Genomic DNA, 277248 nt, shown 5'->3' on the forward strand with positions numbered 1-277248 from the left:
TTGTTTCAAATACAGATTTCTTGTTACTAGGAAATGGGACTACGCAGTATTTTCCTTCTTTCCTAGTTGTCTGTGCTGTACAAATGTCAGAAACCCTACTCATAATATATTTGGACTGTTTGTGCAAGGAAGGTTGTTTTTCATTTCTGCTGAGCACTGCTGCAGCTGCAATTGCTGGTATCCTGATCAACTTAGTCATTCATTTCACCTTTGCAATGAAGGGGAGAGGGGAAGCATTAGTGCATGTGAATCATCTGATAAAATAGCCTGTAAGTTAATAGCTCATTTCCCTGAAGTCATTCACATTCCATTCAATTTATTTCTTAACATAATGACCAACTTTGATAAAACCTCCTTATTATGTAAACTGTATTTATAGTTTTGTAGTTTTACCTATGTGGAAAGCAGAATATTAGTTCATGTCCCCTCAGAGTTTCCATGGAATGGGCATGGCAGGAGCTCAGGGAGAATTTATTCCCCCCTTTCTAGCATAAGCAGTAAATCTGTTACTGAAATCTCTGAATCGTGTAATAGGTCTTGAAAAGCCACCAGAGATCCCCGTGCCCCATTATTATCCCTGGGAATACTGCTGTGTTTCCTTATAGCCTGACAGTGGCTCACACAGCACCCAGGAGAGAGATTTACTCTACAGTCCACAGAGGCCTCATGAGATAGAAACACCACGATGTATTTTTTTACTAGCTGTGAAGTGAAACAGTATCTGGCACATGGCATATAAAAGTGCCTCAGGCCCCTGTGCCCTGCAGCAAGCCTTGACCACAGGGAGGGCTGGGACAGAGATGGGAAGGATGTCACAGAGTCCTCCCTGCTCCAGCCATGGCACTGCTATTCGAGGAGCTTGGAGCGCAGAAGTCCACCAGAACAAAATGAGGTATGACTTTTTTTGCAGCTGTAATCCAAGCACTTCCCTTCTGAGAGCTGAGAGTGCCCTTTCTGTGTTTTCTTCTGACTGTGCTGAAGCTGTGCTTTTTTGGGGGCGCATTAAGCCTCCCTCTTAAAGAGAAGGAAGATCTCGTGGTAGTGCAGATTGTACCATAAACATGAGGTTTGATGTGCTCCTCTGTGGTTACAGCTGATGTAGTTTGGTTTGGTGGCTACTATTTTGGTGACTGTTCTTTTTTTGAACTGTGTAATCATACAGAGGCAGCTTTTGATCTGTTAAGCATATAATTAAGCAGTATCTATTGCTGCCTTTTTATACAGAATGAGTGAGTAAGTGAATGAAAGAAAATGTGCTGGGAAAAAATAAAACTATCAACTTTTTTTTTTTTTTTCAGCTGGGTTAGAAACCCTGGGAAAATCAGATGTAAAATTGGAGTGTTGCTCCGATTTCTAGACAGAATTAATCTCCTCTTAACATCATAATGCACAGGACCCCTACAGACATCCTAAGGAAAGACTTATTATTTAAAAATTATTGTGGGACTTAGTGGCAAATAAGGTATAAGGGTATAAGGGTATCATAATGCACAGGACCCATACAGACATCCTAAGGAAAGACTTATTATTTAAAAATTATTGTGGGACTTAGTGGCAAATAAGGTATAAGGGTATAAGGTATAAGGGTATAATTTTGTAAATCTGTGGGGCTGTGCATTTAATAGGTAATTACTTAATTACACATTGCATTTTTTTTCTTTTTTTTTTTTTTCTTTTAAATATACAATGTAATTACAAGGCTGTGTATTAAAATTAATCCTTAAAATACTGAATTCATTCAAGTTTCCCAAACTTATTTTCTGTATTATCTGCCAAGTAAAATTCAGTAATTGCAGTATTAGTCGTTAACCAATAGCATAACCCAGACTCAATGCTTCATGAAATCCCTGTGTATTTCAAAAATTTTGTCCACATAATATATCCATTCCTTCTACTAGTTAAGCACAAATAACTTTCTGGGACTCAATTGAATACATATGTGCAGGCCAAAAAAAAAAAAAAAAAATCTATGAAAATGGTAAATCCAAATAAACAAAGTCTTGGTCTTGGTCACCCTAATTTCTCATCCCATGCCATTCTTATGGCACAAGCATTCCCTTGCAGGTGTCCAAGTACTGTGCCCTGCAGACTGAACCATATGAATCATGCAGAGGCTCTATGAGACATCCACCCCACTGATATAATTTGTCACATCTTTGCTGAAATTAGAGGAGCACAGCTGCAGCTTGTCCTTTAAATATTCTTAGGCCTGGTATGCATTCAGATTTTGTGTGGAGGAAGCTATTTAAGTTAAGTTCAGGTTTTGTCCTGTATTTTAAAAAAGGTTTAGTATGGAAACAGAGGAGTTTCTACATGAGAAAGAAGTCTCAATATGCAACCCTTTGTTGGTGTGGGGGGAAACAACCAACAAACCAGCAGTCAAATACTCACAATTTTTCAGACAGAAGAGTATGTCTACAAGAGTATGTCATCAGAGACAGTGTCAGTATGTCATAAAAGACACAGCTGGTGCAAACTTCCAGAGTTTGCTGGCAAAAACTTCCAGTGTGGACCTTTTATGGCATGCTATACCAGTTTAGTTTAGTATCACCTGTGCTGCCAAGGGTGCACTGCTAGGCTTGTTGAAGATACCGACAGAGCTATAGTCAAATCCTATTATTCATGTTGAAGTCACTAGCGAAGTTTTCTCCAGAGATTAATTAGAAGGCCTGTTATTTACTTTGTGATTCTGGATGGTGCACTGAGATTTCATATTGAGTAGTACTAATTCAAGTATTTGCAATCAGGGTTTGTAATGCATTTTCATATCACTTTCTTTTATTCTCATCTTTCAGAGAAGGTCCTGAGGCTGTTGTAAAGAAAGGAGCCTGTCACTCACCATCACTCTTATTGTTTTATGCCAGACTATCTCTTCCAAAGAAAGCTTTAGCTATGTAAAGAATAAAAGATTACTCTTATTCTTTGTACTTTTTCAATCCACAGCACAAGATGGAAGATGCCTAGTTTCTAAACTACTAGCATTTACACTGTATTTTGTATCTTGGACTTTTTCTTCAGGGTACAAGAGGCAAAGTGGAAAAGCTATGCTATATATGCTTGGCTTATTGCCTGTCCTTGAACTGGCAGATCTCCTAGAGAGGAGACTGCCCTTTAGCTGAAGAATGATCTTTTTCAATTCAGATTTTCTTGGAATCATAGTTCATTGCACTATTTTTATACTAATAAAAAACTTCCAATACATGAGCATGCATGATATATCCTTTTTTTTTTTTTTTTAAATTATTATTATTATTTACTGACACAGAAGAAAAAACATACTAACTCAAGTTTCTTTTGCTGTCTTTCTCACAGTTCCTGATCTCTTACTTGTATGCTGTGCAGGTAGTATTATTTTTAAAAACAGATGGGAACTCAGGAGGTGACTGATCTTTCACCTGTACTTTAAAAGAGAAACTGCATAGCTCTTATCTGTAAATCCCTGGTGATTTTTAATGGAGGCTGCTTTAGGAACACTGAGGGAAAGAAATATTCTAATTGGTTTTGTTTTTCAGCTGAAGAACAGTTTGTCTCCATGTTAAATGAAGTAGTGAAAACAAATAATATGCCATCTGGCTAGCCTACCTGGATACTTTACCAGGAGATTTTCAGATGTTCCCTCTGCTGGTTTTCAACTCTTTAAGTCCTATGTCACTAGTGTACTTTCTTTACCCAATTGTTCTTCCCTGTCTAGGAGTTTTCTTATTCCCTGAACTGAAATAGAATTTAAAGCATCTGAAACTCTTTTGCAAATATTTTTCCTGTGTATTACTGGAATTATTCTCTAAATTATGAACTCTCTAGGTTTCCAGCATTCACAGTAAATCACTTATTCAGAGGAATAAGTTTCCATGTTATCTGTGAAGCTGATATTCTCTGGGGACAGGATAACATTGAATAGTCTTAATATGTATCACTGAGTCCTTATTCTTAGAACAGATTGTGACTGAAAGGAAGGGTTTAGTTGTTTTCAAGTGCTTGGTAAGATGTCATATGTTTTTGTTTAGATCACTTTTTTTCTACTTCAGTTTCTCAAAGGAAGAATGTACTGCAAAAAGATAAAAACATTTCACAGAGCTGGGAAAGTAATGAAGTACAGATGCAACTTTCAGTAAAGCAAAATATTTATTGCTTATTTGTAACTTTTATACTGTTTTGACGTAGTACAAAACATGAATGTTTGTTCACAAGTGATTTTGAAAAGAATTGTGAATATGTAAATGAAGCCAGAAAGTTCTGTGAAGAAGCATTTACAACTGTCCTGAGATGTGTTATTTATTATTGATATTGAATGTGTGCAGACAACCCTAAAAATAGCTCATTTTTCTAAGCAGTATGTAGACAGATAATAAACAATTCCTTGTGCCAAACACCTTACAGTCTAAATCCATGTAATTTTACTCAATATGCAACAAGAAAATAGAAATAGTATCATGGGAACTAACTGACCTGTGACACTGTATGAACAGCATAGTTATGTATGATTGAATAATTTGCAGGTAATTCATAGACTAAAGTATAATCATATAAGCAATTTATCACATAATTTTGAATAATGCAGATAATTTGAAAGCACCCTCCCAAAGCTAAATTCATCAGATACTAAAGTCCCTAGAGCTAGCAGACACAAGTTGAAAAAAGGGGTATCTTTGAGAAGCTAAGTGTACAATTGGGAGCTTTAAACATACTTTTAAGACACCAGGAATTTGGAATTCTGTGAGGAAAATAAAGAAGACAGAGCAGTAAAGAGTTAATAGCAAGTTGCAGAAAGAATCAAGTAACAAGGACTGCATCAAATATGGATGTGTATCAATATGGTAGAAAAGAATAACAAACTAAATCATTGCCCTACTTAAAAAACAAAGATAGATTGGTGAGGAAGTAGCAAGGTGGCTAAGTAGTTGCTTTGTCTGTTTTACAGGAGAAGCAGATGGAGATCTGACTAAATCTGGGATTGTATCCCCAGAGGCAGTAACAGGGAAGCTACAGAATAACCATATAAGATATCTAGTTATAAAATGTCAGCTTCGCTTAGAGGAACCTACCTCAAGACGTATGTACAGCTGTGCTTTTTAAATCGAGTAAGGAAATCAAGGAAGTTCCAAAAGTCTTAAAAAAATAAAAATAAAAAATGCTTGATCCAGAACCAACTAAAACAAAAACAAAAACTTAAATGAAAAACTATAATCAGGAGACAAACAAGGAACTGCATGCCAGTAGGGAAAAATCTTAGTCTTTTGAAGCAACATTGTGAGAAAAAACACCAGAAGACCTCAGTGTGATTAGCGACAGAGGCATGGATTCGGGCACAGCAGTTCATGTTTGTCATCAGAGGGGCTTTCTTCACCATACTTTTCCAAGCAGGGAAGATGGTGGTCATACTTTTCACTGTGTTTTCATAAAACTCCAATAAACGTTAATTTTGGAGATCACAGGAATGAGGTGGAAATCATCAGGAAAAAAATATATATATATATTTAAATTAAAGATGGGTCTAAATAAGAAGCTTTACAATATCATTACAAATATTTTCTGGTTTTGCCAAATTCTAGAGTATTGTGGTAGATATTTTAAAATAATGACTAAAGACATATGATAACCATAAAAATTAACATAGTTGTTGCATTCCAACAAATAAAAAATTTGGATGAAAGGCTCAAAGACAAGTAATTAACATTCACACTGTTAAAAAGTGTAAAACTAAAATAATTAAGGGAAGACAGTGCTTATTTCAAATTTGCATCGTGTTGTTTCCTCGGGAAGTATGCATACACACCAATAAATGGCATGTATGTTGCTTAACATAGGCACATGTACCATCCACCATCTTGAAGAACTTGGTGAAGAAATAAGTTTTAAAAATAACATTCCAGTATCTTGATTTTGGATATGCTGTTGAGACCATTAATATGGCAAACACACACAAAACCAAGCAATAAGCAGGGCTAATGTGTTGCAGCACAACAATCTGAAAGTGAAGAGCAAACTCGCAGTTAAGTTTTTCTTCACCTCTATGTGGCAACAAGGCTAGTGCTCTCTTGGAACTGGAAAGTGTAAAGCAAACACTGAAGGCTGCTCATCATCAGTTACAGTCAAGAGAAAATGAATTTGGAGAGCTTAGGCCAATTAGCCTGGAAAAGATGATGTTGAGGTAAACACTTAGAAACTTTTCTCATTATACATGTATGAAAAGTTAGTACTTGACAGAGAAGAAATACCAAACTGACTCTACCTGTGTTCTTTGTTTCTACAGTTAGTCTCCCTGTTTCTGAAATCTCTGTTACTCAAACAATTCCCACAAAGGCCAACGTTGATTAGGTTATTGGAAAGGGCACTTGAAAAGGAGAATTGGAAACACTTGGGTGTATTTCTGAAGAGTGAGACTTATAGAATGTGCCTTGGAAAAATTTCTTCTTCCTTTCATTGGCCTTATGAAAGACCAAAGAGGCAAATCCCCATCTGGAGAATTAGGACACTAATTTCATATTTTGCCAAGACCACCAATAACATAAAGCCTACGTTCATACTTAAAATGTCCTGTGGTACTCAGATGCAACTTATTTGCAAAATGGATGAGAATAAAAACTTATTTAACCTTAATTCTCACAAAAAAAAAAAAGTACAATGGTCAAATAAAGGAAAGTTTGCTCATAATAATTAGCATGTCTTTAATATATGCAAAATGGCTTAGGATAGAGAGCTCAGCAGCTGTCTTTTTATTTTTGTTTTTGTTTGTTTGTTTGTTTTCTGGAGAAAAGAGAAAATGTTACTTGGATTTCTTACACTATAGTTTTTGCAGGGTATATCATGCCTGTAAGGGTTGCTCTAAATTTCCCAGTGGTGACCTCTCCCCGTAATCTGCTACAGATTGGTGTTGGCCTTTAATATTACTGTTTGGTTTGGCAGGAAATATTTTCCAGCTCTTGGGATTTCCCTAACCAATTTTGTGTTGAAGGTATCCCTAAGAGGTTTGTTTGCATGCACCATTCTGCATGGATCCAGTCCCTTAAGTGACACACTCATGTTGTATCAAATCTATTCTGAATGATAAATGATTTTTAAAAAAACAGCAGATTACAGTTTGTTTTGGTAGAACAAAAATTTTATGTTCTGAATAAATTGAAATGATAAAATGTAATTCTAATTCCATTCACACATGTCCTCTTCCTCCTCTGCACATTCTCATGCTACTCAGAATAGGAGCCCACCCTCTTTTCCCCCCTGGCGTCCTTCTGTAGTTGGATCATGCAGCTCTTCAGTGGGAATGGAGCAAACACCTGCCTCCTCCTTCTTGGGGGGCTCCTCTGGGTTCAGGCCAGGCACCTCCTCACCAGCTCTCCTGTGTTAAAGAATCTTTTTGCTGCTCATAACACTTTTACAACTGGTTGGTGTTCTTCAACTCCTAAGAAATACTAATTGTGCAACAGTTCTGTCATTTCATAACTTCTAGCATGATTTCAGCATTTGACAAAGATGACACTTCGATACTACAGATCACATAGAGTTTAAAACTTCCCATCCTTACCTCTTTGCCATCTTCTAAAGTAGAGCATTTGATAGGGAGCTGGAGTATACTCCAAACAAATGGAGAAAGGCTTAAACAAAATGCTTTATAAAGGGCCTTACTATCATGGGTTAAATGATGCTGTTTCTGAAGAGACCAGTTCATTCAAAGAGATCCAAGATATACTTTCACACAAACTGTTCAAAGCTATATACAATTATCTATCTGCCATTACATCTCTCTGTAGGTGATTGATGGCTAGCTTTCTCTGAAATGTCATTTAAAAAAAAAAATAAAAACCACAGGGCTACTAAATGGAAGTACGTTTGTTCTGAAGAATGTTACAGAATTCACACAGGTTCTTAAACATTTTCGTCTTAAGAGGGAATATGATGCATGGCCATTGTAGACCACCTTCCAATCTGAGATTGAATAACATCTCTATGGCAACAACAACAGCTGCTTATATAGAAAAATAATATTTCATGAACATAATATTCCTAGTTCTTTACAATAGGATTTAACAGTTGGATATGAAGGGAAATTTTCTGATTTTTACTGTTTGATAGATATTTGGAGCTTTCTGAAAACATTTTGGAGACTCTTGCTCTAGATTACAGCAAATTTGTTTTGAAAAGGGCAAAAAGATAGATAAAAGATAAACAAATATTAAAATGTTGGATATTGCTAGTGCGTGATCATAAGTAGATGTTCCTTTTGTGGATCATCTGTGATGGATAATCAGTTTAGCATTCAATTTATCTCAAATCCTGCCAGCCTGGATCTTTTTGTTTGTGAGCTGAGCTACTGAAGGGGTTGCATACACCGGCAGTTCCTCTCTAAGCAGTCCAGAATTTCTGGAGTATTAAAAAAAAAATAAAAATATATGTGTCCTGGTCTCAGCTTCTGTTCCTCTCTGTAGGAGATACCAGCAAACGTTCAAAAACACCTAGTGATGCTTAGTGTTCAGAACTCTTCTAAGCCAGAAGTTTGTGGTAGGTAACGGAGCAGAAGAAGGGGTATTTACCTTAGATTTCACATTTTAACAGGACGATTAATTCAAACTCTGAACATTTCCTGAATTATGAAGTAATTTATTGAATATGGGACCGTAAACAAGGTATGATGCAATTCTTAACAGTATCGAGTGGCACTGCTGTTCTCCAAAAGCTGAAATTAAGATACAGCAAGCAAGTTTTCTCTAATCAATGTTAAATGTTTTTGTTTTCCTTTCTGAAGAGAAACAAACAGATAAAGTATTGAGGATTTCCCTCGCCATTTGGATCACGTTCTCCTGAAGGGATATATAAAAGGCACTATTATAGAAGTACTTATGCTGACGTCTGTGTTTATTTTCATGTGTCTGTCATTTGTTGTGATTTGTGTTAGATACTTGTAAAAGGGGTGCTTTCTAAGGTAATTTAAGACACGGCTTTGCACGGTTTATGAACCACAAGTTACTGCTCACGCTAGCCGCTTTGCACAGCCCACAGGTGGGCTTTCGGCTCCTAAGATCTGTCAGAATGTAGGAAGCAAACACGGGCAGGAGCCGGGGGGCGGCAGGAGGAGCGGGCGGCACGGTGTTTCCGCGGGTTTTATGGACAGCTGGTGCTGCCGGGGCACAGCCGTGGGCCCTTCCGACAGGAGAAGCCCCGACTCGGGGCGCTTCGCCCCTCAGCGGAGCCGCGGGGCCGGGTCTCCTCCCTCAGCACCGCCGCGGGCCGGGGCCAGCCCTTCCCCTCACCGCACCTGAGCCCACTGAGGCGGGGCGGCGGGGCCGGGCCGGACGCATGCGCCGGGGCGGCGGCAGCGGGCGAGCCGCCGGGGTCCGGCGGAGTTGGGACGAGCTCGGCTCAGCCCGGGCGGAGCGGGGCCGCCCCGCCGCATTCCTCTCGCCGGCGGCGGAGGTAAGGGCCGGGCGCGGCGGGGCAGGGACCTTGCTCAATGTCACCGCTGGGGTTGGGGCTGGGGCGGGCGGAGCCGCAGGTGAGGGGCGGCGGCTGCGGCTCCCCGCAGCCCCAAATCCGCCGCTAGCAAATGCCGGGCGCGCCGCTAAACGGTTCGGGGTGTGAGCGGGGGGGAGTATTTTCGCCTTTGGGACCGGGGCGTTTCTTTAGCGAAGGCGGAATCAACCCGCAGCCGGGAGTCACCCTGGATGAGCTCGCTGCCCGTGGTCAGTTTCCAGGTGTCTTCGCCGCAAGCCCCTGCGGGGTGGCGGCGTGCTTGCAGCGCAGCGCGAAGCCCGGGGTCCTGCGCGCTCCGTCCCGCGGCACGGACGGGAGGGGGGCGCGGGGCTGTGCCCGGAGTCGGGTCGCTGTGAACGCTCCTGTGCGCCTGCTGCTGCGTGCTGGCCCCGAAAGAAACGAGGGAGCTCTGCTGGCGGGGTTTAAGGGTAGGTCTTTGCAGCTGAGCTAGAGAAGGAAAGTGTAAATAGGAAAGTTTGGATGCTGGGAAAGTCTGGTGTTTCTAAAGCTGGGAGCACTCATAACTTTAAATCTTCAAAGCAAAAGTTTAGCTGCAGCAAACCACTGAATGTACAGGGAGAAGATAGCAAATAGTTTTGTTTCCATCCTCTTTGCTGCTATGTCAGAGATGTCTTTCACAGAGTATAAAAACGAGGTGCAAAACAAGCCCTCTGTTACTGTCAGGAACCCGCACGTTTTCATCCCCGAATGAAACGTAGCTGGACGCGGTGCAGCATCCTCGCAGCAGGCAGGTGGGACGTGTCGCTGGGCTGCTGCTTAAGGCCCACGCTGGGTGCTGTGGCCAGAGCCCGTAGGGAGCGCGGGCAGCTGAGGACAGGCAGGGCGTGCTCGTCGCTGCTCTCAGGGCAGCAGCCCTGCTGGCCTTCCCTTCCCAAACGGGGGCAGCTAAGGAGGAGAACGAGCTGCCTCTCCGTGCAGTTCGGAGCTAGCGCTAGGCGGCCGTGAATGGGTTATGCAGCTTCTCCTTTCCCAAGTAAGTCATCTTGCTGCTCTTTCCAGCTCACCGGGTCAGTAGACTGCTTAGAGAAAGGAGCGAGGGGATGTGTTTTTTTCCTTTTCTGCTTTTTGGATGCTAGAGTGTCCTTCCATGAACACAGACTTGTTCCTAACCCTTCTGGTGTTCAGTTTCTTTGAATGGCTTTTCTGTATCTTACACCTTCTCCAGTGAGTGGGGTTTGGTGTGATTCTTTTCAGGCAGGCAGAAGTGAAATTGGGAATTGTGAAATTGGCAACGCTAACGTTTTCTTTCTGTTGCTTTGTTAAATAATCCATAAAGTGGTAAGGAATCAGAAAAGAAACAGTCTTCTTACATATCTTCATTAAGCTATCTAGGTCCTGTGCTTTTTTTTTTTTTTTTCTTTTTCTCCCTGATGAATAATATAATGGATGTGCAGTTAAACTTTAAAGTATTAGCAAAAACCAGACAGTGTCAAGAGACTTTGTCGTCCTGCCTACTTACGCCATGATGGGAGCTGTCCCTTGCCGCTCTGTTCTGTCTGTGCTGGGCTTTGCGCTGGTGGCAATGGCTGTGATCGCTCCAATGGGAGCCTCTCCTGAGCAACTGCTCTTAGCTGTTCCTATCATTTTCCTCTCTTGGATTTCTTCAGTGAAGTTTTAATTGAGAGGATGTCTTCCTACTTGACTACATTTGCTCAGGGATAAGATGGTATAAAAGCAGGAAAAAGCCTAGTGGAAGATAATCTTCTGGGGGAGCATAGGTTTCTTAGCTAATTAGCTTGGAAGTCCTTAGTTTTCGAACAGCAGTGAGGATTGCTGCCTAAAACATAACAGATGCTTAAGCATCACTGCAGTCTTTGCTCTTCAGGTTATCACAAGGGACTGTGGCTTGAGAATATTTGCTCAAAGAGGTTGAGAATCTATGAAATGAGATGTTAGTGTTATTTTAAAAATGAACATATGGAACAGCTGTGGTAGCCTCGAATTCTGAAACATCTGACAGGCTGTGCTGGGATGTAACAGAGACAAAAGTTAAGTGCAAGGTTGGCTCTAGTGTGCTGAAATACATTGCGAAACTTAAGTCACCTGTAGTTAATACAAAGAAGAGAAGACTTTGCAATCTGAATAGCTTGCCTTCTGAAATACTGTTATCACTTTTGTTACATGGTTTAAACCTGATAACATTCCTTGAATATGAACTTGTAGCAGATAAATAGTTCTGTAACTTTTGTATTTGCTTTAGAAAGTCAGTACTTAACGTCTGTCATCCATCATGATACAAATGGGAATATCTTATCAGTTGTGAGCCTATATTGCCTCTGATGCAATGAAGGCAGAGGCAGATGCTAAGTGCTACCATATTACAGCTACTGAAAGGGGAATTTGTACAGTGAGCTGAAAGAATTGCAGGAACTTCACTCTCCTGTGTGATCGCAATGTCCCACTAGCTGCTTGGTGGATTTTCACCAGAAGCTCTGCTTGCCTAGCTTTACAGAAGCAATTTGGGTATTAGTTGAAGGGCTGTTTTCTTTCTTTATTTTCTTTGCAAGTGTAAAATGCCCTGATTCTCCTCAGAGGTGAAATTTATCTTTGTACTGCAGCTCCAGAGACTATGCTTAATCTTCCTATGGGAAGTTTGTTTTTATATTTACTTAACACATGAAAATGTTTTTAAATAAAAATCTTTGGAGAAAAAAAAATCTAGAACACCTTGAAAAACTGTATTGTAAGTTTTTTATGTAATGTACAGAGCAAACTAGGAAATTAAGGCAAAATCACATCTCACAGTGCAGTCATTTGACTGCATTCCACATTGTTGGAGAAAGAACACCAGCTACTGTTTTGCAGCGCTAATACTGTTGCACGCAGTGGAAGTCAATGTTATTAAGTAAACAGTGCTTAATTCTTGGCATCAACAGTAAGTTTATGAACTATGGGATAACACAACACTTAGTGTTTTGTTTCAGTATAATGTGTTGTTTTTTTAATGACAGGACATTCGGAGGGGTTGTGCCCTTCCCTCTCCCAAACCACCACTCCCTCCCCCCCAAAAAAAGAAAAAACAAACACACAAAAAACAACCACTTTTTTAATGCCCTGCAACATGTCACATTTCTTGATGCTGACATATTGGCAAGAGTGATGAATCATGCCCATTAACTTCCACAACTTTATTGTTCCTTTTCTAGATACATTCTCATCAGATTGTCTGCAATAATTCTTTTCAATATCTCTGTCTAGTGAAATTTAGCCTCTTAACACGTATGTTGTACATTCTGCATGCAACTGTGATTTTTCTTGTGTATGAATTAAAGCTGACGTTGCTTTTTATAAACATATTAATTGACATGTTAAAAATTCATTAGAGAACCTGAGCTGCCAAGGATTGTAAATATAGAAGACTTGTAAACTAATCTAACTATATCAGTGCAGTTCCAATCCTTCACTTATCAATATTGGCACCTTCCTATTTTGCTGCTGTTGGACTGCCAGGCAAGATCTTGGAAGGACAGGTGGTGCTAATGCACATCTAGTTAAACTGCACTGTTTACTTTATTGATGATTATTTGGGTATGAGTAAGGTAGGCTGTTATGGAAACATTGATAATTGCTTCATTCCTCAGTCAAATTACCCTATAATGCTTTCTTTATTGGCAACAACATTTTTTGGTGTTAAATGTTTATAATATGGGAATGTAAGGGGAGGAGGTTAGCAAAAAACATTTTTTTTTTTTTTTTTGCCTTTGCTTGTACTAATGCTAGACACACAAAGTCCTTTTCACTTTATGTTACAACTTTCATTTAAGCTACCTTTTGTAGGTTTTACAATGTTGCAGTTCTGTCTTGAGCAGGGAGTAAACAGGTTTCAATTTTCAAACAAGTGCGATGTGTGTTCAGTGATGAAATGCAGGATCTGCATTTACCCATCTTGGTTCATGATTCTCAAGACCTTCTTCCAGGTTATTTTACCTCATGACAGGATGATAGGTTGTGTTTTTGGTAAAATTCTCTGGTTCTAGAATACATTGGAGAGTGTTTCATTACTCTTGGCTTTCTATTGGAGAACTGTTTGGTGCAGAGATGCCAGTGCTGAAAATGGGGGGGCTTGGGGCATATATGCAACCAGGTCATTCATTCTGCATGTGAAGCAGGGTGACTGCATCTCCTACAGCTGGGTGAATCGTACTGAGACATCTCACAGTCTCCTCTTGCAAATAAACCACAAATCCCAAAGCCAGCCCACTCTGTGATAATATGATGATGACATTCACCCCATCGCTTGCAGCTGTGTGGCAGGGAAGGTGATCCTGATAAGGCTAAGGTAATCCTCAAGTGTAAAGGAAGGCAACATAACTGCTTAGGGCAGGTACCAAGGAACAATTCTCTACCTGATTGAAATGACAGGGGAAGGTCAGGAAAGCAAGGTAAAATTATGTAAAGCTTGAATTATAATATAACATTAAATCTTTTTTAAGGTACCATGGTATTTTTATTATTTGTGTGGTTTTTGATTTGGCATGGCAGCCAAAATGCTGCCAGTGTAGAACCAGTGTCTTGTAATGCTGAGTGCTTTATAGTTGTTTTACTTAATGGTGGCTGGTGGTATGCTTATTCCAGCAGAGGATGCCACCTACTGAATCTTTAACACTGCTCGCCATTACCAAACTTGTATGATCTCATGAGTTTATAGCATGTGTGATTATGGCTGTAGGGCACGTTGTTCTTTGTGTATGTACTTGCACAGGTACTGGGAAGTTCAGTGTATGGTCAGAGACTTTGCTTAACAGTTCATGGTGTTGAGTTTTAATTTGACACTTCTCAGTACATCCTATTTGAATACTGTAGGCTATCAGGTCTCTTTAGTCCTACAATCTGATACGATTTCAAACATTAATTAGTTCAAGGACAAATGATGTGAAGACAGCATTACCATGGTATGCTTCAAACTGGGAAAAGAAAAATACTATAACGTGATTTTAATGTAACTTGGCTTACTTTTTTGCAGTGTTCATTTGTTTCTACCACAATTATGAGCTTTGAAAATGAGCTTGTTTTCCAAAATCAGGGGAAAAACAATAATTTTGAGCATAGAGACTCATTACCAGGACTTATTACAGAGAAGATGAGTTTGGGGAGGATATTAAGTAAACACTCTTAAAGTGCCTGTACTCTGCCCTGGTCAGCAAGACTTCCTAGGAATGTATAGGATCCTCCTAATGGGCTTTTATAATGGAAATGCTAATATAAGACAGCAGAAGAATATAAGCCACCTAGTCTCCATCTTTGCATGACTGCATATGACAAAGAAAAAAATTGCTTAATTTTTCTTCCTTTGGCCACCTGCTAATAATTGGATGGTGAATCTTTGACTTGGAATTGCAGGTGCATGTGAGTGCCTAGATGCACTTCATTTTTCTTTTAAAATGAGATTATTTAATGCATGTTACTAAGTAAGAAAATCCCTTATAAATCAATGTCAAAGCTTTATGTAAGAAGATGCTACCTCTGTCCATTTCTGCAGTCTTTAAAGCAGTGCTAGTGCACTGTGTGCCAGAACTTCATGCTGGGTAGACTGGGGGGGTTTCTGCATCGTCAGAACCATGTCTGATGCTTCACCCACTCCCTTGCTAATCAGTGAAATGAGCATACCTCTATTTTAGACATAAAACAGCATTAACAGAACTTAGAAGTTGCTAAGTTAGCTATTTGAAAATAAGGAAATACCAGAAATGTATGTACAGCCTTAACTGAGCCTGTTGGTGCATATACTCAAGAATCATTTTTGCTTTTTTCTGTGGGGCTCTCACCAGGCTTTGTGAGCAGGATAGCTAATACTGGATTACTGACATATGGCTGGGTCTCTTGGTGTGTGGTTTGTCAATCAAATGTCATTTTTAAAATGTGTTATTTTCACTGATGTAGTATTAGTTGTGTGCTTTGCAAAGAGTAAAAAATAAATAAATAATATTTGCAACACTTCGATGATGTAAATGGGTGGCCTTCCCCCTGTGTGGACAGGGAATTTTGGCACAGAGAGGTCTTCAGGCAGCATTAGATGCTCTGTTGGAGAATTGTGGGAGCTGGTATGTCAACACTCGGAGTGATGTAGTGCGTGTTCATGGCAGCACTTCTGTTGCCTTGCATTGAAGTGCAAACATTCAGTGCTTCAGTAAACTAGAGCTCTTAGGAAGTTTGGCTTGTAGGAAAGGCATGCACAATTAGTGATGGTGGAAGGCTTGATTTAAATGATTTGCTTAGCATTACTAGCAGCTCTGTGGTAGAGGCCAGGCTACAGACAGATTCTGCACTGCAGCGTTCAGGTGCCTTAACCTTGGGAGAATCTCTTCTCTTGTGATCCCCTGCTTCCACCACCAAAATGAGGCAGTTTACACCAAATGAGGCAGGTTTGTTTGTTTTTGGGCGTAGCTGTTCTCATGACTTATGTTGATTGTCTTGATTCACCTCTGGTCTGTAAGAGGAGGAAAAATGTGGTCTTGTAACTTAAAAAGCCTATTTGATGCTTTTTTTTTTTTTTTTTTTTTTTTTTTTTTTTTTTTTTTGAGCAAATTACACAATCCCTAAATTCAGTCCTAAGGATTCTTGGTAAGTCTTTCATTGTTCATCAGTGCATTTCAAATGGTTAGGTTGAGAGTGTAGCTTCTGGATGTTATGGAATGACTGAAGCAATGGAGAAATCAACTTCATACTACTGTATGGAGGAGCATTAAAGGCTAGGCTTGACATGCTTTGTCTGATTGCTGGTATTTTCTCCTATTTCATTAGATCCCAGCATGGAAAACTTCAGCATGTTCTTTTAGACAGAATGTTCTTTTCAGAAGCAGCAGAATCTTAGAGATAAAAAGTTTGGGGCAGTCAAAGTGAGATGATGACATTACCGGTCCCATAGGTAATACAGAAGAACATGGAATGCTTTAACAATATAGGTAGTGACATTTGGTGCTGTTGTCTTATTTTATATTGCATTAAACTGCCCAAAGTTAATGTTTTCTGCAAACGAATAACTTTTTTTTAGATAGAAATTGCTCTTCTCATAGAAGTATTTGAGCCTGCTGTAGTTTTACTAATCTAGTTTGAGCAAGTCTAATACCACTGTACATGGAGCCTATTCACAGCAGGCAGGTGGCAGATGCTCTTGAGCAGTGATGTTCTTGAAAGGCTAGACAACAGCCGCCCACACTAGCATTTTCTTTCCCTTTCAACCAGATTTGAGAAAACATTTCAAGTCAAATTCTGCTGTCTCTCCTCAGTGTGTAGGTTAGTCTACAAGTCAAGAGTAGTACAAAAATAGCTTAAGAAACCAGAAAAATAAAGCTTTATGAACTTTGGCAAACATTAAAGAAAGCTGCACTGATCAGTAATAAATGTTGACAGAATTAATGTCATAATTTGATTATATAATTAACTTCATAATTTGGTTATATTTTCAACACTAATGTAATGCTGTGTGTTAACTCTGTAAATGTGGTGAGTGCCACTTGTCCCCTCATAATTACAGTTTATTGTGTTGCACATAGGATGGGGAAGAAGAGCGAGACAAAACAGGAATGCTGTAATGATTGTTTTTAACTCTTTAAGTGAGTTCACATCAGCCAGTATTTGTTCATATAACCTAGTGGTGGTTTGTTGCAGTTTAAAAGCCTGAAAAGCCTCTGCCCTTGGAGGAACACTGTGGATCTTTATTATGTGTTGTCTGTAGCTCTCAAAAGCTTTTCATTTTTCTTCCCTAACTGTAAATTAGAATATTGATCAAGTTTCTGTATAGTAGTTTTGTAGAAAGGAATTGATTTTTTTTTTTTTTTTCCCTCCATGTTTAAAATGGACATCTAGGTATGGATAGGGACAGGAAAACTTTGACCTTGTTCAGAGGAAAGCTTTATCCTAATCTGATTTAGAGGGTTTTTTTGTTGTTTTGTTTTTTAAAAAAAGTCTAGCACAAAAACCTGCATGCTGGTCTTAAGCGCTAGATGACATGACACAGAAGAAGTCTGTGGCTGAAAGGAACGTGTGGGGTTTGTAATCTCTGCATGCAGCACTGCGGCCGCTTCCTGCTCCATGTGCTGTATGCAGTTAATCAGAGGCTTATTTTACCATGTGGTTATGATAACTGTGGGAACTGTAATGAGGAATTTGGAGTCAACAGCTTGTTTCATGCTGAGCGTTGGGGGTCTTGGCATATTTGCTTTCATGCACTACTACTGTATAAATATGCTTGTAATATTAATGTGGCTTTCTATGGAGTGGCTCCTGTCTTCACAGAGTTTGAGATCATGTTTTGTGTCATGCTGCATCAAAGTTTTGAGTTTCTGATTATGTATGTTTGACTATATGTGTTGAATCCACTGGTTTTGTGTATTATTATGCTGCTGTCATTCTTATTCTTCCATCCTGACAGGTTGTGCAAACCCTCAAATTCTTTTCATGACAATGACTTATTGCAACAAATAGATATACTTTAAAATATCTTTAAAGGTTGAAGATGCTGGCATTGGACCAAAGGATTATTTTATGCTATTTAAACTGATCACTTCAGCTTGCGTTTCTGAATGGGCTAGTTTTCAAAAAAGGACAGTAACTTATTTTTAAGCAGTGTCACACTCTTGTGTCCACGATGTTTGTTACTGGGATTTGTAGTTCATGGTATTTCCAAAAAGCTGTCAGTGGAACTCAGTTCACTTACCAGAGTACTGTCAAATACATGCTAGAGCTATTAGGATAGTGTGAATCTGAGAAACTTCCTCAAGGGTGCTTGGGATCCTGAAGACTTGAAGGTCACCCTTGCCCTGTAATCAATTGGAGCAGGAGCAATAGTTGCTCTATTCTGCTGGGTGGGGAGGTTAGGGAGGGGAGCAGGGAATCTGTGAGATCCTTAGCTTCCATTCGGTCTTCCTGTTGGGGAATGTTGTCTTTGAGGAAACATCACACCTGCCAAGCCTTTCCTGGATGAACTTGTTGCAGTCAGGTATGGGGAATTAGGTCTGGGAAAAACAAGGTGAAGGCATTTGACTGGGTGTTTTGTTCTACCCATCAGGCACGGGAGTCGGGTCTCATGAGTTCTTGAAGGGTGTGCAGCAGTCTCCAGGCTGTTGGGGTAGCCTAGACTCACGTCTCCTGGGGCAGAGGCAAGGCAGGATGGGTTGGGCTGGAGATGGGGCTGGATTTGCCCTCCTTTTGGCTCAGGCTGGGGTCAGAGTGGGCAGCAAGAAGAGGGGTGCCAACAGACATCAACAGCAGGAGATCTGAGAGGTGCTGGGGCAGGCACTAAGGAGTGTGGGAGAGCAAGTGGTGGCTTGGCGGCCTGGCTCGGCCTGGGGCACTGCTGCTGCAGCCTGTGCCCTCCTCGGTCCCTTTCCCTTCCATTCCTGGTCCTGGCCACCCTCCAAGCTTGCCTCTTTGTCATCCCATCACACAGCTTAATGCATTCGTCTGTGGCCTTTGCTTCAGTTGTTGTATTTCTTGACTTTTCTAATTTCCTGCCACCTGTGGTGGCTTGTTGACCTTAGCATTTGGCCTAGTTGTGTATCTGATACATGCCACCCTTCCTTGTTGAAACCCATCTCTAAAAATTAGAAGAGTGGCCAGACACTCACTAGGATATTAGGGTAAAATGCAAATATTCAGATGGATGCTGCCCCATATTTAATAAAAATGTCTGTGAGCCCTATTTCCAGTCATTTAAACCTGAAATAAAACTATTTCTAAAACATTTCTAATACATGGTTTTTATTCAGTCGAATAAAAGAATGGCCTTTATTTTTTAGTTGCAAATCCTGTGTACATATTCAGAGTGGAAAAATACTCGATCTTCCTTATTTTAAAGTATTTGATGGGAAAGCAAATTTATGAAAACAGATAAGATTGCTATATAAGCACTTGACTATGCCTTGCAGTTATGCATTATTGTGATTGATGAATATATTTATTTTGAAAACCTGTGAAATGAATTTTCTTGCATTTTATGATGATGAATTTCTTCAGTAGCTGCAATTATTATATCATTAAAGAGAAAATGGATAAGGAATAAAAATAAAACATATATCCATACCTATATAAAAATCCCCCAGGGAAAATGCTCTCTGGTTTGGAGGATCATCCTCATGCTCTATTTTTATGTGACCCTGGTATAATGAGTATAGGAGCTACAGTAATATTATGCATACTTAAAAGCCCTCTTGGGTTGTTACTTTTTTCTTTCAGTTAACATGTCTCCAATAGATTTACCTCTAACCTTCAAAGAAAATGTTGTATCATGTACTTGTATTGACTTAGAAATCTGGTCTCAGGAAATAGACTGTTTTTCTGAAATAAACCATAGCTTGTAGGCAAAGGAATTCTGTAAATAGCCTGAAGTGTTCACAGTTAAGTTTAACTGCTAGATTTAGGTGCGTTTGATTAATGCTTTGCATTAGTACATGTATAGATTTCTTGGATTTTGAATTTCTGTTTTCAAAAGCAGAAGAGCTTGGTCTAACAGGAAAAAAAAAGGCTGCATTCAAACACTGTTTTCAAGACTCACCACTACAAGGGTGTGAAGCAGAGTTAAGTCTGTTATTAAAAAAGGAGCAAAAGGTTGACTTGGAGTTTCATGGTGCTTCCATGCTAGGAAATTAAATATTGATGCTTTTTATATAGTAGTGTCCATTTATTAGGGGGAGGGAAGGAAAAAAAAAAAAAACTACCTGCTTGAAATGTCTTGTAATATTTGATAATATTTTACAGAAAATATGGCCAATTTTAAAGCTCTCTGATGTGCAAAACTGCAAAATTATATGCTTAGCTGATCCTTGAAATAGTTCTCATTCTGTCTCACATGATTTATAGCTCTCTGACTCCTATGTAAAAATGGTATATGAATGAAGTGGAAGTCTAGGCTGGGTTCACACCTCCAATTGTTTAATGCCTTCCCTAGCTAGGTGACTAGTATGCTGGGGAGGAGGAGAAAGCAACTGTAAGCATCTTCTCATTTATTATGGCAAGGATGTAAAAGTCCATGGTGCTGTGACTTATGGTTGTTTGCTTCCTTGTCACATATCCAATTCATTGGAGCGAGGAGGGAATGTGGCCCTCCCATAAAGCACAAAAATAGCCAATAGGAATAGAAATGAACATGTAGTCTTTCTTGCTCAAACTTAGTTGTTTGAAGAACAACTAAGTTCTTCAAACTATGTAGTTGTTACATGTATTCTCAATCTAGCTCTAACTTTTTCTTAATCTGAGAGAAATAATATTCTAGCATGACTTGTGATATTGTGACTGGAATAGTATTCTAGTATAGCTTGTATATTGTGAATTCCAGTAATAGGGTGGAATACCCTTAACAGACCAACAGCTTTTGTTAGCTGAGGGCTTTTGAGGAGTTTTTTTTTTTGTTTGTTTGTTTGTTTGTTTGTTTGTTTTTTTCCCTCCATTCCCCAGGTGGCTGCTTTGTCCACTTCAGTAACTTTTGTGACAAAAGAAGTTGTGTGCTCTGTTACTCTTATGCCAGAAGTTTCTCTAATTATGTTTCTGTTAGCTTTGGAATACTTGCCTTTATAACATCTTTGTTATGGTGTTTCTGATGTTCTTAACTACAATTCTGTAAATTCAAATCAGTTAATTCTGGATTTTTTTCATAGTTTTAATGGTTTTGGTAATTCTAAAAATGAATTACAGAATTTCAGAGGCTTTCCCAGCACTTGTGAATTTGTTACTTCACATGGGAAATCTCTAACAAGCTGTAATATTTGCTAGGCCTTTTCCAGAAGGCAGTTGCATGATATCTAATAGGGATCTTGTCCCAAGTAAAAGAAATGTCAAAAGGGCCATTTCCAAAGTAGAATAAGGTATGCACCATTTGCAGAGTAATCCTGTAAGTAAGTACTCTTTGCTGAATGGCAAATTTCATACTGCAGTCTGTCTTGTGATCTACATTTTGCTGTACAAGATTTGCATCACTCCTTTCAAATGCAGATGGAGGTTTTTTAAAGGTTTACTTGTCAGGCTCACATCTTGGCAGTAAAATTTTGACAGTGGTGGTAATTCCTACTTCTCTGCATGTATTTGTTTACTCTTTGCTACAGGGTAGGCTGAAGTTACTGCTGAGAACCAATTTGCTTATGAGTGGGATATCAGAAGAAACTTGGCTTTCTCTTCTTAGTCCATCAACTAGGAAACAGTATTTAGCTGAAATGAAATACAAGCATCTGTGCTTAGGTATTATAAGTAAACATGTTTAGATTTACGTAAGGTACTAGCTATGACGCTGTACACATCTTCCAGCATCTTAATTTTTTCTTGGGAAATTTTTATCCAATTTTCAGGGACACTTATCCCTGCCTAATTTGGCAATCAATTATTTTAGAAGATGATTTTCTCTAGTAACCCATTTTTCTATGTTTTTAAAAAAATAAAAATAAAATGTTAGTGGTTGTGTGAATATGATATGGTAACACTGATAATCTTTATATACTGAGGTGTTTGCATACTTGCTGTCCCCAGGAGGCTATTACTGAAGTGTTGTGTTTTTCTTCCTGACTCTGGTGTTTTTTGAGGTTACAGATACACTGATGCACCTGGTTCCAATCCTGGAAAAGTATTTGCATCTGTGGGTTCCACCTTTTCTAGGAAGTTTGTCACATGTTCGTTGATCCATCTGTATGAGATCAGAGCCTAAGCGTATTACTGGCAAATGTAATTGGATGTTAGACTCTCATTGTAGTGCAATTTATTTCAAGTGTCACTCAAGATTAACTGAAGAACACAAATGATAGGGGACATTTTAACTGCTGAATCCTCAGACAGTGTTCTGGAGAAGGAGGGCTTTTTAAATTGAGAGCTGGGGACTGTGGGCAGCACGTGTCTTTGCTCAGCAAAGAAGTTCTTTGCTCAGCAAGAAGTTCTAAAATGTTTCTCATTGCTTAGTCTACTTTTAAAGAATAAATTTTTTTGTGTGTGTGAAATGACTTGATCAAAAAGTAGTGCCTCAGTATCAGTATAATAATTATTTGCTGGTGGTTTTGTAAATTTGAGTGTTCTTTTTTGCTGATAATTCTTCTTTGTTCATAAAAGAAAGCTGGAACAAGCATCTAAAATGCAAGGTCAGTACAATCAAATCAAACATTTTCCAATTTGAATGAAACACTCCATTAAAACTGCAGACACTGAGTGTCATACTGGCAATGTTTAGGTTTGCAATGTTTTAGGAACCTTGGGATTAGTGTTTATCTGTCCCATAAAGGACACAAATCATTTAGATTAGAAGTAATCTGATTGTATTGAAGTACAAATTATAGCACAAAGGCCATTCAAGTGGGTTAAGTGACCAGGGTTGGTAAACACCATATGACTGCTGATTGGTTGGTGAAAGAGTATTAACTGAAAGATAATGATGGATTTTAATCCAAATCTCTAAAGCACAACAGCTGTACTTCCCAAATGAGTTCACTCTCTGACAGAGTTTTAGGACATTGATTTATTTGTTCCCAACTATTTTTCTTGCACAAGAATTACTTTGGAATATAATTCATTACTTCTATGTAGAATATAGTTCTTCCATATGGTTTTCTTTGATTAGATTTCTATCCTACTTTCAGTAAATGAGTTCACTGTGATTTTTATGGGCATAGGATAAATTGCTATGTTTTTCTTTCAGTGTTCTGCAGTAAATTGTTAGTATGAATTGGCTTAGGAAAGTCAGCTGATGATTACACAGTTTCAGGTTCTCTAAATCTTCCCTGCAGAATTTGTGCAAACCCTGAAATAAGCGTGTTCATTAAAGGAATCACATGAATGACCGCAGAAGGAAAGTAATCTAGCTTTGTTGTTCTCTGGTCCATCTGTCTGTTCGGTTTGGGAAGGTCAACAACAGAAAGGATCAAATGGTCATAAATGACTGTTTACATTCCAAGCACTCAGACATAGGAAGAAGAGTTTAGGTCCTTTAAAATGATAGTTATATACCTAATTTTGTATCTAAAAAAAATCTGCATGGTTAAACCATTTCTCTAGTGTTCAGGATTCATCCAGATAATCTAGATAACCTATGCCCTCAGGGCAGGAGCTGGCAGTATGCTACAGGTTGTTTTGAGAGTAAAAATGCAGTTGTTAGTAGCTGAGCCTTTTGATGTAGTCTTAAATCCAGAAGCATGCTTAATGGTGTAGCAGGTTTAAGTAGGTATGGGCCTTGTCCTTTGGATTTACAGTGTAATTCAAAATATAGTTTGGAAACCTGTAGCTGGTGCTTTTGCAGAACCATGAAGATATTGTTTGCTGCACATTTAAAGGAGACCTTGAACACCGCTGTTATAGCAGTCTGAAATGTCTTTAGAAAATCATGACAAATAACTTATGAGTTACCTCTTCTTGGGTCTGGACCCTGTGAAGTCTCTTACTTCAGTTTATTCTCATATAAATGTAGAAGTCACTGCTTAGTGTTTGAAATGCAAAGGTGTGGTTTTTTTTTAATCTACTGAAAGTCTGGATAAAACAGGTTCCTAGAAAATGGTAACTAAACTGCAGATGCCATCTTCACAGATGAAATTATTTAAGTATTATTTAAGTATTAGCTTGTGCATTAGGGTAACTGGATGTTTGTTTTAATGTTACTTCATGGAAAGGGTAAAGTGAGAGAATCTGACAAGGTGCCTGTATGTTGTTTATATATTATATATGCACGCGTGCTTGTATATGCTTGGTCCAGCAGTAGCAATGTGCTGTAATGATGTGTTGTGCTTGCTCAGGAGTTCTGCAAGAACTTTGTTTCCATGTCAAGATGGGGTAGACTAATCTGCTATATTCTGTTTCTTGTGTTGACCAAGTGAACATATGTTACGGCTTTTGACACCTTGACTGCGATTAATCCATAGGTGATTAGGTGTGTAAATTGTTTGGTCATTGGCATTTATAAAGCTGAGCAAACACAAAGGTGGACTTGAGCTTGCTGCCATTCTTCACACACTGATTATCTTTGAGAATTTTTGCAGTGTTAGGAATGTAAAATTGGGCCACAATTACGCAATGGAAAACTTAATAGCATGCAAATGGTGTCTGTTCTGTGATTTTCTCCTGCAAATTTGTCATGGTCCAATGTGAACCTTGAATATTTTTAATGGCCAAGACCTCACGGTTGATCAGTGTCAGGATATAGTTGTACTGTATCTGAAGGCTCTGCTATAGTTTCTACAACTGTGTTGAGTTAGCTCTTAGCATGCTTCTTTCTCCCTTATGCTTGGTGTCTTTTTTCTTTGCTGTCATTGCTTTACATGTTTCCTTTGTTATTCTTGGGGAAGATATTTTTCATATATCAAAGAAGGAGAGCAAGGTTTAGGGTACAGTCCCATTTCCTGAAAAGTACCTGTTGATCATTGCCAGCACAGCTAGAGCTGTTGCCAGAGCCAATGACCGAGCTTAAGACTTTAACAGGATTGAGGAGACTTTGGCAATATCAGCCTAGTTCAAGAATGATCTCTGAATGACAGACCTTGTTGGTTAAAAGTATTGAGAAACCAAAACTGCCATCTCACTTAACTTCTCGGTGTCAGTTTTGTTTCTTACTTTAAATTTGTGGGAAAGTCTTTAAAAGCAAATGGGAAAACAAACAACAACAACAAAAAAGCTCGAAAGTTACTTCTGTAAAATTTAGAGTTATTTCTCATCTTTGCATTTGTGATGCTTGTTTGAAAATATTGAAGCAGGTTGTCAGGATGCCATTTAATGGTAATGGCTGTGTAATTTCTGAAAAATAAATATGTTGACTAAATGGATTCACTTCTAGAGAAAACTGGCTACAAACCAGGATTTTCAGGGGAGGTATTTGGATTATTTTTTTCCTCTGTAAGCTACATCTACAATATCCTTTCCTTTGCAAGGATATTTTGTTGAGTCTTGGAACTCGAGTTGCTTTCCCATGTGGTTTCCTGTGAAAAATGGCAGTCTGTTTCTGCTGATAGTTGAATTGGACTTTGTGCATCTTAGCTAAAGGACTGATAAATATTTAAAATCAAAGTGTCATTTAATTGACAGTTTGGTTACTGATTGAATCAGCCATTTAGCATAAGCTGAATGAATTACAATAGCTGAGAACTCTCACTGATACTTGCCAGTTACTTAATTGCTACACCTAATGAATTGTGATTAAACAAATCAAAAGTTGATTTGTGTGTTGTTTACAAGTATGTTGGTAAATGAACTGATGATGCTTGAACTTCCTGCTTTCCTGCTTTTTAGGGATAAGGAAGCACTAATTTGGAATTGCAGTATTGATGAGCCCTTATCTGGAATTTAGGGGGCAGATGTGATTGCTGCTATTAATGAGTTCAGATGGGTGCAGAGAGTGGTTCTGATCAGGGAAAGTGAGATCCTATTTTTTTATGGGGAGATTTCCTTAGCTTTAGAGTAAAGGTTAAGAGAATGGGGAGGTTGTGGTAACATGAGGGAAGAGGAAACATGTGCTTTTTTTTTTTTTTTTAATAAAGTACATCAGAGAACATTATTTATTTTCCTGCACATAGCAGGGTAGGAGGAACCTTAAACCAGCAATCAATGCTGGCCTAGAACGAGCATCAGGGGATGACCCATGAAAACCTTGTATGACCAAACTGATCTGATTGTCAGAGCTTTGCCAATTTGGAGCAGTTTACTAGTGGGAATAAGGGAAGCTAACGTCCCAGTACAGGAGAATTAGCTTTCTATATGATGCTAAATGATAAAGGCTGAGGTTTAAGTGGACTGGACTTGAAGGTATTTTTTAAGTCTTGTGTGTTTGACAGCAATAAAATACAGCAATAATAGGGGACCTGATCAAGTGCATGGCTAAGAGGACAGCAAAACTTCTGCTTAACTGCAAGAAATATTGTCACTTCTGAACACTCAGAAATCTTGTGTCTGGTCCTAGGAGAAAACTAGAATTGGTTTCTCTTTAATTCCCTTCTAGTTTCTGAGCCTTTAGGGTTTATGTTTCCAGTCTTCTCTGCAAGGATTAGAGGGATATTTAAAAAAAAAAAAAAAAAAAAAAAAAAAAAAGAGTTCCCAGGGGTTTTTATGACTGCCTGAGCCAGGTTTAAGAAAAATGGCTAATGCTGCAGTTCTGAGAATTTTTGAATAATGAGAATTTTGAGAGCTAGCAGCCATGGACTGGCTAGTGTAGTGTCAGAAGTAAGAGAGGCATCAGACTGATGAATTAGTTTTTCTTAAGTGAACCTTTCCAAATGTCTGGTGTTTCAAAATACCGTATTGGTGATATCAGCACAGGAGGCGTAGTTACTCCACTGGATCTTTTAAGGCAATAAAACTGTTTAAAGATTTTTTTTTTTCCAGAAATTGTGTTCAGTTCCCTATTATCAGTTATTTAACAAAGTGTAGCTGCAGTACAGGTGAACTAGGTAAGCTAGTGTGAGAGCAAGGTCTTCATCAGTTGCATGATCTATCGGAGGAATTCTTTATCATAAGGATGTATTGTAAGTCTACTGTCTATACATCACAAAAAGAGTATTCTCTTTATTTCTTAATTAAGTGTTGAGGAAATTGAAAAAACACCAAATGTCTCCAAGGAATGAAACAGATTGGATGAGGGAGAAAAAGCTACTGAAACGGTATAAAAGTCAGCTTTACTGCAATCTTAAAGTTGCAAAAGGCTTTGAAAAGTGAATGACTGGAGAGAAATATCTCATGAGAGTAAAATGGGCTTTTGAAGGATAACTTCAGCTGTAAGCGCTAAAGTGAAAGCTTCTTATTGCTCACCTCAGCATTTTCAAGTGTAAAAAATATATATTCTGCTCACACTTCCATCTTTCTGGGGGTTCTATTTATTTAGAGGAGATTAACGGCCAATTTCCAGTGTGACTGCCCTCATCAGAAGTTTATCCCCTCTCAAAATGACATTTTTACTTTTTATGGGAGCAGTATGCATGAATTTCTGGAGACTTCGGATACATAGTGGTAATGTGATAGGTGGAAAAATATTTATATCCCTAAGGAGATGCCAGAATTTTGTTCTTGGCAGGATATATAAAACTAACTGTAAGTTGTGTAATTTTATTTGTCAGATTTTTTTGTTAGATAACTTTATTGTGGAATTGAGTTTTAATCACACTATGATTACGCGGCAACTTTATTAAGTCGTGTGTTACACATTCATCCACAATAGGATGCATAAATGGGTGTTTGAGGTCCCTGAAGTGGAGGAAGCAGTCTGATTCAAAGGTGTGATTTCAGGTGGTGCAGGACTGACACCTATGCAAACAGTAATTTCAAGGAGTTAAGCAAAGTTTCTGGTGGAGGCAGGGAGAAATTCCACCCTGTGCCCCCTTTGCATTTGGTTACTTGCGTGTGGGGACAGGAGTGACATAACCTTCTCTTTGCATGTACTAGTCCAGATTTTATGTCTTCAGATGGCCTCTACTTAAGAGCTAAGCTGCAACTTGAAGGTGACCATTTGGTGCGTTTTTTTCTGTCCTGCCTTTGCCCTGTGTGATGTGGATGCTGGAGGCAGCGATGTGCTTGTGCTGGCTGGAGGCACCTGCCTGCAGTACTTGCTGCTGGGCTTCCTGAAGCATCCCTGCTGATGCTGGCGTGGGCTGTAGCGCAAGGGGGTCTCACAGCCTTGGGCTCCCGCAGAGACCTCTGCAACCCCTAGTTCTCATTACTGTACAGTACTGACCTTTATGATCCATCTCCTTTGTGTCCTGTTTTTCTGATTTTAACGACTTACAGGCAATTTGGCTGTGTTTTGAGATTCCTCCTCCTAAGGGGTGAGCTGAGGCACTGCTTTCTTCGCCATCTGTACAGACGGTGATATAACCTGTACGCTGCACAATTCCCTGCCACAGTGAAAGGTTTTCATGTGCCTAGTGGCTTCAATATGTTACAAAAAAATGCACTGGTTGATATTGTTTTTCCCCGTTTGCTTTACTTTCTTTAGATCTTGATTATTTATTAGTGTAAAATGAGAATGAGGTGATTGAAGGAGAATGTGTAGTGTTATTTTATGTAGTTTGAATGTTTAATGGTCCCAGATTGGGGAAGTTGCTGTATTCTCTGTTAACCATCCACAAATAGATGTGACAGATGAAGGGAGTAAGAGGAAGTTTGTAAAGCAGGCAGAAGATGTCACAATGGTTCTGCTTTTTAATTATCTTTTCTTTCTACTATGTGTATATAATGTGACAGCACATAAGCAGGAGGATGAGAAGAGTCTACAGAGATATGAGGGTAGGAGAAGAACAGGAAAGAAATCGTAAGATGGAAAACAGCTGTCAAAATGACAGCAGTAGAGAGATGCAAGGAAACATCCTGTCAGCAAGAATGAGAATATCTAAAAATTTCTTGAGGCAAAAGAAGTCTAAGTTCTGCAGAACTTAATCTTGGTTTTTGGTCTCAGTTTCTCTCCAATTCCCTCTGAGCTCGTGGGCTGTCTGAGCCTTTTGCCACTGATGACAGTGAGAATCCATTGCTGCTCAGCTCCACAACACCTTGTAACTTGTTCTTGAGATTTACTGCATGTCTGTTAACAGCACAGCTCACCCTTCTTTTACTGGGCATTTGGAGAGCAATAGCCTCCTGACCTGTCTGATCTAAAATAAACTAACCTAGCAGGTCTCAAAAAGTCTTACAAACTTGACAGCAGATGGCACTTGCTTTTGTTTAGCCCTGCATATACTGTCTTGGTGGGTGGTAACTGCCTCAGGACAAAATCAGCATCCCACCAGTCACCATCTGGGATGGCAGATGATATGTGGGACTGTCGTGAATAAGCATTCTGATGTTTCTAAATGTCCGAAGGAAGACACTGCTTGTTAGTACAGTAGTTAGTATGCAGTCAGCACTGCAAAAACCTTATGTTATGCTGTATTCAGCAAAAAACAAATTTGTGTGCCCTGGGTTTCTCTCTGGTGTATGGGTGGGTGTGAGTTGGTTCTTCCATAGTTTGTTAGTTTTGATGGTGAACTTGCATGGCACTTTTGGTAGATCTTTAGTGTTTATTGGTTCTTCTGAGATAAGACTAACTCTTCTCACTCTTAGCCACTCTGTCAGAGGAGGTATTTAGATGCCTCTTGTCGGATCATACCTGATGCTTTAATAAGCGTAAATTTTCAGCATAAAACGTGTCCTTGCTTTGACAGTATAATTTGAGTGGACGGGTGAAGGAAGGGGATGACTTCAATCAATCATAGAATTTGGACCCAAAGGTGTAAAATTATTTGGGAAAGAGCCCACTTTGCTGCTGCAGATGCAGGAGTGGAATTGCACACATCTGGTGCTCGTGTCTGTGCATCCCCTTCTGTGAGAGGGGGAAACTGTGAGTAGACAAAGGCAAACTATGAAGATGCACACATTTGAACTTTTCCTCATTCAGCTTCTTCCTGCCTCTATGCATTAAACCTCTTTGTCCTGACATGCATGCTTTGAGAAATACTATTTAGACCAGTTTTGGTTGGAAGGGTCCCCTGTCACTTATGTGACAAGTTCTTTACTTAAACTTCGATAGTGAAGCCAGTAGGAAGCTCTGGGTTGCATTGAGTATAAACATCTTTGAAAAGAAGAAACCTGCATCTGCTGCGTAACTTGTTTTATACTGCAGTTAAGATGTGTGTGTTTTTTTTTTTGTGTGTGTGTGTGTTAAAGCATGTTTTATTCACACTTCTTCAGTCTATGTATTTGCTGAAGTGAGTATGAAGTTCAACAGAATGGCATTTTCTGTGCTGATTCAAATAGCTGACCTGACTATTCTTGTTTTTCAGTACTTCCAGGATACTTGGTGCACCTAATCTGATTAGATCTTGGAGTATCTAATGAATTCACACTAATGAATAATAAAAGGGAAGAAAAACCAAACAAAAACTCAAATGAGCACTAAATTCAAGTAGTACCTTTCAGCTTAAAAATAAAAAGTAGAGGTTAGAGTTACACAAAGAAGATTATAAACTGCTGATTAAATTAACGCAACAGTTTCGTTACACTTGCAGATATGTAAAGAAATAAGGAGGGCTTGTCTTTCAAATTTGTATGAGCAAATGCACACAAACAGGTGGTTCAAAGAATTGAAGGGAGAGCAGCATGGCTTATCTGAAGCATGGAAGTGCACATACATGCTAATTCAGCAAAACCAGTAGAAGGCTGTCTCATTCCTTATAAATTGAAGCGTGTATTTTAGTGTGGACTAGGATAGGTAGTGAGAATGGATGTTGCAAGCAGCAGTTGCTAAGCCTGAGGTGACCGACAGTTCAAGTTTAGGAGATGCTTGTTCAAGCCTCTTCCTGCCCAGCAGGCGGAATTAGGGAGCGATCCGTATCTGCAGCACTGCCGGGGGCCTCTCTGTGCTGGATGAACCACATGTACTTAGCTGTGGTTCATTCAAACACAGAAAATGGAAAGTGCAGGGGTACATTCAAGGCAGAGCCAACCTGAACCTTGCCACGTCCTGCAGATGGCTTCAAACTAGGTAATACCTCAGCTTTTTTACAGGCTGTCACTTTCCTGGCTGGGTGGTTCTCTTATAACTTGATCATAACTCTTAAGTAGTTTAAGACAAAACATGTCATGTCCCTTTGTCATTACATTGCTTCCAATATCTCTTCCGTTCCAAAAGAGAATCAATGGTTTACATGGAAGTTGACAGTCTCTTCAGGGTGACTCAGTTGGGACCATCCCTTGAGGAGTGCTTTGGGACAGGCCTTCACTGCCACAGGTCACGCTTCCTGTTCTGAGCAGGGTTATCTCTTGCTCATCGTCTTAGTACAGTCAGACAAATTGACGTGTCTCAGTCTCATGCTATTTTTGAATATTGCTTGTTCTCTGTTCATGCACAGCTATTCTTTCCACACAGGCCTCAAAGTTCTTGCATTTGTGTCCAGGAGCCCTTTTGCAGCATTGCTGGGCTTTATGTGGAATTAATGGTTTTCAGTACAAATTATATTCGGCTCCTGCCAATGCCAGATTTCTGCTATATGAACACAAAGGCAGCCTACTCTTCCTGGCTTTCTGTCGTGGCTTCCTTATATGCTCAGGTGAATTCTTGACATTTTTAAGAAAGGTAGGAAATAATTTGCTTTCTGTGACCAAAGTTTTGCGTATACCTCAAATGTGATTATGCTCTAGCAAGATAAAGTAACAGCCAGGTACAAACACCCAGTGGGAATCCCATTATGTCACTGGGTTTTGATCTTTATTCCCACAAGTTCTTGCCTAAAATTAACTTTAAAATAAAAATACGCTTCACCAGAAGTACTGTGTATCTTGTAGCAACTCTCCAATTAATTAACTTGTTAAGTTGGGGGTATTAAGTTATCTTTGTTTTAAGATATGATTCTAAAACATCTTAAAGCAATTTGTTCTTAATTTTTGTGGTCCTTCTGATTACTGCTGAGGGCAGGTTCAAACTATATATTCTTTATTTTTCTTTAAGCTTATTTTTGGGTCTTTTGAGTTGTAAAATCTGTATCTAACGTTTTATGCTATTCAATGTAGATGCTTTATCTGTGGGATATATCTGTTTAGGAATACAAGAGGAGTCCTTTGATTTAAAAGAGTATTTGGATGCAATACTTGTTAACATGCAAGCAAACGCTTCAAACCAGCAATTTCATAAAATTCTAAAGATATAGGAAATGATCTTAGAAAATCTGTAGAGACAATATGATACAATTGATCAATTACCAATTTAATAAAATAAGATGTTCCCTAGTTTCATGTAAGCAGACTGTGAAAACAGGCAAAACTGGGGAGTACATTTAAGAAAATCACTTCATTTCTGCTTGGGGAAAAATAAGCAATTTTGTTACTTTGATCTACTTTTGAGGAAGCAGCATTGTGATTAAAAGGACTTGTACTTTTCAGATGTTTACCCTTTTAAGAGCATCCTCTTTTATTTATTTATTTATTTTTTCTTGGCTGCTGAGCATTTTGGTATGCAAGATCCTGGCTTAGGCCAACAAGGAAGTGATTTCATTTAATTTTGAGTCTTATTTATTTTTTTGCCCTCCTTCCTGGGTGTTGCATCACAATTTCAGAGTATTTACGTTTTGGATAGAAAAAAAATAAATAGATAAAAGCTTAGAATTCTTGGATGAAATATGACCTGATACTGACAATCAGTGTTGTTTGGTAAAGAAATTTAAAGGAGCTGAGTAGCCTTTTTACTGGTAGGTCTACCCTCTGTAGTGGATTTATGCACTTGGAAGGGGAGAATAAAGGCCTAGGATACAACCACAGGTTAGACACTTTGAGTATTTACATATTCTTGTACAATTAGGTAAAGGTACTTAATACAGACGTAGTAAAAACATCGTTGTTTAATAACAGGGTTCCAACAAGTAAGTATCAACTTGTCAAATGGTTCATCGAGCAAAATCGTGATACAGTGAGCTGGAAAACTATCTGTTCTTCATGAAGCATAATCCAAGATAGCTGCCTAGACTTCAAACTTGATTAACCTTCTTGGCAGCAGTCAGCTATATCATTTCAGGGCAGGATACATCTCTTTGGCAAATAAATCCATATGTAAATCTATTATTGTTAATGTCAAGAAGGCCAGAAATCTGTTGAGTATGGAGGCTGAAGAGGAACCCTTGTAATTAGAGGTAGCTACAGACATGGATACATGCAACCACAGTCTGTGATAATCTAAATCCAGAGTGATTTTATTTCCAGTTTAGCAAAGCTCCCAGTCTAGTACAGCAGGTCTAATTTTAGGCTTCCTTGAAGTGGACAATTTCAGGGCTGGTAAAGCAGAGCAAAATACTAGCTACTTGAATGTTTTCAATTTTATGAATTACCTTGTACTGAACAGCTAATGTTTGTGTTGAGAAACAACCATCTGTTTTTGTAGTTTAAAGAGATTCTCGTTCAAATGTTAAATATTCTGAAATGTGTTAGTGAGGAGGCTGTCAGCCATTTGTCATACTACACCGTTCAAAACTTTTCATGTACAGGAATAGCAAGCTGACTTCCTATCCCCATTGATAAACCAGTATCAAAATACGTGCAGGCTAAAATCTTATTTAACTGTGCTTGGGTGATGTGCATGATTAACTGGTTACTCTTTATCTGGCACAAGGAATAAAACATTACTTCCTTTTCTGACCCATTCAGTTGTTATTGTAACTTTGAAGCCAAGCATTGTATGCTTTGTGAGCAGATGAAGGAAGTAGGGAAGAGTTGATAGGTTGTATATGATGGGGTAATAAATAGCTTGACAGGTGGTGACATCGCAGAATACAATGCCTCCTTGAGGAATTTCAGAGCAAGACAAAGATTAAACATGGCAGTTCTCTGTTTTGATTTGTACCAAAAGAAAAAGGAACATATTCTTAAAGGAAACTGGTCCCTTAAACATATGGGGATTTTTCAAGGCTGGCTTCAAAATAGTCTCTAGTGCTTTTTTAACACTGTAGGATACTGAGCACAAGGCACTATGCATATGCTGTTCACCACAGTATCCCAATAGAACTTGTTGCCCAGATGGTGCAAACCATATGCCTCTTGATAGTTTATCTATGTTTGGGAAATACTGTCTAAAAATGTAAGAGGTCATAAGACTTCTCAAAAGCAGCCCTAGTGAATTTCTTTTAGACAGTGCTCTGGAGGTATTTGAACTTTTTGTTTTTGAGTGTTATATGGCAGATTTGAGGAGCTATGGAATCATACTTGCTCCACTATGAGACAGCAGCTCATTAGGCACACAGGCTTCACCGGTCCATCTGCATGCATAGTTTTTTCCCCATAGGAAGTGTCTAAGAGGTGTACAGCACAAGACTGTCTTAGGTCTCTGCTTTTTTTCTCTTTTCCTTTTTTTTTTTTTTTTTCCCTTCCCAGTTGTCTGAATGAACCTTTTTGGAAAAGTAGCAATATAAAAAGCCAATTAATTTTTATATTTGTTCCTGAATCTTCCATAACTCATTTGACTATTTGCAAAGGGTAATAAAGAAAATTTTCTCTGCCCGTATGCAAGTTGTTAAAGTACATTTTCTGTTTTGCTTACCTGGCAGAGATCCACAGACGAATGGCATTCTCATTACATTTCCAGCATAGTGGTTCTTTGAAGTATGAGCTAATTAGGAATAGGCATTGCAAAAGTTTAGACCAGCACTCAGGAAAAGAATGCTTCGTGTAACCATCACTAATTCATTACGATAACCAAAAGCTTATTTCCTTTGAGTAAAGATTTGCACATTCTCACCTACAGCAGTGTACTATATTTAATACTTCTTTGTAGCTCCTCTGAAAGCACAACTCTGCTTAAAAAGTAAATTAGCTAAATTGAAAGGCTAATTGCCTTGAGCTTCAAATACAAAGGATGTCCATGCTTAGATTTCTTTGCCAGCTGCAAGAGGCTGAGAAGATGTGGTTTCAGAAATCCAAACAGGGTATCTCATGACACCTAAGAATTTTAATGTGGTGTCATAAGTCACTAATTTATTCTTGCTGTGGTATTGCTTGCAGAATCTATTGGATGGATCTGTACACAGAGGATGAAATGTGAGGGGAAGGACTTCAGTCTGGCAACAATGTACCTCAAGTACCTAAAAGCTCTTATACTCACATTTCTTCCTTGCGTGACCTCAATCAGAGTAAAAATTAATCCAGTTTGAGATTGTACTTAGATTCATAGAATACCCTAAATTGGAGGACACCAAAAACCATTAGTTTTGCAAGAGAAAGAAGCAGACTTTCAAGGAAATGTGAAAAATGAATATGCCTTGCAGTCCATTTATGGACTTAAGATTTTTTTTTTGGATTTCAGCTGGATGTTTCCTAACATACGTAGATGTTCTTTGTTTCTTCTTTTTTTTTTTTTTTTTTCTCCTGTTTTCAGGCTCTTCCTTTTCAATTTTTACTTGGGTCTAGTCATCTAAGTAACTGAGTAAATACAGCTACAGTGCTATGACACTGCCTTTGCAATACGTGTGTCACGCCAGTGTGCTTTTTGTATGGAACATTTTAATTTGTGGTTGTAATCCATTGGTTGCTGCTGAGACTTGGCCTATACTGTGCTATATCCAGGTTACACAAATGTGGGACCTCACAGAAGCAAATTAAATTTGTTAGCCTTAAACAGGTAGCATTAATGGCTTGTTCAGTAAATAATAAAGGCCAAAAATATATGTCTACTGCTGAGCTATAGCCCTTTGCTTCTAAAACGAAGGTACTCCATTGCCTTACACAGAGCAAAGAATTTAAGACCCAGTTACAGGCAAAAGGAGGGGTTGGTAAGTAAGGGGTTGAGGCAAGTAGCAGGTATTGTGGCAACAATAACAGAGCAAAAGGTGCCTTCTGCTGTGTTTGGGGCCCAAACCCTTTTGTTTGTTTTCATCTAGGAAAAGTACCCAAAATGCTGGCCTCTTTGAGGGCAGGAATAAACATGTGTCCTGATGGAGATCTTGGATGTAAATTATTACAGTGGTGGTGGTTGTTGTTGTGTTTTTTTTTTTTTTTCTTTTTCTTTTGTGCATGTATATTTCAGGTTTAGAAGCTCACTACTTTGATGTGTTCTTGTCCAAATTGTGGAGTTGTGCAGATCTGTCTTCATATGTGTTCAGAAAGAACAGTGATTTCTGTGGCTTCTAAGTGAAGACTATGCATACATGTTGCAAGTTACACAAGGAAATTGGCGATCTTTCACATGTAGTAGGAACAACATATTTGCATTACAGAAGAGTTTTGTTTACTTAAATTACTGTTTAAAGTTAAATTAATTTTATGTTCAGCTCTAATAAAACTCATTAGTATGAAAACATTTATAGATATATCCTGTCTTAATTATGGGCTTACTCTTTTTTTAATCACAGGTTCACCAAGTATCTATAGAATCTTTTCTATAAAACTTTAATTTTCAATAGCTATTTATGTTGAATTAAATGTGAACATAAGCAACTGCGTTGGTTTAAGTCTAGCCAGATTTAGTAGAAGTCCTGATCTATTGTTGTATTTTCCCCATATGATAATTTCCATCCTTTCTCCTATGTAGTGATATCATAGTTTTCTGTTTAGTCTTAAAGCTGCTTCTAAAAACATCACAATCTCATATATAGCAATTACTCTAAATGGACTTTTTTGATTTCACAGAGTATAAAGATCATGTAACTTCTCGTAATTCTCAGTTCACTGACTGCAGTCTCAAGTAGCTGTTCCTGTTACATGATAATGTTAGTGAGCTGTGTGTTAGTGTGCTGAGTTCCTCAGCTTAGCCTGAGGAACTAGTTGGCCCCATTTCATATCTGACTCCTGCTAAGTGAGAACAAATACTATCCAGAACTCCTCAAAGTCTGTCTGCAGTAAAAGGCTTTTTTTTTTTTTTTTGTTTAAGGAAAATAAAACTTGCTGATGCTTGCTTGCATAAACTCAATTGACTAGGAAATTATTTAGAGGGTAGGAAGAATACACAAGTCTTATGTTTGTGCATTTTGTTTTGTGTGTGTTTTTTTAATTAATGTACAAGTTTATTTCAGAGAAGCGCAAAACATTCAGGTAACGTTTATTTAGAAGGCTATCTCTTGGGAAATACATCTGCATTCATGCTGAGATTCTTATGCTGACCCAATGCAGAACTGTACATGTGCTACGTACTCGAGAGCCAGGGTGTTTCAGCAGAGATTTTTAAAGGTGTTTTTCCAACCCTCAATTTAAAGAAGAAAGGAGACAGACTCTTAAGGACAGATAGGACCTTTCATGTGATAACTTTTTCTAGGCAAATATATACACCATAGAAACTGTTCAGTTATGGTAGAAACTTTATTACTGCAGTAAAATCCTAGTGAATGTTTGTCACCAACAATTTCTTCTTATCCCATCACTTCAAGTGTTCAAGGTTTTTCAAGTACAGATCATCCCTGTCTGTATTTTAAGTGTAATTGGAAGTGGCCTTTTACAAATGCCAGCTACTTGATGGGACCTACGGAAATGGGCAAGACCTCAGCAGTTCTCTCTGATAAGAGCAATTTGAGAGAGGAGGGGAAGGTGTTTTGTGACTGTGCCTGCATGTTCATAGTGTGTTGAACCACTCTTGGCTGTAGGACATGTTGGGAAGATGCCTGCATTGGTTTCTGGAGGTGCAGTGTTTCCCCAGTTAGTCACTGAAGCCAGCTGTGCAGTGGGGCAGCAACCTGTCTGCTCATTCAGGGCATGCATGGGGTCCCCTAAGCTCATTGCAGCAGGCAGGAGCACAGCTTTGCTTCTGCCTATGTAATACCTTATTTGAAGTGCTTTGCAGTGACAAATGTTCAGGTCCCAAATCCCAGGAAAACAAAGGCTGGGATTTCTGCGTGGGAACAGACTGACTTCAGAGGGCTGGCAGGGTTTAGTATCTGGTTGCACGTATGGGTCCTCTCCAGGATCGGACCCAAGCATGCAGCTGCTTGCGCTTCTGAAGCTGAGGCTGGAGATGCTTGGTGCAGGTATTGGTTCTGAAGTGCTCTGCATCTGCTGCTACCAGCAGCTGTTGGGAGGCCAGTACTACCTGCAGTGAAGTCACATTTTAACTTACACATGTAGCTCTAGGCAGCACGGGTTATTTTAAAACTTCAGCTTGTGTTTTTTAATTCTTAAATTAGTAGAAATGTATTGCTTCCAGTATAACTTGTTTGTCCTGTGTTAATGTAGCTACGACAGTAGTCTGTAGGAGGAAAAAAAAAAAAAAGTGAGTTTATAACCTTTTTTTAAAAAAAGAAAATACAGATAGAATAAAATTGGACCATGGCTGTTTTTTTTTTTATTATTATTTTTTAATTTTTTTTTTTTTGGTCTGAAGATTATTTTTCTTGCTTGTCTGGCAGCTGGGATGCTGCCCTAGGGTGTAGGTGCGGTGTTCAAGTCCTTGCTGCTCTTGGTTGTTCTTCCTGGGTGTGTCTACATGAAAAACAGTTTGGGTCACGTCAGGAGTGCGCTTTTAAGGGAAGACTTCAAATCTTCCCCACTTGCTTTGCTTTGGCTATATTGCAGAGCAGTCTCAGATTTTACCAACTGAAAGGCTTCGTTGTTCTGTGTGAAATTAAACCAAAACATGCAGTCCGGGAGTGTGTGCATCCCCTGCTCCAGTGACTGTGGGCTAATTCAGCGCCAGGCTGCTGCTTTCCAAAATAACCTCCTTGAAAGGTGGTGGTGCTGCTGCAGGCACCTCGCACCAGCTGTCTGCTCTGTGAATCTGTCCTCCAGTCCCTGCTGCTTCCTAATGCAGACATTAGCCTCTGCCAGTTTTAAATGCATCCCCACTAATGGAGTTTCATAAAGAGCTTAAACTTCACTGAATTACCGAGATAATTACTGAATTACATATTGAATTACCATTTGCTTTCTGCAATCAAACTTATGAGAAATCTGACGAGCTGAGATTTTTGTTATCTATTTTATTAAATATAAATATATAAATTTTATTAAATATAAATACGTTAGTAGCATCTAAAAATATATATATATAACTTTTTTTTTTCCAGAACCATTTACTCCAGAGAGAGAAACTACAGCAGTGCTTTAGAAATAACATTAATAAAAAAAAAAAAAAAAAGAAAGAAAGAAAACAGAACAAAGGGAGTAGGGGGAAGTTATTTATGGTTTAAAAATACATTGAAAAGTAACAAATACCAAAGCAGATTAAATTTTCAGATGAAAATGTCATTTAAGCTCAGCTGAGTTGAGGATCTTGGTTGCTTGCCTTGAAATATGATACTTATGCTTAAATGATTTAGTGTGACAGCATCTAGCCTAGGTTTTCAGGATCCACTCGTATTTGTTTTAAAAAGCAATTAGGTACCTGGAACCTGCAATAATGGTTTTTGGTTTTAATATTTGATGTACATCTTAATGAATGTATTGTTTATATTTTATTTGTTTAATGGCAGAACTGTGAGCTGTATGAAACAGATATGTGACTATGAGCTCTGTTTACTTGGAATACTGGATGAGTGACTCATGCCTGGGGAGGAGTTAGTACAAATACTAACATTTTAAGCATGGACTAGAGTAAGGAATGTGATGAAATACTCTATCCCTCCATAGAAATGATCCTTTAAATGACCATAAAGAAATAAACCTGCTGCACCCCCACTCCTCTACTGGTTTAGTATAAACTATATATAAACTTTATATAAACTATTATTTGTGCAACTTGGTTAATTTATCACGATGAGGATTTATTCTCTAGGGACAAGTGAATATTCCAGGCTCTTGGGTTGTTGTCCAGGGACTGTCACTTACTGTGCATTTGTTTAGCTTCCACAGAACAATCTTTGAGTTGGCATTTCTTTGTGTAACAGCTTTAGTAGCAAAGGAGTTGAAAGTGTGTTACAGACATCTTAAGTGGCCTATTATAGACATCTTAATGCTCATATGAAGGCTGAAGATTTGGGTGTAGGTAACAGTGGAAAGTATGCATTAGTCTTACTTAACAATATGCTGTCTTCCAAACAATGTTTCAAGAAAATCTATTGTTGGCATTGCTTTGGTCAAATGATTGTATTCGGGCAGCAGTTACTATTATGGGCACTGGCAAGTGAAAATCTCTGGAACCAGTTTGTAGTGAGGCAGTTGAAATAAATTTGAAGATGATCTTAACCTCTTCTAGGGAGGCAGTAATAAACCTGTTTTAAAATAGCTTACAGAACAGAGTACATGAGTTGTCATTGGCACAGTGTGAGATACTGCTCACCTTTTTATTTCTGAGCTCTGAGGTGTCACGATGCATGCTTTTCTCTCTGAAGAGATACTTTTGTAACATGGAACCTTGTTTGTTGGAACTGGTCTTTGGTTCATGCATTTAGACAACAGAAATGCTAATTTTTGGTATTAAGCATTACTAGTCGGTTTCCAGTAACAATGTTGTGTATTTTGTAGGAATGAAGCGTCCATTAAGTCCTGACCATGTCTTTGAAGATGGGATTATGAATCAGCCAGCTGTTCTGTGGGGCTTTGAAGAAAAGGGACTGAGGAACGACAGACAGGACTATCAGTTAAACAAAGAAAAGAAGAAGATACTATTTTCATTCTGTGAAGTGTGCAATATACAGCTGAACTCTGCAGCACAAGCTCAAGTTCATTACAATGGGAAGTCTCACCTGAAAAGAGTGAAGCAGTTAAATAATGGAAAACTCCCTACAAGTACAGCTCCTGGCACCTTGTTTGCAAGTACAAGCACAGGTAAATGATCAGTAGGAGATGCTGGGTTTCGGTCAAGAAATTTGAGGAAGCTTTTAAGCTCGACTTTCCCAACCCAGAATAACCATTATGCTTAATATTAGTAATTAATATTTTGTCATGTTCAGCATTAGTACTGTTATTTTCTCTTGTAAAGCCAATTTTGTTTAGGCAGTATTACATCACTGCATGATTGATGACTGGGTTGGGCCATATGTAGTTGAGATTATAGCCTATTTAAAAGTAGCTGTCCTGGCTTCTAATAGTCATGCATTTGTCATCTATCTTTGTTTAAAAAACAAATTTCTGGAAGGATGCTATATGTGCAGGAGAAATGTTTAAAGGAATGTAGTGGTGGGAAGAGGAGTGGAAAGCTACATCTTGGCCTGGGCCTTTCATCATTTTTGCTTCTACTGTCCTGAATTTTAATTGCTCTCATCCAAGTAAAAAAGTAATATGAAATAGTATTTATTTTCTGGGCAAAGCAAAGGTCCCAAATGCTTGGGCGAAATACACCTAGTGTGTAGTATGTAAAGGTGTACATAACGTCTTAAAAGTTTTTTTGAAGTGTTAGACTTAGCTGTTATCACTATTATCTATTCTGAGAAAAACGTAGTATTTCCATGCTTCTCTAGGCATGTAGGAATTTGAACACATCAAACAAATAACTTAAAGTTGTACAGTTGTAAGGGAAAGGATGCTGGAACTCTCCTTCCCTTTTTATAAAGGGTCCTGGTATGCCAGATGGTCAGTTGCTTTGATGTTCTGTGTTTAAGGATTTTGTTGCAGGATTATCCTTTCTCTGCGATGCTCTAAAAACATTGAAGGAAATTTGTTAGAGCATTTTAAGGATGCTTTTCTTACTGATAGTTGAAGTAGATATTTTTTCCCTTTCTGTTATTCTGTTAAACAAATATCAGGTGTGTTTTTTTCTTCTTTTTTCTTTAAAATCCCAAAGTGCTAAAGTTGATCTTAAAAAGCATTCCTTACATGTCACATTAAAAGAGGTATAGCAAATCATACTGTTTCTGAGACAAGAAAACACTGCAGCTCTAAGGAATTGTCATCTCGAAGAAGCTAATGCTGCTGCATATTAACTGTTAGTACATTAGTTTTGATAAGTAACAGACCTCAAATATTCACGAAAAGTTGTATTTTTTTTTTTTAATAAGCCATATGAGTGAGATTTACTTTGATTTTTCTGTGTATTGATACAATCAAACTTCAGTAGAGGGTAAGAAAAAAAAATATGCAAAATGTCTCATTTTCCTTTATTTTGATTTTTAAGTGGTTTTTGTTTACACTTTTTTTTTTTGCTTTGTTTAGAACCAAGTAGTGTAAGGGTATCACTTATACAAGTCCTGTGGCCCCCAAAATGTCTACTGAAAAACACCTAAATAATGTAGTTCTGTGCATTCTTCAAGTATCTTAATTTTGAATGAGACATTCTCAATTAATTTATTTTGTGTTGACAGAAAACAAAATGTTTGGACTGTATATTTTCTGTTGCTGTTTTGTTCGTTTGACACCTGTACCCGATGTCTTTGCAGTCATTCCTGGGGATTGCAGCTGATGCTCTGGCACTGCTGCCCAGAGAACGCTCTGAAGCTGAGAACATTTTAAGTTTGCTGGAACACATGCTTTGGGGTTACCATATGGCATAGGAGTTAAACTCATGTTTTTTTTGTTTGTTTGTTTGTTTTTTTAGCAGTGTGCTTTGTTTCCTGATCTGTATATTTGATTGCATCCCACTTACTTTCTAGCTATGCTGTTTTGCCCAGTGCATGTTGAAATAGGCATGCTGTTTTCATAGCTGAAGGATGTTAGTTCCATAAGCATTTAGAGGAAAAAAATGCCTTGCATAGGCAGTTTTCTATAATTGCATGGACAGTTTAATATAATGCTTAAGAGACATTAGGGGAACAATGTTTACCAAAATGTCATTCTCAAAGAACACTTCTCAAAAAAAAAAAAAAAGTAGAAATTTATTTTCTTATAAATTTATGTTATCCGGGCTTAGTTTTAATCCATGTCCTCTGGAGTGTTATTAGCCCTTGTAATGGGAGTCTGCCTCTCCCATTTCTTTGGCTAACACTGTAAACAATTAATTGTGCAGATGGTAAGAGAACAATTCTGTTCATCTCACTTCACCAATGAACAGACTTTATTACTTGTGTGAAGAAAGCAAATAGCCCTTCTCATACCTCACTGTTAAAACTAAGTACCCTTCTAATGAACCAATTGGTGAGCAGTTCTGCAAGCCGCAGGAAGCTTTCTGCAAAGGTTCCTGCTAATCTATGGGGGGGGTTCTTTTGTCTGCACAAAATGAAAGTGAAATGAATAATATTTCTGTTGAAAATAAAGTACTTCTGAATATATGTGCCTGTAAATGTATGTTGACAATACAGAGACCAGGATTATAGACCTGCCAGAACTGGTTTGAACCTGTGCAACAGAACTGATCTCTGCACCACTGCTGCCCTCCAGCCTACGTGGCTCTTGGTGGGCTTCCTTCCAAACAGGGATGAACATGAAGGAGTCATGCAGCATGTTTTCATATCCCTCCTCTTCAGAGGTCCTCTCTGTGATGGGTGGCCTCAGGATGTTATAAAGCATCCTTTTAATTGTTGACCTCCACTGTGTTTCATGGATTTAATCCCAATTCACTGCTTTTAACTTTCAGTAATAGGTAATAGTCCTTGTGGAAAAACTTACTAACTGGAATTCCAGGTCCTGGCAATAATACTGTAGTGTATAGATGACAGGGTCTATATACTTAAGTTTTCTCTAAAGTGATATTTGGACTTTAAGTTACTCTCTATAATAAGGGTACAATTGTCATAGAATTTCAAAAGGTATTTAGCAACATGTATTTACAAAAAGTATGATCTGTTTCTGTAGTCTGTTTATTTTGACTCCGTCTCTCCCCATTACTGAATCTAGAAATAGCTTCACTACCCTGCCTGTACAAGTCAATAGCTCCATAGCATTTTAAAATTAAAACAATCAAAAGCAAGTTCAACAGTTGCTTTTCTTTATGTTGCACACAAATTAAAGTTTACCGTTTCCTTGATTTGACCAAATCAAGAACTTCATTGACTAAATTAAAGGTTTGGGTGACTTGATACACTAATCTAGTTACTCATTTTCATTAGCTTGGTGATAGAAGTGAGGGGCTAGGCTACTACAATGTCACTTTGCTGGGGATTAGAACCTCTGCTGCTCTCCTTGCCACTGACAATTCCTACCCATTTGTAAAGAATGGTGTTAAAGCCATCTTGTGACCGGGCACAAGTGGTGTTCCCCTGGGTATTGGGGCCTACCCTTTTTACTATATTTATTGATGATTTGGATGAGCGAATCATAAGTTTGAGTGCATCATAAGTTTGCAGCCAACACCAAGTTGGGGGGAAACATTGATCTGCCAGACAGTAGGAAGGCCCTGCAGAGGGACCTGGACAGGTTAGACCGATGGGCAGAGGCCAATGGGGTGAGGTTCAATATGGTGAAGGGCTGGGTCCTGCACTTTGGCCACAACATCCCCAAGCAGTGCCACAGGCTATGGGCAGAGTGGCTTGAAGGCTGTGCAGAAGACAAGGATCCAGGGGTGTTGGTTGACGCTTGCCTGAATATGAGCCAGCAGCATGCCCAGGTGGCCAAGAAGGCCAACGGTATCCTGGCTTGTATCAGGAATAGTGTGGCCAGCAGGACCAGGGAGGTGATTGTTCCCCTGTACTCTCTGCTGTGGGTAGGCCTCACCTCAAGTACTGCGTTCAGTTTTGGGTGCCTCAGTACAAGAAAGGCATCGAGGCCCTGGAGTGTGTCTGGAGGAGGGCTACAAAGCTGGTTGAAAGGCCTGGAACACAAGTTCTTACATATAACTAGTGATAGGACTAGAGGGAATGGCCTCCGGTTGTGTCAGGGGAGGTTCAGGTTGGAAAGGAGGAGACATTTCTTCTCAGGAAGAGTAGCCAAGCATTGGGACAGGTTGCTCAAGGAAGTAGTGGAGTCACCATCCCTGGGGCTGTTTAGGGAAAGGCTCAGTGTGGTATTTGGGATGTGTTTTGGTAGGTCATGTTGGTGGTAGGGGTATGGTTGGACCAGATGATCTTGCAAGTCTTTTCCAACCTTAATAATTCTGATACCCCTCCTGTCTTGCCCTAGCTGGGGCAGTACCCCGCAGTACTGTGCCAAAGGCCTTTCTCTGTCCTCTGACACCCTGCCAGCTTTCTGCCAGAAGGCAATAATTACAAGCTCTGGGAAAATCAAGCGTCCACCTGCTGGTGCAGCTTGGACCTGGAGTCCCTTCACTGATTTCCTACGGCCGGAGAAGGAAGCGCTGTGTTTTTGGGGCAGCCTCGGGCTACGGCCCGCTGCTGCCGCGCAGCTGACCCCGGCGGCAGCCCCGCGGTGGACGGGGGAGCCCTCAGGGGTCGCGGCGCGGCCTCGGCCGTTTCGCGTCACCCCCTCCAGGCCACGGAGGGCCGGCTGCAGGGCTGGTGGGGGGCTAGATGCCGGGCCGGGTCCTCTCCCTCCGCGGGCGGCGGCCGGGCCCGCGGCCAGCAGGGGGGGCTGCAGCCTGCGCCATGCTCGGCGCCTGTCCTTAATATTAGCCGTTGTTTGTAAGGGAGAGAGATCTGCGCTAAGAGCGGCGAGCTGCAGGCAGTGCCCGTCTTGTGAGGGGCACCGCTGTGTCCCTGAGCGCTGCTTTTGCTCCCCCAGCTCCGCTCCTTACCCCCGTAGGTCGGACCCCTGGGCTTCTCCCAGCTGCAGCCGTGGCACGGGAGAATAGGGGAGAGGTCGGGTGTTGGGTCCCCCCCACCACACACATACACACTTTTGGCAACAGAGAATAGATCTGCTTTGCCTCCTTGTGTAGTGCCATGTTAAGTGGGAAGTCTGGGCATCGTTTCCGTTTAATGGAGGCAGCGAGGCTCACAGCTAAAGTACTCTGAATTATCCTTTAAAGGATCCATGGGCTATACAGGTAACTTGCAGGAAGTGCCCTCAGCTACTTCAAATGAAAAGCACTTTCTTAAAGAGCTCATTTAAATTAATAACTAATTTTCTAAGCATCTGACTCTTTTTATTTGAAAATAAATAAATAAATAATAAAATTGGCTATTGGTGAACCTCAAGAAATGGTTCTTAAATATTCCAGGTAGCCACACATCTACATACTCGTATTTGCACAGATGCCTGTGAGAAAGACTCTGCTTTATGAAACTGTAGAGAAATCACTTTGACCATGTCAGTGCAACTTTGTGATCAGTGATGAGTATCAGAAATCAAAGATTAAACTCAGGGATGTTACAACTGAATGAACCTGCATTGGGTTCTCTTATCTCAGTGAAATTTTTCATTGATTTTAATTGTCAGTGGAATCCAATCCTAAAGGTCTGCCTTTGTATGTAGATTTGAATCCTGAGCTGAGCCCAGACTAGCTTTTTGCCATGTAGATTATTTGCCGTATAAAATTTGTGTGAACTTAACAGAGAACAAAATTTTTGTTTGCTTTAAGCCTCTTGATCTAGGTCCTCAAATTCCTTGTCAGCATTTATCTGTCCTTTTTCCTAAAAAACAATAAAAAATAAAAAAAAAAATCTGATTTTTATTACACAATATTTTTATTAATTATTCTAGTGAGTACTCAAAGGAATGCTAAGCAGCAACCAAAGTAACTTGAAAAAGTTGTTGAGCTGAGTCCTCCTAAATTTCTTCATATGTAGCTATATGGTTAGTGTGTAGAGGAGGATATTAGCGTGTAGGGGAGGAAGCACTGTGAGTTTACTCTTTCTTGCCTTATTCACAAACCTGTTTTAGACTTGTGTAAGGCCAGCCTTGTTCTGCCTTCTCTGTCTGCTGCCAACAGCCCAATCTGTTGGGAAGGAGTGTGAAGAAAGCTGCTGAGAGACTGCTCAGCTGCTGGAGACACAAAATGGGGTGGCATCTGGGGGCTTTGTACCCATGCTTCCTCTATGAAAGAGAGGTGCCCTCCCCCCTTCCCCTCTTTGCTGTCCTACTCTGGGCAAAATCTGTCTGTTTGGAAAATATTAGGGTCTCAATAGAAAGCAAGACCATTTCCTCCCTCTGGTGTATTTTTTTTTTTTTTTTTAAGGGGGGAGGGGTAGAATGTCTCTTGTAATGTTAATTTAGATTCGTGAGCTGTTGAGAAACTATGTTAGTATTCCCCTTCTCACTGCCATGTATATTGACTTCTTTACCTATTCAGTGTTCCAAATAGATTGCATTTGGTAGACAGTATGTCCCATCTTGAGTATATCCCACAATTTCCTTAGGAAATATGTGTTATTATGCAAGTTATAATTTTTCTTACAGTATGTAAGAAAACAGTATCCATTTATGGTATCTGACTGCTATTTTTCTTTCATAACAGTTCTAATTAGTTGCTCTGAAACTAGGGACCTTTATTGTATTGTTTTGGTGCTCTTGATACTTCTTAGAAAATGATGATGGGAGTGAGTACCAAGGGACAGAGCTGATGTGAAAGATAGTCTCTTGTTTGCTAATAGCTGGAAACTGTATCTATAATACTTTGTTCTGTGTTTGAATAGTTGCACTGTGACAAGTACAGGTAAAGGTAATAAAAAAAGACTACTACCACTGTCATCAAGAAAATTCTATTTTTTTTTAAGTAATCGGTAAATTGATTTAAAGTGAGATATTCAAAAATGCTCTAATAAAGGAAAAAAAAATAAAAGCAAAACTTTTTTTTAAAGTTGTTAATGGGTATCAGACCAATTATCCATCTGTAGTCTCTACATCATTCTCTTGGAGGCAGTAAGCACATAATTGACCCTCGTAAGCAAGCTGGTTATATGACTAGTATAGACCAAAAATGGTTTGGGGGGGAGGAGGGGGGATTTGTTTTGGGTGGAATGCGTAGTGAAGTGTTTCAAAATAAAATTGGCTACTACAGTCATCACTTGTTGCTCTAGTCCCTGATACATGAGTGTGCATAAATATGTTATTGTATCAAAATTCTCTGCAGAATTCCTTTCTGGATAGTTTAACCTCTCTTCAGGAAGCAATTACGTTGTAGTAAAGAAACAGCATTTAGATGTTTGATAATCAGATGTTCTAGAGTTTAGGACTTAAAAAAAAAAAAAAAAAAAAAAAAAAAAAAAAAAAAAAGGTTGGTCACTTGTCATGGTTTCTTTATGTGTAGAGTTGTCATTTTTGTTCAGTGTGTATATCCAACAGTGATTTTATACAAGCATGACTGAAACAATAAAATGAAGTCAGAGGTGTGTGTGTATTTTTTAATTAATATATATTTTTTACTGTTTTTATCTTGGAAAAGTAAATCAGATACTCTGTACGGTAAGTATCTCAATCTGGGAACAGGTCCTGCCAAAATTTCTCTCATAGTTGTCTCATGACACAGTAGTATATATGGATAACTATACAGGTATAGTAATAAAAACTCCTGTGTCTTTCTATTTCTTTGTAAACTTAACCTCTTCATGGTTACATCTGATTCTTATTACAGTGTGCATTTAAAATCTTTGTGGGTGGGAGCGTGTACAGTGGCACATGCCCTCTTACCTTTTTTGGGAAAGAAAATGCATGAACTACCTGAAAAGACAAGGATTTACACTCTGGGAGGGCTCTGTGGGAGTAGGAAGAACATTAATTTAATAAGCCATGGAGATTTTTCATAGTAAGTAATTAAAAAATATTGTTGTTTTTCAAAAGCAAAGGCAATGTTCATGTAATGCTTTTAGTTGCTGAATTGTTTGTACAAATACTTGATCTGCCGGATTGTATGGATGGGTCGGTATTCTAAAATTCTTCGTCTAGGTATATGTGCTTCTCCTTAGATATAAACAAATATGATATTTGCTAATAGACTTTGTCAGTTACATGGTTAAAAAGTACTTATTTGTTCATCTGTGTAATTGTAAATTAATCTTACTTACAGAAGCTGTAAGGAATCATTAATTTTTACTGCTAGATTTTTTCCCAGTGAGCTTCATTACCACAATACAGGCTACTGCTTCTCCTCTGTCTCGTGTTCATTGTAGAAAAGACAGAGCTATTTTTAACATTTACACAGGCTAGATAGATGATTCTGCTTTCTGTATGGTTCGGAGCTGAATCTGTAGAGCCTTTCATAATCATGCCTTTTTTTATGGTTTATTTGAATTTGATCACTAGCTGATTTCATGCATTGATAATGACGGCTTAGGTTGCCTGTTTCTCAGCATAAATTCACCTCAGACTTCTACTTTGACAGTGCTCTGTGTTTCTGTACGCATGAAGATACAGAACTGAAATTGCTTTGCTTTCTTTACAAAATGACTCAGAGTGTGCTTGTCCTTCCCTAAAATGTTGCCAGCGTGTGAAGGATTTTCAATGAGCAATGCAATAAGCCAGCATCTGGGAAGGTTTGGAGCAGCACTGGTGTACCGGTGCACTGTCACAGAGGAGCAGAGCTGGAGCAAAGGCTCTGTAGCACCGTAGATCATATTGGTCACATATTGGAAGTTCTGTTTACGTAACTTGGTTGCTATTTGAGCTGGTTAAATAGTATTGCCATAATGTGGAGTGGACTTCCCAGTAGAGGTGAGCATGATTTTTATTATTAAACTTCACTGAATTGCTTTGTGATGTGATATTAGTAGTGGATGATTACATGTTTGGCAGTATTTCTGTGTGCATGTCATTTGTATTTTAGTTACTCCAATGGAAAGGATAAGAAAAATGGCAAAATATACAATGCATAGTTTAGTTCTCTTCTTATTTCAGTATTCAAAGTAACTCTAAATATGTGGCAAGCTCCCTTTCCTTGCTTGCTGTTTGCAGAGGGCATCTTTCCAGTAGGTGACTTCCTATGCATTTTAAATGTTTTTGGAACACGTCAGTGATGCTGTATTATTGTTACAGAAAGAAGCTAATTAACAGTGTGACTAACTGCCTGTTACAAGAGCTTGCTTTCTGGCTTGTTAAATATCAAATTATAGTTATAATGATATGTAAAGCATAAGAGCTGCTGAATTCTCCCAGATAAACTATGGAAGTGAAGAAGGAAATAAATTGTATACTGGATTCGAAGTGTTGTATATGTCTGTCACTGTTAATATTAAAAGTTATGACTTGTCATGCCCAGGATAGCTTCCAATAATTCATTCACTGACAGCTTGCTTTGAGAAGGGTATAAAATTACTGTCACTTCTCCCTAACCGGTTAAATTTGAGATTTAGTGCAGTAAGTTTTATTTAAGGGAACAGATAGTGTGCTAAAGGTAGCCTGTGAAGTTCTAGTAGTAAATCTTTTAAGTTTTAAAGAAGCATTATCAAAACCTAAATGGACTTCATACCTGTTTAAATATATTTTTTAAAAAATTTCATCTGTAGAACACACAGAATTATTAAACTCAGTTTCTTGTTAAGCAGTATTGTTCTGTTAATGTTTTTAGTTTGTCGTGAGACCAGCTATGATTATATTCACATCTGCTGATAGTAATTATTCTAATAAAAGTAGGGTGCTAAAGATGCTTAAAAATATTTTTTTCCTTGCTAAAAATGTCTATGCTTACTGTGTAAAGACTGCTGTGTTTTTTGGTTTTCTTTTTTTTTTTTTTTTTTTTTTTTTGAGGAACTAGGACAGCTCATGCATTTTCCTGCTAAATATATTTATGAGGCAGCTGTTTTATAGCTTTCAGCTCTAAAGTTATAGATAAGTGTGTATTTGTTTGACAGAAGATTCGAGAATTTCCATTTACTGCCAGTACATGTAAAGCTTGGCTAAGCAGACTGCATCAGGAGCACACACCATTTGTATTAGCCAATCTGTCTTTGCAAGTCCCAGGGCCACTATCTTGCTAGAAGCCACTGTGTGCTTTTGAAAGCATGAAATTAGTTTTATACTGAGCACATGGTTTCTCATTTAGCAGTTCTTTTTATGGTAATGGTCAATTTATGGTTCACTGCCAGAATTTTGGTGTTCTGTCAAAGCTGATAGCTCATGCTAAGGTGTTCTTTGGAGATTAAGAAAATTTAAAACTACCCCACACTCCCCTGCCCTCTAAAAAAAAAAAAAAAAGACAAAACAAAAACCAACAAAAGTGGGTCGTGATGGAGATCTAGAGAGACTTTAATAAAGGGTAACTGTCCCCAGTGACCTAAACTACTCACATTCCTGTTAGCATTTTGGACTTTATAGTTTTATAGATAACATTCCTAAGCATATGCTTGTCAACTGTGACATAAAGATATTAAATTGTCACCTTCTTACACTTCATACAGTGGTTTTTAATCATTTTGCAATAAACTTTTTCATGATATGGAAAATTTATTATCCCTCAGTGTTGTTTTGCTCTGTGTGCTTATTCAGTGATCAGGGACAAAATACAGTTGTCAAAAGTGTATGAAACACCCTAAACATTCAGGAGAGACTTTTTTTTTTTTTTTTTTTTTTTTTTTTACAATGCATGTGTAGAACATGTTAGTTTGTTTGGAAACTTGTAGGAGTCTCAAGAAGTTGTTAGTAAACACTTTTAAAAAATGTTCCTTAATACATGTAATTTGTAAACTGATGAGGTAATATTTTTAGCCATATTCCATTCTTGGGAGAGTCTAACCCTGTGAGATTACAGACTATCCCCTCAATAGCAGCTACCCACAGTAAAAGATTAAGGTGATTAACATTGTATAATGTTAGACTTCACTTGGGTTGCTTTGTCCAGTTTACATTAATCTCTGCTGTATATTAGGTAACTTTAGACTGCGCTGCTTTTATATGGATTTACATAATTTTGATTTCCTGTACTTTGATCCCGTAATGAGCATTTTTTTATGATACAATATTTACTTTTCTGCCAATTTGTTGACCCTGGGTAAAATCTGACTGCACTTTGTATGGAAGGTCCCGTGGGCTCTAGAAGTGGTAGACTTCTTCTCTAAGTGCTGAGGAAAGATTCTTATCACTTACTGATACACCTTTCTGGGAAAGGAGGAGCTGGAAGCTGTACCTGATAAAAAGTGAATTTAAGTGAGTGTAGCAGTTTTTGATCCTTCCATCATCATGGAGAAAGAAGAAAAGTGGAAACTATGGAGACTACTTCTCTTTGCAGAAGTCACTTGGAAGGTGCAGCAGAGTATCAGCTCAACAGAGCTCCTCCTTTCTCAAAGCCGTGTTGACTTGGAGCATCCTGCAGTCATGAAATAGAGGCAGACTGACAGTTTCTTTTATATACAGCTTTAAAAAATATGGTTGCTGTCATTTTAGGACCTTTGAATAAATTTGCTTGCTATTCTCTAGCACGTGTTTCGAGGTTAGAGGCATCAAATATTGTTATGAACATTTGGAAAACGATGTGTGACATGTCACTACCATGACATATAAAACTTGTTTTATTTAAGTACTTCAGCTAGAATGCCTTTCCTTGTCCTTTTATTCTTTGTGGAATTCTTTTATCCATGCTTTTTTTCACTATAAATATATGCTTGTCACATTTCAAGCTGGCTAGTTCTGTTCCAAGACTTTGTTGCATGTAAGGTGCTTTTAGCTTCAGAGATCTTGCATCCTCTTCCAAGTGCCTTTATTGGTGCACGTTTCCTCTCCTGACGTTTCACATTGGTAAGTAATGAGAGAAGTGAGATCCAGAGTGCTGGTTACACTGGACGAAGCTACTTAACTTCTTGGTAGGGTGCCCTACTGCTTAAAGGGAGCATTTCTGTATCAGATTGCCAATTTTCTCATGGCACCATAGCTTCAATTTCTTCTCCTTTGGAAGACATGAATGTTAATGTATGGGATCCTTTACAGTTTGAGACAGTTTAGGGGATAGCAGCTTCACTACTGCAATTTTACTTACAAGGAAACTGAAGGAGGAGAGGATACTGTCAAAATGACTGGGGAAGTGGTTTGGAGTTGTAAGCAATACCATGTTGTTGACTTGACTTTGGGACTTGAAACTAGGCAAGCACATTGTGGAAATCTTGAGTTTGCCTTTTTTTAGTGAAGGTCATCAATGATGCCGGCCAGAAGAGAAGAGTAAACTGAGAACTGTAGCTCACTGTGTCAGCCCTGTTGAAGCCTACTGCTGAAGCTGGAGTTTATGCATGTTGTTCGCTGCCGATAGGCTGGGGAGCCAGGTGGGAGTTGAGATGTTCTGGAGGTCTCATCCAGAATGTTCAGCCAAGAAACTGTGTGCTTTTTTCACATGCTTTCTGAGCTGCTGGATTCTGGGCAGTGCTCATAACATGTCTTTCATGGGAAAATGAACTGAATAACTTTCCTTTCATGTATGTCTTTTGTTCCTGTAAGGATTTTGTTTTCAGAAGTGAGGAAAGCAGGGTACTTTTTGACCTGTAAGGGTCTAAGAAGGGTGGTTTTGTATTGACACCAGCAGTTGGGACAGATAAAAGGCAAAATTCCTTAGCTTTGGGTAGGTCTTGGACCTACCCCAAGGAAAGTTTTTGACAGCGAATGATCAGTGCAGATGTTCAGAGGGGATGATAAAGGTGGTGGTTTTTTTTTGTTTGTTTGTTTTTGTTTTTGGAGGGGGAGGGGGATTGAAGGGAGGAGGAGATTGTTTTTATCTCTGAATAGAGAAATATATTTTCTTCAAATTAAGGACTGAGATTTTTCAGATCCATACAGTGTGTTTTAGGAGGTAGGTGAGTGAAAAGATATGACTGAAAGCATATTGGTGGGTAAACTTTTCTTGCTAAGCAACGTGAGAATGTCAGACTTCTGGCTAGATAAGAATTCTTGGCATGATGCATTTGGTGATACCACTTGCTCATTTCTGCAGTTGCTTTGGACAGCATATGAAATCTATGTTTGGCTCAATATGTGTGAGCTTGAACTCCTGCTCTTGAGAGACTGGTGGTTAAAAGGTGTTTACAGGTCCAGGGAATTCTGAGCTGTTCTTGTCTGTGGGTGTTGGTTGTGGTTTTTTTTTGTTGTTGTTTTGTTTTGTTTTGTTTTTGTGTTTTTGTTTGTTTGTTTTTGTTTGTTTTGTTTGTTTGTTTTGTTTTGTTGTTTTGTTTTGTTTTTTTTTCTTCTGGTGTGGTAGAGCTGTTCAGTTGGGTGATATTTATACTCTTACTGAGTTAGAGGAAGAGACATAAGACAAGTCCCTAGTGTACTGGCTAGAACCTGTTCTTGAGCCAAGAACCTACCCAGGAGCTCTTCCCTGCCTTCATTTTTATTTATTTATAAATAAATTTATATTTTTATTTATTTAATTTATTTATTTTATTTATACATAAAATTTAGCTTATGTAGTTCTCTATAGTGGGATTTAATACAAGACAACATTACTGTTGTTTCTCCTCTGCTTTCGTCAAGCATTCTGTAAGAACATGATTCAGAAGTCAGAACTTATCATATGGAAGCTTGTGACTTCTACCCAGGGGCCTCCATTTCCTTATTTAGGATATTTCATACGAGGGGAAACAGAGAGGAAGACAAGGGTAGAAATCAATGAAGGTTGTTCTAAAAATTGTTTTCATTTTGTTCAAACTGGATTCTAAATTTTCACATATGTGCAGTCTCTTCTCACTCAGTGTAGAGTGTTCCCAATGATGATACACTGAAACATTTTGTTTCATAATATGTAGAATTAAATCATATTTCTGGGACTGAGTAGAAAAGGCAGCATTTTTTATTTTGTTATTTTTATTTTTTTTAATCAGCAGAAAATGCTTAAATAGACCATAGAGAAAATAAAGAGGTGAGGAAGATTTCTAGGCTTTAGAGTGGCACATCTGGATAAAGAGTCATAGAAATCACTTCATCAAGAAAAAGCAGACTAGTTGGAAAGCACTGAAGTTACTGAAGTTTATTGTTAGGAATTGCAATTAGTGTATTGTGGCCAGCTTTGTTAGTGGTACCACTGAAGCCTGATACGTCTCTGGTAAGGTCCTGAATAGTAAATATTCATCCTATATTGGATGAATATTGGATGAGCATTGTAGCAATTTCTTTAAGGAAAAAAAAAAAAAGTAAACTGGGCACCTACGTATCCAGTTTACTTCTGAAACGTTCAAGCTTTTCAGTCACTCTAGCTGGTGAGCAGGGTGCAGACTTTCCGAAAAGCCAAAGCTTGAGCACCAGAAGTTTGTAATACCAGATTTTTTGTTCAGAACTATTGATAGAAACAAGTTATGATTTGGCAGAAACAAGCAAAAATATTGTAGTCCCTTTTTCATTCTGTTTAACATATGCTAGGATTTGTTCATTTTAATAATTTATCTTCTCTATCAAGCATTTCTCTTTCCGGGGAAGAAATTTCTTTCTTTCTTCCTCAAGACAAACAAGTGAGAAGACTTTCTTTTAGAGATTCCTTCAGATTACTTTTGTTGGGGAAAAAAAAAGATTTCAGTTGATATTGTTCTCTTAATTACATAGCAGACTTCTACACTGAAACCATTGTTACAGCATGGTATCTGTGCTGTTGGAATCATTCTGTGGGTAATGTTTCTGAATTGGATAATCAATGAAGTTTAAAATCCAAATCAAAGAAGTAATAATTTAGCAACTACTAATGAATGGTCTGTTAGCTAGTTATGCTTTGTAAGAGAATATTCACCCAGGACTATTTGCGTAACAGTTATTTATCTAAATGCTTTATAAATTCCTGAAGTCTACAAGATTTTTGTTGCAAATTGGCAGTGTTTGGGATTTAGGATTTTTCATATTATTCATTAGTGGTTACTCAGTTGAGGCAGAAACATCCTGTTGCTCTCAAGTGTATCAAGATACCCACTGGCAAAGAAGTGAAGTGATAAAATGAGTAAAAATTAACTTGGAGAACAATTAGTTTGAAAGTATGTATTCAAACTATTAGGTAATTATTAAAAAACCTTTAAATTGATATAATTTCTTAAGTGATTTATTATATGATTGTGTTTTCTAGTTTATAAACAGGTATCAATTCAGAAGAATTTTACAAATGGTTTGATCAGATTTTACTCAAAACTATTGTGATCACAGAATCACACAGAATTGTCTAGGTTGGAAAAGACCTCAAGATCATCAAGTCCAACCTCTGACCTAACACTAACAAGTCCTCCACTAAACCATATCGCTAAGTTCAACATCTAAGTGTCTTTTAAAGACCTCCAGGGATGGTGGCTCCACCACTTCCCTGGGCAGATCATTCCAATGCCTAACAACCCTCTTGGTAAGAAGTTCTTCCTAATATCCAACCTAAAACACCCCTGGTGCAACTTTAGCCCATTCCCCCTTGTCCTGTCTCCAGGCACGTGGGAGAACAGACCAACCCCCACCTCTCTACAGCCTCATTTAATGTACTTATAAAGAGCGATAAGGTCGCCCCTGAGCCTCCTTTTCTCCAGGCTGAACTAACTCAGCTCCCTCAGCCACTCCTCGTAGGACTTGTTTTCCAGACCCCTCACCAGCTTCGTCGCCCTTCTCTGGACTCGCTCGAGCACCTCCATGTCCTTCTTGTAGCCAGGGGCCCAAAACTGAACACAGTACTCGAGGTGCGGCCTCACCAGAGCTGAGTACAGGGGGCGATCACTTCCCTAGCCCTGCGGGCCACACTGCTTCTTATACAAGCCAGGATGCTGTTGGCCTTCTTGGCCACCTGAGCACACTGCTGGCTCATATTCAGCCAACTATCCACCAATACTCCCAGGTCCTTCTCCGCCAGGCAGCTTTCCAACCACTCATCTCCCAGCCTGTAGCTCTGCTTGGGGTTGTTGCACCCCAGGTGCAGGACCTGGCACTCGGCCTTGTTGAACTTCATACAGTTAATGTATGAATGTATCAATGTTCACAGAAATATTCAATGATCAGGTCCAAGTTTATGAGAGTCTTCTGAGAAGGGACCGAATGAACTATGGCAAGAATGGATTATAAACAGTAGGGCTTTCTGTGCTCTTGTGCTCTGCAATCTGAACACGTGGCTCCTCATGTTTTTGATACTTATGCTCACTTGTTGGAAAGACGTTAATGTGCATGGTGGTGAAGAGGGAGAAATTTAGAGTAGAGCTTTTCCTTATAATGTAGCAGTTAAGAAGTAAATTAAAATAAGAAGACACTTGTGAGAGCAGAAGGCTTTGTTGCATCCTGATGCATGAAATGAAACAGCAGCTCCACTTGAGTCAGGGTGCTCCAAACTTCTAAAGCCACCTACACTCCCACTCATGCTTTACCTGAGACATTAGTGGTGATTATTCTTGCATTTAACATTATAAATTTATGTTAGTGTTCACAGAATGTTGGGTATTTTTCATGAATAGGAGTTTGAATTAGGTCAGAAGAAAATACAGCTTCTGGTCACATATAATTCCACCTTTGAATTTTTACATGATATCAAGATGCAAAGTAACATGGTATTTGGGGGGATAGGTGTAAAGAAATACTAAAGAGATACGCACTGTTGTTTTGTTTGTTTTTTTCTTCACTTCCTGGCTGCTAGCTTGATCTGGTCTCTCATCTTTCTGTCTGCAGAAAGTGAAGCTAATGTGAGGGGTGCAGCAGTGCAGCATTCTACCCCATGAGGTGAGGGATGCTAAGCATTCTCAAGTTTTGTCTCCATTCACTGTGTTTGTAAGCTAGAAATGAAGTTGATCACAGCTGACTAGGCAAATGGCTGGAAAACATGAATTTTGCAGTGTATTTTTTTGTTTTGGTTAGATTTAAAAATATATTTTTAAGAAATCTGGGAAACTTCTTTGTAGAGAAAGTTAAAATTTGTTTTAAGGAAGTGTACAACTTAACAGAAAAATAATTTTAAAGAAAAACAAGTGTTTTGATTTTAAGTATTTTGTATTGATTTATATTTGTACAGCAAAAGACTAGTATTTGAATAAATATGATGTACTTCACATTCTTATCTGTGTTATGAAATGCAATTTAATGTACCAAATTGATCTGTTTTCTTTAGAAGTCCATTTTGTGCCTAATAGGTATGTTTTTAAATAGAACAATATTCAAAAGGTTAAGAATAGCTTACTAAATAATAACTTTGTTAGATGATTTAACTTTTATTATTATTGTTTCAAGTAGAACTTCAAGCCACCTTCACTGAAAAATTGTATACTTTCAGAGAGAAGCTTTGTGGAGTTCTCTGATTGTTAGTATAGGTTTTTCTAGGTGGTGGTCTTTTATATACAGGAAATACATTTGAACGACTCATAATTTATTGAAAACTAAGCATCACTGTGAAATTCATGGACCTATATGAAGATAAAATTATAGATTTCACTCACATTTCATGTCGAGACTCCAATGGCAAAAGGAAAGAGCAGGTTTTAGTAGATAATGATCCTGTCTTTTGCACTTAATTGCACTGGGCTATCTACTCTGGCAAAGACAAGCCGTGTTTATGATCGTAATATTCATCTCTTTTGCATAAATACCTAACAGAATGCATATATCTATCATTCCATAACCTGTCTTAGACTAACTACAGTCATTTTTTGTTTGTTGTTGGTGTTGTTGTTTTGCTTCGGTTATGTTATGATTTTCCAGACTTGAAGTGGATAAACTGTGCAAATAGATTTCAATTCTAGTATTTGTACTTCTACTACTCTCCCCGTTTGAAAACCTGGGGTTACATTGATAGTGAGCACATTACCCGGGTTGCTTCAAGTCTTCCTTTTGCAATGTTGATGCAATGCATCAAAGTTACTTTAACTGTTTTAAATATACTAAGATAAAAATGCAAATCACAAGAATTGTCATGAATTAATTGAATAACTACAGAGTGGAGAGCAGCAGGAGAGTGTTCTTTCTGCTGGTTGCTGATTAGCAGCCTGTTCGACTGCTCTAAGCCTGATCCCTCCTGCACCAGGGGTTTTCATTCTCACGACTGACAGCTGTGTACTGTGCGGAAGGGAACTGATTCAGCCCCTCTGAAAGAGGATATGCCTCATTTATTCAGTGCTGATCTCTCTGTGGCAAAGACACGCTGCTGGAAAAATGTCAGGGGTTTGGAAAGACTGGGCGAGGTGCCTATGTATAAGACAGAGAGCATGTGTGGAACATGGGTGAAAAAATAGCAATTTTTATCTTGAATGGTCACAAAATGTAGCTAGAAATGATGCATCATAAAATATATCAAAATAGCAACTTGGTGAGTGGTGATAATCTGCAAGAAACTAATGTCCTATTGGAAATATGCTACCTATCCTGAAACTGAAATCTCTTTACCTCACTATGTTGTTTTCTAGACCATTTGCATGAACACATTGTTTATTACCTACCTTTAATAGAGTTCTGGGGTCAGTAGAAATTGTTTTGCAAACTCAAGTTTCAGGTATCGGAGCAAAACCAAGTAACAGTGCAGACACACAGTACCATTTGTAGAATCACTGTCTTCAAGAAACAGGACAATCTTTTTTTGTCCTTGTTGCTGAAAGCTTGTGGAGCAATTTTCTGCCAGAGCCAAGCGAAGTCTGAAGGGACATATACCAATTAACTGAGAATAATGAGGAAAAGATTCCTGTTACACGGACCAAAGCGAGCTTGTTACAAAGATATTTGGAAGTCAAAGAATTTGTATCCCATGTACGGTCTAGCCTGGTTCTTCTGGTATAAGCAAAATCAGAATCAAATGCGTAATGGGGCTAGAAGATTTTGAGGACTAAAGGAATCACCTAGGCATACCTCTCGTACAGTAACAGACAAAATAATCGCAAACATTAATTTCTTCAATAGAAGAAATTGTTTCCCTAGTATGTGAATGCTTGGTGTTAAGTCCAATAACTCTGCAACTGAAGTAGAACGTATTGAACTTGAATGTGTCTCTAAATAACTTGAGGACTTCAGGACTTGATGAATTTATCTGTTACACTGCTAAATTGTTTAAAGAATCCTTTACCCTTGTAGCTGAGAATTTAATTTTAATTCTAATTCAAATTTTCTAATTATAAGCTGTGAAGTGCCTTTTCTTCCCTACTATTAAATCGCGTATTAGATACATTCTCCTTTTAAAATGCCCAGGTAGCTTGATTTAAAGTCCAGCACTGTTTATATTAAGTATACAATTACAAATCATGCAACATCTGGAAAGAGTATCTATTACCTTTTTTTTTTTTTTTTTTTTTTTTTTTTTTTAATAAGATGGTTTTCATCTGTGGTCTCAGGTACTCTCCGGTGAATCAAAATGACAGTTTTTCCTCCACAATAGCGGGATGGTGGGTCCTGATTTTTGAAGTCTTCACATTGTACTCTTACCCAAAATATTCTTTCAGTCGGAACTGTGTGCATAAAACTCTTTTTCTTAGTATCAAGTTAGTGGCATGTTACCAGTTTTTCGTAAGATTTTTCTGGACTTCTGCTATTCTTTCCTCTCCTGCAGTTAATTTTCAGCTGGCAGGCTCAAGCTTTTCTCAGAGAGCACTTGTGAAAGGACAGTTGTTTTCCAGGTTGAATCCCCCACCTGTGGTATACCCAGTCTATTTTGCTCTTCTGTAGAGGTTAGCCTCCATTCTAGCCCTGTATGTTAAATAGGGAATGACAGCTATGCAGCAGTTGTGCGACCATTTCTTGATACCACCTAGGATGGTGTTTATGCATGATTATGCAGTGACTTTTGTCACCTAAACTTATGCTAACCATCGTTTCATCTTTGTGGTTTTTTTTTTTTTTTTTTCAGACACATGAAGCTTAATATCAAAAAAGGGATTTTAGTTTTAGTTGGATTTCCATTATATCACATTTAATATTTCACATAATTTTATCAGTATTAATTTAAGAGACTTTTATCTAAAGCATATCTTCAGTAAAGACACAGAAAATAGGGAGTACAGAATCTTCTGCCTATTTCCTAGGCAGTTTGTAAAGACACAGCATGTGATTCACCTGACAGAAGTTTTGCATATATTTTTACCTGAAGTTTTGAAACCAATAATATCCACAATCCAACCATGTAAACAGCTTCATAGAGTCTGTCTTTTTCGGTACACCAGTACTAGTACCTGGCCTGTTATGTTTTGTCTTTTCCTGTTTCATCTGTACTGTTTAGGAACAATACCATGCCATGTGATATTCAGACTATTATCCTTGGGATGTCTTCAACTTGTTTGAAGTGTGTCCACAGCACCCGCATCCATCCATCTACAAAGCTTTCTTTCTGTAGTTTGTGGGAGTAGTGGAGGCACAGCGTAAGCATACTAATTTATTTGGATGACTAATTCCTTCCTGTTTTACTTAAAGTAGTGCTTACAGTTTAATTGCAAAAAACTGCCTGGACAACATGTCCCCGTTAACAGGCTTACTCTTAAGCCTGTGACTGTAATGTGTAATGCTAATCTCTCTGTACCTTACAAATTGTTGTTCAGGATTTTTGACTCCAAAGGGCCTGCTGACAGAATATGGCCTTCTTCTGTTACTAAATTTTCTCCCACAGACGTAGAAGTGAAAAAGCTCTGTAAATTTAAACATTGCTAGGAATTTATTTTTGTGAATTCTGTATTGCTTGCAAACTTCACCTTTTAATGTAATAAGCTGCTGTTTATCTAAGCCCATGCTTTGGTGTCAGGATGACCCCTGATCCATATGTGTTCCTCTATTCATTCAGGGTGGAAGGATTTTGAGACTACAGGCCATGAATAGATCCAAAACGATGTTGCAATTTGTTGTTTTAAAAGAAAAAAATCACAGTTAGTAGTGTTTTTTTTTTTTTTTTTTTTAAAAAAAAAAAAAAAAAGGAAGTTGCTTTATAGCATTTTCTAGTGTGGAGCCACTCAAACTAAAATAGAAGCAGAGTTCTCTCTTCTGCATGTCATTGACTGGTAAAAATTGGTCACTTCTGAATTGCTTCCTTTTTTCCTGCCATAGGAGCACTCCCTCTGGTTCCCCCTGCTGTGGTTAAGTAGTTGCCCAAGGCCAGTTTTTTTCTGAAACATCTTATGCTTTTATAGTCTAAACTGAGAACTAAATGTTTTCTTTTTGTGATCACTTGCTAGTATCTCCTCCTCTTCTCTTATATTTTATTTTGTGTCAAATTTTAGAACTGTTTTTTCTCTACAGTGAAGTCAAAATGTGGAATGTTTTCCTGTGATGTACATTCCTTTAGCTGTAGAATTAACTCAAGTTTAGCATGTATAAAACTTTTTGTAAATAGCTACTTACTTTTTTTTATTATTATTATTGTTATTATTTTTAATGGCAAAGATAATGACCTAATTTTACCTGTTAAGCTTCCATGTTTCATCTCTGAGATTATCTGAGTATTTTGAAATACACAGTTTTGGAAGTTGATAGTAACAGCTGAACAAAAAGGCTTGTTTTATTTACAAAATAATAATAATAATAATAATAATAAATAAAATAAACTATAGAATGTGAGAAGTTGGAAAGAAAATATTTTCATCTCAGGTAGTGAGATTGGCTTGCTTTCTCTAAAATGACAACACATGGAAGTGTTTTTCCTTTTTGTCATCCATCAGCCAGAAGTACATCTGAGGTTTCTGGTCTTTGGTTTAAAATATTGTTAAGTTTTCATTATAAATGTGCCACCTACTACAGCAAAAGGCCCGTCAGCAAATATTTATTAATGTTATCTTCTCCCAGACACATTTGCATAGTAATTTCTTGCTAGATTTCTGTGCTTCTGGTTGTCACATCAACAGTGCTTCTTGTCAGCTTCACCATAGGGTATCAAAATGGTAATAAGAATTGGTGAGGATGTGGAGCATGGAGGCTTAATAAAATGCCTTTAAAAATGAAACAAAACAAAACCAACCAGAACAGATATTATAAATTATAACGCAAAATACCTGCGAGTGAATGTCCATTAAGGGAATCTTACATATGGAGGTACTGTATATCTTGATTTCAAGATGGAAAAAAATATATATAATTCTTCATATAGCCTTGTGGCGAAAATAACAACAACAACAAAAACACTTGAAAAAAGATTTTATACTTCTTTGAGATATTCTTATTTCTTAAAACGTGTTCAGGATTGTCTTGGCATAGGACCAGTCATGATCATCATTATGAGATGCATTTTACTCAGAGCTTGTTGTCTTTTATGCCATAAGAATCAAGTGAATGGTTATTTATATTGCAAGCGTGTCTTAAAATCAAGTTTTGTTATGCTAGACTTGTACAAAATTATGGGAAAGACTTTTATCCCCCAAACTTTAAAATCTACTTTGAAATATAATGCATGAAGATACTATATCAAGTAGGAGAAAAAAAAAAATCTAAAAACGATCACTCTGCTAAAGTCAAGTGATTTTCTTGCTATGAAGAATGTAAGAGGAAGAAATCAGAGACCTTCTAACTCCCTGTCTTGGGTTGTGGTGTCTGGGCTATGTTGCTCATGCCCAGGTTTTCAGCATCTTGATTCCAGTTCCTCAGCGATAAATGCACAGAGTCCAAATTTTATGCTTCCTGAATCTTAGATTTCTGTACTTCAGTTGAAATATAAACATAAAATTGCATATATTTTAAGGGTTTTTAAAACATGTCTGTAAGCTGATCATTGCAATCAGTGTCCTTGTACACTGTCTGTTCGTTCTTTTCATCTGTCAAATGCTGTTAAAGTGCTTTTTGACCATGAGATGTTGGGATGGTGTTAAATATTTTGTCCATATGTCTTAGAATGTAAGTATCTACAAGAGTATCAAGAAAGTTGGAGTGACTGCTGATAGGTCTACACAGTCTGTCTGGGAAGCCACAGTAATTGGAAGGAGCTAGTAGCAGGATAGTTTCCCTCAGTTTTGTCACCTCTTTCTCATTGCTTAAGAGAAGAATCAAATTTCTTAGTCACAGGTATTTGTTGCATGAATTTTCATTTCTGTTGTTTATTCATTGATGATTCAATGGCCAGTTTTATACTGCTGGACAAAGGAAATTTAGCATTGTTAGGGTGTTTTACAATGTGTGCAACTGAACCATTTCCAAAACATACATTTTTTTAATCTTTTTTTCTTGGTTTTATGCATGTCAGATTTGTGAGCAAAGGCTTGCATATTGATTTTTTTTCATTGGTATGTGAACAAAGAAATGATGTGTTAGAAGGCTAAGTGAATTAATGTCTTTACATGACTTGGGGATCCTTAAATGAAAGGCTTCATGGAAATACTCTTTCAGATTTTTATTTTAATGTTACTGAACTATCTTTGCCTTTAGCCACTTTCTTGGAGACAATAAGCCTTTTTTTTTTTTCCTTCCGACATCTCACCTGGTTTTATGTTGAATAGTCCTGCTCATGGAAAATATAAATGACTTCTCTTTCTTTGTTAGGTGACTGAGTATAGTCTTCTACAGTCTTGTGAAACAGGACAGGGTATATATTTGGCGTTGCTCCAGGTAGTGAGCACTTGGAGTGAGCTGGGGCAGTGCTTCAGGAAACACGCCGCTTGCAGGAGCAGGGCTCACATTTCCATTGGCTGGAAAAGTAGAAACATCAGCTGGAGTCATTAACATCGTTGTCTTTAGGGGTGCATGTAGCTGATCTGCCTACTTTCCCAGAATGGGCCACTGAAGCCAGTAAATAAGGCAATAAAATATGTCGCAGGTAGTAAATCTTAAACACCAAAAGAAAATAAGATCTAAACAGTTTGAAGAAGAACACGGTTCTTTCAAACATTAGGAGATTGAGGTTGTGTGGAAAGGGTAAGGATAAAGAAAAACTGTGCTATTTTTATAGGAGTCGGTAAAGATTGTATCACAGGAAACTTCTGAAATGCTTTTAAACATTTCAATAATGAAAAAAACAGAAAAGGGAAGCAAGTCCTGAGTAATTTCTGAAAGTAAAAACACTTAAAGTACGTGAATGTAACTCAAGGAAATACCTGAGTGCAAGAACATATCCCAAGGAGATATTGGAAATAAGCAGAGTACAGTATTACAGAACTTAAAAATAAGAAATCAAGTTCTGCATGCAGTTTTATGGGCATGTGGAATTGATTCGAAGTGTATTTCTTCATAACTGGGCTTTCAAGGATAAAGGCATGACCTAATCTATTACTGAAGCCATTGTTCAAAGCATGATTTGATTTTCAGAATGATTTGGTTATTAGTCTTTTGTCCAATGGGTTAAAACAGCAGTGTTTCAATTTATACTTTTATAGGCATATATATACTTGTGTGTAATATACACACATGTAGAGTTCAAAAATAACTGAAGTTAATTCCAGACTACGAAATGGAGGCTGGCAGAGAAGTACTGTGCTAGTCATCTAAGCAATGATAGATGACTTCAGTGAATTGCATTTAGTTCAGAGGTGTGCATATTCATAATGAGGGCATAAATTATTTGGCTCTCATTTCAATTTATTTCCTGTTATATCTAAGCATAGGAAATATGCTTGGGAATTCAGGACTACAGCATCTAGCAAAAGTGGAAAAGACATACTAGTTCAAGTCACTGAGAGATATGTATTACTTAAATGTCTTTCATAATGTAATTGCAGTGCTTTAATTACAGCTGTTCAAAAATATGGCAAGCTTTTTGTGGCATTGACATAAATTACTAAAATCTTACTGGAGAAACATCTGGAAGTATTTGGAAATCCATAGTTTGGGTTTTCAGCTAACTCAAATCTTGATGCTTTTCTAGAGTAACCTCAGAATAATCATTTTTCTCAGTTGTGTGTTATAACCATAAATAAGACTAAAATTGGTTTTGTCTGCTTTTTTAGAATTTTTTGCTATTTACCTTTGGGTTGTTAATATGTAAGGTAAACAACTGTGCATAAAATTATAATATGTTGTATTTATTATATTATACACTTATCACTGTCATACTGAATGCCCTCAGAATTACTTCGAGTTGTGTCGACCTTATGTTGCATGCAGTTCTTCCTTTCTGCAAACAGAAGGAAACTGCAAGGAAGGAAGGTTTTATGAACTAAATACATAGTGGTGTATGTATTGGGGTATGTATGTAGTGGTGTATTCTGGGGTGCCTGGCAAGAGGAATCACAGGCTTTAGGAATAACAAGTTTAAGTATCTGTGTCTTGTACTTGTGACACTGGGGTTGAGTTGTGTTGTTGTTTGCTTGGTTGGTTTTGTCCTTTTGTTATTTTTTAGCCCAGTAAACTTTATGGCTCTTTTTTTCTTTTTTTTTTTTTTTTTTTTTTTTTTTTTCAACTACTGTGTTTACTCTCATTTTTGTCAGTTGAGAATGATGAAATGGCCATGGTTGTCAGCATCTTGGAGGAGAACAGTTCAGATCTGTATATGCCATTAGGAAAACTCCTTCCAGACAGTATCCCTTGTGAATGAAGATGTCTTCAATGGAGGGAGTGGATATTCACTGGCAGTTTTTGGGTGTATTATTGATCCAAAGGACAGAGATGATTCTCAACTGTATTTGTAAAGGCAGTTACTGCCTTCATTGTTTAGTTTATTAGATAAAGACCTTTCTCCTTCTCCAAGAGCAAGAGATAGAAGCAACACTGCATAGTTCAAAAAAAGAAAGTTTGATTTTTTTTTTCTTTTGTCTTTTCCAGATGTTGAAAACAGAAGCTAGATAGGCTAATTTGGCATCCATAGTAGGTATTACTGTCTATTCCTCACATTCTTTTTCTGGCATGTCATTAAGCTTAGCCTGTCAATGGTTGTGCAAGGATATTCATGATTAGCACACCATGGTGGTATTGCCCCTAATGTGAGGGCATTGATCATTTGTTGTCCATTTATGGGGAATACTGCTATACTGAGTTTGTTAAAGAAGATGGGTTGCTCTTGTTTTCATAGCTTGTTTGTATTTTTAACGTGTCCTATGTAGTTGATTTCAGATATTCTCTGTCCTTCAATTATCTTCTCAACTTAGCAACCCATCAAAGGAGAATTATCACTTACAAAATTAGATCTGTGAAGAAATGTACTGTTGTAGCTGCGATCAAGTCGCACTTCATGAAACTCAAGCTGAATCACAGTGTGTTTGTCATAGAAAAGTATTGTGCACAGTTTAGCTATTGCACAAGAATAAACAATAAGTTTTACCAACTACTACTATTAATTAGTTTCTAAAATATGTCTCATAAGCAGTTACAGATCGTTGTGCCACAAATCTAGAATTGTGCATTTGATCCTCTGAGATTTGAAAGGTTTGTGAAGTTTTATGTTGCCAAGCTGCTTTCTACTGAGCACTCTTCAGGGAAGGTTTCTGCGGCTCACTTACTTTATCCAGTAGGAGTCTTGAAACAATTTCCATTCCAGAAATGTGTTCCTGATTTCCCTGTTCAAGGTGGTAGTGTGCAAAGAATTGAGTTGAGGATCTTGAAACTTCTGCTTTTAGACAGGTCATACTGTCTTCAAACACCTGTGGAAAACATTAAACTATCTTAGTATATGAATATTAAATTGGCAGAAACCTATGTAATAATGCAAAATTATGGTTCATGGCTGAATTAGGTCCTGATTTTTCAATTACTAGCTACATTTATTTGTGATAGACCCCAGGAATGACTAATATGATAATCTTATCAGAAAATAAAATAAAATAAAATGATACCACAGGGCAAGTTGGCTTACAATTTATGCTAAAAAAAATAAAAAAAATAAACCCACCAGCGCTTCTTGCATAATAATGTGAGCCTCTATTCATCTATTAATGTGAAGTGCTCTTGTTACTACTTTTTTTTTTTCCTCTGAAAACTCAGCTTTGGGCTATTGTTGAGGGAAAAAACAGTATTATTATTATTTTTTAAAATATCACTATTGCTGATACAAAGCAAAATTAGCAAAGCTAGGAAAACTCAAGGCAAACTTGTATTCTACTTCATCCTGTGCATATCAGCTTAATGGTTAAACTAAATGGCATACGTTTTGGTGTCAGCAAGGTGTTGAGTTTGCAGTCCAACAGAGCACTTGAGTATGTGCTTAAGTTTTTAAGTAACTGTCTTGAAGCTTTGTAATTAAACACAAGTTTCTCTTCAGTGACTCAGGCAGTAAAACCAATGCAACCTTTTGTACCCTGGAGCTTCACCACTGATATGGAGTACCACTCCGATGGTATGTTACAGCAAGGTCAAACAGTCAGGAGCATTCTGTGAGATGAGTCAAGTACTCCAGCTGTTTTTTTGCAAATCCTGAGCTACATGTGGAAAATTTGAGGTCCAATGTGTCATAATTGGAGACTTCTTGGAATTTGTTTAATTTTATTTGAATTCAGATGATATCACCCACATCCTTTTATTTGTGAGCTTTTTTTCTTTTTTTTTTCCTTTTTTTTTATTACTTTGGTAGATTATTTTCATTTTTAAGTAAACTTCCAATGTGATTTTATTGAAATGTGTTGTCATCAAAAATTATAAAAAGCAGTATTGATGTTACAAAACTCTACACAATTGATGGAGAACTACTTTTAATGTGTTTCTAGACTTTGTCTATTTTAATCTGTAAGAGTTGCTTAATTAAATAAAGTAGATTGTGTTTCTACAGTAAACTAGAAAAGTTTGTATATTTAACACCTAATAAACCTCAACTTGTATTACTGTGTCTAAACATATTAGCAGTACTACTCAAATTCAATCAATATATTCTCTTCTTTAGTAACATTCAAATTTCAAATGTAGCTGATAAAAAGAAAGTTTTATCTAATTTTATTAGTGACAGACTTGTGGTTGTACCCGATCTTAGTGTTGAATAATTTCAAAAGAAAGAATGGAACTTCAGAGCTAAATTTTTCATGTTGAAATAACAAGTCTTATGTCTGCACTGCTGCATGCTTTGTTTATAATTGCACATACAGTAAGATACACCAAAATTACATTGTGTGAGAAATTGTGTCTGCACACTTCCTAGAATATTTCTTAGTAATTCTCTTTTCTCCATAAATAATATTCACAAGTATACCTTTCTTAGATTAACTGCTTTTTTTTTTTTTTTTGAATCAAGAACATTCATAAGGCTGCAAATCCTCACAATATTAGATGTGCAGTTATTTTGGAAATTTCATATTGTTTATGAACATTTTCAGGCTTTATGATTATGGTACTGAAATTTAACTCGTTACCTCTGTAAGATTTATGTAGTCAGTGAATATGTGGCTGATCAGTTTTATAACATTTAGAATTTCTTTGCTCTTATTCCTAAAATAAACAAATCTACAATACATTAATCCAGGTAAACTAAAGGGGAGTGGCTGAAAGGCTCTGTATAGTACTAATTTACTTAAATATCATTCATTTTTGAGTTATAAATATGGGTACGGTATTTTCATTATTTCACCATATTTATGACTCTGAGCTTTAGAGTTTTACATATCATAGGTTTGTCATTTTTCCAGCCACATGTGTAATATGTGCCTGTCACTGAATTGGAACAAATAGCTAAATTTAATCCGTAATTATGAAATAAATTTTGAATACAAATTGTCTTTTAATATGATTTCAGTGGTATCCAAGTACCTATTTTTATTTTTTTTCCATTGCAGTTGTTGCTGTTGAAAAACAGTTTATTCGTTGATAAACCAACTGTTTTTTTTTATCATGCTATATACTTTCCCATATAAGTTAAATGTGAATTAATTCATATGCATTATGCTTTGTTTCATTTGAATTTCTGGAGTTTATTAGTATACATTTTTAGCATACTTTCGTAACTCTTTTAGAAGCACTTAAGTAAATGAGATTAAATTAAGTAAGCACTCCATTGTTACAGGCTATGCCCGTTTAAAAGGTTAGAAGAATCCTGAGGGTAAAGATAACAACTTGGAGTTAAATAATGTAAAGTTTTACACCTGACTGTATCTATTAAGTCTTCCTCATTTTTTCCCCAAAATTCTTGCTTTGGTTTATTATGTTTGCAACAGTAACTTCAGTATCCTGATGAAAATATATATTTTTTGCATGTGTCCCCTTTGTGCATATTGGTGGTGTTGTGGTAGGCTCCCCAAGGTAAAGTGCCCAAGATGATGCTGATTTCCAGATCTGCAGGGTACTGCACAACCAGACGTGGGAAGCATGGGTTTACAGATAAAGGCAATGAACAAGGTTATAGGCCAAAATAAACAAGTTGATGTAGAAAATAGCTGATATATAACCCAGAAATGTATCGCTGTTGCTATTTCAAAAGCTGTACAATATAAATAGGTTAAATATTAATTCTCTCCCAAACTATCTTAGCTACTTAGCTATCTTAGCTACTTCTTCTACTTAGCTACTAGAAGATGACAGTTTGTTTAAAATAATCCTTTACGAAGTTCATGATGATGAACAGGGTGGCCATTGGACAGGAATTTCCAAGATAAGGGGTGGCATAAGGTATTATCTGCTTGCAAGACAAATGAGTTGATGCTCACATTATTTGTGGAAGGATTGGTGGGAGAGAGACCTAATTGCAAAGGGCCTTAGAAGTTTCTGTTCAACACCTAAACATACATGTAACTATGCTGATACTCCTTGTTGCCTGATGAGGGCTCTTCGACTAGCAGCTGATGCAAGCGAGCTGTGGTGGCTCTGGTCAGCCATAAGGAGTCCAGTCCCTGCCTCATGCTGGAGTTGTTGTCTGTTGAATCACAGAATCACAGAATCACAGAGTTTCAAGATAGTTTTATTTCTGCTACTATGTTCAATGAATAACATCAAATTTAACATAGACTTTCATTTCAGCTTATAATGGTGGTCATAAATAACTTCAATATCCGAGTACTATCTTCTGTTAGCGTGAAGATCATGTTTTTCATTCTCTTCAGCAAGCTGTGGGTTACCTCAGCTCAATTTAGATGTGATGTGTATAGGCCATACAGCAGTTCAGTCCCCCTTGATGTGAGAAATTGTGCTAGAGACAAAACCAGAACACTGACACCTTACAAAACAAACTATAGGTTAAATTACAACCAAGGTAAATATTTGAATAAAAAGGAACCAGTGTGGAGAAGAAAGTGCTGTAGGGACTTCCTAACCATATCTGAAATGAGCCCAGAAGGACAATCCTATTGATTTTGTTCTTATCCTGATGACCTTGTAGCTTAAGTTAATGGTTTCTAAACTTGACTGAAGAGTTTTCAGGACAGTCCAGTTTGTCTCTGTTCAAGGAGAAAGAAGAGTAAAGTGGAGCTGAAATACAAGACTAAGATTTTGTTTTTTCTCTAAGTATTTAATATATATTTTAATTTGCCTGGGTGTAGAATCAATGAAACTGTATTCTTGCAATCTGATCAAGACTGAAATGCAGTTCATTTGTGTTAAGTTATATATCTTCTTTTTAAAGATCTGGAAGTCATCTGCAACTATAATAAGCTTACCTAACACAAATTCTTGGTGAAAGTGCATTTTGGGGAGGAGCAGGGGAAAGCAGAGTGGGCTCATAATGATCTAAAACCCAGGCTATTTCACACTGAGGTATGCATCATGTGGCTTCTGAGCCTGAACACGTTTAAGCATATCTGCAGATACATCTATCTGGCAAGGAACCCATTCCACTTTTCAGAAACTAGGGTTGCAGAGTCATCTGAGGAAATGATCTTTGTGACAGATCCTTAATTGATTTCAAAATTGTCACAGCTTCTGTGACTTCAGACATAAAAATGAATATGCTGTATTTCCTGTAGTTAATGTTAAGATACATTTCAGTTTTTCAGTTCCCATGTGGAATGCTGAACTTCACCTTCGTACACAATGCTGTTAATAGAAGTTGGATACTGGGCATTTTACAGCTGAAAACATTGTTGTGCTCTCTTAAATGTTAACTGTCATAGTAATCTGTAAAATCAAGAAGCACCAAGGGATAATGTAATTGCAATTCTCAAACAATTTTATCTGTTTTAGAATGAAGACTTGTGATAAAAAAAAAAAAAAAAAAAAAAAAAAAAGCTCACATTTTTTATCATAATTGTGGACTTTGCCAGTGGCTGCTATGTGAAAAATTTCTTAAATTTTACTCTTAGCATTTCAAAATATTTGATGTTAAATGAGCAGAATTTTTATTCAGCTGTTCCGTTATTTAGTGAAAGCAGCTCTGATTCTCAAACATATAGCTGACAAAAAGGACCAGACCAGGAATTACCCATTTTGGGAGGGTTTTCTCATGGAAAGCTTTTCAAAACAAGGGGGAAATTATGTTAAAGCACAAACTGTTTTGTTCTTGTTAAAAAGTTGAGAAAAAACAGAAATTACATAATATATAATAACAATTTGAAAAAAAAATATATAATGTGGTTTGAGCTTTCTCCTTTAATTTTAATGAATTTAAGTTATGAAAATGTCTGCTTTTGGGATCTTAAGCATTAATGTCCTTTTGAGTAAGGTAGCTGTGCATGCTTAAACATGTCCTCTATTGTGCATGCAAGGAAGAGAAATAAAAAAAAATATTAAAAATATATATATATATTTATAGAAGGTAGAAAGGAGGAAAAAAAAAAAAGCATGTTTTCTTTATAATTTGTTTCTCTTTAGTCCAAGTGAATTTAATGATCTAATTACAATATGTGATGGCTTCTTTTAAAAAACAAATCCATTTATTATGAGCAATATTAAAGCTCATAAATATTAACATCTGGTCAATGTATTTAAAACAGTAAATGCTTCACCCTTAGTACATGCGTGTCATTTGTGCAGAGATGTTTGAAAGGATCTTATCAACATCCAACTAGTTTATTTCTTGAAGATGTCTGAGACGTCTGAATTTTAAGTTAGTTTCTTGTATTGATCAGCCAGTCTCTCGTTTCCTGAACTAATGTTTAGCAGAACTTATTTTTCTGTTTTTCATTTGAGTGTTAGTGATGTTAAGCAGAGGTGAAGTGACAGGTGTGATTAAAGTGAATACTCACTTTAATAAATAAATATATAAATAATAAACTGTTTTTTCTTCAATATTCTTTATCCAGGGACTTGTGAGTTGATGCATATTTCAAGTTTTTCTTAATAGGTCCAATGCTTGCTTTGCTTATGAACTCCTAACATAAAATTTTTCATTTGAGGTTCAGCTGCAATTTTCTTCTGGTCTGCCCTATGTGTTGCTTTATCTTAATATGTAAAAAAGGGAAAATTATTTAAGTTAAAATGGTAACTAAAATTGCAGTAATAAAGTTCCTATCAGTAAGATAGGGAGGAGGAAAAATTGTGGCATAGTGATACCAAAAAGTGATATGACTTCTTTCTAGAGAGTTAAATTTTCACTGGATGACACAGAAGTAAGAGGTACAAGATGAGTAAAGGATTTAGGATTTTACCTAATTGTAAATCTAATGAGTAAGTTTCATAATAAGACACTAGTCTTATGTGAGGTGGTAATGATCCCATTTCAATATCAGTGTGAACAGGTTATTGTTATCTGCTACAGCAAATGCTTTGTCTGAAGAAGAGGAGCAGAGGGTATGTAGTCTGAGGTGCTATTTCAGGGGTTTACAGTCTACAAGCACTTTTTTTTTTCCATGTTATAAGAAGAGAAAATAAAACCTGACAAGCCATAGTGTTTTTTGTTGTTGTTTTTTGATTCCCTTCCTGTTTCACCAACTGAAGAAGAAGACTAGACGTTTTTCATATTTACCTTTCCAAAGCATTATGTTACACATCTTATTTCTATAATTTGAAAATAGAAGTGGATTTCCTATAATTTTCAAACTAGAGCCTCAAGAAATACTTGAAAGAGTAAAGGTCTTTAAAAGGCCTCTTAACTGGATCATTCTCAGATTTTGTTTATTTTTTTTTAATTTTTTTCTGGAAATTTTTAAGTCACAATGTTTCAAATTTTGATTATTTAGTCATAAGAACCAATAGTTTTAATGTCTCAGAGATCTGTACCAAAAATGGACTCTTAATCATTTCACATGGTCTGCAGCTGTTAGCAACATAGGTGGCAACTTTGTCTTCTAGGTTGATACTTACAGTTTTCATGAGATATCTTGATCTTGTTTTTATGTTATCGAATGTTATGTTTAGGTCTTCCATACATTGCTAGGCAAAATGTCTCTTTTCCTATGGACTGTATATGGACTATACGGATATGTAGTGGGAGTGACTTGGAATTTAAGCAAGAAACTCTGTACACGCTGAACTATGGAAGTCATTGCAGAGTTCCAATAGCTGTTTTGAAAAAGGGTGAACAGGAGATAAGCTCTTTGATCTGGTTAATTTACCGTTCTTGTGACTTTTTAGCACATTTTTCTCATGATCAGCAGATGTATGTATACTTATAAACTTTATTATATGTTGTTGCAAAACTGGTTAAGATTAAGCATGTTTTTGTTTCATACTGAAATTTCAGAAAGTAGTTGAAATGACCAGGGCTGGTTATGTGGTTCTTCAGTCTTTGTGTTTGGATTCACGGCCAGTCTTTTCAGACATGGTTGCTGTTTTCTCTTCCTTTATGCATATGTTCTTGTTGGGAAAAACAATAATAATAAAAAAAAAAAAAAAAAAAGTCCATTTATCTGTGAGGAAAAAGTAGGATATCAGTCTACCTCAAAATGGAGATGTGAGGTTGGAAAATAAAGTTTGATGCCAGACTTTATTTAACTATATAGTCTGGTCAGCCTTTCCAATGAAAATAAAAGGTTACATGAAGGATTGAGATAAAGCTGCTCTGGCATTTCTTTGCATCTCAAGTTTCCGTACAGATCTAAATCTGACTCTGGTATAGATGCAACGCTTGTCTCATTAGTCAGTTTTTCTCTTGTCAAGGGCCAGTAATGCTGACTGATACAAATGGATGTGAACTGTCTGGGAGGGACAGACAGGAGTTTACTCGTGTTATTCTGTTCAGAGTAGTCCAGAAATAAAATACATTTTTGTTTAGCTGATTTCTTAGTGTTGAAATATTTGTATTTCACAGTTCCATTATTGTTATTCTTTGCTTACAATGATGGGAGAAAGTTGCTTGGCTGCAGGTCCAATTCATTTCTGAAGAGCACAAAGATTTTATGTAAGGGTCCATTCTGATTTTCAGGAGAGACCTATCTCTGTCTCGTGATATGTTCGAGAATGGCGACGGTTGCAGGCTATCCCACTGCAGAGAGAATATGTTCTGTGACAAGATGGATATTGGTCTGTCTTCTCTCTGATTTTGAAGGACTAAAAGTTCTAGACTTGTAGGATTTTAAAAACAATCTGAGTAATTACACAAACTTTATTTTTTTGCACCACTTTTTGTATAGATTATTTTTGCCTTGTATACATCTTTTATCCTATACATCTTCCTGAGATAATTATTTTCTTGTATACGAAATATAACTACTTTTAATGACTTAAGATAAAAAATGAAATGCTTGTTTACCTGTATGCCCTTCTTTAGACTTTCTCTAGAGGTCCCTTTTTTTTTTTTTTTTTTTTTTTTTAAATATGAAACCAAAGTCAGTCTTTCCATTATTGAGTTTCTCTCTAAGAAGTGAATTTTTGGAAGAACATTGTAAAGAAAGATGTTATTTTTACCTACAGAATGTGAAACTGAGAAGAGAAAATCTTAGTCTGAGTTACCCTAAGGTCAACCATTTCTGCTCATCTTCCATAAAGTCTGCTTAACTACTGTGTACTAGTTAAATTTTCCTTTGAAACTGATAAAATGAAAGAAGGTATGACATGCTCAGTAGAGTAACAGGCATGGAGAAAAATGCAGGAATAGTAAAATTATACTCTTCTTCTTAAATAAGTGCAGATCGGTCAGGAGCGAGGGAGCTCCTTTCTCCCACTGCCCTTCGCTGAGTGCAGGCACTTGTTAAAGCACTTACTTTAACTGGCACTACTGCAGTCAGCAAGCCTGAACCACTTAGCTAATCCATTCCCAGCAAAACATACTTTTGTGTATTGCAAGAGGAAGTGAAAATGAGATTTAAAAGTACAGACCACCATTATTCATCTACCTTTGAAAGGAGATAGGGTGCCCTAGCCTTGCAGACTGCTCTGTGCAGCCCTATTGTTAGATGCTCACATCTTCCTTGGATCTGAAAGAGAACATCCCAGGTAACGTACAAATCCACTGAAGTAGTGACCTGGAGTTGCCATGAAATAGTGTAAAGCCCAGAATAGCAGGGCTGAGGTACAGAGAGTCACTACACCAGTCAGAAAGTCTGGGGAGATGAGAAGCAGGTGACTTTTCAGGCCCAAATTCATATGCTGGAAGCACTCTTAACTACTTTGCCAGCCTGACTCACAGGGCAAATTTAGACAAGTGAATGTAGGGCTTTAATGTTCTTCTGTTAGGCTTGTAGGTAGGTGCTGGCTCCATCTGCTGCCTGATACAGCATTTAACAGGTCCCGTAGACTTGTTTCTCTAGCCTCATGGTCTTGGTGCAAGAACTGATTTGCATTTGGTGGATGGGGGTGAGCATAAAAGAAGAACCCTCCACTGTGATCCTATCAGATGCTTGGTGCTGGACCAAAGAATTTTGGAGCAGTTAGGAAGAATGATATGGAAGTTTTTTTTGATATAAATAAAGAGGGGTAGGGCATTTTATCATCATTATTTGATTGCTAGAGTAGACATGGAAGGTAATTTACTGTTACCTCAGAAATAATAATAATTATGGTGCAAGTTATCTTTTTAAGGTACAGTTTTACAGCTGTCAAGATGAGCAGGCTTTAAACACTGACTCAGGCACAAAAAGTGGTCCTCTGCTTAAGACAAAATTTACTTCTCTAAAATTAAGCTTTTTATTAAAAAAAAAAAAAAAAAAAAAAAAAAAGTAATATCAATTTTTTACTGAGACCATGAGGCCAGATGTTACTGGAGAAAGCAACCTGGGAATAATCGGGTATGTTTGGAAAGAGAGGACTGATGACAAGCCTTCCTCTGAAGGTTTGATTTATCTTGAGTACTTCAAGGAAAGTGTCCAAAACTGCTTCGCATGCTTTAAAGAAAATGTATTTGTCTCTAATTTCCATTAAACTGTCTTTATCCTGTTAGGTGCCTAAATGCTGTCTGGCTAAAGGAGGTAATGGACTGTAGTGCGGAGTCCATGTCTATCAGCTCTTCTTAGTTCCTCTGTTCCTATACACTTATTATCGGTGTTTCATTCTGTGTAGGGAAGTATAATGCTTCCCTAGGGAACTGACTAGCTAAACAAAATCTGTCTTGTAGTATCATTTCAAGTAGGACACATGTAATCCTCATCCATATTAGAAGGTTTTGTCCGTATTTTGTTTAGGACTGGACTATCATGGTACCTGGAATTAGTTAATTCCATAATTAGATAAGCAGGCAAAACTGCAATTGCACTGCTTCAGCAACATTTGCTTGAATAGTGATTTTATTTTATTTTATTTTATTTTATTTAAGGGTTCAAGTCCCATACAGATATGACCCAGTTATCCAAGGACACAGTATCTGCAATTTCTTTCTGCTTCTGTGTAGCTTCAGAGGCTTTTTGAAACTGGTCTGAATGGTAGATAATATTGAAATAGCCCTCAGGAATGATCACCAGATTAGGAAAAATTAGTCAAACAGCCTTACAGTTCTATTTTTATTTAGATAACAACACTACTGAACTAAGTGAATTTGAATGAGATATAGACGGAAAAAAGGAATATTCATGCTTGTTGCATTAAAAAAATAAATAAATATGTGATGCTTATCTGTTTTTCTCTATGACAATTAAAAACTCAATTATACTTGAATGGGCATAAATTTGTCATGTCATGGATTGCAATATGCTGGTACTTTGCCAAAGAGGTGGCAGACTGCAGTGCTAATCTGTTGAAGAACACAGCAATTCATTTTAAGTAATTGGTGAAAATGTATGCCATTCCAAATGAGCAAACTCAGATGACTAATTAAATTGGATTGCTCAGAAATTCTTAACAGGTATCTGGAATGACCTTACTGCAATCAGTGCTTTAAATGTCTTTGGTGAACTTGGATTAGCTGAGTAAATACTCTGATGAAGGAAGGGCGTCTTCTGTGAGCAGGTTTTCCCAAACGGATAAAGCAAGTATGTCTCCTATTCCCTGGAGGAAATAATCATACCTAAATGCATGCAGAAAAAGGCAGCTAAGGTATCAATAAGAAGCTCAGATGTTAACATTGTAAGATTAGTATTTTATCCAGACTGGAAAGAGAGGACGTCATCGATATATTGCAAATAACCTTTTGGGCAAAAAGCTTACTAAATATAACGTGATTCAGAGAGAAGGCAATTATTTCATTTTGAAATACTGAGCTTTTGGGCTGGTAGCAACATACCTTACACAAAAATCATGTGACGCTTTTAGAAGTGTAAGCTTTGGATGCCAAAGTGCAAACTGATGGAATTTTCCATCAGAAATGCAGGGGTGGAGGTCTGATAGTGAGTCCAGGTCTGCGGTGCTGTTTTCTGTTCCCATCCAAAGCCTGGAAATTTTCAGCCAACCTTCTGTACATCTCACACTTGTTCATACACAGCCTTAGGAGCATATGTTTGTATTCGTATTAGATATAAATACTTATGGAGTCTCACAGACATTCAAACAACCATGTGCATCTGTGAACCTGCAAACCTTTGGGGATGGATTTTAACAGGTGTAAATCTGCTTCTAGTTCTGATGCGTTTGTACAGATGCCATCTCTGGAAAGCTCGTGCACAATTTGATGGCTTTGTAGAAAGAGAAGGCTGGCTGCCAAGAAAAATTAACTCAGTGTCTTGTGTCAGTTAAGCAGTTTAATTGGCTTTCACACCTAAGGCTGAAATAAAAACGAGCTACTACTTGTCACCATGCTCTGGGGGAGACTGTTCTTTTTGTAGAGTAGCACACATCTGTCTGTTTCAGAGGGAATTCATTACAACAGACCCTGTCCTATCATACTGGCATTCAGCTGCCTAAGCCCAGAAACTTTCCCCCACCCTGCAGTGCAGAGCCCTTGGTCTACTTCTCGGTCACATCTTCCACTTCCAAAATACACTGACATGGATTTTCATGTGCTGGGTGTCTCCGTTCCTTGCAGCTTTCTCCCTTCCCATGACCTGCAAAGTAGCTGTGCCAGGACAGGAGTGTGCTTTCACTCCAGCCAGCTCTGCAGTGGTGCTCTGCTCAGAGCACTGCTCTGGTGGACTGCAGAAATATTTTAAGGTTGCAGTATGAGATCCAGTGCAAACCCAGAAAAAATAGCTGCTAACTTGACCATCACCAAAGAGGAAAAGGATTCAATGTACAAGAAGAGCAAACAAAGAGGCCAGTATCATCATAGCTGCACACAGTGCAATTAAGTGCTAATTAAGTAGAGAAATGATAGATGGAAAGACAAAGAACAGGAAAACAGAGAAAGTGGCAAATGGAGAGGAAGGATTGAAGGGAAGGGAGTTTGGGGAATATGCAGTTCTCTTTTAATTTGGAGAGGCTGTGTGGGAGAAGATTGGAGCGAATACACAGTCCACAGAAGAACAGACATCTTGCTTCACATTTACAGAGCAGGGGTGGAAATTGTGCTGCTCGGATTGCGCCAGTTAAGCAACTCAGCCCCTGAAAGCAGGAGACTTTTCTCAGCATCTGTTTTACAACTATAGCTTAACACAAATGCTGAGTGAGTTGCACTCTGTCATACTTGAATCCTTTTGAAACACCCGGATTAGGATGAGACTGCATAGCCTTCCAGCCCTATATTTTATCAGAAGTGTTTTCATCTGTGGAAATTTCCTGTTGTGCCCTGTCATTAAATGAGAATGTCCATTTGGGGGAGGGGGGGGAAGGAGGGGAAGGAGGAGCGGAGTAAAATCTGAGCAGAAACAGACATTAATGTCTCAGATAAGTCTGTCAATAAATTCCCCTAATGAGTGAACCTGTGAATTAGGGATGGTAGTTCCTTACATGGTTTCATTTATCTTCTGTTCCTTCTTGCATCAGGATGTTATTTTCATAACCCAGCACTCAAACATCACAAAGTAATTTTGAGACATTACTAGTACAAATTTGAACAAGTCATTGGCTCGCTCTATCCACTCTGAGTGTTATTTATGAAAAAGGCCAGTCCTGCCAAAAATATGAACTTTAAACTGATCAATATGCCATTATCTGCTTAAAAAATGTAAATATAAAATAAAATAAATCAGTGCCTCAGCTGTTTATATTTATTTATTTTTTACATTTGCTATGCTGCTGCTTCTAATTTAAAATTTTGTTTTGAAATGCTACAGAGAGGGGCAAAAAGGGCAAATGAGCAGCTTTTATGAGATTGTCTTTAAAATGGGATTAATGGGGTTTAAACTATTAGCCCTGAGTATAGTACACCTGGATGTGTCATTCATTTTTTTTTATGACTTCATAAAAAACTGTCTTTTTATACTTCTTGTCTATGTTAAACTTCTTGGCATATTTGTACTGAGAAACTTTTTCTTTTCTTTTCTCTTCTTTTCTTTTCTTTTTTTTTTTTTTTTTTTTTTTTTTTTAAATTCCTAAGCTTCTTACAGTCATTGGAAGGATTTGAATGTATTTTCAAACTAAATAATTACTCAGAAGGCTGTATTAAACTTACATTTTCATGTCAGTATAAATGTCTTTCTCATTTTTTATCATTAATCTGACATTTCTGTGACTGCAACCTACTCTGCTTCCATTTATGCCATGAATTGATGATTGGTTTGCTAAAGTCCATTATCCCTTAACAACAGAGAGAAGCATGCTGATTAAAAAAAAGTCATGAGCATACTCATCTCCCAGAGCCTTTACCATATTTTCATATTTCTGGTGTCAAATGAAAGGGTGGCTCTCAAGATAGAGTTCCTTTCAAGGTATTCTTGATAGCAGAGTCAAATACTTTCGGTACAAATGAGACAGTATCTCTTTCTGGTATCACTATATGCTACAATATGCCTACCCTTGTACAAGTTGTAGGAAGTACTTTCAGTAGTCTGAATCCTGTCCCCTATTGCCTTTTCCTATTTTCTTTTGCCCTGAAAGCACTCATGCTTTCATTCAAGCACAAAAATATTCCCCAACTTGACCATGAAATTCTTTGCACCACAATTTGAAATCTCTAGGGCATGAGAGTTGCTTCTTCCTCAGCAACAAAGTGGTTTGCAAATGGCATACGAATGGTTAAGCCTTTGGTGGTTGTTGTGTATTTTTTCTTTCTTTAAATGTTGTGTCATCACTTTCTAAGAAAGCTGATTATGTTTAAGGAACAATGTCACTGGCATTTATCTGTTGTGATGGGATAACTGCTTTCTAGCTCTAGTAAAAATGTCTGAACAGGTCATTTAAAAAAAAAAATCAGAATAGAACATAGTAAAGAAGATTTGGTATTATATAGCAGGGCGTATCAAGCACTTTCTTTTTGATTTTGGGAAAGTCACAGATGCTTTAATTCATTACATAGAAAACCTGATGTACTTGTCATCTGTATCGTTTTTGGTACTGCTTACTTACATCGAAATCTCTTAGGTCAGGAATTCTTGTATGCAGAGCTCTTAGTACTGTGAAGCTTAATGTCACTTGACACCTCTCAGCATCACTGTAATACATAAAATTAAAAATCATCAAGGGATGTTTTACAGAATTTTGTATAGACTAGCTTGCAGCTAGTTAAGCTCTGTGATTCTCCTCTATTCACATTATTTATGAACTCTTTTTATCATTAACATTATGATGAATATATATCTATTTGAATTTTAGAAGCAAAAGCTGGGGAAGATATATGTGCGACTTAAAATTTTGCTGTTTTTAAGTATAACCTTTTTTTCTATTCTAAACTTTTCTGAAGGTTATAGAGGAATCCAGTGCAAACTGAGTTGGAGAACTGGAAGGCAATGAGTCTTTCAGAATCTGTGCTTATGGCAATAAGGAGGGGGTAAGGGAATCTGATGTACTGCACGTGAAAGTTTGTTTTCCAGTGGTGCCTGGTAGCACAAGATCCAAAGCAGAAAATAAATTTGTTATTCTTGTTTTCTGACTGCAGTGAAGTACTTACTTATTGGAATGACTCTGAAATGCCTGCTGTCATCTGGATCTTATAATGACAAATATTTATCTTAGGTCAAAATTTCATCTGTGCTTGACAGTGTCTCCTGCATGTTCCTGAGTGTCTGTACAGTAGGATCATGTTATGCTACCAGTCTCCTGACTTCTGTTTTGCTCCTTCAAATTGAGATGATTCTTAGGGATTGCATAAAATGCATTGGACAAAAATGGTGCTTGAATGTGACCTTCAGAAACCCATGCATGTGTGACAGGTTTGCACTGTTGCCTGGTGAAGCTACCTTCCTTGCTTTTGCTTTGAATCCTGCCTTGAATTTTAAAAACAAAATGTGTGTGATTTGGTACTTCCTGTATTTAGCAGAATTTGGAGCATGGGTGTGAATCCTTTATTACAAGAGGTAGGACAGCTGTGTTTTTCATTGAACAAAGGTCTTTTTTCATATACTAGCTGCTGTTTTAAGTCAGTCTCTCTGGAGAGTACTTGCAGTTCATTGGTGTGCATTGCAATATTCCATCTATCTGTCTTCATTATGAATTCATCAAGATCTTAACACTAACATTCTTCTATTCAGCATATATATATGAAAATATTTGGTAGACAGAAATGAAGGTTAAGAATCATTATGGGGAGTACAATAATAATATGGTCAAAAACTTAGCATAAAAACAGAACTTACTAGCTATTACTAGATGTAGTAGCTATAGTCAGTTTTTCTTTTTGTGAAAAACTTCTGCAACACTTCTATATGCAATTAGTAGATGTTGCACTGAAGATACAACCTTGAGAACAAGTACAACAAACCTGAAGAATTGTTCGTGCACAGAAAGCAAAGGACTAAACCTAAAGAATCTAAGCATAGTCATGCAGAGAAGCCTCTTATGGGTTTGACAGCAGGATGCCATTATTACTGTTTGACACTAATCTCTATGGAAGTCCCAAGTGCTAAAGTTTGGAATTCTGGAAGGATGACTTGCTCTGTGCTCAAGCTGAAAATAAAGTACATCTACATATACTGTTCATTTTGCTTCAGTCACATCCTGACGGTACAATTCTCCAGGTTTCTAAGAATCAGCCAAAATATAAACCTGTTATATCACAGCCTGCTAGGGAGACTTGTCTGTATCAAAGCAGCAGAAAGAATGGAAGTCCAAACACCATGTTTTATGTAGATATTGTTGGATTCTAAGTTACTTTTGTTATTAAAACTTGTTAGCCAAAGATAATAAATAACTTATTACAAATGCTCAAGTATCACTTCTCTAGCCTTTACACATGAGAGATGGCAGAAAAACACAGGGTGTGTATGGAAATTTAAAGCATTAACTTTGGTAAAAAGATACCACCTGAGGATCTTACCAGTTGAGCTGTCTGTCAGCTTTTCATTCTTGGCTATGGGAGCTGCTTGTAAGCAAGTCCTGAGTGTACTTGCCCTCAGATAAGCGGCTCAACAACTGCTTATCTTCTTGCTGCTCTGCAGTCCCAGCGTGCATGCTCTTGTGCATGCTTTCTTTCCTTTAATTAGGTTTGTGGTGGTAGGTACCAGGCTTGCAGTGAATATTGTACCGCCTTATCTTCTGGAAGGTCGGCACCTGATAGCTAGCTGGGAAAAAATGCATTCATTTTTGTCATATTTCATTTACCATTGTTCTTTGCCTTTTTTTACTTTATTTTCTCCCTAATGTTTTTGGTTTCTTTTCAGTTCTCCCTATCTGCCTTTCGATATCTTACAATAGCATTTTGCCTTGCCTTTTATTCCATTCTTCTCTCACATACTATGCTGTGCGTTTTTTTTAAGCCCTTTTCCCCCCATCTTTCTCCTCTGTGTTCTACTGTTTCTCTCTCTAGTTTCTTTTCCAGCACCTTCCCTAACCTTTCTTCCTTCTTTAGCTCTTTAGCACCATCTATAATGCAGTAGCTGCATGACCACTTCAGTCTGGTGCTTGAAAGGAGTATTCTCCTCTGGCTTCCCTCCTCACCCCCGTCCTTTCAGTTGGGCCTGCACACGCATTTGGTGAGCCCTCGTGGCCCAGCAGGCTAACGCGCTCACAGTGTGGAGGAGCCATGGCAGTACCGGCACTGTCTGGGTATCACCAAAGGGGCCTGGTCAGGCCCAAAAATAATCAAGGGAACTCCCACAATTGTGGGACAGTGGGCACTGGTAGGAGTAGATGGGAGTTAATGTGTTTTAAATGGGAGGGAAGGGAGATTTGGAGTTAAAACTTGGACTGTCTAGTCCCAGAAATCACATTTTTAATGTGAGCTCGAGGGCAGGCCAAAACCCTGAAACTGTGGTTAGTGAGTCCTGAAAGCATGCCTGCAACTGAAGGCTAGTCTCTGTGAGACCAGCTGCTGTGTGCTGTTGAGGGAAATAGAAGGGAGCTACATTGAAGCAGCTACATGGTTGGACCTGAGCATACCAGTGCATTGTAATGGCTTTAACAAGAAGCTATCAAGCATTGCCAAAAAGGAGATGTTACAGACATTGAACAAATGGAGGGAGTCAGGGAAGCATGCCTGCTGGTTCAGGGGCATATAGTCCTTGCCATTTCATCGTCTTATAATGCACAAATATACCACATGCTTATGGAACGTATGAAACACTTTTGCAGTTTACAGTGTACTTAAAAAAAAAAAAAACCTTTCAGACTTCACAGAAAATACAAGTAGTAGTATAATTGTCAGCATGAGAGAATGTAGTTTTTACTTGGGAATACTGGTCATCTTGCTAAGTCATCTGAGTCTATATAAAACCCACATAAAGTTTCATAGTGTTTTGGTGCTGCCAATCCCAAGTGCGCAATAAGAATGAGTCACATCTTCCAAGATCACAAGCTTTGCTTAGAAACAGAGAGGTTTATTTTTAATTGGGTTTCATTTTTATTTGCCTTTTTATGTCAGAACTGATTCATTTTTTTCCACTTTTTTTTTTTTTTTTCCTGAGATTGTTACTACTAGCAATGTCCCTCCTTTTAAATAAAAATAAAAATTGAGGGGACTCTTAAGAGTACCGAATAGTTCAGGACATGTAACAAAATCAAGTAATTGCTGCCAATTCATGTTGGCAGGTAATTATTGAAGTAAACTGCTTTTCAGTAGAGAGGATGAGGAGTGGCAGGCTCTAGAATACAATAAGAAGATTAGGCTGAAGTTTCATGTGTGCTGCTTTGAGTAACCAATAGTCACACCCTAAAGAAGGGTGTTGTCACTGGAACAATGTTTTATGAAGGACTGAATATAAAATTAATCTTTTCAGAAACATTTTGTCTATTATTTCTAGGTTTGAGGAAATTTGTTTCAAGTAGTTTGCTTTTAAAAATCCTATTCTCCCCCTCCTCCCATCCTCTCATTTTTATAAAAGCAAACAGAGAAATTAAGTAGTTCTTATCTCTGTACATCTAAGGCAAAGCACTGAAGTTGGAGGGTTCTACACAAAGTTTGTTTCATAATCCTCAGTTTGACTATGAGGGATTGTCTGACTTTACTACAACTGCACAAATTTGCATCAGATAAAGAACTGTCCCTAATGCTCTTGGACTTCCTGGTGATGCATGAGTGTGTGTTTGTTTTGATAAACTTTTTTTTTCAAGCATCCTGATTTAGTTCTTGGAAGCATTCTTCTGAGGCATCAGAAGTTCTGTACAGACTGTGTATGTGCTGCAACAGCACATTCCAAAGCAAGGTGATCGAGGGCATGGACACCTCTTTCCTTTAGCAATTTATTGTTCCAGTCCCAGCTTTTATGTGTCTTGCCTTTTGCTTTTACAATAAGGGGTTAACAGTGATTGCACAGAACCAGTCTGTCATGGGGTTTAATGGACTTGTGGTACTTACCATGGTAGCAGTAGCATTCTAAACATTTCTATTCCATGTTCAGATTAGGGTTGGAGGTGATTTTTGAGCCATGCAATTACAGGTTAAAAAAAATCTCAAACCAGCTCACTGCTGATATTTCTTTAAAAGAAGTGTCTTGTATCTAATGAGACAAATTCAGCTGTGAGGTAATCAAGCACTGTGGTAACATCAGACAATCTCTTTTATAGAACCTGAATTTAGCCTACTGTTGAGACACTTAGTTTTGTGTAAATAAACACCCTGTGTAACACAGGAGTTCTGCAAGGGGTCTTTGCCTTGCTCAAAGATTAGGCAACTAAAAGCAGTTTCAGGGCAGCTTTATTAAAATATACCACTTTAAAACTTTAGAGTAGTGTCTACTTGCTTTTTTCTTTCTCTTGTGGTTTTGTTTCTTCAAATTAAAGTGGCACCAGCTACTGACTGTCTGCATCACTTCAGTGTAGTCTGAAGAGGTGTCATTCACCAATGAGAGTGAAGTAAAGTATCCCTGCGGCTTTATGGGGCAAGGCATATTTCTCAGCAGCTCGAGTTCAAACCCTACTCAAAACTCAACCCAAGTCAAAAAAGGAGTTTGTGGGAACATTCCCTTTGCTAGATCTATTGTGCAGAGCTTCATATTCTGCTGAACTAACTGTAGATGAGAAACATGCTTCTGGGTAAGTAATACCATGTGGAGGTTGAAAGCTGTCTCACCTAGCTGCATAATACAACACTGTATGCTTGCTCCGGCTGAACGGAAGCAAAAATGCACGCAGTGTTTCTGCTGATTTATTTTTTAATAGCAACCCATTAGTGAAAGCTGTAATTGTGTGCTATAGATTAGGAGCTGGGTAGTTGAATTAGGAAATATTAACTTTGTGAGTGTCTATGATCTATTTTTCTAGATACTTTTTCATCTTTAGGTAAACTACATCAGAGAAATACAAATGCCAAAATCAGCATTTGAACTTTCTCTTTTTTTTCCCTTGTTAAGATGGTAATCATGACATTTTCTGAAGGAAAGCTATAAATGAAAATTCTTGTTAGTAAGCCCATTGGAAGAATATATTAAATATTAAAATAAATTTGTTTCTTACTTGTGAACATGCTGATAATTGAGCGTAAAAATTTAATGCCTGATTATTGAATGTATTTAATTTCCTTTTAGTATTATGCTGCTAAATCCTGTTGACTGATACAGTGTTATATGAGAGTTCCAACAACCATAAATAGTAATAACATTTGAAATAGGGAATGCCTTCTTGTGTATTTTAAAGAACAACTTCAAATTATTGAGCTTATGAAATGTTAATATGTTTCAGATTTCACTGTACTGCTTAACACCAATGTTAAATATCTGCATGAAGCTTTCAGAAAGTTCCTCTTAGGATGTCTTGTTAGGTTGAAAACAGATAAATTCTCTCCTTCTATCCTCAAAGTCCTGCTTGTAGTTAAAATATTACCTTGTAGAAAACATTTTTATGTCATACAAGGCAACCTTATTGGGAGGAATGCAATTGGAATTTTTTTTCAGATATCAAAATAAATACTGATGAAATGCTCATTTGCAGTGAATTGAACATTATAAAACTCTCTGCTCTGTGTATCATCATCTCTGGGCTGTGGAAAATTTAGCTTCATAGGCTTTCATTGTTTTTAAAACATTTTTTTTTTCCTCTCAGTTTACCGAGAAAGACATGTATCCATTGACCATCATTTTTGGTTGCCATATTCTTGTTTTAATATTCTAAAGGCAAGCAAATGCCCTAGGGAGATGATTTTATTAAGAGTTTAGGATTCGTGTAGTTTTTAAATTGGTCATATTTAAGCAAAGTAAGTTGCATATTTGTAGGTGCTTCAGGACTGCAAGTACAGCTATTTTGTAAGCATTTATGCCTTGCCCGGTCTCTCTCCGTATGTTCCCAAGACATTGTGCTCATGTTTCATTTGATGACCGCAGTATTGCAGCTTGGGTGCTGAAGTGTTTGTGGTAGGGAAATGCCCTCTGATTTTTCTAGACCTTTGCTTCCCTGTCTCATCTTGTGTATTAGGTCACAGTCATGATGATAATTTGCTGTGTTGTGAAGAAATGTGTGCTATGGAAGGTTTTAACAGCAAAGTCTGAGAGAAATCTGCCTCTTTGGTTGTTCTTACTGCTTGCTCAGTGATTTCAGCATTCTGTATTAGAAATGTATTTGTTCTCTCTGAACTTGGAGCATTCCATGCCTTCTTCAGGATGCATATTTAATATCACTGGTCAGAACTTCCCTGCGTACTACCAGACAGCAAGGTAACAGCAAGATTCATGTTTACCTGCAGTTTCTCACTGGCTCAAGTGACGGCCCACAAGACGAGCAAGGCTGCTGCGTGTCACTTGCAGCAAAGGGCTGCTGGGCAGTGCAGACAGCCCCAAATCTCAGTACTGCCTGCTCCCAGGAGGTAAGGTCTAGGTGCTGGGTGGTCTGTGTTTCGGCCAGGCAGTGGCTGTCTGTTGCTCTTGGCCAAGAGCTGGTGAGCCCAAGGTGACACTGTCCTGGCAACGTGGCTTGCAAGCAGAGGGAGAGAAGTGAGAGTCCCAGAGTTGGTATCAAGCCTTAGGGGACAGTTACAATGTAATGAAAACTGCAGAGAAAATTCTGTCTGTGCAGAAAGTTTAAAGAACAAACAAAGAAACAGAGCAAAAGGGTTGTTTTAACTTATCAAAACTGCTTTATACAGAACATACAGCTCTATTGAACTGAGACCCAAATGAAAGAGGAAACCCAATAGAATGTGAAAACTTGTGAATGGAAGATAATGTGAGTTTTAGCAAGGGTAGGAGCACAAAGCAGCAGTGAGAGCAGAAAAGGGTGTGTTTGAACAGGACCCTGGGCTTATGGTGGGTGTCTGGATAGCAAGAGCAATCCAGAAGTACAGAAGTACTCCACTGTCACTTTGCCAATGATATTTCTTAATAACAATAACTTTAAAAAGCCCTTTCTATAGGAAAGATGAAGCCAGCTTTAAGTTAAGCAGGATGTTCAGTAATGGGAAGTGAAGGACAGCATGCATATAAAATTTGTGTCATATGTTTGTGTTTAGATAGGTGAATATTCCAGGTGCACATACAGATTTCTTGTTTTCTGCAAGTAGATAGTTGGCTTTGTTCAATACTTGAAAATTTGGCCTTTGGGGAAAAGATGATTTTATATGCTCTACCACTAAAGTGCTTCCAGCAAACTTTAAAATCATCATGTTCTGGAGTTGCAGAGAACACTGAGATCTTTTGGATTGACTTATTCAAATATCCTTATAGCTGATGGTGTGCTCTCTTTTGAATAAATTCAGGAGATTCATCCTAAGCTGTTTCTATCCAGTACTGCTTTAAAGAAACAGGAAAATATAATCATTTCGTCACTTAAAGCAGCTTAAACCTTCAGGGGAAATAGGGTTACTACTTAAATTTCAGATGAAAGGAGCGTTTTGTGAATTCATCTGTGTCATGTATTCATACCTGAATTAAAATGAGCCGTGATGTACTGCTGTTTCTCTGGAACATTACATAAACTTCCCTGTTCTGAACCACGCACACGTTTGAAATGTGCAAACAGAACTGAAAGAAACTTTGCAGTAGTTTCTCCACAAGCAGGAAGCCTAATATTTACACTACAATCAATAGGGTAGTGGACACAAAGACAAGCAGTACTCTCTCCTACAAAACTTGGTTTAGCTGGTAAAAGAAGGTAGGATCCCTGTGAACAACAACTTTCTTTATAGTTAAAGATGGGTACAGTTGCGGATGGGTTTGGCTTGAATTCTGTAGAACCTTTTGGCTGAGATTTGGAGTTGTGCAATTAAAGCAAGGGATTGTTTAAAAATGTATTTGGAACAGATTTCTCCTGGCTTAATTCCTGGGATTTTGATCAGGTCTTTCATTTGCATTTTTGTGAGACTCCGTATATTAGTTGTGGAACAATCTGGTCCTGATATGGCTTGTCATAATTTCTTTCTGTATGATATACAGAATATAAATCTTCCTGCAATCTTTGTTGTGATATTTATTTCTGTTTGTTCTGGGTGCCTTCAGGGGCATGTTCTCAGGCTTGTAGGCAAGGGAAGCAAGAACACAGCCTACTTCAGTGCAACCAGAAAGGGGCAAGAGGGGACAGCATACTTAATACTTGTAATTGTCTAAACTGTAGGGCTGATAATATTAACTGACAATATAAGATGAAATTTTTCAATTCTAGAGGAAGGTTGCTGGATCCAGGAACTTTTCTGAAGTCAAACCTGTCTTGGTTCCTTTTCTTTCCAACATACTTATTGTGAGGACTCTGAAAAATGTTGTTCCCTAAATTCTGTGGCTAAGAATGATTGTGAATGGCATGTGCTATGTGCAAAGAATTATTGAGAGAAAGACCTGCCTGCCCCCTTACTCCTTGAGGAGGACTGCTTATTGGAGGGAGGACAGGTAGCTGAAGTATTGAGACACTGTGCTAAATTTCAGTTTTGAGAGTGGACATTTTGTTCACTACCCTGGTGTTCTTTTTCACTGCTCCAACTGTTGTAGGGGAACAAGTGTGTGGAGGTTGAAGGTATGACACGAGCTTTAGAAGTAACAGGATTGTTTCTGAGATTAGTTGGAGTTCTTGGAAAGTTGTTGAAGTCTCTGTGGGATAATGGTGAGGGTAAGAACTGATGATTTTTAACTCTTCAGAAGTTTTGTCAGTAGATAAAAGATCAGGTGGACAGACACAGGAGATTCTTCAAATATCTGTAGTCAATAGAAGTGTGAGTAGTCCTCCGCAAAAGGTTTAAGAATTCTAAATAATGGAGATTATCAGGTAATCATAATTGGATGATATCTATCAATTTTTCTCTTTTTTTTTTTTTTTTTTTTTTTAAGCATATATGCCCTCTAGTTTATTTTTAATGTGTTCTCAGAAGAGAGTTAAAATTTAAAATAATAACAAAAATTTAAACTAGGCAAGGAAAATTTCAGCTGTCAGACTGACAGATTATAGGCTACTGAAAAAAACATGGTCTTAATAATAAAAAGTATCCTGCAACCCCCCTAGTTATTCTAAGTGTGTTACATATTGTAATAATACAAGCCAGTAAGTGAAGTTCAGCTCACATTACGAAACCTAATTTAATCTTCTAGTCTTTGCGATTGAAGTTTTTGTTTGGTGATTTCATTAACCATTATTACCAATGAGAAATGAAGCTCAGACATATATTTCAAAGGGCAATGCTACCCAGAGAACTGTTATATGTGCTCTTTAGGCACAGATCCAAATTGGTGTCCAGGGTTACCTGATAAAGCAAGTTCCTTCACTTAAAGAGATAATAATTGTTATAACATGGATAAATGCAATTATCCACAAGAGATGAGGCATCTCAGCAGCGTTTACAAGGTACTTTTTAACGTTATTTTCAAAAAAAAACAAAAAAAAACCAACAGTGTTTGGCCAACTCAGATCTTCATGTCTCTATCTGGTATTGCTTTCTTGCTTAGCATATTGCTTATACGGTTGTGCTTGTGTGGTACTAGAAAAAAAGAGAAAGAGAATGCACATTGAGGTTTTCATGTTTAGCTAAATTAGATTCTAAGCATTTTTTCCCTCTACTTTTACAAGTATTTAGACTAAAATACATGTCCTCAGAGAAGCTGTGCTTTTTACTGAACTGAAGGTTATGGCTAAAGAATTAGATGGTTCCTTCCAAATTTTATTGGGAACCTGAAGAAAGAGAGTTTTCATAATGGAGTAAAGAAAATTTCTTTTTGAACTCTTACTCTTCGTAATTCTTCAACGATACATGTAGTGTTAAACGTCAAGGCATTTGCTCAACACAAAAGAATGCTCAAGTTCATCCTACTATATTTTGCTCCTTTTACCAGCGTTTCTTGTTCTTGCTCATGAAAGCATTCAGTCATACACTTTACGATATTACACTAAAACACCATATTGCTTAATAACTTGGATGGTGTCAGATTAGCTTCTTATGTGAGATTTCATAGTAATATTAAACAGGTATTAGAAGTTTTTTTAAACCATACCATAGTAAGGGTGTGGTCATTTCCAAACATTTCACGAATATTGTCATAGAAGGCTGGAGGTTCTGGAGTGGTCAGCATCATTTTCATCTATCTCTGTCATCTGCATTTAGGAAATATCATGGTAATTTAGTAAATGAAAAGATGGCTTCATATATAGACTACCTGAAGTTTTAGTAATACAAGTTTTGTCAGTGTCTGCCATGGTGAGACACCATGCTAGATGAAAAGGAATACTCTCATGTTACCTCTGTCTCTCTGTTGTGGTAATAGCACAACATAACATTGTGGCTGCCCGTGTGTTTGTGAAATGCCTTTGCATTAGCAGCTGACTTCAGGGTAAAAAAAAAAAAAAAAAAAAAAAGGTGGTGAAATTGGCTGCTTAGTGTTGTTAGTGTTGTTTTAGAGAGTGGACCGAAAGTAAAGACCAGCATATGCAAAGAGGTGTGAAAGGCTTAGGCATTTAATTGGCACAAATCAGCCAATAGGTTTTTTGCACTTTTTTTCCTCAGACTTAATTAAATTCTAAATGGAAGATTAAACCGCAGTGGGGATCATTAATAATTTAGCTGCTATACTTGTTATATACAGTCTTGAAGGAAAAATATCTTGGAACTTTCATAAGGACATTAAATACCAGTCAACTCTGGTGATTGTATTTCTGAAAACAAAAAATTTTATCAAAGACTAAACAGTAAGAAGTATTTGACCAAGCTGCTGGGTATAACAAACACTTTCAAATTTCTCTTCTGGAATTTAATAGTAAACATTCAATTTCATAACTTGCATTTGGATACAGGCTGATAATGATTTCTGTGGAAAAAGTAGTTCCCTGATACAAAGTTGTACTGTTGAAGATGAAATATTAGCTGTAGTTCAGAGATTAAGAATATATTTTCAGAATCATTTATCAAACATACTTGTAATGATAGACCAGAACCCTCATTTTTGCTTGTTGGACTTGAATTGAAAGGCTCTTTCTTTTCACCACCACTGGGGATGCACAAGGGCTGCCCTTTCAATCTTATGTGGTTCAGGTTTCTTGTTTAGCAGTCTGTTTGGTGGGTCTTTCCAAAATGAGGTGCTTCATGAAACCAGACTTAGACTAAATGATATAATTATGGCAAGAGGCTAATGAGTTAGCCCTGGAAAATGTGATATAAAAAACAACATCCAAAATTACCTTAAAAGAAAGATAGGAAAACATATGCAGTTCTATGTTTCTTGATTTTTTGTAGCATAAATCTTAGACGCTTAATCCAAAATTAGAATTATGAATAGACATCTAATTCTTAATCCCAGAAAAATAGCTAAAATATCAAAAGAATTATGCTTTTCCCAGAAATCTTAAAGCATTTTTTCCCATCTATTTTGGAAGTTCTGTGCTATTTAAGAATAAATATTAAATATTTTTATTTCTGTTTTGCTTGAATTTAGGAGAATTATATAGATCAGAGGTTGTTTGATGATAACTTCCAGGCCTTTTCTTTGGTTGATTCACGTGCTTTGTCCTGTGATTAAAAATTAATCAGTTTGTTGACATCAACAGCTGCTCTTTAGTGACTTGAGTTACAGTATATTAATGACTGTCAGCATGTCATGGTGGCACAGCTGAAACTTAGGTAGAGATGTCAGTAATAGATCTAAAAATAGTTCTGAAAAGTTCTTTGAAAAGTTACTGTCAGCTTTCTTGCATGACAGATAGTAGCACAATAGGACAAGAAAGCAGCCCTGTGATATTGGTGAGTTTATCTCCTGACAGAGAGCCAAAGAACTGTGTGTATGAGTAAATCATAGAAAAATTGGCCCTGACTAGAAATCCAGTTTTGTCTACTTTGATGTATGAATATTAATTTAACTATAAAATATTAATTTAGGAACTTAGATTTATTCACTTATTAAAAAATAAAAAAAAAGCTGTAAGTCCTAAAGAAATAATAATAATAATTAAAAACTCATAGGAATTCATTAATTTGTCCTGAAAGAAAACATCCAGAGCTAAAGCTCTCCATAAATGCCTGTTGTCTCCCATCCCATGTTCTGGCAAAGCAGAGAAACTTCATTTAGTTTAATCCAAATGCCAGACTATTTTCTTTCAGGTAGCCCAAAGTTCTAGAATTAAGGGAAACTTAGTAAAATGCTGCTTTATAAATAGGGGATTTGTTAGTTACAGTGTTTGGAATATGCCTTTTAAAACTTAGCTTTCAAGATGCCGATGAGAGTGAATCAATGGCTGGAGCTGATAAGAAACTCTGTATGGGTGAAGTGTGTGTTTTGTAAGAATCATCCCTTTGAAACTCCTGTTTTTTATTTATTTATTTGTTTATTTTTGTTGGTTTTGCTTTTTAACTGTGCTGTCAAAAACTGAAGAACAGAAGAGATATCAGAACAAGTATCAACAGTATTATGGTAGATAGAATTACAGAAGCAGTGAGGCTGCTGAACTGAAAACAAAATACAGTCAAGAGCAGAGTAAGGATATCACTGAAGGTGGGAAGAGAGACTTGACTCCAGGTGTGTTTAGAGCTATAGGAAACTAAGGGCACTGTAGACATAAAAGGAGACTAATTCAAATTGTTTAAAGGTTTTGAAAAGATTGAGGAATAAGGATAGAGATTCAATCTTACAGTTTTACTGAAAAAGTAATTTCTGTGCCTGTGGGATTTTGATGGCACTGACAGGGTAGCTGTTCAAACAATAAAAGATACAGGGAATATTTGGAGACAGAGTAAGTGGTGAAGTGTCCCTTTTTACCAGTGTCCTTATAATTTGTGCTGTGACAGGCTATGAAGTAGAAGCACTGTGTATTCAATTTTCCTGTAAATGTTATTCCTAAGCATTGAATTGTTAGCTTCTAATTATGGTTTTGCTGGCATTTTTGCCACTTATTACAGTGGAATGAGGAGTTGGTTCCTGAAGTTATGTATTGCAGCTCTGATGTGCTGATTAGCATGTCCGTGGTGTATCAGGTGCCTTATGTACTGCAGATCAGTGTGGTGTGGGACACAGGCTTCACTTGAAACTGTCTTCTGACTGGCTCGTTCTGTCTCTTTCTCTTGTGTATTTTTTTTGTTTTATTTTGCTTTATTTTGTTTTGTTTAAATTAATTAGTTATTTTTTTTTTTATTGTTGGGCACCCTGTGAGGTTAATGAAATTAATCTCATTGACGTGAGCATATGTGAGAACAGAAATAGGCTCAGAAATCTTTAAGATCTGGTATTTATCTGATTTAAATGAGAGAGAAGTAAAATCTTAGAAGGGAGGTCATTTTCCATTTGGTTCTGCATCTTGAGTGCAGTCATCCACCAGGAGTGATGTGTGGTTTCTGATGAAGTTCAACTCCAGCTGTAGAACAAAATCAATCAGCTTTTCACTGAATGCACTCGATAGTAAAATATATACTTCAAAATCAGCAATTTTAGAGACTACAAGATTACTCCATGGCTCTGTGCTCTTAAAATTTCAAAATTACAGTAATTATCACATTGAAAACTCATCTGATAGTTGAATACTAAAAATAAAATTGAAACATTAGTGAAATTGATATTAAAATATCTGAAAATTGGCTACACTCACCATCTTCATTATTTTCTGAGCTTCTTGCAGAGGTACTATGCCATTTGGCTTTCCCACCTTTCTCATGGGATGCTCTCCTTTTGCTTTATTGGTCAAGTTGCCCTGCTGGTTTTCCCAGTATTCATCCTTAGGAATACCATTCATTTCCTATTTCAATCTTATCACTCATGGTTATTATGTCCCAGTGCATCAAGTTAAGGACTATTCTTTGCTTACAATATTTACTCCTCAAACATTTGTGCTACAGTGAGGGATACATATACTATTTCCTTCTAAACTAATCATAGTAACAGCATTAGAAATGGTGTTCTCTCATTAAAATATTTTATTTCAAAATTGTCTTTATTTAGAGAACTTGTAAATACTTTTTGAATATCACTTTCCCTGTGATCATGTTAGTCTGTGGTTCCTATCCTGTGTGCCGGGTTCATAAAGGTGATGTTTGGTGTTCTGCCACTTGATTATTGATGTTTCTTTTGTATGCAGTAATCTTGCAGTTACTTTTAGTGGCATACTCTGTATATATGGTGTTTGAAATATTTTTTTAGATTACATAGAAGTTCTTTAAGCCAAATACTTACTTCCAACAGCTGTAAATGGTGTCAACTTACTTTTTTAGCTGTCTGCTGTTGGGATATTAATAACAGTATCATTTTACTTTTTGAGTCCCTGTTCAAGTTTGGCCATTGAGAAATGGTATGAGATAATGAAAGGGATGGAATTCTATTAAGACTTAATAATAGTGAAAGAAACAAGCAAACAAAACAAAATTCATCTGGATTCCTGGATAGGAATAAGAAGATTTAAATAAAAGTATTAAGTAATAAAATAAAAGTAAATAAAAGTAGCTATTACTAGCTTCCCCAGTATCACTACAGTATAGTAATAGTCTTTATTTCAAAGATAGGTTACAAGATCTGAATAGATCTTAGAGTTTAAAAGAATGAGCAGCATTTGTGGAAGAAGAGAGGAAGAGAGTGGGCTGTTTACAGGAAAACTAACCACAGAACAACAAAAAAAAAAAAAAAAAAAAAAAAAAAAAAAAAACTTTCTAATTCTTGGTCTACATAGAAAATGTTCATCCATATACATTTAACATGCTGAGTCTATAAAGCACAGGGATTTATTTTGCTCTTAGAGGACTAACTGTAATATTTGGGAAATCCTTCTGTTACAGCTATTTGAGAAGTGCTTTGAGAGGTAGTTATGCAAGTCTAACAAACATGAGGATTTCAGCACTGTCTTTGCTTTTTAAAATTAAACAAAGGAAAGACTTCTACATGAAAGAGAGGAATTATTACTTGTAAATCCAAACATCAGGGATTGAAATCTTAGACCCTTAGAGCAAGGAAAGTGTAAGAAATTTTAAGAAGCATAACAAAGTTGCTATAAAGTCAGTATTTGATATCCAATTCTGAGTCATTCTGTACTTAAAAATTATATAATACTGCCAATTATGAATACAATTCCAGGTGGAATTTTAAAACCTTTCATAAGAATTTTGAAAATCCTCTTGATGCTGTCATACCCTAATGAACCAGAAACATAAATAACCCAGTACCTGATGCTGACCTCTGAAGAAATATGCAAACTCCCATTAAACTGCATCTGGAATGATTGCACCATGAGAAACGAAGGTGGATTTACTGGAAAGGCAGCAGTTTCTTCATGTGAGGTGCTACAAGGCCATTGCATGGATGCTCTAATCACCTTACCAGCTTCTTCCCAGAGCCCCTTGCTGTGAGTAGCAGTGTGGCTCCTCTCTGCCAAACCTCTAGACAGAATGGCTTCCCAGGTCTATACCTGCACACCAAGGAATCACTCATTTCATTGACTAAGGCCTAGATAGAAAGTACTAAACTAATATGGCAAGAAAACTGTTAATTCGTTTTTGTCTTTATTGCTAGAAGTTTCCCAATGATCTTTGTTAGTTTGCCAATTTCTTCACTGTTCTTCATTCTCAAATTTGATTGGATCCTTTCTAATACTACATGCATTTGACCTCCACTTGTTTTGTTTTAAATGTTTTTCTTCCTCTGCACTTGAGTAGTCTGAGTACCCTTCTCCCACACCCCTAGCTAGCCCAGTCATTGTCCTTCTTTAAGATACTTAAAATACAAATATAGGAGCTGAAATGTTAGGCAAACCTTTACCACTACAAGACAACTGTCTATAATTTATCTCAGGGCATTGATTTTCTTTTTTCATACATAGTTGTCATGCCTGAGGTGAAAGAACACCTCTCGCTTTGAGTAAGTTATGTCCCCCCATGTCCCCAGTTTCCTTAAACAAAGTGAATTAAGCTAGACTTCACATAGATGCTAGACCAGCACGTCTCACAGATTATGTGAATAGCTATTATACTTTAAATGCTCATTCTCTCATATTCCTCATAATTTCTGAATATATGTCAGTCCTCAAATACAGTGTAACCCTAAAGTTATCAGTTTCCTCTTTTATTTCTTTTTGAATTCCATCTGGATTTTTTTCACTGAACAAACTTTTCTGAAAGTCTTCCTCATATAGCATGGTCTTTCCATATAACCTTTTAAATTGAAGCCCTTCTATTTTGTGCACTGTCACACATTTCTTTAAATTGTGTTTCAGAGAATATCTTCTTCCAAAATGGGAACAATTCCAAACATATTTGATAAAAATGCTAATAGGATTAAGCCGACGCTGCCAGTCTTTCCTCTTCTCTTTGAATTTTACCTTGTTTCATGGTGAGTGAACTTCCTTCCCTTCCATCAGATCAGAAACCACATTATTTTGTTAGCAGATTTATCTTCTGCCTCCATCTCTGACTTTGAGAGGTGTGGGATTGGTCCTGTCAGACGTGATGTGCTGGGCTCTATTTTTCTGCCTGCAGCCCAAGACCAGTGGGATCGCTCAGGCCCCTTGGGAATCAGCAGCTGCTGCAGTGTTGGTGGGGTGATTGATGACCAGGTCCTGCTCCCCTGGGAGCTCTCCCAGAGTGGATCTGCACTCTGTCCTTGGGCTGTTGATGCCTCTGAACTGCCTATTGTAAGAACAGAGTTCCTTTCTCACTGGATGTCTGTAAAGATGTACTGTGTAGGCTATGTTTAGAACAAGGATCTGCTTAAGCAAAACTGAGGCTGGAATAATGAAACTCTGAGGAGTGGGCCAGGAGTGTATGTGAAGTGTGGTTTCACTCTTTTTGATGAAGTTGCTCTTAATGTTTTCATTCCTCTTTGTTGTTTTGATCATTTGCATCATGTCCCTTAGGTCTTAGCATTACAGGCAAGTGTCTGAGATGTTAAACAACTGTGAGAATTTATTTCCTCATTGTCTCCCCTCTTCCCTCTAAAGTAATAAAAAAGTATTGGCTCAAAAGAACCAAAAAAGTGCTACTTCAGAATTTTATTTCCACTTTAAACACCTTTGCTATGGATCACAGAATTTGTAAAACTAATCAACCTGTGTTTAATTCAGTTTATCAATAGAAGGTTCTCACTCAGCTGGAAATTCCCAAGCTAGAGAAACAACCCCCTGCTCTCAGAGCCTGCATGTTCTTTCGTGTATTAACATTTAATGCTTTTGCTTCCCTGAGCTCCAAAGTCAATTCAAGGCTTCTTAGCTAAAGCAGTTTTTGTCCAACCCAAGTAAAAGATCATAATCCTCAGTGTGAAGTGATCTTCCAGGTGTCAACAGAATGCATCTTGACATAGAGATGGCATTGTTGAAAGCTGTGGGTTTTTACAGGAAGGTTTCTGTAAAAGCTAGAGAAAAGCTAGAGGAGCAACAGTGTGGAGTCAGGGCTGTGGGCAACAAAGGCAGAGATGATTCAGTGACTGGGAAAGGGTGTGCAGCCATCTTTCTGCCGGGATGTCTGGTGAAGAAAGATAAATATTTTTCATCCCAGTCTTCCTCATCGTCTCCTCTAGCACTTGCTCCCCTGCTAGAATATTTCTTCCTGACTATTATCCTGTACATCATGGGAAAGGGAAAGTCAGTCCTCAGTCTTCACGGGGCCAAAGCTTGAGGAGCCAAAGCTGCTTCTGCTGCTGGGAGAGAATCACCCTGCAGTCCCTGGGGGCAGGGTTTGCATTCTTGTTGCCATTGAGGTCTTGGGAGAGGGGCAGCAGTGCCAAGTACTAGCTGTCAGCAGGGTGAGGGGAAAGCTCTTGTGTAGGAAAATATTCATTCAGCTGTCTCTGACAGCTGCACGTTGCCTACTGGTTGGCTTTGCAGAGCAAGACTCTGCTGTATTGCATGTTGTCTCTGTACCAAATCAGTCATATTCTGCTGCTTATAATCACCTCTAGAAATTCTCTGACTGATTAACAACAGGATTTAAGGTAGAAGAGGCTTCAGGTGATACTCATGTTGATCCCTTGTGTTCTGTCTGCTCAGCAACTGTGGGGAGATGAGAGGAATTGGGCATCTAGGACAGGAATCTGAAATGTGCCAAGTATCCACGGGCTGAGTGCGCTCAGTTCCCATCAGTGGCAAGTTGTACAGTTATGTGAGTTCGTGGATTATGGGCAGACAGCAGCAGGACTCAGCTGTTAGTCTGAGCTTCCTACTCTGTGTAGGAAGGATTGCGCTAGAGAAAGAGGAGAACTGTGTGGCTAAGAGAATTAATTCAAAGAGACTATCCTTGATATTTTCATAGCTTGTGTTGTGTTTCTGTGGATGTAGCAGCAATTTACCTGAGTTGGTGAGGAAGATGAAATATGGAATTTTCTTATTCTTTTCCATTTTGAGATTACTTGCAACATAGAGACACTTGGAGAGAAAAGGTAAGCACTGTTTCTCTGTGCAGCAACTGTTGTCTACTTCAGAATATGGGGCAGGATTCTCCTGTGTTGCTGCATTGTGTCACAGCAGGGAGATCTCTGCATCAGTTCATTATTAGTAGAACTAAGGCAGGTAGGAAGAAACACAAGTCTCTTTTTTTGGATTTTTTTTTTTTTTTTTTTTTGAGTAAGGCTTTGATTCAAAAGTTACTATTTATAATAGCTTCCATTAAACCCTGAGAGTTCATACTGGCAAGTAGCATCCTATTACTAAAGAATAAGCATTTCTCAAGCATTAAAATTGCTATTCAGCTGTTCTTTTGTTTCCATGGCAACTTAAAGAGTAACAACAAAGAAGCAGGTGATGTTATCAGCCAAATAAATAAATAAATAAATAAAAATCTGTAATGCTCAAGTGATTGTTGATAACAACAAAATGGATGCCAGTGCAGGGTCACATACAGTCAGTAATAGATATTGCACCTATGACAGAAGTATTGCATGTGACATTTTAAAGCAGAAAGCATATCACAAAGTAAGGTTGATGCAATCAGCAGATTTTATAAATTATGCATGAGGTACTGTTTCAAAATTCAACAGAAAGCTGTGGTTTGCCTTCTGTAATGGCATGAGTTGCACGCTCATAGTATATACAATATATGCCACCTCAAGAGGAGAACTCAAGGTTTCTGCTTGGTTTGTCAATGGAATAGAGAACAAAGCTCCTAAATAGGGTAAAAGTTAAAGGTAAATGTTCTCATCTACTTTCAGTGTTGATCTAAAAAGGAAGCATGTAAAAAAGAAAAAGCAATGCTTTTCTTACAGATAAATAAAATAAAAGGGGGCTATTGCCACTTTTGATCTCAATCCCATGGTTCCAGGGGCTTGGATATTTTACTGACATGTAGAATTGAAAATCATTCTTGGAGAAAAAGCCTTAAGTAAATCAGACTGAGACTAGTGCTGGAAACCAGCTGTGAGAGACGAATGATTTTAAGAAAGATGCTTGATGTTAGAGCTGGGAGAATTGGAATTAAAGTAGTTTTTATGTAGTTGAGAGGTACTGAATGAGGAAATCTGTTCATAAACAAAAGTAATGATGGATGAGTCAATGAAAATAAAACTGTATTCTTTTAAGTAATTTTTGTCCAATATTTGACAATTCTCTTTAAACTATTGGCAATGAGATGTACTGTGGAAATTCTGCCTCTTAATATATATGTATCCTATCAATACAGCATGTACCAAAATATCTTCTGGAGTATTAAATTAGCTGAATTCAAATGCTACTTTCTCCAATAAATGTGTTGTTAGTGCTCTGTATTTTGTAAAGGTGTCACTTCATTTCTTTAATCCAAGGCTCCTGATTTGAGCTGTCTGTTATCAAAGAAGGCTTTTCTACTCTATAGGAAAGATGGAAGGTGGAGATTGCAGCCAGGTGTTTTTCAGACTTGACAGCATCACACAAGCCCTCATTTGACACAGATAAACCGAACAACTTCGTTCAGTAACAAAAGTACAAGACACCATCTGATGTCTGTTCTAGACTTCAGAGAACTGGACAGATATTCATGTGGTCCTTGGTTACTCATGGCTTCAGTTACACCTGTTTCTATCCCTCCTTAATAAAGGCAACAGATTTTTTTTTTTTTTTTAGTTTTCTTTTATTCAAATACTTGTTTGCATTAAGAAACATGTCCAGCTCTCACTGTCTCCTTGCCTTATGCGTGGAAAAAAAATTTCTTGCCTTTTTTTTTGTTTGTTTGTTTTGTTTTGTTTTTATTTTTTTGGAGGGTGTGGTGGGGGTAATAGAGGGGATATTCATAAAACAAAACTTCAAAGCTTTCAGGGCTGCTAGTGCCTCATCTCCCACTCAAGAAGCTCAGTTTCCTTATTTGTTTTCATTTGTCTCAATTCCAAAAGCTTTCTGAGCAGACCTCTGGTTTTGAAGGTCTGTAGATAAACCTGAAGCATATATGTAATATATGCTAATATATGTAATATGTAAAAGAAGCATATATGCAGTATATGCTAATATATGTAATATGTAAAAGAAACAAGACAGAATGGAGGGAATCTAAATGAAACTGAAATAAATGTAGGCAAATGTACTCTGGTGTTTTTGATGAGATTAATTGGTATGAGTTGATGGAATTGCAGGACTGTAGTCGATTAGAAAAATTAACTTTATTTTTATGAGAGACAAGAGAGCAGCAACACTTGAGATTGACAGGCTCCATTTTACTTGAGTAATAGAGGCTTCTCTATACCCATTTTGTTTCCTGAGAAAGACAACTACATATATAATAGTGCCAAATATGCCTGCATGTCTGTCTTGTGTACACCAGGAGGAACTGAAGGCCACCAGCTGACTCCAGACTGGCTCCAAGCCAAGCAGTGCCTGCTTTAAATCATTATCACTTCAGGCTTAGTTCTGTACCTTGTCTTACGGTGACATTTTTTATCCTGTTGCCATCCTATCCCCTCTTTGTTTGAATCTTCCAGGGAGTATTTGCCTTCTGATATGTTCTCTGTTAAATCTAACAAAGTTGCTTAACCTATAAAACAAAGTTACTATTTTTCTAAATCCATCTCTATAAACACTTTTGAAAACTAAAGGTTGCATACAATTCATTTTTGTGTGATCTATCACCAGTGGAATATTTTTGCAAGTCAAAAATGTATTTATACTTTTGAAACTAACTTTTTCAGTGTGAGCAAAACTTTGAGAAGTGGGATTCCAGAGTCTCAAGGAAAGATGGACCACATGTCTTAATTGCTTTCACTGGTATTAGAACAGATCTCTCAATAGCTAGAATTACAGAAACATTATTAAGTTTGGAAAAAGCCTCCAAGATCATCCGGTCCAACTGTCCCCCAGACGCCAACATTACCCACTAAACCATATCCCTAATCTCAATGTCCAACCTTTCCTTAAACACCACCAGGGACAATGCCTCCGCCACCTCCCTCAGCAACCTGTTCCAGTGCCTGACTACATTGTTAATCTAGTTGCTATCAAAGGATGAACATTGAAATGCCTAAACAGTTGTTATAACTCCATCAATTAATCTGTATAATTAATAAAAATAATCTCTGATTATTTTCCTCCAAATTTTCTATCACGAAATTGAAGTTCCAGTCTTTAAGCAAGATCTTGATGCTTCTCATTATGTAATATATGCAAAGTAAGTAGCAAGTAATCTTGCTGACCATTCTTTTAAATGTGAGACATCTTACGGATTTTTGTAGTTTTTAATGGATATCTCTTTAGAGTTCACTAAGATCTGTCTCAAAGATCTGATTTTAACTTTTTGAGCTACACACATGCACAGGAATCTCACTAAATACCATGAAGCCAGTAGCAGACTTTTTCTTCTGCCAGCTTTTTTCTTACCTTTACTTATTTTCCCTGTGTTTCAAGTCCTTTTTATAGTAAAGGGATTTTCAAATAGCATAGAGCTAGACAGATGCCATAGATTTAAAAGTAGAATTCTTTCCAGATTATCAAGAGGTTTCATTTTATGTAGATGGATTGGATGACTTCTTTAGATTCTGTCTAGTCCTATTTTGCAGTGATTGTTGATGCATCTAGTAATAATGGATGAAAGTCGCTAGTCACCCTAGAAAATAAATAAAAATAAAATAAAGAAAATAAATTCTTTAATAAATATCTTTCTTTGTAACTTGCACAAACCCTAACGTCCCCAAATGCAAGCTGTCTGTCCTTTTCACTGATTGAGCTCTCAGCAACTTGCGTGCAAACAAATTGTTACAGTGCGTATAAGGCAATGAGCAGCAGTGCTTACGATGTGTTATCATGAACTTTGCTAGAAATGTCTTATAGAAAAATAACATTTAAAAACAGATGCAAATTATATTTGTGAATAAAACTGTAATTTTTATATATTTATTGCACAGATCAGAAACCCTGTTCTTGACTACGATATGTTAGTCCTTAATGAAAATATGAAAATAAAAGTGTTCCATGAACAAAAGTTCCCAGTTTCATTACAGCTATGGAACTTTCCATTTCATGTATGGTGGTAGCAGGACTCTGTACAAATTGCTTTGACAAAAATAGTATTATATAAAGTGGAAAATTCCACCTTCAGAGTGAGAGGGAATTTTAGCAACCTTCTTTTCCCAGAATTTGCAAGTAGTGTGTTGGGCACTATAAACTATTCAGTTGTCAACAATCATATTTGACGGAAGTCTAGATGTGAATTTTTTTTTGTTCGCTTTAATTTTCTGCAGGAATTGATATATAACTCTAAGAGTGATTCTGTTACTGTTTATACTGTTCTCTCAATTTAAAATGCAAGAACGTGCAAGTACAACAGGAAAACAAAAACGCAAATTTCAGATACAAAATAAGTGAATTACTTTAAACATTACATGAAAGTTTCTTATTTCTTTATACAACAAAAAAGTAGATATTTCTATACGCTTTCATATTATGATGTTAAGATTTTGACAATCCTGTTTGTGCAGGAAGGACCCACTTCTGTGCTGTGGTCTGCACAGGGTAAAATCCACTGCACTTGTGACGTCACTGATGCAAATTGTGGGATATGTTTGTGGTTTTGTTTTCTTCTGTTAAAATTTGTTTTATCTACCTATTACCTAGAATTTGTGATAAAACTATCTCTGAAAGACACAGTTTCCTTGAAATCAAGAAAGGCCATGTTTATACTACAAAAAAAAGAAAAGTATATGACACTGGCTGTAAATATCTTTATTGTAATTTGTCTTTAATGTCTGCAGTGACTGTATCCATTGGTGATCATTTAATTCTTTAGTTGCCCATATAGCTTTGCTTCTGCTGTATGTATAACACTATTTTATTGTCTTGATACTGATGTGCATGCTGCTGAGACTCCAAAATTCTCTTGGGAGGTTATTCCCACAGTCTGGTTCAGCTCAGAGAGTGCCACCATGAACATTAAATGTCACTGAGCGTAATCTTGGTTTTGAGAAACTTTCCCCAATGTTCAGACCCATGTGTATGTGTGTCTTTTTATTTCAGTTCTCTCTATTTTTCAAACCTTTCCACAATTCTTTACTAGTCTTTCTAATACCCAGTCTGCCCTCTTGCCTCTCTGTCTGTTGTGTATTGTAGCACATACATATGTAACTCTTTATATATGCTAGACTTTCCACAGCTTGCTTCTTATATCAGTCTCTTCAATTTGTAAATCCTTTCCAATTTGAAAGGCACCCACTGCTTAACACAGTAAGCATTGTCAGTAAGGGACCAATAATTCCTTGCTTCATGGAAAATGTATATTGATTCTTTGAGCTTTGTCCCTCATGCTGTGGTCAGGTTATTAGGCTTCAAACATGATAGTTTTATGTGGAAGAGAGAACTGGGCTTTTCCCTCATTAACCTTAATTGCTACTCTGGCAGGTTAGTCCCTCACTCTTGCAACTCAAGTATTATTTGGAAACATACCAGATGTTTTTATTGTGTGTACCTTTTCATATTTCTTGCTACGTAACCAAGGTTATCTTTAGAAGGATAAACAAACAAACAATAATAATAAACGTTTCAGATAGAACGTCCAGATATTTTTCTTTTCTGTAGCTTTTTGTCTGTCTTATTTTTGCTATACAGCTGCCTGATAGATTGATTTGTCAATCTATGATCTGTACCTGTCCCTGCATATGAAGACCACATGGTTTTATATTGATTTACAGATTTACTCTACTGTTATGATTGAATATACACATACAGAAATGGAAATATTGGACAAAGCTCATCAGGTCCGTACCCCTGTTAATGTAGGCATAGTGGTTTACAATCTCAAATCTTGTTGAAGTTTTCTTCTGACCACAGTGGAATCCGGCTGAGCTTAGAAGTTATTTCCAGCTTGAGTTCATTCTCCCTTTATTTCATCATGGATGCCAAGACTTAAATACCATGAGATCCTACCCCATAAGATGAACATTTCGCAGTTAATATTGGAAATTAATTTAAAATATGCCAGAAGACATTTTTCCTTAAGTTTTGTTGTAAAATGATGGCTATGTTTATTGTTGAAATCAATGCTGTTAAATCTGGGGGAAAAAAATGGTGAGATTTATTTTATTTTATTTTATTTATTTGATTTGATTTATTTCCCCATTCTGGCTGCATTGTTGTTTAAAAACAAGGGGTTTTTGTTTCTTTTTTTTAATTGAGGTATCGGTCACTGATCTGTATTCAAATGTGTGTTTCATGAGGGCTTTAAAATATGCTACATACATTTCTGTTTTTCTGTTATAGAAAAGACATCTGAGGATTAAGTTTCACTTTGCATGACTCATTTTTGTTTTGTGTAATTTTCAGAAGTGTGTAATAGAAGATGTTTGAGATTCTTGTCCAGGGAAAAAGTGTTGTAGAGGTAGGCATTTCTGTGTTGGCAGTAAGCTGTAAGATAGAAATTGTCTTTGCAAAACAAAACTAGTGAAATAGACCTTCAATTAAAACAAAAAAAAAAAAAATAAAAGGGCAAAATAAACAAAAATCTTAATATGTGTAACTTAAAGGGTAGATGTAGATTACTTCTCTCTGTTGTAAACATTCTACTACTGGAAAAAAAAATAAATAAATAAAAAAAAGATTTATTCTTCTCTTTCCAGTTCTCTTCTGCACTCTGGCTATAATTAAATACCTAAGGACGTTTTTTCCATTTTGAAGCAACTTAGGCCATCCCGATCTTTCTGATTAGAGTACATAAAAGCAGATTAATGGTAAGTTCAGTTGCCTGATTTCTTCCTGTGCTTAAAGGCATATACTATAGTTATGGACGAGTTTCAAGCAGATTCTAATATCAAATCCTTCCAGAGAATGGTTTTGAAAATTCTGGAAAAAGAGACAAATTATAAGGGTGTACTTAGTGGAGGTAGAGGGAGATTACTCATGTTATCTGTTGGCGGTGACCATGTTAAAAGTATGAGCTCTTCCTGTAGGTGGTTGACCTCCAGGGAACACTTCTGAAAATGCAAGTTCAGAGCCTAGTTCTTAATTACCTTAATCAACCCCGGCTCCTGAATTAGTGACTCTGTTTAGATTGGTTAGATTCCCTAACAGCAGTGAGCGTATTCTGGAGTATGGTTTCACTCTGAAAGGCTGTTCTATTGCAGAAATATATGGCATATTTTAAACCCATTCTGGAATGTAGGCGACTGTGAAAACATGATTGCTGTATCCACAGGAATGTATAAACCTGGGCCTTAACTAAGGAACCAGTCTTTCATCTCTATCTTTGCAAACTTCTCTTGCCCAATTTAGCACGCTACTGTGGCAATAATTAGTGCAAGGAGATGTTGTGATTCAGGATGTTTGCAAAGCAATGGAAAGAGAGTGTTTGTGATGAGGAAACTGCAGCATGTGGAACAGAATATGTGGTGGTAGATAGAGGGGTATAAGCTGTGATCACCTCCTCAGGCTACAGGTTGTTCTGCATGGCTTGTTGCTCTGGTCCTCCTGATGCAGATGCTGTCATCTCTGTGGTATCATGGTTGTTTCCCTTTTTCCATTCGGTGTTTGTGTATCCCACGCATTTACTGGGTGTCTTTGTGCAGCAGCTTAGGAAGTATTAGCCAATGAATAGCATGTAGCGTTTTTTGTTAATGTATAAGTGCGTTAACAAATGTCCTAATACCTCCTCTTGTTACTCCTTTGCACTGCAAAATGCTAGCTATAGCATCTGGCCTGTCAGCTGGTGTGTCTACACAGAGCTCCTTCTGCTCAAGTTAACTGGCCAAATTTCACTCTTGTACTGCTGCTAATTCCAGTGAGTCTGGGGACTTAAAAGGAACGATGGATTCACACCAGGGTAATGCATGCAGGTTTGGACCATTTGCTGGAGTTTTGTACATTGCACATTATACTTCCAGGTACACAAGTAGTTTTACTTCCCTCAGTATTTCTCAATAGCAAATATATGTAATTAAAAGGAAAAGAGCAGAGATATGTTATAGTTTTTTTTTTGCCGTGTCTAATGCGTATTGCCTTTCAATCAGAAAAGCCTCTATTACTTCAGTCTTGCCAAGAACTAAGTATGAAGCAATAGCAAATGTGCATGGCACTCAAGAGAATTAAGGAAAAGGTTCAAACAAGAATTTAAAGACCAGTGATTGGAAACATGGTCTATTTCTTAATACAGGAGAAGTAAAGTTCAGAACAGAGAAAAATGCATGGAAGATTGTGCATTGCTTCATTTTTACTTCTCAAAATCATAGGCTTAATCTTTACTTTGGTAAACAGTCAGGGGGTTAAAAAGAGAATGGACAAGGCAAATATTTCTACCCATTCCAGGATGCAGGTCAAAGCCTGTATGCTGCTTAGATCTGTCCAGTTTATTAGCACTGAGGAAACTAAATGTTAAATAAAGATTACTGCTTTTAAAAACAGAGTAAAATATTACATTTGAAGATAGTGAAAATATGTTTTAGAGATAAGAGGGAGTTATATTCTTAATAGGCATAAGAACAGGATAGGCATCTTACCTAATTTTCTTTCTTGTTAAGTTATGCACCAAAAAGTTACCGTCTATTTGTTAATAGAAAAAATGTAGCACCTGAAATGACCAGTAGTGAAGGGACTTTTGCACAGAGGATTGAATGTTTTTTTTCTTCTAGACTCACATATCTGACTACTTCTTTTATCAAACTTACTGTGAGAGTTTGCAAGTTCCTTTAAAGACATCTAAGTGCAAATTATCAGGAAGTGCAGCAAGGATAATTTGACTAAAATATAAGCTCTTTGTGTACTAAAGCACAAAGACTGTATGTATAGATAGGAAATGGAAAGTAGTTCAAATTACAAACAATAATAAAGAAAGAGTAATATAAATATATAGGACAACATTAAAACAGAAACAACAAACAAAAAAAGAGCAAGAAATGAAACTGGAATAAGCATCAAACTTTAAGAAGTTTTTCTGTAAATTCACTTACACTGCTTACAAAACACCAGGGAAAAAGCTGGATTGTTATTATATGGATGTCAGGAAGTCAAGAAGCTGGGATTGCGTGGTGCCATTTTTGCATTATTGGTGTTAGAAAGATCAATTGTTTTAACATGATGATCGTCTTAATAAGTGAAGAGGGGAAGTTAAGTGAAAGGGGGAGATTGCAATGTAAGAACGAGTTAGTGTTTTGCTGAACTGGGATCTTCAAAATGCTGGATCTGACAAATGCTGTACAGGGACATTTGTGCTAGTGGAATTCTGGAGCTCTTACCACTTGTGAAGAGAAGAGGAAGTCCCAGAGCATTAAAAGAGACCAGATGGGTCACAGTGTTTGTAAAAAAGGAGAAGGACCAAACTGAGTTTAAGAACTAATGTGTTATCTTCCCTTTGAAAAAGCAGACAAATGAATTTGTGCCAAAGCATACGAAGGAGAACAGGATCTGAGCAAAAAGCAATAGGGTACACAAGCAGGGATCGCTGCTCTGTGAATGCAGAAAAGGATTGCTGCATATCACAAGCTGATTTTGAGTTAACATTGCCACATTCGACAGATGCTGTCCTGCGAGAGAGAAAACCAGAAACAATTTGGCAGGCATTAAATTTGTCTGCTATGTTGCCAGGAAGCTGAGGGACGGTTCAGGTGAGTCTGAGTAGGAGTGAGAAACAGCACTGGTCACAACACTTCTCATTTTTCATACACCCCCATCTCAGTACTCTCCATTGCACTATCGTGGATTCAGTTTAATCAGCTCATGGGTCTGGTTGAAAGGAAATTTATCTTCTGTTGTTTTGTTGCTGGTTTGTTTCCAGGTGGCCTGACTCGCTGTGCTAGCTCAAGGGAAGAGTTGGGAATGGAGGGGTAGTGGGGCTGCCCAGTCTGCTCAAGTGTGGTCATGGAAAGTAGATTAGATGCATGCTGCATGGAAGTTTTCATAAAACTCCTTTCATGCTGTTTTCACATCGACTATTACCTTCTGTTTATTTCCATGTTATTTGATTAATTAGATTTAATTTATGAAATGTGATATTAAAGTGATACTAACTATTCTTTGAGAAGTTAGGGGTGACTTTTTTTTCCAAGAGTTACACTATCTGAAGTTCTGTTGAAAGTCAATGAATATATTAAAGTGTTTTTTGTTTGTTTGTTTGTTTTGGTCCAATTTCAATTTAATTTTACAAAAACATTCTGTTAAGTACACTTTTTTTTTTTTTTTTTTTTTTTTTGACTGTGAATGCAAGTAAGGGTAGGGTTGCCCAAGTTCTTGTCATGCAGTCTTTGAAAACATAACAGCATTGAAACTCTTTATGATATATCCCTGCCAGAGCTGGTGCACTGCTGCTTCCAAAAGCAAAAATGTTTCTAGTTGAATGCCAGTCATTAATGAATGTTCAGTAACACTACTAATGTGGTGATCTGTGCTACCAGATCTATTAGTTTTAAATCTATTTATTCATTCCTTCCCATGTAAGAGAGGGTACATACCATGTATTATAATTTTATAGATTTTTAATTTTTTACTTATTCATCAATCCCAACTTTGAGAATACATAAATCAGTATTCCTTAATTCGCATTTGAGGATTTGAGGACTCTGTTCTTCTGAATCTCATGACCCTGAAGTGTCTCTGTAAGCCTGCACTCCAAGGTCCCCTTTTATTAACTTTTTCAAAAATTCAGACACCATCCCTTTTAAAAATAAAAATATAAAAAAAATATATAAAATAAAAAGAACTTATTTAAAAGATACAGCTCTGTAGCTGCGAGCTAGCCATCTAAAACAGTAACCCCTAACTTTAATTACAAGAAATGGAAAAGGTGCCACTGTGTGGTGATGTCAATAGTAGGCTGCCCTCCCTCTGGAGTCATGTTGCAAACACTGTCCTCGAGGGTAATTAAAGTTAAGCACACAATTACAGAAGCCCTGATTTGTTTGGACTTGTTGGTTGCCCACTGTCTCATAGCACCTAACATCACAAACGCACCATGTTGAAATGAAAGGATTATTTATTTCTGAGTCTCACACTGTGCGTATGTTTAAATGCTGTGGTGGAGGTGGACTGTAGCCTTGGGTACTAAGGTAAGCATCATGACACCGATTAGCAGTGGGAACTGGGACTGCATGGTCTGTTTTATGCTTTTGTTTTGCTAAAATGATTCACGGTTGTGTGATCTTAGCTAACCTCTGCAGCTTCTGAATACTCTAAGGCACTGGTGATCTATAGCACTTCTATTTTCTGAAACATTGACAATTTTTTATTAGACAGAAAGCTAAACTTTATTCATCAGTGAACCTGGTTTCCATGGCAGACAGTTTCAGTAGAGCACTTTCAAAAACCTGTATTGCCTGTTGATACAATCTTTTTATCTGATGGACATTTAGGGAGTAATGCCAAAAGAAGATCTTAGAAAAGGAAAATGAGAAACAAGTTGGGTAACCGAGTTTTCTAGAGGTGACTGTGTAGAAAGTGGGAAAAGCAAATGAAGCATGAATTATCTGAGCCATGACGACTTTTAAGAGAGTTGATAATTGTCTAATTGGTTAAATGGTTAGACACATCTGTGAGGTTGTGTCTGGGTCTAGACTCACTTTTAACTTTGTGTACACTGTTGCCAAGCTGCTGTGTTGGGGTATTGAAGTGGAATAAGGAGAAAGAAGCCAAGTGCAGACATAAATGCTCCAAATGTAAAAGATAAGGTGTGATGGCGTTATGTGAGCATTAACAAAATGGTAACCCATCAGCATTCTCTTTGATATACTTGTTTGTTGTTAGTGGATAGCAACTCAGGACGTCCTGAAGGAAAGGCTGTGTTGAGCTTCACTAAAAATTAGATGATGAGCTCAGTGGTGTCAGAATTTGGGATAAAAGGACTAGATATTGAGAAACATCTTATCATATGAGAAGTGTAGGGGAAATTCACTCTCTAGAAAGCAAAGTGCAACCAGGTTCTATCCCCAGTATTATGGAACTTTTAAGGTGGTGTAAATTGAGTCCTTTTTTTTGCAGCTATTCCTTAGTAGGGACACTTTAGTTTGTAAGGAAACACTGTGTTAAATCAAAAGGTACTTTTATACTCCCCCCTAATAAGTTTTCCATTTTCTAGATAAAGGTACTTATTTTAAGAGGTTGCTCATCACTATACAGCAGTTCCCTAAAGGGGAAAAAGCACTTGGGCTTGTACTGGCATGGTAATAAACTGTTGGCACAGTTTAGTTACTGTGTTGAGATCCTGAGATAGTTACTGTGCTTCATCCTGGGACACTAACTGTTTCAATGTCCAGGACCCAAGAACACGCATTTAAGACAAAACAAAACAAAAAACAATAAAAACAAACACGGGATGTAAGTTGACCTATGCTCTGGACAAGATTGTGGCTTCAGTAGGCTGGTGGTGATATTTTTTCTTTTTATTAGAGTTGACAGCATAAAAGCAAATAGTGCTTTCTCATTGCACCTTTGCATTGGGAGAGTGGAAAACGCAAGGGGGGGGCAGATGATTTGAGTAAAACAACAAAAGAGATCCTTAGGATTTCAGAAAGATCTCTGTATAAATGGCAAGAGAGCTGAAAAAGAAACAGCTGTTTTCGCTGTGTTTTATTTATTTTTTTTTCTGTCATATTTGGACAACTTCAAAAGAGAAAACCACTCCAAAGCAGCATTTCCCAGAACCAGGTGGGAACAGAGGAGAGGGCAGAGTTGCTAAGGCTGTGGGTACCAGAGGAAGAGGTCTGAGCAAGCCAGGACTTTCCAAGAAAAAGAAGCTGGAGTGGACTGCAAAACTAGCTGACCTCAATGCAGGCAGGAGTATTGCATTTATTAATAGTTGTCACTGTTTGTTTAGATTAAAATCCAACTTACAGAACTAGATGGTGTTAAGATGTAACAAGCCGCTCTGCTTTTCGGTCAAACAAATCATCTTGTTTAGTTTAGAAAATTATAAGAAAATTAGCTCTTTAAATTACTAATGACAAATATTTCCATACTGCCTATACATAATAAGAAATTGTGGTTCTGCTGCAGCCAGAATGTTTCTTCTGAATACATGTATTAGTGAAGAATGGTCCTCATTTTACCTAATTGCTTAAGCTTGAGAAGGAGCCAGTACCAACAGATATGTATTAATACTAGTATAATACTTCTAGAGTTTGTTTGACTTGGGAATATAAATATTGCAAAAAGTGTGTGGAGCAATGTAGCATGATTGCTGTAAAATTCAATCTGGGTATTGCACTAGTGTGCACTGGATTCTCAGCTGCAAGAATCCAGGGAAGACTGGAGGCAAAAGGAGGAAGAATGCTGGTGTGGGTCACATTCTGTAAACCTGGGAAGGGATGGAGCTCTCCCAAAAGTTAGGAGCAGATAATTGTAAGTTATTTAAGGAAAATGTAAGGTTGTCTGTTCAATTTCTAATTATTGGACTATTCTGCATATTCCATCTTTGTGCTATCTTATATATAAAACCTACAGCGATTCTAGTTATTTCAAACTACTAGAAATGCAGTACAACTGCAAGGAGAGTAAGAATTTCTTGATCAATGTTTTGATCTACGTGTCTCTAGAATAATGAAATTACGGTTTTCTGTTATCCATCTATGCTCCCACCCCCTACTATTGATAGACATCGCTATTTGTTCTCCATGATTTTGGTGTACGAAGTGTTGAGATTAGGAGAAGAAATATTATTGTATTTCTCTCTATATATTATTATTATTATTACAGTAAAGATTTTAAATATCAGCTTTTCTATGATTGCCTTCATATCAAACATATGTATAGTATTTACAATATTTAGTCTGCATAAAACATTGGAGAAAGAATATTAACAAATCATAGAAATTAGTGATTCCAAGTCAGTCAGATTTATGTTTTTATTTCAGAATCCTTTTAAGAAATACATGCAATATATAGCTATACTTCTTTTCTTTTTGATTGTAAATAAGCTATATATAATCATCAACACTAGATAAGTAAGTAATGGTCGACTTTTTGGATTGATGAAATGGCAGAAATTCCATTCATTTCAGAAACATCAAGTTTCAATTAATTTTTGGTATTGACCTAGTCAGTGGAATCCTACATGTATTTGAAAAGTAGAAATACTTCATTTCATGGTATCTGATTTTATACAAAAAGAGAATATGGAATTCTGTTAGCATGTCTTAATAATACATTTATTTCTAGATGATAATGGAAATAGTAACTTAAAGCATACTGTAAATCACATTTTAATTTGCAGGGACAGAACTATTTTCATCATCTGACGTGTTTCTTAGATAGTTCATACTTGAGCACAAAGATCTTAAACTGCACATTATATAGGTTATTTGTACGTTGCAGTGAAGTTGCATCAAATGCCTCTGGCTTTTTTGAAACAACCACTGAAAAAATAAATACAAAATAAATACAAAATAAATTTTGTATGCGTATGTTGCTTTGCAACATAGGCCTGGGCTAATGCTTTCTCATAACTTGTGTTAAGATGCTTATACAGAGTGCTTCTTGCTTAAGAATGCTGTTGAATAGTTGTAAGCTCTGTAACAGTTCTTGCTGTCTCTCCTTGTGGCTTCTGAAGGAAAAAAAAATAAAAAGAAAATAAAAAAAAAAATCTTTGAGGATTGTATCCATTTTTAGTTGTCAGACTTGGATGAGGGTGTACATGTATGATTTGTGCTGTTTAAATCAGTTAACATCTCAGTGGAAGGTCTGATTGGTCCTTTGGTTTCTGAATAACATTTGAAGTATGAATTCAGTGCATTCCAAGTTTTAAAAGACATGTAAGTTACTAGCTCTGGTGATAACCATATTAACCCTCAAAGGACCTGCATCCTCGTTCATTAATGAATTAGTGTGCATGATGCCCTGGGGACACAGAAGTTCTTAGTATTTTTCCTATTGTCAACTGGGGGCTGTGTCATATCTCACACATACTGAGGTTTTGTTTCAAGGTATTTTTAAAAACAAGTTACATTGTCTGGATAGAGAATATGTTTTCGGATCATGTTAATTTGCTGTTAGGGAAGCTGCTGAAGGAGTGGCCTTCTCTCTTCTTTATTACTTTAGTTTCAACACAATGGCATTTATGGATATCATAAATCTCATTTATCATAATTTTGTATTATAAGGAATCAATGTTTTGCTGATTGAATTCTAAAAAAAAAAAATGCTTTATTTCTTCACATTGTTTTGTGAAAAAGAAGCGAGAATGTCTTAAACTTCATGAATATTAATGAATATCCTTGAATAGCTTTTACCTTAAGCATTTTGATATCAGCACCTACTTTTCAGAAACTCAGAAGTATTTTACTTGGAATCCACTTTTTTTTTTTTTAGCAGATTATCTTATGTGTGAAGAAGAGCACGTGACATTCTGTAATGCCCATGTATAGCAATATACAACAAGCAATATTAGAAGATTCTTAAATCATGTAAGCTTTGAGAAGGAAAAAAAGACTAGTATTCTATTGCTCAATATAGAGAGATATGGTAGGTGCTCTGGTGACAGATGTCATATGAATACCAAAATTAAAAAATGTAGTAACATTCAAGTGACTAATTTTGCCTCTCATTTATGGTGAAAAAAATCATGCTATTGAGTGTAGCTAGGTCTGCGACATGATGAAATGGAGGTATTGGAACCTTGGCAAGATACCTATTGATTTTTTTTTTTTTTTTTTTTAATGGGGTGCTTTTCTGTAGTTAGGTGTTGATTTCTTTTTTTAAAAATAATGTAATTATACCAATTTTCCCATAAAGGTGCATAAAAGCAAGTGTAGGCTTGGCTGTGTTTTTGTTTTCGTTTTTTTTTTTGTTCCTGTGTTTGTTTTGTTTTACGTCACAGGCAATAGAGCTGAAGAGAGTTTTATATTTATGAAAGCCTAGGTACTACCTCTGGCTCTAACCTGTTTATAGAACAGTTTTTGAGGCACATGCTGAAATAAATGTTTCTGACAACATTCAAAGCTTCCACTGACAAAATTAATAAATTTAACTGAAAGCCGTGGAGACTCAGATAAAGGTTATGGGTGAATGCATGCAGAATTCTCACAGAATCGTTCCATGAAACATTTCAAACATGTTCTGCCTGGTCTTAAGGCTGTACTTGAACTTTGAAGGAAAAAGCTGTAAATTGAGATGACAGTGTGAAGTGTAAAGGCAGGGTGACTGTGCATACTGTGGTTGCAATCCGTAACAAATTCAGCCAACGTGCAAAACAAAAGGGACAAGTTGTCACCCCCTGCCCCTTGAAGGGATACTTTTGGTTCAAGCAGTGTCTAAAAAATGCTTCACTAAAAAGGTCAAGGGAGGAGAAAACCCTGGACTCACCCATCCCATCAGTTGTTCACATGTTGCTACGGTTCCCTGACTGGGTGAGACAACTAAACGTTGCTCTAGAGAGTGATGGCTCCTTATAGCCAGAAATGGTCAGACAATTCAAGGATGAGAAAGCCAGCATGTCCTCTCCCTAAACTGAAACTTTGGTGTAACTGGTGGTGGGTGTCGATAACTCAGATGAGGCCCCTTTAATGTTTTACCCAATACTGTGTTGGGCACAAGTTAAACAAAGATGATCACATGCAGTGTGAAGTGGATGCAGATTGTCCAGTCCATAGAAATTTTTTTACAGGATACTTTAATTCAGTCCTGATAGCACTTCAGTTACTCTTCCACTTGCTCCTGGCTTGACTGTGGACTTCTTCCTTGGATGTGAAGACCGTAGTGTTGTATTAACATCTTTAATTAAAAATGGGAAGGAATTGAACATGGCGCTAGATTTCTCTACAGTGACCTTTAGTGAAAGCTTTCCAAGACCATGCTCTCAACTTTGAAAAGAGTAATTTGTTTCTTTAAATATGCTGAAATTTTTCACAAAATGTCTTAGATGAGTAATTTATGATTTTGTATGTGTTCATATGTGTAATACTGTAATACTGACGCAAATTAGAGGAATTAACGTGCAGGCATTACATGTTTTTGTGTGTTTGTATGTGATAGAAAATGGTCTTCAAGAGAAAATCAGAGGTAGTATTTTCACAACTAGTTTTCAGAGGGGTGCAAAGGGAGCAGTTGTGTGCTTGGATTTCACTGGACTTGACACCTCTCTTGAGAAGGATGACCGGTAGCAGAAGCTAGCTGTGTTTGCCTCTGCCTCGACTGTGATCTTGCCAGTTGTGCCTTCTGCAGCTTTTCTGTGGAGCAGGAAAAGAAGAGCAAGGGAGTTGCTGGAGATTGGTGGAATCCCTTTGCCACCTGCCAGGCTGTCTGTAACACATCTTTCACTGGTACTGCCATGGGAGAGACCGGTACAAAACTTTCCAAATGCTTCCTCCAAAATATTGCTTTCATTGCTTAATTATGTGCCTTTATTGTTAGACACAGATCAAGTTTGGATAAAGACGACAAAGTCTAATCTTTATAAAGCCTTCAGTGGCCCAATGAGTTTCAGAGTGCATGAAGCCATGTGTACGTGGTAAAGACAAGCAGAACATATTAGACAGGGACTTGCTTTTGAGATGTGGAGGAGGAAGAAAAGTTTTTTGTTTTTTGTTTTTTGTTTTTTTATAAAATGAGACATTTTAGATCAGACGAGTTTGTTTTCCCTCTCCTAGACAACAATCAAGCAGACCAGTTGAGGTTTGGTGCATAATTTTGGCAGTCTGTTGCTTTCATCCCCTGTGCTTAGGTAGCTCCCACAGTGGTAGTCACAAATGAAGGTTTTTTTTGTTTGTTTGTTTTTAAGGTTAGAAATTACAAATTTGAAATGAACAAATGAATTTACAAGAAAGATCAGTTATATTTATGCCAAAGACTCACTAGTAGTTTAAAACAATCTGTGTTTGACATGGTAAATTGTCTTTATCATTAAAATGCTAATGAAATGGTAAACATCTGTTAAATTTATGATGATAATGAAGCTTGTCAGCTACATCTTTCTTATGCCAGTATTCCTGCTTAGCTCAGGTCTGCATACAGACCTGGTGTAGTGATGGCAAAAATCTATCTGACTTTTTGAAGAAATGCCAGTGGAAAAGTATGCCCTGTTCTGTTGGATCAGATCATTGTCCTGAAGTGCTTCCTCCTCTAGTTTGGGTCATCCTTACCTGATCATTCTTCCAGAGGCTTTCAGACATGAGTCTGAAAATCGAACTTCAGTCAAACAGGACCACTGGTATATGGTCGGCAATAGTAGGAGTAGTAAACAGCAAAACAGAAGTGAACAAATTTATTATTAATGCCTACACTAATCAGTCTGGTAGGTGTGTATGTATTCTATTCGACAGAGACTCTGAATGTATCCTAATTTAGTGATCATGCATTATGCTGGCAGCAGAAACACCATGGGCTGCTAAACTGTGGGCAGATTTCAGATGTATTTTAAATGATCTGTACTCAGCTGAGGCATACAATGAAGATTGCATTGTTTAGCAGAGGATGCTAATAGGTTTTTAATTTTTAAAATTTTTAGGCCAAATGTTTTCTATACCTCGGTTATATATAGCATCACAAACCTCGCTTAGTTCTGATTTTAAATACCAGTCACAATTTAACTCTGTTCTCTTTTTTTCTGTAAAATTTAGTTAAAAGATGTAACCATATTTAGCTTCATTGCTTCATATTTAGCTTCGTAGCTTAATTGAAGTGTGTATATGCAAAGAGAGGACAGATCTTTTTTAACTCCATGCATCTTTAATTGCTTCTGAACTTCAAAGAGAAACTTGTAGAAGTTTGATGATGATGGCACTTTATGGAGTTTAGGTAATTGAATACAGTGTAGCTGCTGTTGGAGTACAACTCTGAAATCTAAATTATGTAAAGCTACTGTTTCAGAACCAGCAAGTAGAAATAATCATCATTTTTGCAGTCAAAGATATTTTCTTTGGGTAAATCCTCTGAGATGCTGCTTTCCTGTTGATGCTTTTTTTTTTTTTTTTTTTCCATTATGGATATGAAGTAGAAACTATGGGCATGTTAGACAACCTTTAGTTTTTTGCCATGTGTGACTCCACTTGAATAAGCTTTGACTTAAATAAGCACAAGTGTCAATGAGTTACAGGGGCTCATGCAGAATGCAGGGTTTAACTGACATAAAGATCTGAAAAAAACTTGCATCTATGAAAGTATTGGGGTAGGAGAAGAGAGAAAATATTCTGGAATATTTTCTCAATATCTCAAGCATATTTTTCCTTTCAAGTTGTGCAGCTCAGTTGGGATGGAGTCCTAATAGTTTTCTCTCCGTAGTTGTCAATGACCCATCTTTCTGCTATCCTTACCCTTTGCCTGTAGAAGGAACAGAGAATAGATTATAGCCTGTTACTCATCTGCTAGGCCATAATACAATGTTTACTATGCTGCAGCTGTGATCAAATTGACTGTGTCTCCAACATCTACAAAATTTGAGCTCAGGGCTAGTTTCAAGTGTTTGGCCATCCAATAAATTCATGCAGCCCCATCTGGCTTCTGAACTCTGCTTTCCTCTCAGACACTATAGAATGAAGAAACTACAGTTTTGAAGTCACGTCTGTGGATGCAGAGCGAAGAGATGAAGAAGGAGGAAAATTCCTCTGCCTGGAATTTTGCATGTCCTTAATAGGGAGAATGGGAGATAGATGCAAATTATTTGATTTTGTGGGAGAAGAGAGGGAAAACTGCTTGGTTTACTTTTCTCCTTTTTTCCCCTCCTGAGTTTAAAAAACTCTGACAACTTCTATGAGAGAGAGAGAGAGAGAGAGAAAAAAAAAAAAAAAAAAAAAGTTTAGTCTCTGTGTCAGCTCTGTTTGAGACCAAAGAAGCTCCCTAGAGAACTGTTACACTCCTGGCTGATGTGCTGGCCACTGGTGAGCAGGAGAGGGAAGTAATGATGGAGAAATTCTGGCAGAAGGGACCTAGAGGAAAGGCAGAGAATGACTCACCCTCCTGTTAAGACATGGGACACTTGTGTTCCAGTGCCTGCTCAAGTCTGTGTTGAATTATTTATTCAACCCAGGAAGGAGCATCTGAATTTTGTTGTTTGTTTTTTTAGTTAATTTTTGATTTCAGTGAAGGGAAATATTGTTTGAAGTCTACTTTGTATGATTTCAGGGGGGAAAAATTACTCCCACAGGCATAGCTGGAAGCAGTGTGCTAGGCATGTTATCGTGTGGGTAGGGCAAACAGTTAGTTATAAATGAATGTTTGGACATCTGTGCCTTCACATTCCTTTGGGGTCTTGTTGGGGAGTGATTCTCAAGTGTATACAGCAACAATTCCAGTATGTGCATTTCTGGAAAGCCCACTTTTGGGGAGAAAGATTTGTGCTCCAATTAAGAAAATGTTGATTTGCATTGCATGTAGAGAGTTCGTGTGTGTGCCAGCTGATTATCTGTTGTCCATTTTCTAATATTTGCATTGCACTGTAAAACAGAAGGAATTAAATATATATATATCTAATATGAAATGATGTTTGTGCAGCACCTAATAGTTACAGAAGCTGCTGGAAGAAGAAAAAACAAACACACAGCTCACTATTTGGAAACAGACCTCTGGATTTCAGCTTGCATGTACTGCCTGTGCTAGCTGATCTAATAGGCAACCATGAATTGCAAAAGCATCTGACTTCCATGGGCGCCTATCCTGGCCTTTTTGGCACAGAAGAATTTTTCAGCTTTAGGAGGATTTATTCTATCTGCCAGGGTGATTTATATACCATATGTCTCCTCTGCAGCTTCTGAGTATGCATGGCCATAGGGAAGTGTTCTGCCTCATCTCTAGTGTGTGGAAATAGGTTTCTTTTAATGATATTAACTCCTGCAGAGCCACTTTATTACCTCCATGCATTATTTGTTCTTGGCGGTTGTGTCAGCAAGGGATAGCTATGCTGTGTGTAACGTGGAAAGGAGAATACTATGAATTCCTGGTTTTGTTTGCTCTTGGCAGGCACTACTACACTTCCCACCCTTGTGCGCACACCTGCCTTGATGATGCAGCCTTCCCTGGATATCAAACCCTTTATGCACTTCCCAGTGGACAGCAGCTCTGCTGTTGGATTCTTCCCAAATTTTAACACAGTAAGTAAAGGTGCTTCTGCATTTAGTTTCAATGTAATGCTTTCCAAGCCAGTTCTAATATCCAGTATTGAAACAAGCCTAGTTTTAGTAGAACCCTGTTTTTTGTCTGTGCTGTGATTCTTACTGTTCCCTCGCGTGAAAGTCTCACGCTGTTACCCAACCTTCTTACTGCAAAACATCTTTTTTTTTTTTTTTTTTAACTTGGTCTGTGAGGGTGTTGTTTGCACACAGAAAAAGGCCCATGGTAGAGCTTTAGTGAGTAATGGAATAATTTTGAGTGTTTACCTGGGAGTACACGTTTCCATGAGCTGGGAAAAAAAAATAATAAAAAAGAAAAAGAACAAGAAAGAGAAAAAGCTAACGGAAAAAACAGACTGGCAGGTAAGGCCTAGATCCTCCACTGACTTAAACATGTTGAGTGCACTGAAACTAGTATTTTGCATGCTGCCACTCAGTTTTGCTTGTGCAGCTAATTCAGCATAGAACAAATCGGCAAACAGTAAGTTAATAGCAACAGGAAGAAACTGCTCCAGGTCATTTCTGCTGAGTCAGTAAATATGCTTTGCTCATCCATGACCGTTGCCTCACGGTTGTCGCTGTTGCTGTGGAGGGATGGGAAGGGGAGCACTGTCACTGCCAGCAGGCAGGGATCAGCTGAGCCACCACCAAACATTTCCTTTGTAAATTTTCCTTCTGTCTGAAGTTAATACAGCAAGAGGATTTATTCTTCTGCCTGACTTGCAAATAAATCTTGCTGACAGGCCTTGTGTTTGAGCACACAGTACTGTGGGATGGTTATAAGGTAACCATATTAGCCAGCTTCTTTCAACTGTTGGCAGCCCAACTTATTTTATAAACTGTAGCAAATATTATTAATTCATTACAAAACAGGCATGTAAAATTTGTGTGTTTGTGGGAGATGTGAGGTTATTCATGTGTACAGATCTGAGGGGTACATACACATACTTATGTACAAAGAGAGAAAAGATAAAAATTCAGGTATTTTTAAAGTGCAGGAGTCAAAACTTAATACAATTTTAGATAGCAGTATGTCATTCTCATCTCCGGGGCATGATGAAATTCATATTCATTTTCATTCGTCTAATACAGTTGAGAATTTTGTTATTGATTTGTCTGTTTTCCAGTTGCACTGATATTATAGCTGAGCTTTGTCACAGAAGTGTACATAAGTCTTAGAGAACCTTTTCTTTAGGGATGCTCTGGTTGTAGTCAACCATTATTTGCTTGCTAGTGTTTTTATTGAATTTCTGAGCTGCTGTAGCCTCTAGAGGCAGATTAATTTGTATATTTAGACTGTTTTTGCCTATGTACACTAGCTTACATTTATCTAGGTTACATTCTATTTGCCTAATTGCCAGAGTGTTTATCCTTCACACCTGCCATTTCTCTCCAAACTTCTATGAGTTTTATTAAAAGAGAAGCCTGGGGTCATCAGCAAATATCTTCTATTCCTCCCTTGGAATTCTTGATAATTATCTAAAATCACACTGTCATGCACCACAGACACCACATTCTTAAATGTTCCTTTTGGAGAATCAGTATTTCAGCACTACACTATTTCTAATTCATAGACTTTGCCATTTATCTTGTATGTATTGATTTTCCTTAATAGCCTTTTATAATGGACTTTAAAGCTCATTGGAAAACTAAATCATTCATAGTTATCTTCTGACAGGCACAGTGAACACCAGTTGTCATACATTTCCCTTCTTTTTAACTTAGCACAACCTTTGCAAATGTGCATTTCTATGCTTTTTTTTTTTCTTCTTTTTATCAAAGTAAATACAAATGGGGGGAGGGTGGAGAGGGAAGATGTGTAAATAAATAAATATAATAAAGTCTAAATCCTTTTTCCAGAAGATCAAATTTGAGTAAACATAACCAAAACTCAGTTCACTCATGATGTATGCATCTTCAAAAGTTCCTTAATTTTTCTTCTCGTGCAGTACCAGAGTATTGGAAGAGCTTTTGCCACACACATGCACATACACACAATCATTTGCCATACAAATTAATCACAAGAGGACTTGTCAAAGGCTGTGGACAGTGACACCTCTGGCATGCAACTCTGAATCTCTTTGCATTTGGTAGGACTGAGGGAACCGCCAGCACATGCCAGGGCCACTGTTCATCCTTTCATATGTTCACTGAAGGTAGAAAAAAGAAATGTGGTCTCAAGAGAAAACTTCTCTGCATCAACCTGTTTATTTTTCAGTGGCAGCCAGATACAGAAGTGTTTTTTCTAAATCCTGTCAGGAGGTGATTTCTAACTTAATTTCAGTGGCCTGAAAAATAAAAGTTTCTTGTTTCTTCTCTTTGAAGAGCTTGATACTGCCACTACCAGGTCACAAAGAATAAGGTAAATTATATTAAATAGAAACATGTTTAAAGGAATACCCCCTACCGTGTTTCCAAAATAACTTCCTTTATTTATGGAAATATATTTAAAATCTGAGGTAAATCCTCTTTTTATATAGGTAACTTTGACAGTTTTCAATTCTGAAAACATCTGTGGTGCTACAGATGAAACATCAGTGTTCCCATTTCCTTTGTGAACATTTTCTGATCACATGCTTCTCTCCACATGGGGTACTGTTCAGACAAAATGCTGAGGCAGACCCTGATTTTTTAAAAGGAAAGAATACCCTATGTATATCTTATTTTCTTGACAGAATCGTGTGATTTAGTTTAAGATACCTCTCTTCTGTTTCTCATAAATCAGCAGTAGTTCTAAAAATAATGTGGGTGTGTGCATAGTACTTAGCAATTCATGCTCCAAATGATTTTTTCTTGTTCCTTATGACTTGGCCTTATAATGTAGGCCAAATTAGTTGGGGATGCTGGTACTGACTCTTTTGGATACATGCCTTTATTCCTCAGCTAGGGAGCTCTTTTTTACTTTATTATTTATTTCAATGCATCAGCCAGAAAGGGATCTTCTGAGTGCAGAATAAAGGACTCCAAGCAGCAAGGTGTTGCAGAACTGGTGCACAGTTCTTTCCTGGACTTTTCGGAGCACTGGCAACTAGTTTTGTCATTTTAGGACAAGTGTGATCAGGCTGTCACAGCCTGAACGTGGCTGGTGCATGGAAGGACAGGAGTGCTCTCAGAAGTGCTGCAGCAACAGGGGGACAGCATGTTAGTCCTGGCATCAAGTTCTGTAAACTCTTACTCAGTTACTTGTACCCCCCCGTATGAAATGCATAACTTGAATCAAATTTTTGGCTAGTATGACTTAGAATATTTTTTATTTATAGTAGAATGGCATCCAGGAGGTTCCCAAATTGGTACCTCCAATTTGGAACAGAAGCTGTGCAAAAAGGTATTGTTTAAATACAGATGCTCTTTAACATGCAAAAAAAGACTAATGATTCCTTAACATGTAAGATCTTGCATGTTGATTACATTTTAAGATCTGAGAGACTTCAAAGTCAAGTATATAATGTTAGTGAAAATCAAAAGTAAGATTACCACAAGTTTTAATTATGTCCCCATTGTGCATCTATTATAATGCAATCTGGGATTTTATCTCACCAGCTTTCACCACAAAGCTTCATCTTCGTACCAGTCTTTTCTCTGCACATTCTTGATGCATTTTATTATGTCATCTGTTCTGCGGACTGTATGAGGAAAATATGCTTTGTGGTCACATCACAGAAGGTTATATCTATGCATGAGCTAAAATGGATGAAAGCAAAGTTTTATCTTACAAAGCAAACTGAATGATCATTGCCTGCATCTCCCTGTAAGGGATGTATAGTCCCCAGGGAAAAAAAAAAAAAAAAAAAAAAGAGCACTGAAAACTCCAGCACATTCTACCTTGTCCTGAAATGAGAGCAGCACTGCTTGATTCAAATTTAGTTGAAGTGGTGTAGCCAGGGACCTGTCGGTCTGCACAAAAGCAGTATCAAAAGCAGTATCAGCAATTTCTGAGATTCCATCATCATAGAAAATAATCAGCAATTCATATGCTTCCTTCGAAGTTTGTTATGGCCTCATGGGTAATCAAAGATTATAGTATCTCTTGTAGCATTCACATTAGTGAGAATTTTCCATCTAACTATATGACAATTGGTTTCTAAATGCTGGTTTGTGCCTCCATAGTTTAGAGGACTCAGGGGTTAATGTGGCCTGGTTGCTGCCTCAGAGTCTATTTCTCTTCCAGTAGGTTATGCTGAGTCTTTGCATTAGAGTTCAGATCTCCCCTTGCAAAGCAGACCAGAAATATTTTACATTTGCCAGGGAAGGTGAGCCAGCTGGAATAGGCTACAGGAAGGGAAAGAGGAGCTGACTGGTAACGTAGTCAGATATCTCTGTCTTTTCTCCATCATTAGCCTTGCCTGGACTAAGTATCTCTGGCCTGTACCCAACAAGACTACCGGCAGGGACTAATTTGCTCTTTCCTCTTCTGCATTTTCAATTATGTCCCTCATTTTTAGATGCTACCTCTCTGGTTCTTGTTTGCTCTCCCTCAAAATTGAAGGGCCCCCTAATCAAGCAGATCAGAGCGCTGTGCCTCATATCGCCGGCTACTCACCCTGCGTGCCAAGAGCCTCTCCTCCTTTTGGCACTGCTCTGCAGTGCAGGAGCTTTCTGTTTCCTTCGCAGAATCTGAATTTCAGCCACTTAGCTCTGCTGCCATGCCAAAGTACACACTGGAGCTCAGGCTTGTATACAGGAGGAGTGGATTCCAGATGCAGCCAACTGGATGGTGCCAGGCTATTATCTACTGTCCCCTGTCCCATGCAGCCTGTCCTTGTGCTCTCATTTCCCCTTCTTCCTCTTCTTCCCTTGGCACAGTGCCAAGGGAACAGAACCTGCTCTGTTCGTCTCCCTCAGACATATTCTGCTCCTGAGAACAGGTGAAGTTTCATAAGGGCAATACCTTGATCTCATTACCTAACAACACAGGAAAAAAATGAAGCAAATAATTTAAAAGCAGTGTTTTGTAGAGTAGCTGGATATTTGGTTTGGCCTGGCTTGATTATGTTTTGATTTTTTTTGTCTTAAAAAAAAAAAAAAAAGCAAGATTTTTTTCTTTTACAGGCCTCTTATGTGCCCTTTTTTATAGTTAGTACAGGCGCACGGATCTCCTCAGGTTTTCCTCTGGTGCACTTCATGGAGCACTTCAAAGTTACCCTCCTTTACCTTTAGTTATTCTGTAGTCTGAATAATGCATGTTTTCCAGAGCATAGCCAAAATCATCCAAACTACAATATGAGGAATTGAGGGATACCTTTTATGAATAACAGAGGGGGGAAAAAAAAAAAAGAGAGAGAGAGACAGAGCATAATGCATATTTTCCCAGTTGTTTACAAAAGAGAAAAGATGTTCAGGAACCCCATAATAAAGCCTGAACTGTGGAAGCACAGGCTGCTGCTGCTGTGTTCATAGGCTAATTCTTGCTGCTGTGACACAGTTTTCCTCTGGCAGTGTCTGTCCCTTCCCTTTGTGTCCTTAGTCTTTTCACACCAAGCCAGGGAATCCTCCTTGTCCTTCTATGGCTCTGATGCAAATCATCAGAAACCTCTTTCAAACGTGGCATGAATTTCTGGAAAGATTCTTAGTCTTTGGAGGCCCTGAAAAATGTTTATTCAAAGCATTGTATTTTTCCCACAAAGTACTTGAGCTATTTCTGTTGAAATTTTCAAAAAAGATTGAGCTTGAAGCACACACCTGGTAAGATACATTGAGTCTGTGGAAAGGGGGGTGGAGAGGGAACACTGGAGGGAGAAGTGCTGCCAAAACCAGGGAGTTGTCACTCACTCTTTGACAGGTTTTACAGTTGTGGTATTTCAGTTTAAAGATGTAGGTTCCTTAGCTCCTGTCAGAAATCTCTTCAAAGAACAACTCTCTGTTAAATAAGAGTCTAAATAAATATTTTTCTGACTTGTTTCTAGTCTCTAACGCATGTTATTCTTGGGGGAGTGGGGGGGAAACAACTCTAAAATAATAGACTGTCTTTACAGGTGATTCTCCTCAAACAATAATTGTTTGAAGATTCCCATTATCTTGCATTTTCTCTAGCAGGATCTGGATGGATAAGCCTGGTTCTTTAACTTCCCAGTTTCAGCAGCCAGATAGGAAGCCCTGTCTCTAAGGAGCAAATGCATTGCCACACGCCAGCATGAAGCAGATGTCTCCCAGCACACTGGCCTTCTACTGCCTTAACGGAATTCAGTGTTGATGGTGTGGTTTTTGAAAAATGGTTCCTGAATTGTTCCACTGTTTCTGTTATTGTCCATACAAGTAATTAGGTCACCAGCCTAATTCCTTAAAGAACTACAGTTTCTGCATACAAATTCTAACATTTCCTGAGTCCTTCAGAAGATCAATTCCTTGGCTGCCTGTTTCATCTGTCTTTACAGAAAGCTGGGAATTAGTCTCCCTGACACTTCCACAGTACATATTCCTTCTCCTTGTCAGCACACGGAGTAGCTGAAAAGCTTTTATCTTCATTGAATTGCTTTCTTAAGTTAGTAGTGTCTTCATGACACAAGGAAGATATTTAAAGGAAGAAGATTATTAACCATAAATATTTCAGACATTAGACCACAGAAAGATGGACTATGAGGCAAATGTCTCCTCTCACAGCAGGCAGTTGCAAAATTGCAGTCTAAGACAAACAGGGAGCGTGTGTTTCACCACTGAGCTTATAGAGATGTCAGTAGTTTCTAATCACAAGATCTCTTGTCCTAGGAAAGAATCCAGAGCACCTTTAGAAAAGTCTCAATTCTTGATGTGTCAGCTGAATGCAGAAGCACCTGCTCATGTGGCATGCTGCCTGTACCTGCTCAGCATTCCTGCCCTCACTTACAGCTTGCTTGCATCCCACCATGAGAAAGTAAAAATTACTGAAGTGATTAATTAATAAATGACAAGAATTAGCCAGGAATTAATGGCTGTTGTACTCTCTCTTTCTGAATGTGGGTATAGCTGCTGGTCTTTTAATTTAAATGCACTCAGTTTTACAGGAATTTAAGAATAGCGTATGGCAATTTATAGTCATAGTGTGAAAGCTGTCTTTTGTTGGCGTTCCTGAAAGCTGATGGTACACAGGTCTGAGGCCCTGACCAGCCCATTTCAACTACCTGAGCAGGGCTCATTTCAAGATCTGTAGTTTTCAACCTGGTCTTCTCTGTACACGATCTGTCTCATCCCACAGTGGATATGTACAAACTTCATATGCTACCCCAAGTTAATGCTATGGAAAGAGAATGAGATGTATTAGAAAAGACCAGTTTTTCCCTTTGCCTACTCTGTATCTCATTTACTTAGATTTACAAACAAATACGAACAATCAGATTTTGATTCTGCATTAATTTTCAGGGCAGGTTTGATTAGAAATGGAATTCTCTTTTAGAGACTCTTATATGAATACAGTGTTATTCTTTTATTTTAATCACAAGCATTTTAAAAACTGCTTGTGTAGTGTGTGGTACTGATAAGATTAAGAAAACAAACAGAAACATTATCATGTTTTTTGTGTGAAGAAAGCCTTATCCATTGCTGGAGAGAGTAGATTACAGTTGTCAGCTAACATAAGAAATTTTCAGTTCCGACTTGATTCTAATTTATATTCATCTATTTTATACAATTATGCTAAAATGCATATATACATATAATTTATCAATTTTTAGATACATATTTTTATTATGTGAAAGGTAACAAAGCTAATTAATTTCAGAAGACTAGGTTTCCCGCGTCCTTATTCTTTCCTTTTCAAAGAATTGATTGAGGCCATGAATTTGGCTCTAACTTCTCTTAACATGGTTCAGAAATGCGGAAGAAATTCATATCTACCTAAGAGGATACCTCTTATGTGCATGTGATATTGGTGTTCTGGAACAGGCTGGGAGCAAGAGAACTGCCAGCAAAACTTAAAGCAGACCCTCAAAAATAAAATCATGAGGTCTAAAGGCATCCTTAAAGAGGAAAGCAAGAATTAGGAATCTTGCTCACCCCACACATTATCTAAGTTTTTCTGACTAGTACCTCCTCGGCTTGAGTCTTCTGTCAGGATTCTACTGAAAGGTAATTTTTCATATTAGTTTACCCATTAGCATTTTTTTATCGTCATATGGTAATAGTGTAAAAAGAAGAGCTGTGCTCTCGGGATATGCTATTGGTTTGATTTCCAGCTTGTCTCATACAGTAGTATGTTTTTATTTTTTTCTGCATCTGAAGGGAAGATATTGCTGGTAGTGTTTTTCATTTAACTTAACACAGCCAAGTGTTCTGAATAACAGCAGCCTTAATAATAAATAGCAGCTATATAGCATTTTCCATCAGAGAATTTTGAAGAGTTGTAAACATGTTATTTAGACCTTTCAACTTTTTTTTTTTTTTTTCCCGAGATTGCAAATATATTTTTCCACATTTTTGAGATGAATAATACAAGTACAGTTAAACTTTGGAGCCACTAGAATCACAAATGGAAGGGAAATTGTAATATCACTTAAGTATTGCTTTAGCCTTTGGGGTTTTACTTTGTTTTTCTCAATTTTAGTCTGTCATAGTCCTCAAAACTCATCGTACAGATGCAAAGTCTTGTATGGTAGTAAAGGAGTAATCTGCATGCTTTGAAAATAAAGCTGCTGATTTCTTTTAGCTGGTTCAGTTTAGTATAAAACAAAGCATTAAACCTTCGGTATTTACTTTTTTCCTTGTTTTCCATTTGCATATGGGGGGGAATTCTCCTTTGTCCCTGCTTTTGTCCCAAAACATTTTGAGCAGCTTTCTGTTATTTATTTCAACTACAAGAATCTCCACTCCTGTCAAGAGCAGAAAATTTTAACCTTTCTTTTTTTCTTTTTTTTTTTTTCCCCCATAAGTTTAACCTATTTTAAATGGAGGCATCCTCTGTTTAAACGATGCCAGCAGCATAATTTGGTGTTCACATTTGCAAACTCGGTCCTTTTATGTACCTGTATCCTCACTTGTGGATAAGCCTTATAAGAAACTGAGACCAAATTCAGAAGTTTTTACTGTGGTGCCTGCCAATTCTTTGTTTTGTTGGGTTGTCTTTCTATAGACATCAAATATTATAATATATATATATTTATTTACTTATTTTTAATTACTACAATTTCTAAAACAGCAGTGGAATTTAATTTTTAGAGCAATTTTTTTCTAAGGCTCTCCTAATGATTTTCTAAACCAGAATTTATTTTTAATGTACAATAAATATATCCATGGGTGAAAGGAAGGAAGGGCAGGGCGGATAAGAGGGAATAGTCTTAGCACTGGGAAAAAAAAAAAAAAAAAAAAAAAAAAGAGAGAGAGAGAGGTAATAAAAAAAAGAATTAAAAGATGTTTTTTTCATTTCTCTTTTGATCTCTATGCTTAATCATACCCTATTATATAGGGAGAAGGGAAGGGAGAGATTAAAATAATTACATGACTTATTTATTTATTTAATATTTGATTTTCTTGATTTAAGTCAAAGAAATGCAAAGACAGGGTTAACAGAAGAGCAAAAGATCAGGAAATCCCTGGTTTTAATTCAGTCAGACAGTGTAGAACATTTTTACTTTTGTTTATGTTATTCTAAGCAACTATTTTGCACTGGTTTAGGAGAGAAAAAATTTTGCTGAGAAGGCCAGGATTCACACTTGGCCTCCTGAGCTCAGTCAGACAAGTTCTTGTGAATTAGACTTTCTAAATGAAACCCCAACTGAAAGCAGCCTCTGCTCCGACAGAAGACTCCCAGGCTGGTGGTGTTTCAGCCAGCTCTGCTCCTCTGACTAGGTCAAAATACAGCAAAATTGTTTGTGCTAGACTACAAGATGAATAAATGGGCCTGTCAGTAAAGATGTAGGGCTATGCTTCCCAAGTTGATGCTGAGGAAAGATGAATGCATTTCTTGTTAAAAGAAATAAGATTTAATTAAGTAGGTAAAGAGAGAGTGTATTTGAGCATACTGTTGTCACTTCTAGTGCCTATAGTTCAATGGCATATTGAAAATCTGAAGAGGAGTCAGAGGAAAAACTATTGAATGAATCAAGGCTTTTATAATGAGAGGCTTAAGGAATTCAGCTTATTTGATTTATCCAAGAGACAGTTAAGAGCTGATCTGATTGCAGTGTATACAAGTGCCTACACTTTCAGACATTAGGGTGCCCTTTAATCTAATTGAGTGAGGCACAACTAGATTGAGTGGTTTGTAACAGACACAGTGTGGATGTTAGCTGTGGGAATAGTTGATCATTAGCATTGCCTCCCCAGTGATGGTGTAAATTTATCTTAGTTGGAAACTTTTAAATCAAGGTCACGTTCCCTCCTTCCCCCCAAAAAAATAAATTAGGTTCTGGTTGACCACACATTATTAGACTTTGTAATAGGAAGGACTGAAGCTCTCCAGTATATGAGAAACTGTCATGCATTTTTCGGGAAATCAGATGTAATGGTTTCTTCTAACTTAAAACAAATCTGTAAATTGCTGTAGATGTTGCTTTCAGTATTCTGTATGATTGCAGATACAGGTACAAAGAGAGAATCACCCTTTTTCATTTTCCTGTGCAGGCTGGACTTCAAAAGGGGAACAAGCAAGATGATAGTACACTAAGGGACTCTGCATTACGCTGTAGGAGTGGACATAAGCAGGGAGGGGAGCCTAACTGCCGCTGGCAAGAGACAGAAAATCAATGTCCCGAGCCCAGGGTTCCAGCCCTGCAGCTATGTTGGCAGAAATAATGTAGAATTTTCAAAAATGAAATTAGCTCAACACTAACCTCTAAAAGGAAAATGATGAAGCTGAATTTATTAATATTTCATCTCTTTTAACACATAAAAGGTTGTTCCCAGCTCTGGGTGTGCTTTTGGTTGTCTTGTACTAAAAATGATGTCGAAAAGTAAACTCCGAAGCTTTCTCTTTCCTTTTTATTTATTTTTTATTTTTAAGTACTCACTGTTATTTCAAGAACTCTTTCTGGGTATCTGTAATGTCTGACATGTTAGCAGCTGAATTACAGCAAGATTTTTGTTTTGCTTTAAAATGTCTTCAGGCTGATTTCCCTTACTAGTAGTAGTGTGCGGAGGTCACAGCTATCACAGCCACTGTTTTCCTTGGGGAAGCTAGAGCTTGCTGCCAAATTGATCAAGAGGGGAAGAGGCAAACACAGTGAGGAGTTGTACTCGGGGACATTTGTGTTCAGAGTACAATGCTGTTCCTGTATTTTGGGAACCATGTGGGAGGGAAGGGAGATATTAGTCCCTGCAGCCTGCCTTGCCTCAGTGAATGCAAGAAGTGCAGGCTTATGTATTTCTGAACTTGGAAAAATGCACTTACTCAGACTTTTAAAAAGAACAAAATGGAGAGATGCTGCTCCAAAGACACTCATGGTAAAGTTATGGACTTAATGCAGTCTGAATATGGTCGGGTTTGACTCAGTAAGATCCAAATTTCATGCTATATGTGAATGCATGATGTGCAAGTACAAAGAGATGTAATTAAACAACAAAATATGATAAGAGTAATCCTCAGTTAGACCATAGGATTATGGTAAAAAACTATAATGTCACAAGTTCATTATTCTTTCTATTCTAATTAAATATTTGCACGAATCTTTGAATCAGCTGCAGACAATCTGGAAGGAGCTCTCCCCTGGCTCACCTACTAGCCATTTACATCTGCTGGCTCACCTACTAGACATTTACATGTCTGATTTTTTGAACCCCAAAACATTGCAATGAGCATTGAGATAGAAATGTGGGGAGGTTGGGGTTGGAGACCTGCATGTTTACTGTATAGAAGCACTTCTCTGGGGATGTGCTCTGTGCTAGCTGAGCAGGGCCAATACATGGGCATTGATGACAGAGCTGCCTCAAAAAAGGTGAGAGGTGTGCCTTAGCAGATGTTCCTGGTATTGTAAAATAACCAAGGAAATGTGAAATGGTGTAGTGTCCACTTGAACAGTATATTATTCCTAGCATTAGCCCAATGAGAAATATGTTCTCTCTTGTGACAAAAGCATCACGAACGTGGAGAGAACAGATTATTGACAGTCTGGGCTTGCTAATCATGTCAAATGTTGCATCGCAGTGCTGAATTTTCTGATTTTGTGCAAGACATTTTAACTATGTGCTCTGTTGAGTATGGCTATTCACTTCCATAACTGCTTTGGCCATCGTTATATGTACTGTTGCGGTAGAAGGCTGTGTGTATCTGGCAGAATTAATGATAAACTTCAGCATATCACCACTTTCCATGATAGTAGCATGCTCAGCTTTCTTGACAGTTCAAGCTCAAGCACAGAATGAGCCCATGTCAGCACACAGCTTCATGATCAAGAAGGATGTTGAAAAGATCTGATCTGCAGGATGTTTGTTGCTGTTTGCCTAGGTACTTGCTTATAATATTTTTTAAAAGGCACACTCGTAAAGAGGGTAGCCCAGCAGTTTAGAAAATACCAGAATTTATTTTAGATGCTGCCCTGCATTGGTAATTTATATATGTCACTGTTTGCTCCCCTTGATTGCCAGAGGGAAGCACTGAATTGTATTATCAGTTTGTTCCATATACGGTTAAAAATTTTATTTTATCAGAGTAAAACAGCACAGTATGCCTTAGAGCCACTGTCAGTGTTTGTACAGAAGTTTCTTAAGAGATACTTCATTAAATTTCTCATAGCCACCTATCAATATTCTGTTTACAAATATTTTTCTGACAGAAAACTTTAGATTTGACCTGCAAGTTGTCATGATAGAAAGTAACTGAGTGGAGGGCATAAATTACCAGTCACAATTTTAAACTTTGATTTGGAGATCCTTGGGTTCCACTGACATGAAGCAGAGGCTCTATTGCTGCTGTTATGAGAAGATAGCTTTTGGGTGTAGATTTTCATTGAAGTGGTGGCAATAGTATGTATGACACTTGCTTACCATGTATTGATAGATAAGTAGATCAGGAACAGAATGAAAGTTTAGAGAGTAGGTCATTAGGTAGAAATGGCAAATGTAGATCAATGCACCATCGCAAGTGTAGATGTCTAATGAGCAATTTAGCCTTGCTACTTTATCAGCAGCTTGCGTTGTTATTAACTAGATACTAGGCAAGCACCAAAAGCTTCAGTTCAGATAAACATCTAAGTTTATCCAAACTTTTAAATTGGGGATCACACCTGAGCAAAAAATAATGAAAGTATTTTTTCCAATATCACAAAAAGCAGCCCTTCTTGCAATGTAGGTTCAATTTATTCAATCAAAAGGCTTAGAAATGATATCCAGCCTTTTTGTTTGTTTGTTTGCAGCAGCTTACCTCTTAACAGGATCACTACAGTTATTTCTGAGGCCTACAAGTTGTTGTTTGTGCTGTCTGCTATGTGTAGAGACATGCTAAAATAACAAGAACTTCAGTTTCATGGAAGAAGTTCTCCTGATGCCCTTACTCAATTTTTTCCCCTCCTTCTTGTGCCTATTTTGATGTCTCTTAGTATACATGTAGTCTGGATTGCTTCCTAAAGGGCACAAAAGAAGAATCTGTGGTACCATGAAAAAAAATTTTTTTAAAAATAGGGCAGGGAGACTTTCTGTTAGCAAGTGTTATAACAGAACTCAAGGATAAAATGAATTACTGATGATAGTGTGTAACAGCTCATATAAACTGCTTTTGTACCTGAGGGCTGAATTGTGTGAAATGTAATGCAAGTTCTTAAAATGCATTCTGTGGAAAATGTAAGCTATTAGATGACATATTTTTGCCAAGCAAATTAATAGGAACCTTAGTAAGAATAGTATGAGAGGACACATCATACTGTAAACTGTTTGGAAATTGTCATCATAAATTACTTTTTAAAGGGGAAATTTTCTTTACAAGCATGTTCAAAAGGGGTCAACAAATATGTAAGGATGTTTTGACTGAGATATTTTGAATTACCATAAGATTTTTTACAAAGCCCCTTAGCAAAGATTTTGAAGAAACCTGGCATAAGAGGATTACTGCAAGCCAAAAAGGTACTTGAGCGGTGAGTTGGGGAAGTTTTCTAATGGGGAAATTGTTTTTCAAGGTAGTAAGAACAAAGATAAGACAAAAATAAATAAATAAGTGAAAGATTGTAACGAGACTGAGAATGTACACAAGAAATAGCTGGTTAAATTCCACCTAGATAAATATAAAGTGATGTACAGGAAATGATGAAGGAAAAGTTCACAAAACTTCACATGCAACATAATGTGCTATGAGTTGGCCATTCTCACTTGGGAGTGGAAACTTGCGTTTATGATATGGAATTCTGTGAAAAACATCTGCTCAGAGTTCAGCTCTGATCCACCCTGAGTAATATATGAAGCATTTTGAGAAGTTAGATAGAATTTGTACCAATTTCTTAGAATTGAAAAGGGCAGCAAGGATGGTCCAAGGATGGGACAACTTCTAAGTGCAGAATGATCAAGCAATGCAGATACAATTTTGTATGGGGTACAGACCTTAGAAAAATGAGTTGTATGGAGTCAGGCTTAAAGAAGAAAAATTGTTTCTTGACACAGCAGGTTGTAGGGAATGGAGTTCAGTGCAAAGAGTGAAGTTTTCTAATGTTTAGCGAGTGCCTGGGAAAGCATACGGAAGAGAAGGTCATTGGGATTTATCAAATACATATAAAACATACTTGGTTCTGCAAAATTTCTGATAGGAAAAAATACGTAGATCAAATGCAAATATATTTGGGGGAAATGCCATGTATGTTTGTGCTGCTCTTGTTTTTCTCTTGATGACTGCATATGGCTGTTTGCAGGGGGCAAAATGAGGTGGAGGTGCAGTAGCGTTTAGCTCCTGTGTTCTTCTATGCTTTTTGATTGCCTGTTGCTGCATTAACGTTTCAGAAGTGCTTCGAAAGTCACTGTCACCAACCTCAGTGGCTGTAGATGTCTCTTATATTTACATATTCTGAAACAGGAGAAAAAGAAGTACTAGTGGGAGATTACTGCTGAAACCAGTACAGATTCCTTGCTCACTGTAATAATAATCCTTGCACATTGTAATAGTTCAGATGGGTTTAGGCAGACTCATTGCAAAACAATAGTATATCCAACTTTGTTGGAAACATGGTTTTTAATTTAACTTTTTATTAAATGAACTGAAATAAGAGAGCAAGACTAAAAGGTTGTTAAACTTGTTTATGGCTACCAGAATCAATTATTTATTCACTTATTCTTATTCTGTAGCATAAACAGCATAGTGCAAGTTTTTATTTGAATTTGTGGTAGCTATTTAGTTACTAATTTTTTTTTAATATAGAACTGTTTATTAAATACTGGTGCTCCCAACTGTGCGAACTGCGCTGCGACATTTCCTAATATATACCTCAATAAATAATTTGCTCCCTCTTCCCCACGCCCTTCCTCCCTGCAATGAAGAGGATAATTTTGTTTAGTAATCTGAGATCAGTTTACCCTGCAGCATTAATCTTCCAACAGAGAGATACTATTTTATTTTTTTCCAGCATGCTGTAATCTACCCCAGTTTCTGATATGTGTAAAACCTGTTAATTGTTAATAGGTTGTGCTTCTTGAATTCTAATTGTGACTACATGTGGGGCTCTGGTTTGGGGAAGGATCAGTGACTGCTCCCAGGGGAGCCCGAGTGGTACTTTCTGAAGACAGCACAGGCTCTGCTATTTGTGAGAGTTTGTCCTTGTGCTGCTGCATCTGTCTGAAACTGGAACTCTGTGCATAGTCTGCCTTGTATGTTTTTGGACTGACGACTGCTAATGTTAGCACTGTGGATTGCTATCTGGAACACACAGAGGGATCATTGAGCAATGCTTCTTATTTTTTTTTTTTTTTTTTTTTTTAATGGGACTGCAGACACTAGTGGGTATTTTTGCTATTACTTCTCACTGAACTCAGATGCTTCAAATGGTTGAGGTACTTTTCAGCATTACTTTTTTGTTGTAGATTACCAGATCTAGTAGTTAAGTTGAAAAGTAAAACATATGCGCCATTTAAAAAAAAAGAATAAAAAAATGCTGTTCCCTAATGATACAGCAATCTTTTAATATATTATAAATGTGATAATGTGTATCAAGTAGCATATCTATTATAAAATGAATGTTAAAAAAAAAACTTTTAATCTGCATGTATAATTGTGCTATATTATGTGGGGTATGCAATAAGTGGAACAAGACAGAAACAGGGTTTTTGTTTTATTTTAAACTATTAAACTTTAAACTGTAATTGTAGTCCATGAGGAAACACAAAATAAGGATGTTTATTTCAATTTTTATTTTAGACTTTATCACATTTGTTGTGGCAACACTGTAGTGTCATTTAATAATCCGCTATTTCATTCTAAACGATGTTTTTACTTTTGTAGCTGTTTGTATTAACATAGTACCGCTGTGGCAATGAAATCCAGAATTTAATAGCAAAAGATGATTAAAAATGATATTATCTCCAGAAAATTAGATAGCAATAACATCTACAAAACCATGCATTTGGTTTAACAGGAATCTAGCAAGAAACCACTGTAGCTTTAGTCCCAAAAATAAAAATAAAATTGCTTAGTAGGAGTTGAATGTTAGGTAATGGATTATTAGAGAATCTATTTTTAGGCAAATAAGATGCAAAAGGTTTTTCTTACATTTTTGAGTTTGTAGATGTGCATATATACAGAGCAAATCCTTGATAATGCAGGTTTCTCTGGAAGCATGGTTTTGTTCTAAGGATAAATTACAATCTTTATTCTCAGGTTTAGAAACTCTGGAAACAGCTAACTTAAAATTATAATTCTTTAATTAATAAATCATTAACTTCAACTTCCTTTTTTCCTTTTATAAGTCAGTTTACTATCTGATATGTGATGTGTATCATCTAATATTAAACAGCCAGGTTTCATTTCTTAAAATAGTACTGTAAAGGAAAAATCATCACTGTGACTGCAAAACAAGCTTCAGAAAAATGTAACTTTCAAGCAAATTGAACTATTTTCTCCTGTGCTGGTTTAAAGACAAGGTTGGGAAATGAGCATTTATCTTTTCTTGTAGATCGCCTTTTTCCTCCTCTCCTTTTCAGAATCTATTTCATATCTTAATTTAAAAATTGAGACCATGCATGCACAAGTGCTCATAGGATGATGGAGGTTGGAAGGGGCCTCAGAGGTCATCTGGTCCAACCTCCTGCTCAGAGCAGTGTCAGCTGTGAGATCACTCCAAATATACTATTTTATACGAATTGATAAAATGATTGAATCTTTGATTCAATAAATTCATTTTAATCTGTATCTATACTGCATTATGAACAAGACATTATGCTTAACTGAGACCTTAATGCAGTAGCAGTTATTACCCTTCTTTAACTTCCAGACCTGTTCCCCCATGCCGGTAGAGTTAACAACAGAGCTCTCTGCAGACTTCTCAAATAGATATTCTCAACTAGTGTTTAGCAGTGGTCCTGGAATTTAGCATAGATGTAATCATTTCCAAATCGTGAAAATGATCAAATTTAGGATTATTATAGTCAGTGCTTTACTTATCTCCAGTTTTTCAGAGTGTCAAAGTGTTTTTTGAACTGTGGTAACTTTGGTTACTTTTTCCTGGTGCAAACGTACCCTGCCTGCTCCTCTGAACCTGAGTCTTACCACAGGCTCTGTCACTCACCAGTTCTACATAGAAATGTTTAGAGATTGTGACCATTTTCTAAGCAAATGATGTTTCTAATGGAGCCGGCAAAGGACCTTCTCTGACAAAGAAATCTCCAGGAGATAATATATTCCAAATAACTGATGATATCTATCACTGAACAGAAAAACAAATAGAGACAAATGACGTGGATTTGTTACGGGGCAAAATTGATTTTCATAATGCCTGCTGAATAACATGGGGAGGCTTTTGGGGCCTCTTTGCAATTCAGATGTGACTGTCAGGTGCTGAGAATGTGGAGGATGTGTAGGGTTTGGAGAGAGGTTATTTGGTAGCCTGGGGGTGGCAGCAGTGATGGAGCTGCCTGTTGTTTTTATAAGCTCTGGCAGGCTACAAAATCCCCAACCTGTGTTAAATCTAATTATTATGAGGACTGAAATATTATTTCCCTTTGTTTATCTCAAAAAAAAAAAAAAAAAAAAAAAAAAAAAAAAAAAAAGAATAGGCTTCCAGTAGAAAGCTACTTTTTATTTATTTATTTTTTCTTTACTGTATATTGCCCTGAGAAGTTGTAAATGGATCGTTGTTTGTTCTCCAGATGGATCCTGTGCAAAAAGCAGTCATAAACCATACCTTTGGAGTGTCCGTTCCCCCAAAGAAGAAACAAGTCATTTCCTGTAATGTCTGCCAGCTTCGCTTTAACTCTGATGTGAGTATTGGTTGTTTTCATCCCTTCCAGCCCACCCCTTGTCTATTTTATTTGGTAACAATATGAATAATTAATCCAAGGCTCTTTTTTTTTTTTTTCCAAAGTCAGTCATAGTTCTGCATACATGTTGCTCAACCTGCTGGGCTGTTGCCTTGCCCACTCAGAGTGGAAGTCTGTAGTGGTACATTGTTCTTCATTTTTCTTGAAAGTATCTGGAAAGTAGTGGTCTTCACACATAACCTTAACTAATTGATTGAGAGTGATACTGCCAAGGCAAACAGACCAGCTGAGTGACTGGTGCTGACTGCTACCATGCACCTTTGTTCTTGGATTTGAGGACTAGACTATACTTTTTTTCTCAGGTTCCAGATAGTAAATCTTTAGGCATGATTTTCAGTAAAAACATACAATGAAACAGCACCTCTGTATTTTTCTGTACTTGCTCTCAAGTGTAAGAACTATTACTTAAGTGATGCATGATTAAATATTTTGCTATCATAATTTCAGTCTAAAATACTTTGAAGACCACTCCTCAAGGCTATTGAGTGGTTGGTACTACTGGAGTTTCACAATAAAGCATTGGTACCTTTTGCTCTGCTTTTCTTGCTCTTGCCTCTACCATTCTATTTTGAAGTGACTTGTAATGTGATTTCCCCAGTTTGACTTTCTTGTCTAGGCTGGCGAGGATTTTGAAGCATTGCAGTCTTACCTTCAAATTGATTTCTGAATCAAAAATCTGTCATCGTTTCACAAGCTTATTAAACTTTCTTTGAAGTGGTTAATATCTACTTAACAGATTTCAAAAGCATTTTTTTTTTTTTTTTTTTTTAAACTTAGTTCACTTGTCATTTCTCTTTAAGGTTAAGGTTTAAGTTTAAAAAATCTTTTTGCTCTGATTATTGGTCCAAATACCTACTTCTACTGATTAGAACAAGGAACCAATAAAGTTCTGCTTCTGAGTTCAGCCTTCTTTTGTCACTGAGAAGCTGGCTCAGCCTGTTCCTTCTCTTCCCTCTCTTTCTGAGGTCAGTGTCCTGCCTGCTCGTGGGTCAGGTAACTAGAGGAGTTGTTCATTTTGTCTACAGTGACATTTGGATGGACAAACAGTACTTCAAGGCAGATAGCTTACATCGCAACTCAGTGGCACAAAACAAAAAAGAGATGAAATAGTGTATCATTTTGTACATCTGCCAACTGAGCAATTTTTCCTATCTAGACTTGCTGACAAGGTAGAACAAACAATGCATATTGTATTCTGCTTTAAATGGTGACATCACAAGAGCATGTCAGATTACAGCCTTGTTCCCTCTTCTGGGGTGGCTGTATTCATACTCTGTCATACTCCTTTCTTTCTAAACATGCTCAAAATGCTCTGTTCTAGCTACTAGGAGATAAAATCCTTTTGTAATGGATGGTTTTAAGAATGGATGAGGCATCAAGACCATGTTGCTGGTAGTGATAAAAAGCAGTTCCTTACTTTCTACAGCAGCTTGTTTTAACAGGGCATTCATAAGCAACCTGGAAATTTGATTTTAGAATGTGCTGAGACTCTAGTAGTGTTATTAATACTAGAAAATACTTAAAGTTTCAAAAACATTTCATAACCAGAGCATACAAAAATATTTGGAAAACAAGTTTTCATAGAATAGCACTACTACTGTAAAATCTGTCTAGCCTTTCATCACATTATTCAGTTTCTCCTGGGAGGCTTACATAAGATTTTAAACCTTTTCTCCAGGTTCAGTCTTATAACCTTGAGAGTTATTCATCTGTGTGTGTGTTGCCTTTTTTTTTTTCCTTGTGTGTGATTTTATTTTTATTTAAATATTATTCCTTCCCCACAGCCTGTGGTAATCTGTATTATCATAATTTCAGAGATAATGCCCTTTCCAATCAGCTCTGCAGACTCCTTCGTAATCTCTTGATTTTTTTTTTTTTTTACATGCTTGCATACAAGTATTTTCTTGTGTCTGTTACTCCTTGAAATGATGATGCATAGTTCCTTCTTAGCTTGTAACCTCCTTCATAAAAATAAAAACCTGGGCTCTTTGCTTGTATTTTTCTTTTTGGACCTTTATAATGTGAAATTTTATTTGGGGTGTGGAACAGTCTTTACATCTGTTGAATCTTTCAGTGGATCTGTTCTACTGTGCAACATTCGAAGAATGTTTTGAAACCCTTTCTGGCGGCATCAAATTATGATAACTTTCATCAAACTCTTGAGCACATTGCAGAATGAAATTTGCAGTTCGTCCACTTCATAGTTACAATTCCTTCTTCTAGCTCTACAAGGCTGACGTGCTCCTTGTAGTTGATGGGCATTTTGTTCCTTTGAACTTCCTTTGACCTAAATTATGCAAGCAAATGAAATAAAAATGACAAAAAATAGCTATTAAGTAGTTTTCTTACTTTTTTTTCCTCCTAAATGAATTTCAGCTGCATAGTGTTTGAAGCTTCTGACCTGATTCCGGTAGTGCTCTATCTACTGCATGAGTATTGGATATTTGTCTGTGAGAAGAAAATTGGTTTCCTTGCCTGTAATCTTTTTTTCACACTGTGGGTACTCACTGGTCTGGATCAATAGACCAAAATATTTCTGACTTAGTCAATTTATTGTTTTCCAGCCTCCCATTAAATTAACGCAGTAAATTGCAAAGGTTTCAGATTTCTTTTCATCCGTTAGTGTGTTTGTTGGTTTAGCTTTGTTAAGAGTGTCCTGACATCAGATACAGAAGCAGGGATCTGCAGCTATCTGCAGGAGGATAAAGTCTAATATCAGGGATGGAACACATTTTAAAATAATTTGTCTTCACTCCAGGAGTAAGCATACCTAATGTTGAAGTGATGGTTTCTTTATTTTGAGAAGCAAAATTTTCTGGGAGTTTTTAGTTTCATAAAGAGTTTCTAACTGAATTCTTTAGGATCTTCCAATCTTCTGTAATTTTAAAACATTTTTTAAAAGCAAAACCAAGGAAAAGATCCGCATGCAAACTTAGTCTAGTTTTAGTCTGACCAGTTTATCCTCCTTCAAGACAGAAATTAATTTTGACTCATACTCTTCAAACTATACTCTTTCTAAGCATTGGAGTCTAATCTGTCAATACATGTGGGAAATAAATATGTCTCTCCAAGATATTCTCTTCCTTATTTTGTCTCTGCTTCGCAAATCTCAAAAGGTAATTTAGGGAACAACTATATGGAGTTTGGAGGGGGGAGTGAGGGGTGAGGTTATTCTTCCCCTGTTCTTTTCTGAAACAGGATAATAATTTGGTTAGCAAAGAAAATATCTATGATCTTTAAAACTCTTCAGGACATAATATTTTGACTTTGGAATAGCAGATTTCAGAGGTCAAAAGTGACCTCTGTCAGTAGTACTTCTGTCCTTCATCTTGTTTCTTCTTCACAGTCATATTGGATTTCTTTTTGTTGTTAATCATGCGTTTTTTCAAACATGCATTGTTTTTCATGCAAAACAATCATGCATTGTTTTTCTTTGTGTTTCAAAGAAGCAAAGCCTAAATAGCAAAAATAGGAAAACAGGTTGCAAGGAAAAATAGGAAAAAGGTTGCAAGGTGGTCAGCATTATTTTTTTAATTAAGCTCTGTTACAAATCATTTGTATAACAGGGCATTGATAACAAGAACCAAGATACCAAGAACCTGACTCCAGTTTCTACTACTTATGCCTATTATAATGTATTAAGTATGCAGGAACAATATATGCAATTTTTCTTTGTCATATAGTAAATGGTTGAAAGGGTACTTATGAAAAGATTGAGGTGAGTCCAAAATGTTAACTGTTTACCTACAGAGTTGAAAACCAAAGAGTTTAGTTCCAATGATTTATAAATAGAATAATTTATAGGTTTTAGACTTACAGAGGGAACAAAAGGGTATATTACACTGTAAGACTGGTTTAGTAAAAGCAGAATAAGGAGAAATCCTTGGTTGCTCACTACTTATGCTGTTTTGCTTGTGTAAGCTCGTGAAGAAAATGTGAATGAAATGTGAAATAGTATGAAGAGACTTGGTAGGCAAGGTTTGTGTAGAAAATATGAAAAACAAATGTAGTTCATCTTTTCTAGAAAGATGCTATAGCGTGAATATATAATTAATTTAAGGAAGATTCGATATGTTACCAATGACTGTCAGTGCAACTCTATGTCCCCTTTGTCCTTTTTTCCATCATCCCTGCTATGTACCATTACTAGAAGGCACAGGGTATACGTTTTACTTGTACAACACTTATGCAAATGCACTAATACTAATCACAAACATTTCCCAAATGAACCTTTAGAAATGAATGCAGTTAACTTTGCCAGTAGGCAGACAATCGAATTAAGGAACACCATGTTTTTCTCAATTAAAGAGAATCAAATTTACATACCTGTTTTTCTGTTGGTATACATTCAGGCACTCAGTATTATTCCTTCAGAGAACATAAGTTGTTTGCAGATGCAGTTTTTGTAGAGAGATGCTCAGGTATTTGTCACACAGTATAAAAGTACTACTTAAAGTTCTTTTGTTAAAACCAGACAGTTAAAACTGTACTGCAGCACAAGACACTCGCATGGCACAGTGGACCTAACAGTGTGTCTGATAGTTCAGCTTTATTCTAACATATTTCAAAGAAAATTTGCAAAAGTAAAATACAAGAACACATACATTTTTCTGAATGAATTATGAATTTTTCTTCATGAATTATTTAATAATTTGTATAGAGTAACATTTGTAGATATGTTTTGAGCTACTTTAACTGGGGACTGTGGCTAATATATTTGGGTTTGGTATGATTTTCATAAAAGTGAAAATAAGGAAACTAAAATAGAATGGAATGGTATTTTACAAAATCAAATATTTTGTTTGAATATTTTTTATTTATTTTTATTGACCTAAAGAATATGATTCCAGGGGAGGAGAAGAAGAAAAAAAAAAGTAAAGGAAGTTAGTAGGGTTGTCAACCATGAAGGGAAGTGAAATGAGAAAAAAAATGAGGACAAAATAGAGCAAGAAGCTTTTTCCTAAACAAACTCTTATGATGGTCAGCACTGGAAGTCAAATAGCATTGGATTAAGTTAAATATCAATTTAAAAGGGATATCTATGTCAGGATTAGTGGTTGATGAGACTGATTAATCAGAGTAGTCAGAATTGAGATATAGATTTCTTCCTGCATAAACTTTATTCTGTTATGCCTTTTTTAGAAAACTGTTTAAAATAAAATAATATTTATTAATTGTTGCTGTTGGATTCACTTCAGTATATTATAATAGACATAGGTGTTTCCATCTTTGCATTAAAACCTTTGTTACCACCATTTTTATTGTTTAATTTCTACACAATGATGAAACAGTATGTGTTCCAACACAGCAAAATCTAGTATTTGAGTAAAGTTCAAGTTCTGGTTTTGTGTTAATAATCTAGCTCAGAAAAATTTTGAAATATCTCAGTTACATTTACTACCAGCAGACAACATCCACCAGAAGAGAAAGAGTCCTCTTCATGGAACAGATTGTAGTGGTGAGTCAGATCTTACTCTTATGTAAAGGCCAGCAGAGCAAGGGATGAAATTAGTCTACCAAGAGCAAGCAAGATGTATCTTAACCTTTGAAAAATGGTGATTTTTTTTTCACTTTTTTTTTTTTTTTTCGTTTTGTTTGTTTATTTTGTTTAGTTTTCTTCCCCTTTTAAGAATTCTGGGATTCTTTCCAAACCTGTGATGTATCTATATAGGCTATAGATAAGCTTTGCTAAATAAGTTTTCGTATTAACCTTATAGGTCTGGTTTGTTGATATTAATTATTTATATTGCAGACATTCTAGCAGAAACAAAAAGCAGTTCAAATAAGGTTTGCTGTATCTTTATGGTATCTATAAAAGGTCCAGAGGCAACAGGGCAAGGGAAAGATGGCTGTTTACTATCCCCCATAGATTTCTTCTCTGCCTACACTTGGCTCATTCTTCCTCTTCCCTTTGTCCACCAGACAAGTCTGCAGCATCTCCCATAACTGCTGTGTGGCAGTAAGTCCCTTCAGCAGCTGTGGAGCTTTGGCCAGACTGTACCCAAGTTTTCTGTTATGCTCTTTTCTAGTGTCTGGCACTGCAAATTGCAACAGTAAGAGAAAAGTAAGTCATGCTTGCAAGGGTACTTGTTAGGCTTTGGCAAAATTGTTTTTCTTTGTGCATAGAAATCAAGAAGCTTTCTTCTGCTCTATTCTCCCTTGTTATTTGCATTGATATTCCCCAGAGTCTCAGGAGCCTGGGCACTAGCTGATACTGTCAGTGCTAATCCAGTCCCTTTCCTCACCATCTGTACTCCAAATTCACAAATATGTTACACCAGCAGTCCACATGGTTTGTTTGTTTGCTGTTTTGGTTGTTGTTTTCCTTTTGAAAAAGTTTTATCATCTGTTGATCACATCTAAAAGAAGTATGTGCTTCCCTCAATGCACACTTTCCCTTTCTTGTAGAAAGGTCCCTGGCTGTGATGCAGCCAGTTAGGTAACACCTTGTTGATAAGATATCATTTCATTGACATAAACATGTGTTTGTATAACATGTTGTGCTCTCTGATTGATGACTCTAAATCAGTGCTGCTTTTTGTTATTGCCTGCAAAGGCTCAGAAACCAAGGAAAAAACACCTTGTGGGCAGATCAGAAAAAGCAGATGTAACAGTTGGGCACGCTGACAGACAACTTATTGAATGCTTTTATAGCTAATAAAAATGATGTGATGACTGTGATCTTCTTTAAAAAAAAAAAAAAAAAAAAAAAAAAAAAAAAAAAAACAGAAGGAAAGTTTTTGAAATTTAGGCTACTGTTACCAAATGTTAACTTTGCAAATTTGAATGGATTACTTGTACTATCATAAAGATAACACACAAAATAATCAATAGCATCAAATAAAAATCTGCATAATTGTTATCATCTTTTGTCAAATGTTTTACATTTTTCCTATAAATAAACTATTTATATTGATTCTTTGGGTTTGAAGAGTAGTGAAGCAAAAAGGAGGTAATTAAAAGCATAAATCTTAGGAACTTGTGAAGGTAATTTTCTGTTTTGAAGGCAGAAATGACAAAATGATGAAAGTTGTTAGCTTCAACATGACAGAAATATTGCATGATTACAGAGTGCAGGGTTATAATGTGCTGAAAGTTCTGTTCAAAAACAGCTATTTAACAGAGCTTTAAACTAAGTTTGACTAGTTGCTTTCTTATGACATAACTGATTTTCACAGCTTTTGCATTTTCTCCATGTCTGTTTCAATAGTAACTTACCTTACTATTTGGAGCAATTAGATTTTGGAGATATATTGAGAACAAAATTTTAAAAATAACACACAGCTTTGGTGTAACAAAAGCATGAATACTTCGATGTTACAGGTTTCTTCAATTACATCTATTCTTAATATCAGATGAGATAAAATTTTTCAACACCATTTCAGGTGCATCAGGTTGTCATTGAAGAGATCTGATAGGTTAATATTCCTTCTCTATGTAGTAATAAATTCACTTAATTAGTCATTCACATAGCAAATAGATTCTCAAACTCACTCAGTTGTGAACTGTCAAAATGAATAGCGCTGATTTCAAATATACTGTCAGTCACTGCTCCAGACGGGTAATTTTCTGTCATCTTTTGTACTGCATTTTGTACTTTTGTACTTAGCAGAATTTTAATAGGTTCTTGAAGGTGATATGGCTCTCAATGAATCTATATGATCTGTGTTCTTCCTGGTTATCTTTATCTATATACATCTTTATCTCTATATATACATCTCTCTATATATGCATACATTTAAGTTTATGCAAAGTAAAGCTACTCGTGATATTACTTGCTAATGATAGTCACACTTTCTTAGGAAGCACGTTTATGTGTAGAAGATGAAGATTTGCATTGTTGATGTTCTATTAGATTCTATTAGAATCTAGTATATAAGGCAATACATCATCGCAAATGTATTTCATGTAGTCTCGAAGATGAATGTCCTGATGCTTAGATTTTAAACTTAATAATTGACAGCTGAAAGCAACAATTTACAAGTAACTTCAGATTCTGAGTAAAATGTGACATTTGGACGATTTGTATGTCTCAAATGGAATATATTTTTATATATTTTTGAGAGGAAGACCTTGTCCTTACAACCAAGTCATTAACCTTTATAGCTAGTGTTTTAGCCTTGTAAACCTGTTTTTTTATTTGTTTGTTTGTTTGTTTTTTAAAAAAGGCTTAACAATCTGTTTGTTTTTACATACTATTTAATGGGTTTGAATGGAGATAATCAATATTGCTTAAAGAGTGGACAGGCAAATATTTTAAGGTACAGAAATTTGAAAAAAAAAAAAGGCAAAAACTGCATATTTTTGTCTTTGTTGAGTATATTCTAAGCTCTTTGCAAAGGATCTCAAAACATGTCTTTTTCACTACGCAATGATATTCTAAAAACAGACATTTGTTTAGTGTCTTATAATAGGCATTCTGTTGATCAAATACTAATGCCAGACAAATGTATGAACAATTTTGTGGAATTTGGCCTATATTTGGCCTATATCAGTACAAAGACATATTTTGCATTCTGTTATTTAATTCCACATTTATTGTAGCTTGACACTCCTCTTGTTCATTAAACTTCCTAACCAGTACCCAGTGGGTTCCTATAATTTCTAATAACGAGGAGGATTCCGTTTTAAAATGGAGAAATGTGTATATATCAAGCTAGTAGACCACATTCAGCTTTAGAAACAAGAGAAAAATAGATTTTCATTTTAGATAGGGAGCTCTTTCATAAGAAATATTTTATTCCGGTTTTTCAAAAAACAAAAACCAAGCAGACAAAACCCAAAACTGAACAAACAAAAACCCCTGCCCTTCTTGACCCAGCAAGCATTTCATTTAAAATGATAATAGTAATGCAAGTTCCATGATGACATTTAGTTTTGATAATATAAGGAACAGAAGTAATGATCTTTTTAAATGAAAAAATAAATATTCCAATAATATTGAATTGTGGCACAATGACATCAACAAAATTATTCTCCTTCATTGATTCATCTCTACAGTAAATGCAGCCCTATATACAGTAATAAATTATTATGCAGTTAAAAAGCATCATAGTACGTGAGTACAGTGAGATCCATTAAGGTTATGGTATTTTGACTTTTCCTAATTTTAGAGCTCTTGTTTTCAGAAACTAAATAACACTTCTGTTGTTTTCAACATTTTTTGTTTCACAGATATAGTTTTGATTATAAAGAATTTGCATGAGTTAGTTATTAATATAGTGTTAATATTGATAAAAAAATGTACATTCGCTATCTATTTAAAATATTATATTCCAAAGATAGTAACTTACAATTTTGCTCTTTTTGTATCATTAAAATTTTTAAGTTACCTTTCTTTTGTACAGCATGTGTCTTTTAAAACTTATGTGTCCTAAACTTCTGGATTGTCAAATAAAATAAAAGTTCAGCTTCTTGTCTTAACTGAAAATAAATAAATGTCATGGCTTGTTTCAAAGATATGTTTAATATTTCAGTCACATGTTACAGAAGCTTGTTGCCTGTATTATATTGCTGTATTGTGCCAGAAACAAGTTTTAAATGGGACACTGAGCAAATAAGTTTGCCTATAATGTGGTAGCTGTGTAAATATGTTACAAAAATAGGATTAGTAATGCCCAGGACAATAATAATCAGAATGATTGATACCAGAAATAATTAGAACTTGCTTTCCAACTTCAGATTCCCATGTCTGTCCTTTTCTTTTGTTTACTATGACTCCAGAAAACTCTGAAGAGCAATACAGTCTGTAATTCAGTAACAGGAAACACCATTAATGTTGATTCTGCATTTAAGTTACCAGAAAGCAATGGAATCCAATGATTCATCTCACAGTGGATAATAAGCAAGCTCTGAACTTCAGGTGCCTCTGGAGGGGTTAGAAAATGTTGCTTCAGTACCTCAAGGGATGCTCTTCTAACTTCACGTTTGAAAAGAGTATCTGTGTGTTACCATGCACAGTGCCATGGAAATACACATGCATTTAAAAAGCCTAAAACCCAAAGGTTTAACAAAATCTAGCCATTGAAAGTTGAGAATACACAACTTCAGTGTAAAAATAAATAGCATGTAATTAACTGATGAGGTGAACTATTGAAACAATTTAGCTGAGGTAGTTATTTCATCCCTAGCAACTTTAAAACAGAGATGGACTCCCTGCCCCACTCTGGAGGATGATTGGCTTGTTTAAAAAGTTCTGGGAAAGGCAGGTGTTTTCAGAAGCTAGATTTAGACTGTCACTGCACTACCTTCGGTCCTTATAATATACAACTATGAAACTGATAATGTAAATATCATAATTATGAAATTTAAATCAAAAGTGAAGCCATTCACCACATTCCATGAGGCTTCATTTGTGTTTGTGAAAATCTAAATTTTAATCCTGCTTGGGCTTGCTTGTTTTCAACAGGTCTCATGTACACTATATGAGGATTGAATGAAGGGAATCAAAGACTGTAGTAGGTTCTGACTGATATTGCTGGCACTATTATTGCAAATATCAGCAGAAAGGCTTATTATCAAGAATTTGACTTACTAAGCCTTTCTCTTGAGTGCACCTATGTCTTCTATGTTGTAGCTTTGGTCTCAGGGAGTACAACAGCACACTTATGCACGAAGCATAGAGTTTGGGTATTTAAAGGGACATCATCAACTTGAGAGCACTTGAGTGGAAAATCTTGTACGTACTGTTTTTTTTCTAAAGTTGAAAGTATCAGAATGAAAAGGGTATACATACACCTCAATTTTTAGCTTCAATTTCTGTACATATGTACAAGCATGTGCATATGTGCAAAACATGAATAGTTGATGTAATTTTTTTGGTGGTTGACACTCCTAGTGCATCATGTGGCAACAGCAAAATGAAGAGAAATGAACAAAGCTCAGCAAGGGTGGAGAGAGACAGGGTGATGGTACTTTGCTCCTGTTCATGCTTAAGGCACATTGATGTAACAGGATGCGAACAATTTGTACTTCTCTACCTCATCAGGAGCCAAGGAGCTCCAACCCAGAAGTTGACAAGTGTCCCTTTAAGTAGTGCACGTAGTAGTAGTGGTATAGCCATGTAGTTTTTCTTTATACTACATTGTGTTTGTACATGTATTAATAGTTCAAAGATTTTTAAATCATGATATAGTTCAATAGCAACTGTTGAGCAGAACCTTTACTGTTTTTAACGAAGATTAGAAATCTCAATTTCAAAGGAAATCAAAGTAAAACTTACATAGGAGCTTTTCTTACTCAATGCTTGCTTTCTGAAACCTACTGGAAAAAAAAAATGCAGCCACAACATGTCCTTTTGAGTTAGAAAGCACTGTGTTCCACAGGGTATATAATCACAAAGGTTCAGTATGTAAGAACTTAACTCCTATGTTTTAACAGCAGTTCTCCATCACTTTTAATGGTGCATATAATTTTTGTGAAGACTCCACAAAATTGTCTATCCTATTGTCTGGTCTATTCCAGCTGTCTCTGCTGTTCGCTCACTCCTTTGTATAAAATATATATATATATATATATATATATATATATTACATGCTGTCCCAAGGTGACTGTACTGTAATGCCTATTTCTGCTGACCTTACGACAATTTCCTCTTTATGACAGCACTCTTTGTAACCTCTAAGAAGTCTGGATTCCATAGTTGCTTTTTATAAAGCATGTAATTTGTTTCATTTAACGCAATGAACTAAATAACATAGTGAGAATGTGGTTTTGCATGAACATAGTAAAAGTTTCCTTGCACTGATGTTGTTATATGTCAGGTGCCAAGGTGTGGTCATCTTCTTACATGAAGCATGCTTTCTCTGACCATTTTACATTGAAATGAACTACAATATTAACTTTTATAGTTAATATGTAACCTTCAATAGAGGCACATAGTAGTATATCTCAAACCATTAAATAAACCTTGTTTGTTAATAGTAAAAATACAAACCTATTGCTAAATAGTAATATGAAAACGTTATAGCAATACGTAAAATGTTATGAAAATATATTGGGCTTTGTATGAAACTGTGTTCTTTATCCATTTTTAGTGAATTAATTTCTTAGCAAATGAGAAAAGTGTTGAAAAGTCATTTGCAAATATTTCCAAACTTTTGGGTTTGGCTTAAGCATGTAGTTCATTAGTTTGCACCTAATGAAGTGACCTGACTTGTCAAATATACACTCAGGAAGAATAATAGGGAACTAAAATCACTGAAAAAACAGGCATTTATTTATGCGTCTACTTTTAGCTGTGCAGTTTCAAAAACACTGACCTAGTTTCTACAGATAGTTTGATGACAAAGGATAAGTAAACATTGCATCTTAGTACATATTTCTGCTGTTCTGTTTCGTCAGCCCGTAAATATATATATACAACACTTCACTAGAGAGAAAATAATAAATATCAGCTTACCTACTTCATGTCCTTCTGGTTCCAATTTTCTTAGTGTTTGGAAAAAACTATGGAAGGCAATTTATAAAACAATCAAGACTGATAAATATTTCTTATGTTTCACTTGGGCCTATTGAAGTTTAGAAGTATGGTGTTTCTTCTTTTTACCCCTTTCTGCTTGATCTAATAGTGAAGTCATTTTTATTAATGCCTGTTTCAATTGGCGTTGGTGTAATGATGAAAATACTTTGACTTTTGTACTAGATCAAACAGAAGAAAAAAATGGATTATTTAATCGTGTTACAGCATGGTACATCTACACACTACAAGCTATAAAGACTAGGGAACAGTACATGAAAATTGAGGAGCATCTTTCTCAATTGGTCTTGTTTACATTTGTATAGTTATTTAAATCTTCAAGCAGCATGGAAACAAAGAATTACATTAGAAGTGGCAGAGCTTTATCTAATCCTGAGGCCTCTTTTTCCTAGTTAGTGAAAACACAAACTGTTCATTAAAATCCTGTTGTCTGAATATATGAGAAAATACATCTAGGAAAACTACTAGTATAAAGATGCTAAAACTTTCTAAGTGGAATAATATGGTGCCTACTATTGAAAGTGTCACTTTTCTGCTTTGTTGTCCACTGTGTTATACAGAAGTACAGAAAAAAAAGTGAGCCTGATTTGTTCTCCTTTGTAGAGCCAGGCCGAGGCCCACTACAAAGGAAGTAAACATGCCAAGAAGGTCAAAGCACTAGAGGCAACGAAAAATAAACCAAAAGTTGGGTCTTCCAAGGACAGCGCAAAGGCTAACACAAGCTGCTCTACGCCAGTCACAGCCAACATCTCTGACAAATCAGGTCAATGAAAACTTTTTGTCCTATACATTGTTTATTTTCTACTTTTTGGTGTTTGTATGAGAGAATCTGATTGCATGATACTGATCCATGACTTGTCTTTTCTAAACTATTTGCTATGTTTTCTTGTACAGAATTGATTGTTTTTGATGCCATCAAAGCTTTTTTTTTTCCCCACATCTGTGATAGGTAGTGTCTCTGAGTGCTAATGTCTGGTGTTTCTTATTAACTGTTAAGACCCTCTTATCACATTTATTCATATAAGCTATGTTGTTCATGTGAGAATAGTAATAGGTGGACATGGGTGGGGCATCCATCTGAGATGTACATTTCTTGCTGAAATACAAGAAATCTCTCCCCAATTTTTTTCCTTTCTGAATAGAATAGTACTACTCCAATGAGAAACACACCCATGGAAATGTAGTGAAGCCTTATGGCACAGATATTGCCTGACTTCCACAGCTCATTATCTCTTTAACAACATGATTTTTTTCCCCCCCTGCCAGTAATTTGAGGAAGGTCAGTAACACTAATTACAGTAGAGTTGAGTCACTTTCTGCACTGTCAGTGTTGTGTTACTGAGTGAAACAGGAGAATTTCCTGAACTTGCTGACAGTCTGAAATACTGTACTTGTCATCCAGGAGAAAGCACCTACTGTGGGTTACCCAAATGTTGGTCTGATATCTGGTTGTGATGGACTTGCTGCTGCCTTGATATCCATTTATCTTCAGCAGAGCTGAGCCTGATTTGAATGCCATAGGATGATTGGCACAGACAGTTTTCTGACCAAAAAAAAATTAAAAAGAAAAAAGAGAGAGAGAGAAAGAAGGGACCAAAACTATTTCCACACCCATGGGTATTTGTTGTCCTGTTCTCCCCACAGCAACAAAACTGCATTTGGTTCCTTAACAATGAGCTAAATTTTACATTGAATCACCTAGAAAATCACATGTTAGATTTGAGTGAGATAGTGTGAATGCAATGATATGTGTTCAGGGAAACATGCCAATTTACTATAAAACAGTTGCAAGGTACCGTTTGCTCTAAATAAAATGTGCATTATCGAAAGGAAGAGATTTAAAACATTTGGTAAATATTTTACACTCTGAAACACCGAAAATAGCTTTAGTTAAAACAACTTACCACTCCAGATGTACACTAAAACCTCAGACAATTGTTTAATAAGATTTTAGTTAAAACTTCAGAGAAATAAACTGTTGTGTAGGAATGCCTGCTAAGGAGTTGTGTTATGCACTGCCTGCCCTGCTTGTGCCAAAGGCTGATGGCCAAGTAACACAAGTTGCAGCATCTTTACCAACTCTATTTTCCTTTTCAATGTTTTCTCTAAGTCTAGAGCTGTCTCATGTGTTTTTTAGGCCAGCATGTAAGATCCGTCCGTGACTTAATTTTCTTCTTCTCTGTGCAATATATCTAAAATCATTTACTCCTCTACTTCCGGTTTTTGAGAGAGGATAAAATAATCTAAGCACCAAGAGAAACCTGCTCCTGATATTGTTATAATGCCCCTGTTTTGACAGTATGTTGTTACATGTTATTAATTACTCAACACAAATTAGACAGATTGCCATCTGTGTCTGTTGGACTACACCACTAAAAGTGTTTCTGCATTCAAAATAAATTTATGTGGTGATTTAGTTATATGCTTTCTTCCAGTCTGGGGAACAGCAGAGTTGCCTGTGAAGAGCAGGCTGCTCAAAGCCTGTTGCTGCTCTTTGTAAGACTGAAGGTGAGATGTTTAGGAAGACAAAATTCTAAACCTGGAGTGACAAACCCTCCACATCCAAATGGAGTGCTGCTAGCAGAGACAGGAAATGTCTTGGAGACAGGAATTTTTAGTGAACTAGACAAGAAACAAACAAACAAAAAAATGGACAAGAAACCAAACCATAATTCTGTTTAGCTGCACACGAACAATAGCCTCTGTAAGGGAAAGCGTTCTTGAACATGTTTAGCTCTTTAACATAATGCTTATTTCAGCAAGAAGAATCATTATGTTGCTGCTGGGAATCAATGCTATGGTGGATGTTTTTTTGTCCTTGTCGGTGGTGTTTTTGTTTTGTTTTGTGTGTGTGTTTTTCCATTAATTTATTTCTGAATATTCTAACAGAGCTTTCGTTCTTTGAGAAATGGATTAACAAATATTCACTGTATAGGTATATTTCATTTTTCCTTTAAAAAAAAAAATAATATCTAATACTAAGAGTTTAATTTCTGTTTGTGGCCGTGGCATTTTCATCCTGATTTCCTAAGGAAATGAAACTTAGTTATATCATCTATTCTTATCTTTGTCATGCTCTGCAGAGTTTTTACAACTATTGCCTCATGTAAAAAAGTTAATGAGATGAATGTGTGTTAAAGAAGTAGAAGTATGATAAGTAGAAGTATGGTGAAAATTGGCAACTTGGTAGGATAGAAGATTTAACATATACTCCATCCTGAGAGAAGCTTCAGAGAGCTCTGTTTTGTTTGGCCTACTGGCTGGCCTGGCACTGTTTGCCTTAAACTGGGAGATTTCAGTTTGGATTATTTGGGTGTGGCGTAGGCCTGAAAAAATTGTATTGTAAGTATAGGAAGAAGATGGGGGCTAAATGGAATCAAGGAAAGGAATTAAATCCCACCACTTGTGAAACTGTTTTAACTGTTGTATTTTGAAGCATTGCTATGTTCCTCAGAAATGTTCATCAAGAAATGTTGTTCCTGATGTCCATTCACTGAGTATGGAAGAGGAGAATAAGAAGCTAAGAAGAGAAGAGACTTAAGTTCCAGTGTTCCTTTGTTGCCTTTTGCACTTCTACTGGTATTAATGCAGAATGGGTAGAAAGTGTCATGGTACACTGATAAACTGAATTTACTGTTACGTTACAAAGGTCTGTTTATAAAAGGACACTAACAGCTTTTTTGATTTGCTATCATTTTGAGTGACTTGTTGGCATCTGACCCAAAGCTCTCCAGACAGAACAGATACTATATACTGAAATAAAATGTCAAATTTGCTACAGAGCCACCTCTTCCGTAGGACAGACGTAACTATTTTAGATGTCATGCTATTTTTCAGAAGCAGTAGTAATCAGAAAAATAATTTCAGTGTTAGCTCATCTTGTGTGATGGATCTATTACAGGCAAGACCCCAATTCATCCAGTTCTTATTTTTCACATCTTATGATGCAGTGGTCCCTCTACAACTGTTCCTTTCAACTTGAGAAGTGTGGCTACTGTTAGAGCTACAACAATTAAACTAATGTTTAAGGTATTTTGAGGAGTTTTCAGGAAAATGTGGGCTCCTGCAGAGACATGGACAGGGGCAACTCTGGAACTTGGTCTCATTGTGATGATTCCTAATGTGTGTGAAAGAGATGTTTGCCGCTGTTATTAATACAATACGATTCAGAAATAACTTCTGTAAACTGATCATCAGCAAATGTAGTGATAAAGCCATAGTACTTGAATGCAGAATCTGCTGCAACTTCAGGTAAGTGGATATATTGATGGGTTGGATTGCACAAGTTTTGCATTCTGGTGCGATCAGACTGTTATGTGATCTAATTTTTTAAGCACAAAACTCTTCACCATTTAGAAAATACTTGTTTACTACTAGTTTGGAGTACCACTGTTTTATCCTTTTCACTGTTTCAGCAGAGAAAAATAAAAAGTCATAGATGATGGGTGCAATGTGGTTGTTCCCACACATCTTATTAGGCTATACCTACTTGTCCTGATGGGTACTTTCAAACAGGAGCAGTCCATAGGGTATCCTTTCTGAACTTGTCTCCCAATTTCTCTAAACACCCCAAGCAAGTATAGTAACAGCTATGGAACAGCTTCATATGCTAGAAGATGAGTGCTGTGATACTGCAAGCTTTTTTGTGGCTGCTTTGAGAGAGAGTTACAGGATGGTAGCATTAACAAGCCTGTGAGCTGCTCTTTCATGTGGGGCAAAGATCACCTTCCCTCCCTGTGGGACCCCATGATTTTCAGGATGGCTTCCAACAGAAATATATGTGTATAAGGGAGAAACTTTATAAAAAGTCTGCACTGTTCAGTAGTTTGTCAAGTACTTTAGGCTGAAAGATGTTGTGTTAATGTAATGTACACATGTGTGCACATAGGTATTTCCAGTGAAATGCATCCCTTTAGAAAAGGGCAGGGGTAGCTACAAGTACATAGAATATGTTTAGAATATGCAGAGTGCATTTTAAATATAGCTCTGAGAATGCAACAGAAGATGGGTGTCTGTGATTCCAGTCTAGCATATTCTAGATGCTTATAGTGATGAGTCCTTCAGGAATGCTTATGATAATAAATGGACTAAAATGCCACTATTTACTTATCAAATGAAGAGGAATTCTTTGATTACACTTCTAAATCAAAATAAATTGTTCAAAATGAAGGAGACATGATGCAGAATCACTTTTTTAAAATTCTGCTTTGATATAGAAATCAAGAATTAAATGCAACAGCTATAACCTATTAAAAAGTCAAAAACAGGTTTCAGAATTAAAAAATAAAGCCTTTTTTTTTTCTTTGAGCCATTCTGTATATGAACTCTTTCCTTTTCAGTGAGAGTTGTTTGTGAATTATACATATATGTGTCTGTGTATCTGTATATATATACAGATATATATGGGCATTTCAAGTTCAGTTCTTGTTCAAATAAGATCAGCAGGCTCTGCTACCAGGGACTTGTTACAGATGCACCCTTTGGATGTTTTATGAAAAGTCCTTTTTGTTCAGCTGGTACATCTGCAATACCAGGCACCTAACCAGGCCAAATTCTGGATCCAGTTTCAAGTTCTGGCCCCTCTTACTACCATTTTGTTCTGTAACTGCATCTCAGAGCAGCTAAATGTTCAGTGTCATGCTTTTTATATTCCAGCATATGAGCAGTCCTGTGCTGGTCTGTTGTGTATGGCGAGAACAGCAAGAAAAAGATGTGACTGGAAACCTCGTTTGCCAGTTTCTTGATCCAGCTGGGTCTTTTAGGAGTTAGTCCAGTTATTACAGCATGCTAAAACATGGTATAGTGTCTGCTGCCCAAGTGGGCTAGCTCAGATTTTCAAAACAGCCCAGACAGACTGATAGACGTAAGTGCTACTTTGTCATGTAGACATATGGTAATAAGTTAGTCCATGAAGTAACACCAGTAACTACAAGCTTCATTAGACCAAAAAAAAAAAAAAAAAAAAAAAAAAAAAAAAAAAAAAGTTGAGCTTGAGGTCTTGTCAGTGATTTTAGTTCATTGCAGGCTTTCTGTGGGCACTTTGAAAATAAACCTGTATATTTTATTCCTTTTATTCCGTAGTAGAGTGCTACATATTGAATCACATTTACTCAGGCACGTTATGATGGGTTGGATTTCTTCAGTGTCCCAATTACCAGTGCTATTTATTCATCAACTATGAATGAGACATAATGTCCCATGGGATGGCTTAGTTCATATTTCACAAGCCAACCATCAGGACACTCCCTTGGTCATGTTGCTTGAGTTGCCAAACTAAACTTTTCCATATGCATCTCTGTGCTTAGAGTATCCTAAAAATGATATCCAATTCTGAAAAACCCTCTTAATATTTATTTTTAATTCATCACTTTATTTTAAAGGAATAAACTTTTTCTTTGTTTGTTTTAAATCACAATAATCTTATCGAAAGACCAAGTAGATAATACAGCTTCCACAGCTATCTGTAGTATATCTGTTCTGGGGGATTCTAGGCTATTGTCATAGAGATGTCATTATAAGAACTTCAAAGTTTAGGATGTTTCTAGGGTATTTATTCTTAAATCCTTTGTAAAGTTTCCAAGTCATCCAGACCTCAAAGTCTATGCTGCTTATATTGTGATGAAGTTGAATTTTGTGGAAAAGAGGCTGTAGAAGCAGAGGAACATGACAATGATTTCTTTGGCCTGCTGTACATCAACGTTAACAAGTGATATTTAGAGTTTTTTTTTCTTATGCCTGTCTGAGATGATTGTCATTATGTCTAGTCTCCATCAAAAGCTACTGAAAAACCTCATCAGTTTTTCACATTTATACTTACATAAAGAATTATACTGAAATTATATGCTACAAAATAATAATGCATCCGTGTTTATGTGTATTCAGATAGTGCCTGCTAAGCACAGATGTATTTATGTTAAAGAAGTTAGTTGATGGTCAGCTCTAAGAGGATGGTAGGGTTTGTCCTCTTTTCATTAAGCATTTTACAGCCCTCAGAAAAATGCTCTATATTGCTCTATACTGCCACCTGTTGAAACTCCATCCCTAAAATAGATATAAAGGCACCGTATAGAATCTACTGCTTGACCACAGTGCTTTTTTGGTGGATAATCTAAAACAGAATTCAGGAATTCTCATAAATTCATCACATGTATGCTTTTGTTTCATGTGCAAGTACCATGCATGCATTTACATGAACATTTTATTATCAGTATTGATATGTAAAATATGCTGTCAGTAATGCAATGTTGATATTGGATTTAGTAGCAAATAGTCTCTGGGCATGTTCTGGTGGGTTATTTCAGCACCTACATCAGGATGTTGCTCTTTGGTTTATGCCCTTAGGATGAAAGTTTAATCAAAAGGATTATTAGCAAATCAAAGTCTATTAACAAGAAATCATTTTATTAGGTTTGAACTTTTGAAACACTTTCTTCCCTGTCATTCTTACTGGTCATACTTTTTCAGAATAGGATTTTCAAGCCTCATCTTTCCCACGTGTGTCTTCTAACAAGCTAAATGGGAAAGCAGTTGTTCTGCATGGTTTGGTGTTGATGACTTCCAGGAGCTCCAAGGAATTCTTCAGGTGTTTCTTCAGCCTGCCTATAATATTAACTAGCACAGATCAAATTCTGCACCTCTACTGCAAACTGATTATAGGAAATTAACTGAAAAAAAATAAGTTCTGTGACTGACACAATTACATTGTTAAGCTTTTCCAATTCCTGTTCAAATTGGAAAAGGTCAATCTTTTCTTTCTCCAGTCATTATATAAATCAGAAGTACATGTAAGCACAAGATTGTTTTGAAGAAATGGTAACCTTTTTCTCCTGTATTTATTTAAAAGCAGAAGCTCCACATTAGAAGTATACTGTAAGATTAAATACTACTCTGTGCTTTGCTGTGTGACAGAATATTCATGTGCTCTAGATCACTAAAGCAGTATACTACTATAAATTATTCCAGTTATAAAAACTGGAAATTTGTTGCATATTTTTTCATTAGCATCTTTAAAATTATGCACTTTTTTCTTACTTTGGGTAGAGGTAAAGATAGGCATTGGGCTAAGCAAGAGTGACTACAGATACAGCTGATCATTGGAGCAGAGCCCAGGGATGTTCTCAGCTACTTTTTCGTTTATTTGTTTTTATCTATATGTATACAGTCATTTAAAGAATCCACCTATATACATTGAATCTCTTGGCAACTCTTTTCTTGTTATATTGGGTATCTGTTTTTCTTGCTTGTTCTGCTAATGATGTGCCTGTTGAATATCCAATTTTTTTTGGATGATAACTGAATGAAAAAATAAATATGGAATGTCACAATATACTAGCAAATGATTAAATATATATTTCCATAGAGGATGCCAGAGCTGGCACAATGTCCCTAACCTAGCAGAACTAGTATGTATGACATCATTCTTTATTCATAATTGGTTATGCAATATATTACAAGAGTTCTCAAGTCTTCAGGTATGGAAGTGGAGAAGGAGGGAAAATGAGAATAAAAGAAGCAGCTAGCAAAAAATGAGTGTAACATTGAGATACCAATGTCACTCATCTGCTTTGCAATTTTCTAGTAGGAAGAAAGAAGATCCAGAAGAATCTTAAAAAGTGAAGGTTTTTGAATGAGATTTTGTAAAAATTCCAAAAGAGAGAAATGATATATCCTTTTTTGTCACCTCAAGATAGTTATTCTGATGGCAAATGACAGTATTATTTGCATAAGAAAAAATTCATTTGTGATCCAAGAATGAAGTTTGTTTTTAGATGACTAAGAAATTCAAATCAGTGGATGTTCTCATATTCTCAGCAGGACTTAAATTAGACCTTTAAATTCATTAGAATGGATAATTCCCAATAAAGATATCTGCAGGGGTTTTTTTGTTTGTTTGTTTGTTTTTTGTTTTGTTTTTATAACAAGCCTGGGATGGAGTTGCTTTATCTGTATCTAATAATTCCCCAAAGCTTATTGAAGGTATTGCTAAAGAAGTAAGACTGTTCATCTGATGCCAGACATTTAGCTTTCCCACATAATCAGAGAATAAATAACAGAATGCTTATGACAACTAGTGCAATTAGTAGTTGAATGGAGTTTCGTCTGTGTCTAGTTGTGCCAAAGTTGGAGGTGGTGTCAAGTCTCTAAAATTTGAGAATTAAAGGTCTTTCTTTTTCTCAGGCTTTGAGTGATCTTAGTGTCCACATGTAAAACAATGGGTAAGACCCAATACTGTTTCTTCAGGATGCTTTGGTTTGGCCTCTAAATGAAGTAAATGTTCTATTTTTGAACCTTTTTTTCCTGGAAAACATGCACTTACAAGTGAGAAAAATAGTTTTGCTGGTGGCCTTTTATTCCCCTCTGTATTTTTTCACCAACTATTTAAGTAAAGGAAAAGACTTCGAAGAGTACAAGCCAGTCTAGTCTAGTAGCAACTTCCATACATCAATACTGTGTCTAGATTTTTTTTGGTAAACGTTGTTTTTACTCATCTTTATATTTGTCATATTTATTTTATATGCATAAAAGTAGGCAACATTTTGAATACAATGCTCAAGAAAAAATGCTTGTTGCTAGGGCATGGCAGACAACTGAGACCATGAAGTTGGTGAGTCGGTTTTGATACAAAATAGTTCAGAAATCCAGAATTGAAAACAAAAGCAAAAATATCCCTGGCTGGTACATCAGACATTTAAATAGGTCTTTTGAAAATTTATTTTATTATCCTTTCAACCTTAATTCTACAGCTGCTGCATTACTGAATTGGTGTGAGAAACATGCTACATTTCCTATAGCATAATTTTTTTATTTTTTTTTTTCTTTCAAGGAGAGTAAGTCAACTTGCATGTCTGTTAGGCAAGTTATATGCAATTTATTGGTCAAATCTTGAGGACGTGACTACATACTTGCAGTCTTCAGGCAAACCTGCCACTGAAATCAGTAAGAATGCACAATTACAGATGTCATTTAACTGAAATGAAGATGAGTGTTTCATAGTCAGCTTCAATGGCAGATCTGCCCAGGCAAGTACTGAGTCAGTAGTTCAGACACAGACCCGTGAGAACGTACTTGCATGTACATACTTGAATGTCCATTCTTCTTGATTAATTTATTTAGACACCCATAAATTTTGTATTGAGTTCCAAATCACTTTAGAAGCTGTGGGTAGAATTTTAAGATTATTTAAGCACAAACTGCAAGTACAATGTGTTTCTAGTAATGTATTTCAGATTCATAGATGGAGGACATAACATTAATTGTATGGTTGAGGAGAGGACCCAAAGCATTTTTAAGAAGTTGAAGGATGTCTGGTAGAATACGCTGTTATAATTTTTGAATAATATTTTTCTAAATATTCCTATATTATTAAAATGTTTAAAAGACAATAAAATACTATGGAAAACTTGCATTCCTGTTTTAGTGAAATAAATGTGGCAGTCTGTAATAGGAATATAAAATATTTACAAAACACAATAGTGTCTGGTGTTAGAGAAAGATAAGTTTTACCAGTAAAACTTTTTTTCTTTATCCTGGGTGTCATTTTTTTATTATTATTATTATTATCATGTCATATACTATATTTCAAACTTTGCCCAAACTATATAATAGTTCTCCAAGTCTGTTTTAATTTTTTCCATTCCAGCCAGTAAAGAGTGGCATACCTTAGAAAACATGAAAGGTTAAGATAGTTTTAAAGTAAATTTACCAAGTCATAGAGCAACAGTACTGAAGAATGCAAAGTGTGGGATATTCTCACTTAAGAATACTGCTGTAACTGAGGAATGTTTGAAATGTGAGTCTTCCTTGTTGATCCATAACTTTTGCACAGTTACTTAAATATAAGTTTTTATGTATGGAAAAATGTCTGCAAGTATGCAAATAATTGACTAAAAACTGTAGGTGATGCTGTAGGGTCATCTCACAGGCACCAAGTAGTTGGAACAGCAGACGTTCTCTGTTGAAGAAGTTGTACAGGTAGGTGCAGAAATAAATATTTCAGGTCAAGATTTTGCAGTGGCAGAACTATGTGGACTTCTGAGTATTTTCTGATTCTCAGCAATCTACTTTCATAAGAATTAGGAGCATCCAAATTTTCTAAAACAAACCTTTATAACATTTACTCCAATTAGTTGCAAATTTATTTTGTACTCTGAAAAAGAGACAGGTTCCTTTGTAAAAGAATTCCCTAGAGTCTTTGCTATGCCAATTCAGAAATAAAATATCTAAGAAATTAAGTATCAACATCCCTGTTGTACCATAGCCAAGCAAGCAATACTTCTGAAATGAAAATGATCTTTCAGTTAAGCCAATTGGAGAGTAGTGATGCAGTAAATCAAATAATCAGTCTAGCTACAGAGCTCACTCAATATTGCAGAGCCATCCAAACGTTTCCTGATGTAGCTTCAGTATCTTGACAAAATGTGTTGTAGCTTATTTCAGTGCACATATGTGCTTGAGATGAAAAGCTTCATATTTATAGCTTCCATTTGTTTCTCATTTTTGTATGGAAACAAAATTGGTTTTCTTTAGAATGTGTCAACCATTTATTTCATGTAAGTACCTTTCATTATATAACACCTAGCCATTTTTTTTTCAGACAGGCCTGAGGTACAAGGAAGAGCGTTTTACAAAAGCTAAAGGTAGCCAGAGGGTTAATGGATACTCTGTGCTGCCTGATTTGCATGTAGGTTTGCAGTGGAATTTTTCTAGAACAGAGCCCTATGGGTTTTTCAGCCTCATTTCTCAGTAGACTGCACAAGTGGTGAGAAAGTAGATATTTTGTCTGACAGCCATTAGAGTCTCATTAGTCAGCAAATGTGGAGATAAAACAAAAAAGATTTCAAAATCCCTTATCAAAGTTAGCTAACTCTGTCTTAATGAGTGTCAAGAAATAATCTAATGCTCTTTTTATTTTTATTTATTTATTTTTTTTGGGTGATGATGAGATGCAGGATGGAGTGCTTACAAATGCTGTAAAGGTTGTGACCACCACTGACTTAATTGCTTTCCTTCTATTGGCTTCATGGCATATATTACTCAGTGTTCATCTTTTTCTTCATGAAAAGGATAATTAATTGTTTAAATGCACCCTTTATTCCTTTGTAACAGTGTGAGCCAGCAGAAGATAAGACTTTCTGTGAAGAACAATGGTTTGATGCTTTTCTTTTTTTTCTTTTTTTTCTTTTTTTTTTTTTTTTTACTGGAACTATTGTCTGCATTTCTATTCAGTAGAGTTTTTCTGCTGATAGATTGAGAAAGGCCCTTTTTGTCCTCCTATTAATTCAGTCATTGATCCTCTTCTTCCTCCGTATCTTGTTTCAGGGCAAACAGAACTAAGCTAAATATTTCAGCTAAAATATCTATTTATGTTTATATAAATATAAAATATTTATATATGTATACATATATAATTATTTATATTTATATATTATGTATATAAGCTAAATATTTAAGCTAAAAATTTCAGACAGCCTTGCAACCTCTTTGGTTATCTCTCTACTTCTGTATTTTTGACTTAAATACTGTGAATTTTGTTATGGTATTTCTATGTGCAGCTTTTAATATCCAGTTCTTTCTTCCCTGTACTATTTCTTATTACTATTTTTCATAGTTTTCCATTTTCATAATGGCATTATTGTCTTTGACAAATGCAGCTAGGTCAAAGCCAGGTATGTTCAGAAGCAATGCTGCAGGGATACTTCTGGACTCTCAGTGGGAGGAAAGCAGTAGCTTTTCTATGTTATTTCACCATTTTATTGTGAAATGAACTAAAGCAGCTGATTTTCTCTCTCCAAATTCTTCAAATCCATCACTTTCAAAGCTCTCTGTGCATTGTTTCTCTGTTATAGTGTGCTTTTAAGGTGCTGACTTGCACTTACCACCCCTCAGCCATTGTGACCAGCTTCACACCTTGTCTGGTTCTTCTGTTTGTGAAGATCTTCCTACAAACAGCTGCCACACTTACTTTTGTTACCATCACCTGAGATATTTTTTTTTCAGTGATGGAGTGAAAAACAGAAGAAAGCTTATGAAAAGTTTGGCTGCCACACCAATGCGTATGTTGGTGACCTGTTCTGTCTCCTGTGATTTCATATATGTCTGTCTGCAGCTGTGATCTCTGCTTTTAAACTGTTGATCATTTGGTCTGGCGACTGTCTTGCTGTTATGTGCAGAAACCTTGGAACGGCAAGGTCAAATGAAAAGCTGCAGTAATACCAACTAACTGGCCTCTTTTTAGCATTGTCAGTGGCTTTATAAAGGAGAGTAGGAAGAAACTAAGTTTCACTTAGTTTTGTGTCAGATATGCCAACAATCTAAAATATCGAGTTTTAACTGAGTTAGAATTTTATCTTTCAATAAATACATTTTTACTCTGCCTTTAGTAAGAACAATTTAACAACAACTATTAGTTTTTCAGCAAAATTTCTTGGATTCTATATGGGTGTAATTAATATAACTTAGTTTACCTTTGCTATGCACTTGATAAGGTTGTATAACTTGTTGTATAAATATTTATACAACAGTCTAACAACGTGATTGATCTCCTTGTCTCATTCTGCAGTCACTGAATGCTTCAAAGGTTGTTTAATGCAGCCCAATTGTCATAGTCATATTTGGAGCTGTTGAAATTACAGGGAGAACCTGAAAGATGGTTTCCCTAAGTACAGCTCTGCTTGTTTGGGAGATATGCCTGCTTTACCTCAGAGTCTCAAATAGTCTAAAAAATAAGCACTTCAGGTTAATACTGGTGCCCAGTCACACAGTCCATGTGAACTCAGGGCTGTCGTACCTCTTTGCACCTCATTTCTAGTGACAACCTAAAGCTATTCAAAGTTGTAAAACCCATAAATAAAACAGAAACTCTTCCTTTCAGAAATCACTTTCGTTATTGTTGTTACCATAGGAAACTCCATAGTCAGAAATTAATATAAGGTGGTCAGAATCATCAAGCTATCCAAGTTCTTTAAAGCTGTTCCATCAGCAGTGATGTGGTGTAGCATAGAGCTGTAAATAAGGCTGATACTGCCAGAGGCTTTGCACTTAACCGTGCATCATCTGTTCTCTGGTAGCATGGCACTGATAACCACTCAGTGATCAAGCTGTGCTTTAGTTTGTTCCTTGTGTGTCTCCTAACATAGCCACTTGAGGCTGGAAGTTGCACTGGAAATTGCACAACTGTTTCTTTTAGGTTCTTCAAGATGAAAGGGACCATAAGTATTTCAGGTATTTACTATTTTCTTACTTTTATAAAAGAGAATCAAAAATATCTAGACTACCAGAAACAGTTTTTCCAATTTTGCTCTTTTCCAGGATGGAAGTACGCTTTGTTCTTTGAGAAGGTGAAAACTATATAATAATAATATAATCTTTCATAAAATCTAATCTCAATTTGTGGGATGAGAAATTAGCAAATTCCTCAAAAGAGCTCTGGTGCAGGGCTGTGTAGAGCAGCAGTGGCCACTTTACAACTGGTGTACTGTGTTTTGGTTGTAGCCTTAGTTTGTGTAAGTACTACTTAGTTTGTGTAAGGCTACAGCTCATCTGGGTGATGCCAGGTATGACCAAGTAACAAAGATAAGTGTGAAGCATACATACACACACGCAGAAATGTATTCTCAGTAAATAGTACATTGTTACTTCTGAGCAGATTTATTTAAGTATAGGTAGAAAATGTACATGACAGTTCTGTAAGGGTTATTAGGATTGTAGCAGTACTCTCTACCTAAAAGCTTTTGGTATATGTGATGGAAAGGGCTTCTGCAGGTGTATCCCATACATAATCTAAATCTTGGATAACCTGTAAATTTTATTTCAGTTGCTATTTGAACAAGCTTGTGAAGCAGAAGTTTATTGCAAATATATGTTATGTACATCTTCAGTGATAAAAACTGTAGGTAGGCATGTTGTAGGATGTAAGTAGAAATAGCTATTATTGATACAGAAAACTGGTATCATTTGAATTTCTAGGTTTATACACGAGTTTTATAATTCTGCTTGTTTTTATTTTTATTAGGAATCTGGATTAAGAAACATGAATTTTAATTTATTTCTCCATTAAAAACAGCACCTATATTTTCATCATAAATTCCAAGTGAAAACTTCTATCTATTGTGTATGGAAATCATCACTCACACTCTAGAGAAAAAAATAAAATTTTATATATATATATATAGTGATTTCCTAGCTGTAAAAAGCAAGACCTATTTAGTACATTTTCATATGGTAAGAGACCATTTTAAAATATAAATTTCTAAGGTACAGATATACATATATTATAAAATTATAAACACTTGACACAAATTACAAAGTAAGCAAAGTGATTTCTCTTAAAAGTACCTTGTTAACTAAACTGCTTAAATAAATGATGAAATGGTTAGGGGAAAAAAAATTGTGTTGTTTTCTGTATGGCCTGCACTGATGGTCAGTCTGTGCATGGGGATGGAGCATTGACGTGCCATTATTAGGAACCAGGAGAGGATACAACTGCACAGAGGAAATGCAGGTTGAGTGTCACAGGGAAGAAGTTGTATGGTAGTGGCTTTGCCCCGTCTTGAGCTCTGTAACAGCAACAGTAGTGAGAGAAACATGAACTACACAGGGCGGTACGTCACTTGGACTGGTAGGGAGCTAGAACCGGCTAGATTTAAGGCTGTCAGATGTTATCCTATGCTGTTTTCTAACTTGGATACATAAAGCCAAAATTTTTAACTACTAATTAAATAAATAAGTCTTGAATTCTAACGGTGCTGACGCAGACATGAGGCAAACAACCACAAATATATGAAAACAACTTCAAAGCAGAATTGAAACAATGTAAGTAGGCAACAAGAGCATTGGTATTACTAAGCCCAAAGCAATACTTAATTAGCTTGCTTTATTTTTTCCTTGGGCTCTATTTCAAAATAAATTCAGGCTTCAGTAAGAGCTAAAATGAAACACTGATTTATTTCTCTGGAGTCCTGAGGAAAAGGCAGACTTAATTAAAAGACAGAAATTTAACACAAATGAAGTATGGCCTTCTGTCTGGAAAACAAACATAGTCCAGTACAGTGCAGCAGTACGAATTAGATTTTCAATGGACTCCTTGCATGTGAGTTGTGATGTGGGCATTTCAAGTTAACCCTGGGTCAGACTGAATCACAGCTGCAGCTTGCTGGGAGGAGACTGACACCGTCTGGGTCTTCTGATTCCAGTTCCCTTCTGAGGAGCTGTAGGATGATGATCTTCCTGCTTTCTATATATATATATATATGATCTGCATTTCCTGTGCTTTGCACAGTTGAATACTTGGTAGGCATTTGTCTCAAACAAAACTGTAGGTAATGGTGTTTTGAATTCTGTAGACTGAAAACAATAAGTTATTATCCAAAGCCCATTTGGGGAAGTGCAATTGTCTGATTTAGAAGGCAGGAAAAAAAAACCTTGCCCCACTGCAGTGATAAATATGTACTTAGCTCACTGAACTTTCTGTGGGAGTTAAACTGTCTAATAACCTTCCAATTACGACTTTTGAAGATGTTCTGCATTAAACACTTAAAACAGTGGAAGGAAACATCAACTTATATAGAGGCATGTATCTCTCCATATAAACACACAGGCACATGGAGCTGATCAGTGTGAGGAAGCTCTCCAAATGATACAATTACTATGTGAACTGTAGTTCTTTCCAAAAGCCCAGACAGTGGCAGAATTTTGCCCAGCTGGATGCTGCTAACTTCTCTCTAGCTTTCCAGAAGTTTTCTCGTCATCCCGTTATGCATTATATACTCTAGAATTGCTTTGTATTATGAAGAGTGAAAACACTGTAAACCTTGGGAATATTTTAAATATTGACATACTACATCTGCTGGCATTTGAGCCTCAGAACTAAATATCCCTTAATGGTGGCTGGCGAAGTGAGGAGAAATGGAAAATGAAATCTAGCATTTTTCAATCAGCTTTTAAATTCAGCAATGGAAAGCTGTCACTCTCTGATGGTGATTGGTGACCTGTGTAAAATGGATCTTTCTCCGTTGTTTAGGATCCTACTTTACAGGCGCTTAATGGCAAAATCCACAACTGGAAATCTGTTCCTCTGTGTAACAGAGGGGTTGCAGAACAGACCTGTGCAGTGCCTGCACATGGGGCAGTGAGGGCCACCCCTCTCTGCTGGGCTCCTCTGCTGGGCAAGCCCATCTCAGTCTCCAGGGAGTGTTTCAAAACCACCAAGCACCAAACTTACATCAATAAATAAATAAATAAATAATGGGAAACAATATAAGACAGACCAAGTAGAAGTATAGTTTATATATACACTAACATAAGACTTGCAGTTCTGTAAGTGTATTTTTCTTTTATGGCCTGAAAGGCAAAATACCAAAGAACCTTCCTCTGCTTGAGTCAGGCCCCTACACATTTGGACATGATGCCTCTTGCAGTCTGGCAGTTTATCACATAGAACAACAACAACAAGAAATCTATTATCCTGTAATGTGAACTCACAAATGGCAGCAATTCAGAATGCTTTCCCTGTAGATATTAGCACTGCTGAGAACTTTCCATACTGAAAACTCTTTAATTTAGCATGTTAGCAGATGTAATTTATCAAAACCCTTAATTTTATGTATGCTCACAAGTCATATGCTGTTTGAGGTTTTTGCAGATGTAACTGATTACTACAGTGACATTAAAATTGAATAGTCTATGAACTGTGATTTAACATTGCTTTCTTTTGTCATACATTATCAATCAAAATACTTTCAGAATCTGGCTTTATCATATATTCAGTCCTAATAGCAGGCTTCATACTTGATCATTTTATGTCCTGTATATTTCATATTGTTTAATTTCAAAGTATTTTTATAGCTATTTTAAAAAATAATCAATTCTTTTATTAGAATTTCCTTTCTGCTGTTTTTTAACAATTTAAAATTGATGTACTGCAATGCACTTCTGGGAAATATGCCAAAACCCATGCATTTTGAGTATCAAAATGCCTGTTCACAGTTCACACGTGCTCTCAATTTCTTGTAGGGGATACAATCCTGTTTTCAGAATTCTTGGTAATGCAGCATTGGGATGATGCACAGAGTGATGTTACAACAGAGTCTGGTAGCTGTAAACATATTTCAAGGAGCAGTATTTAAAAATAACTGAGTGTTCAAAATAGAACCTAGCTTTTTAATTGGTTCAACACATTTTAAAATATGCCATAGGTTTCAGATGGGATATAAGTAATTTTGAAGAGGTTGCTGTTAAGTGATTGTACTTAGACATTGGTTCCTGTTGCAGTTACTTAATACTTTAGGGTTCTTTTGAATCTGAAGGACATCAAAACGTCACATCTTAACCAGAAGAAACTGTCATGTAAGTCAAGACAGAATCTAGCAGTGGTCATAAAGAATGACTAAGGACATTATTTATACAAGCCATTTAAATATTAATTGCAGTGGGTGAATGAATAAGAAATGCTCTCCTCATCCCTTTCCAGATTTTCTTCTCTGAAGTAGAGGGAACAGTCATTTGTGGACTTAGAGAAATTACAGTACTAATAAATTTGTGGTATTCCTCACTAGAGATTAAGTGTTTTGAAGTATAAAGTATAAATGATGTGCATGGAAAAAAAAATACAATGTAAAAGTAGCTATATGAGTTTCTAATTTGTTCTGATAAAACAAGAAAGAAACATTAATTTTGAGAAGATGCTAATCTGCATCATCATATACATATTACTTTATGCACTTTATCCCATACGTTTTGTATCATGTCCTATTTGGGCTTGTGATGCAAGTGATGGAACTATGATTAATCCTAAATGTAGAGCTGGCCTTTGATACTGCATAAATCTCAGAGATACAGAAATGTCTAGGCTGATATTGGTTGGTCTTTAATAAAATTAGATCTATAGTCCTTTTCTATATATTTAAAAAATAATAAAAAAAAAATATCTTAAAATGCAAACTGGCAGATGCTACTGTTATTTAATAGAATTGAAACTTTGTCATCTTTTGTTCCACTGATGGTGGCAGTTTGTTCAGTGATAACAGGTCTCAGGCTTTCATTTCATGTGCCCATTTTGTCAGGGCTGCTCATACCAACAACACTGCACTTTTTCCCCCTCTCATCCCTTGTACTTTATAGGTGAGCTGGTACCAGTATAGCTTGTGGTCAGGAGGACTGCAACTGAATAACTTAAAATGCAATGAGTTCTTGTAGACAACACGTACGCAAGGACAATTTGAATATTGGCTCTGGTTCAAAGTTCCTCTTTAGACACATTTAAGATATTTAATCTCTCTGCCTTGTGATTACCATCTGTAAAATGAAGTAATACCTGCCTACCTGTCTCATAAGAGGACAGATTATTGATTCATGGTTGAGAAGTGATAAAGGAATATGCTGAATGCACATCAGAGCCATCAGATCTCCGGATATGTGGGGAATAGTTCTTGGAAAAATCTAAAAATATTAACAGCTGTGCTCATGTGTATAGTGTAGCACCATACTCAACCCTAGCTGAATGGAGGGATATCATATGCCAAGACAGTGCTGGAGCCTTTGAGTGTCCTCCCAGTGACTTTGAGAAATTCGAGCCATTCCAAAGACAATACATTGCTTTTTGGGAGTATTTTTGTAATCCCCAGTACAAAGCCTCATGTGTTTCTAAGCACTCTTCACTCTTTAACCCTGGCTGCCTTTGAGCTTTCTTGGGCTCCTTTCAGCTGGACAGAGCTGCAGCATGACAGCAACAGCAGCTGGCATGACTTTGTTGAAGTCATTGGTAATGGTAAACTTAAAAGCAGGAAAGTCATTACACACATTTTGTGGTTGGATTTTAACAAGATTTCAAGGATGCTGCTGTCCTGTATAAAATTGGATGACTTAGGCCCCTGTTGTGTTAGCTTCACTAAAACCACAGGACTATTGCTGTATGATTGTTTGTGCGCAGCATATTTGACAGATATTTTGATTCTTTTAGAAGACAAAGGGAAAGCAAAAACCAATAGTGCAAGTCAGAATTCCAGTACAGAAGCGGGTGCTTTTCTTCCAAAGCCTGGAGCAGCAGCAGCGGCACTTGTAACACCTGCATCATCCTCCAAGAGCACAAATGGGGCTCCTAGCACAGTGTCTGAGTCAGAAGAGGAAAAAGCCAAAAAACTACTTTACTGTTCATTATGCAAAGTGGCTGTAAATTCTCTGTCACAACTAGAAGCACACAATACAGGTGAGTAGGTACACAACGTGAGTTTTGTGTTAATTTCCAAAAATTCAAGGTAAAAACTGGCTTTCTGATACCATGGTAGCCAGAATTCACTGAAGAGTCTTTTAGTTAAAATTTACAATGGCAAGTTGCTAAAACTTTTGTGTTAATGGCAATTTGATGTGTGATGTTTGATATTTTATTAAAGCTCTCTATAAATTTTGGAACTGTCTGTCAAGTACTCTATAAGCTTTTAGCTGACAATATCCCTACAGTTCATGTTACTTTGTCATACTCCATGATATCTCTCCATTGTGGTTTCTGTAGCACCAAGGTTTCTAAAATATCAGTTCTGTATCTCTTTCATATTTGAGCTGTCTGTCTCTGGTGTCTGCTTTTGGCTGGCACAATTTTTAGTAACTTTTGTTATTTGATATTTTTGCTATTTTTAGTGTGGGCTCCTTAAATTTCCTAGATGTCCTAGAATCTTTGGATTATTGAGAATCAGCTATGCTCTCCTCATTCCTCTCATAAATCTTTTAAAAGGCCACAAGCAGCAATCTCTAATGTACTCTGGCTGCTCTGTGATGTGCTGGTGATGTAAAGCTTGTTAACAAACCATTGAAGCTGGTTTTACAGCTGTAATCCATTTTTGAAATGGCGAAAGCAGCCACTTCTTCCAAATCGGGGATACTTATTGCAGTCTCCATCACCGCCACCACCTCTGATGACAAGCTGTGGTAATAACTGTGTGCCTGTACAGTCTCTCACTTTACACCTTCCTGGATGGTCCCACAGTCACCATTCTGTTTTAATTATTAAAATTCTTAGAAATATGTGCTGCTCTTAAATCTGCCTTCCTCCACTTCAGCAGAAGTCAGTATAGATTTATTTCTGAGGCACCTGTACTAGAGAAATTGCTATGATGGCCTGTGCATAAAAGTTTTCTCAAAGAGATTAATCCAGAAAACTCCTGTCTCTGGTTAGTATAGTCTTTCTTTACACCTCAAGTTTCAGGGTGACCAGGACCTCCAAAATCATATAGATTCAGGGGAAATCTTTAAGATAAGTATTTCCTCATTGACCGTTTATCAGTTCCCACATTTAAAGCCAAAGGTTGAATTCTGGCCCTGGGTAAATCCTTGGAAAAAAAAATGAATCCAAGTAACAGAGCCAATATACCATGCAGTCTCTTTTTCTTCCACATATCATCCATCTGTATTGTGGCTGCTGGCTTAGTCACAAATTCACAGATTTTGAATGATCCCTCTGGTTTTTCTCTTGGCTAATGTCCTTTTCATACTGTGATCCACTAGCTTCTGGATTTTGTTCGAAGGGTTTTGGCAAACCAGGTCATGCAGCCACACACTGCCCCCACACAGGAGCCAGCAGCCCAGTCTCCCTGCAACTCCTTTCTGTACAAATGCTTCTGTTGTGCTTCCCCTTGGACTGAGGAAGTGGGAACAATGCTGACCAAAAGCAAGGTCTTTGTTAATCCTGACCTGTGGTAGTTCTGATTATTCTGTCTTGAAAATAAATGTGTTACAAGAAGTGCCATGGCTAATGGACAAGGTTTTATGATGCTGGTCATTAATTCATCTTCAACCTGTGTGCCCATTAGGCTCCAAGCACAAGACAATGGTCGAGGCTCGAAATGGTGCTGGCCCCATTAAGTCTTACCCTAGACCTGGATCCCGGCTGAAGGTTCAGAATGGCAATAAAGGCTCAGGACTGCAGAACAAGACATTTCATTGTGAAATCTGCGATGTCCATGTTAATTCAGAAATTCAACTTAAACAGGTAGTTTGTGTGTGTCTGAGGCTTAAATCTCTTGTTGTTAGTTATGTTGCAATATTATAGGTGGGATATAGATCTGTGTGAAGATATTTTTCCATAAAATGAACTTCTACGAAGTATTTCTTTTCCATCACCCCACAAATATTTCTAAATATCCATTGAATTCACCTAATTGTTACAACTGAGAAAAAAAAAGTGTGTGGGGGGGGAAGGTGACTTGAGAGTTGTAAAGCAGAGGTGGACAAAATGTCACTATCAATTAATAGCACAGTAGATCTAGTTTAAAAGTTTTCTGTGGCTCAAGAAATTTTAACTTTGGTCCCCCAACAACCAGAAATCCTGGGCTGAGGTTCTCTGAATTCCTGTTTTGGTTCTGGTTTAATCTGTTGGGATATTTTTTAATAATCTTTGAATACAAGAGGGAGAATGTGACTTGAATCTATTGGTTTAGGACAATCAGTGGGAGGGTAATACCAGGGATATGTCTCAACTGTGTGGAGCACCCCTATAATTAGCACTGCAATATCAGCATAGCTGCATGAAGATGCAGCTCTGCCCTGACCAAGCCAATGAGCCCTGGGTTCAGAGCAATGCAATACAAATTTGTTGTTTCTGATACCCAAACTGGAATCTCCAACTGGATGGTGCTGTGCTGTGTGAACCTGTGCTCTCCTTCACAGTTATTTCAGTTATCTCTAAGACAGTATTAAATTGCATGGTGTACACATATCCCTGGGTACTGGTTCTTCCTTCAGTTAATAATGAATTATTTATGCAACTGAACAGCATTAGAGAGACTGAAGTTCGCCTCCTATGTCTGAATATCCTTATGACCTAGTGATTACCGCTTGGCCTGGTTCAAAGCTTCTCAAGTAGAAAACGGAAGTACTAACCAAAATACCAATAATTTGCAGAGCCTGTCTTGGATCACAGAATTCGCTGTATTCGATTAGTTTCTCATTCTCTGTTTGATGTGCTCCAAATGATTATGTTTAATTTAGCAAAACTCATCTTTGCTCTCTCTAAAGAACCTACTGTATCTTACAAACAGGGGCTTAGGCATACCCTGCTGATAAATCAGTCTGAAACTCAAAGTTGAGAAATGTTTAACCAGTTAATTAAATGTGAGAATATTTATTTCAGCACATTTCCAGCCGAAGGCATAAGGACAGAGTTGCAGGAAAGCCTATGAAACCTAAATATAGTCCTTACAACAAACTGCAGCGCAGCCCAAGTATTTTAGCAGTAAGTATTTTTTTTTCTCATCATTGTCTGTGTGAATTTGTGACCTTGGGGACTCCCACCACACAGAGACAGGAGCATGACAGACCTGACACTTGTACAGAGCTTCTCCCCCTGCAGGCTTGCTCTGTGCTGGGATCAGATTTGAAGATAGTTATGTATGCTGTCTGCCCCATCAAAGGCATGCAGACGTCTCTGGGAGTGTTATTTACCTCTAGGAAGGAAGGAATAATCAGTGGGATGTGGAATGGGAACCACATGCCCTGTGGAAAGGTATCAGCTCTGTTGCATTGGTGCACTTCTTGAAGTCTGAAACATATATTCTGTCTTTCCAGGCACCTGAGATAACTCTCAGTTATGACAGATGCAATCAGGGAAAAGGACATATGATGTTAATATATAAAAATACTAATGCTCTATGTAGCAAAGCAGAGGGCTGAGCAGATGTATTATGTTGCTGAAAAAGAGTTATCAGTTCTTTAGGAGAATCGATTGCCTATCAGCATGCTTGGGTAGTGTCTGTCACTATCAAAACACCTTGCCTCCCTCTGTGCCCCCTGCTGTTCCCCTCTCACACCCATCTGCATTTCCAAGAATTCCTCAAGCTGGCTATGCCAGTCCAATGCAGCCTAAGTTCAGGCTGGCTGCAGCACAACACAGATTGTATGTTTATTTGCTCGTGACTCAGCCTGTATTCTATTCATTAAGGGAAAGTGCATGTCATCTATGGTGCAAAAACAAGTCATAGGCTGGAAAGAGAGACATGCAAATGTGTGTGCAAGAGTAAGCACTGAAAAGCCTTTAAAAGCTAAGCTACTAATGGGTCTCTCTAATTGTATAGAGGCAAATGAAAATGCTGAGGGCTTTTTGTGAGTCTCCCTATTCAATAACCTTTCCCATTTGTGTGCACCGTTTTATAATGTATCAGGTATGCAGAGGCCTCCACTAACAAAGGAAAGATGTGAGCATCTTTGCTCCACAAACATGTATGTGTTGTGATACCTGCCATTTTCAGTGAAACTGTATTGTATGTGTTTCTGGTTAGCTTTTTCACCACAAGGTAGTTCTGAGTGATAAGTTTCACCACAAGCTAAGCTGAGTGATAATTTTTTTCAAAAAAATTTATGGTGTTGATATTAAAATGTGTGTGTGTGTGTTGATAAGAACAGCTCTGCATCAGCAGGTAAAAAGATGGCTGAACTCTAGTATCAGCTTTCCAATCTGACCACTGGACATTTCTACAATTTATTTTTGCAAGTGAAAAACTTGACTTTTTACATTGAAGTCTTAGTTGTGGTTTATATATATATATATTTTTTTAAATTATTTTTTTTTCAAACAGTAATGATTTATATAATTTACTCTTGCTCACTTGCAAATCGCGCTCCCTTCTAAACCTGCCTGACTGCCCTACTCTTGAGATTTGTGTGTTGTGGAATATAGTTCAGTTGCTTTAATTGCCTCAAGAGCAAGAGGGTAATGTGGGTGTCACCCCTGAGCAGCCAACACCATGCTCTGTGCATCAGGGTTCGTTCTTCCCCTATGAATGAATGGTCATGGGGAGAAATGTACTTCACTGCCCTTTTTGTTTGCTTTATTCCAGGCAAAACTTGCATTCCAGAAGGATATGATCAAGCCTCTGGCACCTGCATTTCTCTCCTCTCCGCTGGCGGCAGCTGCAGCAGTGTCATCTGCTCTGTCCCTCCCTCCCCGTCCCTCCACTTCCCTCTTCCAGGCACCAGCGATACCCCCAGCTCTCCTCCGGCCAGGCCATGGGCCCATCCGTGCAACACCCGCCTCGATACTTTTTGCACCGTACTGATTTGATCGATGTAAACAAGAGATAGCTATGGCCAGTAGAAAGGGTGAAAGAAAAGCAAGCAAGGGGTCTTTCTCTTTTGAAATGCCATTTGGTGTGACACCTCAACCCACTGCACCATAAAAGTCATCACTGATGGTACTGCATTTGGAGTCTAGACAGCTCTCTTTCTCAGTCTCTCTCTCTCTCTCTTTTAATCCAAATAGACAGTGATTTACTAAAAATTTAAATGCTCATAAAATTATATCATTAAAGATTCATGTATCTATTAATTATTATTTTTTGCAATGTGTATGACACACCTTGGAAACAAGGAACATGAAGTATTTTCCTGGCAGACTTGAAAACTAGGGTCTTCCTCGCTCACACTTATGTAAATAGCTCTCTGGAAACCAATGGGGTACAATCTAGCATGGAAAAAGATAGATGAGCCAAGTGCTTGATCGTGGGTAACATCTCAAAAATGAACTGTGTCCTTTTCTTTTCAATGTGCTCTTGTTGACAGGGATTGTATACTGTCCTAGGCCCCAGTACTGGTGTATCTTGTGTAGTACTGAAGATGTATCACGTCTGATTTTAAGGTTTTTAGTTTCTGTGCAGATGTTTGAACACAATGCAGCGCTAAAGTTTTGTTTTGTTTTGTTTTAATTCTTTCGTGTCACACTTTATTTAGAGAGATTAAAACTAGAAAGCCATATAACATATAGTTAAGATTACTACTTGTTTGCTACTTTTATTTAATTTATTTTTGTTGTTTCCTCACTGGTGTTGCTAAGCAATGTTTAAAGAGAAAAAAAAAAAAAAAAAAAAAGCTTTTCAATTGCACATTACCAGAGCTCACATGCATTGTTCAAGAAGACAATGGATCCATGTATTTGTACGTAAATATCCTTTTTCTTCATTTCTAACTAGTTTCCTTTGTAACGATGCTGCATAATGTTGTGGCTCCCTAATGCAATAATGTACAGAACATGAAATATTTATAATTGACTGTCTTATCTGTTTACTTATTATATTGCAGTAATGCCCCTCCTCTCTTCTTACCTCCCCAACCCTTTTATAAAGGTGATATCAATATGCAGTACTCAGACTGAAGTCATTATGTGACAATGGGGGAAAACATGGAAGAAAGGAACAAAAAAATATATATAGAATTAACTTTTAGAGCATCTTTATCTGCAATCCATAATAGTAAAATGTCTGTGTATTTTTTTAAATGTATCTTTTCAATAAAATAATAAGGAAAATATACATGCTTCTTGTGTTTATTTGTTGGTACAGAAGAAAACACTTGGAACAAACAAATTTAGCTAAAGGAGTCTTTAGGAGCAAGCAAAGCATTCAAGTTGCAATAAAGTATAATTACAGAACCTGTATTTACTTCCCTAATATCTTAATTTCTTTGCCTTGCTACATCCTGTTACAGCCTTTTCTGGGGCTTTTTTGCAGTAAGACTGTAAACATTCAGTATATCTGAGAGTTGGAGAAAGAGGCAGGAGAGCCAGGTGGGCGATAATGGTTTTTATTATTGCACCACCAATGTACTGTGACATGGTAATGCCATCTCTTGATGAGGTTAAGGATTAACTTTAAAGCCAGCCTGGGCATACCTGAGGCTGCAAGCAGGTTGCTTTGCAGCCAGGACTTGCTCTGAAGCATGGGCAGAGCAGGCAGCTGCTTGCCACAGCAGGCTGTTGAAGACAGGTGTTTGCGGAAGCTTTGAAATGATCCTTTTCCCTGCTGAAAAGCTTCATCTGCCCTGTAAAAATCCTTTCTTCATAACTACAAAGTGAAAAGTAAGGAGTTCAAGAGTAAAAAGACTTAACTATTGGTCCGACAGTACCACTGCAAGTCCATAAAGGCCAAGGAGTAAAAATGTCAGGTACTTTGCAATACAGAGTTTACAACCAATATATACCTCATAGTTGCAAGGCATTAGAGAGCATTTTCTGCAAATGTAATTCTGCCCAGTTTCCATTATTCAGTGGAACAGTCAACTGTGGTGTGAGAGGATAACTGGCTGGAGAACAACCTACAAATGGATAGGAAAGGGAGCCCAGGCTTTTACCATCCTCTGGGGAAGCAGCCATGGCTGTATTAATCTTGTAGTCAGTGAGAATTACAAGGTGGTACAGAGACACTCCTCCATGTGTACCTGTTTGTGTCTGATTTTGTAACTCATGCTCGGATGGAGTCAGGTTCAACCACTTGGCACTTCCAGAGGACTGCCTTGCATGAGGAACTGACTTCTGTTTGACATGAGGTACATTTACAGCAGCATGCATTTTAGTTGGATGTTCAGGAAACAGATGTTGTCCATGAATTAAAACATTATTTTGTCTGCTTTTTATAGCTTACTATTGTTCATAAGAAATCGAAAATAATTACTAGTTTCTGCCATTGGAAATGTTACCATATAAAATACAGAAAACCTGTGCTAAGGAGGGGACAGGTCAGTGATATGAAGATTTGTTGTAAAATTGATTTTTTCCAAGAATATGTTTCATGGGAGGAATATTTAGGTCACTGGGAATGAAACGCTCTGTCACATCATCCAGCAATGAGTGGAATTATTTAACCTGTGCAACACAAGGAGCTAAAAGACTGCAACTGTGACCCAAGGAGGACTGGTGTTCAGAGCCGTATTCAAAGCCCTTTGTACTCTGCTGTGTTAACTTACATTTTGTGCACTGTAGCTCCTTTTGCCACTAAAGTGTTGTCCATGACACACAGGATTGAGCATTTGAGATAATAATTAGACGATAAATGGCAAAGCCTCCCTTTATGCCTGCTGAGGTCTTTAATTTTGGAAATGAGCTCTAAATGAAGATTTTGTGTCAAACTTGTACAAAGGCCATCATCTGTTTTTTTGATCCATTAGGATGTTTTCTCCTGAGGTGAAATTTCACAGGTAGCTGGCTATGTTTATTTATTTATTTATTTTAGCCAAGAACAGTTCTGAAATGTGTATTTACAGTGCAGTTGCCATTTTGAATAAATACACTGAACACACAAACCACGAGCTGATTGTTTCGGTAACAGGGTCTGATCCCCTCATAGGTCTGTTACTTCAGGTCTGTTCACTGCAGGAATCGTCACAGTGTGAAGGGGCACTAATGCTGGGCGCTTGCTCTACCTCTGGCTTGCAAGTTGTTCCTGTGCACGAAGCCAAGTTTGTGCCACCAGAAGAAGGCTTACAGTGGGCACTGTGTCAGCCAGGGATTGTCACCTGGCACTGCCATCTTCCTGCAACAGAAGGAGGATCCTGACTGGGCACAGGCACATCAGATGGGTTTCTTTGCTGCTGATGCATGTGGCTGGACCACAGTCCCTGTATTGCAAAAGATTTCTAGAAGGGCTATCAAACAGAGGATGTGGTCCGGTAGTCTATACAGATAAATGCTTTTAGGACAAAGAAATAAGATTGTTTATGACTGCTGCAGGATACTTGTGTGCCTCTCATTGCTGCAGTTCAGAAAACTAACAAAAATCTTTCCTTCTCAGTTTGGTCAGATGGCAGAAGAAAGAAGACAGAAGCTAGTGTACACACTACTCTGACCATATCACCACCTGAACCCCTATGATAACATTACACTGGGAATTAATTTCCATGTTCTGATGACCTAATAAACATTTCCTGTTAGAAGAAATTCTTTTATTAAAAACAAAATTACCTTATTTTTACACCTTTACTCTTGACCTATAAATTTTATGCTCAGAAGTTTTGCAAAGGATTTGTCACCTTTGTATCTAAAAAGGACATGGCTGTTTTAAGCTCTCCAGAAAGTATTTCACTATCTTTATGCACCTGGCAGCAACCCAGTGGGCCCCACTGTATGTTTTTGTACATCACCTTGAATAAGTGAGGTACTGTCCTGTTTATTCATGCTTGGTTGGAGAGTAAATCTCCACAGCTGTCACCTTCTGGTCACAGTGGTCATGATGATTTTCTTATGATACCTAGTATATTTTTTAACTGTTTTTCTTTCCTTTTTTTTTTCTTTCTTCTTCTTATTGTTGTTTCAAGTGGCATCCTAAATATTCCCAAGTATTTATTGAAAAGAGCAGCATTTCAGGTGAAAGTGTATATTTTTAAGTATTTAAAATTCTTATATATAATGTTTGGGGATTAAAGTAAAATTGAGATACAAATGTTTCTCTTTGGTTTAGCAGCCTAGTCATGTTTATCTGTATTGCTGCAGTGTGGTGCTAGGCACTGGGCAGACCCAGTGAACCTGCACGTGCTGCAGAATGCTGACAGTGAACTGGTGCTGAGCATGAGGCATGGAGGAGGCTGTATCCAGCCTGTCGCCTTTGACAGGTTGCCATTGAGGGAGGTCCCCAGTGACCACAAAATGTTATACCCATCTTCAATAAAGTCAACAAGGAGGATCCAAGGATCTAGGCCTATGAAGACAAATAGTTTGGGACTAGCTGACATAGGTTTACCAAAGGCAAAATCATGCCAGGGCAGTCTGATGTTGTCCGTGATGAGATGACCGTTGAGGGGGAGAGCTGGGGATGCCACTACTTCACATTCAGGAAGGCACAACATGCTCATCAGCGACCTGTGCAATGGGATGAAGACCACCCTCAACAAATGTGTGGGTCATACCGTACAGGGGAGCCTGCTCTCCCAGGCAGAGGTCTGGGAGGGAAGGCTGCCATCCAGAGGGAAGGCTGCCATCCAGAGGGATCTGTGCAAGCTGTAGGAACAGTTGGACAAACGCCAGGTCCTACATCAGCTTCACCCCTGCAATACAGCAGCCCGGGGACCCCTCACCACAGCAGCTTTGCAGGACAGGGCCCTGGGGTGGTGGTAAACCCAAATTTTGTGGTGGACAACTTGAACACAAGTCTGCACTGCACCCTTGTGGCAGCAGGGCTTAACTGAAAACTGTGCTGCGTTAGCAAAACCACGGCCGGCTGGTTAAGGGACATGGTAACTCTCGTGTTGGTTACTTTTGAAGCTGTGCCTGGTTTCATTGTCCAGTTTGGGGCCCCTGACACAAGCGAGATGTTGCCAAATAGGAGCAAGTATAAGAGGTTAGGACGATGGTTAGGATATGCACGTGTGTTTTACAAGAGAGTGAGGTGAGATGGGTTTGCTGGGGATGGCAGTTCTCACTGCTGTCCCCAGATGTCCAATTGGTGGTTGTAGAGAAGAGCGACAGAGATTTCTCAGAGCAGCCCATAAAGGGTGAGAGGTGATGGTCACAAGCAGCAGGAAGGGATGTTCTGGCTGTATATAGGCAACAAGTTTTCACAGTAGAAGTGGAACATGATGTCCAGGCAGGTTATTGCTGTGTCCAACCCTGGGGAAGCTCAGAGTGCAGCAGGTCACAAACCCTTGTACTTTGTGGTGCTGAATATACCGAGCATTCACAGCACAGTGGGACTGGCTATGAAGCGTTGACAAAATGAAGACAAGCATCTTATCTCTAATGGGATGAAAAAGGAGAGATTAAAAGAGGGTGTATATGGAAAGGTAAGAGTGAAAGTTACAGGGTTGGGAAATTATTTTTACTACAGGTTTGTGGCTACGTTCTGGAGGTTCTGAGGTTGTATTTTTCAATCTAGAAGAAGGGATATTGCAGTAATTGCAGCATGGTGTTTTTTGGGGCCTGGTGAGTTTTGCTAAAACAAATATGTTTTCACAGAGCTTAATTTGTTTAGGTGATATGAAACACTTTAACCTGAAATATTTTTTGCTGAAAAATTTCTTGCCAGTCTTGGTCACCTAATGTGTTTGCAGCCAAGCAACTTCCATTATTGCATCAAGTACCAGGACTAACACTGGTTCTGCATTTATTTCTCAGTAAGTGTGTTCTGGAGCAATTGACTGTTTTGTTTTTGAATTGTGTATTTATTTCGCACTCATCAGACCTAATAATAAAAGATTTATATAAAAATTAGTCATTTTTCTTTTAGGCATGGTCTATTAAAGGATGTGTTGGCAATGTAGCCAACTAGCAAGAGGATGGATTATAATAGGACACTGCAACAGGCAGTAAGGCCACAGCTAGCTGAACCTGATGAATATGCACTGGTTTATGCAGGTAATATTTTGAATTATGCAGATAAGATTCTGAATTGCAACAGAAGGGCTACAGAAGCTAGAGACAGCTTTCTGTGTCTGGAGTTTCTGGTCTGCAGGACGTAGATGTTCTTTTTAATGTAAATGCACTTCTCAGAAATGTTCTCTCTGAAAACAAATCCAGAGCTGTATAACCATATAAACAGAAATGATTCTTTTCTTCCCCCTGAAATAAATGTAGGCAAATATTGTGATTTTATTGTGCAAAACAGATGAAAATGGAACAAAAATGGAAGTTGGTGTTCACACCTTAGCCACCTAGTTATACTTGTCTAAGTTACATGCAATGTAATGGCAAAGGTGATGTGTTAACATCACAGCTCAGGTTGGAGGTACAGCGATTCCTATGAAATTGAAATAAACAGTAGTAAAAGAAATCCCATCAGCATTTTCATATGTTGTGTGAAGAGGCAGAATCAGGCTATCCCCTTTACTTGAGGCTGGGTACGTGCAGGGTTCTGCTGTGTCTTTGTTAAATGAGAAAGCAGTGAGAAACCAGATACCACTTTGACTTGCACAGAAGCCCTTCTCCACCAGCTGTACTGAGGAGAGGAACAGGCATAGACAGGCTTGCAGCCGCACAACACGGGCAGCACAAGCGGCAGGATGGCCACGTCTAGCTTGGTGAAGTCTCTTGCAACAGGAAGGGTGCTGCCAAGTTTAGGTCAGTCTTACATAATATTGTTTGTCTGCAGTGGTGTTGGAAGATGCATTGGTAAGGAGGTGTTAACTGCTGTTATCTCCTTCCCTGGGCTAGGTGCAGCCAGTGTTACCAGGGCACACAGACTTCTTCTTCAGAGACTGCAGTTTATGCTTTAGCTATACAATGTAATTTTGGCAGATTTAAATGCTCAACATGGACAGCAGCCTGTTGGTACTGTCAAACCACTAAATCTGATCCCTGTTTTTCAGGATATTTCTGGCAATGAGCCCCCCTCCTGTGTTGCAGACCCCAAAATGGTTCTTCTTAAGCAAGAAATATTTACATTTCTTTTCCTTGGGATTTTGTGTTTCCTTCAGTAACTCTCATGCTCATAAGAAGATGCCATTTTTGGTTAAGCTTTCTCCACTGAGCAACCCATCCAAGTTATTTTTCTGTTCAGACACTTCCTCCACTCCAGCTGTAAGAGGGAGGTTTTTCCCACTGTTCAAGGACCAGTTTCTGCTAGCCAAGATCTCACCATCTTACATCACAAGCTATTGCAGCAGCATCCTGCTTAGCCTTCTGATTGCATCAGCTGACTTTGATCCTCTCTCCAGCTCCTTTCTTGACCACATCAAACCGCGTCACTTGTTTCTCCTGAGTATCAGCTCTCTTGTCTCCCAACAAAGCTCCATCCTCCATTTTGTGACTGAAATCCATCTTCATTTTCTAGCAAGTTGTGAGGTTTTGTTCCATTCTGCATTTGAACTTGAAAGTTGGTCCCTAAATAACAAAGTCACCAAAGAGTCCATCTTCAAAATCCTCCCTACAGCCCACTTACAGAAGCAAAAACCCACCTCCCATCTCTCCCTTAGCTCCCTGTATGCACACACACACACACCAATAATAAATAAAGAACCACCACAACTTCAGGGAGATTTTGTGATGTCAATTTTAGTACATAAGAACACCTAAGAATAGGGGACAATACAGCCATGACCCTTCTCTTTTCATCTAAGCTCTGTCAGCCTTGACTGCATTAAGCACATTTTCTGCCAGATCTGATGCTTGCTTTAGAGGTCCAGTGATGCCTGCAAACCCTTCCTTTTTGGGATATATTATCTCCTCAGAAAGGCAGGTGGCAGCTTCATTCAAAGTTAATTCTTGGTCTCAACTGTGCCAGATCAGGTTTTCACAAGCAATTCAAATTTTAAAATCTTCTCTAACATCTTCTGCAGAGGCTGAGTGAAAAATGGGTCTTCACTGCCTGACTTCACGGGAACTGCTCAGAGGGCTGACATGATTGAACAGCATGAGCCTACCTCTTGCCAAACAGGGCAGAGAAAATGGTAGGGGTTTGGATGATGTAAGAGGTCTGTCTCCTCTTGCCTGTCTGCCACCAAGACAAGACTACAGCAATCCCCTTTCATATCTTGAAAAGTTGATTCTTTGGAGCACCTGAGTTTAGGCCTTGCTTCTTCCCTGGGGCAGAAGTGCCCTTCTTGTGTCTGGGCCTCCTGCCTCCTTCCCCAAGCAAAGAGGCAACCAGAGTTCCTTTAAAAAATGAGAGTGGGCAGGGTGGGACACAAAAGGAAAGGGAGCTCTCATAACACTGGTGTGGTTTGTGAGCTGCTAGGAGGTACAACGCACTCACATATTTAAGAAGGAAAATGTGCTTGTGAAGGTGTGTTTTCACATTGCCAATGTTTGTTTTACTTTCTGAGTAATCAAGAATTCAGTTGTGATTTGCAGTGCACTTCTGTGTTGTGCCTTAAAGAATATCTAAAGAAATAAACCAAAAAGTTTTTTGATAGATCTTATTAAGTGGGCCATCAAGGAGTGGACTTTACTCAACACTAGCCTACCTGTCTGTAGGCTTCCAACAAGCAATTCTTACAACAATGCATTTCAACAGATGACCCACTTTCTTTCTAATTTCATTTAAAATTAAAAAAAAATCAGCTCTGTGAGCATCTCATTCATATATAATTGTGATACAGGCAGTTTTTATTATTGTCTGCTGATGAAAAGAAAGACCACAGCCTTAAAAACAGCTGGTGATTCTTTGCAAAGTGGAAACAATGGGCATTTCTACTAGGACTGAATCAAAACAGCCTGTGAAACCATCTGCCAAGCCACTCTGCTGATGGGAAATTAGCCTCACCCTCTATTTGTTATTAAATGGAAGAGCTAGAAGAGCAAAATGGTGATCACATCGCTTTTTAAAATTATTATGATGTTTGGAGGTGGCTTTACAATGGCAAGGAGGAAAGGGTGAAACCTTTAACCAGCTGAGTTGTGATTCCTAGAAACCTTGATTGTTGGTTTTTTTTTTGAGCTTTGGAAATGATCCCAAAATTTGTGACTCTACAGCTAGCCTGCATGGGGCTGTTTCCTTCTGGTGAAGAACCTGGAGCCATGCAGAAGCTGATCTCTGGGAAGTATGTGCAGGTATTGTAAAGAGAAAAATCCACTTTTCAAAGTTATTTGTATCTTGACAAAACAGAAGACCAGAGTGATTCATGTGCTTGTTTCTGTGTAGTGTTAAGAAGGCATGATACTTGGCTTGCATACGTTACTGATGGTGATATTATCTATTTATTAATTCTGAATTAATAAAAAGAATCTTCTAGCAGCATTAAAACAATAAGTAACCAAAACACTTTTTTACTTTGGTTTACTGTTGCAAGTCAATAGAATTGTTTGCCACAGGACATAACAAGACGCTTCGAAAATACAGTATAGAATAAAAAGTTGCATCTTGTAACAGCATCTTGTAAAGACCTTAAAAAACTTCTATACTTCATTAGTCATAGACTGGAAACTTAAAAAAAAATAAAAATAAAAAAATCCTGAAATCCTTAATTTTTTAATTATATATCTTAATCTGGATCCAAACTACACTGGGCTAAAGTCTCTGAACAATGGAGATACATATATATAATGATGAAAATAGGAAATATTTATACTTCACAATACTAAGAATTTCTGTTGAAAATGTTCTGAGCTGAATGTAATTACTGTAATTTGGAAAAAAAAAGGGGGGGGGGTGCAAACCTAGAGAACCTCTAACTGGAGAATTAGTTAGATGTAAGACTAAAACCTATAACAATCTAATTAGGGATGCTATTTCAACACATATTCAAAACATAACTCATAGAGTTGATGATTAAAGGGGAATAAAATTTGAAGCAGCCTGTACAACGTTTGTTACATCCCAGTTGTTTGTTTTGTTTTGTTTTGTTTTGTTTTCTTAAAGAAAGCACCCTAGAGAGAGGCAACACAGCAGAAATGGAACCGCTGAGATCACAAAAGTTGATCACCCATTGCAGAGCACATCTAACATAGCAGGTCCTGCATAGCAGCAAACATATCCTTTGGAAACAGCCCAATGATCCCTCTGCCAAATCCAGGCTTTGAGTGTTTGCCCAAGTAGGAAAGAAGCAGGTATGTATCCACTGAGCCACAATCTTTTGAGCTATCCATAACATCTATTAGCACTTCCTGCCCATTGTGCTCTTGAGCCTCAAAGAGGATGTAAATGTGTGCATCTCTCTCAATATGTTTGCTATATGCCAATTCAGACTCATCAGCCAGTACCCAATTATGCCTAATTTCACAACACTTCTGAACTTGGTCCATTAAGAAAACTTAAAGTAGTATAACTCATGTTCTCTAAGGCAGCAAGAATCTGACTTTAAATGAACTGAATAGGAAATTGCCTGGTGACTTATTCTTCAATTTAATTATTTTTTACTTTAGAAGTTAAATGTAGCACTTTGCAGGCTACTGAATCTAGGTCAAATAGATGTGATATTAATAATAACCAGTTCTGTGTGAAATCTATGGGTTATATTTAACAGAAAGGCATTGCAGGATTCTACAGAATTAACTGATTTTTTTTTTTTTTTGGTAAGTTTTGCACAGGCCAAAGCCAGAATTGCCTGGAATTCTGTAGATTTTGGAAACTCCCCCCAAATCATTCTTCTCTGGTGTGCTTGCCTCCTCTATGAGCAATTCTGGGCATCACAGGCACAGAAAGGAGAGAGTCTCTAGGTTGCAATTTTCCTTATCCTTTTTTAATTTATTTTCTTTCTACCTATTATTAAATAATAGGTAATTTCACTTATTTAATAAGTGAAAGAGACCCTGCAAACTGCCTCACAAAAAAATAACCACAAGTGAAGACATGGGTGCTTCCCTCAGATCCAGGAAGAAAACAGAATCTTTGCTGACCTGGGCAGGAGGCAGCTGAGCTGAACAGTACTGGGTAACATCCAGTCCAGCCTAGCTCCCTCAAAATGTACCAAAAAAAAAAAAAAAAGAAAAGGGCCTTTCCAGAAAGGCAGATCAATGAAAAGGTTTTGTCTTACGTGAGCTGAAACAAAATAACAGACTGGGAAATACATAATTTATTTACTTACTGGATCTGATTTGCTTTTTGGAAAGATACTGGAAGCTTTGGTGACACAATTTTTTTTTGCAATGTGTAATTTGCTGTATTTGCTGATAAATGATGTGCGCACTTTGGGCTGGGTTTGTTCTCCCCCAAGTACGCAGCAAGTACTACCATCCCTGTGGGATTTCAGGGTAGGTTTATTTCTACATTTGACAGGTAATGATTTTGTACCAGGGATCTGATTAACAGCCCTGGTGACTGCCTGTAATTTATTCAAGCTTCTGGTCCAGATGGTTTAAAAAATAAAACAAAATCCCCTGCATCTCAAATGAGTATAGAAATGAAGAACTGGACAAATGACTGAAAGGGACGTTTAGACTGTGACTGGTAGAAACAGCACTTAAAATTTTTGTTGAAAATGCAAAGATTTGGGGAGGTAGAGGTGGAAGCCATACACAAAGAGTTGTGGGGTTTTCATTTTTGTTTGTTTTTGTCTTCTTTTTAAGTGAAACCTGAATAAATATGTTCCTTCTAGTGCCTTTTCAATTCACACCTTTTTCCACCCTGTAGATGCAGTGTAATTGGGAACTCTGACACCTTGTTGAAACGTGAGGACAGCCGGACACAAAGAAAACTTTTTCTAGGCTTGATGGTGAGCACTGTGTGTCCAGACACGCTTTGGAGAAAATCCTAACAAATGCCAGGTGAGCCGATGCTAACTACTCAAGGGTACATGTTTGGAGGGTTCTGTTTGCATCTTGTTGCTCTGATACAAACAGAAAAAGGTGTGGGTAAATCTGAAAAGTGGCCCTCTTACTGTTGTGTGAATTTGTTGGCAGCTAATGAGGATTTCACTTCTCCATTCCACCCCCCCCCCCCCCCCCCCCCCCCCAAAAAAAAAAAAAAAGGGGGGGGGGGGAAATCCCAAATCCCGCAGTAAGCAGAGCCACGTTGCTGGTGGGAGGTTTGATGACACCTGGTGGCAAACGGGGATAATGCGGCAGGGAGGACACATGGGTGACATCGGGGTCACTGACACTAAAGGAAAACGAGATCCAGGGGGAGCATAATATGAGCTGGAGCCTGACAGCAAGAAGTAGAAAATAATACGTTGTGAATGGGGTAGAGGAGCTTAACGACATTATTTTTAGTAGCAAAACCAGCTCTAATAAATGTGTTGCGTATCTTTATAAAATATTCTGTATAAAGAAACTGTAATGGGCTCTCTGGGATCAGTTACTGTCTATTTAGAAGCAAGTGCAGATAGCAATAAGATATGACCAATTAGCTTAGCTGTGTAAAGTTGTATCCTTGGATACCATTCAAGTGACTTCAAGTATTGCTCATGCAATATAACTGGGAATACGAGCTTCAGGGTAATAAATAGGGTGTTCTAGATAATGCTTCATGAAGTGAATCTGGCGAGGAAAAAACCCTGTTCAGAGCAGAAGTTGCAAGGCTTACCAGTGCCGGTGCATGCCTTGCAGAAGGGGAGGGAGCCAGCCCCAAGCCTGCAGTGCAGCACTGGGGAGGAGACCACAGCCTCCACGGGCGGCCCCAATGAGCTGGGGGAGGCTCTTGGAGGATGCTCTCCTTCGCTTCTTGTATTGCCAGGCTGCATCTGTGAGGCTACTAGGGCAGTATGCCAGCAGTTCCACTCTCAGGCATGATCCCCAAGAAAGTCCTTTTACTGAAGACGTGTTAATTTTTTTTTAGTTTCTTTATTCTTCAAAAATAATTGTTGTGTTTTGTGAACGAATTCTGTAGGGAAGTCTGCCACCATTGTTACAGACCTGCCAAATACTCTAGTTTTCTATCCTACCTCACAAAGAACAATTTCTTTCACTATAAAGGCTTTTGGCACCTTTCAGTAGCTTGTCTATTTTGCACACTGCATTTGTATGCTATTTTCTGTTTGCTTGATAGAAACAGCCCTGAAATCACCTCAGAAGTTTCACTTCAGCTCCTAGTTCCCATGTGATGTCTGCTAATAGATTGTATAAATAGGGAGATATTTACACAGAAATGGAGGCTGTTGTAACCCTGCCATGAGTATCATCCTCTCCATCTCTTGTCACGTGTCTTGTAATGGAAACACTGGGGTTGCATTCAGCCTGCTATCCTTAGGGCTAAGGGCACAACTGAGCTATCAGTTTGAGATTCCTCAGTTGACTGAACATTCATTTAAAAAATGTAATGGCTTATACTTCGTGGAGAGGTGAAATTTAAGTTGTTTTTCTCTTTTATATCTCTGAAAACTTCATCTTTCCCCATTCCATACTTTCTATTACCTTAAATTTTGTGCTAGGCTTTTTTTTTTTTTTTTTTTGTCTATTTGTTCTTGTTCAATTTGTTTGTTTTAAGAAGTTAGACTCTTCATCTAAATTATGGGTCTCTAAATTTAAATATCTAATAATTTGAGGGCACTGGTAATGCAACTTGTACACAGTGGCGCACACAGCTCCATTTTTCTGTCAGAATGTCCTCATTTTCACTTTGCAGTATCACAGTTAGAGGTCAGCATTTGCTCCACTTTCAGGACTCTCTAGAAAAGAAAGCAAGCAGTAAACTTTCACTTTCTGCCCCCAGCAACTTCTCAGTATTTTTTCTCCTGTTAGAGCAATAACCCCAATCTTTAAAAGCCAGATATGAGATGCTCTTTTGTGTTATTTAAAACTTGTCTTGATAATGTTTGTGGGCTTGTTTTTCCAAATTGTATAATTTAAATAGGTCAAACAAAAATTTGTGAAGAAGAAATAAAATATTGATATACTCACAATATGCAAGTGAAGACTGTACACAAAAGTGGCCAAGCTCTAGCTTAGGCAAGTTGGACAAGCTCTAGCCAAAGCAAGAGTTATTTTTGCTTACAAGGAGAGAATTAAGCATGTATTTCCAACTTAGAGTCATATTTAAGGCCAATACATTATCCAGCCTCAACAACAGCAATTCTGGTTTCCAGTGCTCTCATCTATGGAAATAAACAAGAGTCCCTGTGGAGGCTTGGGTAGCAGGGATGGGATTTACAATGATTTGTGGCTCCAGGGCTGATTTAGCTCTTTACATCACTGGACGTGGTACGGATCCCACCCAGACCTGCTGCCACTTGCAGTGGGAGCTGTGTGCACCACACAGGAAGGGGGTCCCTTCACTCCAGCCCCTGCACACTCTGCGCTTACAGGTAGAGTCTGTAACAGGCTGCAGTAGAAAGGGAGGGAAGAAAGTGCTCTTCATATTGACTGAGGCTAGCAGGACAGGTAACAAGCTTAAATTTGAGGAATGAAGATTTAAATTAGACGTTAGGGGAAAAAAATCTCATAGTTCAGGTGAGTAAGCATTGGCGTTGATTGCTTAGGCTTTGTTCTGAAAACCTACATCAGAGATTTCATAACCTCTCAGCAAACTTTTGCCAAAAATGACTCACTGAAGAGTAATGTGTTGACTGGTACTTTAAGATCCCTTGCCACCACAGATTTTAAGTCTGTATATGCAAGGTTCATTGATTTGCTGGTTTGTTCAATCATTTGACATCTTAGACCCAGTAATTAAATCAAAAGTCCCATATCAGCCACTAGTACGGTTGTATTACAGAGAGCTTTGATGCACTTTTACTAATCGGCTGCTTCTATATTATTATTTAGTGTGGGTTAACTTGTAGCCTGACTCATAGAGAACACTTCAAGTGCAAACAATAATTAATGCTGTTAAAAATACTCTGCAGCAAAAAGCAGAAACTGAGAGCACTGAGTGAAATATTTGTTCCCTTTTCCCCTCAAAGGCTTTAGAATTAAAGATTTTACAATGTCAACTGCTTGCATAATGACAAAGGCTTGTGGCCTTCCTAGTAGATGAATGCATTTCCATCAAGGATACACTTTTTCTTGGAAAATCTTAGTTATTCAAGATTTCAGAGAACTAAACTTAACATTACCTCTTGCAGTCTTTCTGTTGCTTTTCTTGCCACATACCTGGCAGTGCAGAATGGATGTGGGCTTGTGGGCAGCAACTGCTGAGAGCGGCTCTTCACTTGTGGGGGTGGCTCTCTGACAGAGACAGAAGTCACACTGATATCAAAAGCTATGTTCATTTTGTCTCCAGAGGCAATGAGAACATCTGGCTAGCTCATGTTGTGAAATGTGTCAGGAAAGCCACTGGGACGCAGTTTTAAGAAACTTGGTCCCACTTTCCCACTACCTCTAAATTAATAAAGACCATGAGATGTCCCCACTGCTCGTTTTGCAGCTGCTAGAAGTGTTAGTCACAAATACATTTTCAGCCTCAGCCACAGGTCTGTCTGATGGATAGGGAAACATAAACTGGGAAATAAATATTTATGATGTATAGTCCCCCACATTCCTTTTTTTATAGATTGTTCAGTGCAGATGCCTATCACAACAGTAAAACTAAAGCTGAGCTAGATTTCAGCATTTATGATTCATTTGCCATGGAAGGCTTAAATCACCAGTCTACTAAATGGAATGGCTCTGAACTAAATTGTGAAGTCTTTTTAAATGTCAGCTTTGCAAAGAAAAGAAATTTGTTACACAGTTTTTTTGCATTGACTGAAAAGGCTATCTGGAATGCAGGGAACTTAACTATCCCTTGAATGCTAACAGCAAAACTGAGAACAACACTAGAAGAGTAGCTGCTGAAGCTGATGTTTTTCCAAGAAGACCACAGAGTTCATCAGCAATCCTATCTGGCTGTATACCAAAGAGTTTCCAAAAGTCACTTTTGCTTTGAGAAATGCAGTATCTGTTCCAGATACAGTGAAATATAGTTATGCTAAGTAAGAGGAATGGACAGTCAATTAAAAGCATACTCTTCCAGACATTTTACTTCTTTGAAACCCTAGGTATGTATTTTTCATGCAGTTTAACATTGCTGAGAGAAATGTTCATGTCTGGAGCTCAGAACTTCCTTATGAGTCCACAGTTCTCACCTTTACAGGCACTGATGGCAGCTAAAACACCTTCAAGGAGATGTTTCTCTGTGCCTGTGAAAAAGCATCTGAGCCTAGCAGGGACAAGGGCCTTCATCAGCCTCTCAAGTGAAAGGGTGAATACTTTGGATCTAGCCAATCTTAAACAGGTAAGAAATGTGGTTTAAGTTAAGCAAAACATATAAAAATGGTTGAAAATAGGTTCAGTGCTAACATAGTAAGTCTTGTTTTTATTGTATAATGCTGGGTAAGTAAAACTTCTGAGCAAGACTCAAGCATCCATTATCATCTTTTATGTGCTGATAGGTAACCCTTCATCTACCCCAGCATTTCTTGTTGGGTATTTATATTGTAAGTAATATTAGCCTGCAATCAGGCATCCACTGTGCTTGTTACTGCTCATGCATATCAGAAATGATGGTCTTGCTCCAGAAAACCTACAGCTTAGGTATATGGCAAGACAAAAAAAAAAAAAAAAAAGTGGGGGGGGGGGAGAATAGGACGAACAGAGAATCATAGTAATAGAAATGGCATTCCCGTTCCATTCTGTTGTTAGCATGTAGCTATTATGCTATGACTGCATCTCTTTTCCAGAGAAAGAAGAGTCTGCTTTTGCACATCCAGCTTTTGGGGATAAGTATTCTTTTCATGGCTTCTACAGTGATCAGATCTAGTCATCTTTACCCCTTAGTTCATATTGGTGCCACTTGCTTTTAGGTGTCATTCACTCTAGGACTTTTTCTGCAATTGTTCAGGTTACTTTAAGAGATGCTGGTCCTTAGCCTGGGTAGATGTTTTCTCTGACTCAGCACCTTGCTCTCACTTGTTTAGAAAGCCCATTCACTAAGCTTTCCAGCACTGTGCTTTTAAAGAAAAAAAAAAAAAAAAGCAAAGGATTGTATCTCCCACATGATGCCTTCCTTTGAACCCTCACTCACTTGTCTCAAGATGTGTCTTCCTCACTGAAACTGTGAACCATTTTTTAGCATTTACCTTTTTTTTTTTTTTTTCTTTCAGTTCTAAAGAGGATCTCTTACCTTTCAAGGCTGGTATTAGGTTTCAAAATCAGATTTATTTCAATACTTGAGTTTTTGAAGACCAGATCCTCTGTTGCTCCCTTGCTACCTTTCCAAACAGGCCTTCATTTGCAGGTATGGACTGTCACTTACAGGTAACAGGAACAATCTTCTATCAAGAGCTTTATTACCTCTAAAGATGGATGTTTACTAAGCAAGGTAGAGCTTCTGCATTTTTATAATGCATATTTAAAGAGTAGTTAAGCAAGCCATGTTTCGTTGAGTTCAACTGACATGAGATCTCTAACACTTCACTCAGGCACAGTGCCTATTGCAGAAAGCAGTTTGATCAGTACAATGTCTTTCATAGATAGCAATGCTATGTTGTCAGTATTGATTCTACTGTTTTGGTGCCTAGTCAATCTAAAGAGTGATTCTTGTTCTAAAGACTTTGAAAACTAAAACTTAAGATAGCCAGTCCTGTGGATAGACCTCTGCCTGAACACCTGCAAGTCTTTGTGCTATATGAAAAGTTGGTTCTTGAAGCCTGTTCTGGTTTGAAGTGCAGTCAGTGCTGGTTAGAAATTAGACATCACATCTGATAACAAAGCTCGAGAGTTGTCCTTCTGCTGATCCTTTGGTAAATAGTCTACTTTCAGTTACTTGTTTGGGTTTTGGTCCAAATCAATCTGTTTGGACACATCTCTCACTGTGATAATTCACATGTGATTTCAGGTTTCTTGACTTAATGAAGCTGAAATCGCATCATTGTTTTTGAATGTACATGTATATACTTCCTGGGTAGCAAAGCTCTACCAAATTTTTACACATTTAGTTGGTAACTTACACTAACAGGCTGCAATATCATGCTTATCTTGTGTGTTTCTTTGTGTTTTTTTTTTTTTGTTTTGTTTTGTTTTTTTGCTTCAGAAGCAAATAGCACAGAAATAGATTGGCTTGACTGAAGGAGACAAAACTGTTCTGGTGCCTAGAAACTAGCTTTGGCTGCTGCTTGAATACAGATATTTGTCTAGGTGATAAGCTTAAAGTTCTGTGTCTTCCTACTTAAGGCCTCACAGGGAATTTTTTTTTTTTCCCTAAGGAGCCAAAGTAAGCCTTTCTTGGTCTGTTTTCTTGCCATCATTCTGTTTTGAACACTTAGTGGGGTTTACAAACAATAAGCTTCCCAAAAAGCAAGAGTTAATACAGACTGTCCCTCCACCCACACAGTTCAAAGAGCAGCCACGTTTTGTCCTGCATTCCCTGCAGCATGGTGCAGACACCTCAGTATGACCACAGGTAATTATGAACCTGGTCCCATGCTTTAAAAGGTCACTTTCATCCATTCCTGATGACAGACGCCAGCCTGTTTAGCTAATTTACCTGTTCTCAGAGTTAATTCCTCTATAAGCAAGTCTCCTTAATGTGATGAATCACTGAAAGTGAAGAAGCAAGTCTAAAATAGGGGAGTTTAAAAAACTATTGTATCCTTCTCTTAATTAAAGGTTTGGAGTGAGGCATGTAGATGGAAAGAAGAGATAATGAACTTCTCATTTTAAAGGGGGAAGGAAAATCAGCTACGTGTAATCTTGGGTTTAAACATGTCTGGCAGAATCCCAGCCTGGAACTGCAAGCCTCCTGTGTGCTCCATGAGCCCAGGTAGAGCACCTGGTCCACACCAGGATGCTGGTATTCATTTATCTGTTTACATGGATGTCTATTTCTATTTTCTTTTGAATTGCATACAGTTGAATTTCAGGCTTTCCAGGATTCATATAGAAAACTTAATTTAGCTGCAAGTAACAAAAAGAGAAACTAGAAATTCTTTAAAATAAAACAGTCCTGTGACTATCCTACTGGAAGGACATTGAAGGTGTAATATGAATAAAGAAACAATCATAAGAAAGATCTCTCTCTCAAGTGTCAAGAGGTCTATAGGACTAAGATCACCATGGAAATTCAATCTGCCTGCTGCTGCTTCTGCAGTGGAGGAGTCGAGCTGTCTCGTTCAGGCTGGTAGCAACAATATCACATTTGCCATGGCCATGGAGAATGTGCAGTAGCTTTTCAGATCTATGCTAACAGAGTGGCAATTCTTGCAGTGTTTGAAAGGCTGAAAAAAAGAGAAGGCTATGCATTGATACCTATTTGAGCCTCTTAAAATTCTTGTGTCTTCAGTTAAGCTTTCACAGTCCTTTTTGACTCTGCTTGCTGTAAGTCAGAACTTCCCACTTCACCACAGGTTTTTATAGCTTCCCTTGCCTTCTCGGACAAGCTGCAGAGAAATCTGATTTATCACATTCAGAAGCAAGGAGAGCCTCTTTTGGCAGTGACAGACTAGGCTAAAAGCAGCAAGCAGACACTGATACTGGTACTTCCTTGTTGAGAAGATCCTTCTACCAAGCACAGGTGAAAATGAAAATGTACATCAGGCTGGTTGCACAGAGCCAAAACGAAGCCAGCTCTTATACTGCTCATCATTAGACAATAAAATACTTCCTTGCTTGGGAATGTTTGGAAATAGCAAGAGGGGAATCTTACCCTGCAGAAACTGGAGATGTGGTGTGTCATGGGTGTTCTGCACTGAGATCCCGAAAACCCCATTGATGAATTTGTTGTTCAGGAAGAAGCTCATAGGCAAGGTGAGGTAGTATCCTGCAAGTGCACAAAATGCTTGAATTGCTGAAATTGCCCAGCATGCTGAAAGCTGAGTTACTGTAGGGTAGGTTTCCTTTGGATCAGTTGTCTCACTTAGTGGTTGGAGCAAAGAAGAAGCTCCAGTGTCTTATCTGCTCCTCATGGCACCTTCATGCCCTTCACAAAGCCTACAGTCATCTCAGGTCTGCTGAAACTGGTGTGCCTACCTCTGACAGCCACAACTCCACTTGTGCTGTAAAAATAAAGTGGCCTGCTTAAGGAAGGTCAAACACTGTGCAAAACAAAACAAACAAAAAAAAAATAAAAATAAAACAAAACATTTGTTGTACAAGGAAGGGATACCAAATACAAGAAATCAGGGAGAAATAGGCTTCAGTAAAGAGATGCTGCAATTGTGGTCCTGGTGGCCACCACTCACCATGGCCTTTCCCTTAGGCCTCTTACAAAAGTGAATGCTTAACTGAAAATTCAGATTAACAAGGCCCAAGTGCACAACCCCTTCTCTTTCTTTGATGCTTTGCAAAAATCCTTTAATTTCTCCTGAGTTTGACTTGTTTTATAGAAATATAAAATGTTATGGTGGCAGACCTGTGCCACATCTAATGCTGTGGAAGAACAGGTTGGAATTTTTTTCTAGTGTTTTCAGTGGGGGAAAAAATATATATATATAAATATATGTGTGTTTGTGTGTATATGTATAAACAGAGTTTGGAGGGACTTCATCCTGAAATGATTTTACCTGCAAGTAAATAAGAAAACAAAAGTTTTTAGTTTTTATTGGCAAAAAGTATTTCAGTGGGAAACACCAGGTAAAATACTATTCTATTTTGATCAACGCTTTCCATAGAAAATGTTCAATAAATGCTAACTGTTAATATCTTTGCTCAAATGTACCATAAAAAAAACAATGTAATAATTAAGTACTGAATGGAATGTTGGTCTCTGGTATTTTATACTTAAGACTCTTATTGCCTTGGAAGGTAATATATATATATAATAGCATCCTGATGAAACCCTGCTGTGTTATAGAGAAAGCTGCAGTGTTAAATTTTCAAAACTATCATAAATGTAATTACCTCCTGCTGAGAATCTAAATGCTTATTCATAGCACCATTACTTTCAGTAATTAAGTCTGTAATTTCCTTCAGACTATGATTCGTTCCTTCCTAAATCATAAAAGCCAGGCCAAAAAAAAAATTATATTTGATCAGTTAATGTATAGAAATTTCATTAAGTTTGCTCCATGCCAGAATGTACATTAAATCTTCACTGTTTGAAGTGAATCAAAGCAACTTTTAAATTCTGCCTGAGGTGGTAGGGAGCAGTGAGGAAGGAGGATGACCCACTCAAGGGAGGGGTGTGTGTGTGTATTTCTGTCTGTCTATCTGTCCCAGTGGTTTTTAACACCTGCTAGCCAGCTAGGGCAGGGTGCACAGACGTGCTTCTCCTCTTCCTTATGCAACAGCCAGTTTCCAGATCAGCAAAAGGCACAGGCAGGTTCCTGTTGTTTCTTGCTGCCTGCAGACCTCTGCTCCAGGTGAGAATGCCTTCCCCGGGCAGTGCAAGGAACCATGCTTGCCTATGGAAATTTCAGTCATCATGACACTTGTCTTTTTTCTGCCTCTTTCTGCGTGTAGCATGATACAGGTAAGAGAATGTAGTCAGAAGATGGTAGATAATGCTTCTTAATGATAGAAAAACAAACTAGATTGGTCCTTGATTTTAAACGTGTACGTTGAGTTAATGCTGTGCAGCAATTGCTGGTTCATACAGCAGAAACATACCCAGATCATTATGCCTGCTGAATGTTAATACAGTATTTCCTTTTTTTTTTTTTTTTTTTTTTTTTCAACTCAATTTGCTTCCAATTTTTCTCTTCCTTTACATGATTTCTTGTTTTTTTTCCCTGTCCTGTCAGGAAAGAAAAATCTTACTGGTTGCTAAGTAACTGTTGCAGTATTGCTGCAGATGTGCAATAGGCATATCTGTTACTACGATGCTGTTTAGTTTTTGAGTAAAAAATATTTTTCAATAACTTCAATGTAATTTTGAAAATAATGATGGCCTGATAAGAGAAGATGCTTCTTATCCCAGATGTTTCTAGCCACATATTCATTATATCAGCTGACTGTAGAAAAAGGCTTTTGGAGGGAACTGGATTAGCTTACAGTGTTATTCTCCAAAGTTTTATGGGAATGCAGTGTAGGTGGCTAACATGGCAAAATGAACTCTCACCAACTCATTTGCACAGCTCCTTGTAGGTAGCCCATCTGCTATTTGAGTAAATCATTTCTCTGAGCACTGCAGACCTGTTTGAGCTCCAGGAGGCCCCACACCAAGCAAAATTCCCCCATTCACCACCAGCACTTCAATCTGTGGCCCATGGGGTGGCAAGGGTTTATTTCCCAACTGGTTCATGTGGAGGACAGCAACCACCTCTGCCATCTTTTGCTCCTCTGCATCAGAGCACTGTGCTGATGCACACAAAGAATAAAAGCTAAAATCACATTGATCATTTATTTGGGAGGAAAATACCAAAATGCATACATAATAGAGAATGATTGCACTACTGATAGATTTCATTTTAGCATTTACTAATTCTGGAATGTTTGACTTTGTACCTACAGCAAGCTTTCATTGTAGATTCTTTTTAGCAGTAATTATGTATAGATAGACTCTCCTCTTAGTGTGGGAGGAACAAAATAGTTGTAATAGTTGACATTATTCAACACTAATGCATGGTATTTTAAAGACGTGTGTATTGTGTTAATATTTCATTTATTGTAGCTGGGTTAGGAGGCTTCCATGTATGTATGTATTTATTTATTGTATTCATTTTAATCAGATACGTCCATTAAATGTAGGATGTGGCATTTGGATTTTTTTAGCGTACGCTTTCAGGAGATTGATTTTTGCCTGTGTTTGCAGAGAGTGAAGGAGTTTGTCCATGTAATCTCCAAGAAGGTCAAATCTTGACTTAATAAATGTATGATTCAGGAACATAATGCTTGTTCTTTAGGACATCACATTAATATTTATTGGGGTCTGGATTCTACAAAGACCTGCTAATTAGTTACAGAGTCTTTTGTGTATTGGTTAAACTGGCTTAAATCCAGTTTTGCTCAAGAGGGATTAAAATTGCTCCTATTACGATAACTCTGCTAAGCAGAGGACTTGTATTCCCATTAATTCCTATGGCTTCCTATGGCTCAGATTAGTGTATTGGTACATCTTTCTGCCCCAATTAATAGCTAGTGGTAGCCAACATTTTTAATAAACTCATTGAAGAATATTTCCAAGGAAAAGCACCCCATAATGCTGATCTTGGAGTGAGAACCAGGTGGCCTTCCAGATATATTAGTTCAAATGTTAATAGTATTAAAAAAAAAAAAAAAATGAAGATGGTTACCCTATTGAGACAACTACAGAAAAGCAGAGAGCAGGGTCTGCTGTCCAAGTAAAGGCACAGCTATCATTGCAATATTGCATGGGCGAGGGAGGACTTACCTATATATCATGCAAGATGGTGTGGCACAAACTTCAGCAGGCTGAACTGAGCCTGTAAATCCCCCAGACTTGCTCTGGATGAGTCAGCTATATCTGCATAGCTCTAACTAATCAAATATACCCTGCTTCTGGAGTCAGATCAGTTGTTTCTCAGACACCTTTGATTATAGAGCTGAGTGGGTAGGAAAAGGTAAGATTAGACAAAGCAGCTAGTAATCTCAGTGTGTTTGTGGAGAAGGAAAGAGAACATACATAATGTAACATCTGAAAAAGTGTGTGCCCTGGTAGAAAAATCCCTACAATTAGTGAATTTAAGACAGGCTTACAACTTAAAACTTATGCATTATGTTGAGGGAAGAAGCTACAGAGTCAAAATTGGATTGAAAAAATAAGAGTGGAAAAGATCTAAAAAAAGAATTGTGTGGCATAGAAGGACACTAAATAGAATCACTAGAATCATCTAGGTGTTTTTTGTTTACTTGTGTTTTGCTTTTTTTTAAAAAACAAAAACAAACAAAAAAAAAACTGTCCACAGGTACGCCTCTAAAAGGAGCAAAGCAACGGGGGAATAAGAATATCTTTTGTCAGCCCAGGATGCCCCAGGTGATTCTGCTTCTTGACACTGAAAGCTGGTGATATGGACCTATGTGGGGTGAATTTTGAGGAGTAGGTTCATGTCTCTTGGAGATGCTGAAGCAGGGGAAGGAAATTAGGTACATATTCCAGAGGAAATTAGGTACATATTCCAAGAGGAAACTGAAGAAAGTGTGCTCAGTCATAAGTAACTTCAGTAGACCAGTGCAAATCTTAAAGGCACTTTCTGGACCAAAGGTAGGTACAGTGGGACTTGCCTGACCTTGAATCAACAGAAACTTCTTTGTTTTCATAGTGAGCATAACATCTGATAACAGTGACTCAGCTGAAGAATTTTGCACCTCTGTGAAGTATCACCAACACTGTGGTAAGTCTGGAATGATAATGAGATTTAAAAAAACAAACAAACAAACAAAAAAAACACCACTGGGATATGCCTGTGGTAATCTTAACTCCTGTAATTGTTTTGTTTTGTTTTTCCTTATGACAGGTATTATTCTAGAATAGAAAAATATTATTTCATAAAACCTCATTTAAGCCCCATGGCCTGAATCTTTAGGAATTTCATCTCTAGGTGAATGGGAAAATAATGGGCAGGGAGCTAACCCATCTGCATAAACTATTTACCCAAGCTCCTAATGGGGTAAAACCACAGAAAATATTGGCACACAGGGAAAAGTCAGCCATCAGAAAGCTTCATTTGCATCAGCTTTGAGATCAGCACTCCCCCACTGATGATTTTGAGCCAACGTAAGAGGAAGCAAATTACAACTTAGTCTGGATATTTAAGCTGAACTTAAATGTAGGGTTCAGTTCAGAGTCCTCCCTCTCTGTGAGCCCTTGTGGAGTGTCCCACACTAAGAGCACCTCACCTCTGCTCCAAAGTGGTGGCTGGCTGCTTGTATTCCTGCTGTAAGAGAGGTATCAAAATAATGACCTACCTCTAATACTAGCTTAAGGGAATATATTATGTATCATCTGAAACACATTGCCAACGACAGTGTTCAGGCTGAAGCTGTGTTTCTCTAATAATAATCTCTCTCTTGCTCATCCTCCCAACTGTTCAAGAATCCAGTGCTTGGAAGAGGGGAATAATTTTTAAGGGCTCTCAGAGGATATATAAGTGGTTCCAGAAATTCTAGCTGAGAGCTTAAAGATACATTCTAAAGACGCTGAAATGCGCTGAACTGGTCTTTTTGTGGTTATTTCAATCAGCTAAGAGAGGGCTTATATACTGTGAAGCTCCTGGTCTTTGCTAACACATGCTCACACACACAATGGCATTCTGTTGAATTGTATCCAGAAAGTTAATTATTCTTCAGAAGGATTTTGGCTTTCTCTGAGGACAGTCTGCATCCCCTCCCCCCCTCTTTTTTTTTTTTTTTTTTTCATTGGAGTAATCTTTTGCCTTTGTTTAACAAATAGGTGCAGTGGGGAAATACTTGCCTGGGAAATTTCTGCAGGGAATAAGATGCACAAAGATTTTGATGCTGCAGTCCAAGATAAATAAGATATTTTAATACTCTTAGCAAATGAAAATGCAAATCACAGAAAAGTAGAGGCAAAAATATATTCCCTGGCCTGAACATTCAGAGAAAGGGAGCAGGACTGGGAGGTGTCTGACAAGCACATTATTTGCAGTCTCCTACTAATTGAGTGTTATCTGCATTGCTTGCAGCTGTCATTCCACGACCAAATGTATTTGTAAAAATGCCAGTAGATTCAGAGAGATGATGCATTTACCAGAGAAAATTCTGAGCACTGTAAGGAGACTGTAAGCCAATTGATTGATTGAAGGGATGTCCAGAAGGATTCTTTGCACTGTTCAGGAACCGGTCCTTAAAACCTAATTAGTGTGGTGTTAAATTCTGTTACAACCAAAGACTGTAATTGTAGTTTTCTTTGTATACATGAGTTCAACTTACCAGCATGCAATACCTCTCTACCACCTAAGAAAGAACTGCTGCCTAAGCAGTGAGATTTAGGTGAGGCCCAAAGGTAGCTAGCAAAGAAAGAAATATTTTTAAAGGGACTTGAGAAAGAGGTGACAACTCTGAGGTTTGGGAAGCAGAGAAATAAAGGAGAAAAAAAATATAGTGTCAGGGAAGAATAGGTGTGATAATGATGACAGCAGATATTTGAGAAAAGATGTGGAAAAAAAAAAAAAAAGAGGAATAGGAGTGAAAGAAGGAAGAATTGTGCAACAGTGGGAAAGACTGGATCATAGAAGAACAGAAATTAGGCAGAGGAGAAAGAGAGTATCTTGATTTAACAGTTATAACAAGTATAATTTAACAAGTCTTCTGACGCATGTTAATATACTCTTTGCAAATTGTAGAAATTATTATGTACATTTTTAATCCTTTCAATTGTAATACAATGTATGTTAATGTTCACTTTCAACTAGAGATCAGAACACATTTCATTTCCACTGTTTCAACTTTGGGGGGAAAATATGTTTTTATGGAGATGGAGCAAAACAAATGACTGCATCTAACAAATTCTCTAATTTCTGTTGTGCAGATACCTAATAGAGGCTTTGAAAAATAAACCTCCGAACATTCCAAAGTTTCCAAATCAGATCTGCATCGAGGCATCCCACTGCTAGCAATGCCACTTGCCAGCTGTCAAATCCCCTGATATATTGTATAGGTTGTGACATTTTTTGCCATGGATTATTGACTGGACCCTGCCGTCAGCACAGCATTGGTGATGCTGCTCCTGCCTGCAGGCATGCAGTAGGCACCTGCCTGCTCTAGCCGTACCAGTGCCTCTCTGTTTTCAACAGCATTCATCATTGCAGAAGAGCAAGAGGGATAACTGAAGTCCTGTGGGCATTTGAAATAGTTCAGCACCACTCTATTCTGTGAAGTATGTCAAGCTTTATATGTTAGAAGACAAGTCAAAATTGCTGTTTGAACAAAGTGTGCAGGGAGAAACAGATTAAAAGCACATAGTGCCTCTTTCAAAGTTCTGACCAGCAGTTCATGTTTAGACAGTATTTTGGGTCTGAGAGGATAATTTCAGAGCTATTCCTACCTGTCTCTGGCCAGTGTGAGGGTGTACAGAAAGGAGATTTTGCTACCAACTGCCTTTGTGGCTTTCCTGCTTTCCAGTGGTGCTAAGGCCTGAGGATATTCAGGGACGCATATGCCAAGTTTAAGATAAAGAGCCAAAACAAGATTGGACTCGAGGGTTATTTTTCTCCAAATTATGTTTGGTTGTTTTGTTTTTTATTCCCCTTTGTATGCTCTTATAAATGAGGTACATTTTAGGACATTATTTCACTCTCAAGGACTACTGGCATGTACTGTTGGTGAGGACTTGTTTGGAAGATTGGAAGATGGCTTCTAGCATAGGCTTACAGAGATAAATTCAATAATGTAAAAACCCCAGCGGGGACTGCTGCATACAGCTCTGTGTGCTTTAGATGATCCCAGAACAGTGCTGCTTACTAGCTGCTATGTACAATGTCTCCCAGATAAGATGCTAATAAAAATGGTAAAGTGCTCCCATTCTAATGATGCCGTATCTCAAAACCAACCAACCAACCAAATGAAGTCCCACAAAAAGTAAAAACAAACAAACAAAATCCTACAGGGGAGAGTGATTTCTAAAGTGAAAAATGGAAATTTTTTTGAGTGCTAGCAAGAATGAGGGAAAGAGCTGTTTATATCTTCAGAGTTGAAAATTGAGAAGAAGGAGAGAACTGGAAAAGTACCTGTCAGAGATTTGAGAAATTTTGCTTTAGTTAACATATTTGTCCTTTTGAAACAAGGAGACGTGCTATAATCACACTGGAAACAGTTATAGATCACAATTTGGTCACTGCAGGAATGAAAACAACAGGAGAGGAAGGGTATGGTGCAGTTCAGATATATATACCCTGAAGCTATGACCGGTTTAAATCACACTGGAATACATGCACAATTCAGCTTAGAAAGAATTGCCCTGTTCCTGTAAATACAGCAGAAAGTGTCCATTAAAAGAAATGAAATGTAATGATAAGCTCTGCCTACTATTATGACCAAACTGACTTTTTAATCTACGCTGCAATTTATGTTCTTACAGGGTTTCAGTCAAGCCATTTATTTTATCTCTTATTTTGCTGTTTCAAGAGAGAGCCAGGAAGATCAGCTGTAATCTTCTCTCATTTTAGACAAATGAAATCCTGATGGCTGTGGCCTTAAGGGCAGAGCTGCCCTCACTGTGAAGGTGAAGGAGGAAGACATCGACATCTGGTGGCAAGACAAGAACAAAGGGTGGGCTCCAAGACATGCAGCTTGCTGCTGATGGTACAGGTGAGATACTTTGTGTAATAAACAGGCATAGAATAATGCAAGATAAATTGTGTAGCTGCAATACTGAGCATAAGTCCAGACAACTTAGCTCACATAAATGTGCCTTAGTGAGCAAAATGTGTGGACTCACGAGACAGGACAGGAAGTCTGTTTAATGACTCCTTTGGTTAGCCAAGCCCTGTGCACAGTCCAGCTGGAGAGCAGAAGGGGCTGAGGAGCTGGAGCCATTAGCAGAGCTACAATGACTACTTATGTGAATTTGGAACTGCAAAGGCCTTTTGGGGCCATGGGTAGCTGAGGTAAGCACCACCACAATCAGTACAGGACGTGTTTGAACCCACAGAGCTTCAGGAGCTGTGGCCTTGCTCCCCAACAGTGTGGGCAACGCCATCCCCTCTCCTGATAACTATAATGTGACCGAGGTGTTACTATAAAATGACAGAAAGAGCTGCAGGACCCAGTGCCAGAAACAAAAGAAAAGGACTTTATATTGTCTGCTTGCACTTCTGGAAAGGAGTGGCTACAGGTTGTGTTACACCATCACCCAGTTCCCATTTCCTCCTTCCCCCTTCCATGACTTCCATGAAATACTGTTCTAATACTTGAGTTCATCTGTCAATTACACCTGGGAATATTTAGCTCCCTTTGTTTTATATATGTTTTGTATAGGTTACAGGGTATATCTTACATGGTCTTTATTTGAAACTCCTAAAATATCAATCTATTCTTTTTTTCTTTTTTTTTCTTTTTTTTTTTTTTCTTTTCTTTGTCAGGAAAAATCTGATGGGGCTGTATTCCCCCATCTTTGTAAGTATAGTATTTCCTGAAATATTCTGTGGTTCATATTTGGATATTAAGCACTAGTAAATGCTCAGAAAAGTGGGAGAAGTTCCTTATGCCGCTATGTACTTCCATAGACTGCAGGGCATCGCTGAATCTTCAAATTTGTTCTTGTTTAAACTATATGTCAACACCTCTCTTTTTATTACAGCCTGAACAAGTGCTTTAGCTATTTATAATAAGAAGGAGGTCATCAATTGCCTAGCAGTTGTTTATAGCACCCACCATTACATTAAATGTCTCTGCAGTCCTTAAAACATTGGCTTGTTTTTTAGTGATGACTTCATACTGTCTACTGTGAGGCACCAGGAGGATAACAAGTGACTCGTGGCCAAAGATCAGTTTGTGTGAGGAGGCAGCATCCTCTCCCTCCCTCCTTTCTCCCTCCATGCGGTGAGGGGTGGAAATGGCAGAGATGTTCATGCTGTGCCTTCCTTGGGCCAAGCACAGGGGCGTGGCAGGATGTTCTTCACTGGGACCTATAATATCTTTTACATGCTTTCTTGCTCTTGTTCTGAAATGCTCTGGAGTTACTCAATTTATGGATGTAAGGCCTTGCTCATTTGTTCCAAATTTCCTTTAAAGAAGGGAAAGAAGCATGAAATGTAGGTCCCTGGATATCAGCAACTGCTTGTAGGAGAAATAAAATAGATTGTGTTTTCATTTTTGTAACTTGAAATGGCTGACTGGTGAGGCATTTGTACATCATAGTTAAGTTCCTGAACTACGCTAAACTTAAAAACAAAAAAAAAAAAACAGGAGAAAAACCTGTAGCTTAATGGAAGTTTGTTTAATCGGAAGTTAGTTTGGTTATGATTTTGAAGTCAATCTGTAGTCTCTGCATACTTTAGATTTAGACTCTGCTAGAGAATAATGAACCTCACTTTGCAAAGCTCCTGATGACCTTCATAACAAGTAAAGTTGTACTTCTGTAATGGCCTCTTCCGTGTGCTAATTTCACATCAGAGAATGCTTGTCTGTTATTTAGATCACTATACTTTTCTAGCCCATTTTCCAGTGTCAAAGTTACTAAGTAATCATCTGTTACTTCAAATAATATAAAAATAGCATGTCATTACCATTAAGCACTAACTGCAAGGATTTAATTTTAAACCATTTCTCCTTTCCCTGACTGAAGAAATGGCTCTGCGATCATTTTTAACCTTTCATCAGCATAATTGCCAAATAATTAACAATAGTTAAATGATGAGAACCTGAGAGAATTGAAAATTATTATTGAAATATATATTTCACTGGAGCAATGACCTACATGAATGTTTCAAAATAAAAGTAATGTATATTTGGCAGCAGAGGCAACACAGACTCTTTATATGTGCTAGATGTTCTTTATATGTGCTTATGCCTTAGTAACCTATAGCCGTATAGGCACAAAGACACATCTCACTGAAGAAAACTGCTCCTCCAAGGTTATTTTACCAAGCTTTGCAATGTCTTCATTTCCACTAACACAAATTACTTATTCCACAGAATAAGCAGTGGAAACCTGTATAAAGACTCTATAATCCCTTTCTAATTTTTGTATCAGATACTGCTTCCTTGCTTCTGCTAGCAGAGCAGATTAGTCTGCTGAGTTTTTCCTGCAGTTTCTTCATTTTTCTCAACGAGCTCTATGTGTTGACTTTATTTTTTTTTTTTTCTATACACCCTTTAGGAGTTGACAGTTGTCAGCCTCTCCGTCCTGTCCCATCTCTGTGAGTCATCAGGATTTACTCACTCCCCTTTGCCTACTAACTTGTTTAGAAGCTGCTTGGATCCTGAAGAGCTGCTCATCTAGGTACTACCAGCACATCCTTTCCTGCTCTTTGTTCCAGGCACTCCTATCTATGATCCACTTACACAAATCTTAATATTTCTACTCCAACTGTCTGCATAGAAAGGGTAGGAAGATGTGAAGGTACTGGTGGTGTTTACTGGTGTCCGGAGGAGATCACAGGTAGGAGAAACCAAGGGGGCACAAATGTGTCAGAAGCTTGGCTGCTCCCAAAAGGAATAATTTTTCCCTCATCCCCTCCCCCCCCCATTTTTTTCAAAAGTTTGGGCACTTATCAGTGCACAGTGCTATGATGGCACTATTAGAAATCCTAAATAAAACCTCTCTCTGGATTTTCATCAGTTCCTTCTTAAGTTCATCCTTCTTGTAGACAAGTTTGTCTTTCCAATAGTTTTTTGGTAAAATCATGGAAATTTCTCTGCAGCTTTCACTCCCCTTTTTAAGGGTGTGGATATATTGTATATGTAATCACACTTTCTGCAATATTCTTCTCTTCAGTTGCGTCATGTACTTTTAGTGGTGGATGTGATCCTGCAGCCAGTGGCTGATGCAAGTACCCTTTTAATTGCAGTTCCTTCTGGGTTCACTCAAGCCTCTCATAGCCACTTCTTTCTCTCTGCTTGCTTTCATCTATTGCCACACCATTCATATTGAGTCCAAGTTTATTTAATTTTATGACTGAGGTTTTGGGGGAAGTAGTGGTAGAAAGCATGTTATATTTTGTTTTTCTGCTAGTGGTTCCAAGGTATGTTGCTGAAGTACCAGTAGTGCCTATACAACCCTAGTGATCCTTCAACTCCTGTCCTGTATTTATGCCCTTGAGCTGTTTAAATCCGGAGCACCTGGCTGGAAACAAAGGCAAGGGGTTGTCTGAGTGTTTTCACAAATAAAAGTAATGTGTCTCCTGCTTCAACTACATCCCCGCCACTTCCTCATGGACTATTTAGCACAAGGGTGTTCAGCAGGCTTTGCTTTTGTTTGACACCTGCTCAGAAAAGCTTGTTGAGTACCAGAGTCCATTGGAGTACGCAGCCCATTAATGCTTGCTTTTGAAAATGCAGGTCTAACACTAGCACAGCAGTTGTGATCCTTTGTGGGAAAGTGCTCCAAATGCAAATTTTAATCAATGCTATTTCCTTATAAAATCAGTCCCTCCAGCTCCCTAATTATCAGTGCCAGGCTATGAATTGCCATTATACCTCTCATATTGAGGTCCAGATTGAAAATGATATCTTCCTGTGCTGCACAGGAAAGGATTATCACCCTGCTGCTCTACCAGGGATGGGAGCATACGTCAAGCTGATTAGAACATTCTCCTCTTTCCTGTGTATAAGGTTCCACCATTGCAGCTCTCTTACTGTAAAGCTACTTATCTTTTTTCTTTTTATAAAAAATAAAATAATAAAAAACCCTACATGATGCTTCTGTGTATTGTCATTTATAGCTATTTTTAAGAAATAGGAAAATCAAGGTTGAGCCAACATTAAGCTTATTTTTTTTACGCAGTTCATAAGTACTGTGACCACACCTGCTGTTTCCCTTTCCTCCTATGCTAACATTTTTGCAGCCTCCTGCTTTCTCTGAACAACCAAAAGCCTCTAGATCAATAAAAGAAAGTAAATGTTCAACAGAATGGCTTATGGACACCTGAGCTTTCAAAACCACTGTGAAATAATTTCCCTCCCATTAAAATAAATGTGAAACTCTTTGGCAAGCGAGTGCATGTTCTGCTTTGTTATGTGTAAATAGAATAAAAAAGAAAGCATGATTCCTACATTTGAGTTGTTTGCAAAATAATTGTATGCTACCTGTTTCCATTACCAACAAGAAGAGCTACTTTTTTCATTTAATAATATAAAAATCATCATATGCTTTTATTAGGTTGTTTAGTTTCCTTGTGGTTGGATATAACGTTATACTTTACTATATATATAATTTATTATTGGTAATATTTATTGCTAATAAAATAGTCCATGAAAATACAAATGTTATATTAAAAAAAAAAAAAAAAAGTTGAATCCTTTTGCTGCAACAAACTGTTTTTGCACATTTTAGAACTTCTTTGTAGATTCTTTAAATGGAGAGTCTTAAGAGATTTTTGCAAAGCTTTGAGGAAAGTCTTTCTTTTTGCATTTAAACCTGAAATTATAAATGCAGATTATATTTTTACAAGATTTTGCAGCAGCTCAGCACTCAGGATATTGTAGTTTATTGATGACTTCTGGGGACGTGCTCTGTCAGGGAAGCCTGAAAATGTAATTGGAAAAAAAAAAAAAAAAAAGCATAGTGGTCACAGATAAAAATAAGGATAATAATGAATATACAGAATAGAAAAAAAAATCGAAGGGTGAAAGTTTTGAGGCATAATCTGGATTAAACCCAAATGCAATGTCTTATTTACCAACTACAACAGAAAGACACTAGGCTTTTGTTTGCTTCTTATTTTGCTGTGCTGTAGATTAGCTGCTGCAAATGTTTAAAACTGTGTACCTGTGTCCTGCTCTGAGAGAGAAGCAAAGGGATGCTGTGTGTTTGCAGTTGTGATCTGGGAAGTATCCAGCACACTCCAGCTCTGGGAGGGAAGCAGTGTTTGTGAGGAGTAACTTGGGTCTGGCCTCTAATGGCTGCTTTGCAGAACAGAGGAATCCAAAGGTTTGTCAGTTTGACTATTATTTTCTGCAGCTAAACACTCTTTGTGTGCTTATTCCAAAGGATTTCTGGTAATTAGAAATCTGATTTTGTATCTCTTATATCATCCATATACTTAAATGGTTTATAGGTGATCTAAAGTCTAATCCACAGCCCTGCTAACAGAGCTACAGAAATGTCTGAATTGAACAGGGCTTTTTGTTGGCAGTGGCTGCCTATATGGATCTAAGCATGAGATGTGCACTCTGGTGCTAAATACTTAATTCTGCAGATATTTTACTCACATAAGCAACTTTATATGTGTGAGTAGTCACCTTGAATTATAAATATATTGAACTAATTACATTTCTGAGGCCTAGCAAGACTGGAACAGGAATTATTAAAAGTTTTTTCTTCCTATTCTATCAAAACTGGTTTAATTTCTTACAATGAATGGAAATTTAAAAAAGAATAAAGGAAGAAGTCATACATGACAGCCTGGGGAATTGTTGTGCAGTATACAAATACTGACTGATTTCAAAGCTTCTCTGTATTACCAAACATCTCAGCGTCTGTGTGATCTGCCACAGGGTGTAATGTTCATTCAAAACCAGTAAGCTTGGAAGACACCAAACTTGGGCTGGTTCCACTCAACCTTCATTGCAAAAATGAAGCTTAGAAAAGCCTGACAATTCAAATCAGTTGGACAAGAGAAAAGTCTTTGAAGAGGAGGCTGGCGAAGTCAAGGACTGACACTAGGCAAAGGACTCAGAGTACTCACATGCATCACTGAACAGGAGGCAATTGCTTTATACCTTCAGATGGAGTTGGTTGAGTGTATCCTTGGTGAAGGCACTGGCTGAATCAGCTGCAGGGGGCAGAAAAGGAGCTATTTCTGACTTTGGTCTGTTCTCCATCCTGGCTCACCATGCAGCTGCACAAACCAAAATACTCCATGAAAAGGAAGGGGCAAAAGGGGCAGCTGCAAATGAAGCAAGGGCACATCAAATCTGGCCTGAGATGAACACCTGCAGAGGAGAGACTGCTAGAGAAGGCCGTGCCATCCTTCAAGTTCCAGAGGTACAGGTGGGCAGGTAGCTTGGGCGCAGCGAGAAGAGTTTAACCTAAATGCAAAATGTGTTTAGAGCAGGGAGGAAAACAGAGAAATACACAATCAGGTTTCTACTGTTAGCTAAGCCAAAGCTGAGAAGGCCATTTATTTCTGCTGTGGCATGGTGCTGATGGGGTAATAGCTGGGCGCCGAACAGGCCAGTGAGCCCAGAGAAGGGTTTTGTGTGAGCTGGTAAGGATGGTGAGGAAGGTGAAGGGGAAGAGTTGCCACTAGTGTTAGTGCTGGTAACAGCAACCAGCAGGCATAAGGACATGTTTCTGGGAAGAGTAATAGGTGGCCTGGGTAGCAAGGAAGCCAGTGAAAACAGATGGGCCCTGTTTAGCCTAAGGAAGGTTTAAATCCATGCTACCTCCGATGACACAACCTTGGTATGCTCGTGAATTTTAAGTGGGAAGGTTCATTAGGACAATTTGCTGCAATACAGGCAACTCAAATGCTTCTTGCCAGTCCTGAAAACTATATATTTTTATATTTTTTTTCTATAAACTTCATAGTTTTTATTATTTACTTATTATTTATTATAAAATTATTTATTATATATTTACTTATTATTTATTATGTTATTATTTACATAATATTTATTAATTTACATAATATGGTAAAAAAATATAAACAAAATATTTGCATTTAGGATAAAAGGCAAATAGCAGTCTGGATCCAGTCACTGATTATTGCTAGAGGACACAGGTGTTCTTAATGATAAAGCATGGAAGATATCCACAGCCAGTTAAGAGAAAGGGTTTAGAAGAATGAAAAACAATTACTTCATAAAATAAGGTGAATTCAGCAGAGTCCTTGTAAAATTTTTAAGCAAAAGAATCCCACATCCCTGCCTTTATTGTGTTACTTCAAATCCATCTGTATTTGAAATGTACTTCTGATTCAGTTAAAGCAAGCATTTCAGAAAACCTCAAATACAAGGCCATGTAGAGATAACTAATAAATGTCAGTAACACTTTCAAACTCTGAGAAAGCAATGCATCTGTTGAAGAAACACAGAGCCTGAGAAGCCAGATTTCATTCAGTATAAATTCTGCTTCCCCCTCCATCTCAAAGCACAACCTTGCAATACCTGAAAAGGAATGGAACTACCACAGTTTTGTTGAAAAGCTTAAGTGTACGATGTTGCAAATAGCTTTTCTGTGCAGTCTGAGGACAAACACAGCAGCCTGGATAGCTCACCCTAAAAGGATATAGAAGCCAGGCAGATCAGCGGGCCAGATCTGTTGGGTGGGCACAGGCAGGCTGACAGGAGCGCTGTGAGTCAGCTGCTGCACGCCCTGCACCAGGAGGGGGAGGAAGGTGTCTAGCCAGCTCCCTGAAGCCAAACCAGCTACATGTAAGAAATAACAAGACCTTAGCTCTTATTGCTGAAACATGAAACGGATTTAAATGCCTTTATTCACAGTACAAGAAAGATGCTATTGAAGCAATAAGGTACCCATAGATATTTGTTACTGTGTGAGGAATCTGTTCGTACACATGCAAAAGGACAAATTTAAAATTTCTTGCTTAATGAAAGAACTGAAATGTTTTCTCACAGTGCCATGCCTTAGAAGTGGAGTTGTATACGTGTACATGAGCTGTCTCTGGCTGTGCTCCCTGAGAATCCTTTTCCTTTATCTGCATGCATATGGTAAATTTCCTTAGAATTTATAAAATCAAAAGTTATTGGGAAGATGTAATTCATGGTACATTAGGGTTTTCAACCTGCTCACTGACTCACAGGAAGAATATGAGGACTTTCAATGGTCTTGTCTTTAGAAAGGATCATTTGATGAAGTAATATATGCTATGAGTCTGTAAGATTTTTTTTATTCTTTTTTTTTCCTTTACACACAGAAATGCACATTTTATATGTTTTGTTAAATTTTGTTATATACTGTTTTATACTACATATACATATATGTGCAGTGATTCAGTGCAGGATAACATTCTTTGATAACCTTTCTTTTTATGGAAATTTTTATGTGTTACCTTATTAAGTAAAAATTGTTGCATGACTTCGTTCATCTCTGCCCTATTTTTCCCATCTCTCAGTATGAGCTGTTCTGAAATTATGTTCATGTACTAGAAGACAAAGTGCCAAGTACCTAATTTAGTACTCAACAGTTCCATCCAAATTTCAGTTGTTGTTTAACACCAAATACTGTAAAGACAAAAAGCTCAAGAAATCCTTGCCTCAGACTTGAAAATTATCAGCACTTTGGTTTAGACAGTACTACTGATACTCTGCTTAAATAGTACCTTATTACCAAAGTGGCCTGAGTGACTTTAACAACTTGTATTAGCATTACTTGTAATGCCTGTGACCTCCTTGAATGACGTCAGCATTGCCACCTGATTCGCATGACTTCTGATGCATGTGTGCAGAGAAGTGACACAGGAAGCCCTAGGGTTACAAAATACTTGGAAACAGTGCAAAACAACTACCAATGAGTGGGATTTTAAAACACTTATGTGGATTAGAAACAAGTCCTGTGATTAGCTTCCAAGGGTTTTGGATATGTTTGAAAATCCTGGCCATTCTGACTAAGGTTTCAGAAATATTTTAAGGTTAAAGATCAAAACAATGAATTATATTTGAGACTACTTTTTCAAAAAGTATTAAGTTTGCACACAACAATGTTGATAAAGCAATGAGAAATTACTTCCACATGTTCCAAAATAATTTACTTCTCAATTATAATTACAGATGTAATTCCTTTCCTTGGTGAAATTGTTACTTTTTTAGCCATGAAATTCTGTCCTTCTTGAAGAGGATTTCTGACACATGGGGTGAACACCATATACTGTGTAACGGAACACCAAGTAACACCCTATCGCTGTAAAATGACCACTCTTCTACACCAAAGGTTGCATTGGTTGCATTTAAGACTCATAAATGCTTAATAAATATAATAAACTATGAAGCAAGGAAGCTTTAAGAATATCCATAGACTAGCAGACACAGTGATGAATTTTAAACAGCCTAGGCATTTACTCTTAAGAATGGCTTTTTTTTTTTTTTTTTCTTTTAAGAGAGAGAGAAAGAAAGAGAGCAAGAAGAAGACAGCAAGGAGTTCTGAGTTATTGCCTCTAAAAATAATTCATATTTTTTATCCTCTTTCGATTCACCGTGTCTCACAATGATTGTGATTAGTATTAGTATACACCCTGGAAACCAACTGCTGTTTGTAAAGTTAGAAATCCAGCCTATAAGAAGATGAAACTATTTAAAAATATGTATCTAAAATCTGTAACTGAATGGTTCTTGTTAACATAGGTAGATCAGCTATTTTTACACTACAGAAAAAAAACAACTGTTATTGAGACTCTCCTTTCAATGTATTTCCTTTCCAAATGATCCCAGTCTGATCCACACAGGAAAAGCAAAGATTTGTGTTTTTTTTTTTTTTTTTTTTTCCTCAGGAACACACTTGTTAACTCTTCCTGGTGAGGACTGTGCCAGACTCCAGAATCACCCAATATGGGGAACGTGCCCAAAAGTGTAAAGCCATCTAAGACTACACTGCAGAAATCCTGTTCCTTGATTTTTGACTTTTGTCGTCATCTAACCACCTCTATTCTGTCAACATTTTGCTATACTTGCTAGCAGTTCATTTTGAAATTATATGTAAATCTAATGTAAACAAAAGAAATGTTGGTGGTACTGCATATAGTTTTTTCAATAGGCAAATGCTAATAAACCCCATGGCCAAAGAGTGAGCAAGCTGCAGGGAGTCAGTAAGTAATGAAGCTTCCTGAGAAAAGTCTTTATTTCTTTATTTATTATTCTTGTATGCAAGCAGAAGAAGCAAGCAGTGCGGTTCTGGCACTGCTTGAGAGAGCATTAGGAACTTTGTCTAAGAGTCATTCAAAAGCATCACTGATGACCAGTGCTCTCTCTGCTACTTCCAGAGTTAGCACTTCAGAGTCCTGTTTTTATTCAGAACTGTTATGCCTTGCATGATAACTGGTATGGTGAGCACAGTAGTTTCTCTTCTTCAGCAAGCACCACAGCAGTAATCCCTGATCATTCTGAGCCATCCATCACCAGAATAAGCTGTAGACAACCCACCAAACCTGCTCTGTGGGATGGCACAAGCACCTAACAGGACAGGTAGGTTGGTGCTCATCTCCTTCCCCAGCAGGCACAAAGGTGACCCGAGGCATGCCCATCTCTGTTCTGCTGTCAGGTGCCTTCCCACTGAACCTACAGAGACCAGCTCAAGATCCATACTGTTGTTATGTCACATGGAGACTCAAGCCAGAGCTGGTAGACCATTTTTCTGCATAGAAAGGAGGATGTTCCCCTTGTACTATTGGGGCTCAGGGTCTGTTGACAGGCAGAAACTATTTCTTCTTTGCAAGATGTAATAAATTCCCGAGGAAACTGTGTTGAAGGAATGTGTGCAGCAGGACACTGACCACAGATAGCTTTGCTTCCCATGAAACATTTCTGACATTTCTCAGGTAGCTAACCCAAGTAATGCAGCTTTTAGGCTTCTATTTTATTTTTCTCAAGAAAGCCCTTACTTCCTCAGTAGAAAGGAAAGGACAAGTTATGAAGTATTTTATAGAAGATAAAAAGTAATTAAACAAAGTAATAAGTCACTGCAGAGCTTGCTGTGGGACATGCAATCCAACAACTGATAATAGTACTTAGAAGGATACAATGAGATCAATGTTTTATTGTTTCCACCTGAGCACAAAGCATATGAAAAAAGACACAAAATACAGTTTCTTCAGAACCTTGGAAAGATTCATACTACTGTCTCATTACAGATATGTCACTCATGCAAAGACCTTTGTAAAACAAAGGTTTTATCTTTAAAAAAAATAATTTAAGTGATGAACTTCAAAGTTACTGCCAACATGAGATAGCTATTTACAATATTGTTTTATACACTCTTTGGGAAGTATGATCATAATGAAATTTAGGTGCTTCAAAACCTGTTGCTCCCACAGAGTGCCAGCCTGTGTTGATCATTAAATGCAATCTCACTGGTTTGGGCTACCTGGGAACTCGAGTGTGGATTCCATTACAAGCGTGATTTAAGGCTTTGTTGCAATTGTTTCAGAAGATCCAATCTCTCCTTGGTTCGCGATTAAAAACTATCATTTGTGTTTAAAAGAACATTGCAAATTTTTATGCTAATAGCAGGTGAATGTGCTACCTTCAGAATTCATTGAGTGGTAGTTCACATATTGAATACTGTAGCAGATCTTTTGTTTGTTTCTGTGATGTTTTGAATGTGCTCTGAATGCTTATGTTTCTGTCAGTTTCACTTACCAAGCCTTCTAATGTTTATCAACATAGGAGGGACTTTTCCCACTGTTTTGTCAACATGAATCTGCCCGTATGACAAACATGTAAGGCTTTAAAGTAGTAGATAACTTTGCTGCTTACCCATGAATACAATGATACCATCTTGTTATGATCATAAAATGCCACATAGAAAACATTCACCGTTTTTTATTTACAATTCATCATTGCCAGCCTACACTAACCGTAGCGCCTAAAGTTATTTACTGACTTACAATATGTACAATTTATGAAATGCAATGGTCTGCAACGTATATCTCTAGTTACTTATGCTAGATAGTGCTAGCTTGTGCTAATTAACTCTTCACAGTCATTTTTGACCTGCAGGTAAAAACAATTGTCTATCTACTGCATGGAGATGTAGAAGCAAATAGCAAGCAAGGCAGCAGAGTAAATCATTGCAGCTGGAGGATTTCCAGCCTGCCTGGTGCAAGGCTGTGCCCAGCAGCACTAAGTGGAGCAAGAGAAAGCTGTGGGAGGCTCCTCTGAGTGTGGCATGGGGTGCTGCATAGGATGGCCACCATCACACCTGGTGGCACCTGGGACCAGTGTCATGGTGAGGAGCTGCTGCCCACTAGAAGTGTGTGTGGGGGTTGGTTTGGTTTTCTTTGATGACTGATTTTTCTGGAAGCGCAGCAGCTGAAGCTGGAAGCAGTAACTCCATTGTGAGAGCACGGCTCTGCCTGTAACAAAGGCGCTGTTGTGCTGGCACACAGCACAGCTCCCAAGGCTCAGGATGTTTTCAGCCTATTTACTTCTATTCATAGTTGAGTAAATCTGGCATGGCTGCTGGAAAATTATAAGATATATGCAGGCTTGTTTTGATCAGATTGATCCTTGATACAAAAATACACTGTGAGTTCTTTTTACTGGCAGTTTGCATGGCACAGGCCACTAACTACAACTCTGAACTTCCAGTATAACTTCAAACAAAATTATTCATCTCAGAGTCTATCCTAGCAAATCCCTCAGCAGAGGAGACATGGACAATTCTTTATCTTCAGCTCTCATACGTCTGATGGGTTGTGTTCTCTGAGAGAGGGACAGCTTTGTGACTCAGCGGAGGCCAGGGATGAGGTCAGTACCACAGATGTGCTCCAACTGGGACGCTGAGGGCGAGTCCTACAGCAGATGTTGACTGGCAGCTACAGGGAAAGCAGTGGTGCTTTTGCAAACTGTTTTAAAGGGAGAAACCAAACAGTTGGAGCCTCTGTTAGATACAGTTCTCATACTTGGATTGAGATATAGTAATAGTCAATCATTCTGCAAATAACAAGAGCAAGATTATTGTTAGGATGAAGTTTGTAGATACTATTTTTTATTATGAGCAATTACGTTGCCCAAAAATGATGTATTCAGCAGGAGATTTAAGACTGACAGCAACTTGACCTAGGGCAGTTAGACTGAAAGCAAGATGAGTCCCGGCTGGTTTTCTTCAGATTCCTTTCCAGCTTGCACGTTTGTGCTTGAATTATTTTAGTCTTGGCATCATGTAGTTTCAGGATGTGCATCCAGGATTGGGTCAAGATGAGAGGTTATCAGCTGCAGTCCGGGGAAACAGATCATTAGCTGTGTGGTGATGGAAACACCGCTGTCAAAAGGTCACAACAGGTGGAGGTAGAAGATAACGGCTCTGCCCACGCCGTTATCAAAGACCACTTCTCACCTGCGGTCACCCCGATCAGCTGGCGTCCAACACGCCGCCCGCAGGCTGGCTCCTTACAGGGGCCCTCAGTAATTAACGAGAAACGGGCGGCACCTCGTTTACCGCAGGGTGCCGAGTCCCCTCAGCCGGCCGCGAAGGGCCGGGGCCGGCGCTCGGCACCCCCTAGCGGGGCGGCGGCCGCGCATTGTCTGCTGCCGGGGCGGGGTGGGGCTTCTCGCCGGCTCTCGGCCGGGCCGGGACCCGCGCAGCGGCTCGGAGGGAGGGAAAGAAGGAGGCAGGGAAAGAACGAGGCAGGGGCGGGCGGCTCCGCGCCCCACAGGCGGGGGCTGCAGCGGCGCGGGGGCGGCCCCGGCAAGCCGCCGTCTCCTTGCTGGCAGGGGAGGGGTCGGAGCCGCCCGCCCCTCGCCGGGGGCCGCCGCCGGGCCAGCGAGGCGCTGCGAGCCCGGCCGGAGCGGGCGGGTGGGTCCCGGCTCCGCCCCGCGTCCGCCCTGCCGCCGGCCTCCAGCCCGGCCGGGCCCCCGGAGCGCCGCAGCCCGGTGAGTAGGCGCCCGGGCGGGGGCTCTTCCCCCGCCGCAGTCCCGAGCGCGGCGCAGGCCCCGCGGCCAGGCCGCGCTTTGTTCCCCGGGCGGCGGCGGCGGCTGGCCGGCTGCCTCGCGGCCCTGCCGGACACCGAGCGGCGGCGGCCGGGCCCGGCGGCGGTGGCCGGGGGCAGTGCGCGCCCGGCCTCCCCGCGCGGCGCCGCCTCCTCGGGCTGCCTGGCCGCTCGCTTCCCTGGCCCCTCGCGGGTCTCCGGCCGGGGGAACCGCAACAGGTCCGGGCATTGTTCGCCCCGGCGGCGGGGTGGGGGTGCGTGGGGATGGCGGGGCTCCCGGGGGACCACCGCCTTTGTGCGGGCGCCGCAGGGCGGCGGCCCCCTGCCGGCCTCGGGCTCCGAGGGGCTCCGTCGGGAGCCGCCTTGGCCGCCCTTGGGGCTCGCCCCGGGAGCCGCGGCCCGGGCGCTGCCTCGGCGTGGAAGCGCTGCCTGGTCGGGAGAGGTGATTCACGGCCAAAGCAGGGGCTGCTCAGAGCCGTGGCTGCCGTTTCTTTGGGTTTTTGGCAAGTCTATTGTCTAGCGATTTTTCCTTTTCTCTCTCTGTAACCGTAGTGTCTCTCGATACCCGCTAACAGAGCCTTTCAGGCAGATGGTTGTGGGCAGGAGATGCTCTGAAGTGCTCTTAAACAGTGTGTCACTGCGTGGAAGCAACTGTTTAAGACTTGTGTGGATTGCTGCAGTGTGGCTCTGTGCTTCATGAATTTCTTTCTTCCTCTCAGTAAGCAAAACTGGCAGTACTTACACGGATTGGTGTTAATAGATGCTCTCGTCATTTGGTCTTTCATCTTCATCCCAAAGGAAATACTGGTCTGCTGCCTTAGCGCTGCGGTGTCTGCATTGTCCTAACGATTGGATGCTGACTCTGTTCCCTCATTAAAATTCACTGTCGCAAGGAAGCACTGCTTTTTCCCCTTCCCTGTTCAGTGATATCTGATGAGGTTCAGTGCATAGTAAATAACAAATACCCCGATTACATTACGGGACAGCTATGGGGATGAACTTGTGTGCTAATAAGGGCTCTAATTTTTCTGAATGTATGTCTCTTTATAGTTCTAGTGACATTGTCCATGCCAAACACAAACTTAGTAATGATGGAAGGGGGAAGGTGGACCACAGAGTAGAACTGAAGCTTGGTCAGAGAGGCCTGCTGCTTGTGCTTTGTTTTGTGAGGAAGAGCAAAACAAACAGAACTAGAGATGATTACAGTGTTGCTTCTAGTGATGGCTCTGGGGGGTTTGCACAATTCTTTATAGCATAAGCTGTTGCATCTTGAAGAATCCCATGAAATCATCTTAGCCAACTGTTTTTCTTAAAGTAACACAGTTGATGTTTTATTCAGTTTAGATGATCTGTAACATTGCTTTTCCAAGAAATGGAAATTAAGAAAACTTCGAGTGTCTTATAAGAAACAGTACCCTGATGTCTCCTTGCATCATAGGCTCTAATTCCCAATTAGCTTTGGAATCATATTGCTCAGTAAAGCTTACACTAAGAAGGGAAATGCACATGGTTTTGGTGTTGATCGCTGTTTTCCAGCAGCAGGGGTAAGGTAAATTTCAGGTCAGTGTCAGTTTGCTGCTGCTTGAGAGGGAGGGGAATGGGAGGTACTTATGGAAGATACTAAATCTGTCAGTGGTGAGCTTACTCATGATGATGATGCTATATGACTGGCAAAGTTTTTAGGAGTAGAGTGTGAAGAGGAATAATTTTATCCCCTGACTGATAATGACTCCTTGGGGAAATAAGGCATACTTATAGTAGGCAGCTCCTGATAAAGCAGGCAAAGCCTGCACAAGGATCTAGCAGTGGCACAGGTCTTCCCCAGCATCTTTGCTCAAGCTGTCTTGAGCGCTTACTATTGATATTATTGTTCCTGATCTATGGGTGTGTACTATTGCCTTCTGTCCATCGTTCTGGTGTATTTGCCTGACTGGCAAATTTCTGGTAATATCTCTCTTTATGAACTTAAAACTTGTTTTGAGAGAGTGCTGTAATGGCTGCTGCAGCTGAGTAAATACCTGTGAAATGTGTTCAACGTATTGGCTTCACCTGTGATACAATAAACACAGATCTGAGTTGTTGGATTTTATTGTTGGGTGGAGTTGGATCATGGCTGCAACATTTCATGTAAGTCTTGAAGCACTTGCTGAGGTTTTTCATTTAATGCTGATCTCTTAATTCTGCATTTTCTAGTACATAGAGGGACTATATCTTGAGTTCAATTTCTAATTTACTTTTTTAGTATTAGTTAACTTAATTTGTCAGAATACATCCATCTTCTTTTCACAAAAACAACAACAACAACAACACTGTTCTCCTTTTGCCTAAAACATTGTGTAGAATACCTCCGCTAGAAAGCGTGCTGCAGGGATTCTGGTTCTTGTTGCTTTCCCACTGCTTCCGGTGCTGCCTCAGGAGCATTGCCTGCTAATTATAAACAATGTTGATGTCTACCATATGTTTTGGTAGAAAACATGGGATTCCTGCTGTCCTACTGAAGTCGGATGCCTATCTTATAAATATTTGTGAATGTGTAGTGGAGAAGTTGTTTTCCTTATCACATAACTTTCTAATAAACCCTTGTTTTCAGTCCCAAAGGAAATAAAATTTTAGTTTCAGGATTCATGTTGAAAAATATGGTCAAATAAAAATGTATTTTTTTAAACTTAAACTTGCAGTATCCAGGATCTGGAGTTCAAACTTTAACACCTACAGAAAGTGGTGTATTCCAGTACCAATGGTAAGAGAGATCAATCTGTTCTGAAAAGTAGGTTGTTAAAAACTTCATGTGACTTATTTGGGTCTTATGAAGCTGATGAATACGCTGTGTTGAAAACTCTTTGCAGCTGATGTTGCACGAACTTCTTTTTAAGCTGTTACTTTTGTGTTTAACTTAGCTACTTGTTTTTTCATCTTGTGATGTTTTAAAATCTTTAAAACCTAATATAACTAAACCGAAACTTCAGATACTGAAGTTATGCTTGCAGTTCGTCTTTGGCATTATAAAGTAGTGCAATTTGTGTATTGTCTCATAGTGTTAGTGTTTCAGAGCAGTGCTCTCAAATGTAGAGGATGCTTACTCAAGAGAATGGAGATACCTGGATTCTAAAGAGAGCTGTGATTGTGGGTGAGAGTAAGGACAGGAGTTCTAAAAGCATCAAGATAAATTGTTGCTGCTCTGCTAATGATAAGCCTGTGTACAGAAGAAAAATAAGAGACTTGAGCAAGTAGAATAACCCTCTGGCAAGACTTCTTAGTCTTAGACTAAATGAGAATGAGAGATCTTGAAGTGAAGTTATCCTTATGGGAGACACTAAACTTGACAGGAAACAAGTAAAAATGAATATAGAGTGTTGTTTTCCTGTTTCTAAGAGAGAAGACAAGCTGCAGCATTTTTGGACAAGCTGAAGTTTGGAATGCTAGGACATAACCTGTTAAGGAAATTACAATAGTTAAGAGGTGTTGAAGGTATGACTTAGGGCTTTGCAGCAGCAAAAGGAGATAGATGTAGTCTCAAGGGAGATAGATGTAGTAGGCACATGAGAATGCAGAGACAAACTCTGCGTTCTCATGTGTTGGCAGAGTTGACTTTGAGATGTGTTCTTAGAAAGGTATCATTAAAGGATAAATATAGACCAGACAAAATAAGGCAAAAAAGGGCACTGGAAGCGTAGGATAAATGGATTTGATGTTAACATACTGTTTTGGTCATTAAATTGCCTGTATGGCTGAACCGAAATAAATGGACATTCTTAAGGGAGAGGGTCAGAAATAACATCAAATACATAGATGAATGGTGCTGTGGCTTATATGTTATTGTGTGTTGATGAAAACAATAGTTTCTAATCAGTATACACTTAATGTATACTCATACTCTTGTCAGTTTTTCCCTATGCTAGCATAGTATTCTCAAATTCTTTCATGATGTGTTCTAATTCAGCCCTAGTTCATGTGTTTTACACAGATACTTGTTACATCTATGCTTCAGGTAGCAGTTTTGAGCTTGGTTTTCATATTCTCTGAAATGTGTGACCATCTGTTTATGATGGTGGAATACTGTATGTTTTATTGTGAAGGAATGGAAGAGAGGTGCTGCGGTTACTGCAGGTGGTTGCTGTGGCCAGGTTCTCTTGTGGTATGGAGCTGGAACATTCAGGATTCTTCATATGAGAACAAAATTGAAGATAACTGTTCAACTTAAGGAAAGATTTAAGATTTATTTCTTTCACACAGTAACTTAAGGCCAGCACAGTTATTTTGTATAGCAATGAATCTGTAGTTCTTGAATATTTTGTAACTTACAAATGTGCATGGAAGCTATTTATGGCCCAGCTCTGGAATATTTCAATTGTCTATTTTACTTTCATGTTTGGTTAAGATTAGCAAAGTTCTCAAATTATTTATTTATTCCTTATGCAGGGATTTTAATTATCTTCATTGTGTCTACCTTCTGTGCTGTGCAGTGGGGCTTGAGGAAGGAGGCCACTCCCATATAAATTATTTGTAAATACGGAGGAAATTATTCATGGTGCTTTGAGGCCCACATGCAGATTTATTTTGGAGCTAGTAACTTTGTTTGTCAGATATCAAATGTGAAGTTTTAGAGATGTGTAAACAGTCTCTTTATTAGCCTCTCATTTCTTTTCTTTCTGTTTAGGCTCAGTTTTCTCCACCTAAAAAGGCTAACTGCTTTTGTCTGCTCTGCTTATGTCTGTGTTCCCCACTCGACTTTCCTCTCAAACAACCCCTTGGCCCCTGCCCCAGACTCTATCTGGCTTTCAGTTTAGAAGAGCATTTCTTTTTGCTTCCATGTAATTGCAGTGACATTATACTGGGCTGAGAAGTGATTCTGAGGGCCTGAGCTGCACGTACTTGTAACCAATGCCAAGTATGTGTATTGTTATGAAGTTGTAGAACTAGATTGTTTTCTTGCATAAATGTTATAAAAGGAACAAGAAGTTCTAATCTGGCACCCCCAGAGAAAAGTTATTTTTCATTTGCTCTAGACTGCCAACAGTTGCACTCATCAGTGCAGCTGTTTGTCTTTTGACTTTGTCTTTTGATACAGCTGTTTATGGTATTGTCCAATCCCTTTCCTCCTACTGTCTATTTAGTTAGCTTTATAAAGTACTGAAGGCATAAGAGCTCTCTGATCTTTCATCACTAACTGGTTTTGGCCAGTTCTTTAAATAACTTGTGATAAGGTATTTGTTTTGGCCAGCTCTTTCATGCAAGCTTTTATGGCTGTTGGTTTGTTTTTCTCTTTTTCAGTAGAGGGAGCTAGAGGAGTCTGTCAGTTTATTCTATTATTCTATGATTTATTTCTTTTACAACCTGAAATTCAAACCATCTCTATGTGGGAGTTTACAATCTATATGATTTCTGTCACGTTTCCACATGGTTTCCAACTAAGTAACATTTTAAGAGCTGAACCTGTGTTTTTTATGGTAATTAACGAAGTGTCATGAGGGAGGAAAAAAATGTTTGTGCTATGCTTTGAACATAACATTTCAACTGACATATTGGGAAGTAGGAAGGAATGGAAGAAGCCATCCCCCAAATTGTCTCACTTCGCTTATTCTATGGTGCTCTGAAGTGAGTTGGGACTGTTCCAGATGACTGCAGCTTCTGCTGCATTGGCTGCCTGTTGCAAGGGAGGAAATAAGGTAGACCAGAGTCTTTTGCTGCTTGGGGAAACATCCTAAAAGAGCAAGCTATGGAGTTCTACAGAAAGGTAAACACCAGGCTGCATAGTCCTGTGCTTGCCCTTATTCTGTGAGATGACTGAGGTATAGGTACCCTGTGTCCTAACTGCGGGTTGCTTGTTAAATTGTTTGTGCTCTTCCTCTTCTTTCTCTCTGACACTTCCTCCAAGTCTGAGAAAAAGCTCTCATTCTGTGAAACGAATGGTTGACAGAGATCAAAGTTAAAACTTAGGAGCACCTCTTCTCAGATTGCATAGCTGCTCTTACTCACTTGTTCTCCATTTGCTTGCTCACCATTCATTAAATTGCTCATCACTTCTTTTTTGCCACTCATCGTTCATTTCACTGCTCACAGAATGTTGAGGGGGAGGAAGAGGGTGGGAAATGAATATTGAAGATGGATTAAATAGAGGAAGTAGTTGTTACATGCAGCTCTTCTAAATTTTGTTGCTAGCTGTAGTTAATTGACGAAGTGTGTAAGTTAGGACTTCAATGTCCAGATGAAAATGGGGCAGGAGAAATTGAGTACTCGTTCCCAGTACATTTGATATGTCTGCGACAATGTGCTTTTTGATGGCTTGGCAAACTATTAACACAAATTTAAACAAAAGTTGGGCACGTTTTTCAATTGGCATTCATCTGCTGTCATGAGTTGCTGAGTTAAAGTACTAATTGCATGTCTGTAATGTAACTGGCATTGTATGATTGTGTTTTGCTTTCAAAGTAAATACGTTTAAATACTGATGAAATCTGAGTCTATAGTTTTTATTTTTTAACCCCTTAGTGTGAATTAACAGTTTGTGGAAGATTGGGAGTATTTTCTTTTGGTACAATTTGAAAATCAGGCACAATGTAAAATTTTAGTATGCCTTCTCTTTTCCTCTGATTTGGTCAAGAAGAATAATCATTTTATGACTAAACAAAAATTATCCCGAAATGCAAGTTTTTCTGAGACCTTAAAAGACTCTGACACTTAAAAATAAATAAGTAGTTGCTCCTGATATGCTAGTTACCTGCATTTGAGTACCTAAGCTGATGTTCATCTACCAGGTTTTATGGTGAATTTGAAACTGTCCAGCTGAGTGACCCAGTTCTGTGTGCTCTTTAATTAGAGACAAAGGTAACAAATGAATGTTTACAGTCTTCTCTAACTCCTTGGGTAGGTTTAGTGTTCTCAAATTTCCCTGAGGTATCAGTGCTGAAGATACTGTGTCCTTCTCGTCTTTTTGCCACTTACAATGTTGTCTTGCCCATAGCTTTCAAGGAAGGTGGAATAATAATCTGTGTAGATGATTGTGATATTCAGTTTTCTCTCTCGCACATGAGGTTTGTGTTGAATGGATGAACTTTCTTTTAAAATCTTATCCAGGTTGTTTGGGCTAATACTTTGTGGGTTGAAGTTAATGTCTGAAAGAACTTGCATGCTGGTTTCAGGGAATGAAGCTGTTAATTTTGAAGGCCTGCGATTCTGAAGTTGATTTAAAAAAAAAAAAAAAAAAAAACACCTTCTCCCTATATGATTGAGGCTTTTTTTTTTTTGCAGTACTTCAGAATATCTATTGTTATTTGTGCTATTGTTTGTGCCTGGACTTGCAAGCTGCTACAGTTTTGAATGTAGCTGCCCATCTGCTCCTTGGTTATTTATAGGCAAATCTATGAAACTCCTTATAATCTCCCAAGTCTGCAAAACGTTAATGAATTAAACATCACAATACTCTTGTAAAAAGGGAACTAATGTATAACATCTACATTTTACAGATGGGGAGATTAAATGAAGACTAAAGGATAAATGACTTGCTGAAAGCCATATGTATATTTCATAGCAGAACAAGGAATGGGAACCAGATTTTTTTCTTAGTTTTGGTCCTGTTTAGCAGACCAGCCATGTTGCATTGTCTGATACGTGAAGAGAAAATAATGAAATTACCAGTTCTTTGAAACTTGCAGTAGATACTCATGAACAGACTAACCCATTTAAGGATCTTGCTCTGTGTACTATGCTGAACATTTCAGTTCTAACAACTCTGAGTAATTGTGTGTGTATTAATTTTTTGTGATCCTGAATTCATCTTGATTGATGTTTTTACCAGTGGTTCCCATTGGATTGCATAGAAAGAAAATATGTTAATTGCAGAGTCAGGTTTGCTCTAGCATCCTCAGGGCATCTTACTTCCAGTCATCAGGTTGGTGCAAGACCTTCAACATCATCTGCCCTCTCTCTTTAGTAGACTTTTTTAAAATCATTTTAAACAGTGTCTGATTATTGGTTCTTATTTGATTAGTTTTATTGTAGAAGATTGAAGATATATGCAGAGCAAACAATATTCTTCATCAGAATTACACACTTTAACACACAGTTTTTATTGTAGGTCCTTTTTGTGAATTTGTTTCAATTTTTTAAAAGAATTTTTAGAATTTCAAACTGCCTTAAATTTAAAAAAAAAAAAAAAAAGTAATTTACAGTCTTTCCAGAGCTTAGAAATGACAGGAAATGCAGTCTGCCTAGTCGTGATTTGATTTCACATTGGAGTGCAGCCTAAAATAGTTTGCATTTTTATGTTCTATATTGACAACTTAGTGTCACTCCAGTCCTTTTTCCTACCCCTAAACTATATCTATTTAATTCAAGTATGTCTTCAAGAGAATTTTATTCTCAGGTAGAATTAGTTTATGCTTTGTGGGGTGACGGGAAGAGATTTCTCTTCTTTTCTTCTCTTCCGCTGGAACACCTTTCAAATGTTTAGGTCTTAAATACAGATATTGTCTGGATTTAATCTTGCTGTATTTCCATAGAAATCTAAAAATGAACAAATATGTTGTTGGAGTTGAACATTCGTGTATTGATTTAAAAACTTGAAAGCCCAGGTCATTCTAAACAAGTTCAGTGAGATTCTTTGGTGTGTTTCTTTTATTTTTAGCACGTTTCCTGTGTACACAAGTTTTATAACTTAGCCAATTAAAATACCATATGCCACGTAGAAGGGAGGTATAGGTATGCCTATACAGCACTCTAGATTGTTTCTGACCTTGAGCAAATGGATTTAATCTCTTTAACTCGTTTCATATCTGTATAATGAAGGATTATAAAAGTTAGTCTTTGTTTTGGAATGGTAAAATGCAGCCTCTTGAAGCACTTGTCTTTTTGCAAGTGAAATCTGTTCTCTTCAGTGCTCTGGTTTTTCCTCTAGCTTTTTTCTCTGAGTCCAAATCCCTTTTTAATTATTTATTTTTAATTTTCTTTTAATTTTTAAAGTAGGCAGGGGGTCTGCAGCTTTCAGCTAGACAGCGTTACAATACTGAGCATCACATCATTCATTCATCATACTAAATAAAAAGCTTGATGGTCAGTTTAAGACTGCCATTTTGTCTTCTTCCAAATAAGTTAAAGACTTTTTTTAATAGTACTAAATATACTTTTTTTAACATCATACTTTAAAAAAAATAATACCTTTGACAGCTGCCAGTGGAAAGTAGATGACAACTCTCTTGAAACTGTTTCACTTTCCAGTAGAAAAATGGCATTTAGTTTTAATTCAACCTGAGATTCTCTCATGGGCTAAGAAGTGAGAGACAGTAAACGTTAGTTCTGGAGGTTTTTATCTGGCTTGTTGTGGTAGTTTTCTGTAGTCTTCTAGAAGAGAGCTCTCTTCTAGATAGAACAAATCAGAGCTCTCACAGAAGAGAGGTAATTGAAAACTTCCAGAGGTTCTGGAACAAAGGCTAGGTGTTTGAAATTGAAATTATCATAGCTCTGACTCACCTCCCTCCACTCTCAGTGAACAAAATACTTCCTTTGGTTCCAGGAAATGCTGAACAAATGAGCTATTTTAATCTGTGGACAGTACCACTATTGTGGCAGAATACCAAGCAGCACTTGAATATGAAATAAATCTGTGTTTTTACAACAGCAAAGTAATGTGTTCCCTAAATTCACTAAGCTGATGCAAGCTTTTGTTTATATGTGAAAGTATGGAAATTCTGAAGTGTGAGTGTGCAAATTTGCCTTCTTTGTTGATTATAATACAGAGCCATTTGTAATAAGTTTGAAATCCCTCTTGGGGAAAAAAAAAAAAAAGGAAAAATCATTACCAGGTGTGTGTTCCACATGTTAAGAAAGAAAAATGAATAGTGTCAAAGCTAAATCACTCACACAGCATGGTTTGAGCATGGTTGTAGTGGAGAGGCAAAAATGTCTGCTTGAGTCATTCTTGAGTTTGCTATTTTATGCAACAAATAGCCCACAATTTTTTGCCTGAATCATACAGGAAGCTTTAATAGGATGCTTATCTGAGTAATTGTTTAAAGTGCAAGCTGTCTCGAGACTCAGTTTCCTGAAAGAGCCAGAACTTGTTTTTTTTTCTTTCTGTAATGTGCAAAATGTGTTGTGTTATTGATGAAAAAGACACTTAAATATGGAGATTTTGAATTAAGGGATGGAATGAACATTGTGAATCTTTACACATTAAAATAGGGAGGTAGAGTAAAAAGTTCTTGAGATATTTTTGTTTCCTGATAAAAACAGTCATTTGGCTTCTTTCTGTTTGCAATGAAGCTTATTGCTTTAACAAAAAATAACTAATGTATTTTGCCTTGGGTGTTCCTTTTGAGGCTTTTTTTTTTCCCCCTGCTTCCACTAGATTACTTACAGTCTTGATTCTCTTACCTGTTCCTTTTCCAAGGAAAAATGTTATTTGTATACATAAATACAGAATTGCCCAGCAAGCTTCAGGTCTCAGTCTGAAGCCCTGTGCCTGTACATGGTTTGGTGTATTTTTCTTTTCCTTCTGGTTTGAGATGGAAATGAACTTAATCTTGTAAGGATTGAGTTAATTTTGTATGTTTGAAATCAGAAATGCTTAGGAGCTCTGGGTCTTGTTTTATCCTTTCAGCTATAGCAAAAAGACAATCTTCCCCACTGGGGTGGTGATCGTGAGCTACACAGTAGGAGTTAATGTAAAATAACAGTCACACTTTCAATACTATCTCAGTGGGAACATCATGAGAAATGTATGGAAATAAAGTATTAGTGAAGTTTTCTCCTTGATCAGCGTTGTGTTTCTTTTCTTAGGTCTCTCTTCCATGGCTTTCATGTTTCCTTAAAAAGCTAGGGAAGAAAGTCAGCATGCTGTTTGTCAATTGCTGCCTAGATGAATGTCTGTAGTTCTTATTCTCTGTAGGGCTGGCGTGGAATTCAGGTGCAAGATAATTGCATTGTGCTACTGTGCACTATGAGATGGTAAATATTTTTTCTTTATTTGTGTTATAAGGAGTGGGTGGTCATTCTTTCAGGATGGAAGTCGTGTGATAAAGATGTGCAGTGACAGTCATTTGTTGTTGTGCTTGCATGTTACTGTAGGAGTGCTGTTTTGCTTGGGGTAGAGTGAAACTAAGTGCATGGCACAAGTACAGAAAGAAAAGAGTCTGACAACATATATGGCAGCAATTTTAATCTTCAAATACAGATATATACGTAGAAACATATGAAGTAGTAAATTGTCAGGGTTATCAAATACTGGGAAAGTGTAAATTGACAAAATAATGGACAGTTTTTCTTGGCATAGTGAATGCCACCTGAAATATTTTTGGCACCATTTTATCCAAGAAGCAGTATGGCCTGCCAGTTTGAATGTTAGCAACAACATAAAGCTAATCTGATGCTACATCTTGGTGATCATATCCTAGCCTTTTGTCTGTTGTGACTTGTGGACTGGAGTGTACCTTCCCAGACATAGATCCAGACTTAGTGGAGGTTGGTGGAGCTGCCATGGAGTCAGTGATATGTGGAGCCCATATATCATTCATCCAAGGTGATTAAAAGCCACTCAGTCAAGAGTCCTGTCTAAAACATACATGTATCTTTTTGGGTACTCGTCATCATCTCTGGCATGTTTGAAAAAATGCAGATTTAGTTTTTTTAAAGTTGTTTCTCATTTACCATTTTTATTCTTAAAGATACTTTTTTTTCTTCATCATCTTCTTTTTCCTAAAAATTTCTGCTCTTTTGCAGCTTGTCATTTACTAGTGTTCAGGCTGCAGTTTTTGGCATGGCGAGGACCCTAGTCAGTCTGTGTCAAAATTCATCCTTCTATTTCTGTGAACTTACTCTGCCTAGTCTGTCTAAGTTAATATTGTATCCTAATGTTCAGAGTTCGCTCCTGCTCTACTTCCTTCAGCTGCTTAGCTTACTCAGTGACCTGTATTGGGTTATTGATAGTTTCAGTTGTCTCTGTGTCACTGAAACTTAAAATTTCATGCAACTGCTTAGCAAACAATCATCAGTAGGAGTCACTTGTAATATAGTTATTCTATATAATTTTGGTTATATGTTGCCACAACAAAATGTATCTGTTTACTTCAGCACTGAGATTTTTATGAAAACCAGTAAACTCAATACACTAATAACTAGTTTATGCCTAGTAAATGAAATGTTTCTCTGTGCTTTTAACTACAAATAAATTTCATGAACTTGCATGTCATTTTTGTGACACTTAAAATAGAGGGGGGGTGGAAAGTAGTGTTTGAGCATCAAACCAATTTCTAAAGAAACAGTGTGCTTTAGTGATTTTCTTGGGGATGTGAGCAAGTTGTCTTAATTATTTCACAACTGCATTTTCAGTTGTGTCAGGAAGAGTTGTCTTTATATGCTTCTCTAAAGAAAGTTTGTCTAATTGGGAAGAACAAATGAATCTGAAAATTGTGATGCTGATCTTGGTGCAGGGGTAATGGGAGGGTATGAATGATGAAAGCTGGATGAAGTAAGTTTGTTACCAGGAAAGCACTGTACATGGTGCTGCATAGTGCAATAGGACATATATGTAGTAAAAACAAGCATGAACTCAGAGATACTTAGGGGAAGATGGCAGTTGATGCTTTGTGTGGGCTAGAAGAGGAGCTTGTAGTTCTGGCATGCTGCTGATAGCCAATAAAACACTGAGGAATAATCACAACAAAAAGTGATTTATAACACAATGGAAATGAGATGAAGGTAAGAAGGGAATTGGAGACAAAAAGAGCAGAAGCGTTTCCATTTGTAGGCTAGACTTGTTCATTTTGGCTGTTGGATGTTTTTGCTTTAATTGAAGACGTTCTAATGGCACGCTAGTGACAGTGGCATAAGGTGTTTAATGATAATATACATGGTAATTTAAGGTAGACTACCCAAAAGTGGGTGAGAGTACCAATCTTATTCACACTTTCTATATCTGAATGATAGAGCAAAAAGATGATTTACGTGTAAATAAATTGTACTTTAGTGGAGTTGGGGAAATAAGGCTTTTATGTGAATTATTTCTGTATCCTTCGTTGAGATTTCATTTTGATTTCTTTATTTTTTTTTATGAGGAGGAGGAAGATATACTTGTTTATAATCTTATGCATTTTTCATGTAGATATTTATTTTTTCCTTGTTTTTTTACAGTGCTTTGAATTTATTACGTGTAATGACCTGATTCGTGATTTTGGTGTTCTGTACTTTCTTCAGAAGAGTATAAAAGTGCTTTGGCCAGTGTGCTTTCTAGTGAAATGTTGCAATTGATTTTCCCTGCTTGGTGACTTCAATTTGTTGTGTTTCAGAGCTGTGGAAATTAGCTGCAGTAGAATGGAAGCGTCAGTAATATTACCCATTCTGAAGAAAAAATTGGCATTTCTTTCAGGTACAGTTTGTTTTCCTCAATCTGTTCCTTTCTGCATTATATGGATGGGATTTTTAGTTCGCTTTCTTCTATTTATTGGATGTTTGTAATGGAAATGAATTATAGGCCAGCACATTGTCATATTTCAAAAGCATCTGTGTACATTTATTATCTAGTAGCCAAGCTATTGTAGTTGGCATTTAGCACTTGTTTACACTGTAGCCTGTAACTCAACTCCATGAAGCTGATGTCATGAAGTTGCAGCACATAAGTAAAAGAATGATAATTTAGCAGATGTCCAAGAATAATACTTCTTGTTTTGTAAGTGGTGTTAAAAATGCAGGTGGTTAGTTTCAGGATTTCCTTTAGAAAACTTTTCCTTCCTTGTCATCCTTGTCGTTTTTCCAATGTAGATGGAAGCAGAATTAGCCAGGCATTGCCACACTTTGATTTTCTTACCACCTAGTTAATTCAGGCAAGGTTGAAATGACTGTTCTTTTATGTATTCTAACTTCTTGAGTCTTGGATTAAATGTAACTTTCTCATCTCCACAAGCAAAATAAAAACAAAAGGGAATGCTTGAAATGATGAATTGTATTCTTTTCCTGATTTCCATGCTGTTACAGATAACTGTCTTAGTTGTTGGTGTTTGAACGTCTGCTTTAGGGAAGGTAGTTAATTTGTAGAAAACACCTCAACTTTACAAATTGACAAGTATTGCAATAATTAAATCTTCTGTTTTATTTTAGCCAGTCTATTTTAACCTGCCAATTCACTTGAGAAGGGAAGGGTATTCCTTTTTAAATAGTTTTTAATTGAATTTGCTCACTGTCCGAAGGAACTTGAAATCAAACAACTAATTTAAAAAAAAAAAAAAAAACAAAAAAAAAACAGCATATGTTTGCAGTCTGGAATAGCAGGTAACTTCTTCAATAGTATCAGTAGATGCATAGTATGGTTGGGTGTTCAGCATTGTACTACAAGGAAATTCTCATTAACTAGAGTGCCTGTGCAGCTTGGCCATTAAAGCTGCCTGATCCACTTTGAAATATAGATGTACTTAGGTGAAAAGTAATTTATTGAGTACCAGGTAAATGCTAGCAACCTTTCTGAACTTATGTAATAGGCTTGACCTCTTTGGAATTGCATAGTATTAATGAATGTTTTAATTTAATAAATGGTAAAGATTCATGCATTAGTTCTCTTAAGCATTCTTTAGTATAAGTAAAGGAACACAGCAGACAAACCAGTTTATTGTGTCTCTAAAGCAATATTATTCACTATAGTTTCATAAATAAAGCCATGATTTAAAATAAAAAAAATATATATTTTAGGGAAAAGTTCTCCGGTGTTTGTATGTTGAAGCCTCTTACTTTTAAATTATGTGGATACAAATGTTGGCACTGACTTCTTTTTCTGGAAGCAGAACACAGTTTCTAGTGGAACAGTGTCTCTTCAGGTTTGGAATTCATGGTGGTGTGCAGACAAAAGAAACAACAAAACAAAAAACACCACCAACAAAAAGAACCACTTGGGTGCAAACTAAATTATGGAATTTCACTTTTCACTTTCTTAGGTGCTTTCTTTAGCTTACATGTTTGTTTTTTTCAGTTCTCAGTTTGTAAACTGTACCACTTCTAAGTTAAGACACACGTCATGGTGATTTGCCATGATTATTTTTTTTGGTTTTAGTTCTAAGCCTAAGGACTTAGCCTGAGAGTAGTGCTTCTTTGTAAGACAAAGAAATTCCAAGTTTATTATGCCTAAAATCATAATTGGATTTTGTGTTTCTCTCTTAGCATTGTATTCTGAATGTGGTAGTGAATGCTTATGGAATCAAATATTTAGAAGGATGTTAAATGTCATACAGCTAAGATAAAAGAGCAATTTACTTTTATTCAATTTAATAGTTTTTGTTTGTGTTAATATGGGCAAATGTAGACTGTGTGATAACCATCATTTCTTAACTGGTACTTTTAGGGTAATGTTTCTTTAAATCCTCAGTTTTTCAGTATTTCTTTTAAAACTAAAATTTTGAGTCAAAATGATTTTTATATGGGTAAAAATGAGTTAGCTTTTATATAAATCACTGGCTATCCTACACTGAACAAAAGAAGTGTTTTTTCTGGGTTCATCATATGCTGTTTTAATCTAGGTATAAGAGTGAAAATTTCTGGGTGGCTAGTATTTTACACAAGTAGACTTCATGTGATAATTCTAAATTTTGATTTGTAAGGCCTTTTTCAACACTGGAGTCTTTCAAGTCTGTAAACTAAATATGAACTACTATTAATTGTTAACTTTCTTTGTGTGGATTGGTGCTAGTCTCATGAATCCAGAAATAGCATGGAGAAGAGCAAGTCTTTCAGCTGTGAATCAGCCATGACAAGACTAACTTCGCATAAATTCAAGAACACGTTTCTGCAAACCATCGCAGTCCACACTGCATATAACTTCAATGAAATGAACATCTTTAGGCCTCCACCTCAAGATCGCTCATAAGTTCATGGGAGGTGGTGAATAGGGAGCATTAGATACCACACCTACAAATCCAGAGCTGCTGCCATGGCATGCATTGCTCAGCATGGAGTTTCTGACTCTGGAGGTCAGATCAAGGCCAACTTTCAGTTGTTCCTTACAGAAATGCCTTCATAACTTCTGGTGTTATTACTTTTCTTATCATGAGCTCATTCAGTTTGATCACCAGCTTCTGTCCATTCTGTGTTTTTAATCTTTATGGTTATTTGTGAAGTTTTTCTTTACTGTGTTAGTTTTTCATACTGTTCCATCTTGATGCACCTAAGCTGTTTATGAAATTAGCTGTTGCAATTTTCAGCTTTTAGTTTCAACCATTTTTTTTCCAAATTCTTAAAAAATTGCTGTCCTCCTGCCTTTCAGAACTTTAAAAAAAAAAAAAAATCACAGCTTTTTGGGTAAGGAAAGACCAAATGATGCCCAACCACATAGGGAAAGGCTTCATTCTTCATTTTAATGTTCTGTTTTTTTTTTTTTTTTTTTTTTTTTTTTGTTGAGATAGCTAACAAGCTATTGTTGAATCAGTATGGCTTCTGAGGTACTGTTTTACATCCACATAGCATTTTCCTCTAATTTGTTGGATTTAATGTGGGTTCACTAACCAGTGTAGGCAGTGAGGAGAAATCATTTTTTCCACTCCAAGTGTGCAGATGAGAACAAATCTCCGTTTTCTTTTAAGGATTGAGTTACTTTTCCTTCCTTTTTTTCTTCCCCTTCCCCTATCCATTTTTCAGGCTTTCTGACTGAAAAGGCTTTTGGCCTGAAACAGACAAGGATGAACAGTCTGTAAACAACTGTTTCTTTAAACTTTGAACTCCTTCATGGATTCTGGAGAAAAGATCTGCCTGTTTATCCTGTCTAATGTAGTACCACTCTTTAACTCTTATGTTTAGAAATAGTTATTAAAATCTGTGTTATTGGTTTGCCAACAATTCTTCCCCTCCCTTGATTTCCCCCTTTTCCCCCCCCTCCCCTCCCACACACACACACACACACACAAAAGAAGGGGAGGGGAAAGGATGCAACTGTTGGAATAGACCACCTCTAAAGCAGTAATTTTGAAGATGTGGAGTATACTCACCTGAATAGCAGTAGATCTTCAATACTACTTGTGGAGCTCGGGCAGCTTTGGAAGCAACGAAAACATTGCAATTAAGATGCCAACATATATTGTGCAAACAAACCTTTCATTATCACACCTGCATCTCTAACATTTTGGGGGGAATTCTCAAATTACACCAATTTAGATATATACATATGCAGGCATTACTGTGCTGTACTTGTGTGCTTTGTCTTATTTCTCCAGAGCTGTTGCTCTTTTTTTAAAAAGTTCTGCTTCCTGATTTTGGGGGGAGAGGGGAAGGCAAAACCATGATTTAATGGCTTTAACAACATAAACAGCACATTCATAATTTGAGAATAAAATTCCCCCCCCCCCCCCCCCCCCCCCCCCAGGACACAGGAAAAATTACTTTTCTTTCTCATTCCCGATGAAGCTGAGATTGTAACAAGGTCATGACAATTACATGTTTAAAATCTGAAGTTACTAGCTGCCTCCTTGTATGTACTGAAATGGTTCCATGCTTTTGGACTGAATTTTTTTTTTAAATACATTAATTTTTTTAAAGTTTTGAATAAAATGGAAAAGCCTTTAAAATGATCCAGACTGTGAGAAACTTACTTTGAAGCTGGTTTAATCTAGAGATGGGTATTAGTGTTTTTTAAGTACAAACACCTGGTAATTAAAGCAAAACTGTAATAAGCTATGGAGTCAAGCAGTAGGCCCTTCTGAAGTCTGTTGACATTCATTCATGTTTTTTATTTCATGTGTGAGTTCCCTTCTCCACTTCTCCTTTACTTTTTATCCTGTTTCCCTTGGAACAACAACAACAAATTTAATAAAAATAGTTGGAGTCCGAAATGACGTTTTTTTAGCTGATTATAGACATTAAAAGATTTAAGGCTAGAGAGAAAAAAAATAGATAAGCTGATTTGCTCAAACTAGCAAATACATAAACTAGATAGGAGCTGCTCCAGATTATGTGGAAAGATATAGCACAGCTACCTCTGGCCCATTACTGAATTTAATTCTTTAAGTTAACAGCTATTTAGGGACAAATTTTTTGATCCCAAGGCGTTGTGCATTCAGAAGATCACCAGCCCAATCCCTGTACTTGGAGATGCAGTGAATATGGAAGAGTCTGCTGCATACCTAACTGGTTCCCTTCACACTACAAGATTTTCTGGCTGACTTTTCTGATAGAATAGAAGCACATAGCAGGGAGCTGTGTCAGTATTTATTTTTCATGTCATCTTGTTCTATTAAGTATTTTTGGCTTAACTTCCACTTTAAACTATGATAAAACCCAGTCCAAATCGATTTTGGTTGCTGGTTTATAGACATGTGACTCAAAAGTCGTTTTTTTTAGAGCAATCACAGAATATTGGAGTTGGAATGGACCCACGAGGATCATTGAGTCCGATTTCTGTCTCTCTAAAGGACCATCAAAAAAGAAAAGAAAGGAGAGGACCATAGAGAAAATTTCAGCTCTTTAAAAACAAAAACAAACAAACAAACAAAAAACCACAACTTTTTTTCCATTTAAACTATACTTTCCAGAGACTTTCTGGATCCTGTGTAATCAAAAATGACCCAACCCACAGCTGTAGAACGTTCTACTTAAATGTAGTACCTCAGCATCACTTAAGAGTTACTAGGTCTTGTCATAGAAGTAAAAATGTGAAGCTAGCACTTTCCCTACTGTTTTCCTGTATTTTTGTAGCTGTTACTGCCTGTATAACTTCTATTAGAAGGGTTTAAAACACATACAAAGATTAAAGCAACTGGCTTGAAGTATTTATCTTAATTGTGAGGTGATTGTTACATGTTTGTAAGTAGGTATGGAAATCTTACAAGTTTAATGCTTGAATTATCAAATTAGAATATATTCCAGGGGCAGCCTGTGTGGTAAAAAGATCCACCTTTGTATAATGGGTGTTCCAGGAGGTCCTATGTTACATTTAGAGCTGCAGTGTGCTCACTCATCTTAGAAGCTTACCATGTTTCTGTCAGGCTGGTAGTGTAGATGGTTTAGGAAATGCTTTGGAAAAAGGAATCTAGATATGCAAAAATAATGCTTTTATAAAACTTGATGTAGGCTGCTGTTTATGTTGAAAGCACTAGATGAAAGACTAACCGGTATGAATGGGATCTATGCTCTGAAGCTTTGGTGATGCATTAAATGTTAGTGAGGTGAATGAATCGTCAAGTCTGAGAGGAGAAACTTCACTTGTGATTTTCACAGCAACTTGAAATACTAGATTTATGGTGTGTTTTGAGACCGTGTAGCTACTAAGTTTTTTGGTTTTGTTGTTTTTGTTTTTAAATTAACTTTTTAATGACTTTTTCACCCCCCAAATAGGAGGGAAGGACAGAAGAAGTGGCCTCATTCTGACAATTCCATTATGCCTTGAGCAGACGAGTATGGATGAGCTGAGTGTCACGCTAGACTACCTGCTAAGCATTCCAAGGTGATTTCAAAGGTGTTTGGCTCAGGGCTATGTGCTTTTCCAGTGATAGGAGGGGTCTCTTGTTGTTTTTCATTTTTTTTTCAATTTGACTTTCAATACAAAATAAATATTATGTAAGTGTTTAAAATGTGATACAATTTGATTTAATTAGAAACATATGTTTGAAAAAAAAAACATCTACTAAGGCTTGTCAAAGTTCTTTCATTCTGTATATCTGGCTTTGGTTGTGTTGTTTTTTTTTGGTTTGTTTTCCTTATGTATTTCCTCACTCCTTTCTTTGTATATCTTTGGTTATTTATTTCTAATGACAGTACATTTCTAATGACAGTACATTTGAATTGTGTTCTAAATTGAGCCACCATTGAAATTCTTAAGCTTACAAAGGTAGCATTGCAGTTGCTGAATTTACCCACCGTAAATTTTCTCCTCTTTTTTTATTTTGTTATATGCATACTCTCGGTAATCTCTAGAGCTTAACCATGCGCTGAGTTTAAAAATAGATGAAATCTCACTGAAGTTAATGAGTTTATGGAAATGTTTAAAGTTAATACCGCTTAAATGTGTTGAATTATGACTTGAGTGTTGTTCGGTCCTCACTGTAAAATAATTTTTATGTTCTGCTCATACAACTCTGTAAATTTATGACAGTTTTTGGCCCTAGCTTAGCTGCATTTTGTTTCTTAAAATGTAGAGACTGGTCTTTATAGTTGCTTTGTATTTATCTAAAAGGAAAGAAGCCCATCAACTAAATATTTGTTTGTATCCCTTTAAGTATGTTTTTTTTTTTTTTTTTGGAAATAAGAATAATTGAAGAATGTTTAGTGCACTTTGCTTATTGGAATCTACAAATGTGTTAAAAACATGGTTAAATAATCCAACTTCGTTTTGTAGTTAAGGCTGTTGGGGAAAAATAAAAAAGCTCTGGTTAGGGAGAGAGTGTCAAAGAATAAGCTCAGTGTGTTTACAGGTAAAACATCAAAATGTGTATGTTGAACAGCGTTTTAGCTGTGGAAGCCTTAGGGTTTTTCAAACAGCTTGTCTTTTTTTTAAAGTAATGAAAATCCCAAGTTGTCATCCATGCAAGTCATCTCATTGACTTAAGGACTTGGCCACGTTTATGGAACAGATGCAGGCATTGTTGTTCTCGCAAGCATTAATTATTCTGCAGTCTCATCCTGCTATATGTTTTTACATATATTAGTGTAAAAATAACTGTCTGAAAATTCAACCAAAGCACTCTTTGTACTCTGTACAAACTTGGAAATCTGTTTGAAAGAAAAGTTCAGTGTTGCCACTTTGAATGTTCTGTTTTTCAGTCGTGGAAAAAATGACCTCTCTTTTATGGTGGCAGTATGGAAAGATTGTTGTCAAAGTTCTATCTATAAAGTAACCTAATGTGTTCAACTTTGAATTTAGTTGTGCATTCTATATATTATAATTGTAACTGTTTTGTTTGAGAACCTGGTCACTAAAGAGACTGCACAATGCTTTTCTATCTTATGTAAATGTCATGGTTTTTTAATTACTTATAACTTTGCCAGATATCATTTCTCAGGTTGAAATTTTTCTATCTTACGTGGTAACTAATGTCAAAAAATACAAACACCTTTCCCTGACCTCTTCTGGCTGCTGCTGTGCTGATGGTCATATCCAGGGGTTGCTGCCACCTTTGAACTCTGAGCTGTTCTTGTTGGGCACCTTGCTACCTGCTTCAGTTAGGAATGAGCTGGCCATCTGCTTGTGTTAATGTACTGAGAGCAAGGAAAGTTTTCACTGTTTTTTTCTCATTCAGTACTTAAAAATTCAAAAGCTATTTCCACTTGTCTTTGCAACTGTTTTTTAAGCAGAGCTTTTGTATGTAGTATGCCTAGACTCAAACCTTCTTATTAGAAAAGAAGAGATGTTCGTTTAAAATATTGTTTTCTAGATCTGTAGGCAAAGCCTCTGTCCTTGTAGAGATTTTTTGTCTCTTCCCTGAACATTTAGACAACTTGTTCAGGGAAGAAATTCAGGGACGCTTAGATGACTTCCTGCTTGGACATGCATCAAATGATATATAGCTTTGTCCTCAAGTCTGCGCCAATTCACAGTGACCTCGTGAAAACTGGCATCCCTTTGCCTTTCATAGGAAAGTTTGATTTACAGTTTCATGTCTTTTTGAGGATTTTGTGAAGTTTATAGCAAAGTGGTGAAGTTTATGGTGTAGTTACGAAACCTTTTCAGAGATGCTAAAGTTTAAACAAATACTTTTTTTGTCATATCTATTATAATTTTTTAATAATTATTGTGCATCAATATTGAAAATTACTCCTAAGTGAGCAAACGTAAGTTTTGTAAATAGTATTTTCAGAAGTAAACTATATAGCTGTATTTTTCAGTATATTTAAATCCAAAGTCATTGTAGTCTGACACTTGATGATGATTTTTTTTACTTTTTCCTAAGCATTTTTCTTCTTTTTAGTGAAAAATGCAAAGCTAGAGGATTTACTGTGATTGTGGATGGTAGAAAATCTCAGTGGAACGTGGTGAAGACGGTTGTGTTAATGCTGCAGGTAAATCAATTTTTATACATTCATAGTTGACAGATTAGGTCTGTAGATGTAAACCTAGTAACAGTTTTACTGTAGAGGTAATAATTTCTTAATAGAGAAAGACAATTTATGGCCTTTTACAATCACAGAATATGTGCTCTGTACAGGAAGAAACAATCTGAAAAGGGAATGATTTCTTCCCTCAAGTGAGTGTCAAGTTCATTACCAGCTCAAAACATGAGTTTGTAGATCTTTTTCTAAAACAGAGTTTTAGTTTAAAGAATACAGAAGTATGCTCCTGTCAACAGCTATGAGTGGTAGCAATGTCTGCAGGGGACAGTTGGCACTGATAGTGCATCTAAGTAGGCTTTGATGCAATATGCTGTACTAATTGGCTTCCATTGGAATTGACTGTAGTAGTTGATTTTGTTATATGTAATAGTTCCAGTCAAATTATATCCTGGATGCTATTCAAAATAGAGAGGGGAAAAAGTGCAAATTCCTAGACAGAGAAGTTCATAATACATTATCTTATCTCTTCAGAATGGTGGGGTAATGAAAAAGTCTTATTTCTGCTAAACAGTGTAGGTTATTTTCTGGTCTCAGTGGTCAAAGAGAATGTAAGATACAGCACACTGAAACGGAGTAGAGAACTTGGACTTTCATACTGCAATTTTAGTTAAGCTAGTCATTCATGTTTTTCTGTATTAGTACGGCATGGTCTAGTGGTTGGACTTCAGGACTGGGAGTAAAGAGGTTAGATTTGCTTTTCAGTTCTGACACTTTTGCTATGCAGTTTAATGCAATCTAATATTAAGTATGATAGAGCCAACATGGGACACAGATGCAGAAAATTTTGTTTAATTTCTATCTGCAAATGTGAGTTTTTGAATAGATGGTGACACTCGAATGGAATTCAGTTCTGTGAAACAAGAAAGCTAAATCTTGAATGTTTTACTGGTTTCTTCCCCCTCTCACCCCAATTTGTTTTACAGAATGTTGTTCCAGCTGAAGTATCGCTTGTTTGTGTAGTAAAGCCAGATGAGTTTTGGGATAAGAAGGTTACACACTTCTGTTTTTGGAAAGAGAAAGATAGACTTGGCTTTGAGGTATGTAGAGTTTTGTCTTCTTCAGTCAGAAATACTATTTTTGGAATACTAGATAAATGGATGCAAATGAATGTCATCTTAAAATAGTTTTATTTTAGATGCTCAGTGTTTTTTTCCTAATAAACCACTGTTTTCATGTTTTCTACTTGAAAAGAATATTAAATATAGTAATTTCAAATTAGAAATCTTCTCCTCAGCAAGAGGATAAAACTGTATGATACATTTGGCTGATGTTTTGACAGAGAAATTGCTACAGTGTTTAGTGTGAATTTTGTTCATGACTTCTGTACGAGATTGTATAGTGTCACCAAATCAGTAGTTACCATTTTGCAGAACATCTTATTGCTGCTGAATGCCTCTCTCACCTTTGATTTTTTTCTGACATTAACAACAAAGGTTACAGGGTCTTTCAGCTTTCCAAAAACAAGCTGATAGTATTACCTCATGAGGCAGAGTGTGTACAAGAGATTAAAGCCTAATGTTATCAGTTCCATTTTTTATCTTTTTTATCTTTTTGGGAAGTTAATGGAAACTTCACTTTTCCCTATTTTTAGGAAATTACCCGTATCATTTATCTTTCCAACTGTTTTTGTAGCTAATTTGTTTGAACTATGACAGGTTTGCTGGGTTTGCCAAATACTAAAATGCCTGCTTGTTTTGTACAAGGCACTATGAAAGCATCTTTTTTTTTTTTTTTTTTTTTTTTTTTTTATGACAGAGTTTGAAAAGAAAAGATTTTTTGCAGCCTTATCTTACACTGGTAAATTCTCTCAGATTGTAAGATTATAATGTTCTTGAATACTCCTGTTGAAAAGTTATTCAGAGAAAATGAGACTTGGAAATTGGCAGCTAAAGGTTATGTAACTAATAAGTAATATAGTCCTGTATTAGGAAAGAGACTATCATCCAGATAAAACACTGTTAAGTTGTATGATTTTTGTTCTCGTAAGTCTTTTATTATCAGACTTTACATAGAATAAGTGGCTTCGTTTCTTTTTTTAGAAACAATTCCTGCATGTCAAAGTGGTGTGAAGGAGTGGAACAGATGGCATGGGTTCCTATTTTCAGTCAAGTAGCCAATCCCTTTATTTTTTCATTTTTTTTTTTCATTGCATTACTTCATTTTCATTCTTGTAATGTGCTTTAGAGCCTTATAAGTACCTACATCTTATAAGTCCTACATCTTTGTCTTCAGGATGTTTACCTTACAGAATAAGGTCATATTTTCAAGTAGTTCGTTAAAGACACTTTGAAAAGTAGCCCAAATACAATAGAGCAATGCAAAGAACCTTGGAAGACCTGTCTATATTTCAGACAGCTAGGTGTTTGTTAACAAAGGTAATAAGGTAATAAAGGTAATTAAGTGCCTGAAGTTAAGGGCTGGAAGTGGTTCCAACTGTGATAATATTGTGACTTAAGGTACAGTTGCATTCTCCTGGGTTTCACAGATTCTGTTTACCTTCACCTAAATCCCTTGAGGGGACTGGCAAGGGGGTGTAGTCAAGGTTTCTGTCTTGAAGTTCAGCAATTAGCAGCTCAGTCAGCATAGTCACAAACAAGATTACCAGAGCAAAAAGAGATGAGTAGGTGATATCCACCTATTATATGCTAGTCAATTGTTTGTGGCACGTCCAAGATGAGCATTAAAAAAGCAACTGAAACAACCATCTGTACTAAGAAGTTTATTATTTTAATGCTAGGGCACCAGAATTCATAGTTTTCATGGATTTTACAAAAACAGATATAGCAGTTATACATTTTTTAAATAATCAAAACGGCATTTATTTAAATGCATCTTTCTTCCTCTGCACATATCTTTTTCTTTTTTTTATTTTATTTTTTATTTAAACTGGAGCTGATGGGTCCTATGCTTTAAAAACCCATGCCAAATCAGAGAATTGTCTCTGTGGAGCTAGGGTACATAAGCCTGTGTTTAGTTCACTTTCTGAATTCAGTTCTAAAGAAAGGTATGTTGAAAAATACCAGGTTTTGTGTATCTATTAGTCTCTTCTCTAGGATGCAAAAAAGGTGATGTGTTATTGCTATGAGCCCAGAAGGGCAATGAGTAGGCAAAACTGTTTGTGCTGGAAAGTGAAGGAGAGGGTTATTGGGAGTGGAGCTGACATTCTGGTGGGTATCTAGGTTCTGCTTTCTGCTATTGGGTTTCTAGTATTCCAGATTTTCTGTATGATACTGGCCAGATAAATATTTAACTTGTATTTCTCTACCTTAATGCTTAATCAAATAGTGTTTCAAACAATGTTTATCATGAAACAGTAGGATTTTTGTTCTTAAGAGGAGAAGTCTTTTTCTTTACAATTGTGGCAGTGAATCACTGTCAGACCTGGTAGTTGGGTAGTTATGTTTAGTCTGTTTAAAGTGCCATAGTTATTCTTGAAAAACCACCAGGAGAGTAGTTGAATCCTTATTTCATTTTTCTGCAGGAGCTGAATTTGCTGAGGAATGAGCACAGCTAACTTGGGGGTGAGGGGGCAAAGATGAATCAGATTATTTGGAAAACAAGTAGGATTCATATTTGCTTTTCAAACAACAACAAAAAAGAAAAAAGAAAAACAAGAAACACATTACTGCTTTTTACACAAAGGCTGCCTTCAGCATATTGTGAAAAATGAAAATAGGAATTCTTTGGTTTAGATTTTTCCATGGGTTGAAGTGCAAAGTTATGCTCACAATCTCTGCCTTGTTCATTGAAGATTCCTCTGTGTTTTCCAAAGCTGTTTGGATATGTAAGCTGTAGGCATAATAGATCATCAAGAATCCATCCACTAAGAAAATGATTCTAATGGTGAATCACAGAATCTTAGAATATCCTGGGTTGGAATAGATTCACAAGGATCATCAAGTCCAACTCATAAGTGCATAGGACGTTACCAATGTTTGGTGATAATCAAACAGGCTGTGACAGGGGATGAGCTTTCTGGTCTTCTGAGTGTTTCCTGGCAGAATTTTTGGAACACGGACAAAAACCCCTCTACTTAGGCCTATTTGAATGGAATATGTCCAAAATTACCAACCTGTGGCCAGATAACTGATCAGCTTTTTGCATGCATTAATAATGTTCTTTTAAAATGAAATCATACATTTTAAGAATGATAGATTATTTTGATGTGCATTTATTAAAATTTGTAGTCGAGGCAATGGTGTTCTGTTCATCTTGAGTAAGTACCTTCATATACTTTTGGAGAAGCTACATTTGTAGTCAGCTACCTTGTAATATAACAAATTGGAACAGAGAAACGTTACCATACATATTTAAAATTCTGTGCGTAAGTGTTCTGGCTGTTGCATTTCTATCGCTTTCACATAACACCAAATAGCTATGTCTATTCTCTGGGAAATTCAGCGTGTTTTTAGATTTACAGTTTTATGTAAATGTCTTTTAGTAATAAGAATACTTTTTTTAAGGGATGACACCAACTATTCTTTTAAACTAAATCTAATTTTTAAGAACTCTAGCTTTTAAGAACTGAGATTAAAAGGGGTTAATCCCCTTACAGTGCTTCTATATCTGTTCCTCAGTATAATTTTTTTGCCCTGATGATAGGTATAGAATATTATTATTCAATTTGTTTAGATAATTTTCTTAATTTATCCCAGAACTGGAAAGTATTATTCATTGATATGAAGCTATGAAGATCAATACAGATACTTACTCCATTCAGAACATCATATCCTTGGATCACATTAGTTTAAATATTGTATTCTCGAGGAATATGTTTATGTTTTTTGAAATGTCACCATTTCATTTTAGATTCAGTAGCATAGCTGTTGTGATGTCATATGCTTGAGTTGCAAGTAACTTGTAACTGAAATTTTACACCAGCTTGTCTTCCAGTAGTTTTTGGTTTTGACTCTGTAAATGGCATTTGTATTAAGGAGCTTTTTTATTCCCTAAAGGAAGCTTACATGGATGTTTTTATCATTTGGGGGGTCCTTTTGCACATCCTATTGAATATTCAGAAGTTTCCTTTGCTGATTTTGACATCTGCCTCCATCTGGTTGCAGAAAATTGATGAAAACAGTTGGGGAAAAAAAAATGGAAATGACATAGAGGGAGAGGTCAGCTTTGTACAAACAGTATTCAGAGCTCTTGCATTATTAGAGATTAGTGTTAATGGCACCGTTGCATCAATCAAAATCATGCTACTAGAAAAAAGTTACTGTAGTGTCCAGAGGAATAAAATATAGCACTTGTACTTTTCCCCAAACAATTGTCTGTATTATTTCTGAAAAGGCTTTAACAATGTTTTGGCAGGCCAATATTGTCGATTAGAGTAGAACAATGATGAGAGGTGTTACCACTCTTACAGATTATAAAAAGAAGTGAGTACAGATGGTGATCAGTACCAAACAGGACACACTTGAAACCTGTTACCAGTCACCTTACTAGCTGTCACTTTGTCAGAAAGGGTGGGCCGAGTGGGAAAGGAAACAAAGACTTAAGGATTCAATACGTAGTACTTTTCCCAGTCTTTGAAAGATCCTGTCTTACCATCTGTACAGATGTATTCATTTTTCCCTTAGGAGATTTAAGCTGTTCACATTATAGTCTGCTGTCCAAAGGTTTTTGCTTGGGATTGAAAAAAAAAATTTCTAAAGCCAATATAATAAGATCACTTTGGAAAAGGAAAATCAGTCAAGTTGCAAGCAAACAGTGGGATACTTCTATTTTTATAACTGTAAATTGTCTTCGTTTATACCTGTGTCTTAACCAGTATTCAGAGCTGGCAATAGAGATAATAGCAATGGGAAGCCATCACAGAGAATGGCAGTCTTCACAGAGGAAAGAAATTAATGAAGATGTTCTTTGTGTTCTTTATGTTAAATTGTGAAATACAGATGCAAAGAGGATAGAACGCTAATTCATAAAGAAAAATAGTCAGAATGTGGTGATCTGCTATTAATTTTCACAGAAGGCCAAAGACTGTGATCAGATTTTGAAAAAGTTTTAGGGATCTGACATCAATAGTTTGTATGCTCTAAGTGCTGGCCTTACAGTAGAATTATCTAGAATAGTAAGTAAAGATAGTCTAAGACAATATTCTATTAGTGTGTCTTTGAGAAGGGTCTTATCTGTTTTACAACATCACACCTTCCAGTTTTCAACCTTTTTTTTTTTCTTTCCTCTTAGCCCATGTTCAAGTAGAGATCTGTGCTAGCTAACTAAAAGAGCAATTCAGAGAAAGTTACTAATGTAAAGCAAATGGAGGGAGTTAACATTAACACTGTCACTAGTCTAATTCAGTACAAGAGCTAAATTCTGTTGAGGAACCTCCCTTCTGCTTCTACTTCATTAAAATTTCAAATGATTGCTTTCCTTTTTTTGAAGTTTTCAAACAGGCTTACTGCAGTTGTCTGAAATAAGCCAATAACTCCGTTAGCTCAAAGTTTTTGAACTGTAGGGAATAAATGTTTTTTGGAGCAACAACATAAGTTACAACAAGACTTCTTATTGGAAGTTTTGTCATCTTCAAGATTTTGCTAATAAGATGCATGTGAAGTTTGTGTTCTTTGATCAAATCCTACTTGTGGGGGGTGGATGGGGAGAAAGATTTTTATCTCATGTTGCTAATATTTGTTACATGAAGGTTTTGCTTTGCTAGAAAAGATTTTTTTTTAATGTCTCCATGGAACAAGTTTGTAAAGTGTATCCCCTGGTCTTACCCCTCCTTTGAAGTATTTCAGTAAAATACTCACACATAAGCAGTCTCAGTGCAGTCCATCCTTTTATTGAGGCAGTTTTCTTTTTTTAGAAGTGATATTTCAGTGGTATGAACCAGCCACTTTATTTACATTTGTTTCACTTCTGAGATGTCCTGAATGAGTAAATTAATTTTATTTTTTTTTATTAACTAAGAGGCATGGAAACAGAATGTAAAAATTACTTAAACTATATGTTCAGCACATTTGTACAGTAAATAGTGGTGCTTAACTTGTGTGGCATAAAGGACTGCGAGAGTGTACTGCAAATATTTTTACTGCAAGAGAATACTGCAAACACTTCTAAGTACTTTGCAGCGTGATATCCTGCTACTAAGTTCACTAAAAATAGATCATGTGAAGTATGGCTTAAGATGCATCAGTTACCACAAAAACAGGCAGGAACTATGTTTATTTCTCCTGCTATACATAAACAAGCTGGTACAGGTGATTCTGGTAAAGGATTATGCATGAGATGTAAGCTGCATATCAAAACTACATGCCTGGTTTAGGTCCCAGTTAATTGCAACCAGTCATAATTGATATAAGTGTTTAGCAGTAAGAGGGTCCCTTCTTGTGAATCACAGAGAAGTTCTGTTCAGTACCTCTGGACACTTAGCACAACTTGTCAAGTACTTAAATATAAACATTGCCTACACCTGTACCTAAAATTTCTTCTATTGTTGCAGGTTATTCTGGTATCTGCTAACAAACTGACTCGGTATATTGAACCATGCCAACTAACAGAAGATTTTGGAGGAACTCTCACCTATGATCACATGGATTGGTTGAATAAGAGGCTGGTTAGTTTTCTCTTTCTTTCAAATGTCTCATTCTTGATCTATGAATTTTTATTTGTGTAGGAACTGCTCAGCACATAGATTTTTCGTATGCATAGAATTGCAGTTCAAATGGATGAATGTATGTAATTACTAACACTGGATTTTACTCAAGGGTAATTAAGCTAAAGTAATCAATTTATTGAATTAGCTTGTTCCTTACTGAAGCTCTTTTACACCATCAGAGCCTGAATGTATGGTATCGTGGCTGCAAAGGGAAACTTTTTGCCTACTCATAGGAGAAGTCCCAAGCAAGGAGGAAATATTTGGACTCTGCAGGTGTTTTAAAGTTTTCTTATTCCTCAGTTACTATGGACTGAGAGCCTGTATATATGCTGCCCTACACTGAAATCTCTGTCAGTGCTGTGGATACAGGGATGCAGTAAACATCTAGGAGCAAATACGCCCCTAAATCATTAATATACACAAATTGTTACAGCGACTGTAGGTGCACATAGCACTGCAGAATGTTTCTAATCAGTTCTCCACTGTTACTTGTTTTCCAGTTACTTGAATCTTCAATACAACATTTAATCTTGAAAGAAACTGTTCTCCTGTGCAATGTGTTCTTCAAATGTGTATCCCCCACTAGGGATCTATAGGTGGGATTCTGGACATAAATTCTCCACAATGCTTTCCAACTCCAACTGCCCAAAGCCTTCAAAAGTACCATGCAGCCAATCTCATAGCAGAACTTCCCCTGAAAAAATCTGAGGGCTATACCTTTTTCCCCATCTGGGTCTTAGTAAATTGAAATGCGGGTGTTCAGACCCAAGGGCAGAAGGACAATCTACTGTGCTGCTTTTTTCTGTTAGACTTTCACGAGGAGCAATATATGTGCATAGACTAGGGCAAGGCAGCTTGTTTCTGTTCTTCCTGAAACCAAGAGAGTCTGGACACATGTTGGGGCAGAGGGAGGGGAAGGGATATTGAATATCTTCGTCGTCTTTCATTTTTTTTTGTCTGGTATATACAAATGTGGCTTCTACTTACTTCTGACGTTCACAGAGTTCATAAGCACAGTATTTCCACTGTAGCTGGGACTTCTGTTTTAGTTCTGGGGATTTTTGTTTTATAAACCACTATCTTATAAATAAGCTTTTAAGAGCTGTCCACCTCTTGTCCTTCATGTTTTTTCCTGAAATTTAACTGGTCTTAAATTTCGTTAAATTTAAATTCTTAAAATCGGTTAAGGAAACTTCAGCTCTAGACCATGAATTAATAAATTATGAACACGAGAAAGACCTGAAAGTTACTGCCTATGTCAGTTCTGGTACCAGATCGTGTCTGGTTCTGTTAAAGCTCTGTTCTAGAGGAGTCATTTGAGCAGTACCCAATGTCTGACTAAACAGATCCTGCTATCTATATGTACTCCTACACTTGAAGCAACTGATTAGGAGCATTTTTTAATTCATAACTACTACTCCTTTTATATCAGTTATTTATTACACTATTGCTCTTATTTGTAGCAGTGAAAAACTGTCATCTTCACAAAGGTGGTTATTTTAATCCGTTCAAGCGAACTCTCAGATGTTTTTATAACATTCATTCAGAATTATTCTTAAGATTTACTTAAAGATTGAGGCTTAAATGAAATGGTGGAATATATATATCCATAAGGGCTTCCAGGTTTTGCAAAAATTAAAGATTTGTCAGTGTTTCAGAATTTATCCCTTTTTCATTATATTCAGTGTTCTATTTCTTATTTTCCTAAGGAATCTTAGCGCTCCTAAGTGTTCCATGAACAAATCTTTTTATTTTCAGCCATTTTTACTGTGCCATCTGAATGCTGGGCAATAATATAAAAGTTGAAGTATATTATCAGAACTAGCAGATAAATTTGTAGTGATGCCTTCAAATACTGTCACTTAAAATTGTTTTTCTAAATGTAAAACATGTTTTATTTAGGTATTTGAAAAATTCACAAAAGAATCAACATCCTTACTAGATGAGCTTGCTCTAATTAACAATGGAAGTGATAAAGGAACTCAAGAAAAAGAGAGGTGTGTGGTTAGCTTCTTGAAATTAATGTTTTTGATATAAAATTTCATTGGAATTCAAAATGATATTGAAAATGTAATAATGTCTTAAATGTCATACAAAATATGTAAGGAAGTTTTCAAAGTTTAAAATACAGACTACAGAATTTGTGATGTATGGATGCTCGCTTGGCTATTGACTGCATATAGCTGCACTTCTGATTTGATAAAAATGAGTACAAAAAGTGAGAATTTTATGACTGGCTGTTTTTGCTGATACTTAGAATCAAGATGGGGGAGAGGGATTTACTCCCAGTACTTTGCTTTCTAATAAGTAGTTGTGTAGCAGATGTAAACAGGCTCCAAAAGAAACTAAAGGACTATAAGATTTTTTTAACGTGTGTTACAGAACACATCTATACAATGTCAAAGGCAAGCTGATGTTTTTCAGTTATTTCCTATGACTTTGATAAATGATAGCTCTTTCTATAGGTTTACAAAGAGCTTGTTTAGTTAAGGAATTAGGCTGGGATGCAGGATATTTGTATTTCGTTTTATACTTTGTTGGAAGTCTCTTATGACAGACAGTGCACAAGCCGGTGGGGCTATGATCTTGTTCAGTTATCCTTGCTGGCAGGCCACATTTAAGTACAAAGCTGCTGCCTCTGTTACACAGTTCTGTAAACTATGAATGCAGCTGTTTGTCACTTGATCTGTTCTTTACCTATTTTGTAGTATGTAATGTATTAGTTCTTTAGGGTATGAAGGAAGGAGAGGTGTGGAGGAAAGTAACATACAGTCTCTTAATGCTTTGTGGTAGCTCCAGTGTTGGTTGAAGCCTTGTAGTGCTACTGTATTAGAAATGAATGATTAATAATGTGTTTATTACTTTATTCAAGATCAGTAGATTTGAACTTCCTTCCATCAGTTGATCCTGAGACGGTACTGCAGACAGGTAAGTTGAAAAATGATCATGTTGGTTAATAAAGTTCATTATTCATTTTCATGCCCCACATGAAAGCACAGAGGGCGTGATAACTATCTTAACAAACATCTCAATGTAATAAACTTATCAATTAATGTAATCTTTAGATTAAAAAAGAAATCTTAGGAAATACATGGAAGAACTCCAAATGATTTGTCTGTTTAAAATAGGTTTTAGTAGTGCTGATACCATCTTCATGGTGTTACCATAAATTAATAGGTTTAATTTGAGAATACATTGCTTCTAGATGAATCTAATATGTTGACCTTATGTAATGAATTAATCTCAGTAGCTACCAAATGGCTACAACACACATAGCATATTACACAACTCAGATAATTTGCATCAGCCTTGTTCTGAGTTGGCGATCTGTAAAAGTGAAACATAGTCTTCTGACTCTTCACTGCTTGGAATCTCCCCTGAACCTTAAACAATTACTTTTCTTTGAACAAATTTTTTTTCAGGTGGATTTCTTATTCACCATAAAGCACAGTGGCACTGTCGATTTGGAGTAGAAATTTGCTTAAAGATTTCTGCCTTTCTAGAGTGTTAAGTAATGAACCATGTTAAGATGGTGATCAGAGTCTGAGGAGTGCTCAGAATCCTTCTAGCCTCCTACAGTGCAATGTGTGAGTCATGTAATATATGCTACTGGGAACTGCTGGCTCTGCATGCACTCTGTGCTAAGTTTTAGCTTATTTAGATGTAGTAGAATATTGTTTGAGTTAAAAGGTGACATTGTAGTTCCTTTCTGGAGTCTTTAAAGCTTTTAAAATACAAAGTGTCTGTAGACAATGTCAGTATATTTTAGTCTGATTATATATTCTCCTCTAATGGTAAGATGTTTGGACAAAGCATTTCAATTTGTTGAATAGGTGGCTCCTAAGGAAGTTTGGAAACACTGTCTATTTTCTTAATTATTGCATAAAAAATTGTTGGAGCTTTTAAAATTTAGTAACTTTTGTCAAGTCATGGGAGTTCCCCACAGATAACTGTACTTTCTTTTTTTTTTTCTCAGTTCCACTATATTGAAAGTTAGATAATATATTTTTTTTCCCTGTTAGTTTTCTGTCTCATAAATGCAAATATGAACAAACCAAATGAAAAGAAGGAAAAATGGTAAGATTTGCTGGGGTGATGTTCTAAGGTTTTAAATAAAAGCCTTGCCTTCCATAATGTTAAGAACTGTTGCTTTCACAGGCTCCAAATCAAAATAAAAACTGCAGTTCTTAGTTTGATAAGAATCTAGTTTAAAAAAAAAAAAAAAAACTTTTTACCTTGAAAATATTAATTATTTACTGCTGAAAAAATACAGTAGAAATCAAAATTATCCTAGTATAACTGACTTGTAAAAACCTTATACTGCTTGCACTGCAGCTATCTGTGCCTTGTAGTGTTTTATAAGATGGAATAAAGGATGTTTATTTCCATAGCATGGCAAAATGTATTTGAATTCTTAAGCTACGTTCATCTCACAATCAGAAATGCAGAGTAATTTATAGTTGCTTGCTGCAATCTCCAAAGCCTTTGGCATTTTGATTGTCTAGACGATACTAGTTGAATTTAGAGTCTATTTTTCTGCATTTTTCTTGAGGTACTGTAATTACTATTCCGGTGTCATTTTTTTTTTTATTTGTTTGCTTGTTTTGGTGAACTGGCATGTTACCATTTTAAGGTCTGAATGGCTGATGTGGGTTTGGCAGATTTTTACTTGTATGCCAACGCTTCTTTACTGACCACTGTTTTATTTGTTAACTTGTTCATCGAGCTTTTGGGAGTACAAATAGGTTATCTGAGTTGACTAGTACATGTAGTATAGTATTTATATGCAGAAAATTTTACCACAACTTAGCAATAACTTACATTCATTGAACAGTTTAATTGGAAGAATAAATAGCCAACCATGCTATTTTCATATGTATGACAGTCTTTACACTGCTGGAATTCTGTACCATAATATGGTGTTTAAAAGCACAAATTAAAACATGAGGACAGCAAGAAAATATTTTTGATCAAAATACTTTGGATTCTTTTACACACTTTCGTAGAAACTTATGAGCATTTTATAAAATCTTGTCAGATAACAGAAGTGATATGTTTAATTTGTTAGTGCTTTTACATTGTTCATTTATTCTAAGAATACAAATGGTATGAGAGAAATACTTTGGATGCTACACGATATTTTGAAGTAAAAAAGAATACTTACAGTTGTTTCTGACTCAGCATTGTGCTTTGCAAGTGTTTTCTTATGTTAATGTTATTGTCAGTGAATGTTAAATTCATGGTATCTCTGTTATATGTCTTATATATACCACCTTTCTGCCCTATTTTATGACTGGTACAGCCCCACAGACTGCCCTGTGCTCTGCATGTTAATAAAATTACATCATTAAATGTGCACAATGTATGAAAGATTAGCTACAGAAATGTACTGCTGGGTGGTCTAAAAATACATATGCTGACTCGTCATTGTGTGCTTTTTTTGTATCCAAATTAACCATACCATTATACATTCTTTTAAAGGCCATGAGTTGCTATCTGAGCTACAACAGCGTCGATTTAATGGTTCAGATGGAGGAGTATCATGGTCTCCAATGGATGATGAACTACTTGCTCAGCCACAAGTCATGAAGCTACTAGACTCACTCCGAGAGCAATATACCCGCTACCAGGAAGTTTGTAGGCAACGTAGCAAGAGAACTCAACTAGAGGAGATTCAGCAGAAGGTAATGCAGGTAAGGACGAAATTGTTCTTGAATAAGGTGGGGAAGAAGGCTTGAGCTCAAATCCCAGACTGTGTTCTCTGCAAAACTAAGAATCAAATGAGGAGCTTCTTGCTATTGTTCGTGATTCTTTTCACTCCTGAAACTGCAGCATGCTAGTTTGACTGGATGTTTTATATTTTGGCTACTAGGAGGGACTTTCTAAACGTTCCTCTGATACATGGAGGGGGTAAGAATGCAGAGCTCAGCTCAACCTGCTTTCACCCCCACGTTGAATAACCTGCACATTGTCCCTTTGTTGTCTACTGTGGCAATGTATTCTTACGTTGTTAGAGGGTAGAAACCTGACATGTTAGCAAAAGAAAGAACATTGACAAATGAGACACAGATGACTGTAGTTTTGCTTGAGTTGGAAAACTTCCCTGACACATTGTCTGTTACTGTTACTGAAAGTTACTGAAAGTTCCGATTACTGAAGGTAAGCCATGATTCCTTTACTTGTCTAACACTGTATTTTGAGGTTACTCTGACCAGAATGAACAGAAATCATGCTAATCAATTGTGTGTTAAAGGTCATAATGAATTGATCTGGTCCTTTGGAAACAGGCTTGTAATTGGCACTTCCAATATTTTATCATCATAGTCTTAATAGAGATAAATTAATTCAATTTCTTTGATTTCTTTCTCAAGTGTTCGTTACTTGAAATTAGATTTATGTTTTTAAGTTTCTGTGAAGCTTGACTATGGAGAAAATTGAATGGATAATGCTTTTAACCTTTACACACTGACATTTCTAAAGCACGGCGAGTGCAAATCAAGTACTGACACTTCAGTGTTCCAGGTATGGGAAGATAAAAACTAATCAATCTTGGTTTTATTTCTAGGAGTAAAAATATTAACCTACTGAGAGGAATCTTTTTCACTTGTGTAGTCATTCAGATAATAATTTTTTTTTAAAAAAAAAAGCAAACTTCTGATATTTTGAGTTGGAAATTCAAAAAATATATGCAAAGATTTCATCCTTCGTACTGTATAGAACACATTAGCATGGCAGTGTATACATGTATAATGGGGTGATGTGAATTTTATTCCCTGTGGTAAAGTTATAGTGGCTGAACAAGATGTGCTGATTGAAAAAATAAATTTATAACTAGCTTGGCCAACTGCCATTATTAATGCATTTAAATAACTTGTTTACTGTGGCATCAGCCTCATTTTGCAATATTTTTATTAGAAATAGTCTTTTCTTTGCTCTGTCTACAGTACGGATGCTGCATAATAAGTGAACTGAGTCTCAGTACACAGCACGAATGTGCTTTAATATTTTACTGAATCAATCTATTTTATAAAGTGCATTTTAAAGCTTTCTAAATGCTATACAAACAAAAAATTACTAAATCTATAAGCTGATGTAGTTTCTTTTTGGCTTGTGGGGAAAAATTGATCTAATAGAGAAAAGTAAAGAAGGTAATGATGGACTGTTGGAGGTAAACTGAAGTGGAATTTATTTTGTCAAAACAAACAACTTATGGTATAACATGCAGTATTTTCAGTTGGAATGAGTGTGTGCAGAGAAAAGTTACTTGCTGTGTTGCTAATTTTTTCTGTTTTGATTTCCTGTTATTTTCATTGCAATTGCATCTCTAGTCATTAACATATGTTTTACAAAAATAACATTGCTGCCTTCCTCCAGCTCCTTTGGTGACTTTTCTCAGATCAAATATTTTTCACACAAGGAAAAATCAAGAACAGTAGGGTCTTAATATGACAACCGAGGGTTACTAGAAGTGATAAAAGTAGGGAAACCCCAGGATGCTTTTGGAACAAATATGGTGTGTTCTGAAATGGTGCTGCTTATAGGAAGGAGGCTGGGGGGGAAACCACAGACAAAATGACTAAACATGAAGTGAATTGAGTTACCTTCGGTAAGGATGATGGCATTTCTTTCCTACTGTTACAAAGTGGCCTAGCAGCACTAGAAAAATTGCCCGGTTGTCTTCTGGGTGTGTTTCATTTGTCTTTATAGTTACGGTGTTGCACTGTTACTGTATTTTTCCTGAAAAACTTTGGATCTGTTCTGTTGTCTTTGTTTAAACAAAAGATGCAGCAAAAATGCATAGAATCATGGAATCATTAAAGCTGGAAAAGACCTCCAAGGTCATCTGGTCCAACCATCCTCCTTCCACTAACATTACCCACTAAACCATGTCCCTAAATGCCACATCCAACCTTTGCTTAAAGACCCCCAGGGACGGTGACTCCAACACCTCCCTGGGCAACCCATTCCAAAGCCTAACCAAAGAAGCTGGCTTCCAATGCTCTTTCATTAAAGTTCAAAATATGGGGGTATTCATAGATTTCAGTAGGACTCGGATAGAGGACTCAGTAAGAGTCCTGAAGTAAGACTCTGTAAGAGATTTTCTTTAGGTTTCATTATGGCTGTCTACATCCTGGAAATTTAAAGCTTTATTTTCCCTTAAGGTATAATCTGGTAATTCAGATGTGTATAAATTGAGATGCTCTGCTTTAATTTAAATAATAGCAAAAATGAGAATAGTTTTTAATAATAATAATAATAAAATCTCATGTCATAATCCAAAACTCTATCACCAGGACCCTGCAGAGTTCTGCCAGGGCAGATCCAATAAGATGATGCCATTAAAACTCTGTAAGAGGCTTCTGTAGTTTGAATGGAGCAAGTTGAACAAAATAAACATATAAAATACTAAAGGTATAAATTTTAATTTCGGAATAAATACATATCATGCACTTGTGTGTTAAGATATTCAACAAAATAGGGAGAAAACTCTCAGATGTGAGGTTGAATACAGCTGTACATTGTAATTCAGTTAAAAAAAAAAAAGTCTTGTTTAAGTGTTCTTATCAAGAAAATCGTGTTTTAACTCGTTATAGACAGATACAAAGTGACACCAATCTTTGCTAGATCCCACATGCTTTTATGGAGATGACAGGCTAAGGTTAATGAAAAGTAACTTCTACATAGTGCTTTTGAAGATATGAATGGATACAGCAAGATAACTTCCATAGATTATATATTTCTGCTTATGTTAGAATTATTTTTATCCTAGTTTTCATGTAATTGATCTGCTATTTGTTCTTTGTCATCTTTATCTTATTTACAGGTAGTCAATTGGCTTGAAGGACCTGGATCAGAACAGCTAAGGACCCAGTGGGGAATAGGTGACTCAATTAGAGCTTCACAAGCATTGCAACAGAAGCATGAAGAGATTGAGAGTCAGCACAGTGTGAGACTTCCACTGTCCTTTTCAAGTAGCAAAACAGTTTTAAGTGCTTGTCGTTACATGCAATGTTTTTTGGTTAGAGTACCTAGAAATTTTGGATAGTGAATGATCTTACGGTTTACTATCTAAGCAATGTAGGAATTTATGTTCACTGTATGAAGATGTTATTTATTTTATTTTCCAGTGTGGAAAAATAATGATTTCTATTAATGTTTTTTTATTTTATTTTATTTTATTTTATTTTATTTTATTTTATTTTATTTTATTTTATTTTATTTTATTTTATTTTATTTTATTTTATTTTATTTTATTTTATTTTATTTTATTTTATTTTATTTTATTTTATTTTATTTTATTTATTATGGTAGAGCATTTTTTTTAAGGTTTCACATAGAACAGGTGGAGTGAATTTTTGTTTTCTTCCCTGCCTCTGGTTGGGCAGGCAAGGGCTGAAAAATCCTATACTTCTTGGGTGAATAAGTTAATAAATTTCTTTATTAAACTACGTTTACCAGAAGCTGAAACTGGCTTAATGCTTTCATTGATCAAGATTTAAAATATACCTTTTGCTCATCATGAAATATTTAAGAAACTGTTTTGTAGGTGTACTGAATGTCTTTGCTTCTAAGTTCCAAGGCTGCCTAAGGTTCAGTAATTTTTTTCCATTTATTATTAATAATTATAACTTATTATTAAACTTTAATTTAATAATTTAATAATAATAATAATTTATTATTGAACCAGGATGTGAATTTTCAGTGTTCTCAAAAGGCGAGAACACGCCCACAGTGGATTTCCTCTTGTCTGACTTTTTGAATGTAGCCACTGAAAACTAAGCCCACTTTTCCGAAGTTCCCTTTACAGCCGAGGAATAAAAAATCACGGTTGGACTACAGCTTTTCCAATTTAGAGGAGAATAAAAAAAGCACACTGTAGTCTGAGAAACTGTGCCCTAGACTACATTGCTTCTGTTGGCTACATCCTTTACTATGCTTTTGTTGCTCAGATGAAGGTGCATTGTAGGTATTCGTCTGTTTTGGTCAAGTGATCTCATCTCCTTTATGTTTTCATTGCTTTAAGCTCTTTGAGCAATGTTCTATGTTGAAAAACAGTATCTTCTGAAGTTTAAACCATCTTATACTTAGAATCCTAATTAAAAAAAAAAAAAAAATCTACTGCATTCTTTATTGACAAAAGTAATTGTGAAAACCTTTTAAACATACTAGCACTTCAGACTAACAAGTTAGTATAGACTTTGTTCTCACTGTCTGTAGCATAGAGAACTATGTTTTAGCTGTGGCTAAATACAGTCTTTGAAGTCAGTGAAATCCCAGTGAAGTTTACAGTATGACCTATAGCTTGCTCATCACTGTAAGGCACGGAAAATGCCAAACATTTCCTGGTTCTCTTGTTGTGGCAGGATTTTGTAGAAACAGAAAAGTTATTTTCCATTTTTATACCAACACTAATTATTAGGATTCCCATTTATAAATTAAAACAATTTTTTGAAAACAGCAATGGAATGTGGTTGGCCTTTTTCTCTCATTTCTAAACATCTCACAATAGCTGAGTATTTTCTCTCCTAAAATTGATTTGACAGCTTGTTTTCTTTTTCATTCATCTCTCTCATTTATTGCTGATTATATTGCTTGTATTTTAAAGACAATTCCAAAGATGCAAACAAGATTTGTTACCTTGTTAGACTTGTTATCAAAGTAGCCTTTTCTGCTTCATTTTACTTTGAAAGTGGAAAAAAAAAAAAAAAAAAGGTATTTGTTTGTTTTGTTTGGGGGTTTCCCAATTTCCTGTCTGTTTTATTGATGGGCTCTATACTTGAGCTGTTATTTTTGAATGAGTGTTGGCCTTTTTTTACATGGTTGAGGTGTCATGAACATCTTCAATATGTCCCTCGTGGAAAATATCAGAAATACACATTTTATATTTATTTTATATTATATTTTATTTTCTATCCATTTTAATTATATTATAAATATTATATAATTATAAGTATTATATAATTATTAATTATTTATATTATAAACCATATTGTATGGTTTACCAGTCTCTTAATTGCACTGATAGCTTACTGAAAATCAATTACTGCAATCATTTTACTTTCTTTAATGATGAAAATAAATTGTTGACCTAGATTTTTTGTTTGACTTGCAATGCTATGTTTGATTTGTCATGCTTGGTAAGCTTGATTTGTACGTTCAATATCTAAAGGTAATAACAAGTGTTGTGTAAACTGAGTTTAATGAGCTTGTGTATTTATGTATCAATAGCACAAGTGTGATGATGGAAGATTTTTCACTAGCTGGCTCTTTTGGGGTAGATGAAAGATTTATTCTGCTCTTAAAATTTTAGTTGATTGCTAATTTAACTTTTTTGTGACTTTTTTTTCCTAATTGCATCTTATATTCTTTCTTCCTGTGAGCAGATGGTAGAGAAAGCTTTGGGTGAAAAGAAAAAAAAAACAAACAACAAGAACATGAATATTTATATTCTGTATTTTACATGCTTTGTAAATAAATGAAGCAAAAGCAGAAGGCATAACTTAAAAAAGAAAAAAAAAAAATCCTCACTGGAGATTGACAAGAATACTAATTCATTCAGATATTTTAGGCCAATAGATGGTGCTGTTCAATGTTGTTAGAAATACATAGGGCATTTGAATGTCATTTTACTGTCGGCTAAAATAAAAGCTTCCAGGCAAATGTTTTATTTTTCAGGCATCTAAATAATGCAAGATGTGAATGTGATCTTGACGTATCAAGTAATTTCTAAATCTCCCAGAATTGTTAAATATTTGAAGTACTTTCTTTTGCAAATATACCACCATGACAACATTAACTCCTGTGTATGCATTCAGTAATCAAAGCACTTGAAAATGAAGTTTTCAAGTTTTCTGCGCATTTTGAATTGAGTAGTATAAAGCTTTCCTTAAATAAGGAAGAAGGGTCATTTGGAAGTTCCAATATACAGAAAGCCCATTGTATTTAAAAGATGATGATTACTTTCACTTTGTGAACAGTAGTAGTTTTTTTCTAAAGGTTTAGGAAAATTACTGCTGGTTTCAATTGTGTCACTGAAAGTAACAGATAGATAGTCTTTTGAACACCCTTTGGAATGCTTTACTACTTGTCAAAAATTGCTTTATTCAATAGAGCACTATAGACATGTAAGTATTAGAAGTTTGTTTAAAAATGGTAGAATTCTTCTGTTGGTTCAGTAAAGTAGTTCGAGTGGGAGTTTGTGCTGGGAGATAGTAATTATGCTGCTTATGGTTTGTTATCTTCCCAACTTTCTATACCATTTTTTTTATATTGCAGTATATGTGTTATTTAAAATGTGCTAAGCACTTTTTGAGTTGATTTAAAACTTCAAAAGTTCTCCTCTCCTGTGAGATTTCATAATTATAGTGTAAGCTGTAATAAACTCATTTTAAAATCTGATTATTTATTAATCTGGAGTTAAGATGCATGCCATATTAAGAGAAAAATGTTTTGTATTATTTTAATAGTATTTTTTGTGTCTGTAGGAGTGGTTTGCTGTTTATGTTGAGCTTAATCAGCAGATTGCAGCTCTTCTAAATGCAGGGGATGAGGAGGACCTTGTGGAATTAAAAGCATTACAGCAACAGCTGAGTGATGTGTGTTACCGGCAGGCCAGTCAGCTGGAATTCAGGCAGAATCTATTACAAGCAGCACTTGAATTTCACAGTGTTGCCCAAGATGTAAGTTGTTCTTCCTAACTTTTCACGGGTTTACCTGCCAATGTGTTATTACTGTACTAGTGTAAGCTTTCAGTTCATTGGAAAAGATTTAAGGAGGGAAGACAGAATGTCACTTGGAAAATGCCCTCAGTCTTCATTTACTGATTGAAACACTGGGAAGATGAATTTTTGGGAGAAAAGTTCATTGCAATATATCTTACATTTCAATAGCATTTGAAACGGAATGGCTAGTAAATAAAAAAAAAAATAGTTTTGCTCTTGCTTTTTTATTAGAATCATGTGCGTTACCTGTACCACGATGATATCTTTTTATTTTAAAGATTATTGGATATACACTTCATAGTTCCTTTTAAGAATTGTTGTTTATTCCTTTTCTGTAGTTGTTTAAAGAATCTTGGCTTTTTTTCCTCCACCTAGGGATGTATCCTTTTGGAATTTTATAAGCAGGTGGGACATTTATCTCTCATCTTGTATTGATTTCCTAAAGATGTGAAAAGACACATATGAAATGACAGATTCCCAAACATTTAGGAAGTAGATTGCAGACCCAAGCATCTCAAGCTCCAAACTTCTTTTTAAACAGTGATACTTGTTTTGTGTTTTAGTTGTCTCAGCAATTGGATGGCTTACTAGGAATGTTGTGTGTAGATGTAGCACCAGCAGATGGAGCATCGATTCAACAAACTTTAAAATTACTGGAAGAGAAATTGAAGAGCGTTGGTAAGCATAATATTTCTGCATTTCAGACTGATGCATTCTAATGAATGCATTATAGGAAAAAAGTGCCCTTGCCCCCCAAATCCCTTTTGAAAAGGACAGCAGATAAAGGAGTATCTGTCTCTTCAGATTTCTAGCTAAGTAAAGTTCTACCTAACTACCTTTGACTTGCTGGTGCTATCTAGTCTGAGGAAGTGTTCTGGAGCTGTCTTTTAAATGTTTTACTAATTAATTTACCAATTTACTAATTAATTTACTAATTTACTAATTAATTTATTGATTTACTAATTTATATATTGGTTATATACCATTACTATGCATTTCATCTGTTAACAGACTTTTTCCCACCAATCGTTCTTAATACCTTGAGAATATAGTGCTTAAATTGTTCCCTTCTTTTTGTTCCAAGAACTGACCTTTAATGACTAAAATTGTCTTCCACTTGGTTTTAGAATGTTTGTTTCTAACAAGTATTTTGCAGTGTTTTGGAATGTGTATGTCAATAAACGCAATGCTTAAGCTTGTTACACTGTCAAGCTTTTGTGGAAGAAGAATTGTAAAGCAAAATTGCATGTGGTAGAAATAATCATTCTTAGACTGTAACGGTGACTTATACGTGAAACAGATAATCCTTTAGGAGAATGAAGAGTAGACCTGCCAAATATAAATGCGATAGCAGATTGTAACTGTTAGCATATTTCAGTATTGAAAAATGTATCAACCATATCAGATGCATTATAAAATACTAACTTCTGCCATGGTGGAGCGTTTAGGTTACAACTGCCTAGCAGTGATGAACATTACAGGTATTCTGAAACTGTGTGGATGAAAGATGTTAATCAGCTTTTTGCGTGCTGAAAATTTAACACTCACTGTCAGCTTTTATTCCTTTTTTTTTTTATCTGCTAGATCATAAAATAGCGAAGACTTAGCTCTTTGTTCATCTGGAAGAATACTTGTGCAAACTTAGAAATTGGAAAGGGTAGAGAAATAGATGTAGTAACGTCTTTTTCACTTCCCAGCCACCCGTCTCAGAGTTTCTATTTAATTTCTTCTCTTGACTTGAGGAAAAAAAAACACAAATGTGAAAGTTAAATTTTTGCTTTTTACTTTTTCTGTTTTCTTTTTTTTTTCTTTAGACTTAGGCCTGCAAGGCTTGCGTGAGAAAGGTCAAAGTCTTCTTGATCAGATATCTAATCAGGCATCCTGGGCATATGGAAAAGATGTGACTATTGAAAACAAAGAAAATGTGGACCACATCCAAGGAGTGATGGAAGATATGCAACTTAGAAAACAAAGGTAATAACAGTTATAGTCACTAAGATTTTCATAAGTCATCTTAAAATACCTCTTTTTAAAAAGTCATCCTTAAAAAATCTCTTTTTAGAGAGACCATTTTGCTTTATTTTCAGTGAAGAGATGTATTACAATTCATAATTCATAACATATTCATAATATATTTTTTAAAAAGACAAGTTTCCATGTCTGGTCTACTGAAGCATATTCCTAAATCTGGGCACCTTTTCCTTTTTAGTATTTGTTGGGAGAATTTGAATACTTTCCTATGCTCATTCCTTTTATGTGCAGTTATGGAACAGATGCAGGAGATCTTCTAAACATTATCTGTTTGAGATAATAACACCAATATACCAATACTACAGTAATGATCATGGCTCTAAAAGTATGCACTGGTAATGTTCCAAATTTTCTCCTTTCTTTCTCCAACCTCTACCCTTTTAGCTCTGTCCCCCCTGACCAGCAAAAGGGAGGCACAGAGTTCAGCTTTGAAAACATGTTTGGTGTTTTATGTAAGTTTAAAAAAAAAAAAACATAATATTTTTTTTTTTTTTAAAAAACTTACATAAAAACTTATGTAAGTTTTGGAAAAATGTTTTTTTGGAAAAACTTACATAGGGTGGGGGATGAAATTTTAGTAGAGGAAAATGCTGGGGAGAATTGTGAGAAGGATGGATTTTGCCACCGCTCACTTCATCCAAACTTTCCATTGATATATAATAATACAATAATACTGTGGATTGGCTATATTACTGCCTTCTGCCTTCTCCAGTCTGAGAGAATCAGATGATGGTGCTCATCATTTCTGTTGTAACATCTGAGACAATGAAGTACTCTCTATAGAAAGTGCCTGAACTTTGTGGATGATGGTTGAACAAAAAGGGGCAGCTAGGGAGCAACGAGGTTTAATGCATGTCAAGTTGCTCATTTTAGGAATGACTTCTAAACACAAATTGTTTTCTTAGGGAACTCAGTGTAAGGAACCACATAGTTTGATATCACTTAAAGAACATCCTGTCTTAAGTATGTCCCCTGAATCCTGTTTACTTGCGCAGTACTGTTGTTTAGAGGGCCAACTGCACAAAGTTTTTAGAGGACCATGCGTCACTGCAGTAAAACAGCACTTGGAATTCAGAAGTAAGAAGAGAAAAGTACATAGGAAAGGGAAAAACTTGATATATGTAGTGATGGACTCTGATCTTTGGAAGTAGCAGCTAGTTCAAAGTTGGGGAAGTTTTTTCAGAGAAGTGTTTTGTCATACTGTGAGAAGCAAGTAGAATGCTAAGTATTATTAGGAAAGGAGTTGAAAACTAAAAAGAAAACATCTTGGTGCCGCTGTATAGGTGTGTGGTGCATTTGTGTTTTAAGCATTCCATAATTCTTGTCCCTCTCCTCAGAAGGGATATAGAAATGTAGCAAGTCAGAGAACAAAAAAAAAAAAAAGGCAATAAAATGCTTAGACAAAGGTATGAAACGATTTTCAGATAATGAATGATTAAACTGAGGATCTTCAGCCTGGAAGGGAGACAAAAAATAAGATAAAGGTCTGCAAGAAAGAGTGAGCCAAGGAAAAGATAGGGATAGGTTTTTTTGTTTGTTTGTTTGTTTGTTTTATTGCCTCTTGCAGTACAAAAGCTGAAAACATCAAATGGAACTGGCTTAAACACTGAAAATTAAAGCTGGTAATTAAGTATGTAAATAAGGTGTGGAACTCTTTGCCACAAGATTGTTTAAGCTTAACTAGTTTCAGGAAGAGTTTGGACAAATTGTGGGAGGATACACATATCAAAGATCTTTAAATATAGATGCAACCTGTACCTGGACTGGAATTGATGGAAGCAAGCACATTTGCATTACTGTAAAATATTGCTGTATACTTAATCTGTTTGGATGCTCTTTCCTAAGCATCTGCTATGCCTGTATGCTTAAATAGGTCTTTAAATGCTGCCTCAACTCTCTAAGTCAGTTACATTACATGCCTGTAATTCTTACAGTTGTATGAAGTGATTTGTGAATCCCTTGGTTGAGAAGAAAGTCCTGTGCATTCATATTTATGAGAGAGCAGATAAAGGCAGCAACTATTTAGATGATGTACCTCTTGATTAAAATGTTGTAGGACACTGTTTTAGCTCACATTTTCTCTGTTTCAGTCTTTCTACTTCAGCTTCAGCAAAGATCTTATAACTTCATGAATGTGTTCAACTTGACAAGGTTTCTAAACTAGCAGGAACTCTCATTCTGGTACATTCTGAATCTGACTTAATTGTCAGATCCATAATCTTAACGCAGTTGCCCTAGATTAAACATAGCTTCTTGCTAACAAGATAAGCTTAACCAGGCATGTAATACATCTTAACCACAACACCAGAGGTTACTTGGTTAAGTACATACAAGAGAGCAGGGTTTAACAGTAGTCTTTTCTCATCAAAAGATGTTTGTAGAGAGAAATAGAAAATAAGTGGTTGGGAAATTAATGTAATTTATTTCTGCCTTCTGACATTTGTTTGCAAAAGAATCAGTGCGACTTTACTTAGACTGAAAATAAAATTCTTTTTTTTTATAACTTTTATTAATGTAATTACCAAATTGTCATTGTCCACTGAAAAATACAGAAGGGTACTCTTAGAAAGTACAGAATACATAGTGTTCAGCGGTATTTTTTTGATATTTAATTTTCCTCAAATTCAGTGGAATGTTTCTTGCTTACATATACATACAAGTAGTGTAATGTGTATTTCTAGGGACATTTTTCTGCCTTATTTATGCTTTCAGAACACACAAACTCTTTCCTTGCATTATTAGAGCAATAAATTTCCTTTCTGTAAGCATTACAGCACTGCAAAGCACTTAACAAAAACACAGAATTATAATGAACTGTTCTTTGGAAGTGCTTATGTGTTTGCAACCAGTTTGAAAAAGAGATGTGCATGCGGTCTTTAGCATTTGCTTATAGTGCTAACTGTTGTTGACACTAGTCATTTGATTTGCTATGTGAGACAGGAGTCTGAATCTTGCTGTTTACTTAGGCTCTGAAATTGAAGCAGAAAGGTCATTCTGCTAAATGTTTTAACGTTTAGCTCTCACAGTTAAAGGAAAATGGGTTCAATACTTGTTAATTCTGGCTACACAAAACTGCAAAATGTTCTTAATTCAGAGCAAGAGAATTGGAATTAGTTTTTATATGAATTAGAATCGTAAGGGTTCAACTGCTGCAATCTTTAGCTTAAAAAAAAAAAAAAGTATACTGTGATTTTAAACAGTTTACATTTTATTCACCAATAAAGCTTTGTCACCAGCTGACAGAACAAATCACAATTATGGCAGGTTCAAGACAGCTTTTGCCTGAATATTTCAGCAGAAAAAGTCTGTCTTAGCCATGAAAGCCTCTGGCCTGCAAATCACACCAGTGCAACAGGGTAAGGAATCTGAAATGCAGCTGGAAGGTCATCTGTCTACTACTGGCACTACTTTCTGTAGCATAACCATGTCTAGACTCTTTAAGATGATGATGTCTGTGGGTTGTAGTGCTCAGTTCTTTTTGTTGCTTACTTGTTTCTTCTTATTATGGCAGGCAGTATTTATTTTGATCATTCTAAGCAGCACAAGAATGCTTTGGTCACCTTTCCATGAACACTTGCATTTTAATGTTGCTCCTTGAACACATTATTGTCAAACTCAGAGTGTGTTTTGTCTGCTTTGTATTTATGTGCTACTGTTAAAGGTGTGAGGATATGGTAGATGTGCGACGACTGAAGATGCTTCAGATGGTACAATTATTTAAATGTGAAGAAGATGCCGCTCAGGTATGGAAATGACTACAGAATTTCATCATTCTGGTCTTTGTAATCCTCTAGCTAAATTTAGGGGGGATTGATAGTTGTACAGCATTATTTTTTGTCGCTTTCAGGTGCTTTATCTAATGAATTTCTACAGTGAAAGTAAAGGATATGTCAGCGACTGAAAATAGTGGTTTAGGGGATTTCATGCACGATCTACTAGTTTAACTGATACCTTAACTTTTTCCAAATCGAAAGTATACACTAGTATTGTAGTTAATTCACCCTGCTGGATGAATGTCATTTTAATTTCCTAGCTTTTATTCTTCTAATTTTTTATATATATATTTTTAAGGCAGTAGAATGGTTAAGTGAACTGTTGGATGCTCTGCTGAAGACACATATCCGACTGGGAGATGATTCACAAGAAACAAAAGTTTTGCTGGAGAAACATCGAAAATTTGTTGATGTTGCACAGGTAAAATGAACTACCTGTAGCAGTAGTATGGGTTTGGTACAGTTTCAGAAAATGTCTTAAATAGGATTGCCATCTATATGTACAGTAATAGAACAGCTGTTCCTCGTCTTCATGTTTTGTCTTAATGCTTGAACGAATAAATCATGATTCCTGAAATTAGTTATGAGTCTAATGAGATTTTGAAGTGAAGATTTTGGTGATCCATCACCAATAGTGATGCTGCAGTTCTACTACCGCAGTTTACTCGGCTATGCACAGGCAGTACAAACCACAGAACTTGAATTTCACATTGACCTTTTAAAAGTGTGTATTTTAAACAGCTTTGTAATGATTTTTGAAGGACTCCAAACAAAATAATGAAATGTTGTTGAGCAACATAATTTCAGTCTATTTTGTGCTGTACTTCATGAAATGGAGACTGATTTTCCAGGTAGTTTATTATTGGTTTATGATAGTCCTGCTCAAGGAATATCTGTTTGGTAAGTTTAGATCAGCTGTTCTGGTAATGTTCCCTCCCCAACTCTTGCCAGCCTCTAGCCTACTGGCTTTGGAGGGAATCCTGGTGCTGTGCCAGCACCAGACAGCAATAGACAAAATAGCTAGCAATAGACAAAACACTGGTGTAATACCAGTGCTGTTGCAGCTCCAAGTGCACAGCACTCTATGGGCTGCTGCAGGGAAAGTGAATTCCATCCCAGCCAGACCCAGTACCCAGGTTCATGTGAATTTCACCTAAAAGTAGAATATGTGCCTTTTTTATGTGCCATTTTAGATATATACTGTTTTCAGGAATGTCTAAATCACTGTTGCTAATTAACAGATGTAATATTTTGTAGTTACACCAGTTACACTAGAACTGATTCTCTCTTTTGGTGAATGGAGACCATGTAAGGAGGAAATAGAGGAATTAGAACTAGAGGAATTAGAACTGACCATGACAAGGGGATAGCTTGTTGTCATAATTGTGTGCCACAAAGCACCTTGATGCTGTGTGACCAGAAACATGGTGATGGTGGTATCAGTGAGATGGTCATCTTGGCAGTAGATACCAAGCATACAGTGCAAGATACAAGCAGCTATTCTCTGTTTTCCAGAAGGTCTGCCCTTTTGCCTAGACACTAATATTTTTTCATTATTTTCTGGGGAGCATATTTTTATAGAACAAAGAACTGTTTGTGGTCATCACAATTTTATGCATGCTTCAGCAGCATTTTCTAGTAGACCGGATTTGTTCAATGTACTCCGTGGATCTCAGTTGAGGTTTCACAAACGTGTCTGCTGTCATTTTAAGATAACTTGCTTTTAAGTTAAATGCAGAGTTCTTATGTGTATCTTCCTGTCCTCCAACTTTTAGAGTACTTATGATTATGGAAGACAGTTACTACAGGCAACTGTTGTGCTGTGCCAGTCCCTACGATGCACTTCAAGGTCCTCAGGGGACACACTTCCAAGATTGAACAGAGTGTGGAAACAGTTTACATTAACTTCTGAAGAAAGAGTACAGAGGCTGGAAACGGCTGTTGCATTTCATTCAAGTGCTGAAAAGGTGAGGTTTTTTTTGAGAAAAAAATCTATCTGAATTTAAGGAAAAATATAAGAAAAATGAAGTTCTCACCATTCAAAACAACTTTTTTTTTTTTTTTTTACCTCCCTATATATAAAAATAAAAGATTTAGAATCTTTTATTAGTTAACTTCAGTACTTAAGGGAAAAAAAAAAGCCAACCTAGGACATGGTAAAAGAAAAAATTCAGTCTGTCATTGCAGGAAGGCATGGGCTACAAAGCAGGTTGGTATGCTCCTTGCTTGTATTCATTTCTTGTTTGTATAAATGGAAGATGTTTTGGATCCATAGGCATTGGGAGTTGCTGGTGATTCATGAAAGCAAAAGTATATCATCTGTGCTGCCACAGATGGCTGGAAAAAGTTTTACCTGATACCAAATTAGAATTCGGTGGTTCATAAACTTAAAGTTGATTATCTCAGCCCATATTATGGATGTTCTTTCATTATTTCAACAGTTAATTGCTATATTTTCAGGCAATTAAAAGTAAAAGCAAGTAAGTAGATGGCTGAAAAAAAAATAATCTGTTCATAAGCATGATTTTTCTTGCACTGTTGTGGCATTATTAATGAGACTGATGAAATTATGCTGCTAATTATGCTTCATAGGAAAAAATAGGAAGTGTCAGAGGGAAAAGTGGAAGAAAATATAGAATTAAGTACAAATATTGGGTTCCAGTCTAGAGACTTATATTCATATTTTATAAACCAGTCTGAGTTTTCTGCCAGATATAGGATTTTGTTTTGAAGCAGCTTGTAACAGGCCCTTCATAATTGTTTTTTTCCATTTTATGTGACTGTCTTGCAAGTCGCTTGATGCGGGCTACCATACTCATGCATTTTGAATTTGTTGTTGGAATGTTAGCTAGCAAGACTTTTTTAGTTCTTTGTTCCCACTTAACAGTACCGTAAAACATACCAGTACAGAATATTGGTAGCCCCAACCTATCTTCTTGCTCAGTGGTAGCTTAACTGATGTTTTTGTTCTGGAATTTTATGAATATTTTCATTGAGCTCATTTAAACGTGGCAGTGAAGATGCTGAAAGAACATTCACTCTGCCCTGTAATGGCACTTAATAAATAAATAAATTACATTCTATGCCTTGTCTACCTTATTATATTTTGGGGGCGGTTGTTTTTTATTACAGATACTGCAAGAATGTCCAGAGCAGCCTGAAGCTTTTAATGAAATGGAGCAATTTGATGAAATTGAAGCAGTTGGGAAATCGTTGTTGGATAGATTAACAGTGCCTGTAGTTTATCCCGACGGGTATGGAAAATATTATTGTAATGCCTTTTGAATATGTTTTTGGTAAATTTTCATAATGCTTTCAATATGCAGAAGAATCCTGAATGGTTATTGCTGAAAATAAAAAGATAATGCACTTATCCTCATTAATTTTTCCCATCTTTTCACAGAAAGCAGGCAGATCAAATTTCAGACTTTCCAAAGACACGTCCACTATTCTCACACAGTAATTGTTAGATATACGCAGTCGTTATACCAGCAAAGTATTATGTAGAAGCAACAAAAGCGACCAGTCCCAGTGTCTTTCTCTGAAAAAAAAAATCACATTTGAATTATGATATTTGATTTATTCAGACTTCTAGCCATCTAAAGTCTTAAGCCAATACGTTGAAGATATATTTATGTTTGATTTATTCAGCTAATAAAACATTACTTCCCTCATGATCTACTCATACTAATTTAAAATTGGTGGTTGTATCAGGCTACAAAACAAAACTGAATTTGGAATTTCAACCACAATAACTATTCTGTTCAGCAAACTACAGTTGTCTGTTGCAATGCTGAGCTTGTGGTTAATTTCTTCCACCTTAGTATTATCTAGTCCTGGAACTAGTCTCTGGGTATGTATGAGCACACTGTAATGAATGGGATTTGAAATCTGTGTTTTGAGTACTTTGAAATGATATCAAGCAACTTCATTATGGGCTACTTGAAGTTGATCTGAAAAATAGTTAAAAGAAGGTGGTCATGAAAATTAGATTTGTCATATTGCCAAAATATTGTGTTCCCTGTATGTTGTAGTTTTCTTTGGCAAGGACTATTTAAAGGCAGACCAGCAGCTGAACTAGTAGTAATTTTAATGCCTTTCCAGTAGTGTATTTGAAAATAGTGGAGTATTTAACAGCTGTGAGAAAAGAAAAGCGAAGAAATGTGTTATGTTTGAAGCATTTTGGTTTAACTTTCATATAGCAGTTGTAGATGTATGATAAATGACCTGGTAAATACAGTAACTTAAAACTGCTGTAATTTGCAGATAGACTGCTCAAGTGTAAATGGTAATGTTACTGTTTCATTAAATTTGCATGGCACATGTTAGAACCTGGGAAAGCTCTCCATGAAAGAAGGCACTTACTGCACTTTGTGATTTGAGTCCTAACAGAGTGCTCTTATAATTCTAGATGTATACAACTATGTATTAGTTTGACTAATCCCGAATATTACTTATGTCCTCTCTGGCATTTCAGATGGGTTCTGCTTGTCCCCCTTTTCAAAGATGGGTGGTATCTTAGCTGTCCCAGATCCCAAGATACCCTGCTGATCTGCCCACAGCATTCTATTTTTAAAGCTAAACATAAACAATTGGAAAGGGTTCAGCCAACAATTGGAAAGGGTTCAGCCATTAGTACAAATAGTTTTTAAAATGTAGGTATAACAAAAATGTCATAATATGCCTGCAGGCATATTTCTTTAGTCATCAGCTTCCTCACCATTTTGGACTTCGGTCAGTGTCTTCTTGCAAGTCCAGGTCACTGTTCCCTGTCCTATTCATGGCTTTTAATCTGCATCAGACAAAATGTCTGCCCTCATTTGTGATCGCATTTGCAGCTGTGCAGTCTATTGTGTTTGTGGATAACCCAAGTCAAACTAGTCAACTTCCATATGAAATAACTTTTCTGTTTGCTTATGGTCCATACCCCATTCAATCCCAAGTCCTTTGTCCGGCCACCATTTCCTCTATGCTTCATAATATTAGGTTTGATACCTGCTCTTCTGAAAGATTTCTTTTGATCAAATCCTGGCTTTGCTGACAGCTCAGTTAGTGGTTTCCCTAACATTTCAGCTCTCTTTTGTTATATTTAAATAGGAGAAATCTGATTTAACAGCCGCATGTTCTTTACAATTTGAGAGAGAGATGATATAATATGACTGTCAGCATGTGGCTGACTTTATATACAGAGTCCATCAATAAAGCAGCAATTGAATAACCTCAGTCAGAATTCATGTATAGACAGATTTCTTTAATTGTCATAGTATTCAAAACTGCAAGACTGGTTTGGAGAATGGAGGTGAAAATAGTGTTGGGAAGTCTCTAGTCGAGCTTACAGAACAGTGCCCTGCTGTTTAGAGAATATTTTGGATGTAAGAGGGTCATTTGCTATTTATAATAATTTCATCAGGATTGCCAGACAAGTCTCATCACTGCATTTACAAAACTTTTTAAAGGTGGCTTTTAAATTTCAAGACAAAAAGTGTCTATTTTTCTTCTGTTTCTTGTTTTATAGATTGTCATTCACATGTATATTTGCACAGTCTAACTTGTCACTGATTTCTTTTTTGTCTTTTTTTTTTTAGTTCTGAGCAGTATTTCGGGAGCCCAAGTGATATGGCTTCTGCAGCAGAACACATTAGAGAGAAGATGAAGCTAGTTAGCCTGAAAAAGCAGCAACTGAGACAACCAGAAGTCGCTACCCCAGAGAGCTAATACTGACCCTTGTCTGTCAATTCATAATAGGACTTCAGTTTGTAATCCAGCATGTTGTTTGCATATTACAGATTTTGGCATAATATATTAAAATGCATCTCACAGCCATTACGTCTCATCTTTTTTTTCAAAGTAAATGTTCTCAGCATCTTAACACTGTGCATCTATCAAGCCATAATTATTTAACATGCTATGAAACCATAGATTCCAAGTATCTTATGAAAAGGAACTGTAAACTTTGCACTGAAATTTGCTGTAAAGCTTTACCTGACCTGTCAGCTGCTTCTTAGTTAAACAGCTGATGCAAGCTTTGAATGGTGCTAATGAAAGTGTTAGGAGTTCCATATTACAAAATTGTAGTTCTTTGCTTCCCCCTATGCCCAGGTGATGTGGTAATTTTAGACTGTAGGTAAGGTACCTGCAGTGTAGACAGTGGTGACCCTATAATTTTAATTTGAAATACTTTAAAATAAGAGATTGTTTTTTTTATTGTGCCAGTATGCAACCTACCCATAAAATCTTTGATATATCAGATTCATTAAACAGATGTTTTCCTATTTGTATTGATAATGTATTAAAAGCTGTTTGTGCTTAATAAAAATCATCTTTTTAAAATCTAATAGAAATCTGTTCTGGCCTGTGTTACCAAATGTTATTGCTATATTTTGTGAAAAGTGATAGTAAACACCCTCGCTTCCCCAATATATTTATGCCTTGTTTTTGTTATGAACTACGCTCTTTAACACTGTAGCTGTAAGAGGAACTGCTCTAAACAATTATTATACAGGAGTGAGAGGCTGTGTCTTTTTTTTTCTGATAGAAGAACTCACACAAAGGTAATATACTATGTGCCTAAGTCAGTGTTTTATTAACAATAGTTGTCTTCCCAGGTAAGACTGATATACATCTCTTGTGCTTTATTTTTAGGTCTTGTTTCTTTTTGAATTGGGAACCTTGAATAATCTAAATGTGAATAATGTGAATGCCCTTGGTAGTACCTTTGTCCAATTTGAAATTGTTAACATGAAGTTTGCAAACATTGTAAAACCATGAGATGAAGTGAAATTTATTAAGGAAAGGGAACTGGATTGAAACAAAATCAGCCATGTGCTTAATTTAGCTAACTTCTTACTCTTCACGACTTAATTAGCATAAAATGAATATTACATGTATATTTGCTGGAAGGTGGTTTGACATCTGACCATTTTAGAATACCGTGAGGAACTAACAACTAGATCTAAGTGTTTTGTATTGTCATCTAACTATATTGTGCTCACAGTAAAGATCAGTGCCTGCAGGAAAAGAACATTTTATTGCTCACTAGGTTTTCTTGATGCATCTGTCATTCAATGTTATATTTACTTCTCTCAGCTTTTTCCATATTTTCTCCACAGGAAAGTGATGCGTCAAATAAAGCAATTTCTCTTCAAACACAACAACAAAACATTAAAAATCAATGGTTTCTCTTTGATAAAGTGATAAAGGTATTTTTTTTTTCCCCTCTCAGGGTATTTTGGCAGAGGAAATCCAATTATTCTTTTGATGCATTTGATGTAGTGCTGCAATTACATTAATACTAGCTTAAAATCAACTGAAGTTTCACAGACCTTTTTTTTATATAGACTTTTTCAATGTAATAATTTAAAATTGGATTTGGTTGTTCAATTCTCTATGAGAAAGCTGCTGACACTATTGCTAATATTTGGATGAGATAACTTTATTTTGAAACATCCAAAACAAGAAAAATCTGATATTTAATACAAAATGCAAAGACAAAAGTAAACTAAGACAATAGTCATTAATAAGCACTATGTCTCCAATTCTGCATCACTTGTTTATAAACTGCATTAGTTACAGTAATTAATGGTCTGCAGTATGAAATCTTGTTGAAATAGTAGCTTATAATGAGTATGTATTACAAATTATATTTGCAAGGTTTTTATCTTTATTCTGTCAAGGGGCATAACATATGCAAAAGGAGAGCAATATCAGGGGCTTCTGACTCATTCATGTGACTGCTGTGCTTAAAATGTCTGAGTAGACCTAATGTAAATATCCTTGGCTTCTAATGCTTGATATGTAATAGTCTTTCTCTGGTAAGGCTGATTTAGCTTCAGATCACCTCTAAGTCTTCTATAGTAAACCATGCCACTATCTCGATATGACCAAAATGATCTGTATGACTGCTTTGCACAGCTAGCTAACATAGTTTCTTCTATGGAAGTGCAAATATACTGAGCTCCGCTGAGGATCCAGACATTACATATCCCAATCTTGTTCTGTCTGTTCTGCTGCAATTACTGTCAGGATTGGAAAGCAACATGTATATTATGCAAATTAAAAAAAATAATAATAAAAATAAAAATAAAAAAGTGGTCTCATGGTAGCTGTGGGTCCTGGAACAGGCACAGTAAGCAGATGCTTGGGCAGTTCACTATTGGTATATATCACATGTTAGAATAAGGCTGTGACAGCTCAGTGCAGAAGAGGCTCAAGGCTTTGTGAAGTACTGAGAACCACTGGCTCCATATGAATGGATATAAATGCTCACTAACAGTGTACCTATAGGTTGGGCCTTAAAAACTTTCAGTTCATTCCCACATCTTAAACCAAACATTAATTCTAATTATCTATGCCCAAGATGTTTATAGGAAAAGAGGGAGTGAATAATCAGTGCAACAGATTATCTTCCAATTCTATTTTCTTTTCCTAATGGAATTCAATAAGGGTAAGTAGAGATCTCAGATACATACATGAGCAAATAGTGCAGGACCTGAGGTGATTCAGGCTAACAGAAAGGTTTTGATGTCATGGAGATATGTAACAGCATATGTAGAAAGATGTTGCCCAGGGAAAAATAATGATCTTGGTGGTGATGATGATTAGGAATGGGATTGACATGGAAGATTCTCAAACAGCAGTAATTAATAAAGTTCTGGATTCAATAGTCTGGAAACATGGGGATCTCCATTGCTAGCAATCTTGAAGAACAGTTAGGACTTAAATATGCCAAGAAAATTGCAGGGTTGGTGTAGTTGGGTCCCTCCTTCTGAATCTAGCCCTGTTTGTGACTTTGATTCTGTACTGAAGGAACTAACTGGTAGATCATTCTTGCATTAATTAAAAGTGCAGTTTCTACTCTGATTTGTAAATGATAGCATCAGTTTTAGATGCTCTCACCAACCCCAAGTTTTATGTTCAAAAACAGCTAACAACTCAACTTTCAGCTACACAGAACCCAAAAGGAAGTGTCACTCAGCTGTTTCACTGGTATGATGGTAAAAATTAAATTATAGAAATGAAATGGAGAGTGAAATTTATCTTAACTGTAAGAACAGCTTCTTACAGACACTGATGGGAGACCCATTACTCAAGACACTTTACATCAGAACAAAGTATGAACAAATACTTCACCTCTTTGTTACTGTTATCTTTTTTTTTTTTTCAGAATTAGTCAATGCATTAATTTCAGTGGTGTCACTTTTAGACATATTTCACTTATGCAAGTTTTGTAATGTATGGTTTACTATCTCATTTGACGGAATTTATTTTCCATGTTCACTGTTCATTTTCTAAATAACAGTTGCAGATGCTGGGCAAGTGACAGCACATTCCCATGTCATTGTTGACTTTCCAAGCATGCATGGATTGCTGATGTTCCTGTGCCTCACGGGACTGGAGGTTGCAGAGCTCTGGTGGGTTGGAGAGCTCCATTAAGACATTTGTCTAAAGTATAATGCCAGGATTTATTTTTATTAAAGCCATTGGCAAGTGGTAAGTAACACTTGATGTTCCATTCTCTTAAGGATTTTTGGACTGCTAGGAAAAAGAGTAGCTTTCATGGTGTTTTGAGCATTTTTGCAGACATACACAGCATGGTTACTGGATATTTATTATGTTTGTGTGGTGGTGTGGGCCTGACTCAGAGAGACTTGGGGACAAGCCATGTTCTAAAACCGGTACTAAGTGCAGACTGTTCTTTCTGAACACTTGTATGCAGCTCTGCATGCCTCTATTGGATGATAGATATGTGCAAGCTAGGTTCAGCAGGGTGAAGATTGCACAATGTATTCAACACATCTGACTGCTACTCCACTTATCTGTGGTGATGATGTGAATGTGATGCCCCACTGACTGTTTTATATCGCTTGCTGCCTCTCAGAACACGGCCTTCCTCTCCAAAAGAAATGTATAGAAAGACACACAGTAAGGCGGTCAGCTGTAGCCAGGGTTTTTATTACTGCTTTTCTTGAAATGGCATAAAAAGGCTGCTGTGAGCTACATGCTCAATGAGCCTTGTAAGGTTTTCATTTTCCCCCATCATATATGGCCAATTTGTTGGGTGGCAGCCATTTGCAGACATCATTTCATGCTGCGTTACCTCTGCAGGACCAATCATTTCTGAAGAAGCCATGGCTTTTGCTCCTGCAGGTAACAGAAATGTGAATTTCTGGGGTTCATCTTGGTATTGTTGGCTGTGGCCCCTTCTCTAAGTATTGCTTTGTTTCCTGGGCCTGATCAGAGAGATGTCCACATTTCTACCACTAAACTTTCTTCTCTGCTAACGGTTTTGCAAAAGACCTTGCAAGTGATCCAATGTGTATTTTAAAGTGTTCCTTCATTGTTCCCAAGGAAGAATTGGTTGCTACTTCCAGTGAGTGTGTGCATGCGCATGCCTGTGTTGGGAGGGGGTGACAGCTGAGTTCCGTGCTTCACAGGGGTGCTAGGAAGGAAGTCTCATTAATGTTTGGTAGTGGGTGATATGATATAGTTATGGAAGTCACGTATGTGCACACAGGATATAAAAACTACAGCTGGAATCATTTTCATCTTAGAGCAATGAAGTGATGTTTTTTTTATCCTTTATATGGTAGTGAGACCTGAGGAGCAGTAGTTAGCAAAAAGAAAG

At 37.2% G+C, this 277248-nt stretch overlaps 3 protein-coding genes across 11 annotated transcripts; 2 read left to right on the forward strand and 1 right to left on the reverse strand.

The window, feature by feature from the left end:
• The first annotated feature begins 39997 nt into the window (after positions 1 to 39997).
• ZNF385B (zinc finger protein 385B) lies at positions 39998 to 177608 on the forward strand. Of its 9 annotated transcripts, none has more exons than XM_032189965.1 (9): positions 39998 to 40056; positions 40258 to 40560; positions 120370 to 120500; positions 138693 to 138803; positions 151945 to 152104; positions 171296 to 171541; positions 173139 to 173317; positions 174458 to 174559; positions 176160 to 177608. In XM_032189965.1, exons 2-9 carry the CDS (start codon positions 40260 to 40262, stop codon positions 176376 to 176378), a joined length of 1449 nt encoding a protein of 482 aa, XP_032045856.1. In that variant the 5' UTR covers positions 39998 to 40056; positions 40258 to 40259; the 3' UTR covers positions 176379 to 177608. The 9 variants fall into 9 exon arrangements, with proteins under 9 accessions (XP_032045856.1, XP_032045864.1, XP_032045858.1 ...); XM_032189973.1 differs by lacking the exon at positions 39998 to 40056 and adding an exon at positions 81080 to 81166 and having other exon boundaries at positions 40535 to 40560; XM_032189970.1 differs by lacking the exons at positions 39998 to 40056; positions 40258 to 40560 and adding exons at positions 48732 to 49146; positions 65980 to 66025.
• Positions 177609 to 217996: 40388 nt separating this feature from the next.
• LOC116490630 (basic salivary proline-rich protein 4-like) lies at positions 217997 to 219263 on the reverse strand. Its single transcript, XM_032190010.1, has 2 exons — positions 219233 to 219263; positions 217997 to 218919 (listed from the first exon to the last, which is right to left on the reverse strand). The coding sequence occupies exons 1-2, from the start codon at positions 219261 to 219263 to the stop codon at positions 217997 to 217999; spliced, it is 954 nt and encodes a 317-aa protein (XP_032045901.1).
• On the forward strand, positions 218320 to 273128 carry SESTD1 (SEC14 and spectrin domain containing 1). Its single transcript, XM_032189602.1, has 18 exons — positions 218320 to 218434; positions 231768 to 231847; positions 237784 to 237892; positions 240354 to 240444; positions 241419 to 241532; positions 247943 to 248056; positions 250001 to 250095; positions 250971 to 251026; positions 253580 to 253791; positions 256923 to 257045; positions 260584 to 260778; positions 261384 to 261498; positions 262635 to 262794; positions 266513 to 266594; positions 266923 to 267045; positions 268400 to 268591; positions 269757 to 269878; positions 272210 to 273128. Exons 2-18 carry the CDS (start codon positions 231793 to 231795, stop codon positions 272337 to 272339), a joined length of 2088 nt encoding a protein of 695 aa, XP_032045493.1. The 5' UTR covers positions 218320 to 218434; positions 231768 to 231792; the 3' UTR covers positions 272340 to 273128.
• Positions 273129 to 277248: the final 4120 nt, after the last annotated feature.

The sequence above is a fragment of the Aythya fuligula genome, chromosome 6 (genome assembly GCF_009819795.1).
Source record: "Aythya fuligula isolate bAytFul2 chromosome 6, bAytFul2.pri, whole genome shotgun sequence".
Classification (NCBI taxonomy): Eukaryota; Metazoa; Chordata; class Aves; order Anseriformes; family Anatidae; genus Aythya; species Aythya fuligula.

Coding starts and splice junctions, on each gene's coding strand:
- ZNF385B (XM_032189965.1), top strand. CDS start 40,260: ATGAAGCGTCCATTAAGTCCTGACCATGTCTTTGAAGATGGGATTATG. Junction 152,105..171,295: donor CAACATCTCTGACAAATCAG/GTCAATGAAAAC, acceptor TGATTCTTTTAG/AAGACAAAGGGAAAGCAAAA. Junction 173,318..174,457: donor CAGAAATTCAACTTAAACAG/GTAGTTTGTGTG, acceptor TATTTATTTCAG/CACATTTCCAGCCGAAGGCA.
- LOC116490630 (XM_032190010.1), bottom strand. CDS start 219,263: ATGACGAGAGCATCTATTAACACCAATCCGT. Junction 218,920..219,232: donor ATCTATTAACACCAATCCGT/GTAAGTACTGCC, acceptor TCTCCCGACCAG/GCAGCGCTTCCACGCCGAGG.
- SESTD1 (XM_032189602.1), top strand. CDS start 231,793: ATGGAAGCGTCAGTAATATTACCCATTCTGAAGAAAAAATTGGCATTT. Junction 251,027..253,579: donor TGAGACGGTACTGCAGACAG/GTAAGTTGAAAA, acceptor ATTCTTTTAAAG/GCCATGAGTTGCTATCTGAG. Junction 260,779..261,383: donor TTCACAGTGTTGCCCAAGAT/GTAAGTTGTTCT, acceptor TTTGTGTTTTAG/TTGTCTCAGCAATTGGATGG.